General features: G+C 43.1%; 2 protein-coding genes, 2 non-coding genes and 1 pseudogene across 5 annotated transcripts; 4 read left to right on the top strand and 1 right to left on the bottom strand.

Moving 5' to 3' along the window:
• Positions 1 to 15,903: 15,903 nt before the first annotated feature.
• Positions 15,904 to 16,066, top strand: LOC137627952 (U1 spliceosomal RNA). The gene has a single exon (XR_011041265.1). It is a non-coding gene; the product is annotated as a U1 spliceosomal RNA (small nuclear RNA).
• Positions 16,067 to 31,901: 15,835 nt separating this feature from the next.
• On the top strand, positions 31,902 to 32,036 carry LOC137627971 (U1 spliceosomal RNA; annotated as a pseudogene).
• Positions 32,037 to 34,627: 2,591 nt separating this feature from the next.
• Positions 34,628 to 34,790, top strand: LOC137627955 (U1 spliceosomal RNA). The gene has a single exon (XR_011041268.1). It is a non-coding gene; the product is annotated as a U1 spliceosomal RNA (small nuclear RNA).
• Positions 34,791 to 48,033: 13,243 nt separating this feature from the next.
• On the top strand, positions 48,034 to 96,868 carry LOC137627847 (protein lethal(2)denticleless-like). Its single transcript, XM_068359261.1, has 8 exons — positions 48,034 to 48,200; positions 62,756 to 63,001; positions 63,182 to 63,373; positions 82,766 to 82,870; positions 84,757 to 84,883; positions 87,090 to 87,295; positions 94,970 to 95,172; positions 95,666 to 96,868. The coding sequence occupies exons 1-8, from the start codon at positions 48,140 to 48,142 to the stop codon at positions 96,836 to 96,838; spliced, it is 2,313 nt and encodes a 770-aa protein (XP_068215362.1). The 5' UTR covers positions 48,034 to 48,139; the 3' UTR covers positions 96,839 to 96,868.
• Positions 96,869 to 101,518: 4,650 nt separating this feature from the next.
• Positions 101,519 to 172,273, bottom strand: LOC137627845 (vacuolar protein sorting-associated protein 26C-like). 2 transcript variants are annotated; one of them, XR_011041230.1, is made up of 8 exons: positions 172,122 to 172,273; positions 164,378 to 164,521; positions 117,965 to 118,195; positions 117,397 to 117,555; positions 117,004 to 117,100; positions 106,970 to 107,095; positions 105,313 to 106,753; positions 101,519 to 104,162 (listed from the first exon to the last, which is right to left on the bottom strand). XR_011041230.1 is itself a non-coding variant. In XM_068359258.1 (7 exons), exons 1-7 carry the CDS (start codon positions 172,176 to 172,178, stop codon positions 106,662 to 106,664), a joined length of 906 nt encoding a protein of 301 aa, XP_068215359.1. In that variant the 5' UTR covers positions 172,179 to 172,273; the 3' UTR covers positions 105,154 to 106,661. The 2 variants fall into 2 exon arrangements, 1 of the variants encoding a protein (XP_068215359.1); XM_068359258.1 differs by lacking the exon at positions 101,519 to 104,162 and having other exon boundaries at positions 105,154 to 106,753.
• Between the last annotated feature and the right edge of the window lie 48,381 nt (positions 172,274 to 220,654).

Below are 220,654 nucleotides of genomic sequence, written 5' to 3'. Positions count from 1 at the left end.
GGTAGGCCATCACCTGGACGTTTCTTAGGCGGAGCTGTTGTACTATGGCGTCTGCCAGCTTCGTGAAGATCCGAGGGGCCACATTGAGGCCGAATGGGCATGGCCCGGAAGGCGTAGCTTTTCCTTTGGAGTCGAAATCCTAGGTAGGAGGAAGCGTGATGGTTCATTGGAATGTGCCAATAGGCATCCGCCAGGTCTATAGAGACCGTGTAGGAACCTTGAGGCAGAAGGGTCCTTATTTGTTGAAGCGTCAGCATCTTGAATTTGTTGTTCTCTATGAACTTGTTGAGGGGGGATAAGTCCAGAATGACTCTGAGCTTGTCTGAGTCCTTCTTGGGAACGCAAAACAGTCTCCCTTGGAACCTGGTGGACTTTACCTTCCTTATCACCTTCTTGTTCAAGAGGTCTAGAACATATTCTTCCAGAATGGGGGTCGATTGTTGGAAGAACCGCTGGAAGATTGGGGGTGGTTGCACCCAACTCCAGCCTAGACCGTTCTTGATGATGCTGTGTGCCCAAGGATCGAAGGTCCAACGATCCTGGAATTGGCGGAGTCTTCCTCCCACCGGAAGCACTTCATTGCTTCTGGTGTCCCGAGGACTTGTTGCCTCGGCCGCTAGCTCCCTTTCCTCCTCTACCTCTGGAGGGACGACGAGAGGCGTCTCTGCTTGCACCCCTGGACGAGCCTCTACCTCTGGCATGAAAGGTAGTGGATGGCTGCTCAAAGGCAGGGGTGAAGACCGGTGACTGTGACAACACCGGTTGGGGGACCAATTGAAAGGTCTGTTGTGGTTGGGCAACCACTTGGGAGGTAGCGGGTCCCGGAAACTGACGTCTTTGTTGACGTTGCTGGGGTTTCGGTTTCTGAGGTTTCCTCTTAGGCTGAGGTCCATCGTCCTGAGAGGTTTTCCTTTTCCTGGACATGCCCCACTTGTGGAGAAGGTTCCTATTCTCCGTGGCGGCTCTGTCCGTTATTTCCTTGACAAGGTCCGAAGGAAACAGGTGCTTTCCCCAGATGTTGGAGGAAATCAGCCTCCGGGGTTCGTGTTTCACGGTGGCACCGACAAACACGAATTCACGACAGGCTCTACGAGCCTTTATGAAATGGTACAAGTCCTTCATTACCGTGAGTAAGTGGGATTTGGCCAGTACCATGTAGTGATCGGGGTACTGCTGTGTCACAGGCCATAACTTCAAGTTGGACTTTATGAGAAAGAGACGCTGCAAGCCTCTCCTTCGTGTCTTGTTCCCGGCGAAGGAGGTGATCATTGAGCTTAGGGAGGTCTTCATTAAACTGACGTCCGGCAACGTCAGGATCGAGCCTACCCACAACGAAAGTATGTTGGACATCTTTCCATTGTCTAGTGTCAGGGGGGCGTTACGATGGAGAAGGGGTCTGCACTCCTCCAGTGCAGGGCAGGGTTTCCCTTCTTCCGCCGCTTTAAGGCATGCAGCCAAGGCCTTTTCCAAAAATGGAAGAATCGCAGTGTCGGGGAGCGACATAAGTAGGATGCTTCTTGCTCAAGGCAGGAAGCTTAGAGCAGGTAAAGCCCCTGCTCTTAAATGCGGGAGGCTAGCATAGCCTGGGCCTTTGCGAGATCGAACACTATCTCTTCCTTAGGTTCGGTCTCCCTCCTTCGAGGCAGGTTCAGAACGAAGCCGGACGTAACAGTCCGGGTAGGCCTCGAAGCTTGGGAAGAATTCCACATCTTCCAACGGGACCGTGCCGATTTTGTCACTAACAAAGATCCTGCCGGTCGCAATAACCATATGCTCTGCATACCTCCACGGGTTGGCATGAGAGCAAGCTGGGAGATCCTTAACCGAGATCTTCTTCGGTTCTCTGGATCCAATCATAGACCTGATGGACTCCTGGTTCTCCTTCAGTCTGTCGTCCATGACAGCTCTAATCAGTCGGATCAGTTCTTGTGTAGAAGAAGAAGGATCCGGGGTCGAGGAGGTAGACGGAATGGACACATCCGTCGGTGTAGGAGTAGGCGGAGGGATGGACGAGGGAGTAGCTCCAATCTCCGACTCGGTGTATTCCACCTTGTCTTCGTCCTCTTCGGCTCCTTGAGCCATAAGCGTCTTCTCCGTGTCTTCCGAGACGTCAGAGATCTGTTCATCCTCTTCGGAATCTAGGCGACACTCGTGCATGGACTGAGCCATGACCACATCAGGTTCCACCGTAATTTGGACAGTGGGGATTGCTTCCTTTGGAACCACTGAATCAGGGGAGGCCTTAGGGAACAGCAGGGACCTCAGTTCTTCGGTGGCCAGGTACGGTCCAGTGGCATTCCTCTGAAAACCACGCACCCACTTGCGCAGTTTCTCACGAGCAATGTCTCTAACCTCCGCTGAGGGAGGGTTATGGAAGGCCTCAACTAGGTAGGCCTGGCAGACCGTACATTCCAGTGGATTCCAGAACTTCCAATCCCCTTTCTTGTCTGAGCAAGGGGCGTGAGTCCTGCACGCCGTATGTCCGTAAAACTGGGAGCGTTTCACGGCACAGTATGCGAAATCGCACTTCATCTGCTCCTCCTGTGGGAAGAAAGAGAAAATGAGTATGGGGGAGTCATAGGAATGGCTCTTAAATTAAGTTAATATTAATCATTAATTTTAACTTATAGAAGGTGTGATGCATAGAGAGTGAAACAGTAAAGGAGAACACGCTCCATGCATCTCGCCCGGCTGGTTACCATAGGCTTGGTCCTGGGATAATCCAAATGACCGAGATCATTGGATATAGTTTCCTAGGATTCCCATTATATTGGAACTCCATGGAAAGCCAAGGACAAGGTTGGGATTGAATTCATTCGGTTCCCAGATAAGAGCCAGAAGGTCTCATTAAGGGTAACTGCTTCTGGCAACCAGCCGTGCTAAGATGCACATAGCATGCTGGAAATAGAAGAATGCAAAGAGACAGCATGATCACTAATAGAGCAGTACTAGGTACTGATCTTAGAAGCAAAGCAGCTTATCTATTTGCCAGGTAGGGCTATCTTAGTCTATGATAGCTACAGAGAGGGGGTGCAAGTATTCTTGACGCCTCCGGGGTATCCGGCAAGCCGCCGGCACGCCGGAGCTCGCTCCAGCATAGATTCTGGCATTAGAACAGACAATTTTCAAAAGTCAGTTAGATACCAGGATGGCGGCCGCCGGCACAACGGCGGCACGCCGGCAGGGAGCGGCGGCTCCGGCAGCCGGAGGATGCCGGATTGGTGACTGGGGTAAGGATGGTACAGGTAGTATCGGGTTGCCGGCAGTATATGCCGGCACTCCGGAGATCGACCGGCAAGCGGACGATTAGATAGGAGTAGGAGAGCCGCCGGTAGTAGCCGGCGGCAGCCGGCAGTCCCTCGGAACACGGGGGGCTGGCGGCAAGGGTAGGGAAGTCACCAAGAGGCAGGTATTGCCGGCATAAGAGGCGGCAAGAGACCGGCACCCGGATAGATAGAGAGACAGGGGGAGGGGGGGAAGGATGCAGGAAGTACCTTCAGGGTTCCAGACATCCCTCCCCCTCCCTGAGGGGGTGTACCCATGATAGAGACAGGCTCTATCATCCATATGCAGGGGTCACTAGGGACCGGGAGCAGGTAGCCCAAGGGAGGACTAGGGAACACCCAAGATGGGGGGGGGGGGAGACTCCCTTATGCAGAGCTACACTAGGAACTAACCTTATAGGACACTATGAAGGTATATGTACCAGAGCGGACTGCACAAGGAAGCTCGGGTAGCCCTACTCATCCACCCTAAGGAGGAGTTGTAGGACAGGGGACAGATGAGTATAAACTAACCTAAGCATAGGCTAGGCTATACAAGAGATAGGTGGGGAGGGAGAAGAGAGGGGTCTTCCCAGGAAGGGTTTCTGTACCAGAGCGGCCACAAAGGGAAGGGAGGACACTCCCTAACCTAAGATTAGGCTGATCGGCTAAAACGGTGCAAGAGTACAGTTTCAGCATGGAACAGAGAAACCTTCCTAACCCGACCTAGATCAGGGCTAAAAGTCCTGAACTAGGCAAGGAAGAAGACGTATCGCTATCGCAGGAAAGTCGCAGACTATCCTAGCCATAGAGGTAGGCTAGCCTAACCTCACTCTCAGACGCAATCCTAAAGGGGGTTCATTCCTTTAGGGAGGACTGAGAGGCGATATAATACTCTATTAGACAATGAATCCCTTTACTCAGAAAAGGGATCAAGGCTAATTAGAGGGAATGCCAAGGCAGGGGATGAAGGAAGCATATAGGGGTCCTAAGGTTAGGTTAGGCTAGTAAGAATCACTGACTAGCCTATCCCCTATATGGTCCCTGAAGGCGAAAACATTTGCATCACTAGTCAAAAGTATTGTAAAATAATAATGCCACTATCTTCATAACTTAGTCTAGGATCACTGATAAATCATGCATGAACACTTGTATATAGGCTCCTGGCCTGGGGGCTATAGTAGCCGACTGGTATGAGGTCAATCGATGACCGATAAAAAGCGTCTAAACACGATATAAAAGTTCCTAGCTATGAAGACTAAATAAACTAATGTATTCGATTAGTATATAAGGCCGGAAGCGTTGTTGTGGCTAACTAAATAAGACATGCAAAACAACAACGACGCCATAAAATGGCGGGTCCGGTAGAGGCACAGCTCTGCCACAAAACATCAATTATTTCGCAAAATAATATTTACTTTACGGCCAGAGCTTGATTAAACAATACTGGAACCTTGTACTCAACTTTCCAGAAGAAGGCGAGGCTGAAGGTAACGACATAGCGAAGATGCAAAACGATAAAGTTCACACAAGGGAAAATCCGTCTCAGTAGGGCAGCTACTAAACAAAGGATGAAGACGCGCGTGACGTCATTAGAGCAATGGCGTCCGTTTGTTTACGTCTCGAGTATCAGTAGTAGCCACGAGTGAGATTAGCTGTGGAACGGCTCCCAGCTATTCTCAGCCCTTACACACCGAAGCGTTAACTCTGTTCGGGGTGGAGATAGCTATGTGGCACGACCAGACATGCGTGTCCCCTGTTGTATTACGATGTCTTAAAGGGAAACCTTTGAGATACTCGCTCCAGAAGTTAGAATTCTGTGATAACCTGTGGTTAAATTCTCTGGGAATATCTTAGTAGTCTTATACCCAAGGAAGCTACCAAACAGGAACCTTCCATCAGGACGCCATGGCTTGAGCCCAAAAAATCTATTTTTGGGTGAGATAGCCATGGCGTCCTGATGGAAGGTTCCTGTTTGGTAGCTTCCTTGGGTATAAGACTACTAAGATATTCCCAGAGAATTTAACCACAGGTTATCACAGAATTCTAACTTCTGGAGCGAGTATCTCAAAGGTTTCCCTTTAAGACATCGTAATACAACAGGGGACACGCATGTCTGGTCGTGCCACATAGCTATCTCCACCCCGAACAGAGTTAACGCTTCGGTGTGTAAGGGCTGAGAATAGCTGGGAGCCGTTCCACAGCTAATCTCACTCGTGGCTACTACTGATACTCGAGACGTAAACAAACGGACGCCATTGCTCTAATGACGTCACGCGCGTCTTTATCCTGGCGCCAGTTGCTGCCCATCACCATGATACAATTGTGTAGGGTGGGAGCAAACTGAACGAAGTAGTAGGGAGGGTCCATCAGGACGCCATGGCTATCTCACCCAAAAATAGATTTTTCGCTTCGCTCAAAATCCGTTTTTTGGGCTCAAGCCATGGCGTCCTGATGGAAGAGTACCAGAGAATCAATGTATCGTGGTAGATTTTCCCCCAGAGTTAAGTGCCTAGGCATTGACAAAACAGCAAAGTAATCTTAGGTAAGAACCATAGGAACGAAATATCCTGCCCCCCATTGGTAGGAAGTTCCCATGGGCTATGCCGACGTCAAAGTGGTATTGAAGGGCTATTCATCTTGACAGAAGAACTTTTAAGAGCTTAGAGATGAAGCAGAATGTTTGATATTTGTATAGGAACATTCTGAAGTAGGCCAGTGGTGGTTGGGCACTGTGTGTAGAGTTCATCTCCTGATTATCAGAAGTAAGTATTCGTGTAGGAACCTTACTGAGGCAAGGTGAATATAATTTAGGAATAGACATCTTAAATTCTTCATGACCATAAGAAAGGAGGAATAAATAAAACTATGACAGTATGTATTTCATAGTAAGTAGGAGCTGAAAGAGACGCATAAGTAATAAAATAGAAATTTTATTTCACAATGCAGAAATTAAATAATTTACAGCAAAAGTAAAGTTCATTTACAGTAATAATAATGTACATAGAAATAAAGGCTTGCTCTTGAATCTGAAAGGGAATTTCAGGATTAGTAGGTACTCGTTCTCGAGGAACGCAAGTCTTTAAATAACACATCATGCTCAAGGCATGCGGCACTTGTGTAACACTATGACATTTCACCTGGGATAAGAACAGTTATAAAAGCACTAAGTGTTTTTAGACATCACTATGAATCACTCGAGGGTCAACATAGGCACCCGAAGAGTTAGAGTCCCAAGTAACTCACTGTTCTACGCAGAGTTAGGTGCAGGTTTCATAACACTACCTGCGGCTACCACAAAATGTTTGATTTCGTGCACTTGTTTCGCATAATGTTTAAAGAAAACTCGCGAGGACTTCCAGCCCGTAAAGTTTTTAAGGCTCTCAAAGTCCATGCTCTGAAAGAAGTTCAGAGAAGATGCCACTTTTCTAGGATCATGACCAGCGGGTGTACTGTTCGGATCCGCTCTGCGAATGAAGTAGGTGATTTTCGCTCTTAATTGTTTCAGTGACAGGTCGCTGCCCGATGTTTCTCCTTTGAAGAGTTGGCCTCCACCAAAGTTTGAAGTTCTGCGAAGATAGACCTTGAGGCTCTCTACTGGACATAGAGAGACATCCTCCTTCAGGGGGCATATTCTCCAAGGGCCCCATCTTTTGGTGGGTAATTCATTTTTGGCGAGAAACGTCGGATCAGGGGAGAGGGTCACTTCTCCTGAATCAGCAAACAGGATGTGTCCCTCTTCTCTTGATAATGCCACTATTTCGCTGACTCGAGCTCCCGAGGCGAGAGCAAATAAAAATATAACTTTCTGAGTCAGATCCTTGAGGGGGCATGAATCATTGTCCAAGTTGGAGGCGAAATGGAGCACCTTGTCTAGTGACCAGGAGATCGGTTTCGGAGGGGGTGCTGGGCGTAGGCGAGCACATGCTTTCGGCAGTTTGTTAAAGATGTCGTTGGACAGATCAATTTGGAAAGCATATAGAATTGGTCTAGTCAAAGCCGATTTGCAGGTTGAAATCGTATTGGCTGCTAATCCTTGTCCATGAAGGTGAATGAAGAAGGACATACAGAAATCAATGGTGATTTCTTTAGGATTTTTTGCTTTAATAAAGGAGACCCATTTCCTCCAGGATGATTCATATTGCCGTCTCGTGGATTCGGTCTTGTATTCCTCTAGGAAGTCTAGACTTTTCTTCGAGATCCCAAACCTCTTCTTTGCGGCAAGGGAGAGAAAATCATGAGATGAAGGTCCTTGATTTTCGATGATGAAGCGAAGACAGTCGACTTCTGTACTTGTTGAGAGAGAACTGGGCCCGGGAGAGGGATCAGCTTGGGCTGCAGCTCCAGGACCAGGGGGGTACCAGTTGCTCCGGGGCCACTTGGGAGCCACTAGGGCCGCTGTCCCTTTGAAGGTTCTCAGTTTGGAGAGGACTTTCAACAGAAGGTTGGTGGGAGGGAACAGGTATATCTTCGACCATCTGTTCCAGTCCAGTGACATGGCGTCCACCGCTTCTGCTTTGGGGTCCTCGTACGGGGCTACGTACAGAGGAAGTTGATTGTTGTCGCTCGTTGCAAAGAGATCTATCTGAAGTTCTGGGACTTGATGAGAGATGAAGGAGAATGATCTTGCGTCTAGAGACCATTCCGACTCTATCGGGTTTGTCCGAGATAGAGCATCCGCTGTCACGTTGCGGAATCCTTGTAGGTGAACTGCAGACAGGTGCCACTTCTTCTTCTCCGCCAGACGGAAGATTGGGAGAAGCACCTGATTTATCTGGGGCGATCTTGAGCCCTGGCGATTGAGACAACGAACTACCACCGAGTTGTCTAGGGTTAGACGGATGTGGATCGAGGGCGGCGGGGATAGCTTCTTCAGAGTAAGAAGGACCGCCATGGCCTCCAAGATGTTTATGTGGAACGTCTTGAATAGTGGAGACCAGGTCCCTTGAGCTTGTTTCAGGTGGGAGTGACCTCCCCAGCCCTCCAGTGAGGCATCCGTGTGGATGTTGAGTGATGGAGGAGGGTGTTGGAGAGGAATGGACCTTTTCAGGGCCATTGCTTCCGACCACGGCTTTAGGAGGCGTCGAAGTCTGTTTGGAAGCCGTCTCTTGAGGTCTCTTCGAGCGATGGATGCCGATCGTCTCCAGACTCCCGCGGCATCCTTTAGCTGTGCACGAAGCACTGGGTTTGTCACTGAGGCGAATTGTAGAGAGCCTAGAACTCGTTCCTGCTGTCGTCTTGAAATGCGTTTGGATTTCAGTAGTCGCTTGACAGACCCTGCTATTTCCTTCCTTTTCTTCTGGGGGATGGAAAGGCGGTGTGACTGAAGATTCCAGTGGATTCCCAGCCACTGAAACTTCTGAGCCGGAGAGAGGCGAGATTTCTTCTCGTTGATCTTGAATCCCAGGTGTTCTAGGTACTGGGTAACTTCGTCGCAAGACTTTGTACACTCTTCGGGCGATGGAGCCCAGACTAGCCAGTCGTCGAGGTAGGCCATCACCTGGACGTTTCTTAGGCGGAGCTGTTGTACTATGGCATCCGCCAGCTTTGTGAAGATCCGAGGGGCCACATTGAGGCCGAATGGCATGGCCCGGAAGGCGTAGCTTTTCCTTTGGAGTCGAAATCCTAGGTAGGAGGAAGCGTGATGGTTCATTGGAATGTGCCAATAGGCATCCGCCAGGTCTATAGAGACCGTGTAGGAACCTTGAGGCAGAAGGGTCCTTATTTGTTGAAGCGTCAGCATCTTGAATTTGTTGTTCTCTATGAACTTGTTGAGGGGGGATAAGTCCAGAATGACTCTGAGCTTGTCTGAGTCCTTCTTGGGAACGCAAAACAGTCTCCCTTGGAACCTGGTGGACTTTACCTTCCTTATCACCTTCTTGTTCAAGAGGTCTAGAACATATTCTTCCAGAATGGGGGTCGATTGTTGGAAGAACCGCTGGAAGATTGGGGGTGGTTGCACCCAACTCCAGCCTAGACCGTTCTTGATGATGCTGTGTGCCCAAGGATCGAAGGTCCAACGATCCTGGAATTGGCGGAGTCTTCCTCCCACCGGAAGCACTTCATTGCTTCTGGTGTCCCGAGGACTTGTTGCCTCGGCCGCTAGCTCCCTTTCCTCCTCTACCTCTGGAGGGACGACGAGAGGCGTCTCTGCTTGCACCCCTGGACGAGCCTCTACCTCTGGCATGAAAGGTAGTGGATGGCTGCTCAAAGGCAGGGGTGAAGACCGGTGACTGTGACAACACCGGTTGGGGGACCAATTGAAAGGTCTGTTGTGGTTGGGCAACCACTTGGGAGGTAGCGGGTCCCGGAAACTGACGTCTTTGTTGACGTTGCTGGGGTTTCGGCTTCTGAGGTTTCCTCTTAGGCTGAGGTCCATCGTCCTGAGAGGTTTTCCTTTTTCTGGACATGCCCCACTTGTGGAGAAGGTTCCTATTCTCCGTGGCGGCTCTGTCCGTTATTTCCTTGACAAGGTCAGAAGGAAACAGGTGCTTTCCCCAGATGTTGGAGGAAATCAGCCTCCGGGGTTCGTGTTTCACGGTGGCACCGACAAACACGAATTCACGACAGGCTCTACGAGCCTTTATGAAATGGTACAAGTCCTTCATTACCGTGAGTAAGTGGGATTTGGCCAGTACCATGTAGTGATCGGGTACTGCTGTGTCACAGGCCATAACTTCAAGTTGGACTTGATGAGAAAGAGACGCTGCAAGCCTCTCCTTCGTGTCTTGTTCCCGGCGAAGGAGGTGATCATTGAGCTTAGGGAGGTCTTCATTAAACTGACGTCCGGCGACGTCAGGATCGAGCCTACCCACAACGAAAGTATGTTGGACATCTTTCCATTGTCTAGTGTCAGGGGGTGTCACGATGGAGAAGGGTCTGCACTCCTCCAGTGCAGGGCAGGGTTTTCCTTCTTCCGCCGCTTTAAGGCATGCAGCCAAGGCCTTTTCCAAAAATGGAAGAATCGCAGTGTCAGGTGCGACATATGTAGGATGCTTCTTGCTCAAGGCAGGAAGCTTAGAGCAGGTAAAGCCCCTGCTCTTAAATGCGGAGGCTAGCATAGCCTGGGCCTTTGCGAGATCGAACACTATCTCTTCTTTAGGTTCGGTCTCCTCCTTCGAGGCAGGTTCGGAACGAAGCCGGACGTAACAGTCCGGGTAGGCCTCGAAGCTTGGGAAGAATTCCACATCTTCCAACGGGACCGTGCCGATTTTGTCACTAACAAAGATCCTGCCGGTCGCAATAACCATATGCTCTGCATACCTCCACGGGTTGGCATGAGAGCAAGCTGGGAGATCCTTGACCGAGATCTTCTTCGGTTCTCTGGATCCAATCATAGACCTGATGGACTCCTGGTTCTCCTTCAGTCTGTCGTCCATGACAGCTCTAATCAGTCGGATCAGTTCTTGGGTAGAAGAGGAAGGATCCGGGGTCGAGGAGGTAGACGGGACGGACACATCCGTCGGTGTAGGAGTAGGCGGAGGGATGGACGAGGGAGTAGCTCCAATCTCCGACTCGGTGTATTCCACCTTGTCTTCGTCCTCTTCGGCTCCTTGAGCCATAAGCGTCTTCTCCGTGTCTTCCGAGACGTCAGAGATCTGTTCATCATCCTCGGAATCTAAACGACACTCGTGCATGGACTGAGCCATGACCACATCAGGTTCCACCGTAATTTGGACAGTGGGGATTGCTTCCTTTGGAACCACTGAGTCAGGGGAGGCCTTAGGGAACAACAGGGACCTCAGTTCTTCGGTGGCCAGGTACGGTCCAGTAGCATTTCTCTGAAAACCACGCACCCACTTGCGCAGTTTCTCACGAGCAATGTCTCTAACCTCCGCTGAGGGAGGGTTATGGAAGGCCTCAACTAGGTAGGCCTGGCAGACCGTACATTCCAGTGGATTCCAGAACTTCCAATCCCCTTTCTTGTCTGAGCAAGGGGCGTGAGTCCTGCACGCCGTATGTCCGTAAAACTGGGAGCGTTTCACAGCACAGTATGCGAAATCGCACTTCATCTGCTCCTCCTGTGGAAGAAAGAGAAAATGAGTATGGGGGAGTCATAGGAATGGCTCTTAAATTAAGTTAATATTAATCATTAATTTTAACTTAAAGAAGGTGTGATGCATAGAGAATGAAACAGTAAAGGAGAACACGCTCCATGCATCTCGCCCGGCTGGTTACCATAGGCTTGGTCCTGGGATAATCCAAATGACCGAGATCATTGGATATAGTTTCCTAGGATTCCCATTATATTGGAACTCCATGGAAAGCCAAGGACAAGGTTGGGATCGAATTCATTCGGTTCCCAGATAAGAGCCAGAAGGTCTCATTAAGGGAAACTGCTTCTGGCAACCAGCCGTGCTAAGATGCACATAGCATGCTGGAAATAGAAGAATGCAAAGAGACAGCATGATCACTAATAGAGCAGTACTAGGTACTGATCTTAGAAGCAAAGCATCTTATTTATTTGCAAGGTAGGGCTATCTTAGTCTTATGATAGCTACAGAGAGGGGGTGCAAGTATTCTTGACGCCTCCGGGGCATCCGGCAAGCCGCCGGCACGCCGGAGCTCGCTCCAGCATAGATTCTGGCACTAGAACAGACAATTTTCAAAGTCAGTTAGATACCAGGATGGCGGCCGCCGGCACAACGGCGGCACGCCGGCAGGGAGCGGCGGCTCCGGCAGCCGGAGGATGCCGGATTGGTGACTGGGGTAAGGATGGTACAGGTAGTATCGGGTTGCCGGCAGTATATGCCGGCACTCCGGAGATCGACCGGCAAGCGGACGATTAGATAGGAGTAGGAGAGCTGCCGGTAGTAGCCGGCGGCAGCCGGCAGTCCCTCGGTACACGGGGGGCTGGCGGCAAGGGTAGGGAAGTCACCAAGAGGGAGGCAGGTATTGCCGGCAGAAGAGGCGGCAAGAGACCGGCACCCGGATAGATAGAGAGACAGGGGGAGGGGGGGAAGGATGCAGGAAGTACCTTCAGGGTTCCAGACATCCCTCCCCCTCCCTGAGGGGGTGTACCCATGATAGAGACAGGCTCTATCATCCATAAGCAGGGGTCACTAGGGACCGGGAGCAGGTAGCCCAAGGGAGGACTAGGGAACACCCAAGAGGGGGGGGGGGAGACTCCCCTATGCAGAGCTACACTAGTAACTAACCTTATAGGACACTATGAAGGTATATGTACCAGAGCGGACTGCACAAGGAAGCTCGGGTAGCCCTACTCTTCCACCCTAAGGAGGAGTTGTAGGACAGGGGACAGATGAGTATAAACTAACCTAAGCATAGGCTAGGCTATACAAGAGATAGGTGGGGAGGGAGAAGAGAGGGGTCTTCCCAGGAAGGGTTTCTGTACCAGAGCGGCCACAAAGGGAAGGGAGGACACTCCCTAACCTAAGATTAGGCTGATCGGCTAAAACGGTGCAAGAGTACAGTTTCAGCATGGAACAGAGAAACCTTCCTAACCCGACCTAGATCAGGGCTAAAAGTCCTGAACTAGGCAAGGAAGAAGACGTATCGCTATCGCAGGAAAGTCGTAGACTATCCTAGCCATAGAGGTAGGCTAGCCTAACCTCACTCTCAGACGCAATCCTAAAGGGGGTTCATTCCTTTAGGGAGGACTGAGAGGCGATATAATACTCTATTAGACAATAAATCCCTTTACTCAGAAAAGGGATCAAGGCTAATTAGAGGGAGTGCCAAGGCAGGGGATGAAGGAAGCATATAGGGGTCCTAAGGTTAGGTTAGGCTAGTAAGAATCACTGACTAGCCTATCCCCTATATGGTCCCTGAAGGCGAAAACATTTGCATCACTAGTCAAAAAGTATTGTAAAATAATAATGCCACTATCTTCATAACTTAGTCTAGGATCACTGATAAATCATGCATGAACACTTGTATATAGGCTCCTGGCCTGGGGGCTATAGTAGCCGACTGGTATGAGGTCAATCGATGACCGATAAAAAGCGTCTAAACACGATATAAAAGTTCCTAGCTATGAAGACTAAATAAACTAATGTATTCGATTAGTATATAAGGCCGGAAGCGTTGTTGTGGCTAACTAAATAGAACATGCAAAATAACAACGACGCCATAAAATGGCGGGTCCGGTAGAGGCACAGCTCTGCCACAAAACATCAATTATTTCGCGAAATAATATTTACTTTACGGCCAGAGCTTAATTAAACAATACTGGAACCTTGTACTCAACTTTCCAGAAGAAGGCGAGGCTGAAGGTAACGACATAGCGAAGATGCAAAGCGATAAAGTTCACACAAGGGAAAATCCGTCTCAGTAGGGCAGCTACTAAACAAAGGATAAAGACGCGCGTGACGTCATTAGAGCAATGGCGTCCGTTTGTTTACGTCTCGAGTATCAGTAGTAGCCACGAGTGAGATTAGCTGTGGAACGGCTCCCAGCTATTCTCAGCCCTTACACACCGAAGCGTTAACTCTGTTCGGGGTGGAGATAGCTATGTGGCACGACCAGACATGCGTGTCCCCTGTTGTATTACGATGTCTTAAAGGGAAACCTTTGAGATACTCGCTCCAGAAGTTAGAATTCTGTGATAACCTGTGGTTAAATTCTCTGGGAATATCTTAGTAGTCTTATACCCAAGGAAGCTACCAAACAGGAACCTTCCATCAGGACGCCATGGCTTGAGCCCAAAAAATACCTGTGAGGGTATGTAGTAGCAACCTCGGAGCCAATCCCTCTATTTTCGTTGATTATTGCAATGCATAACAAGTATTTAAATATTGTAATGTCCAATAAGGAGACAAAAAAGTTCCCATACCGCCATTATCTGTTCACACCTGCATTTCGTGCTAAATTGGAACCCCTATTAGCAGTAGATGTCTGAAACTTGTTTTATTGAATTCCTTACTTATTGGCACAAGACCGTTGCTAGTCATAGTGACTTAAGGAGGATGAACATCAGTTGTTTGTTTCTCTCCATGTGTTTAATTCTATTTCCAGCATGTAAATTTCTATGCTTTGTGTTTTGCAATTGTTTTCTATTGTAAATTAACTCAATGCAATAGATAGGCTACCCTCTCCAGAAGTAACTTGCGTACAGGAAAGTAAATGAACATTTTTGTTTTTCATTAGCTGACTTTGTAATCTAGATTTAAAGAAAATTTATTTAATTATTGTTATTATTGTTGTAAGGTAACCAGTGAGTTAATAATCATCCCAAACTATTCAAGGGAGGGATTTTATTCTTGATACAGCTGTACTCTACATTGGGTATTTTTAAATTGTTATCTACAAAAGAGTTCTGCATCTACAAAATAACATTGCTAGTAGGTTAGTGTAATTTTGAAATTAAGTGGTACCTTAGAAAAGAGAGAAATAAAATTATTATTTGTCGTACTTTTTGTTGATGATTTACTCTACAAGAATTACCTGATTTTTAGGCTTGTGGTTACTGAAAAAATTATCAGTATTTAATGTATAATCGGTTTGTTATGATCACGTTTCAAGATATACTGAACAATTTTTATTATTGGAAAAGCAAGATCCCATAAGCCCTAGAGCTCCAACAGGAAAGGAAATAAGGAAGCAGATAGAATAGTGGGCCTGATCGTACCTTCAAGCCTTCCATTTACTCTCCCAGTCTCTTCTCACTGGGACTTAGTGCCATAACACTTCCCTATTTCTAAAATTCTTCTTAAGAATTCATAAATTGGGCCAGTTTTGAGTGCTTTTAGGGCTGAGCCACAAACTCAATAAAGCTTTTTGAACGAAACTTATGCAAAACCATGACTGTTCTATGGGCAGAGGTAAAGTTATACTCGCTTTGAGTAACTCTTACTCATGTAATTGCCATCATTTGTGGGCTATGACATCTTGTCAAAAAAGCCCCTGTCCAGAGAAGACCTCCAGGCAATGTATAGCGGCAGCAAACAAGAGACCTCTAACCCAAGAGTGTGGAAGACCATGTTGTGGAGAGTATAACATTACCAAAGACTAGAAAACAATGGTTTGATTTTGGAATGTCTTCCTAGAAGAGCTGCTTACCATAGCTAAAGAGTCGCTTCTACCCTCACCATGGGGGAAGTATCCACTGAACAATTACAGTGCAATAGTTAAACTTGGATTTAAGAAGTTGTATGATGTAAGAGGAGAATGTGTAAAGAATAGGCTAATCTATTTGCTGTAAGTGTAAGGAAATGAAAATGAGCTGTAACTAGAGAGGGCTCCAATGTAGTACTATCTGGGTAGTCAAACGACCCAATAACTTTCTATCAGTAGGATTGTTTATGTTCTTGCAATTGATTGATGTATCTTGAAACAGGGTATGGTTGGTTTTTATTTAACACCCTGTGTACATAGTACAGTAATATCGCAATACCGTATTGTGAAGTTTTAGAAAATTTTGGATGTATCTCGAACACCAGTTAAAAATATGTAAAATTTTTTTTAGATGATTTGCCATTGAGTCCAGTTTTACAGGGTAATTAAGTGTTGCAGTGATATTAATATTTGCATTTTGAATAGGAAATAATGGAATTATCAAATAATTCATATAAAGTTTAAGTATGTACCATCAGAAATAATTTACTACATAAACACTTTAATAATAATCTACATGTACTCAGTAACTTTTGGGTAGGAGTTATGGTATCGGTTGTAAAGCATACTTACCTGGCACAGGGGACACCATGATCATGAAGGTGGTTCCCCCAAGGCGAGGCTCACCATTGCACTCCGGTGTTGCTGACCCTTGCGATTGACCCAAATGTGGTCAATTCGGGTGCAGAATTTTTGGTAGCGGGGGACTGCGTTCGCGCTATCCCCCAACAAAAAATTTCAAGAGAATTTAAATTCATATACAGTAGTGAAAATTGGCTAGATTGAAGGAACGGAACGCTGTTCTGGCTAACTAAATAAAGCATGCGAGGCAAACAGCAGCGTCTCAACATGACGCCTCCGGTCGGGGCACAGCTCCGCCACTAGACACAAGATTTAAAGAAAAATATCCGTTACATTACGGCTGGAGCTTATTTATACAAGACAAGAATATGGTACTCAACTTTCCAGAGGAAGGCGAGGCTGAAGATTGCGACATAATGCTGAAAATAGCGAACACTGGGAAAATCGCAACTGGCAGGATACGCTACGGATAAAGAAGCGAGCGGATGTGACGTCAGTCAAGATGGCGGACAGCTATGGCTGCCGTTTGTTTACGTTGCGAGGTACAGTAACAGTAACGCAGGAGGATAACTTTGCAACGGCTCCTCCTATAATTTGCCACCTTATCCCCCTCGAAGCGTAAACGCTATGTGGGGTGCAGATAGCCATGTGGCGTGTCAAGCATACGTCCCCTGTTGATATACGATATCCTAAAAGGGTACCCACGCCAGCAGTTAGAATTCTGTGAAACCTTTAGTTTAATTCTCTGGGAATATCTACTGTAGTCATATATACCCGCAGGAAGCTAATGAAGGAACCTTCCATCAGGACGTCATGGCCATCTCACCCTAAAATAGATTTTTCGCTTTGCTCAAAATCTGTTGTTTGGAAAATTTCAATACCATTAAGGTTATTGAAGAGCCAGTGTCAGGCAATCTACAACAACAACATTTATGTTCTTACAATTATATAAACCTTTTGTCTTTAAAATAAGAAATATCTTTAGTGGAACTGGAGCAGCTGTTGAATTCATTTGCAGGTGGCGAGCAAAAATGAGCCACCTTGCCCACTTTCCTAATAAAGAGTTAATTTTTCTTTACTGCAGCGACGAGTACTGATGTACTATTGTTCTTGTTCAAAATCTGTTTGATTTTTTTTCTTTCTTTATAGTGTGCATGGTTGGTTGTGGGTTTTCAATTATGGAAGTGAAGCTGGAGTTTTGTAAATGCAGGGGAGAGGGTGGATCTGCAATTTTTTTATGACAAGACCAATTGTAGATCCACATTCTCTATCTTTGCTTGTAGGTAAACTCCCTAGCTCAGTCCTGGAGAGTATGCTTCAGGAGGAATGAGAATTCGGATATGCATTGACGACTTTTTCATGGTTTAGTGAAGTGTGGAGTACCCCCATTGATTACCACACAGTAGCATGGACTGGAAACTCTCCCATAGCAGGGAAGATCACCTTCAATAAGTTTGACTTGAGGAAACAGTGGCTTTCCTTAGATCTTGCAGATTTTCCTATAATACGGGCTGCTAAAGCAAGTGCCCGTGTCCAGCACAAGGCTGGATAATTTAACAAGCAAACCTCAATGTTGCCAGTGCCAGTTTACCCAATGGTGACCCCAGTATGACCAGCAATGACCCTGACCCCCGTGGTGATTTCTACAGTGCATCCTAAGCTTAAGAAGGCTACGGCCCCTGTGGTAGTGCCTGTACCAAGGCTGGTGAAAGAGCATGAGAAGACTCCTGTGCCAGTGAGATCTGTGTTTGTCACCAAGGTTCCTGTCATCCTTGTGCTTGTTGGAGCTGTGCTAAATCAGCTAAATGTATATTTGTTCCGTAACTGGAATGCAAACCACGCTTTTTCAATATTTAACTTAGCCGGTGATTATATAAGCTGCAGCTCTGCTGCTCGACAGAAAACTCTACGTAAAAAATCCGCCAGCGATCGCTATGCAGGTAGGGGGTGTACTTCAACAGCGCCATCTGTCGTGCAGGTACTCAGTACTCATTGTAAACAAAGAACTCAATTTTCTCTCTGTCGTGCTACCGGCAAGACCTACTAATTCACTGTTGCTAACTGGATTTGTTTTCACAACTATTTGGTGAAGTACACTATTCTAGTTTTGAGCTTTCGCTGTGCAGGCTTTCTCTTCAATAAATCCTTGCATTCTTTTTTTGATATCGGATTATTTGTTGATGACTTTGGATAGTTTTTGAATTCCCCTTTGACCAATTCAAAATGGCTGACCCTTCTCAAGTCCCAAAATTCAGGAAGTGTAATGCTAGGGACTGTTCAAGGCGTCTTCCGAAGGCCTCTATCGATCCTCACACCGTTTGTTCCAATTGTCGGGATAAAACCTGTCAATTGGAAGATCGATGTGAGGAATGCGTTGGGCTTTCGGAATTCGATTTTATCGAATTCCAAAAACATACACGTAGGCTAGAGAGAGATAGAGTCAGGAGAAGTTCATCTCGTTCTGTTGATTTTTCCTCTCCTCATGCCCCACAACCTATTCCTTCCCCTGTGGTGGTTGCTCCTGATCCCCCTTCTGGCACTCAGGAACCTTCGATGGCTGACATGATGCGTGCCATCCAAGCTCTGGGTGAGAGAGTTGAGTCCCTGGCTAGTGACCGTAACCAGCTCATGGCGGACGTCAAGGAGCTGAAGTGTAAAAGTGCAGTGGGAAGTGGTAAAGTGAGTGATAGTGTTGTGGATAGTGTTGCGCTTGAGGGTTCGTCTGTTCGTGCCTGTCGTCCTCCTAGTCCGGGACCTCTTGCAAGCTCCCAAGTCCAGGGGAGAAGCAATGTCGTACGACCAATGGGTTCGAGAGGCTTTAATCAGCGAACAGACGTTCCCTCCGTGGTTTCGGGCGTATCTACCCAAGATCGTCCCACCCACACAAAGACGAGAGAGCCCATTTATTCCTCGTCTGCGGAAGAGGTTTCTCGTAAGAAACCATGGACCAAGGTCTCACGACCTCTTAAGCGCAAGTCGGTCCCTTCCGCGCAAGTCCAACGGCCCAGTTGTAGCCACTGGGTCAGTTCGGACTCGCTGCAGTCTTCTGACGACTGCTCACCTCCTAAAAGAGGCAAAGCGGTACCGCCTCAGGCAGTTACACCGTCTGTCGCCGCACCTGCTACTGCAGACCCTAAGTGGTCTTTGCTGCAGACCATGCAGTACCAATTAACGTCTCTAATGCAGGACTTTCGTGCGGAGAAGGTTGCTGCTGCACCTACCTCTTGCCTACAACCAACCACACTCTCGGTTGTGCGTCCTGTGGACGCTGAGGCGACCTTCTTGCGCACTCCAGCTGAGAGAGTCCCGCCACCCATGCGTTCCAGTGTACCCTGCCAGCCGCATGTTGACGTTCAGCGACGCACGGAACCTTCCGTTGACGTTCGCGAGGTACAACAACCGTCAGAGTTGTTTTGTTTGACGCGGAGCGTCAACCTCCGCAACCCAGTGTGATTGCCTCTGCTCGCCCACATCAGACTAGACAGTCTGGAGTAGACGCTGTGCGTCCCCGCGCTGCTATGGTTGTTGCCAGCTCACAGACTGGGCAACAGTTCCATGACGTTGCGTCCGGTTCAGTCACGCGTGCACCCGTGCGACCGGACTCAACCAACCAGCCGATACCTACTCCATTGCCGCTTCCTCCTCAATTACTCGGACGATGGACTCTCTGATGATGACGATGCGGCACACGTTGATGAACCACATTCGGACCTTGACGAGCCCAAGTCCACGCAACCATCTTTGGACTTTAGAAAAGTTCTTGCTCTGTTCAAAGAGATGTTTCCGGACCAGTTTGTGTCTGTGGCTCCGCGCTCTCCTCCGTCAGAGTTTGCTTTAGGCACGCAGTCATCCTCGCCTGCCTTTACTAGACTCGTCCTCGCACGCTCGTCCAAGAGAGCTTTACGAGTTATAGGAGAGTGGATGCAGTCCAAAAAGAGTCTAGGGAAGACAGCCTTTACGTTTCCCCCTGCTAAACTCTCTTCCAGATCGAGCGTCTGGTATGCCACGGGAGAAGTTCTCGGCTTGGGAGTTCCTGCCTCTGCCCAGGGCGACTTCTCAAGTCTTGTAGACTCTCCCCACAGACTAGCCATGAGACGCTCTAAGATATGCTGGTCACCTTCGGACCTAGACCATCTGTTGAAAGGGATATTTAGAGCCTTCGAGGTCTTCAACTTTTTGGACTGGTGTCTGGGAGCTTTGAGCAGGAAGATCTCCCCGTCTGAGAAGGAATCTTCTTTGCTCATCATGTCCTGCATGGACAAGGCCATACGTGACGGGTCTAGTGAGCTTGCTGCATCGTTCGTATCCGGAGTCCTCAAGAAGCGTGAGAACCTTTGCTCTTTCCTGTCAGCTGGAGTGACACCTTGTCAAAGATCCGAACTTCTGTTTGCTCCTCTCTCTAAGTGCCTTTTTCCAGAGGACTTGATTAAGGAGATTGCTGCTTCTTTGATACAGAAGGACACCCATGACCTGGTTGCGTCCTCTGCCCGCAAAGCCACCCCTTTGCCTACCTTGTCAGCGAGACCAAGGATGGACACTCCAGCGTCCCGATTTATTACGCCCTTTCGTGGCAGAGCCTCCAGCAGAGGAGGTGCTCGTGCCGAAGGGAGACGTGGGAAGAAGAAAGGAACCAAGTCCTTTAAAGGCAGAGTCTGACTTCCAGCTTCTTCAGACAGCAGTGGGAGCCAGACTCAAGAACTTCTGGCAGACCTGGGAGAAGAGAAGCGCAGATGCACAATCTGTGAAGTTGCTCAGAGAGGGGTACAAGATCCCGTTTGTACGAAAACCCCCTCTAGCAACGTCTCCCATCGATCTCTCTCCCAGGTACAGAGAGGAAGACAAGAGACGAGCATTGAAACAGGAGGTGTCTCTCTTACTAGAAAAGGGAGCGGTAGTCAAAGTCCTGGACCATCAAACCCCGGGCTTCTACAACTGTCTCTTCTTAGTGGCAAAGAAGACAGGAGGGTGGAGGCCGGTGCTAGACGTCAGTGCGCTGAATGTCTTTGTCACAAAGCAGACGTTCGCCATGGAGACCACAAAGTCCGTTCTAGCAGCGGTTAGAAAGGAAGACTGGATGGTCTCTTTAGACCTAAGGGACGCATACTTTCACGTCCCCATCCACCCAGACTCCCAACCTTTTCTGAGATTCGTTTACGAAAAGGTTGTCTACCAGTTTCAAGCCCTGTGCTTTGGCCTAAGCACAGCTCCTCTTGTTTTTACGAGGCTGATGAGGAATGTAGCCAAATTCCTTCATTTAGCGGACATCAGAGCCTCCCTCTATTTGGACGACTGGCTTCTAAGAGCTTCTTCCAGTCGTCGCTGTCTGAAGGATCTAAAGTGGACTCTAGATCTGACCAAGGAATTGGGTCTCCTGGTCAATATGGAAAAGTCTCAAGTGGTCCCATCCCAAACTATTGTGTATTTAGGGATGGAGATTCACAGTCTAGCTTTTCGGGCTTTTCCGTCGGCCCCCAGAACAAGTCAAGCCCAGTTATGCATCCAGAACATGCTGAAGAAGGAACGATGTTCAGTCAGGCAGGGGATGAGTCTGATAGGGACACTATCATCCCTGGAACAGTTCGTATCGTTAGGAAGACTACACCTCCGTCCTCTTCAATATCACCTAGCTGTTTACTGGAAAAAGGACAAGACGCTAGAAGCGGTCTCGATCCCCATTTCCGAGAAGATGAAGTCTTCCCTGACTTGGTGGAAGGACAGTATCAGCCTCAGAGAGGGTCTGCCCCTGGCTGTTCAGACTCCCAACCACGTTCTCTTCTCGAACGCATCGGACACGGGCTGGGGCGCGACATTAGACGGTCGGGAATGCTCGGGAACTTGGAACTCGAGTCAAAGGACAATGCATATCAACTGCAAGGAGCTACTGGCAGTTCATCTGGCCTTGAAAAGCTTCAAGTCTCTCCTTCAAGGCAAAGTGGTGGAGGTGAACTCGGACAACACCACGGCTTTGGCGTACATCTCCAAGCAAGGAGGGACCCACTCTATGACGTTGTACGAGATCGCAAGGGACCTCCTCACCTGGTCAAAAGATCTAAACATTTCACTAGTAACGAGGTTCATCCAAGGCAACTTGAATGTTATGGCAGATTGCCTCAGTCGGAAGGGACAAATCATTCCAACAGAATGGACCCTACACAAGGATGTGTGCAAGAGACTTTGGGCCACATGGGACCAGCCTACCATAGATCTCTTCGCAACCTCGATGACCAAGAGGCTCCCAATATATTGCTCACCAATCCCGGACCCAGCAGCAGTTCATATAGATGCCTTTCTCCTAGATTGGTCACATCTAGACCTATATGCATTCCCCCCGTTCAAGATTGTCAACAAGGTACTGCAGAAGTTCGCCTCTCACGAAGGGACAAGGTTGACGTTAGTTGCTCCCCTTTGGCCCGCGAGAGAATGGTTCACCGAAGTACTTCGATGGCTAGTGGACGTTCCCAGAACTCTTCCTCTAAGGGTGGACCTTCTACGTCAGCCACACGTAAAGAAGGTACACCAAGGCCTCCACGCTCTTCGTCTGACTGCCTTCAGACTATCGAAAGACTCTCGAGAGCTAGAGGCTTTTCGAAGGAGGCAGCCAGGGCGATTGCTAGAGCAAGGAGGACATCCACCCTTAGAGTCTACCAATCGAAGTGAGAAGTCTTCCGAAACTGGTGCAAGTCAGTATCTGTATCCTCGACCAGTACCTCTGTAACTCAAATAGCTGACTTCCTTTTATACCTGAGGAAAGAACGATCTCTTTCAGCTCCCACTATCAAGGGTTACAGAAGCATGTTGGCATCAGTCTTCCGTCACAGAGGCTTAGATCTTTCCAACAACAAAGATCTACAGGACCTCCTTAAGTCTTTTGAGACCACGAAGGAGCGTCGTTTGGCTACACCTGGTTGGAATTTAGACGTGGTACTAAGATTCCTTATGTCAGAAAGGTTCGAGCCGCTACAATCAGCCTCCTTTAAAGATCTCACTTTAAAGACTCTTTTCCTGGTTTGCTTAGCCACAGCTAAAAGAGTCAGTGAGATTCACGCCTTCAGCAGGAACATCGGATTTTCATCTGAAACGGCTACATGTTCTTTACAACTTGGTTTTCTAGTCAAAAACGAGCTACCCTCTCGTCCTTGGCCGAAATCGTTCGATACTCCAAGCCTATCGAATATGGTTGGAAATGAACTAGAAAGAGTCTTATGCCCTGTGAGAGCTCTTAAGTTCTATTTAAGACGAACTAAACCTTTACGAGGACAGTCAGAAGCTTTATGGTGTTCAGTTAAGAAACCATCTTTGCCTATGTCAAAGAATGCTTTATCCTATTTTGTCAGACTGTTAATACGAGAAGCTCATTCCCATCTGAGTGAGGAAGACCAAGCTTTGCTGAAGGTAAGGACACATGAAGTTAGAGCTGTCGCAACTTCAGTGGCTTTTAAACAAAATAGATCTCTGCGAAGTATAATGGACGCAACCTATTGGAGAAGCAAGTCAGTGTTCGCGTCTTTTTATCTTAAAGATGTCCAGTCTCTTTACGAGAACTGCTACACCCTGGGACCATTCGTAGCAGCGAGTGCAGTAGTGGGTGAGGGCTCAACCACTACTATCCCCTAATTCCATAACCTTTTTAATCTTTCTCTTGAAATGTTTTTATTGTTGTTTTTGGGTTGTCCGGAAGGCTAAGAAGCCTTTCGCATCCTGGTTGATTTGGCGGGTGGTCAAATTCTTTTCTTGAGAAGCGCCTAGATTAGAGGTTTTGATGAGGTCCTGTGGTATGGGTTGCAACCCTTCATACTTCAGATCCTAGGGGTCGCTCAGCATCCTAAGAGGATCGCGAGGCTCCGTAAGGAAGACGTACTTAAAAAGGCAGAGTAATTGTTCAAGTCGACTTCCTTACCAGGTACTTATTGATTTTAGTTTTGTTATTTTGATAACTTCTAAAATGAAATAAAAAATCCTTAGCTCATAATAATGTAAACATTTATTGCTGGTCTCTACCCACCCCCCTGGGTGTGAATCAGCTTATATAATCACCGGCTAAGTTAAATATTGAAAAATGTTATTTTGATAATAAAATAAATTTTTGAATATACTTACCCGGTGATTATATATTAAAGCACCCTCCCTTCCTCCCCAATAGAGACGCAGTGGACCGAGGAGAAAATTGAGTTCTTTGTTTACAATGAGTACTGAGTACCTGCACGACAGATGGCGCTGTTGAAGTACACCCCCTACCTGCATAGCGATCGCTGGCGGATTTTTTACGTAGAGTTTTCTGTCGAGCAGCAGAGCTGCAGCTTATATAATCACCGGGTTAGTATATTCAAAAATTTATTTTATTATCAAAATAACATATTTATAGTGGGTAATTACTTTCGCGTAGCTGAAAGGACGAGCCATAAAATTTTAACGAGGGATTATTACCCCACCGCTAGTGAGCGGGGGATTAGGGAGGGTAGTTAGCTACCCTCCCCCCTCACACACCTGTGTTGTAGTTCCACTTTTACTTTGGCTCGGGTGGTGATCGGACGTGTCCGCCTTCACCCTCCCCTCTTTGACAGCCATTTATCATTGCTTTTTCTTTCTTTTTCTCAGAGTGTTGTGAAGTTGGCCTCTACAATGCGGAAGTGCCCTGGGTTACCTGACCGCCCTTGTGGGATCTTCATGTCTTCCATCGAGATGGATCCTCACACCTTATGCCCTTATTGTAGGGGTCAGCGGTGTGAAAGTGATAATGTTTGTATGGAATGTAGGGAGTAGCCTACCTCCCAGTGGGAGAGGTTTTCTCGGTGCCGGAAGAAAAAGTCCAGACGGGATATTTCTCCTTCAAAGGTTTCTTTGAAGAAGGAAAATCCTAAGGACTCTTCTTCCGTAGCCCAAACCTCCTCCGAAGCTCCCACTCGGTTGGCCTCTCGTGAGAGGCCATCGAGCGGCAGCGGAGGCCGTACTGTTGTTGATCGATCTCGGGGTTTGGGAGAGGGAGTTGCCTCCCATAGCGAGGCAGCTCCTCCTCCTCCCCCAGGGGAGGATTTAATTATTTCTCCTGTTAATAATGATCTTTTGCAGCTTTGGGCTTCCTAGGGGCTTCAGGGTTTGCCCTCCAAGGAAGCCCTGTTTGACATGATCAGGTTGGGAGCAGCTGTCAAACAGTCACCGGAAGTAGCAGAGGTTGACCCTCTGTCTATTGTCGAGGCTGTTGTGGCAGAGGCTTCCAATGAGTGTTCAAACAACTGCTCCTGTTGTAGCTGAAGGCTTAGCTCCCCCCTCTGAACATCCTTCGAGGGAGGATCTAAGTCCAACGGTCTCTCCTGCAGGTGATTCTCCCCCCCGGGGGAGTTCACTGACAGAGACTCCTCTTCGGAGGACTGCCGATGGTTTGCCTGCTGCTCCCAGAGGACGCATCCGACGTAAGGCTCCCCTTCCTCTTCGTTGCCGAGGTCTTCCTTCTCCTCACAAGGGTGTTAGGAGGCGCCTCTTCGGATCTTCATCCTCGCAGTCCCCCGCAGAGGAACCTCGTCCTTCAGCTACCGTTCCTGCTACTTCCTTGAACCTGGACCTCTCCGCAGATCGTTCGCGATCTCCTACGCCTGCCAGACCTGCTGACCTGCCTTCACCTTTCCTGGCTGCTGACGCGGTGTGGGCGCCCACACATCCCGTTTTCAAACGGGCACCGGTCCCTTCGGGGCAAAAGGGGCTTTCACACATTGTGTGTAAGTCCCTTAAGCGCCAGGTTTCCCCTGTGCGCCAACGATCGCCTGCGCGCCAACGTTCGCCTGCGCGCAAGCGCTCACCGGTTGCTGCCTCATCTCGCCAGCGCCCTCCTGATCGCCCACGAGCTCCTGCATGCCCACGATCTCCTGTCCGCCCTGCAGTTCCAGAGACTACGTGCCCACGATCTCCTGCTCGCCAACAGACCTCTGCGCGCCATCAGCCTGATACACGCCATGGACGCCCTCGGTCTCCTGCTCGTTAGCGATCTCCTGCTTGTCAGCAATCTCCTGCGCGCCAGCGCTCTCCTGCTTGCCAGCGCTCTCCTGCTTGCAAGCACTCTCCTGCTCGTCAGCGCTCTCCTGCTCGCCAGCGCTCGCCTACTCGTCATCGATCTTCGGATCAGGGCTCCAAGGAGAAATCTTCTTCCTCTCCTGCTCGCCAGAGCTCTCCTCCACGATCGCCGACTCGCCATCAGACCTCGCCTGCTCGCCATCCCTTGCCTACGCGCCATCGCCCGCAGTCTCCGTCGCGGGCCCACTGCCAGAACTTCGGTTCCTGACGAGCGCCCTTCTGCGCGCCCGCGCGCTAGGGATATTCCCGCTGCACGCACGCGCCCTACGGCTTCGCCTTTACGGGCCCTTCATCATCCTGTGGCTGCACTCCATCCGAGGTCTCCGGAATGCGCACCAACGCGCTCACGCGCCACGTCACCTACGTGCCCCGTCACCTACGCGCCCACGCGCCCTGTCACCTACGCGCCCACGCGCCCCGTCACCTACGCGCCCACGCGCCCTGACACCTACGCTCCCACGCACCCTGTCGCCTGTGCGCCCACGCGCTCTGACGCCTGCGCGCCCACGCGCTCTGACGCCTGCTCGCCCACGCGCTCTGACGCCTGCTCGCCCACGCGCTCTGACGCCTGCGCGCCCACGCGCTCTGACGCCTGCGCGCCCACGAGCTCCTTCTCCCGCGCGAACTCTCCTACGCACCAACGCTCGCCTGGGCGCCCACACGCTCTGACACCTGCTCGCCCACACGCTCTGACGCCTGCGAACCCACGAGCTCCTTGTCCCGCGCGAACTCTCCTACGCGCCAACGCTCGCCTGCGCGCCAACGCGCCCCCTGGCCGATGCGCCACCACTCACCTGCGCGCCATCGCTCGCCTGCGCGCCATCGCGCCCTCGCGGAGAAGAGCCCCCATCCATCTTTGTTGGAATCCTGCATCTCTCCCAGGAGGGAGTCGAAGGACTCCAAGACGGTCCCAAAATCTTCGTCGAGGATCAGACCAGAATCAGCTAAGCCCGCGGAGAACGTCCACGAGTCCCCCCAAGAAGAGCCTTTGGGGACTGGAGACCTTGCTGCTAGTCCATCAGGAGGAGAGCCGCAAGAGTCAGAGCATGCCTTTTGGCAAGTTTTGGCTCTGATGAGGAACCTTAACGGATTTTTGGATCAGGAGATTCCTCCTCGAGAGGGAAAGGACACGGTTCTGGACTGAGTCTTTGGTACCCAAAACCCCCTAAAACCAGCGCGGCTTTTCCGTGGTCCCAGGGGGTCGAGAGTGCCAGAGATAAGGTCGAGAGCCAGCTCTCCGAGCTAGCCTCCTCCAGCCATTTCAGCGCCGGAAACAAACTCCTCCCACCTCCTCGTGTCCATCAAAGGAGGTACTTTGAAATCATCGAGGAGTCCTGTTTAGCTCTTCCCCTCCATCACTCGGTGGAAGAGCTCTCCAGGGGAGTCCCTCTCGAGAGACTCTCCAACCGGCCAGTGTTGTTCTCGGCCTCGGAGATTCTCTGCCAGGAGAAGGTAGCGAAGTGTGCTATGCAGGCCACTTCATGGCTGGATATCTGGCTGGGATCTCTTGGCATCCTGATACGATCTGAAGACTTGTCTAAGGAGAGTACCAGGAAGGCCTTGGAGACTTTCCTTCTTTCAGGCACTCGTACCATCGAGTTTCTGGCCCACAAAGTCTCGAACTTGTGGGCTAACACTATCCTGAAACGCCATGATACGGTGTCTGAAAGATTCAACTCGAAGGTCCCCAACACCGAGGTCAGTAAGCTCAGACATTCCTCCCTTTTGGGGAGTAGTCTGTTTGAGCCGAAAGATGTAGAGCAGGCGGCTGAGAGGTGGAGGAAGTCCAACCAGGACTCCCTCCTCCAGAGGGCTTTAACATCAAAGCCCTATAAGCCTCCAGCACCCCAACAACCTCGCCCTGCAAAGACGACAAAACCGGCAATAGCAGCAAAGGCAGCGGTGTCCAAACAGCCCTTTCCCGTCAAGGACAGGAGAGGCAAGAAGTCCTCCAGGGGAGGCAAGAATCCTAGGGGGAGTGGCCGAGGCCGCAAACGCTAGGATTGGCAGTCCCCTCCGCATGTCCACCAGTGGGGGGATGCCTCCAAAGTTGCGCAAACAGGTGGCAGCAACTCGGGGCCGATTCCTGGACTATCTCTGTAATCAGCCAAGGATATCGCGTCCCGTTCAGAACATCTCTTCCTCCCCTGACAGCGAATCCAGTGTCGTTGAGCTCTCTTGCCATGGGATCGGCAAGAGGGCAAGCCCTTTGGGCAGAAGTCAAGACCATCTTGAAGAAGGACGTTCTCCAAGAGGTCGTCGACGGGTCCCCAGGCTTCTACAGTCGACTCTTTCTTGTAAAGAAGGCGTCTAGAGGCTGGAGACCAGTCATCGACCTCTCATCTCTGAACAGGTTTGTCAAGCAGACCCCGTTCAGCATGGAGATGGCAGACACGGTCAGACTCACAGTGAGACCGCAAGACTTCATGTGCACACTGGATCTGAAGGACGCGTACTTCCAGAGCCCAATCCATCCGTCTTCAAGTAAGTACTTAAGATTCAGCCTAGACAACAAGATCTACCAGTTCAAGGTGCAGTGTTTCGGTCTCTCCACAGCACCTCAGGTTTTCACCAGAGTGTTCACTCTAATATCTTCGTGGGCACACAAGATCGGCATCCGTCTCATCCGTTATCTGGACGACTGGCTGATCTTAGCAGACTCAGAGTCAACCCTTCTTCGACACCGAGACAAACTTCTGGGAATTTGCCAAGATCTAGGCATCATGGTAAATCTCGAGAAGTATAATCTGCTTCCTTCCCAAAGACTGGTATATCTAGGCATGATATTGGACACCAATCTCCACAGAGCCTTCCCATCAGACGACAGGATAGCAAGGCTGAGGAAGGTCGCAAGTCCTTTCCTCAGACGAGACGAACTCCCAGCCCAATCGTGGTTACATCTCCTCAGCCATCTCTCATCCTTGGTCCATCTAGTTCCCAACGGTCGCCTCAGAATGAGATCTCTGCAATGGCGACTCAAGTACCGGTGGAGTCAAGGACACGATTCCCCGGACGTCTTGATCCCTATGGGTCTCGGGGAACAGACGGACCTTCAGTGTTGGGTCGCAGACGAGAACCTACGAAAGGGAGTGGATCTTCTCGTCCTCCCCCCGGATTTGTTGCTGTTCTCGGACGCCTCAAAGAAAGGGCGGGGGACCCACGTTCTGAACCACAGGACCTCAGGCCTGTGGTCAGAATCAGAAAAGTGCCTCCATATAAATATGCTAGAAATGAAGGCCGTTTTTCTGGCCCTTCAACAATTCCAACAGCACCTGGCGGGTCACTCTGTGGTGGTGATGAGCGACAACACCACAGTAGTGGCTTACATCAACAAGCAGGGAGGTACCTTTTCAGAACAGCTATCCCATCTTGCAGTAGAGATACTGAGATGGACTGAACTCCACTAGATTCCACTATCGGCTCGCTTCATTCCAGGCAAGAGGAATGTGCTCGCCGACAGTCTGTGCAGAGCGTCTCAGATTGTGAGTACCGAGTGGTCTTTGGATCGTCATGTAGCCAACAAAGTTCTGACTTTGTGGGGTTCCCCGATTGTGGATCTGTTCGCGACAGCGTTGAATTTCAAACTGCCGCTGTACTGTTCCCCAGTCCCGGACCCTAAGGCTCTCTGGCAAGATGCTTTCCAACAACGTTGGGACAACATCGACGTGTACGCCTTTCCCCCGTTCTGTTTGATGAGGAGGGTACTCAACAAGACCAGACTATCGGTCAATCTCTCGATGACTCTCATAGCTCCGCTGTGGCATCACGCGTAATGGTTCCCGGACCTTCTGCAACTCCTTACAGAGACTCCGAGAGAAATCCCTCCACGACACGAGCTACTCAAACAACCACACGCCAACGTCTTTCACAAAGCCGTAGCTTCACTTCGGCTTCATGCCTGGAGACTATCCAGCATCTCCTCGCAGAGAGAGGATTTTCGCAACAAGTTGCGGAAAGGATGTCTGGACACCTTTGAAAGTCATCCGCAGGAGTCTACCAGGCAAAGTGGAGAGTTTTCTGTGGTTGGTGTCGTGGAAGGGGTATCTCTCCACTCGATGTCACTATTCTAGTAATAGCGGAGTTCTTCGTGTATTTGCGAGAAGAAATGCACTTTCAGTCTCGGCAATGAAAGGCTATCGCTCAGCCTTAAGTCTAGCCTTCAGGCTCAAAGGAGTATACATTTCTTCTTCGCTAGAACTTTCTTAGTCGTACGTAGTTATGAACTTACCTGCTCTCAGTCGGAAGTGAGACTTCCTCCATGGAACGTGGTTCGAGTCCTCAGGTCTCTTAAGAGACCTCCCTACGAACCATTACGCCAGGCTTCAGATCGCCACCTGACTTGGAAGACGGTGTTCCTACTAGCTTTGGCGTCAGCCAAGCGAGCTAGCGAACTTCATGGTCTCTCGTATGACATCGCCAATTCAAGGGGATGGGGGGAGGTAACGTTCAGCTTCGTCCCTGAGTTTATTGCTAAGACTCAGAATCCAGGAGTGCCGGACTCTCGCTTCGACTCCTTCCGGATTTCGAGTCTTCATTCCGTAACAGATGACCCAGACCATCTCCTACTGTGCCCAGTAAGGAGTCTGAGGCTATACCTGAAGAGAACAGCTACAGTACGTCCCCAAGTGCGGGCTTTGTTTGTCAGCACTGGGAGAACGAAGAGGAGGGTTACCAAGAACACCATCTCAGCATGGATTCAAAAGGCAATCCATCTGTCCCTGAATCCTGACCCTCCTCCGTCAAGTCGCCCTAGAGCTCATGATGTCAGGGGAGTAGCTACCTCCCTGGCCTTCAAGAAAAACTTCTCAATGACACAGGTTCTGCAAGCAGAGGTGTGGAAGCGTCAAACAACCTTCACAGCCCACTACCTGCAAGACGTGACCCACTGGAGGCTCGATACGTTCTCTATCGGCCCTGTGGTGGCTGCACAACAGCTGGTTTAAACCTCAGGCTCCTTAATGGACAAGTAGCAGAGGGTTGAGGGCATTGTTACCCGGTTTTAGTCTGCATGAATGAAAAGGTATGCCTGGCTCTTATTCTTTTCTTCATCCTCCCCTCTCTTGGGGAAAGCAGCATCCTGGGTTCTCTGCACAGCTGACCTCAAACCTCTGCAGGTAAACCATGTTCCCTTGTGTTCCTAGTACTGTATTAAGTTAATACTGTCGCGTCCCCATACCCTGACAAGATGGTATTGGGAGAGTCCTAGCCTTAAGTTTCCATCTAAAGAACTTCAGGTCAACTTCCTAGGACGAGTCACACATATTCCTTCACACACAACTTACATAGGCCGCAGCCCTTGCATAGCAAGGTTCTAGCGAGGTGCAGGGACTCTTTATTGTTGAGTGCTGACACACTCAGATAATGAGTCCCTGGGCAAAGCCAAAAGCTAGTATGGCTGGGACTTGTTCCACCCTTCCTAAGGGTTAAGTCACCCACTTTAAATAGCGTGGTTTGTATTCCAGTTACGGAACAAATGACAAATTCATAGATAATTTGTCTTTTTCCTAACAATTTAATCAAACTTGCCCGCCAGCCCTGTCCCCCATGAAGTCCTACCTCTAAGCAAAAGTGGAGCTACAGCACAGGTGTGTGAGGGGGGAGGGTAGCTAACTACCCCCCCCCCCTGCTAACTAGCGGTGGGGTAATAATCCCTTGTTAAAATTTTATGGCTCGTTCTTTCAGCTACGCGAAAGTAATTACCCACTTTAAATAGCTAAGGTTTGTATAGTTAGGAAAAATACAAATTATCTACAAATATGTCATTTTAGATTTTCAATTAGGAGTTAATCACAGTATATATGATTTAGATAAGGTTTTAGTATTTGGTATTAAAATTTATTTACTACACAAACATTTTAATGATAAACTACATGTTCTCAGCGTATCTTTGGTAGGATATATTGGGTGAGGTTTTGAAGCATACTTACTTGGCACAGGGAACACCATGATCACAAAGGTGCACTCCTGTGTTGCTGACCCTTGCGATTGACCCAAATATGGTCAATTCGGGTGCAGAATTTTTGGTAGTGGGGCCTGCGTTTGCGCTATCCTCCAGCAAAGAATTGGTTATCAGATAAATTGGGTGCAAAAAGTTATAGTCGTCTTTGTCTATAGCCTTTTATCTTCTCTATATGGAGTCGCTGTTTTGTATAAACCTTCTTCATTCTCTTCTTTTCTCTGAATTCTTTTTCCTACATGTCATTTGCTACTTTATCTTTCCAACTGAACTTTGACCTTCCCCTCCTCCTTCCCCCCATCCACTTCCATGTTCATGACCCTTCAGCATACATGATCATCTTCATTCCACGTGGCATACCCAAAGCATTGTAGTCTTTGTTGCTGAAGTGTTTTTGACACTTACCTTACTTTGACTGTTCCTCTACCCTCTAATATTCTTGTTTCTGATCCTGTCCCTTCTTGTAACTCCACACATCAATCGTAACATTCTCATTCTTATTTGTTGGCCAAGTTTCAGCTCCATACACCAAACATGGTCTAACTACACTTCTATAAAACCATGCTTTTACCTTTGCACAAAACCCCTTGTCATATAACATTCCCGATAATCTTCTCCAGTTCATCTAAGCACACTGTGTCTTGTGGTTAATTTCTAATTATATGGCTGCATTATGCACCACACAGGACCCAAAGTACTTGAATGTGTAAGCCCGCTTGATGTTATCCACGCCCCTTTTAACAACACTTGCTTTTCCTTCCCCTCCCATCCACAGATATTCTGTGTTTTCCTTACTTATCCTTAAACTTTGATCTTCGAAAGCAAAAGTGTATACAGTAGTTAATGATAATGCAGAAATTAAAGCCAACAAACAGTCCAAAAATAGGAAATTGATCTATGATGTATGCTATTTTTGAAAAGTATGGAAAATTTCCAATCCATTTAGGTTATTGGTTAGTCAACACTTTTAAGGTCAGTTGTGTTGAAGACACTGACCTTCATTGTGAGAATTTATAGATAACATCTTAGAAAATAATACAATCAAGGGTTGGGTATTTATCAAATTCTCTCCATTCTGTTCCTGAGTAGTTTGCAGATTGGAGGAAGCAGTCGTCTAATTTCTGTATTATTTATTCCATCGTAAAATCGCATAAAATAAATCATAACCTCCTTCCAACCTCGTTAATGGAGGTAATAAAAAAGTTGTTGAATGCATCCTAGAACTTCCAAATATGGACTTCCCTGATTGATTAGGGATATTTTTTTGTAATACTGAATATTTCACTGCCTAAACACTGCTGGTTATGTCACAGCTATATTGAAATGAACCAATTGGAGTTCCACCAGGCATATACCGGGTGTTATTTTTTATCCAATGAGTAACTAATCAATCCAAAATTAAGGTTTTCAAATGTCAATCTTTCTTTCTTCCCTAACCTTGCAAGTGCCCAACTAATGATAGTTACTCATTTGGCATATTACGTACAGCTGCATTCTGTATACAATTTATTTGATAGACTGGTACAATTTCCCCCGAGATATTCTAACAAAATTCTTAGTAATTCATAACAAGATCGCAATTCTCTCCTACAATTATTTTGTTGTGTTATAGCATAATCGTTTTATGATCAGTCCTGTTTTCTACAGACCATATAGGGCCTACCTGATTCAGCAATCAGGCCCAGTATATATTTGTTCAGGGTTGGGATTTAAGAAGCGTAACATAATATAGGTATTTGTGGGACTGGTACAAAGAAAATAATAATCATGAATTGAGCATTCAAAAAATAAAAAAAAAATAAAGAAAAAAGAAATACATAAGGCATGAAGTAGTGAAGTATGAAAATGTGGTAGTGGTGGTGAACATGACCATGGTAATAGAAATTGAAATGGATAAAGCTATAGTAATCCCAACCATGTTGGACAATTTAGAAACGGAAAAATAAAATAGGAGCTTGAAATATGATTGTAAAGAATTTTCTTTGCAATTTATTTTTATTCATCTTTTATTTTGAGATACCGTGTGCATGGTTATTTTAGTCACCCTTTCTGTTTACTTGTTTATTTGGTGTAAAATACTCAATCCCGAGTAAAGCTTCTGACAATATACTGAACTGGACTGAACTTATCTGTCTCTTACATGATATATTTTAGTTACCCTCTCGTTTTCTATCATATCTATCAAGATTCTCTTCTCGTAACATCACAGCATGTAATTTCTACTCTAGTAATTAGATGTTTGCATAAAATGGTCCTTATTTCCTTAAGCATCGTATTTACAATGGGATCACTGCCCTATAAGACGATCAAGCAGAAGTGATGCACCAAACAGGAAGTTCATTTTGCCCAACATCCTCATCTACATCTACTATGTGCAAAATGTGACAAACATTGTAAGTGCAGAATTATGCTCTTGAGCCTTAGCAATACCCATGGACAGCAGAAGCAGCAGCACCACGTGTGAGAGCATATCATTTTTATCACACTGAGGAATGTTAGATATTGTCATTGGTTATGATAAACAGCTTAGAAGATAGAGAGAAAGAAATGTAAAATTATTTAGATATCTATTGTTCAGATAAAAATGTAGTGTTTGCTTTTAAAAGGGATTTACTACATAAATACATTAATGACAAGCTACATATATTCAGTGAATATTACCTAGGACTCATGTGTGAGGTATTGAAGCATACTTACCTGGCACAGGGGACACCATGATCACAAAGGTGGTTCCCCCAAGGCGAGGCTCACCATTGCACTCCGGTGTTGCTGACCCTTGCGATTGACCCAAATGTGGTCAATTCGGGTGCGGAATTTTTGGTAGCGGGGGACTGCGTTCGCGCTATCCCCCAATAATCAATTGATGGACACTTGACATAAAGATTATGCTAAATTATCTTTGAAAAGTATATCGCAGCAAAATGTCAAGAAATTGAAAATTGACATTCTGCACAGTAATTCCAAGAAAAGTAGTCACTGAGCTAAAATGCAATTATAAATTTACTTCTGTAATTAGATCTAGGTCTACTATTCACAACCAACTTGTAATAATCACTGACTCTCGAATAAAAAGAATAAAAAATAGTGTTGTAGGATGTGGTAATTTTAGAAGTGCTGCTTCTGCATATAGCAATGGACAATTGTACAAGTACACTGAATAATGTTGGTTGCATATGTAAACACAATGGGGGATATTTAATGGAAAATTCTAATCCCAATACTTTAATATGATGAACCAAATTACATAAATTACAGAAGTACGGGGAGAATTTAAGTTCCTCGTAAATTTATCCTTTAGAGCATCACTTGGTAAGAATAGACTAAGTACCATACATTACAATTTCGTGAACAGTACAGTTGACGATGATGTAGATTGCTGGGCAACTTGACCAGATGAGGGCTCTTTAGGCTAAAGTCATAGCCCCAACTTTAATGGCAATCTGGAAAGTTAACCGAGATTTATTCCTTGACAAAAACCAGGTTTCCATTTGGAACTGAAAAGTTAATTATTGATAGTAGATGAAGACTTATAACAGCAAAGGCTAGTGAGTAGAAGGGACTGTGATAGGAGTGGGGAACTGAAAACTCTTCTTGTTCTCTAAGTACTTCGATAGTGTGGATTTGACAAAAAAAGGGATTTTGACGAAGGAAAAATCTATTTCTGGGAAGAGACCTGTGACGCCCGGTGAAAAGAAGTCCTTCTTTACACTTTTCTAATATAAATCTTCCAAATATACTAGAGAAAGATAAAAGCATGGAATGCAGAGGTTACTACCCTCGCGCGATCACCTTGTGGGTGTCGTGTATACAACAGGGGCGTGTGAAAACCACTATTCACAGGCTGTCTTCCATTTAGATAATCCCTTCATCAAAGGGGAGGGCCGTGACAGGCCCTAGAGAACGCAGTTGGACTACCCCACCGACACCTACTACGCGCGCCCTCCAGGTCATCCTTCTGCAAGAACATATGGCTTGGCAAGGAAAAAAGGGGGTGGGTCCGTACAAAACAACCGGGAAGGGTTTCACCGGGCGTCACAGGTCTCTTCCCAGAAATAGATTTTTCCTTCGTCAAAATCCCTTTTCTGGGGCGACCTGTGACGGCCGGTGAAAATGCAATCACGTCCCACCAAGACCTTGAAACCGGCAGCTACAGCGAAGACAACGGTGTCTAAGCCCTTTCCTGTCAAGGACAAGAAAGGCAAAAAGTCATCCAGGGGAGGAAAGAATCCTAGAGGAAGCGGCCGGGGCCGCAAACGCTAGGATTGGCAGTCCCCCTGCATGTCCACCAGCGGGGGGATGCCTACAAGGTTGCACAAACAGGTGGCAGCAACTCGGGGCCGATTCCTGGACGATTTCTGTAATCAGTCAAGGATATCGCGTCCCGTTCACAACATCTCTACCTCCCCTGACAGCGAATCCAGTGTCGTTGAGCTCCCTTGCCATGGGATCGGCAGGGGGGCAAGCCCTTCGGGCAGAAGTCCAGACCATGTTGAAGAAGGGCGCTCTCCAAGAGGTCGTCGACGGGTCCCCAGGCTTCTTCAGTCGACTCTTTCTTGTAAAGAAGGTGTCTGGAGGCTGGACACCACTCATCGACCTCTCGGCTCTGAACAGGTTTGTCAAGCAGACCCCATTCAGCATGGAGACTGCAGACACGGTCAGACTTGCAGTGAGACCGCAAGATTTCATGTGTACACTGGACCTGAAGGACGCGTACTTCCAGATCCCAGTCCATCCGTCTTCAAGGAAGTGCTTAAAATTCAGCCTAGACAACAAGGTGTACCAGTTCAAGGTGCTGTGTTTCGGTCTTTCCACAGCACCACAGGTTTTCACCAGAGTGTTCACCTTAATATCTTCGTGGGCGCACAGGATCGGCATCCGTCTCCTCCGTTATCTGGATGACTGGCTGATCCTAGCAGACTCGGAGTCAGCCCTTCTTCAACACCGAGACAAACTTCTGGGACTTTGGTAAATCTCAAGAAGTCTTCTCTGCTTCCCAATCAAAGACTGGTATATCTAGGCATGATCATAGACACCAATCTCCACAAAGCCTTCCCATCAGACGACAGGATAGGAAGGCTGAGGAGGGTCGCGAGTCCTTTACTCAGACGAGAAGAGCTTCCAGCCCAATCATGGTTACGTCTCCTCGGTCACCTCTCATCCTTGGCCCGTCTAGTTCCCAACGGTCGCCTCAGAATGAGATCTCTGCAATGGCGACTCAAGTCCCGGTGGAATCAGGGTCACGATTCCCCGGACGTCATGATCCCTATGGGTCCTGCGGAACAGACGGACCTTCAGTGGTGGGTGACAGACGAGAACCTACGAAGGGGAGTGGATCTTCTCGTCCTCCCCCCGGATTTGATGCTGTTTTCGGATGCCTCAAAGAAAGGGTGGGGGGCCTACGTTCTGCATCACAGGACCTCAGGCCTGTGGTCAGAATCAGAAAAGTGCCTCCATATAAATCTGCTAGAAATGAAGGCCGTATTCCTGGCCCTTCAACAGTTCCAACAATACCTAGTGGGTCACTCTGTGGTGGTGATGAGCGACAACACCACAGTAGTGGCTTACTTCAACAAGCAAGGAGGTATCTTTTCAAAGCAGCTATCCCATCTCGCAGTAGAGATACTGAGATGGACCGAAGTCCACTCGATTCCACTATCGGCTCGCTTCATTCCAGGCAAGAGGAATGTGCTCGCCGACAGTCTAAGCAGAGCGTCTCAGATAGTGAGTACTGAGTGGTCTTTGGATCATATAGTAGCCAACAAAGTCCTGACTTTGTGGGGTTCCCCGACTGTGGATCTGTTCGCTACAGCGCTGAACTTCAAGCTCCCGCTGTACTGCTCCCCAGTCCCAGATCCCAAGGCACTCTGGCAAGATGCCTTCCAACAACGGTGGGACAACATCGACGTGTACGCCTTTCTCCCGTTCTGTCTGATGAGGAGGGTGCTCAACAAGACCAGAATATTGGTCAATCTCTCGATGACCCTTATAGCTCCGCTATGGCATCACGCGGAATGGTTTCCAGACCTTTTGCAACTCCTAATGGAACTTCCGAGAGAACTCCCTCCACGACACGAGCTACTCAAACAACCACATGCCAACATCTTTCACAAAGCCATAGCTTCGCTACGACTTCACGCCTGGAGACTATCCAGGGAATTTTGCAACAAGTTGCGAATAGGGTGTCTTGACACCTGCGAAGGTCATCCACAGCGGTCTACCAGGCAAAGTGGGGAGTTCTCTGTGGTTGGTGTCGTGGAAGGGGTATCTCTCCACTCGATGCTACTATTCCAGCAATAGCGGAGTTCTTCGTGTATTTGCAGGAAGAAATGCGCCTTTCAGTCTCGGCAGTGAAAGGCTATCGCTCAGCCTTAAGTCTAGCCTTCAGGCTCAAAGGAGTGGACATTTCTTCCTCGCTGGAACTTTTCCTACTCATACGAAGTTATGAACTTACCTGCCCTCAGTCGGAAGTGAGACCTCCTCCATGGAACGTGGTTCGAGTTCTCGGGTCTCTTAAGAGACCTCCCTACGAACCATTACGCCAGGCTTCAGATCGCCACCTAACTTGGAAGAAGGTGTTCCTACTAGCTTTGGTCTCGGCCAAGCGAGTCAGTGAACTTCATGGTCTCTCGTATGACATCGCCCATTGAAGGGGATGGAGGTAGGTAATGTTCAGATTCGTCCCCGAGTTTGTTGCTAAGACTGAGAATTCGGGAGTGCCGGACCCTCGGTTCGACTCTTTCCAGATTTCGAGTCTTCGTTCTGTAACAGATGACCCAGACCATCTCCTACTGTGTCCAGTAAGGAGTCTGAGGCTATATCTCAAAAGAACGGCTGCAGTTCGTCCCCAAGTACAGGCATTGTTTGTGAGCACTGGGAGAACAAAGAGGAGGGTTACCAAGAATACCATCTCGGCATGGATTTGTAGGGTGATCCATCTGTCCCTGAATCCTGACCCTCCTCCATCACGTCGCCCTAGAGCACATGATGTCAGGGGCGTAGCTACGTCCCTGGCCTTTAAGAAGAACTTTTCTGTGACGCAGGTTCTACAAGCGGGGGTGTGGAAGCGTCAGACGACCTTCACAGCCCACTACCTGCAAGACGTGACCCACAGGAGGCTCGATACGTTCTCTATCGGCCCTGTGGTGGCTGCACAACAGTTGGTTTAAAACCTCAGGCTCCTTAATGGACAAGTAGCAGAAGGTTGAGGGCATTTTTACCCAGTCTTAGTATGCATGAATGAAAAGGTTTTTCTGACCCTTATTCTTTTCTTCATCCTCCCCTGTCTTGGGGAAAGCAGCATCCTGGGTTCTCTGCACAGCTGACCTCGAACCACTGCAGGTAAACCATGTTTCCTTGTGTTCCTAGTATTAAGTTAATACTGTCACGTCCCCATACCCTGACGAGGTGGTATTGGGAGAGTCCTAGCCTAAAGTTTCCATCTAAAGGACTACAGGTGAACTTCCTAGGACGAGTAACACTTCATACCTTCACACACAGCTTACGTAGGCCGCAGCCCTTGCACAGCAAGGTTCTAGCGAGGTGCAGGGACTCCTTATTGTTGAGTGCTGACACACTCAGATACTGAGTCCCCGGGCAAAGCCAAAAGCCAGTACTGGCTGGGACTTGCCACCTTTCCTAAGGGGTGAGTTACCCATATTGAATAGCGTGGTTTGTATTTCAGTTACGGAACAAATGACAAATTCGTAGGTAATTTGTATTTTTCCTAACTATACAAACCTTAGCTATTTAATCAAACTTGCCTGCAAGCCCTATCCCCCGTGAAGTCCTTCCTCTAAGCAAAGTTTATATAGTTATGAAAAATACAAGTTACCTACGAATTTGTCATGGTTGATATCTAATGAAGAGCCATCAAATTACATTTGAGCATATCGAATCTCTCTCGGCTTGTTATTTATTAGTTGGCCTGCCAGAGACTGGTTTCTGTTGATGCTAATGTAGGATACTCACCATCTTTATCCAAAGCGTTCAATTGCCTATAATCATTGCAGTCTTACAGAACCTCTTTCTTAACTGCAACAATTGTGGCAGTCCAAGGTAATCACTTTCCAGGATAATCACCTAATTTCTTCTCTACTTCACATCGGAAATGAATGAGGACCCTACACTATAGGACAGGACCCCAACCTAATACGGGATTGGTCCCCTGTCTTAATACTAAAGGAAAATCAATCAATTCTATCCTGTGACTTACCTCCAATTACTACCACATCATAATTCGTAACAATGTCATTTAATTACATTTTCATGTTCAGGTAAGCAGTGTATCAAAGCATTCGTCATTAAATCCCGAGTGTGTTGGTGTATTCAAGCTGGAGTCGTGACTCCAAAGGTGCCATCTTTGGCAAACTCGAACACTTCCAATTCGCATACTGAATCAACACCCAAAACAATTCTATCACTTATATTAATCACAGTTACATGTATGGTGTTCCTTTTAATTTCTCCTACACTCTTCAACTTCACTTTTGACAATTTTTCATGGCCATTACATACACTATCATTCCCCAAGGTAAGGGTCAGGTAGGGGAGATAGATATACTTTTCAATACCTTTTGTGACTCGATTTCCCCATTTTCTGGTAGACTAATGCAGTTAGCCCACTCACTTGTGTGTCCCCTCCTGAATAGGCACTTAACATTTATTTCACTCACCCCCTTAATAGGAAGCTCGTGCCCATTGGATAATACTTTAGTGGAATCTCCTTCACTTGCCATAATAGTTATTTTTTGGGGGGGTTTATTACCTAGCCCAAAATTACATCTCATTCCCAGTATACCCCTAAGCACTACGAAAAGAAGTCCTGCACAAAATTCTACGATCTGATCCCACCAGGAACAGCTTATGTTTATGTGATGATTCCCTGGCTGGTCGAGGGCAGTTGGTGCTTCAGGCTGTGGTGGGCTTGAAGTTCTTCCCTGCTCCAGTTTCTAAATCTAGACACTTGCCACTGTATCTATTATGGCTTGTGTTATCTTATCTTTGATGTTCACATTCAATGCCAGTGCCCTGAATTGCCATCCAGGGTCATGGGACGAGCTCACAATCAAACTCACGAAACCATCACACCCCTTTTGTCTTTTCCACTAGAACCAAATGGGTGGGACCAGGGTTTCTTGGGCAAGTACCTCTTATCGGGCCTGGGATCTTTGCTGCCGTGTTAAATGGTGCTGCTGCAAGGCAAGGAAGCATGGCTATTTCCCTTCCCACTTTGCCCTGATTGCTGCTGCCCTCTCATCCACGGTAAATGGTCAAGGGAGTGGGTGGGGTAGCTCTAACTCCTTGACCCACCTTGTCTTTTGCAATCAGAAGGGAGATGACCATAGGCCTGATATGAGTAGCAGTGGGACTCATGGGCAGGACACTTCGCTCGCGGATGCCCCACACTTTCACACTGCCAAACATGAAATCCTCCCTTTTATTGACCACAACCTGTTCCCTGGATTGTGGGTTGCCTCCTAATTTCTTATTCTTGTCCTAAATGCTAATATTTGGTCTTGGTTCTTAACAGCATATCCAGAGCTGCTCTCTTTTTTTCAGGCTATTTGTAGTGGCCTGTTAATCACCTTTGGGGAGATTGGCACTCTTAGTTGCAAGGATATTGCAAGCTCTATATGTATGGGTCACGAAGCCCCAGGTTAGGCATTTATCTCTAGTCGTCGCCGAAGTATTTCATTATAGTTTCTGAAACAGGGCCAACCTGTCATTTCCATTCAGGATGCTATTACCAATAACCTCAAGAACTTTATTGTTTTAATTGTTCATGCCACCCATGCATGATAACTTCAAAGTCTATTAAGAAAATTTCAAACAACTGAAATCCTCTGGGATGGTGTTTGTCAAACAGGTCGACCATCGACTGTAACTGACAGTTTCCTAACCACGATATTTTGCATCTCTACCATCGGCTGTGTGTCTGATCTTGTGCAAGTCTGAGTTTCTTCGAGCAAGGTGGCATGGCTACGGTTGCTTGATGGTAGTTCTTATCATTTATTAATCCTTCGACAAGTTTTGTCAACCTATCGTGTATATTATCTACATCTTGGGCACATAATTATGTCATGTTTTCTTCTTCATCTCCGCTGCTCATCAATAGCCCCTTCATCAGCTTCTTTCATTGCAACATCCATGATTGCTCTTGTCATTTTCTTAGACGTATTGCACTTTGTCTTCGCGGTTTTAACAAAACTATTTTTATTTCTTAACACTACTCAGAATCGTACTCTGACACCAAATAATGACTCGTGCTTAGGTCATCAAAGCTCACAGTTTCTGTTTCTTTTATTATAAATAAAACACAGGAATCGGCAATACAGGTAAGCCTTGCATGCACGACTATTGACTGCCTTTTCTGACACTCCTCATAAGAGGAAGTATTAGGCCCTCTAAGAAATGCCTACCTTTTTAACATAGATTCATCTATAACTCGCTTTGTAGAGATTCCGTTACTGCTGAAGTTTTAACATGATAAAAAACTATCTTGTATTCTATAAAGGCCATACAAAGAGGTTATATGTGTGTGTATGTACTGTATGTATGTTGATTTCCCCTATTTTGTCTCCTGGAAATCCTGCCTAAAATTAGTTGTTTTTATATTATTCAGTATCGTCTTTTATAATCATGAGTACTGTATATACATTTTTTCTGGTATTTACTTGTACGACTTTTAATTTTAGTCCTCTGTAAATGTTTTAAACGTTATAGATGTTGTCTGAGCAAAGATCTGGCAGTAATTTTAGTCTTCTGGAAGGGTGTTAAATGTTATAGATGCCGTCTGAGCAAAGATCTAGCTGTAATTTTAGTCTTCTGGAAGTGTTGTAAACGTTATAGATGCTGTCTGAGCCAAGATCTGGCTGTAATTTAGTCTTCTGGAAGCATTTAAACATTACAGATGCTGTCTGAGCAAAGATCTGGCAGTAATTTTAGACTTCTGGAAGCATTTTAAACGTTATAGATGCTGTCTGAGCAAAGATCTGGCAGTAACTTTAGACTTCTGGAAGCATTTTAAACGTTATAGATGCTGTCTGAGCAAAGATCTGGCAGTAACTTTAGACTTCTGGAAGCATTTTAAACGTTATAGATGCCATCTGAGAAAATATCTGGCAGTAAATTTAGACTTCTGGAAGCATTTTAAACGTTATAGATGCTGTCTGAGCAAAGATCTGGCAGTAACCTTAGAAGTCTGGAAGCATTTTAAACGTTATAGATGCTGTCTGAGAAAAGATCTGGCAGTAACTTTAGACGTCTGAAAGCATTTTAAACGTTATAGATGCTGTCTGAGAAAAGATCTGGCAGTAACTTTAGACTTCTGGAAGCATTTTAAACGTTATAGATGCTGTCTGAGAAAAGATCTAGCAGTAACTTTAGACTTCTGGAAGCATTTTAAAAGTTATAGGTGCCGTCTGAGCAAAGATTTGGCAGTAACTTTAGACTCATGGGAGTGTTTTAAACATTATAGATGCTGTCTGAGAAAAGATCTGGCAGTGATTTTAATCTTCTAGAAGCGTTTTAAAAGTTATAGATGCTGTCTGAAGAAAGATCACAGTAATTTTAATTGTCTGGAAGCATTTTAAACTGTGTTTTTTCGCCTTTTATTGTTTTTGTTTTTAATTTCAAGAGGTATTTTATCGATGGCCCTTGACAGTTTCTCTATTGGCTTTTGATAAATTTTGAGTCCCATTACCAGATCATAATGTTCAGTTATGCTATCTCAGTTTTTATATTCCATCTTTCGTCCCTCCGTGTTAGCTCCATTTTTATTATCGTTTTTTATATGTGATTTTCCAGCATTTGTTTAATTACTGGTATGCTTCGTTTACATTGTTTCTATTTTTTCGATGTTTATATTTTCTACCTTATTTTCTCATATATTTTCGAACTTTGTTGTCATTTGATCTGTATTTTTGTCCTATTTAGTTCATTCCTCTAGTAATGGAGCCACATACACCCCCCATCACAATGGGCCCTCATGCATTGCACCTCCTGCACCCCTAGTAGTTCGGCTAATTCCAGGTTCCTCGTTGTTCTCTCCAGAACACCTGGTTTCTGGTTCCTAATTGCTCACTCCGCAAAATAAGTTTGCGGGCACCCTATCACTTTGTAGATTATTATTATTATTATTATTGTTATTATTATTATTAAATGCAAAGATACAACCCTAGTTGGAAAATCAGGATGTTTTAAGCCCAGGGGCCCAACAGGGAAAATAGCCCAGTGAGGAAAGGAAATAAGGAAAAATAAAATATTTTAAGAATAGTAACAATATTGAAATAAATATTTCCTATATAAACTATAAACACTTTAACAAAACAAGAGGAAGAGAAACTAGATAAAACAGTATGCCCGAGAGTACCCTCAAATAAGAGAACTCTAACCCACTGCCTTATATCAGAGAAATGAATCTGGATAAGGCATCCCTTGTGATGAAAACAAGATTAAATATGCTCAATTTAAAAGCAAATTTCTGGGGGAAATATGATGATAATTTGTGTGACTTGTGCAAAGAGGAAGAAGACACTACTGAACATTTATTTTTATGCCCAAAATTAGGACAGCTAAATAATGTAGAAATAAGTTTAGGTACGCTGAAAAATCCTAGCAGGGATCTGGCTGCATTTATAGATAGGGCAATGCATATAAAAGAAGAGTTTAAGAAGTCCAAACCGATTACCACAATAGGCTGCCAAAACTGATGATAGCAATCTAATTTCTAATTTCAGGGTAGAAGGGAATAAAAGTAAAGACTGAGAACCTTATTATGATATTAATTTATCTAAGGCACATGTGATATAAACTTAATAATAATAATAATAAGAATAAGCTTAAAAGCTTTGCACCTATCTATAAAGAGATAGAGTGTCCGCAAACTTATTTTACGGAGTGAGCAATAAGGAACCAGGAACCAAGACAGTGTAAGACCATGGTACAGAGGCTATGGCACTGCCCAAAGCTTCCAAGCTTATTCTTATAGTTGTAATTAAGCTTATTTTACCTGTTCCCCAAATAAATTAATGATGAAATTCCCAATCTTTACTTTTAACCCATTCTATCTTGAAATCGGATAGTTTTTGCCAACTTATTGTGGTGAGTTCGGACTTCTTAAATTCTTCTTTCAAAGGCATTGTCCTACTTATAAATGCGACCGGATCCCTGCTAGGATTCTGCATCGTACCTGCACTTGTGTCTAGTTTCATTAAGTGTCCTAATTTTAGGCACGGCAATAAATGTTCAGTAGTCCTCGCCAATTTCATTCTTGACTGTCCAGACCTCAGCGAGGAGAGAAGGAAAATAATAGAATTACAGCAGCCGTACGAAGAAGATAATAGGAAACGTGCTGTTTATGAAAGAAGGAATAGAAAAAAACAAAATATATCTATCAGATGTGAAAAAAGAGAAGAAAATAAAAGAATTAGAATAAAGAAGAAAACCAAGCAGTTGCCGATGGAAAGGCGAATCCCTCCGCCCAACAACTGAACCGAGTATCTCTGTGATTGTGGGCACTGCTAGAAGAAGCGGGGTAGCTGCAAAGCGCTGCAATCTGCAGAAAATTTATTATCATTATTTACTTCCTACACCGACAGTGCTGCTTACATACTTTTACATATAAGGGCCTTTCTATTATACCGGGCGACAATTATAGTGGGTGTTTCTAAATTCCCCAATTCGATGCCATTATTTCAAAAATCATCTGCCTCTCTAAACAACACACAAAGCCTATCTTTATCATTCGTTTCTACAATTTTCTTTTCGATTCTATCTTGCTTGCTTGCTTGCAGATTGTCCAGTCTACATAGACTGAACACGGGCTCTTGCGTTGGCAGCTCGTCGTTAATTCTATCATATTCAACCTTGATTTCATAACTATTAGTGCTTCCTTAGTGTTAAGTTCTCGTATTTAATCTCTTCTGTCATTACTATTCTTAAACTTCACTTTGGTCATCTATGCTTTCTTTTCTTTTTTTTATTTCATTTGCTACTCTACTTTATATTTCTTTTTTTTTAGTTATTGCTCTTTATATTTTATTACATCTTCAATTTTAATATAATAATTTTTCTTATTTCTATAATACGTTTTTCCCAACATTTCACACATGGTTCCCTTATTTGGTCTTCGACTATCTCCTTAACTAGTCGTTTATCATCTGATGTTATGATTTTATGAAAAAGCATTACCTTATTCTATTTTTAACTGGCCATATTCCTGTTTTTGCCATTAACCCACTGTAAGGTGTGGTAGCAACATGTCCAAACATTCCTTTCATAATTTTGTACTGTATACCCTCTAGTTCTTTCATTTCTTTTTCATTTATTACACCCCATGTCTCAGTACTTGCAAACATTATAGGTACTACTACTGTCTCGTAGATCTTTATTCTCACAAGCAAAGCTACTGTTTCCATACTTCCTAATTTCTTGCACCATGCATTCCATTTTTGCTTAAAAAACTCGGGATGGGAAAGAAGGGAGAAAGGGAAGTACAGGAGAAAAATAAAAGAAAGGGGCAGACCCTCATGCGATGTTCATTTTTTGTGTAAATATTTTTGCTTCCCTTTAACTCATGCTAAGGCCATGGTTTCCCTTTTCTGAATAGGCCTACCATTCTCTTAAGTATTTATGTACCTTATCTGTTTTTTTATCATTTCATTTATAACCACCCCATTCAAATGCTTTAGTTCTTCTGAACTGGGACAGTTGCTTATATCCTTTTATACTTAGAATTTATTTTTGCTAATAAATATTATATCATTTACATAAATCAGGGCTTATATTCTTATGTTTTTAATCAGGGTTATCGTCTTCTCACTTATAGAATTAACTTTGTCCGTGACAATTGAACATAATTTTGGTCCAAAAACTGTTCCCTCCTATCCTTGTTTCTTCTGTATATCCATAAAGAACTTTTGATAATTGCTTAGCTTTGTTATTCAATTTATATATCATATTAGCATCATCTTTCAATCTTTCAAGTAATGTTTATCAATACACTTTACTGTATCCCCAAATCATATGTATGTTGAGGTTCCCACGAAATGATTATAATTTATAACAGCATTCTGTGTGATAAGGTGATCTGCTATACCACCACACTAAAATCTTCTAATCTTGTCATTAATTTTATCCTTAATTTTCATTAACTTTAATTTTTCAATTTTTTTTACTAATTCTATATCTATTATCTATATCTAATATTCTAACTTTAGACTTTCCCACTGATAATATTTCTAGTTCATCTCATTCATCAGGTATTTCAATTCTCTTCAATTTCACTTATAATTTCTCTCGTGCTATTCTTCATGTCTTGGCCCATTTTGTCATTTTATTGCTAATTTCCTGTCTGTCTGGTGTATTCTTATTTTTTTCAGGGATAGTATTGCAGCAGCTAACTTTTGTTTCTTTTTTACTTTTTTCCCATTACCTACATGAAAGCAAATTCATTTTGTCAGCTTGTTTCTCCACTTCTGTAATACTCTTTTCAAACTTAAATTGGTTGGAATCATAATGTATACAATCTTTTTTAATATCAACATATTCTATTGTTACTCAATCTCTATTTCTGATGGCAGTCATAGGATTTGTCTTCTTCACCCAAGTAATTGTTCAGTGGCTACTTTCCTCTTGGTAAGGGTAGAAGAGACTCTTTAGCTATGGGAAGCAGCTCTTCTAGGAGAAGGACATTCTAAAATCAAACCATTGTTTTCTAGCCTTGGGTAGTGCCCATAGCCTCTGTACCATGATCTTCCACGGTCTTGGGTTAGAGTTCTCTTGCTTGAGGGTACACTCAGACACATCATTCTATCTAGTTTCTCTTCCTCTGGTTCTGTTATAGTTTATATAGGAAATATTTATCTTAATGTTGTCACTGTTCTTAAAATATTTTATTATTCCTTGTTTCCTTTCCTCACCGGGATATTTTACCTGTTGGGGCCTCTGGGCTTATAGCGTCCTGCTTTTCCATCTGGGGTTGTAGCTTAGCATTTAATAATAATAATAATAATAATAATAATAATAATAATAATAATAATAATAATAATAATAATAATCTATTATTTATTTTGCACATTGTAGATCAAAACAACCCGAAAATTCAAGAAGAGGAGTTTGTTTCTCTGCGCAGAATCGCAGACTTCCCGGGAAGTTCGGGAACTACGTATAGTTTTGTTGGTACTTTTTCTGGTGACACGAGATGAGGATTAAAGCCAGAAGTCACGTTATTTATGAACTTTTCGACAGAGATATTGATTTACGTAAGTAGAATATGGTTGAATACGGGAATTTTACACCGATCATATTTTCTTTGTGTTGAAGTGTGTTGAAATAAGGCTGCTAAGCTAAACTTAAGGGTAGACGAGATTCTTGTTTGTTTGTGGCCAATTTAGCAGAGTTGTGCTACAACTGTGCCCTTATTTGTCAATATCTCTGCCCCTGATGATAGGCCGTTATGAAATTTATCGGGCCTTGTCGTTTATTGAGATGCTTATTCGGGCAATTTGTATTTGAAGCCTACGGCCAAGTAACTCGTTACCCACAACTCTTACATCCAACAATTAGACTTACCACTTTGTGAAACCTGTGATTTTTTTTTCACTAAGGCCATATTAAATAAAATACTACGGTGTCGGTTCAATACGTACTTGGGTTAGAGTTATCTTGCTTGAGGGTACACTCGGGCATACTATTCTATCTTGTTTCTCTTCCCGTTGTTTTGTTAAAGTTTTTAAAGTTTATGTAGGAGGTATTTATTTTAATGTTACTGTTCTTAAAATATTTTATTTGTCCGTGTTTCCTTTCCTCACTGTGCTATTTTCCTTGTTGGGGCCCTTGAGCTTATAGCATTCTGCTTTTCCGACTAAGGTTGTAGCTTAGCAATTAATAATAATAGTATAATAGTATGTGCTGAGAACACAGGAGGCGTTTGATCCATATAGCATGTCAGGAACTATTAACCTAGTTCATTTTAATAAAAAAAAAAGTTGCCAGGGACAGTAGTCATCCAGAGTACCGGTGTGACGTTCTGAACGATCCCCCGGTCTCAGAATTCTCCTTGACAGTGTATAATGGTTCTTTTCCGCCATTAGCTCGCTTCGCTCGCATGAAAATAAAACATCAAGCTCGTATGTACTGGCAAGCGGTAATGTTGAGCTGCGCACGCTAACATTACAGGAAAATAGAACATCAACCTCGTATGCACTGGCAAACGGTAATGTTCGTGCATGCGCAGATTATCAAGGAGAATTCTGAGACCTGGGAATCGTTCAGCCCGTCACACCGGTATTGAAGTAATGGTTAATCTTTAGTTCACACATTCGCTGGTGAACGTTGAATCCTTGACCTCCTTAACCCAACTTAGGATGCCCTATCTTTACTTAGTTGAGCATACCCCCGGTTTTTACTTCTGTATATTTTGGACGTCGTTAATAATTGGAAACAAGTATTTTTCAAGTGTTATGGACCTGTTGAACTTGTAGCGAAGCCATTTTGGAAGTAAACACAGGGTCAATTTAATCTTAGGTTTTGAGTAAGGCTTTGGCAGTCTAAATAGGTGTCGTAGTAGTCTCCCACTAGATAAAGATGCATCTCCTAGTTTAGGTTAGGTTGTGCCCTTGTTTGTTTCCCTATTGAAATGTATTTTTTTCAATGATAACTCTTAGGATTTTGAAATATCCATAATTTAAAAAATATGTAATTCTCCCAGCCATTTCCATCAGAATCATTCAAAGTGCCTTTAAATACATCAGGAACCCTTATTTATCCATTAGGAATATTTTATTGTACTACAGTGAATATTTATACAAAATCCTCACCTCCCCTGTGTTAAGCAGACTTAGGGTTGTGTTCGTATCCATAGCATATCCATGCATCTCTGAACGGTGCTTGGGAAAAGTTATGATGCGCTGAAATATGTAACTGCATGAAAGTCTTTTAAGAGCTCAGGGTGATAGGACGATAGATGTGAGAGAGGCAAGAGAGCGTGCTAGAAATAGGAATGAATGGCGAGCGATTGTGACGCAGTTCCGGTAGGCTCTGCTGCTTCCTCCGGTGCCTTGGAAGACCGCGGAGGTAGCAGCAGTAGGGGATTCAGCGTTATGAAGCTTCATGTGGTGGACAACCGAGGAGGGTGGCCTGTGGCACCTCTAGCAGTACCAGCCAAACTCGGTTGAATCCCTTGTCAGGCTGGGAGGAACGTAGAGAGGAGAGGTCCCCTTTTCTGTTTTGTTTCATTTGTTTGATGTCGGCTACCCCCCAAAATTGGGGGAAGTGCCTTGTTATATGTATGTATGTATTATAATTTTATTTTCTTAATGTAAATTTATGCAATTCTTACCCTCTTTACATAGGAGTATTACTTCGGCAATAGCTGAAACCAGCCATTAAAGCTTTTGCGAGGTGTAACTACCTTCCGCTAGTTAGTGGAGTGGCTAGTGGGAGTAGACTTACCGTCCCGCTCACACCTGCACTAGTAAACAACCGTCACTTTTTATTTCGGCTTGGTAGAGTAAAGATGTAGCCTTGCTCTCCCATCAAAACCTTTTAACTGGTTTATGATTACAGCAACTGGATTAAAAGTTTTAAAATTCCTTTTTTCTTTCAGCTGGTGACCCCGAACTTCCCTTTTGTGTGAACTCCGTTGCTTCCCTTAGCGAAGCAATGGCGTCCACCTCTGAGGGAAGTTTCTTCGGTAAGAGGAGGGAACTCTGACCGGTGACGCCAGACTGGTGTTCGAGTCCCAGTCAATCTTGTTAGGTCCTTGGGTCGCTGTAACCTTGTGAGCTAAAGATGGGGCGTTTAGGGGAGCCTATAGGTCTATCTGTTGAGTCATCAACAGCCAATGCTTGGCCCTCCTTGGTCTTAGCTTGGATGGAAAGGGGCTTTGGCACTGATCATATGTATATATGGTCAGTCTCTAGGGCATTGTCATGCTTGATAGGGCAATATTACTGTCACTTACCTCTGTCATTCATGAGTGGCCTTTAAACCTTTAAAACAAGGATAATGTACCATCATACAATTAGAACCCTGCTCTAATAAACCGTTAACTTTGATATTATTTTTCGCATGGGAAGACAGGTTATGCATTACCATCCTACCTTCCCGTAAACAGACGTAGGTAGCTCACCCTTAAGTAGACTTCCTTCATTCCAGGCAGTTCCTTCCTAAATTTCGGATCGGCTGTCTTAGTATTTAGAATACTTAGACTCTGAAACTTAGTATAAGCAAATCTGTTCTCTGGGAGGAAACATTTGGAACTTAAGCCTGTTTTGCCAATCGGAAACAAAGAAATACAAACGTATTCATCGTTTCTAAGCAATTTTGGCTCTAAGAAGAAAGAGGTCTCGATTGCAAATGTTAATTAGGCTTCTCCAATTGTATGTAGAGCACCAAATTATTCGAGCTGTGCCCATATGTTCGTCCCACCTCGCGGTCTGTATTACTGGTTGTAGATGGACTTACGCATACATTACCTATCCAACAATGTATTGAAGATACCTCTCAATCTTGCCTTTCAGAAGTACTGTAGTTGCGTGCTATCGGTCGTTATTGGCCAGTCTCTTTTTCGACAGCAATCGCTGAGGAGATTCGCTGTGATACCATCTTCCTCTAGGGAGTACTGGCTACTCTGGTATTACCGATGTGTAATCATACTTACACTGCCAACTCCCATTGGAATGAAGGCACTTGGAGGACAGGATTCCCCCCCAATCCCCTTCAGAGCAGTTCCTTACAACTGGTTGCGCGTCTCGACATCAATCAACTTGAGATGTTTTCTTGCTAGGTAATCTCTCGATCCTTTGGGAATAACCGATGAGAATTGACCTTTTGCCTGAGAATCACAGTTATTGGTTCCTCTCAGTTGAACTTGCCAACCCTTTTGGGGGTGGGGGGGGGGGGGGGGTTAGCAACTGTCACAATCCCTGGGAAGTGTTGACTACCCTACTGGGTACTTGGCTATAACCAGGTATCCCAGAGCTTATCCCATTTTCCAATAAGTTGGAGGGGAGTTTATTTCCTCGCGGATAGGGGACTGGTACAACCCGTCTCCCCCAGCCTTAATATCCTTCTATGAACTAATGCCTCCTTTACGCTACCTGCCAGGCTTCGGTAGGCAGATTATACGAGAGTGCTCTGGTCCATTCCACACGGGTGAGAGCACAGACCTGAGTCTCGCAGTGTTGCGCACCCATTCACTGAGCACTAATAAGGTGGGTCGGTGAACTCCCTTGCCTGACGTAGGGCTGCATGCGATTTAGGTCTCCTATTATTTTAATGCCAGAGATGGATACTTCACGGGGCTGAACTTTGGTTGGTCTCCTTATTCAAATAGGGTTACATAGTTCCGTTCACGTTATTTCACCCTCCTCTGACATTATATCTAGCAATGTCAGATTCCTTTGCGAAGGGATCCGCGAGGGAGCACGCGCATCGTAATTTAGTGAACGAGTCTTGTCCAGCGTGGCACACCTTACCACCTAAGGAGGTGGGCTGGCGACCTTGTCGGCCTGACGAAAGTGCACGCCTCACCTCTGTTGGGCGTCTTCCCATCAAGATTCTTGCGCGCAAGAAGCATCATATAGAGTAAAGGTGAATTCTACTCTGCTAGCGCATGTAGGTAGACTACACCTTATCCTTGAGGGCTGAGAAGCGTGTGGGCATAAATGTGCCTTATCAGCTCACCTCTCTCCTTACCAACGCTCTCCTCACAGTCGGTCTACTTTGCGAGAGGAACAGCCGGTTCCTTTGCAAAGGATGGTAGCTTTTCCTTCTTAGGCCTATCGTTCAGTCAGACATGTGGACAGCGCCTACTTCCTTAGAGAAGTTGAGCATAAGGAAGGGCACGAGGCGAAATCCTCTCGTGCCCTCCCTTTCACTGGCACTCCACCTTAGCTAGGAAACAGGCTATTACGGTTCAATCGGGAACAGTCTCATTCTCGAGAGATGCCCCTAGTTTCTAGGACCTTGTCCATGCGGTGAAGCAGGTGGTCTCAGGATCGACCAGTCATCCGACAGTTCCACCTCATGGTCTTAGCACCTCGACCTACCAAACGCCTCGGTGCCGGTAGGTCTAAAGCAGAAGAGAGATATGAGTGGTGAGTGTCAGACTAACCTGCTTAGGGGATCAGACCTCTCTCCTCACCTGGATTTGTTCTCTTCAAAGTCGCATCAAAAGAAGCAGGGTGCTCACCTGTCGCACCTCACGGCATCAGGACTTTGGTCCGAATCCGAGCGACAGTGCCACATAAACCTGGAATGAGGGCAGCCTTTCTTGCCCTCAAACAATTCCATCAACTTCTTTCAAGGCACTCGAAGTGCTGACGAGCGACAACACTATGTTGGTGTCGCACACTAACTAGCAAGGTTTACTTTTTACGGCACCTCTGCCAATCTGTGGAATCCTCGGAGGGACGGAAAACAACTCTGTAGCCTTTCAGCCTGTTTCATCCTGGGCAAAAAGAACATACTGTACTGGCAGAAAATGTTAGCAGGGGGACTCGAATAGCAGGCTCTGAATGGTCTCGGAGACGTCAGATAGCCAAAAAAGTTTGATTTTATGTAATTCGCCGACAATCAACCTGTTTGCGTCATCCCTAAACTATAATCTTCTGGTGTGCTGCTTGTAAGTACCGGGCACCAAGACGCCTTTTAACATCCATGGGACAGGACCGAAGTCTACAAGTTCCCTTCCTTCTGCATAATAAGGAGGCTTCTAAGCAAAGTCAGGGCATCGCAAGACCTCTCGTTGACCCTAGTAGCTCACTTGTGGCAACATGCAGAATATGATTCCCAGAACTACTGCATCTGTTCACAGAGGCACTGTGAGTTCCCTTCACTTACCGATCTACTCAAACAATCACATGTACAGTAGACCTTTCATCAATCGATTCCATCTCTTCTTCTTCACGCCTGGAGGTTATCCAGCAACCCCTCATAAAGAAGGGCTTTCAATACTTGGGACAAAAGAATGGCAGTATACCTCTAGGGAAACTTCTGCTTAGTAGATCAAGCAAATTGGACCGTCCTTTGTGGTTTGTGTTATAGACTGGGTATTTCTCTCCTCAGTGCGACTACAGTACAGTATACCAACAATAGCTGAGCTCTGTTTGTTCCTCAGAGAGGAAAACTTTGTTCGGAATCGGCAATGAAAGGTTATCACTCGGCCTTAAGTCTCGTTTTAACTGAACTGAGTTAGCATTCCTCTTCAACGTAACGGTCCCTTTTCATATGGAATTTTGAGGGCATCTGCCCTCATTTGGGAATCGGACCACTTCCTGGGAATGTAGTGGAAATACAGCATTCACTGAAAGGGAGCACTGTCTTTGTCAAGCTTCAGATCGTGACGTTATCTGGAAGATGGTTTTTCTCCTAGCTCTTTCCTATGCAAAGAGTCGACGAGCTACATGGTCTGTACTATGACATCTTCCATTCACAGGGACGGGGTCAAGTGGCACTCGGTTTCATCTGCGAGTCATAGCCAAGACTTAAAATCCGGCTGGAGTGTATCTTATAATCAGGCCCTTCCAGATTGAGTGTCTCCATTCTGTAACAGATGACCCAGACCAACTGTTACTCTATCTTGTGAAGGCAAGGAGGAAATGCTTCAAACTGGACAAGACTAGCTGGAACAGGATCAAGGTACAGTCCCAGCTCTGGAGTTGCTCTTGGCAGCGTCTAAGGTATTGAACCTGGAAATCTGGGTTCATTAGGGGTCCCACTTGTCCTGTAGTCTATCATGATCCATCCTTGACTGAGCCTCGGTGTGTGCGTCTTCTGTATCTGTCTAGAGTGTATTTTAACCCTCTGATTGAGCTCCCTAATTACGTCCCTCCATCTGATGTGATTCTGGGCCATAAGACGGAGGTCAGTTTCGAGTGCCTGACGCTGAGGACTTGGTCGCAATTACAAAGTGACTGTTGTTTACTAGTGCAGGTGTGAGCGGGTTGATGGGTCTACCACTGCTACCCCCTCGGCTAACTAGTGGAGGGTAGTTACACCTCGCAAAAGATTCAACGGCTGATTTCAGCTATCGCCGAAATAATACTCCTACGTAAAGAGCTCTAGGTTTGTATAGTTAGGAAAAATACAAAATATTCCAAATTTGTCATATTCAGTGTACGACTACTGCGTGGGAATTTTATAATGTACAGTATTTACATGAGAAAACATTTATTTACACATTGGAAATTTCAAGATCAGAATTATTTACGAATTAGGAATTGGAATTTACAGATGAACTTATATTCTGCTATAAAAATGATAAAGTGAAAATACCTGTACAGTACTGTATATAGTATAAAAATTCTTTAGTTACATACTGTATTTGTAAATATTTCTTCTACAATATATCTACATTTTATATATCCTTTGCTCTATAGACTGCAACTGTTTAAAATTTGAATTCTTTGTCAAATAAAACTTTCATATATTCTTCTAAAAATAGAAAGCAATAGTATATCATTCTTATTCTTTGTTATTAGAACATTCATTATTTCTCACTTTGGCTTGCGGGCCTAGATGTCTAGGAGCAATCCCTGTCGTAGACATGGAAGCTTTTTGTAACTTTATCATCATATGTGCTTTCTCAGCTCTTAAAAAGATTTTGAATATCAAGGAAAAGGACATGTCTGTTGAATTTTTTTTTTTTTTAAACATTTGGCACACCTGTGTAGTGCAGTGTAGTAGTTTGTAACAGCAGAGAAAGCTCGATGACACCAAGAAAATTTTGTGGACAAGGGAAAGTATAGGAAGTTTGCAATCTTTCTTCCTCTTCTGTCTTCCTCTTATGCCCCTTTCCTCCTTTCCCTTATACTCACCCTCTAACTGGTACCTTCTGGATCAGTCAAGCAGAGCGTGAGTCACTGTTACAGTTAATGCTGTTGCACCAGGTGTAGGTGAACTGTTCTACTTGGACCAAACTTAGGCTGGGGAAGAGAGAGTCGTATGATTGCACCTTTCCTATTTCATTCGTGTTATAGGAGTACTGTATTGTACCTTGCCCTTTGTTTCGTCAGTGAGGGGTCATACCTAGAACGATCTCCAACACTTCTGTAGCTTGACATTGATATCATTCGTGCTACCTTCTCGAGGCAATATGAAGTTCGTGCATCAAGCAGTACCCTTCTGGTCTGTTAGTGATTGCTATCTTGGTGTGACAGCCAACACTGTTTCATCGTTTGTAGGTGAATATTTCTTCTCGGACTGATCTCCAGTAAAGTACCTGCATGTTGGGCAGATTTGAGTATTGCTTGTGCTGTCCCATTCATGCCTTAATTAAAGAGCATAACCAACACTTACCTAGTCTACACTGATTCTTTTTTAATATCGCATGTATAGAAATGGTACCTGTCCTGTGATCCAAGTTAGAATTTTGTGTCTAGTATATTTATGGAAAAAAAAAGATTTGTTCCAACACGAATACTTACCTTCCAATTGCTTCCTTAGGAGAGTCACTTGGTGACCTCTTTCTCGACCATTTTTGGCGCCGATATCCCTCACCCCGTACTCCATACAGTCCTACCCCCGCCGCCACAGAATGCGCCCCGAGGGCAAGATTAGGTCAGGTCACTGCCTCTCTGGGCGATTCTCCTCATTCAGTCCTTGGTCGTGAGATGCTCAACATCTCACTCCCAGTCTCTTATACTCGATCCTTTGTGCGCATTTAGTGTTCCACGTGTTCCCACCGTGGGGACTTGTGTTTTTTCGCAGTGTACCTCCAAGTGTTCCTGTGCGTTCACTTTTCAACCGTGTCCTTACCCGGTGTTTAATTCATTTCCTTAGTGCTTGTGTCGTGCGTTGTGTGCGTTATGAAACTGTATTCCTTGATTTTCTTCAAGGAATTGATAGCTGAAAGGAAAACTTTTTACAAGAAATCGTTCTTCCTCCCCTTATCCTCGGTGTTGCCGTGTAGGGGCAGCTTATGTTCCTCTTCAACCACGTGTCAGGACTACTGGTCCTGGAACGTAGTGCAGTGAGTGCACTTCGGCACTAAAAGGAAGAATACATCCAAGAGGCTCGTAGGAAGACGAGCCTCTCCTCGCCAACTTGATTCCCGATGCCTCGTCGAATAGAGATTCTTATACAGCCATCTTCCCCTACCCAGAGTAGGGGACGAGGTAAGTCAGTTGCGGGGGGAAGTGCCCATTGCTCTTCCCCAAGAGTTTGAGTGGGTGCGGTATAGCACCAAGAGGAAGTGGGCGACGAAGGGTTTGCCTAAGAAGACTACCGCCGGGCTGAGCTTCCCTACCACCCTCTCCTACCCAGAGTAGGAGACGAGGTTGGTTTATTGTGTAGAAGATAACTCTTAAGAAGTAGTTCGAGGTAAGTACTACTTTCGGGAGTGTGTGGGGAGACGGAGTCCTGGTGCAAGCAGGCCACGTCTCCTCTGATGACCCCATGTGGGGGAAAATGTCTCTAATTCTTCTCCAGTCTCTTAGCGTATTTTTCAGTCTCTTCTGCAGCCGAGGGCCTCGCCGAGAAGGAGCCTCCCAGGTCTGTCTTGCAGCGTCCCCCGGACCGACAACCCAGGGTTTTTTCTCACCACGAAGGCCATCCTCCAGACGCAGATATAACCCTCGCAGGGAGAAATGCGAGAAGGCCTCTTCAGGCAGGCGTAAGACCGCGAAGCCTCCGGTTCACCCCGCCAACGGGTGTAACCGAGCTTCTTTACGGGCAGCCTGGCCGAATCAGCACAGCTGGTTCGGCCCTCGGACTTACAAGGAACGGTTCCCTCCGTCGGGTCAGCCCACGAGGATCCGCGTCCGCGTCCCCCAGCCCGCCCGCAGGTGTAAGCGGGCTTATTTACGGGCAGCCTGGCCGAATCAGCACAGCTGGTTCGGCCCTCGGACTTAAAAGGAACGGTTCCCTCCGTCGGGTCAGCCCACGGGGATCCGCGTCCGCGTCCCCCAGCCCGCCCGCAGGTGTAAGCGGGCTTATTTACGGGCAGCCTGGCCGAATCAGCACAGCTGGTTCGGCCCTCGGACTTAAAAGGAACGGTTCCCTCCGTCGGGTCAGCCCACGGGGATCCGCGTCCGCGTCCCCCAGCCCGCCCGCAGGTGTAAGCGGGCTTATTTACGGGCAGCCTGGCCGAATCAGCACAGCTGGTTCGGCCCTCGGACTTAAAAGGAACGGTTCCCTCTGTTGGGTCAGCCCACGAGGATCCGCGTCCGCGTCCCCCGGAGAGAATACACGAACAGTAGTCCTCGACGGTACGGCGTTGCCGGTTCTGACCCCGAACCCGGTGCGGAGCTCCCCGCCGGGGAAACCGGTACCACCGCAAGGGAGTGCCTGGGATTCCAGAACCGAAGCGACCGGGGAGTGCCCGGTGACCCGGCGACTCGAGATCAAGCGGTAGGAAGGACTCTACAGGTAAGCGTAAGTCCCCGAAGCCTCCGGTTAACCCCGCCCAGCGGGGGAAACGCGCTGCTGGTGGGGCGGCCTGGCCGAACCAGCCCGGCTGGTGCGGCCTTGGGGTCAGAAGGAACGGTTCCCGCTGTCGGGCCAGCCCACGGGAACCGCATCCTCGGCACCCAGAGCCTTGGTCCGACGGGAGTCCCCGCTGAACCAGCGTTGCTTGCGGTAACCCAGGCCCCTGTGCGGACGTCCCCGCAGGTGAAATCCAGGTCCTCGGATGACGGAGAAGAGCGCTCCCTGACGGAGGACTCCGTCTATAGGAGAGTGGTTAGCCTTTACAGAAGACACCACAGGTACCGGAACCTGCAGCTACGGATGTAGGTTCCGGGAAATCAAGCCTTTTTGAGGATCATGCAGACTCCTTACAACCTAAGACGTCCCTAGCACTTCCTCTAACCCGAGGTCTAGTCCTAGAGCAGGATTATGTCGGCAAGGTAGTGGCCAACACTGCCGGGGTCCCCCAACCTTTAAAGGGGGTCAGCAGGACATCCTTAGTCAAGGCGTTTTCAGACAGTAGAGCCTCTTCAGCCCCAGTCTGGTTCTCGCCAGCAGGAGCCTCCATGATGGAGAAAATGTCGAGGGACTTAGTAAACGTCCCCTCTTGGCTGGACTGGTGGGCTTACTCTTTGGGAGGTGTACAAGCCTCCTTTGACCCCGAGGACCCTGTCCAGCAAGGCCTTCAACCCTTAGGTTAGTGACATATCAGTCTCTCACACTAACAGCTAACTGGGTGTTCTGGAAGCGAAACACTGTTCTGGCGTAAGTGTCTTGGAAGGCACCAGACAGGGGGACGCGACCCATTCGCAGCTTTCCCTTGGGGGGAGAATCTCTGTTTTCCTCGGAAGGAACGAGAAACCATAATGGAGAAGGTCTTGAAATAGAAGGAGGCTAACGTCCCCAGACCTACGACTCCTAGGAGACCACCCTAGAAGAGATCTGTCTCGGATAGTGCCGCGACACCCCAAGCATCTACCAGCACTACGAGGAGAGAAGCCCCCTCTTCCTCCTGGTCCGCAACGCCTCAGCCCCTCCACAGGGGAGCTCCAGCGCCTTCTAGCTCCTTCAGGTCGGGTTACCCCGCCTCTAGGGGAGACAGGTCAGGCCGCCCCTCTAGAAGAAGGGAAGAGTGGGAGGCTCCCTATCCCCACCCAACCTTCGGGTTGGAGGATGACTCAGGCGTCATTGGCAAGCATGGAGGGCTCAAGGAGCGGAACCTTGGACAGTGTCCTTACTAAAGAAGGGCTACGGCGGACTTCCATTCCTAACGGAACCACCCACGCCTTTTTCCGGTCAACCGGTTAGATGGCTAGATCCTAAAGACCCGTTAAAGAGGACCGCCCTTCAAGAGGAGGTGTTGTCCATGCTAGAGAAGGGTACCATGGAAGAAGTTCTTCTCCCAGGGCCAGGTGTCTACAGTCGCCTATTCCTGGCAGAAAAAGCGACCGGGGGTGGAGACCGGTTATAGATCTGTCAGCTCTCAACAGGTTCGTCAAGATGACGGACTTCTAAATGGACACGCAGAATTCGGTCCTGCTGTCCTTGAGGGAGAAAGATTGTAGAATACCATCGACCCCAAGGACGCATACTTCCAGATTCCGGCCACACCTCGGGTCGGAAGTTCCTCCGGGTGAAATAGGGTTCCCAGTTCCTGCAATTCAGGACCCCTTTTTCTTTGGTCTGTCAACAACGCCCAAAGTGTTCGTGAGAGTCCCCACGGCTGTCGCAGGGGGGGCACACGAACGAGGCATACGCCTTAGCAGATACCTGGACGGCTGGTGGCTTCTTCCCGCCTCAAAGGTCCTCTTGGAGGAACAAGATAGAAGTCTCCTCCACTTTTGCAAGGATCAGGGGAACTGAATCAACCCGAAGTAGCCAAATCTATCCCCTTCCACCGGAATGAACTACTGGGGAATAACATTAGACCTCTTTTCGGGGAGAATTTTTCCCTTCGGAGAATAAGATATGAAACCTCAGGCTCATTAGTCAGCCGTTCCTACTGTTCACAGACGCCTCCAACCAGAGGTGGGGAGCCCTTCCCCTCGACGAATCGGCACGAGAGACCTGGTTGGAAGGGGAGAGACAACTCCACACAATGTCCTGGAGTTGGAAGTAGTCCAGAAGGCGTGCCTACACTTCGCAAGTCTGCTAAAGGGGAACACCGTGGCGTGGATGAGCGACAACACCACGGTAGTGGCATACATAAGCAAGCAGGGTACTTGTAATCGAAGGAGTTGTGCGATCTCACCATAGAGAATCTAGATTGAGTGGTAGGGAATCAAGGGGTGATGTTAGCAAGGTTCTTTCCCGGAAAGTAAAACGTTCTGGCCGACGGCCTCAGCAGAATGGGCCACATAGTAGGGACAAAATGGTCCCTTCTCCCAGGAATAGCCAAGCTCATCATTCAACGCTGGGGTTCCCCGGTGGTTGACCGCCTTGCAACAACCTCAACGCCCAACTCCCAGTCTATTGCCCCCCTGTACCAGACCCGAAAGCTTCCTTAGAAGACTCTTTTCAGCACAAGTGGGACAATCTGGATGTGTACGTTTTTCCACCTTTTTCACGCTGATAAGACATGTGCTCGGCAGAATAAAGGTGGCTCGAAGCCTACAGATGACTTTGGTAGCGCCCTGGTGGCTAGACAGAGAGAGTGGTTCGCGGACCTAAAAGACCTATCGAGTCAACCGCCGTGGCCTCTGTCCGTCAGGTCAGACCACCTGCACCAGCCTCACTTTCTCAAGCTCCTCGGCAGACCTCTCTCCCTACGTCTTCGCGACTGAAGACGAAGAGCTGCTCCTGAAGAAAGAAAGATATTCTTCCTTCACGGCTAAGAGAATGTCTCTATTCCTAAGAAGTCTCCACCCGCGGTCTTCCAGACAAAATGGACCTCCCTCGCGAAGTGGTGCGCTGAGAGGTACATTAGACCTCTTAAGGCCTCTGTCCCAGACATGGCAGTTTTTTCTGGTGTTTCTCAAGGACAAAGTGGAGAGGTCATTCCCAGCCATAAAAAAAAGGGGCTCGGGCTGCCTTAGACCAAGTCTTCCTCCGGAAGGGCATCGTCCTGGGGGCCTCGAGACACACAGCGATGCTTGTCAAAAGCTTCGAGCAGTCTTTCCCCCCTCAGGCGGGAAAGGTGCCCCAGTGGGACTTAGGCAAGGTCCGGAAGGTGATGTGTCACTCCCACTTTGAACACTTGAAAGATATCGTGAACAAAGATCTCACCCTCAAGGCCGTCTTCTTGCTGGCCTTGGCGTCCGATAAGAGAGTGGGAAAGATACATGGTTTGTCATTCGTCTTCTCTCACTCCGACCAGGTATCAGGAACCTCTTCGTTTCCACAGGTGTTAATAGGAAGCAAGTTTCCGAGAACACCAGTTCCTGCTGGTTGAGACAAGGCATCGCTAGGACCTATGAAGAGGGTAGAATGGCAGTGCCAGGCACTCCCCGGACCCATGACATCAGGGGTCTGAGCACCCCCTTGCCCTTTGAGAGAAACATGGCGGTGAGGCAGATCCTACAGACAGGTACTTGGTCGCACCAGTCAAACTTTACTGCCCACTACCTCAAGGGTTATTCAAGGAAATCCTTGGACAGGTTCTCCATTGGGACAGTCATGGCCGCCCTCCGGTCTGTGTAGCGGTAAGGCCAGAGGCTGTACCCAACGATGAACACATTCTTCGCGACTACATCCGGAGAAAATCGTCAGAAGAATTTTTAAGAGGTAAAATCTTAGGTAATAGCGTAAGGTGGCGCGCAGTTACCCTCACTCCCGTACTCTGATATGCCCCCGCATTCCATAGCCCTCTAGGCCCTACGTGCCTAGTCAAGTGTCAGAATAGCACTCCCGCCTCCTAAAGTATAAGTCTCCTAAGGAAGCAATTCGAAGGTAAGTATTCGTGTTGGAACAAATCAAAAATTTTAAGTAATTTTTATTTTTCCTAACATACTTACCGAGAATTGCTTCCGGGTAATGGCCCTCCCTTCCGTCCCCGAGTGCCATCCTTCCATTGCCAAGTTGGGCTATACGACGGACTGAATGAGGAGAATCGCCCAGAGAGGCAGTGACCTGACCTAATCCTGCCCTCGGGGCGCATTCTGTGGCGGCGGGGGTAGGCCTGTATGGAGTACGGGGTGAGGGATATCGGCGCCAAAAATGGTCGAGAAAGAGGTCACCAAGTGACTCTCCTAAGGAAGCAATTCTCGGTAAGTATGTTAGGAAAAATAAAAATTACTTAAAATTTTTGAATTTTTAGAGAATATTGTATAAAAATATACATGATCCATACTAAACTAATATATTAATACATACCTACTATTATATAAGAAATGTGAATTTTTTTGTAATGCAAAAAAACTGTTCCCAATTTACTTCTTTGCCATTCAGGACCATTCTATTATTACAGGTGTTCAAGAAAGGAAAGCACAAAGAAGTCTGTTCGCTCGTAGTTTCCGCTGTTACCAAGAGGACGAGTATGATGGGATTGCTTTGGACTTATTAGAAGCAAGTGGACAGTCATCATCAGAAGCTCCCATATACGCTTGTAGATTTGGTAGTGGGAAATATGGTCATATCCTGGTTTTAGCTAATGAAGATGGCAAGTTGGCTTTGCGAGACACAAGGGACAGAAGCAGTCAAGCTGCAATAGAAGGTATGCGTAACACAATCCAGGTCTCCGTCAGAATTAAAGAATGTCACCATTTTGATTTATGTATATGGAAAGTAGAGCAACAATTTTACTTTCTTAGGATTGATTTAAATGGGTAACACATAGATATCTGTTGTTTTTTTACAAATTAAAGTCCGTCATGTTTAATTTTTTTTTTCTCAGGACACCAGATTCATGGGAATGCCATTTACGAGGTATGCTGGATACCAGGAACATCAGAGTTTGTGTCGGCTTCAGGAGACCAGTCGGCAGCTATTTTAACAGTTAGGGACGATGGAAGTGTGGAAAAAGTCCTTTCTTTGCTGGGACATTCCCGTTCAGTCAAGACCGTTCATGTGAATCCATTTGATCCATGTATGTATATTATTAGTAGTTATTTTCATTACAGTAGGGTCCCGAATTATGCGAGAATTTGGTCGATGAAAGGCCTCGTGTAATTGGAAATTCGTATATTTCGAAACACATCATGGCGGCAAACAGCAACCTACCCGTCAATTTTTTTTTCACTCCATTTCTAGCTTTCTAGCTATATATATACTGTATATACACTGTGTGTGTGTGTGTATATATATATATATATATATATATATATATATATATATATATATATATATATATATATATATATATATATATATATATATATATATACTGTAGCTTTTATCTTAACAATACTGTAAGAAATCCTTCTTATAGATTTTTTTTTATAAAATACTGTACAAAATTTCTTTTATGGATAAATAAAACAATAAAAAGTTGTTAAAGTTTTGATAATTTTCTATGACTGTAGTATTTACTACTGTACTATGCATAGCTTACTGTTTTCAGTATTTTCCGAATGATGTAGAATTATTTCCTATAGATACAAAAAACAAAAAAGGGTTTTCAAGGTTTGATACAGTACGTATCTAGCAATAGTTAAAAATTACACGGCCACTAGGCGCAAGTGTGCAATAGGCTGCTGTACGATAATCACGCTTTTTTTGCCCTGAGCGGTCATTTCACTAATGATAATTTTTCAAAGTTAATATAATTTCTTTATGCTTATAATTCGTAATTATAGTTAAAAGTAGGGATATTAATTAAATGGTTGAGTAAAAAAAAACAATTAATACTACTATTATTTAATTTCAAATGGCTACATAATACTGAATATTCTAATGGGTTCTTTTTATCTTCAATCGTAAATCTTACGCCTGGATAAGCAACAAAAGGAAAGGGATAGGTCTCTCTCTCTCTCTCTCTCTCTCTCTCTCTCTCTCTCTCTCTCTCTCTCTCTCTCTCTCTCTCTCTCTCTCTCTCTCTCTCTCTCTCTTCATATCGTTTCCTGTATAGTTTTCAAATATGTTCGTCATACATTTGTACATTATTTATCCACTTTATTCTCTCTCTCTCTCTCTCTCTCTCTCTCTCTCTCTCTCTCTCTCTCTCTCTCTCTCTCTCTCTCTCTCTCTCTCTCGGCGTTTCCTTTCCCTTTATAGTTTTGTGAAATTTCGTTGTCCAGTCATTCGGTAATGAGAAGTCATTTTCGCTTTCGACATCGAAAGAAAACTTTGTTTCTTCAATATACTCATCACTGGAGGATTCAGAACTAGTGCTCTCATTATCAAACAGGTTATCATTATCAAATTCCACAACAAGAATATCATTTATTTCATCTAAAGAAATAACCTTCCTCTTTAGACCTTTCATTACAAAAGGAACAACAAATAACCACTTATGCATGAACGCCCGAGCGCACTGATAGGAAACCAGTTCAAACCAGAGTTTTGTAACATCAAGCTACCTTCAGAAAAATAGTTGCCAGACATCATATAAGTTTCTATTCACAGTCCCCATATGCTGAGAGTGTTGCCAAGTGGTGATCCTATACTTACTATACGAGTAAAGTAACATCACGAGACTGACGGCTTGTAAAAGGCAATTAAAGTCATGAACGGAATATACAGTTGAAGGCGGTACCGAGTAGATCGTGGTGAACGGTTTATCACGTGGGTGACGCTTAACAGGTTAAAAAAACATTTTATATAGTTCGGTATTTTCTCTATCCATCCTCTCCCAGAAAACCTTCAAATGTGAATTATCGGAATGTGTGCAGATCTTGGCAGTGCGATAACTAGTTAGCGACTGAGAATAAAAAAAATAGAAAGCCCGATTGACGAATGACGATGCTGATGAAGAGGATATCGAATACCGATTTTTCCCTAATTGATTTTTTCTACGTTCTGTCTAATCCAATGTACAGTACATTCTTATGTAAAGGGCGAACCCCAACATTTCTTGATGCTGCTACACTTTAATTATAGATATTTTACCACTTATTTATAATCTTTATTTATAATAACATCTTTAGTAAAAGCTCTTCAATATCACTTTCAGGAGTAAATGCGTTTATGATCGACGATGAAACGTAAAAAAAAAACGTTTTCCTTTTAAGAAGGCGTTTTTTTAGGAAAAAAAAAACAACACGAAACAAAATTGCTCATATTTCATATATTTTGATTTTCTAAGGATAAATAAAACATTAATTATAACATTATTATTACATAGTACCTGGTAAGATATCTTTTGCCGCAAAAGTTAACCTATAGACAGATGTTAAAATTGGTTAGCGAGTTCGTTATGATCGGCGATGGAACGTACTAAACAAAGTAATGGGTTTGGTTGTGGTGACATGTTTGGCAGTAGCATGATATAAAATAGTCTTTATTTTGATGGTTTTTAATTTAAAGTTTAATGAATAAGGATTTTTCACCATAATCACAACGTAAGTATAAAAATTAATTAGTACAAATATGGAATATTATACATATAGGTGTTGGACAGTTAGGCTAGGCCTAGCGACAAGTTCACACAACAGATGGGCAAACCTTAACATTTTTCATCCAAAACTAGTCTTAAAATGTTTGAACAGAAATCTTTCTCTCACATTCTCCCCCCCCCCCCTTCTCAGACATCGGGGAACCATCACCCCCCCCCCAATACAATTAAGAAAACAATAGATTTCCTACGCTTCGCGGTGCTTGACTCGCGGATTTAGAATGCTCCTCGCAAATACAGGAAAATTAATTCTTAAAAACTATCGATCGCGTAATTGAGGAATCGCGTAATTAGAACACGTGTAATTCGGGACCTTACTGTATATTGTGAATAATCATTGAGTCTAGTAGTCAGAAGATACTTAGTATGTAAACTTACACAAACCCTGAAATATGCTCTTGTTGGTATTAGTAGTAACATTCGTAGTAACATTCTTAAACAAAATGATTTGATAACAAATATTTAGTACAGTGTGTGATTGCTTGTAGTCATTAAAGAATATGAAAAAGAGAAGAGTAACCATAAAACAAGTAAGAACTTGAATATCCAAGTGAATTTTAGGGGTTGACTTGGATGTATCTCTTCGATGTTTAAAGTTAAGAAAGTTGTCTGCGATATAATTCCAATGCATAGCACAATTTTCCTCGACTGTTTCCCAATAAAGTCAATGATGGATTAGATATGAAAGTAATTCAATAAACTTTCCATTCAAAACTAACTAAAAAAAGATTGGAAGCATTAGGTATAGTCATAAGATAACCTCTTGTCTTTTCATTTCAGCTCAAATTAATAAATCCTATCTATAATAATGAAACAACATCTTTTATCTCCATGTGATTGATAATTTTTAAAATTAATATTGGTTTAAAAGTGCTAAAAGACTTAATGTGTGAGAAAGAAACGTTGAAAAGACGAGAAAACGAGAATTACTGTAGTGCTAATTTGGAGCAATGGGCAATGAATAGTAGTACATATTTATTATTATTATTATTAGCTAAGCTACAACCCAAGTTGGAAAAGCAAGATGCTATAAGCCCAAGGGCTCCAACAGGGAAAAATAGCAGAAATTTAATTCTGAAATCAATGTAATTAAGATGAAAGGAGTTCCACAATGAAAGAGAAGTGCAGAAGAGCAACAATTATTGCACAGGCAGTGAGTAAGAGAGACACTGGATGGAAAATTATTAGAAACTAGAGAGAATAATTGTGGATAGTGAAAAATAATTTACAGTACATTATATGTAGAAATTATTAAATGCAAAAATTATTGCACTTTCACACAGAGAGAAAAGATTTATGGCTTTCCATCAGAGGAATGGACATGGAAAATCAAGATTAAAATGGGTATTTGTTCCGTAACTGAAATACAAACCACGCTATTTACATGGGGGTAATTACTTCGGCGTAGCTGAATGACGAGCCATAAGAATTTTAACGAGGGTTTACTACCCCTCCGCTAGTTAGCGGGGGGGTAGGGAGGGGTAGCCTGCTACCCCTCCCCATCACACACACACCAGTGAAAGGCTCACTTTACTTTTGGCTCGGATGGCGATCGGATGTCTCCGCTCCCATCCTCACTTGACGGCCATTATTGTTTTGTCTTTTTAACTTACCTTTTCTTATACTTAATATATTTAAACATTATTGATGTTTATATATATTTTTGTGTATGGGAAATAGTAAGTTTCCTTTGCTTTCGGTGTTGTGCGGTGTGTGTTGTGTACGTCTACGAGAGTGATCGCCGGCTTAGCCAGGCCACCACAATTCTCTTCTTGATCACGGCCGTTCACTCCTAGGCCCCCATGGTTGCCTTCGTGGAGTACGGCCCCTCTCTTGAGGTCGTTCACCTCTTACTCCGTACTACGCCTACGATAGCTTCTCAGGCCGAGTCGCTATTTCGTTTTATTTGTCTCAATTATTTTTATGAATATAATTGTATTTTTAACTTTTCAGCTCGGGGCTCACTTCCCTTCGGGGGTCGGTGATCCTTGGAACATTCAAAGTCAGTTGTATAATTATAATGTTATAATTCTGTTTTTGTTAAGTTTTTTGTGCCCCCCTCCCTCATCCGGGCATGGCGGGGGGGGGGGGATATCTACTTTCGTTCATATGTTTTACTTTCCCTCGGGGTTTCTCTTCTGAGTTTCACCCGGGGGAATTTCTGTTAAATAATTATTCTTTTTTATTTTCCAGTTTACGATGCTGTTTCTTCGTGCCTGTTGTGTGCCTTCGAAGCAGAGCTGTCCTGTTTATGCCTGGGGAGTCCGCTGTCGCCGCCGTCTCTCGAGGCCATCGTCAGGGGCGTTCCCATCTCTTAGAAGTTCCCCCGTGACTACTGCCAGCTCTTCAGTGCATCGTAGAACGATAAGGAGGTTCGCCTCCAGGGTAGTTAGTTAACTTCCCTTTTTACTTTTCCCTGGTCCTTAGGCGGTTATGCTCTTGGGGCTGAGCGGCCGCCCTTGTGACTTGCTCAAGGGGCTGAGCGGTTGCAAGGCTGGACCATAGTACTAGCGACTATGCTCTCGGGTCTGAGCGGTCGCTTCTGTAGCTACGCTCAAGGGGCTGAGCAGCTGCAAGATCAGTCTGGACCTCTCTCGTTCGCGAGGGAGGCCGCACTAAGGGCTCCTCTTCGGAGGATTGCTCCTTTTGTCTCTTCTACGAAGTGTCTCCTCCTGTTCGCGTGAGAGCTCACAGAGACTCCTCTTCGGAGGATTGTTCCTGTTTACGTCAGCTGATCTCACGGTCCTTGGGGGCTCCATCACCAGTCTCTTCTACGAAGTGCTCACCTCTCTCGTTCGCGAGAGAGGCCACTCATAGAGACTCCTCTTTGGAGGATTGTTCCGGTTGACAACAGCTTGCGGTTCAGTCACTAGCACTTCGGTCTTTAGTGACAGGGAAACTTCGGTTTCTCTTTTTCCCTGATCCTTCGGGGTCTCGGAGCTGTAGTTACGCAGTTCCCTCGGGCTCTCGTAACTTTAGTCACTTCTACACTTCAGTGATTAGTGACGGTGAAACTTCTGTTTCTCGTTGCGCTGACCCTTCGGGGTCTTGCAACTACTGTAATCCCCTTGGGGCCTCGCTACTCAGGCTACGTTAGACCTTTTTGTCTCTCATGCCCTCAGTGGACCTGCTGCCTGCTGTATCCGTTCCCAACTGCTGACGCGCCTTGGGCGCCCACGCCCCCGTTATCCAACGGGCTCCTCCCTCCGGGGCAGGAGAGACTTTCTCACACCGCGAGTAAGCCCCTTAAGTGCCAGGTATCCCCTGCGCGCCAACATTCCCTTGCGCGCTAGCGCTCGGCTGCTGTTTCTGCTGTTCCTGAGACTGCCTTCCAGAGACACCCTGTTCCAGTAATTCAATAAGGCTGCTACCAACGTTCCTTGCGCATTTGCGCACATCGTTGGGGTGCCTGAGATAGCGCACAGGCGCTCACCAGCGGTTCAGCCTACGGTGTCTCTAAGTCTCTTCTATGAAGGACACCTCTCCCATTCGTGGGAAAGCTCCCTCACAGAGACCACTCCTCGGAGTGTTAGCAGTACTTCAGTTGATCGTCGGCTCTGAAGCAGACCTCCTGGTCCTCTTCAGGGGATGCCCTCCCTTTTAGGGACACATCCCAGTTCCTGATCTACGAGTTAGCCGATCCTTCAACCAAGAGCGCGTGCACGCTCTCCGACGATCTTCTGTTGCACAGGGGCCTACGATCTTCACTCGCGCGTAAACGCTGAAGATCCGCGATCGTCAAAGATCGTCAACCGACGATCTTCTGATACGCGCTAACACGTAAGCACGGAAGATCGCCCGCGCGCGATCTTCGAGGCCCTTCCACGCGCGGTTTTCCCGCGCGCGATCGTCGAGGATCGTTAGCCAACGATCTTCATAACGCGCGTAAGCGCCGAAGATCGTCCCGCGCGCGATCTTCGAAGCAGTCCGAGCGCAGTTTTCCGCACGCGATCGGCGACGGCCGTTAGCCGGCGATCTTCGGATCTGGCACTAGGCGCGCAAGCGCTGACGATCTTTATAGTGCGTGTAAGCGCCGAAGATCGATCTGTGTGCGGGATGGTTCCCGCGCGCGACCATTGAGGCTCACGCGATCATTGCGGATCATCCGCGCGCGGTTTCTCGCTTGTCCTCGGGCGTTTTTTCCGCTCGTCCACAGGTGGGATGGTTGCCCGCGCGCGGTCATCACAGTTCGTCCGCACGCGATCGTCGTAAATCGTCCGCGTGCGGGCACCAAGGTTTCCCGTGCGGGAGAGCCGACGATCTTCGCACACGCGTGAGCACCGAAGATCGTCCGTGCTCGCGCGAATCGCCGACAATCGTCTGGCATAGTTGGAGATCGTACGCGCGTGGGCACCAAAGGTTTCCCGCTCACTGTCTCCGACGATCTTCTCTCGCGCTAGCGCCGACAATCTTCGTACACGCATAGGCGCCAAAGATCGTCAGCGTTATTTCTTCCGCGCGTGGGATGATTTCCCACACGCAAGCACCGGCGATCTTTTGTCGCCGAGATCGTTCGCGCGTGGGATGGTTACCCACACTATCACCCACGATCTTTCACGCGCAAGCGCTAGGGATGTTCATACGCGCGGAAGCGCGGGGATCGTTCACGCGGGTACGCGTGCATGCGGGCGCGGTTATACTGCTACGCATGTTTTATTCACGCGCTACCCAGATCTGTGCTTTTCGCGCTATCACCAGCGTGATCGGCGCACCATTCTCCGACACGATCGCGCCCTGATTACATCAGGGCTTATGGCGGTCAGGCCACCTTCGCGTTTCCCTCCCACGCAGCGCAGAGCATTGCCCCCTCTGGAGGGGGGGAGGTTTCCGGACAGGTCAAAGGTCTCTTCTCCCTTCATTGCAGATTCTCTACGGGCGAACCCTCATGTGTCAACTCCTCCAGGGGATCGAACGATCCTCTTCCCTCCAGAGGGACTCCCTGTCAGCGCGAGGGTCGGTCGGCATCCCTGGTGGGACGCCATCATCAGAGCGCTCATGCAGGTGATGAGCCTGTGCCTTCTGACTGGGGTCACTAATCAGTAGCAACTTCCTCTCCCCCTGAAGAGGGTGAGAGGAATCCCTGGCATGGTGTCTCCTCCAAGGTCTATCCTGTCCCTTCGCGAGTCCTTACGCAGACGATGAGCCCTCCTCAGACTTCTCCCCTCCCCTGCGGATGAGCATTACCCATCCCCAGGAGGGTCGGAAGACCCGGTCCTCTCCCCCATCACTCCATAGGGAGAATCCCCGCCTCTTCCTGAGAAATCTTCTCGTGCGGAGGGGCGAAAGCCTTACATCCTTCATCGCTGGGGTCCTGTTTCCCTCTTAGGAGGGATCCTAAGGCCCAGTCTTCCGCAAGGACCCGACAGGATCCAGATGGACCCTTGGGTCATGTCTACGAATCTCCCCAGGAAGAGCCTCCGGGGATGAGAGACCTCGCTGCCAGTCCATCAGGAGAAGCTCCAGGGGTCAGATCTTGCGTTCTGGCAGGTTCTGACCCTCAGGAGAAACCTAAAGGGGACCCCAGATTCAAAGATTCCTCTTCGGTAAGGGAAGGATACGGTCTGGGACCGAATCTACTCACCCAAGGGCTTCCTTGGGCCAGTGCAGCTCGCCCTGGTCTCAGGGAATGAAGAGCGCCAGAGACTAGGCCGAGGGCCAGCTCTCCGAGCTTGTCTCCTTCAACAGTCCTGGTCGGTATCGAGCCCCTCCCTCCTCCCTGGGTAGGGATCGGTGAGGGGACGGGCCCTCTGGGCAGAAGTCCAGTCCACGTTGGAGATACGCTCCCTCCAAGAGGTGGCCAACGGGTTCCGAGGCCTCCTTAATCGTCTCGTTCCCTTCTCGAGTCTGTACAGGGTTGTCAAACAGTCTCCGTTCAACATAGCAACAGCAGACGCGGTCAGTCTTGCGGTGAGACCACAAGACTTCATGTGTACACTGGTCCGGTAGGACGCGTACTTCCGATCCCGGCTCACCCGTCTTCAAGGAAGTACTTTGGAGTTTGCCTGGAAGGCGGATATACCAGTTCAAAGTGCTGTGCTTCGGTCTCTCCACAGCACCTCAACAATTCACCGATGCTTCCACTCAGATCTCTTCACGGGCTCTCGGGATCGCCATCCGTCCCCTCCGTCTCCTGGGTGACTGGCCGATCCTAGCAGACTCGAAGGCATCCCTTCTTCGTCATCGGGACAAGTTCCTCGGACTTTGCCAAGTTCTAAGGATCATGGTGGTCCTCGAGGAGTCCTCCCTGCAGCCCTCTCAGTCTGGTATACCTAGGCCTGGTCTTAGACACCAATCTCCCGAAGCCTTCCCTTCAGGCGACAGGATAGCAAGGCGGTGGAAGGTCGCGAGACCTTTCCCCACAAGAGAAGAACCTCCAACCCAATGTGGTTACGTCTCTCCTCCCTGGCCCGTCTGGTTTCCAACAGTCGCCTCAGGATGAGTTCTCCCCAGTGGCGACTCGGGGCGCAGGGGATTCAGGGGCATGACTCCCCGGACGCCGGGACCCCTAGGGGACAACCAGAACAGACGGACCCCCGGGGGTGGGAAGCAGACGAGGATCTACAATAGGGAGTAGACCTTCTCGTCCTTCCCCCAAACTTGATGCCGTTTTCGGACGCGTCAGAAGGGGTGGGGGGGGGGGGGGGGGGCACATTCTGAACCTCGGGACCTCAGGCCGGTGGTCAGAACCAGGAAGTACTGTACCTTCTCTAAACCTACTAGAGATGGAAACCGTGTTTCTGGCACTTCAGTAGCTCCACCCAGCCTGGCGGACTACTATGTGGTTGTGAGGATCAACAACACCACAGTGATGGCTTACTTGCCCAGACAAGGAGGTACTTTTCAGTACAGCCATCCCATCCTGCGGTAGAGATACCGGGATGGTCCGAGTTCCCCTCGATCTCCTTAGCAGCTCGCTTGATTCCAGGCAAAGGCATGGGGTCGCTGACAGTCTGAGCAGTGCGACACGGACACCACATTCCGAGTGGTCTTTGGATCCTCAAGTAGCCTACAAAGTCCTGACTCGGTGGGGCTCCCTCGGTGGACCGGTTCGCTACAGCACTGAGCTGCAGGCTCCCGCTGTACTGCTCCCCGGTCCCGGACCCCAAGGCCCTCTGGTAGGATGCCTTCCAGTAACAGTGGGACAACATCGATGTGTTTGCCTTCCCCCGTTCTGGCGGATGAGGAGAGTACTCTACAGGACCAGAGTATCGGTCAGTCACTCAATGACCTCCCTAGCTCCGCTAGGGCCTCTCGCAGGTGGCTCACCAGTCCCTCTGTAACTCCTTATGGAGCCTCCGAGGGAACCCCCCCCCACGCCACCGGTTACTCACACAGCCACATGCCATCATCCTCCTCAAAGCCGTAGCTTGCTCCAACTTCCCGCCGGGAGACTACCCAGCATCTCCTCAAAGAGAGAGGATTTTTGCAACAAGTTGCGAAAAGGAGGCCTGGACACCTGCGCAAATCTTCCGCAGTAGTCTCCCAGGCGAAGGGGCGAGTTACTGTGGTCGGTGTCGTGGAGAGGGTATCCCTCCACACGATGCCGCTTCCAGCAATAGCGGAGCTCCTCGTGGGATTGCGGGATGAAATGTGCCTTTCAGTTTTGGCTGTGAAAGGCTATCCCTCAGCCTTGGGTCTTGCCTCCAGGCTCTAGGGATAGGCATTTCTCCCTCGCTGGAACTCTTCCTTCTCATACGAAGCCTTGTCCTCTCCTGCCCTCAGTCCAAGGCGAGACCTCCTCCTTGGGACGTGGTTCGAGTCCTCAAGTCTCTAAAGAGACCCCCTGACGAACCACTACGTAAGGCCCCAGATCACCACCTTACTGGGTAGACAGTGTTCCTGCTAGCCTTATCTTCAGCCAAGCGAGTCACATGGTCTCTCATACGACTTCGCCCATTCAGGGGGATATGGGTAGGCAACATTCAGGTTCGTCCCTGAGGTTTGTTGCCAAGACTCAGAACCCGGGAGTGCCGGACCCGCTGTTCGACTCTTTCCAGGTTTCGAGTCTCCGTCCTGTAGCAGATGACCCAGACCATCTCCTACCTTGCCGGTAGGGAGTCTGAGGTGGCGTCTTAAGAAAACGACTGCAGTTCATCTCCAGGCTCAAGCCTCGTTCGTGGACCCTGGGAAACGAAGAGAAGGGTTTCCAGGAATACCATCTCGACCCGGATTCGCAGGGTGTTACACCCGGCCTTGAATCCTGACCCTTCTCCGTCGCATCGCCCTAGAGCCCATGATGTCGGGCGTAGCTACGTCCCTGCCCTTCATGGAGCATCATTCAGTGACGCAGGCCCTACAAGCGGGTATGTTGAAGCATCAGACCATCTTCTCAGCCCCTTACCTGCAAGACATGACCCACAGGAGGCTCGATACGTTGCTATCGGCCCTGTGGTGGCTTCACAACAGCTGGTCTAAACCTCAGGCTCCTTGATGGACAAGTAGCAGAAGGTTGAGGGTATTGTTACCTGGTGTTAGTCTGCATGAATGAAAAGATCTGTCTGGCCCTTATTCTTTTCTTCATCCTCTCCTCCCTTGGAGAAAGCAGCATCCTGGGTTCTTTGCACAGCTGACCTCAAACCACTGCAGGTAGACCATGCTTCCTTGTGTTCCTAGTATTAGGTGTAATACTGTCATTTCCCCATACCCTGACGAGATGGTATTGGGAGAGTCCTAGCCTGGATTTCCTTCTGAGGAACTCCAGGGCAACTGCCTAGGACTAGTCACTTTTCACCTTCGCACACACCTTACGTAGGCCGCGGCAGTTTCACAACCGCCAGCGAGGAGCAGGGATTCCCTATTGTCTGAGTACTTGATCGCTCGAATATGGAATCCCCGGGCAAGCCAAAGCCAGTAAGGCCGGGACTTACCACCCTTCCTAAGGGTTAAGTCACCCCATGTAAATAGCGTGGTTTGTATTTCAGTTACGGAACAAATGACAAATTTGTAGATAATTTGTATTTTTCCTAACTATACAAACTTTAGCTATTTACACATATTTGGCCGCCAGCCCTGTCCCCCAAGACAAGTCCTACCTCTAAGTTAAGTGAGCCTTTCACCGGTGTGTGTGAGGGGGAGGGGTAGCAGGCTACCCCTCCCTACCCCCCGCTAACTAGCGGAGGGGTAGTAAACCCTCGTTAAAATTCTTATGGCTCGTCATTCAGCTACGCCGAAGTAATTACCCACATGTAAATAGCTAAGGTTTGTATAGTTAGGAAAAATACAAATTATCTAAGAATTTGTCATTTTTGTCATGTGTTGGGAAATTGTAGTGCCCTTAGTGCTTTTTTTAATTTTTAATTTTTAATTGAAGGCTAAGTAATTATTATTTTTGGAATATTTAAATAAACATTCTTATTTAATAATTTAGAATTACAAATTTGTATAAAAACTGTCATTCTAATCACCATCACTTCAGATGAAATTGGAACTGAAATCAGTTACCTTTAATCTTTAAACAAGAAAATTCTTGGACTTGCGAAAGAATGAGAAGTGCTTGGTTATAAATGCAGTTAATTTTTTTTTTCAATATTAAACTTACCCGATAATCATGTAGCTGTCAACTCCGTTGCCCGACAGAATTCTATGGAGGGATACGCCAGCTATCACAATACTAGAAGGGGGTGTACTTACCAGCGCCACCTGTGGCCAGGTACTCAATCATTTGTTGTTGACACCTCCTCAATTATTCCTCTGTCGTGCTTCCGGCTAGACGTTCTGGGATACGCTCATGGTCTTCGAGTTTATTCATGGATATTTGGTGAAGTATTCTCTTAGATTAACGGCTGTCGCATACTGGAATCCTTTTTATATTAGCTAGTTAGCTTTTATATAAACTCTGATTAACGGTTAATGAATTTTTGCTTGTTTTTGGATCACCCTTTGACTTACTCTTTGAAACAAGATGTCTGACGTTTCGCAAGCTCCCTCCCATAGACGATGTAGGTCTTGCAATAGGCGTATTCCGAAGGTCTCGGTAGATCCTCACACCGCTTGTTCTGACTGTAGGGACAGGCCCTGTCTATTAGAAAATCGGTGTGAGGAGTGCGCCGGACTTTCGGAATTGGATTTTGTACGTCTTTTAAAATATTCATCCAAGTTAGAGAGAACTAGAGCTAGGAGAAGTTCTTCTCACTCTTCTATGTTTTCCTCACCTCATGATCCCCTACCTTTTCCTACCCCTGTAGTGGCTACCCCCGAACCTACTGTGTGCCCTCCGCCTGATATGTCAACTGTTTTGCGGGCTATTCAGGCCTTAGGAGATAAAGTAGAATCAGTGGTAAGTGACCATAAGTCTCTGATGGCCGAGGTTAAAGAACTGAAGGTCAAGAGTGCAGTGGGTGGAAATAGTGCCAGTGCTGTGACGAGTGCTAGTGTCTGTGCAGTGCCAAGTGCTAGTGGTGCCAGTGTGGTGCGTGAGGATTTTTCTGTGCGAGCCAGTCGTCCTCCCAGTCCGGGACCTCTTGCAAGCTCCCATGCCCAGGGGAGAAGCAATGTCGAAGGGCTTAAGGGTTCGACAGGCCTTGTTAGGCGCACAGAATTATCCTCGGTGGTTGCGGGCGTGTCTTCCTTAGACCGTCTCTCCCACCTGCAGACGATTGAGCCCGTCTTCTCGTCCGCTGATCTTCATGCAGGGAAGAAACGTTGGTCTCAGGTCTCGAGACCGCTTAAACGTAGAGTTCAGTCAGCGAGTGCTCAGCCAGGTTGCAGTCATTGGCTCAGCTCCGACTCGCCTCTGTCATCGGTCGACTGTACTCCGCCCAAGAGGAGTAAGGTTCTGCCTATACAGACCCCGACTGTGACTTTACCTCAGTCTGTTATCGTTTCTGCCGACCCCAAGTGGACCCTGCTTCAGTCCATGCAAGTTCAGCTTTCGGACTTGATGCGTGAGTGTCGGGCTGAGAGTGTTGCACCTCCTGCACTCCCTCCACCTGTTCTCGCTGCACCTGTGCTCGCCCAGCCTGCACCTGCTCCGCCTGTGCTCGCCCAGTCTGCACCTGCTCCGCCTGGTCGCAGCACCATCTGCCAGGCGTACGATGTTGAACCACTTTCGGAGTTTGCTGTTCACAGTGTTGTTCAGCCTCAGCCTTCTTTAAGGCAACCCTTGCTTTGGGATCAGGAGAGTTACACTCTTCCTCCTCCTCCCCTTGCTGCTCCACCAGTGGTGCAACTCTCGGTTGGGGTACAACAACCTCTCCCCTCCGTGAGTCTGTCTGCTCAACCAGCGCTGCACCGAGTTCAACCCTCATCTAGGCAAGCTCATCTACACCATGCACTTGCGCCTCAGGAGCCTCAGCTTGCTAGAACTTTACCTGGTTCTGCGCAGCCTCAACCTTCTCATGCTCCACTCATCTCTCAGGAACAGGAACGGACTACTCCGCCTCCGTCCTCCGCTCAGCTGGTGCAATCCTTGGGTGCAACTCTTGCTAGGAGTCAACCTCCTTCACCCTTGCACCTGCCTTCTGCTCCGACTGTTGTTCAGCCTATGCAGTCTGAACCTCAGGTTTTCCCTCAAGTTGAGGAAACCTCTGTTGTTGTTCCTACCCGTTCTGACTCTGCGGTTCAGCATTCTGGTCCTTTTGCTTCGCTACCTTCTGCTGATGAAGTGTCGGATGATGAGGAGGCACATCTTGATCCCTCATCAGACGTGGAGGAGTCTAAGCTTTCTCCATTGTCTGTTGATTTTAGAAAGGTCTTGGCTCTACTCAGGGAGCTTTACCCTGACCACTTCGTCTCTGCTGTTCCCCGCTCTCCTCCATCTGAGTTTTCGCTAGGCGTGCAACAAGCTAAGTCGAGCTATACTAAGCTTGTCCTAGCTAGATCCTCCAAGAGGGCCTTAAGGACCTTAGGGGAGTGGCTTCAGTCTAAACAACACCTGGGCAAGACTTCCTTCATGTTCCCTCCAACGAAGCTCGCATCGAAAGGTTGCGTTTGGTATGCCACAGGGGAAGCACCAGGCTTGGGAGTTCCTGCCTCTGCCCAGGCTGACTTCTCAAGTCTGGTGGACTCGCCTAGGAGGACTGCGATGAGACGCTCGAAGGTTTGTTGGACCTTCTCAGACCTGGATCATCTTCTGAAAGGGTTGTTCAGAGCTTTCGAAATGTTCAACTTTCTCGACTGGTGCCTGGGAGCCCTCAGCAAGAAAACATCTCCTGCGGACAAAGACTCTGCCATGTTAATTATGTCCTGCATGGATAAGGCTATCAGGGATGGATCGGGTGAGCTAGCGTCGTTATTTGTATCAGGGGTGTTGAAGAAAAGGGAACAACTGTGTACCTTCCTCTCAGCCAGCATTACACCGTGCCAGCGGTCACAGCTCCTTTTTGCTCCACTCTCAAAGTTCCTCTTTCCCGAGGAGCTAGTTAAGGACTTGTCGGCTGCCCTGATACAGAAGGACACGCACGATCTTGTAGCTTCATCGGCTCGTAAGTCTAAGGTTACCACCTCTGTCCCCAAGACTTATCGCTCTCCAGTGGCTGATACCCCGGCCACTAGGTTCATACCGCCCTTTCGTGGTAGAGCCCCCAGCCGAGGAAGCTCCCGTCCAGACTCTCACAGGGGCAAGTCTAAGAAAGGACCCAGGACATCTAAGGGAAAGCACTGACTCTCAGATTCTCCAGACAACAGTAGGAGCCAGGCTCAAGATCTTCTGGCAAGCCTGGGAGAAGAGAGGTGCAGACGCACAGTCTGTCAGTTGGCTGAGGTACGGTTACAGGATTCCATTCTGCCTCAAACCGCCTCTGACCACATCGCCCATCAACCTCTCTCCCAACTACAAAGAAGAGGACAAGAGGCTAGCATTGCAACAGGAGGTGTCGCTACTTGTGCAGAAGAAGGCAGTGGTTATAGTCCGGGACCATCAATCCCCGGGCTTCTACAACCGTCTCTTTCTTGTGGCCAAAAAGACAGGAGGTTGGAGACCGGTGCTGGACGTCAGCTCTCTCAACGAGTATGTCACCAAGCAGACGTTCACAATGGAGACGACCAAGTCGGTCTTAGCAGCGGTCAGACAGGAGGACTGGATGGTCTCGTTGGACTTGAAAGATGCATACTTTCACGTTCCCATTCATCCAGACTCCCAACCTTTCCTGAGATTCGTTTTCGGAAAGGTTGTCTATCAGTTCCAAGCCCTGTGTTTTGGCCTAAGCACAGCTCCTATGGTCTTTACTCATCTGATGAGGAATGTAGCGAAATTCCTGCACTTATCGAACATCAGAGCCTCCCTCTACCTAGACGACTGGCTGTTGAGAGCCTCCACGAGTCGTCGTTGTCTGGAGAACCTCTCTTGGACTTTAGATCTAATCAGAGACCTAGGTCTTTTAGTCAATATAGAGAAATCTCAACTCATTCCCTCCCAATCCATTGTGTACCTGGGAATGGAGATTCAGAGTCGGGATTTTCGGGCTTTTCCATCGGCCCCCAGGATAAACCAAGCCCTACAGTGCATCATGAGCATGCTGAAGAGGAGCAATTGCTCAGTGAGACAGTGGATGAGTCTCACAGGGACCCTCTCATCTCTGGCCCTGTTTGTCGAGCTAGGGAGACTCCACCTCCGCCCTCTTCAATTCCATCTTGCAGCTCATTGGGACAAGGGCTCGACTCTAGAAGCAGTCTCTATCCCTATCAACCAAGAGATGAAGACCACTCTCCGGTGGTGGAAGCACAATCTTCTCAAGGAGGGTCTATCATTGGCCATCCAGACCCCCCATCTTCATCTCTTCTCGGATGCATCGGACTCGGGCTGGGGTGCGACCTTGGACGGACGGGAATGCTCAGGAGTATGGAACAAGGAACAAGGATTACTCCACATCAACTGCAAGGAACTGTTAGCAGTCCATCTTGCCCTGTTGAACTTCAAGTCCCTCCTGCTAGGCAAAGTGGTGGAGGTGAATTCAGACAACACCACAGCCTTGGCTTACATCTCCAAGCAAGGAGGGACCCATTCGAGGAGCCTTTACGAGATCGCAAGGGACCTCCTCATTTGGTCAAGAGGTCTAAACCTCACACTGGTCACGAGGTTCATCCAGGGCGATATGAATGTTTCAGCGGATCGCCTCAGCAGAAGGAATCAGGTCATTCCCACGGAATGGACCCTCCACAAGAGTGTGTGCAACAGACTTTGGACGTTGTGGGGTCAACCTACCATAGACCTGTTTGCCACCTCCATCACCAAGAGACTTCCGCTTTATTGTTCCCCTGTTCCAGACCCTGCAGCGGTTCATGTAGATGCTTTTCTTCTGAACTGGTCCCATCTCGACCTGTACGCATTCCCTCCGTTCAAGATTATAAACAAAGTTCTGCAGAAATTCGTCTCGCACGAAGGGACACGGCTGACGCTGGTTGCTCCCCTTTGGCCTGCAAGAGAATGGTACACAGAGGTACGTCAATGGCTAGTCGACTTCCCCAGGACTCTACCTCTAAGAGTGGACCTTCTACGTCAACCACACGTAGACAGGTTGCACCCAAACCTCCACGCTCTTCGACTGACTGCCTTCAGACTGTCGAAAGATTCGCTAGAGCTAGAGGCTTTTCGAAGGAGGCAGCCAGTGCGATTGCCAGAGCTAGAAGAATTTCCACTCGTAGAGTCTACCAGTCTAAGTGGGAGGTCTTCCGAAGCTGGTGTAGAGCCAATTCAATATCCTCTACCAATACCTCTGTGATCCAAATAGCTGACTTCCTTCTTCATCTTAGGAATGAGAGATCCCTTTCAACATCTACGATTAAAGGGTATAGGAGCATGTTGGCCTCAGTCCTCCGCCACAGGGGTTTGGACCTGTCTTCCAACAAGGACCTTCAAGACATTCTCAAGTCTTTTGAGACGTCTAAAGAACGTCGTCTTTCCACTCCAGGCTGGAATCTGGACGTAGTCTTAAGGTTCCTTATGACATCTAGGTTCGAACCTCTCCAGTCAGCTTCCTTCAAGGATCTTACCCTCAAGACTGCTTTTCTCGTTTGCCTTGCAACAGCTAAGAGAGTCAGTGAGGTTCATGCCTTCAGCAAGAACATTGGTTTCACAACCGAATCAGCTACATGTTCTTTTCAGCTTGGATTCCTAGCAAAGAACGAGCTTCCTTCACGTCCTTGGCCTAGATCGTTCGAAATACCTAGCCTCTCCAACATGGTAGGTAACGAACTAGAGAGAGTTCTTTGCCCTGTCAGAGCTCTCAAATATTATCTGAAGAGGTCTAAACCTATTCGAGGACAGTCAGAAGCCTTATGGTGTGCCATCAAGAAACCCTCGAGACCCATGTCCAAGAATGGGCTTTCGTACTATATAAGGCTTCTGATCAGAGAAGCACATTCTCACTTAAAGGAGGAAGACCTTGCATTGCTGAAGGTAAGGACCCACGAAGTAAGAGCTGTAGCTACTTCGTTGGCCTTTAATAAAAACCGTTCTCTGCAGAGCATTATGGATGCAACCTATTGGAGGAGCAAGTCAGTGTTTGCATCATTTTATCTGAAAGATGTCCAGTCTCTTTACGAGAACTGCTACACCCTGGGACCATTCGTAGCAGCGAGTGCAGTAGTAGGTGAGGGCTCAGCCACTACATTCCCATAATCCCATAACCTTTTTAACCTTTCTCTTGAATACTTTTATTGTTGTTTTTATGGTTGTTACGGTAGGCTAAGAAGCCTTCCGCATCCTTGGATTTGGCGGGTGGTCTATTCATTCTTGAGAAGCGCCTGGGTTAAAGGTTTGGTAGAGGTCCTTTAGTAGGGTTGCAACCCCTTGTACTTTGGCACCTTTGGGTTGATTCAGCCTCCAAGAGGAACGCTGCGCTCAGTAAGGAAGACGAACTTTAAATAAAAGGCAGAGTAACGGTTCTATTCGACTTCCTTACCAGGTACTTATTATTTCATTGTTATTTGAGATAACTGTTATATGAAATTTTGGGATACTTAGCTATCCTTTAATCATGTACACTGGTTTTCACCCACCTCCCTGGGTGTGAATCAGCTACATGATTATCGGGTAAGTTTAATATTGAAAAATGTTATTTTTATTAATAAAATAAATTTTTGAATATACTTACCCGATAATCATGATTTAATCGACCCTCCCTTTCCTCCCCAGAGAGAACCAGTGGACCGAGGAATAATTGAGGAGGTGTCAACAACAAATGATTGAGTACCTGGCCACAGGTGGCGCTGGTAAGTACACCCCCTTCTAGTATTGTGATAGCTGGCGTATCCCTCCATAGAATTCTGTCGGGCAACGGAGTTGACAGCTACATGATTATCGGGTAAGTATATTCAAAAATTTATTTTATTAATAAAAATAACATTTTTATTCACAGCGTTCTTTTTTTTTTATAATATGATTTTAGGTCAAGAAACAAGAAAGAAAATTATTTAAGAATAGACAACTTTATATTTGCTAATGTATTTTTTTATTCAAAGGAATCTATAAGCATACAGTACGGTAAAATTAAGACGTGTTTTCCCAATTCTGATCATTATTACTGTTTTTATTTATTATTTAAAGAAAGTTTTCTCTATTTTCCGTTCGTGTTTAGTATGTATAGGGGATTTTCAGTATTTAATGTCTGTTGCCTTGCCATGTTCACCTCAGATAATTTAATGGTGTCTCTTTATCTAGCCAAGATGTATCTTAGAGGTTAAAGTGATGATTACATGTTTTTATTCTTAGTAATATGTAATTATTTCATCTTTGTATTCCTCTGAAGTGTTTTTTTATTCTATTTTGAGAGTAAAACATTGGGATGTGTAAAGGAAAGCTCATGTGAAAGATAAAAAAAGTCTGAACAGAATTACCAAAAAAAACCTGAGATTCGGCTATATTTCTTGTCTGAAAATTGACAGTTTTGAGTTTTGGTTCATAAGTTTTTTTTTTTATGGTCTTGAAATTTGATTTTAGGATAACCAATTTACTGTACTTTAATTACTTTATATTAATAAATTCCACAGATGTGATAGCAACTGGTGGGCGAGATGGCTCCATCATTATATGGGATAAGAGATGCAAGCCTCATTATCGAGCAGATGATATTGCACCTGCCCACTACAATCAGGGTGAATATTTTTGTTGCTTAAAGTTTATATTTGCATTACTGATTTTGATAAGAAAGGTATAATGTATCTTTTTATGTTAAATTGGTAGTTGAAAAGGCTTCAGTCTTTCGTGATGGTTGAACAAAGTTATCCTTTAAATGCTACAATTTCTGGTGTTTATCGTCTTCCTTCATTTGGACCAAAACTACAATTTAATAACACTTTATTGCATGACCCAGCACTGCATACAAATACAATAAGTGAATTAATATATGTAAAAGTTAAAGAATTAAAACAAATAAAAATATCCAATCACAGGTTTCGCAAAGATTTGATATCATCTTTGTGGACTAGATCAGTAAAATTTTATTTTTTATTATCTTGCTCTTATATTTTCATGCTGCTAAATGAACAAGTGGCCATTCTTGGCTTTAACTGAAAGGTGATATGACAGTGTTGTTCCTCTTGTATTTATCAGGCTATGCACATTTTGATGGAGTGGTAAGTGCCTGCATCTTTAGGTTTTTCTTAAAGTCCTCATATTTTTCATCCCAGCTGTGACCTAAACAATAAATAGCTAATGTTGAGGAACCTCATTCTGTGCTTAGACCTCCGGAAAATAACTAGATAATTGGGGAACAAATTAGTATTATCTCTGTACGGTGTTAGGGGATTGAACGCTGGCCATCATCATAGCCCAAATCCATAAATCCAATTCATTTTAATATGAGCTGAATGGAGTGAAAGTAGTGCTAGGAAGGAAATTGTAATAATCAGAGAAGAGGTTATTCTTGATTGTTTCTCCGAGAAGAAATTAATGGAATCGAGGAGAAATCATCAGTTTTCTCTCAACTTGGTTACACTGGGATGTAATTTATATGATTTTTATATTTTCTAGTATTAGCAGCATACAAGGAAAAAAGAGGACTCTAAAATCGGAATTTACTCTGCTAGCATATAACAAAACAAATATAATTACCTTTATTTGTTTTAAGGAAAAACTATTCCTGCATTGAATGAATTTAGCATATCGACTCCCTTCACCTCAATCTTGGCATTAATTTTGATTGTTAAGCCTCTGTAAACTAATTAAATTGGAACAATTTCAAATGGGGCCAAAATTAGTATTATTAGAAATAAGTTTATAACTAGTTAAAGGGAATTATCACAGGAGTAGCAGCTTGTGTGTGTGGCTCATGGAATTGTCAAGAGGCCAAAACCTGAAAGCCTTGACACAAGAACAGTTTTTATTCTATCTGAAAGTTCTACTGTATTTCTTTTCTATAAAGTAATTGACTGGTGATGGAGTAAATAAATAGAGTTGATAAAGAGAAAAATTTTGCCAACCTGTTAGCAACAGAGACTTAAATAGTATTGTCACAAGTTAAGCGCCCCAAATATTCTCAATACAAGAACAGAACCAACCAAAAAAAAAACAGTGGGCAGATGATATAGTAAAATGAAGAAAGTTATGGTGGCTAAATTTATCACTTATTTACACACCTATACCTCAGTTCATTATTATCTGAATGTATATTACTATTGCTAATTACACTACATAAAAATAACAAAATATCAGAGAAAAAAGTGAATAGTCATCTCCAAAACAAAAGAAAAAAGCTGTTTCAATTACCTTAGATGTCAGGATGCCAGAAAACTTCAAATCAATCAATCAATCAATCAATCAATCCTCTGACAATATTCCCACAAAAACAATAAGAATGGGTATTATAAAACATGGATTGAGAAAGGAAAGGCCTCTTTGAAAAATTGGTGAAGTATAAATAAAAAATAAAATGATTGCCTACTTTAATGGAAAACATTTTGAGCATATACTGGTACTTTGTTATGCCTTACCCTGTTAATCAATTTAGTTTCATGTACTGACGTTAGACTTGTACTTGCAGTTTTAAAGACCTTGTCTTCCCCAAGTGTGCGGAAGGCTACACAGAGTGGATCCTCAGTGAACAACAGTGTAACAGGAGTTGTGTTTCAGCTGCAGCATACGTTGATATCTTCCGGAGCATCAGATGGGTGAGTTTCAAGTTTTTGAAATTTTGTTTTACCTTTTGCAGAGCTGTGACAAAATTGCGAGCTAACAATTCACATTAACTATGGTGATTTTGGCCGTGATAAAATAGCTGGCAGGCTCATGTCTTTAAGCCACGGGCAAACTTTTTTTGACAGTGAGTAATGATATTCGGTGTCAACCCACTTATGTGGACTTTTCGCAGCGGAAGTAACAAAGGAATAGAGATAGAAAAAACTGTAAATTGCAATAGAAAACCGAATCAATTTTCTTTATAGCAGTCATGGTTACAGGATATTAGGTAAGGTTTTAGTTTAGGTTATGCAAGAGGACTTTCTTGTTAAAAATATAAAAGGAATTTGGAAATATAAGGAGTTCTGGTATAAAAAGTTGTCATCAAATATCATTCATTAGCTTATGTGTTCATTATTTCAGTACTCAAATTAGTTTTGTAGAAATGCAACCAAAGTTTAAATTCCAGGTCATTTGAATTAAACACTTATGGATGAAGATGTTTGTATCGTTGAAGTTTTTCAAGTTGTGTTCTTTTGAGCAATATATTCTTGTAAAAATTTTTAAAATTTTGATAAAAAACTGCAATAATGTTATTGGAAAATAAATTTTTTTTTTCATGTATTTCTTGTCTACTTGCAGTGATTTTATTTAGTAGTTTCTCCTGACCATCCAATTAAAGATCTTAACTATGTTCTGTCCAAATGGAATATAACTTGAGCTCCACCAATTTTTCTTCCAATGCTCAAACAAGTACACTAACATATTATCGTACAATACTTCAAGAGTCCAGGGCTCCATGCAGTCAGTCATTTAAATAACTTGACTGAAACTTTCAGATCCTTGTAATTTTTTTTTTTCAAGATAAACAACATTAAAGACTAAATCAATTTATATTGTTTTATGACTTAAAAATATAAACAAAAACTTATGCTTAGGCTTATATATATCAATGGGGAAAACTTAAGTAATAAAACACATTTGTTATTCATTTTTCATTATATTTTTTATCAGCATACATCTTTATGCAAAGTGAGGAATTTATTAACCCTTTTACCCCCAAAGGACGTACTGGTACGTTTCACAAAAGCCATCCCTTTACCCCCATGGACGTACCGGTAAGTCCTTGCAAAAAAATGCTATAAAATTTTTTTTTTCATATTTTTGATAATTTTTTGAAAAAATTCAGGCATTTTTCAAGAGAATGAGACCAACCGGACCTCTCTATGACAAAAAATAAGGCTGTTAGAGCAATTTTAAAAAAAATATACTGCAAAATGTGCTGGGAAAAAAATAACCCCCGGGGGTTAAGGGTTGGAAATTTCAAAATAGCCTGGGGGTAAAAGGGTTAAGATTCCACACTCAACACTTCGTCAAGAAGTGGAGCAGATTACCTGTTTCAGTGATGTAAATACTACACTTTGCAGCCTTGCTATAAAGTCACTGTTGTCACCTGTCAAGTTGCAGCATTTATTTTGGCATCTTTTCAACTATGCCAACCTTTCAGTTAAGGAGGCAAATTTTCTTGTGTTGTTATTGTCCCAGAAGATTGCTTGTGGTCACTTATCAGAATATTTAGTTTTAGTTCTTGGTATATTATCCAAAATGGTGAAGTTTTTAGCATGAATATGGTTGTTAAATTTTTTATTAGATATTGGTATACTGCATGTACATTATTTTTCTATTTTAATTCAAAATAAGTATAGAAAAATACATAAATCTTATCACCTTTGAATAAATAAATGAATGCTTTTGGGTTTTCTGGCATTGTGACATCGAAGGTTATTGACATAATTTTTTTTAAAATAAACTATAAAAAGCAATTCAAAACCATAAAAACAAACATCAGTATACAATTTAAATAGTTTTCAGAAGACCTTTTGAAATAAATCTAAAAAAAAAACGCCAATATCATACAAGACATCCTTCAGTACAGTCACAAGTGAAGTTGCCTATACCATTAGATATATACTGTAATATCCTGAGGGGATTCGTCTCCAGGTTATACCCAGATTAAATTTACTATAGTCAATGTTATAGGTAAGCAATATTCTGTTATAGTTGCATGTTTAGTGAGTGGATTCCCTACTGTTCCAATGAAGTCACAATTTAGGAAGCTCTGGGACAGCATTTTTTTTATTAAACTATTATACAAAAATTATAGTGTATGTAATTGATAGTTTTGTCATTTTATTCTAGGCTCCTTAAAATATGGGATTTGCGCAAGACTCATTCAGGTGTAAAACGTGAGCCTCAGTGTCAGAATGTGTTGATGCATTCTGGGAAGTCATCTCATCGAGGCTTTACTTGTATGTCTGTCTCTCCAAATCGTGATGTCTTGTACACTTCCTGTATGGATAACATAATCTACGCCTATCATTTGGCAAATCCTACTCAAAAACCAGGTATGTTTGCTGATTGCACCTTATTTTCTCTTTTGGTCTTGTGCTTGTAAATGCTCATGATGTAAGTTTCAAGTTCAGAAGTCTAGAGTAAGTAAACCTCCACACAAAGTTGGATTAAATAATGATAAATGCATATTAAAAGCATATTTGTTCTTACATGAATACAGACATTTATTCTTTAATAGGAGTATGCTTTTAGCGAAGCTCGTTATGGTTATTGGGTCCTTTGACTGGCAAGACCGTACTACATTGGATCCCTCTCTTTGGTTACTGGTCCTTTTTCCCTTACATACACTGTATAGTCTTAGTTTATCCTACTCTTTCCACATTCACCTCTTTCATACACTTGACAACAACACTTGAGATTACCAAACAATTCTTATCCGCTCAAGAGGTGAACTACTGCATTGTAATTGTTCAGTGGCTATGTTCTTCTTGGTAAGGATAGAAGAGACTTTAGCTATGGTAAGCAGCTCAGCTTGAAGGACATTCCAAAATGAAACCATTGTCCTCTAGTGTAGGGTAATGCCTTTGTACCATGGTCTTCCACTGTCTTGAGCTTGACGTCTCTTGCTTTAGGTTACACTCCAGATCACTACTCTATTGTATTTCTCTTCCTCTTGTTTTTCAGGTGTTTATAGTTTATTTTATATAAAAGATTATTTTAATATTCTTAAAATATTTTCATTATTCGTTACTTCTCTGGTGGTTTATTTCCCTGTTTCCTTTCTTCACTAGGCTATTTTCCCCATTGGAACCCTTGGGTTTAAAGCATTCTGCTTTTCCAACTTGTGTTATAGCTTAGCTAGTAATAATAATAATAAAACTAAATGAAAGGACCACTGAGCTTCAACATTGTTCAAAGTTGCGGGGTTGTACACCATACTTCCAGTGTCCTCACCTGGTTGTTTCATTCTTATGTGGTTTCCTTTAGATGAATATGTTTGCAATTCATTGTGTCAGTGATGTTGAGATGAAAGAATAATTTGCAGTTGTTTTACAATAAATGTATGTGTTACAGTTTTGTGCAAACCTGACAATATCCATATTCTAGTTACCGTTAAACAGCATACCTGTGCGCCTTCTATTTCTTCTTACTGAGGCCCTATGAGGACAACGATGGCTAAGTAATCCATAGGAAGTTGGCATCATTAGGAATTGGTGTACTTTGTCAGGAGGCTTTGTTGCTGTGGAGTGTGAAGGGGAAGAGTTGTGCCTTTCTTACCTCCAGTGTCTTCCTGATCCCTGAAAGGGTTCTAAGGTCTTATCACCTGGTTGTACTACCTCTTCATACAGTTCCTGTACGACCTGGTAAAGTATAAGGCAAACTTTCAGGTCTTCCTTCTCTTCTGCCTCATCTTTGCGAGTGTTTTTTTGCTGCTACTTCTTGGGGAAAACAAGTTGAAGATGTAATCTAGGATTGGGGTTACATACATGTGACTCCTACCATTTTTCTCCCCCGTGGAAGATACAGTGTGATACTAGAAACCTCGCTTTTGAGTAACTATCAAAAGTTGTTCCATACTTAGAGGGTTTGACACACAACTCTTGGGAGCTGTTTGTGAACCTGGTGGAAATGTTCACATACCTATTACCTGTGCTTAATATCAGAGGAAAGAAACATCAGTACGCGCTACTCTTGTACGGAGCTGAGTACATGGCACTGCCTTATAGGGTGAAGGGTGTTGCCCTTTCCTATTCGTGGATGATCTCTCTCTTGGGAGAGAGAGAAGTGGTGCATGCTGAGTTGTCCCTTAACAGAAAGAAACATCAGTGTACGCCACTTGTGCACCTGGGTTCAGTCTTGTATCGAATGCAATGCCATTGACCAAGCACTGCTACTTCGCAATCATGTTATCTAACCTGACCGATTAGTGTATCTGTATTTCTCTGACGATCTCCCCTTGAATGTAATGGGAGGATAGTACGTACCATAAGATCATACCCGGCACCGAGTAAGATGTGGTACAGGTGTTTACTTACGTTACCAGCAATGTGGCTCGCATGAGACCAAGCACTTTTCCCCCTTGAGAATACCTCCCTATCCTTTCTTCTGACAGTTCCCGAGAGATGACAAGATCACTGCCAAGAAACAGGTTATATCAGTAGAAGGATCGTGGTTATTGAGCTTACCCCTATATGAGCACCGTGAGGACTTAAGCAGACCGTTTCGACATCGTCACTTAGACAATTCTTCAGGCATGCAGGCTCTATGCCTGTGGGCTCCATATTCAAGGTTTCTATGCATACAACCTGGAGAAGTATGGAATTGGACCGTAATGTCCTCTATCCATATCTGAATTACAGTCAGCCCTCATTTTTCGTGTGGGTTAGGTAACAGAGACATGGGCGAAAAGGAAAAAATTGCAATTGCTTGTTGCAGTAGGGTGGGATAACTCCTAATCTACCCTAACAACTCGCTGCCATTGCCTACAATCAGATAATTAACCCACTAAGTACTGCCTAATATTGATAGGTTTTGATCATAATGGAGTTGTTCATATTTAGTAATAATGATAACACTTGCTGATACTGTACTGTATATTGTAATATACTACCATCACTACAGTAAAGCTTAACTGTACTGTTGATTGTTCGCTGTTTTCATTCCGATGACTTGACTCACCACACACGTAGCCTACATGTACAATAAACATCACTGATTCTGTAATGTACAAAAGGCACTAGAAGAGTTGGAAGACCCAGGCCTACATGGCTAAGGACTATGAAGCGCGATGAATTGAGAAGTACAGTATTGAATTAAAAAGCTCAAGACAGAGACGACTGGCAAAATCTAACCGAGGTCCCTTGCGTCAATAGGTGTAGGAGGAGAGATGACAATATGTATACAGTACAATTTTAGATTAACTAAGTGAACTTTACACATTTTATACAATGAACCACTAACCATTTTTGTGCGTCGTATACTTGTATACAGCAATCTTGAAACATGGCACAATTCCTGAGGATTGTCTCTTGCCGGGTAACCCGACATATACAGTAACCCAGTAATAATATTGATCACATCTACTTCAATGGAATGGAGGTGGAGGAAGAAAGGGGTGTGTTCCTGCTTTGAAGGGGAGTCCCCTTCCATGAAAGCAGTGGGTAACATGTCTTTAGGAGTTTTTTCTCTTTGCCTCTTTTGCTCTTGTACACTCCATTCACTGTCAATGAGATTCACACAGCTCAAGATACTAAATTGTTCTTTCCAGAATTCTGTTAGTGTTAGCTGTGTGTCATTAGTCACTTCGAAGCACTTTTGGAAAAGGGCTTTTGTGTACAGGTTTTTTTTTTTTAAACAAAATGACCTGTTGGTCCATGGGCTGAAGAATTGGCGTCGTATTCAACAGCAGGAATTTAACTTTGATGAAACTGAATTCATTAACTAATTCATCATATAAACCTGGGGGGGGGGTGAGCAGGAGCATTGTCCATGATTAAGCGGCATTTTATTGGCAAAATTTTTGTCGTTAGATATTCCTTCACTGGAGGGGCAAACACATCGTGCACCCACTCATTGAAAAACTCTGGTCACCCATGCCTTTATGTTTGGCCGCCACATAACAGGCAATTTACTTTTCATTATATTGTTCTTTTTAAAGATCTGGGGGTTGTCTGAATGATTGAAGAGCAAAGGTTTTATTTTACAGAATATGGATATTGTCAGGTTTGCACAAAACTGTAACACATACATTTATTGTAAAACAACAAAAGAGTGAGCCTATCCTTAACAGGCTAGTGCACAGGCAGCGATTTTTTCTTCTTTGTAATGTACGTACTGGCCTGCATTTTTTTCCAGATTAACCCGGTCTCGTCACAATTGAAAACCTGTTGAGGAAGTAACTGTTCTTTCTTTATATAAGGTTTAAATTCTTTCAACAAAGCTTTCGGCTGCAGCTTTGTTCGAACTTGCTGCCTCTCCATGTCTTGTTATACGATGTATGCCAGTTCTGTTTTTTAATTTTTCGAACCAACCTCTAGTGGCTTTGAACCTGTTTCATTTTCGGAAAGTTTTTGAATCGATAATAATAGATTCAATAGTAAAACAGAGAAAAACAATCTTCTGATAGAGAACTAACATGGTTTCAGAAAAAAAGAGATCATGTGTAACAAATCTTTTGGAATTTTTCCACTATGTTTAGCATTTATGACAAAAGCAGGGCAATAGACATCATACCTAGAATTTCAAGTCTTTTGACTAAGTTTCTCATAAAAAATTATGGTCAAAATTAGAGCACTAGGCATCATTGATTAGCCAGCTGAATGGGTAAAAGAAAACAGAATTGTAATCAATGGAGAAGCTTTAGAGTGGGCAGCTGTTACAAGCGGAGTACCTCAAGGATCCGTCCTTGGCCTATTGCTATTTCTTATCCACATAAACACCATAGATTTAGGATTAACTTGTAGAATAGCCAAATTTGCTGACGATACTAATCTAGGCATAAATGCTGTGAACTCAGAAGACGTAGAAGCCTTAAGAGAAGATCTAATGAAGCTAGGAAAATGGTCTAGAAAATGGCAAATGCCTTTCAACTGTGGGAAGTAAAATCATGCACACGGGTTATAGTAACCCACAATCAGATTACTCTGCTGGGTAGTGAACTAGAAAGTGTGGACCAGGAGGAACATCTCAGTATTATTATCAGCAAGGATTTGAAGTTCACCAAACAGAGCATAAAAGGTGAAAAGAAAGAACAAAAACTAATAGGTTACATAAAGAGAGAATTCAAATACAGACAAACAAAGACACTGTACAACAGCTGTACACATCACTTGTAAGACCCCATCTAGAATGCGGAGTCCAATTCTTGGATGCAAGTATTCAGAAGGATATAGACAGACTGGAAACAGTACAAGCTAGGATCACCAAACTAGTTCCAACACTAAGCACTAAGGCAATTTGGATATAGACGGAGGATGGAACGTTTGAACTTATTTGACCTACAAAATCGACAACTAAGGTGACAGTTAATAGAGGCATTCAAAATTCTTAGAGGAATAACAAATGTAGATTATAACAATCCATTCACACATCACAAATCAGTCCAGAGGTAACAGATACAAACTGGAATTGAAAAAATACACCACCACTCATGGGGAAATTTCTTTAGCAAATGCTGGATAGACTTCCAGTGGATCTCTCGCTTGGAATCCTTTCGTTTACATTTCAGGGATTGTAATGTTTTAGTCACAGATCATCTGTCAACTTTTCAGCATTTTTCGCTGATGTATTAAGATCTTCTTATGCTTTGAGACTGGTCTATATCATAGGATCCCCCATGCTTGAAGATTGGACAATGTGAAACCTTCCCACTCATCCTCGTCGTTGAGCTGAAGCACGTGACTCAACATGACATAATAGCTCTTATTCCACATGGAAAGAAATTTAAGCTCTACTCTTAGTACCGAGGAGGCAGAGGGTGCAGGACGCTGCATTTTCCCACTATCCTGAACGACTGACTGAGGTAACAAAATCACGTCGCCTATTGCTGAACTTTTGGCGGTGATGCCTGACTACTGAAAAGAGAAGAAATATGTATAATCACTAATGTGCAAGATGAACAATTGAGCAGAGTTTCAAGGGATTTTGACCGATTCCTCTGTAGGGTTTCAAGGGAGGAGCAACACTGTACCAAAATCTGACACTGATCCCACAACACGATCTCTGCTATCCAGTCCTTGCATATCTCCACCAGCCTCTATTCGCTACATCACTGTTTGAGCAATCAAGGTGTGACCCATCACAATGGGATCGGTCTTTTATGGTCTTCTACTACACCTTTTACCTTTCTTTCCCTCCCTTAAGGTGTAGCAGTCGCTTCGTTATTTGCTGGATTGGACATGTGATGCGGGCAAGCCACGTGATTGAGCAACTTTTCTTAACAATTTAGTCTTATTTAGGAGTATTCACCATCCTCCTAGGTGACTTTTCTTAACAATTTAGTCTTATTTAGGAGTATTCACCATCCTCCTAGGTGAGGGGGAGCATGACTAAATGTATACAAACCCATTCCTCATAAATGACCATCAGTCCGTGGTAGTTACTTTGCCTAATACCTACCTCCCCTTCATACCTAGGTGAGGATGTTGACAGGAATCATCACTTTCTCTCCTGTATAGGACCAAATTGTTTTGACATTTTACCTGGAAATTAAATTGGCTAGTTTGGTTATAGGAACTTACTTCTAAGAAAACATTTCCTATTAAAGAACAAAGTTTTGTATTCGTGTTGGGGCACATAGGAAATTTTTAGACTTTTATTTTTCCTAACTATACAGACCTTAGTCCTTAAGTTATACTTCTTGCCTCAACCACTTCACAAGTCGTAGGTTTAAGGTCAAAGGGGGAGCTTAGCAGTGTGTCAGGTGGGAAGGGTCTTTAACAGCCGTATCCAGTTTCGCTGAAAGGACTGTGTATAGTCAAGAAAAATAAATTATTTTTAAAAATTTTTCAGTTGGAATAAGTATTTGGAAATATTTTCTTTATTATTCAATAAGCTTAAAATTTTCAAATATGTTGTTAAAAATATTCACCATGTACTTTTTATTCATAGTCAAGAAAAATAAATTATTTTTAAAATTTTTTCAGTTGGAATAAGTATTTGGAAACATTTTCTTTATTATTCAAATAAGCTTAAAATTTTTAAATATGATGTTAAAAATATTCACCATGTACTTTTTATTCCTTTACAATGTGAAAAAAAAATCAGTGGTCAGGAAGAAAAAACGGTTGACATTGACATCGTCTTGAGTTTATAAACGAGCTAACTGGCTATAAAGGGAAATTTAATTTTTTGTTTGACATATAGTATAGTTGAATATATTTCAATTTCATCATGTGATGGCAAGTTTAATGAGCTTTCTTTTTAAAAAATACATTTTTTGGTAAACTAATAAAAGTTATCGATTAACAAATTCTATATAAATTCTAATTTCATTATTTTTCTTCCTTGAAATAACATAATTTATCTAAAAGAAAATTATTCAAGCATGCAATAATTAAATAAGAACCAAATCAAGGAGCTCGACCTCTGGCTTGGAATTAGGAAAAATCAGTTTTTTGCATTTTTGGCCGGGAGAATATAAAATTTCTTCAAAATTTTTAATCAAAATTTGTTTTATTGCTAAAAAGTCCTTTTTATATATTTACACTTGCTTTTCCAGTAAGCAACTTTTCTTACTTGAGTACTTACAGTATTTATTTACTGTTTCTTTAAAATACCAGATAAGCTATTGATACTAGTCCCACAATGTAGTTCTACCGTTTTCCGATGTTCCAAGGAATAGGTTACCCGTTTTTTTTTTATATACTACATGGATTTGTTAGTAAACAGTACAACAGGAGAGTTAAAATAGAAAGAGGAGTGGGTTAATAACGTTGCACTGCACAGCATTCCTAACCAGGATGATGCTGGGAAGGTCTGCGAAGAATTGAAACTAAATATGTGGATTATCAGAACTACGAAGACAGAGGCTGACTATTTATGAAAATATAGCATGCTCAAGGAGTTTTATTAGTTTAATATTAGAAATTACACATAGCAGTGCATTTTTCATTCCTTCATCATCGGACAAATGCATGGGAATGATTATACAAAGGGGAATGTAAAATAAAATGTTATCTGTATACTTCATATAGTAGTAAGTTAACATAACCATGTTTCCTTTCCAGTTGCAGAATACAGTGGACATGTCAATTCAACTTACTTTGTGAAATCATGTCTCAGTCCTTGTGGTTCATACCTTCTGAGTGGTTCCAGTGACAACAATGCCTATATCTGGCTTACTGATAAACCAGGAGAACCTGTGGCAAAACTCACTGGGCATTTTGCAGAAGTTACTTCCGTTGGATGGTGTCCCGTAGATGATGAAAAGGTTTGACTTTTAAGTACAATTAGAGTAATGTGCAATGCAAGCTTCAGTACATTTCAAAGTGGATGTACATTCCAAATCATGTGTAGTGTAAACTTAGGTCATAGGTAAATTCATGGTCACTGTTTTAAGTGGCATTGATATTTTTATGGTCTCATCATGTGATGTCATATCCTTAAGGAAATTATTTTATTAAAGAAATATGAGGGATAATTGATTGTAGATTTAGACATGGAATTGACAGAAAATTTGTTTTTAACCTGTGTATCTTGAAAAAGATGCATTTAAAGTAGGCTATGTTCTTTTGTACTAAATTAGTATGCAAAAGAATATTATATCATTTAATTTTTTTTTCTTCAAAATCTAGTTTTGTGAATATCTAAAAGCTATCTTTAAATTAATTTTAACTACAGTAATTTTTAGCCTTAAATAAATGTGTATATATTAAAATATGGCTATTATAGAATATTTTTACTTACAATATGTCCATTTCCAGATTGTAACTTGTGCTGACGATATGAAACTACGTGTGTTCCGAAGGAAAAATGTAAATGACGATGACTTTGAGGAGCGATTGAATACTCGTGGAGTGTCTGAGGCATATTATTCTGATAAATTAATTGAAAAGACTGAAAAATCTAAAATTGAAGTCTCCCCTGAACATTCAAATACAAATAGTACACAAGAGTCTAAGGATTCTATCCCTCCACTGCCTGTGACTCCAAGTTCTTCTAAAGCAAGTGTTTCTTTCCCTGCGACCCCTTCAGGTTCTAATGTCAAGGAAAGCCTTGCTGCTATGTCTCCTCAGGCATATGCTGTTACACCAAAGCAACAAACCCCAAGACACCGTCATAAAGGGAAAACTAAGGGGACTCCGCGCACTCCTCAAACGGGTGAGAGGAACACATTACTGCAGTGGCTTGCTACTGCCAAGACACCAGGCTCTAAAGAATCATCAAGTGATCAACCAATGACAGTAAGTGAAAGTAAGAAGGCCAACCTAAAACGTAAGTTAACCGAGCTTTTGACTGAAGATCAGGAAAATGTCGAAAAGGATAAAAAGGAGAAATCCCCTAATTCTTCTCCCAAAAAAGTTTTGTGTTTGTCAGCTTCAGTTAATACTGTAGACTCTCCTCCACCTACAGTGGCAAAGATGTTGAAGTATCAAGAAGATGAAGAGAGCAGGAGTCGTAAAGTGTGCAATGAAGAAACTTCAGAAATGAATGAGTGCGTCAAACCTATAGAAGATGGGGATAAAGTTGCCTTACACACTGGTTTTAGGAAGCCTGTCACAAACATTGTCAAGAGAATGTTGGATGATGATGATCTTCTTGATAGTTGTAGAATTACCACCAAGGTTCCATCAAAATTCGAGTTAAACAACTTGACTCCCTCAAAGCCTTTCAGATTTGGAAGTCTTTCATCGCCAACAGCAAACCTACCAAATTATGTATTAGATGGTTCTTCACCACATAATCGACCAGAAACTCCAAAGGAAAAGAAAAGAAACCCAGATTGGCTAACAAATTTTGGCCATCAGAGAAAACTAAAGTTTTCTGCAGTTCCTGATAAGGGAAATTTGGGAAGAATTGGATCACTGGTTCCCCATCGACGACAGAAAAAAATTCTTCAGATTAAAAGAAAGAAACCTTCAAGTATAAAGGTTTGAAGGCCAACTTTCCTTCTGCCAAACTAAATTACCAAAGTTACAGGCCAGCAAGTCTTGTTCAAATTATTATAGTCACTAATTTTGTTTCATTTAAGAAATGTAGTATAGTATGTAGCAATAGTGATGGTTAGATAATTTCCATAATTTTTAGATAATTTCTGCCATTTTGAATGTCTCCCAAAATTTTAAATTAGAGATTTAGGGATCCATAGTATTTACTGTACCGTTCAGTCCTAACCATTAACTTTGCTAGTAATCTACTGGAAATCCATGTTCATTCCTACAGTCATCTACTTTGTCAATGAATGTGCTAACTTATCTATAACTTTGGCAAGGTTCTCATTTCCATACTTTGTACATATTCATTTCCTATGTGATCTCATCCCAGTATAATTTTATTTCATGCATTTGACTCTTCAAGATGTTGGCACTCATTTGGTTACTTTCTCATGCACTCTTAGCTACATGAGTTTTTCTTAGTGTATCATGCATTTTACAAATATGAAAACTAAATTTTTTATAGAAAATGCTTTTGTGGTAATTACTGTTGAGTTTACTAATGATGTATGGTTAAATATGGGAGTAATTATTTTACTAAGCAAAGATATTGAGTACTGACAAGCCCAACTTAACAGGTTTTCTTCATTTACCAAACAATGTAATCCCCATACTTTATAACTACCCGAGATCGTTTACAATTATAACCGTTTTGGTGGCAATGGATGCTATATTTTTAATTATATCTAAAAATTTAATGCTTATGGATTCGCAGGAACGTAAATCACATGAACCTTATAGGATAGGGGCATGATGTGTAATTATTTTAAAAAGTTTTACAAGACCAGAGAGTCGACACTTGAATTTGGTAGGGTCAGTAGTTGATCGTGTACTTCATATTCTCCTTTATTTTGTTTAGTCGTATAGTTTCATTGAATACTGTAATTCAATTTAGTATTAAAAGCATTTATTGGAAGTAGCATATGATCTCAAATTACATTAAATTTGGAACTTCTATTTATTAATATTTTAATATTGGTTAAGTTCACCAGTCACTTGAAATATTTCTGTTGTGATAGTTTGATCATATCTTAGTCAATCAATAAATAATGGATGCTTATAATTGTGAAATTACTTTACCATGTAAGTACATTTATTTACAAGATTTCCTGAAACTAAATTTGTTTAATCACTTTGTGCAGAAACTAGACATTTGTCTGGTGGGTAGTATTGTAAAAACTCCTGGTTTTTCCCAATGGCAGTTTGCAATGGGTGTATGTAAAGGCTAAACAGAGATAAGCAAATTTAAATATTCTTTTCAATGCATGTGAAAGCTGGACTCGAGATAACCAAACTGGTAAGAGGGTATTGTAATTAAATGAAATTTTATCACTCCTGAACAGTGGTGTGACTGGCTCTGCCTAACTGGTGGTTTTGATTTTTGCACTGACAACTTATTATATCAATTAACTTAAATGCAGCAGCCTTTTCTGTGTAATATTTACAAAAGAATCCACATTTCTTGTGCATCATCTAATAAAGGCGGGTGTGTGCAAACCAAACCTACTAGAAGTGTGCCTCATCAGTGGTTGAGTTTTAAGACAAGGTACGAAACAAGCCTGTGGTGCTGCTCCAGAACTGACTGATTAATATTCACCCCAAGTTTGTATTACCCTACAAAGCCTGCCTGCTCAACAGCTGCTGTACTTCCAGATCCAGAATTCTGTCTCCCTTGTTCTTGTTCCCAAGTTTGTGACAGCCCACAATACCAGTTTTGACTCTTGCAGCTTTTTTCTGGATAGGTCCTGAGAACATCAAAATAACTTAGCAGTTTGGAGCCCACGCAGGACAGAGAAGCCATCTTGAAAGAGGACACAGGGCTCCCGGTTTGCACTTCAAACACTTCTTGTAGCACCAGGAGGATCAAGAATTGATAACAAGATATCAGTTCTTTCTAGCTTTCCAAGATCATTATTTGCCCCTAAACCCACAAGGAAAGGAGTTAGAGATTTTACTTGGGCAAGGCTCACGAAGCTAGGGATATATCAGATCCTCCTTAGCACTATGGAAAACATGTCGATGGCTTAGGTATTTATACAGGAGTGTTCTCACGCAGATTATTTCCAGCAGTTTGATATGCAGACTCCTTTTGTCTTTAGACCACAGTCGCGAGGAAAACTCGTTCCACGGCACTCTTCTGTGAACGGCAACATCTCTGGAGGTGGAGAGTTGAGGGGAACTCCCCTGGTGAGGTTTTCATCATTCAGTCACTACTGGAGAGCATCCACCGCTTGTTCTACTGGAACCTGAAGGTGAGGAGGATCAGAGGCTGCTGACCAGTATCGCATTAGACACCCTTGAAACGATCTCTACGCAAGACGCCTGTGAGGAACGAGCTTTTCTAACGATTAAAGGCATCCTTGGTTGCAAGACTTTGCTTTTTCTGATTGATAATGATAAAAGGCAAGAAATTTGTCTAGATCCTAAGTAACTGGATCAACCAATTACTGAGATACCCTAGAATACAAATTCCATTCGAATGGGCCCAGGCCTAGACTAGGATGAACAGTGGACACTCCGAAGGACTTTAAACTGGTAGTCAACTTCCTGTTGGATAAAGCGGAGATATTTTAAGCCGGAAGGATGGATCAATATTTGAAAATACATTCTTCAGGTTGGAAGAGCACATGAAATCGTGCTTCCTCAGGGCAGCACAGACCGTGCTTACCATCTCCATCTTGAATGGAGTTGATAAAACTAACTTATTCTATAGAGATCGATAACAGGTCTTCATCTGCCATCAGTTTCTCCACCAGAAATATATGGTCACATAAACGAGGAGACCTGTCTAGGACAATTTCCAGCAAGTTATTCACCATCACCACCTAAACTTCATCGTAAGGATGAGGGCCTACGTCAATTCCGTAGTATATGTCGGGAATGTCGTCTGGTAGAAAGTGAAGAGGAGCATAAGAACTGATGAAAGGAAGTCGGTGTGCGTCCCAAAAGACACTTAACACACTGACTCTCTACGCCATGTCGCTGTCATGTCGCCCAATGTCTTGACGGGCATCCCCAACTCGCAGCAGCTTGAGGATAGGTTCGCCAATCTTGGTGTCCTCGGTCTCCTTTCCTGGCATGGCCAGGTTGGGGGCACTAAATAGAAGAGCATGGTCCTCATCCTTTCTAGAGGTAGAAGGCTCTGGAACTGTAGATATCTTTGGATAAGGGAGTCATGAGTCCTTTCTCCACTTCTTGAAGGTGCTTTTGATCTGTTCTGCATGGAAGAGAGTCAAGATGTTTAAGATTGGCTTGTTTCTGAGGGAAAATTCTGCTTCCTGTCACACAACTGGGCCATGAGGTCGAGAGCCATCCGCCTCACCGATTGCCACAAGTCCCACAGAACTTCAAACTTCTTGTAATCTGCCTCCTTGGACTTTCTTGAAAGAAGAAATGCCAGAATCAGGAGGCCAGGAAGAGAGCACTCCCTTCTTCCTCTTATCAGAGTTCCTTTCAAACCCCAAGTGCAGAGGAGTTGATGCTTACAATACCATTGACAATGAATCATTAAAAAAAGCAACTGCAGGGGTTGCTCTGACAGGAACTACACCCCTGGGGCCACTGTCACCAGGAAAACGGTTGGCAGTATCACTGACACTGGGAGCACAGACACTGTCTTTGGAGAAGCCATCACAGGTACTGGGTTCACTGGTATAAGGATCAGTACGGGAGTCACAGTTCCAACGGTGATAGGCACCGGGGACACATTCTTCTGTCTTCCAGACATTAGTTTCATTGGCACTGGGGCAAGTATTGGGGGCACCCTCTTGTGCCTGATAAACACTGATGGTACTGGGGTTACTCGCACAGGTGCAAGCAATGGAGGCTTCTATTTGGCCTTGTAGATACTGGCACTATTGATATCAACATAGGGACGGCGACTCAAAACTCATTCTTTGGCTAGCCTAAGGCTTCACTAGTAGCACCGCTAGGGTCGATGGGAAAAGATGTAGACAAAGAAGAGTGTTAAGATTGTCTCACCTTGTGTAAGACACGGGCTCTTGCGTTGGCAGCCGGTAAAAATATATTCAGTGGCCTGTGATCTCAATGGTGGAAGAAAAGAGCTGTAGAGCTTCTTCAGCATCAGCCTAGGTATTGCCAAGGATAATGATGAAGAGTCCTTAGACATTCTTTTCCTCCTTAAAGTGAGCGCCTGCCACGATCTACACAGGGATAACCGGGAATAATCATGCCCTCTATAAAGGCAGAGGGAGAGAGTATCGACTACCATTTTAGTTATAAAATGGTTGCATCTTCCATCCTTTCTTTAGCATTTATATACCTTCAGCTTTGTTTCAATAATGGCAAACAAAGCCAGTGTACAAAAATTCAACTGTAAATAAAAGATAAATAATTGATAGTCTTGTTACAGGCCATAACAATATGTGCATAATAGTGGCACCTGTCATTACCTACAGCTTTAACAAAATCATAGGCAGTTCCAGCTCCACTGAATGCATTCCATAATTTAAAGGAAGAAAGGTATATATACATGCAGGAACAAATGTAATATATTTTCATCAGCTTTCTCAAAAATGTTATTATCAATAGTTATCTGTGTGAACAAAATAATCAAACAATAAATATTGTAATAGAAAATAAATTGAGCAAATAAACTACAATTACCAAGGTAGCATTTCAATAATAATTATACCCTATTAAAGATGGAAAAGTGAGAGTAAACTAAATTGGAAATAACAGAACTTTATATTTATCTAAATTTTAAGACATCCATTGGTTAATATGGCATTTAGAAATAAACAATCATATATTCATCAATTATAAAAATATACCCTATAGTCAATATGGCAGTCAATCTACCCACTGGCATTGACACATTTTTACCAGTATTTTTTATTCAGAAATCACTTGAGCCACACAAAAAGCTCTCAATAAATCACAATGTTCAATAAAAAAAAGTTGTCTTCTATTGTATGCATGCCACACATAGAAACACTGGTGCATAATTGTTTTCTTTAACAGCATATGTAAATCAGAAATAATTATTAATGTCTTTATTTTGTAACCCATTAATCATACTTTATATCCATTATACCAAAATTGCAACACTAGTATTCTCAAGTTCACCATGTGCCTTGTAGATCCTTGGATGTTTTTCAACCAATAATCTAAATTTATATGAAGAAGGTGAGGCAACAGAACTTGTGGGTCTGGAAGGAGGGTACTAACTAAGTAATAGATTTGCATGTAAGAAGAATTGCATTATAAAAGCTTTAATTTCAACCACAAACATGTATTTACCTGAATTACAGTTTAGGAAGGTCAGGATGCAGAACAATCCTGTGATGAACTTTATGACTGTATGATTTGGTTATGAAATCAAGTCTCTTGATAGTTCCTAAATTTGCATAAAGAGAGATTTTTGGATTACTGTATACTTAACATCGACATGAAACACAGATCAAATGACATAAGTCTATGCAATAAATGAGATGAGATGTGAAGGAGGATGAATTTCAAAGTCCCTCCCCAGGCAACATCACACGCTGCAACTACCAGTTGAAACATGTACAGCATATGCATACCATTTATAAGTAATATCTCCAGAAAAAGAGCAAAAGGGACTGGCATTACAAAACTTGCGTGTAAATCAGAATAACCTAAGTTATGTTTAAAGCGTGCTCCACCTTCTTGTACTTAGCTCTTACCTGTTCAGCTTCACTATCCCTCACATTATCACAATCTCTGAAGAATGCCTGCTTAAGGGAAGTAGAGGTCATGATGTTCTTTTAGCCTGTTGACACAGCCTAAAGGCCTCACTGCTATGGCTTATAGTACTAAGCAGGTAGAGCCTTAAACCACTCACTAGAATATCCCCATCGCTAATAGAGAGGCTAGACAAAGAAAGGACGTCCAAAAGTTCTTTGATAGTTCCAGATACTGGTCATTTGAGTCTTGCTACGAAAGCATGAGCAAACAGCAATCCCCATAAGAGGTGTGATCTTCAGACATTATGGGTTTTGCCAACTCGCTTCAAAGATTAAAATGTCGGATAAAAAGGTTTTTCAATGTGAAATCAAGCAGAGAAACTTCCTAAAGGCTTTGTGAGAGAGAGAATTGGAATTAGGAGGGTTGAAAACCCTATAGATTAGTCTCTTTACAAAGTGTTGAGTAAGCACCTTGAACATCAAGACCCCATGTTGAACTATGTAATCAAAATTTTGTGATAGGGAATCTACATACTGTGTTGGTGGACAGGCAATTTTTTGTGCAGACTTACAATTGGATAACTGGCAATAATAAGTACATTGGAAATGATTGAACTGCCATCTCTTTAACCTGATAAATGGAACTGATTCAATTGGACCCAGATAGATGTTAATAGTAAAGTTTCTGTGGGATGTCAGATTGGATACTATGCAAAATTCCTTCTGAATCCTTACTGAATAACCTACTCAGGTATTTGGAATGAGATCTAAGGAAAGGCTGCTGCTTGAGAATTTTCATTCATACTTGAATACTGATCTACAAACCACTCCTAATGTTGCTACACAGTAACTTTAAGCATCATTGTTTGTTAGTTCAGAGACCATTCTATCAGTAGATATTTTCCCTGCTGTGACCATCTGTTATCCTGTATCTTTCTGGAACAAACCTTGGCACTGTGCTGACCCCAGTTGCTTCCACCCGCAAAAAGATCTTGCGCTGCAAGGAACCATTTTCTCCCCTGACACACTGTACTGAGTCAGGAATTACCACTATGTAGCCAGAGAATTTGGACTCTCCCAGAACCACTAGATCAAAGAGCTTTGCATACCTTTAAATTCAGAAACCACTTTTAACAGTAGACCATGATTACCCCCTTCTAAGATAATCAGATATTACATTGCAATATGCTGGCTGCATTTACTTTAACCAGTATGAAAGATCCTGATCACCAACTGATTCAGGTCTTTTTAACGAATGTCACCCAAAATGTGCAGGTGTGCTTTTGTCATCAAATTGTCAGTTATCACAACTAGTCTTCTTGCTTGGATGCCGGTAGTATCAGTGAATCAATCTTCAAGTTCTTATAGCCCCATGGATTTCACTAGTAAAAGCCACCACACACTATTAAAACTTGGGATGAGGTATCTACCTACAGGTTATATCTTCAGACATCAGCACTCACTGGATAATCTTCCCTTATTCTATCTTTTAGAAAGAGGGCTTGGGACTGATCATATGTGTACAGTATAAAGCTGATCTGTAAAACATGCAAGACTGCATAATAATTTGTCCCTTTCCTCTCTTGCTCATAAATGACCTAAAAAAGGGATTTTGACGAAGGAAAAATCTATTTCTGGACGAGAGACCCGTGTCGCGCAGGGAAAGGCTCCTAAAGCACCATTTCTAAGGTATATAACTGCTATATATTACCAGAGAAAAAATTGCATGGGAATGCCAGGTTGAACCCAGATCGCTCACCTGTATAAGGTGTCGGTATAATACTGGGGGCGCGATAAATCACAACCAGAGGTCTCGCACCATTTAGATATCTCCTGTCAAAATCCCCGAAAAGCGAGGTGCCGTTCTACCTCGTACTACTACTAGACAATCCACGCCAGTGACGTCACTCGTTTGTTTTACGATTGATTTATAGCTAATTTTATTATTATATCATCCAGCATGCCTTCCTCTCTTATTTACCATGTGTTATGTTTTTTAAAGTGTTATTAGTCTTTCCGCGTGATCATATCACTCGTGGGTCTGGCAGGTTGGTATACCTGATATCGTCTCGGAGCCAACCTACTCCTAGCCTCCTCCCGCCGATATCTTATAAGCGCCTATGTACTCCTCCCGGGGGCATCCGCTTTGCACGGGCGGTTCCCGTTGTTCTGTCAGGCATTCTATTATTATTCATTAACGTACATTACTTTTCCCCACTACTCTACCCGGTCGTAGTGGTTTTCTTTCCGTCGCTCGTTTGGCCGACGATCGGCGGGGAGTTTTCGATTCGTTCCGTGGTACCTTGTTATGTTATTTAATATTAAAGTTGTGTACGGGCTTCCCCCTCTTGGTCCCGCACTTCACGGACCCTTTTAAGATCCCCCCCCCCTGTCACGCATTTCACGGACCTCATATAGATATATATATATATATATATATATATATATATATATATATATATATATATATATATATATATATATATATGTTTAAAGACTTCCATTACGGGATCCCCGGGAGTAGTTTTTATTCATTACCATTCGGTCGAGTTTTTTAGTTGAGCCCCGGAGCCAACATTATTCATTATTACTTGGATTCCCTATATATTTTAGTCACGTTTATCTATTATATACGATCCTAGTTCTCGACCTTGCCTTCCATGATATGATCACAACTACGGTTTGACTTAATTAAATTCATTAATTTAATTTAATATTTGTCCCTTTCCTCTCTTGCTCATAAATGACCTAAAAAACCCCATGGACTGGGAAAAACTAGTAAAGCTTCTACTAGAAAACGACTGGGGCACTGCTACCATCAAGTTCTCTTGAACAGTTCTTGCTCAATAAAGCTCTTCAAGGTGTAGCAATGGCACTGGAACTGTATTATCATAATGGCTCATTAGGAGTGAACACAGTCTCATTTAAAATCAGTGTGGCAGTAATTGAAAACGTCATGCTTGCAGAACTTGTTACGGCAAAGCAAAATATTTGCTCACGGACTGATGAAAATTTTATTACAAATTTTTGCTTGTACACTGATTCCTGGTTACTCGCAAATATATGTACCTGATAGCTGGAAAGTTAAGTGATGTTACCCACAATTGCAAAATACCTGATATCAGAAATTGTTTTTCTAACTATGAAAAGGCCAGAGTGGAAAAAAGCTGGAATAAATGATAAATTAATTATTGAGAAGTGCTGTAACAACAATTTCTCAAAAACAAAAAAATCGGGAAAATATGCAAAAGAGCTTTTTGAAGTAATGGAGGAACTCTAATTGTAATATTTATTTTACCTTAGATAAATAATCAAGAATCCACAAGGCACATGCATATTGAGACTTCCTTTTGTTCATCAAGCAAAATACTGGGTAATCTGGGACCATCAGAGGACCAAAATACAAGAATATAATTGTATGATTAAAGGGTTTTAATGAAACTTATTTTGTTTAATATCAATAATCACTTACTGTCAAAACCTAAGTAGAAGATAGAAATTTTAATTTTTAAATCTTAATGGCAAAGCTTGCAAGTATTTTATGTCCAGTTTAAACAGACATTTACTGTTGTCAGTCTTGCTATCAGAATTCTAAGTTTCTCTAATTGGCAAAATCACCATCTTCATTTTTATGTAGCCTATATTAGCTGCCTTATTATAATTCAACATGCCACAACCATAATATAAACTACATTTGCACCATTATGCATCCACTGACTTGGTCAATGAATGAATTGGGACAAGTGAAATATTTTTGAGGATATGAATTTCTTTAACATACACTCTCCCTGCAAAAAATATATAAATGGGCTATAATGGATAACAAGGTTGGTTTTAACTTAATAGTTAAGTGTAACACACTTTTCTTCATTATGCTTTCTGTCTGGAGTCCGTATCATCACTATAATATGTATAAAGGTACTGACAAGGAACCGTCTTGTGGTAGCACTGGAATTGTATCTCGGTACACAATACAGAGCTGACTTCACAAAATTTTACCGTTTCATGGGATTATGGAATGTTCTTGCTACAAAAATATTATACTCACCAAATGTACACAAGAAGAAAATCCACCCCTCCCCCAAGGTGAAGTAACTTCAGCCAATTATATCTCTTGTAAGTTTGATGGGAAAGGTTTCCACAACTAAATGATCATTATCGAATATGATCACGATGTTCAACTCAAATTCTGAAAAAAAGACATCATAATGAGTTTACTTAAAGCTAATTCAAGTCAATAAATGAAAAAAAAGAAATTTTATATTCACTAAATGTTGAGTAAATTAAAATGTTATTACTAAGAGGTCTAATGAATACTATTGTACAATATTTCAAGCAATGGATGAATAAATCAAGCCCAAATGTAAATACAGTACAAGAAATGTACAAATAAAAATGAATTTACCAATCTTGAAGTTTGGGGCTGTTGTTGTCACACAAGTGAATAACCGAGGGAATATCATATACACAGGAATAGAAATACCTCTGCAAACATCACCATCTCCAATTTGTATGTTTTGAATCTCGGATGCTGTAAAGAAAACCATATAAGGTATGAGAATCTAAAATAAATAAAATTAGGTCATCTCGGATACCCCCAGTAAAAATGATTAAATTGTAGTATGGCAGCATTAGCTTTTTTCCTTCCCTGCATTTCTGAAACATTCTGTAATCTAAGATAAAATAACATATCAAGATTCAAAATGCTGAGCACAAGTGAAAACTGATCTACATCACCACCATCTTATGGCTGCCATAATTTCAACAGAGCTGGCTTCCTCTGTTTGCTCAGCTGCCAATTTTACCTCCCAACACTTCCCTCCCAAGATGCTGATTGGCTTCATCGGCTCCATTGCTTGGCCTAAATTCCATACATCACATTTAACTCGCCCTTAATTTTGTCACTGAATCTACGCTGACCTTAAAATTGCCTTTTGGATATGAAAATAACATGGATATGATGGCAAATCTCATTTTTAACACTTTTAAATGGTGTTATTCATCAAAACTGAAAGTTAAAGAAAAGAAAGTGACTTGCTAAAGTCATATAAATAAATATATGACACAGAGTGTAGGCCTACCATCCTTATCATAAATGCATGCTATCAACCCTACATTGTATTACTCAGTAAGCTGGTACTATAAAATGCTCCTTTAAATCTTAATTTCTTACTTTATTAAAAAATAAAAAAAATCACACAATACTGCACAATGAAAATCATGGTATTTCACATTATTATAAAACATTTACATGATACTGCACAAATAAAGCTACAGTATTTTACATTACAGTATTGTAAATTACTTCACATGGTGGTATTAGAAGAGTTGTCAGGCCCTAATTATATGACAAATTCGTAGATGATTTGTATTTTTCCTAACTATACAAGCCTTAGCTATTTAATAGAGGTTAATACTTTCGGCGTAGCTGAAATAACGAGCCATTAGATTTTAACGAGGGTTTACTACCCCACTGCTAGTTAGCGGGGGGTAGGGAGGGTAGCTTGCTAACCTCCCCCCCTCACACACCTGTGCTTGAGCTCACTTTGCTTGAGGTAGGACTTCAAGGGGGATAGGGCTGGCAGGCAAGTTTGATTAAATAGCTAAGGTTTGTATAGTTAGGAAAAATACAAATCATCTACGAATTTGTCATTTGTTCCGTAACTGACATACAAACCACGCTATTTAATAGGGGTGACTCACCCATTAGGAAGGGTGGAAAGTCACGGCCAGTAATGGCTTTTGGCTTTGCCCGGGGACTCAATATTTGAGTGTGTCAGCACTCAATAAGGAGTACCTGCACCTTGCTAGAACCATGCTACTCAATGACTGCGGCCTACGTAAGCTGTGTGTGAAGGTATAATAAAGTGTGACTCGTCCTAGGAAGTTGACCTGTAGTCCTTTAGATGGAAACTTTAGGCTAGGACTCTCCCAATACCACCTTGTCAGGGTATGGGGACGTGACAGTATTAGCTTAATACTAGGAACACAAGGAAACATGGTTTACCTGCAGTGGTTTGAGGTCAGCTGTGCAGAGAACCCAGGATGCTGCTTTCCCCAAGAGAGGGGAAGATGAAGAAAAGAATAAGGTCCAGACAAACCTTTTCATTCATGCAAACTAAGACCGGGTAACAATGCCCTCAACCTTCTGCTACTTGTCCACTAAGGAGCCTGAGGTTTTAAACCAGCTGTTGTGCAGCCACCACAGGGCCAATAGAAAACGTATCGAGCCTCCTGTGGGTAACGTCTTACAGGTAGTGGGCTGTGAAGGTCGTCTGACGCTTCCACACCCCAGCTTGAAGAACCTGCGTCACTAAGAAATTTCTCTTCAAGGCCAGGGACGTAGCTACGCCCCTGACATCATGTGCTCTAGGGCGACGTGACGGAGGAGGGTCTGGATTCAGGGACAGATGAATCACCCTACAAATCCATGCCGAGATGGTGTTCTTGGTAACCCTCCTCTTAGTCCTCCCAGTGCTCACAAATAATGCCTGCACCTGGGGACGGACTGCAGCCGTTCTTTTGAGATATAGCCTCAGACTCCTTACTGGGCACAGTAGGAGATGGTCAGGGCCATCTGTTACAGAACGAAGACTCGAAATCTGGAAGGAGTCGAACCGAGGGTCCGGAACCCCCGGATTCTGAGTCTTAGCAATAAACTCAGGGACGAATTTGAACGTTACCTCCCCCCATCCCCTTGAATGGGCGATGTCATAAGAGAGACTATGAAGTTCACCGACTCGCTTGGCCGAGGCCAAAGCTAGTAGGAACACCGTCTTCCAAGTTAGGTGGCGATCTGAAGCCTGGCGTAATGCTTCATAGGGAGGTCTCTTAAGAGACCTGAGAACTCGAACAACGTTCCATGGAGGTGGTCTCACTTCCGACTGAGGGCAGGTAAGTTCATAACTTCGTATGAGTAGGGAAAGTTCCAGCGAGGAGGAAATGTCCATTCCTTTGAGCCTGAAGGCTAGACTTAAGGCTGAGCGATAGACTTTCACCGCCAAGACTGAAAGGCGCATTTCTTTCCGCAAATACACGAGGAACTCGGCTATTGCTGGAATAGTGGCATCGAGTGGAGAGATACCCCTTCCACAACACCAACCACAGAAGACTTTCCACTTTGCCTGGTAGACAGATGCGGATGACTTTCGCAGATGTCCAGACATCCTAATCGCAACTTGTTGCGAAAATCCTCTCTCAGCGAGGAGATGCTGGATAGTCTCCAGGCGTGAAGTTGTAGCGAAGCTACGGCTTTGTGGAAGATGTTGGCATGTGGTTGTCTGAGTACTGTAGCTCATGTCGCGGAGGGAGTTCTCTCGGGAGTTCCGTTAGGAGTTACAAAAGGTCCGGAAACCATTCTGCGTGATGCCATAGCGGAGCTACGAGGGTCATTGAAAGATTTACCGATATTCTGGTCTTGTTAAGCACCCTCCTCATCAGACAGAACGGGGGAAAGGCGTACATGTCGATGTTGTCCCACCGTTGTTGGAAGGCATCTTGCCAGAGTGCCTTGGGATCCGGGACTGGGGAGCAGTACAGCGGAAGCTTGAAGTTCAACGCTGTCGCGAACAGATCCACAGTCGGGGACCCCCACAAAGTCAGGACTTTGTTGGCTACTAGATGATCCAAAGACCACTCGGTACTCACTATCTGAGACGCTCTGCTCAGATTGTCGGCGAGCACATTCCTCTTGCCTGGAATGAAACGTGCCGATAGTGGAATCGAGTGGACTTCGGTCCATCTCAGTATCTCTACTTTGAGATGGGATAGCTGCTTCGAAAAGATACCTTAAAGGCTTGTTGATGTAAGCCACTACTGTGGAGTTGTCGCTCATCACCACCACAGAGTGACCCACCAGGTATTATTGGAACTGTTGAAGGGCCAGGAAGACGGCCTTCATCTCTAGCAGATTTATATGGAGGCACTTTTCTAATTCTGACCACAGGCCTGAAGTCCTGTGGTGCAGAACGTGGGCCCCCACCCTTTATTTGAGGCGTCCGAAAACAGCATCAAATCCAGGGGGAGGACGAGAAGATCCACTCCTCTTCGTAGGTTCTCGTCTGTCACCCACCACTGGAGGTCTGTCTGTTCCGCAGGTCCCATAGGGATCATGACGTTCGGGGAAGTCATGACGTCCGGGGAATCGTAACCTTGATTCCACCGGGACTTGAGTTGCCACTGGAGGTATATCATCCTGAGGCGACCGTTGGGAACTAGACGAGCCAAAGATGAGAGGTGACCGAGGAGACGTAACCACAATTGAGGTGGAAGTTCTTCTCGTCTGAAGAAAGGGCTTGCGACCCTCCTCAGCCTTGCTATCCTGTCATCTGATGGGAAGGATTTGTGGAGATTGGTGTCTATGATCATGCCTAGGTATACCAGTCTTTGAGTGGGAAGCAGAGAGGACTTCTCGAGATTTACCATGATTCCAAGATACTGGCAAAGTCCCAGAAGTTTGTCTCGGTGTTGAAGAAGGGATGATTCCGAGTCTGCTAGGATCAGGCAGTCGTCCAGATAAGGGAGGAGACGGATGCCGATCCTGTGTGCCCACGACGATATTAGGGAGAACACTCTGGTGAAAACCTGTGGTGCTGTGGAGAGACCGAAACACAGCACCTTGAACTGGTAAACCTTGTTGTCTAGGCTGAATCTCAAGTACTTCCTTCAAGACGGATGGACTGGGATCTGGAAGTACGCGTCCTTCAGATCCAGTGTACACATGAAGTCTTGCGGTCTCACTGCAAGTCTGACTGTGTCTGCGGTCTCCATGCTGAATGGAGTTTGCTTGACAAACTTGTTCAGAGCCGAGAGGTCGATGACTGGTTTCCAGCCTCCAGACGCCTTCTTTAAAAGAAAGAGTCGACTGAAGAAGCCTGGAGACCCGTCGAGGACCACTTGGAGAGCGCCCTTCTTCAACATGGTCTGGACTTCTGCCCGCAGGGCTTGACCCCTTGCTGATCCCATAGCAAGGGAGCTCAACGACACTGGATTCGTCGTCAGGGGAGGTAGAGATGTTGTGAACGGGACGCGATATCCCTGACTGATTACGGAAATCGTCCAGGAATCGGCCCTGAGTTGCCGCCACCTGTCTGCGCAACTTTGTAGGCATCCCCCCACTGGTGCATATGCAGGGGGACTGCCAATCCTAGCGTTTGCGGCCTCGGCCGCTCCCTCTAGGATTCTTCCCTCCCCTGGAGGACTTCTTGCGTTTCTTGTCCTTGACAGGAAAGGGCTTTGACACCACCGTCTTTGCAGCCGGTTGCCGGTTTCGTGGTCTTGGTAGGGCGTGGCTGCTGGGGTGCTGGAGGTTTATAGGGCTTAGATGTCAAATCCCTAAGTAGGAGGGAGTCTTGGTGGGACTTCCTCCACCTCTCACCGGACTGTTCTACGTCCCTAGGGTCAAACAGGTTCGTTCCCATCACGGAAGAATGTCTGAGCCTGCTGATCTCGGTGTTGGGGATCTTTTGATGGAACCTCTCAGACACCGCATCCCGACGTTTCATGATGGTGTTAGCCCACAAGTTTGAGACTTGGTGGGGCAGAAACTCGATCGTGCGAGTGCCCGAGAGTAAGGTCTCCATAGCTTTCCTGGTACATTCTTTGGATAAATCCTCCGAACATATCAGGATACCTAAGGTCCCTAGCCAGATATCCAGCCACGAAGTGACCTGCATGGCACACTTCGCCACCTTCTCCTGGCTAAGGAATGAATGAATGAATGATTTAAAGTTTTCAGGCATCCTGACATCTAAGGTCATTGATGCCGGTAATATTCAATTTATGTATACAAAAGTAAAAAATGAAATAAAATAAAAATTAAAGAGTATTCAATTAAAATCATAAAAATTGAATGTCATAAAAGGTAGACATTTTTCAGAAGACCTGCTTCTGAAAGAAATCTAAAAATGCCACTTGCATGGTAGGACACATCATTTCCAAGAATCTTGGCAAGGATGAACCTGCCACCCTCACCTCGAGCCTCAAACAAATATCTATTCCGCAAGATGTTATAATTGGGGCATTCGGTCAACAAATGCCTTACTGTTAGAGGTACTAAACAGTTGTCACAATACGGTTGGTGTTGGCCCTTCAGCAGAAACTCATGTGTCAACCGAGTGTGACCAATACGGAGACGACAAAGAGACGTCTCCCATTTTCGGGGCATCATATTATACCTCCAAGGAGATATGTGATTTGTTACTTCCCTCATTTTATTGCCATCTTGACTATCCCATTGCTGTTGCCATTTATTGCAAACCAATTTCTTGATGTCAGTCCTGGCTAAGGATCTCAGTTGCCGAGAATGAGACCTGCCGGTTGGAGAGTCTCTCAAGAGGGACTCCTCTGGTAAGCTCTTCCAATGAATGGTGAAGGGAAAGAACCAAACAAGGCTCCTCTACGATCTCGAAGTAGCTCCTCTGCTGTACACGAGGAGGTGGGAGAATCTTGTTGCCAGCGCTGGTTCGGCTGGAGGAGGCAAGCTCGGAGAGCTGGACTTCGATCTTGACCCTGGCACTCTTAACCCCTTGAGACCAGGGCAAAGCTGCACTGGCCTTCGAGGGTTTTTGAGTCCCAAACACTCGGTCCAAGACCGTGTCTTTGCCCTCTCGAGGAGGAATCTCTGGGTCTACAAACCCATTGAGAGTTCTCATAAGGGTTAGAACCTGCCAGAACGCATGTTCTGACTCCTGCAGCTCTCCTCCTGAAGGACTAGCAGAGAAGTCTCCTGTCCCCAAAGGCTCTTCTTGGGGGGGACTTGCAGACGTTCTCCGAGTGACTGGCTGGCTCTGGTCTAAGTCTTGATGAAGACTTTGGTACTGTCTTGGAGTCCTTCGACTCCCTCCTAGGAGGGATGCAAGACTCCAACAACGACGGGGCTAGGCTCTTCTCCACCTCTACCCGAGAAGACTTTCCAGCGCGAGGTGGGGTTTCCCTCATTGGTGCGATGGGGGAATGCCTCACTTCATGTGACTCCCCTGAGGACGGGAAGTCTTCGTCTGAATGGGAGGAAGAAAAAGTCTGGGGGGGGCGTGAGGAGGCCTGCCTCAAAGCCTTACGAGGAGACAGCTTTGTCCTCGGAGAAGTTACAACGTCTGAAACTCCTCTTTTCCTCTTCAGGGGAGTAGAAGCTGCCAAGGATTTGTGGCCCAGCTCAGAGAGAACAGGCTTAAACGCCTGCTCGACTGCTCTGATCAGTGCCCCAAACCAAGGCTGCTGGCTGACGGTTGCGCTGTCAGACACTCCCTCTGGAGGGAAAGGGGTCGACCGATCCCTGGGAGGAGTTTCCAAAGGGGGGTTCGCCTGAAAAGAAAAAGATGGAGAAGAAGTGTCCCTGGACCTTTCTGAGGGAGGGGGGGGGGGGAAATTTGGCGATGGTGACCTTGCCGCCTCGAGCGTGGGAGGGTATTGGCGATCGCGCTGGCGCTGGCGCGATGGGAAATACCCAGGGTCACACGCGGGCGATTGTTGGTATGCGCGCGAGGGTGATGGCGAGGGGGCGCGCGGGCGAGCAATGGCGCGTAGGAGCGCGTGCCGGAGACACCAGAGGGTGCACAGAAGGTAGATTGTGCGCTTGCGTGCGCAAGGGCGAATGTTCGTGCGGGCGCGCAGGATAAGGATGAAGAGCCCGTGTGGGCGATGATACCGTTGGGCACGCGGGCACGCATGTGTGCGTACATCAGGCTGGGGAGATGGGCGTGGGCGCGAGTGGGTGACTGCGCGCGAATGCGTGCTGGCGAGGGGTGGCGCGCAGGTGAAGATCGACGGCACGTTGGCGAGCGCTGACAAGTAGGGAAGATCGGAAGATCGTGGGCGCGCAGGAGATCGTTGGCGCGCAGGCGAGCGCTGGCGCGCAGGAGAGCACTGGCACGTTGGTGAGCGCTGGCGCGCAGGAGAACGATGATGTGCTTGGCGCGCAGGTTGAAGGCGCGCAGTGGCGCGCTGGCAATCAGGGGAGCGCTGGCGCACAGGTGAGCACTGACGCGCTTTAGCAGGAACATTTGCCAAAGGTGAGCGCTGGCGCGCAGGTGAGCAATGACGCGCTTTATCAGGATTGTTGGCAGCAGGTGCGTGCTGGCGCGTAAGGGACGTATGCGCCAATTTGCGTATACGCCCTTGTTGCCCCGAAGGGACCGTTGCCTGTTTCACAAAAACACGATTGGTAGGCGCCCACAGCACATCAGCAGCCAGGATCGGTGACGGCAGATCAGCAGGTCTGACGGGTGGAAGGTCGGCGTGTCCTTTATAAGGATGACCTTCCACCGAAGGGGATCGCGAACGATCCGCAGAGAGGTCCAGGGTTTTAGCAGGAACAGTCAGAGATCGATGACGAGACTCCTCTGCGTCGGACTGCAACGGTGACGTTGAACCGAAGAGGCGCCTCCTCACACCCTTGTGAGGTGAAGGAAGTCCTCTCCGGCGAAGAGCAAGGCGAGCTTTAAGCCGTATGCGCCCTCTGGGGGCCGTTGGGTCAGCGAGCTGACCGTCAGCAGTCCTCCGAAGAGGAGTCTCTGTGAGTGAACTCCCCCGAGGGGGAGAATCACTGGCAGGAGAGACCGTTGGACTTAGTTCCTCCCTCGAAGGTTGAGCAGAGGGAGAAACTAAGCCTTCAGCTACAGCAGGTTGAGCAGTGGCAGAGGTCGAAGATACTGCATCGGAAGCCTCTGCCACCACAACGTCGACGCTAGACAGAGGATCAACCTCTGCCAAAGTCGGCGATTGCTTGACAGCGGCACCCAACCGGATCATGTCAAACAAGGCTTCCTTGGAGGGCGAACCTTCGAGCCCCAAGGAAGACCAAAGCTGGAATAAATCATTAGTACTCACATTAATATTTAATTCCTCCCCCGGGGGAGGAGGTGGAGCTACCTCGTTAGGGGAGGCAACGCTATCTCCCGAACCCCGAGGTCGGGAAACAGAACCATGGCCTACGCTACCACTCGATGGTCTCCCGGAGGAAATCGATCGAGCGGGAGCTTCGGAGGAGGTTTGGGCAACGGAAGAAGAGTCCTTGGGATTTTCTCTTTTCAAAGAACATTTGAAGGAGAAATATCCCGCCTGGACTTCTTCCATCGCCGAGAAAACCTCTCCCACTGGGAGGTAGACCACTCCCTACACTCACCACACTTATTAGTTCTATCACACCGTTAGCCCTTACAATAAGAACAAAGGGTGTGAGGGTCCGTCTCGACCGCCGACATAAACGTACCACAAGGGCAGTTGGGTAATCCAGGACACTTACGCATGATATCAGAGGCCAACTTCACAAACACACCTGTAGGAGAGAAAGCAAAAAGGCATTAATGGCTGTCAGAGAGGCGAGGGTGAAAGCGGACACGTCCGACTACCACCCGAGCCGAGAGCAAAGTGAGCTCAAGCACAGGTGTGTGAGAGTGGGGGGGGGGGTAACAAGCTACCCTCCCTACCCCCGCTAGTTAACCCCCGTTAAAATCTAATGGCTCGTCATTTCAGCTATGCCGAAAGTAATAACCCCTATTAAATAGCCTGGTTTGTATGTCAGTTATGGAACAAATAGAAGTTTACGTGTGAAAATAAATAACAAAGGCACAATAAAAATAAAGGGAATTGAAATTGCCAGATGCATATTAAAATTGCAAGGAAAATATTCTTAATAAGCATTATACTACAGGAGTGGGTAAGCTGCAGCCTTCACGGGGTTCTTTGTGGCCTGCAGAAGCCTGCAGCTATTTTGGACAAAAATTAGTGATCAGTTGAGAACTTTGACTGAAGAATTTGAAAAATTGTTTGAGGATTTTGAACATATTGAGATTAAATTCTACTTATTTAGTTCTCCTTTCTTTGCTTAAGAAAATGCAGCACCTGATGAATTACAGCTTGAATTGATAGATATGTAAGCTGATCATTCATCAAAAGAAATGTTAAACTCCCTACCATAGTAGAGTTTTACAAGTCACTTTATGTTCAATTTTGCTCCCAAATTATTCTCTATTTTTTTTATTCCACTTACAAGCAGAGTTTTTCATGTATGAGGATAATTCCAACAGGTCCATGGTGTCGGACACAATCTAAATTGAGTGATGAGAGTTTCTATCAACAACCTTGTGCCAGACTTTAAAAGAATTTTAAAGCAAAATTGTGACCACAAACATTTTCCCCATTAAATTGCCTGTGTTGGATTATGAATTTGTTTGTTTTTATTAACCCTGTTGTATTTTAAAAAGGGGCACCCCCTTGATGTTTCATGGCCCACTGATAAGGCTCTTGCTATGAAAGGTTTGCACACAACTGATATACACTATACAGTATTACTGAACTTTTTATTGCTACACCTCAATGAATAAACTTCCTAAATTAAATGTCATAAAAAAAATGTTAGCCACCATAAACAAGAATCTTCATTGGATTCTCAATTTTTATTTCTCTCAGGACCTAAAATTGACATCATAGTAATGTATTTACCTTCTCTTGAGCTCATTTCAGCCGACCCACAAGTTTCAACCCGGACAAGTTGGAGTTCTATGCTACTTATTCCTCTTTCACATTCACAGACAGTAAGCTATGAAATCAAAGGGAAGAATTGTACTATAATTAAAAGGTAACGTAAAAATCACATTGTTAATAAATATTTCACCTCTGAAAAAATTAATCTTATAATAGTTCTTCATTACAGTACTGCATTATTAAAATACAGAGGGCTCTATTGTACTGTGCTCACACGTCCATAACATCATGGGGAAAAAATTTATTATTCACCAAATTAAAAACATTCTAAGCATACATTAAAACTAGGAAAATATATTCAAGTGGAATAATGTAAAAAATGAAAGGTAGTTTAAAATCAAGATTACTTACTTCACCAGTTAATGGCTTTGAGAGACAAAATATATCAGAATCTAGATGACCCCTTACAACAAAGTGAGGAATACGAGCACGGTCTCGAACATTCTGCAAAGTCTCCGGACGAATTTCGAAAGTAACTGGTTTACTTGTCAGAGATCCTGAAAGTTTGGGCTAGAGGGGAAATAAGAAAATATGCTGTATTTAGATGTTTCACAGGAAATGAATAATGGTCCAAATATCAATGGCTTTTATTTTTATATTTCTACTGCAATATACATTCTTTTTGTGCTTCAGAAAATTAAATTAAGCACCAGGAAGAAAACAATGAGTCAAGAATTATTTGATATATTTTCTAATCTAAAGGTTAAAAACTAATGGCTTATGAGACAGAATTATTTTGATTCTTGCAACATTTTTCTTTGCAAAGAACTTATATTTACAGTTATCAAAACCTCTAATTGTGAGTGTAAGTAAGTTGCTGTACTTTGTACACAGAGAATCACACTTCAAAATCAATGGAATTTATTTCATGAAGTAGTTATAACATACTGTACAACTTAAAACTTTAAACTTTACTTACCTTATGTTCTACAATAAATTCCAGAGCTTTTGTAACATCCTTCGCAAGCAAACTTCGTTTGATGTCACATCGAAGCGAGTACTGTACTGTTACATAAACTCCATGATAAGTTTCATACAATGTTTTTGTGCCACGTGCCTTCAGAGGGAGCTCAAATGGAATCTCAGTTTGACCTGACGGAATTTTTCCTGATTTTGACACTTCAATGACGTTACTAACGAGAGATATTGGCTGAAAAAAAGAAATAAATCATGAAAGCAGTTAAGTGGCAATAAACCCTCCCAACTTCCTAATTGAAATGCTGTATAAAGCATATATCATCTTCAATAATCATAATTTCTAGGATTATTTTCTTTATACTCTCAATGTCAGCCAGCCTCTATATCAAAAATATATTTAATCTAAATCTGTCACTTAGAAACCAAAAACTATAACTAACAAAGTTTTGAGGTGAGAATAAAGGGGTTGTTCAATGAACGCTGTTGAAAGACTAAATAACGAGTTATCCATTGCTCAGGCAGCCATCAAAAGAAAGTCTCAGGAAATCACCAGGTGCAAACCAATTGCATTCCCTTCTTGTCACCTTTAAAGCAAAGTAACTCTGTGGTGGCCGATGTGGTAACATCCCTGACTGGTGAATGCCAGACTTGGGCTTGAGTCCCGCTCAAACTCGTTAGTTTCTTTGGTCACTACAACCTCACCATCCTTATGAGCTAAGGACAGGGGGGGGAGCATATAGGTCTATCTGCTGAGTCATTAGCAGCCATTGCCTGGCCCTCCTTGGTCCTAGCTTGGGCACTGATATTATGTAAATAAGGCCAGTCTCTAGGGCATTGTCCTGCTTGATAGGGCATGTCACTGTCCCTTGCCTCTGCCATTCATGAGCGGCCTTTAATCCTTTGTTTCTTAATTTAGCTTGAGCTCACATCAGCTTTGGTTGCAGATAACTTTACTGTATTGCAAAGACTGAATACATAGCTTCAGAGTACTATACAAACTTCTCTTAATCTTCAAAATTTCTACAAAATTTCTTCAACTAGCATTGTGTTAGAATAGGAAATGAAGTGAGTGATTGGTTTCCGGTGAGAGTGGGGCTGAGACAGGGATGTGTGATGTCGCCGTGGTTGTTTAACTTGTATGTTGATGGAGTGGTGAGAGAGGTGAATGCTCGAGTGCTTGGACGAGGATTAAAACTGGTAGGTGAGAATGACCATGAATGGGAGGTAAATCAGTTGTTGTTTGCGGATGATACTGTACTGGTAGCTGACACAGAAGAGAAGCTTGACCGACTAGTGACAGAATTTGGAAGGGTGTGTGAGAGAAGGAAGTTGAGAGTTAATGTGGGTAAAAGTAAGGTTATGAGATGTACGAGAAGGGAAGGTGGTGCAAGGTTGAATGTCATGTTGAATGGAGAGTTACTTGAGGAGGTGGATCAGTTTAAGTACTTGGGGTCTATTGTTGCAGCAAATGGTGGAGTGGAAGCAGATGTACGTCAGAGAGTGAATGAAGGTTGCAAAGTGTTGGGGGCAGTTAAGGGAGTAGTAAAAAATAGAGGGTTGGGCATGAATGTAAAGAGAGTTCTATATGAGAAAGTGATTGTACCAACTGTGAGGTATGGATCGGAGTCGTGGGGAATGAAAGTGATGGAGAGACAGAAATTGAATGTGTTTGAGATGAAGTGTCTGAGGAGTATGGCTGGTGTATCTCGAGTAGATAGGGTTAGGAACGAAGTGGTGAGGGAGAGAACGGGTGTAAGAAATGAGTTAGCGGCTAGAGTGGATATGAATGTGTTGAGGTGGTTTGGCCATGTTGAGAGAATGGAAAATGGTTGTCTGCTAAAGAAGGTGATGAATGCAAGAGTTGATGGGAGAAGTACAAGAGGAAGGCCAAGGTTTGGGTGGATGGATGGTGTGAAGAAAGCTCTGGGTGATAGGAGGATAGATGTGAGAGAGGCAAGAGAGCGTGCTAGAAATAGGAATGAATGGCGAGCGATTGTGACGCAGTTCCAGTAGGCCCTGCTGCTTCCTCCGGGGCCTTAGATGACCGCGGAGGTAGCAGCAGTAGGGGAGTCAGCATTATGAAGCTTCATCTGTGGTGGAAATGTGGGAGGTTGGGCTGTGGCACCCTAGCAGTACCAGCTGAACTCGGTTGGGTCCCTGATTAGGCTGAAGGAACATAGAGAGTAGAGGTCCCCTTTTTGTTTTGTTTCATTGTTGGTGTCGGCTACCCCCCAAAATTGGGGGAAGTGCCTTGGTATATAGATAGATAGATAGCATTGGTTCTGAATGTTTTTTTTCATATATTGATAAGAATGAGACAGGTGTATCTACCCAATCAAGCAAATAAATTCATTGCATTGTTAATACAGTAACTTCCCTAAAGAAGTGGAAACCTATTTGAAAAAAAAGTAAAGCCAGGTTAAATTATTTCTAAAATATCACAAATTTTAAGAAATTTGTATTTTTCCTAACAGTACTTACTTCGAACTACTTTCTTAGGAGTATCTGGGATCTCCTCCCATCCGACCAGAGTTATGTGTAGTTTACCCTACTGTATATCCGATTTTTATGAGGGATAACCTCAGGCGGAGTGATACGCGCCCTGAGGCTAACCCCGGGTCAGAGAACATGCTTGCTCAGGTCTCGACCTCCAGTAAGTTCTTGGTAGCTTAGGTCTCTAAGAATTCCAGAAGGCACTCGGGGAAGGCAGGGCGGGCCATTACCCGAAAGTAGTTTGAGATAAGTACTGTTAGGAAAAATACAAATTACTTAAAATTTGTGATTTGTTCCAACACGGAGTACTTACCTCGAACTACTTTCTTAGGAGACTTATACTTTAGGAGGTGGTAGTGGCCTTTTAAACTTCTGAGACCGTGCTGAGATATATCCAAAGACCTAAATATGAGGCTAGGTCGCGTTGACCCCAAAGAAAAGCGAGAAAAGAGGAAACTACACAAAAAAACTCATCTTAGTGTCTAAGTAACTCACCTCTGCAAGAAATCCTAGGAGACATGTCCTTCCAATGTTGGGGTACTTGTAGTCGGCTCAGGGTCCTATCTGAGACCATTTGAAGCTGAAATAGGGGGAGGAAGAACAAGGGGGATTAAGGAACGAACCTGTGTCTTACTACCCGCGGTTATCACTGGGGCTACACCTTTAAACCGTTTGGAGCGCGGAAATGACGGTACCTATCGAGAACCCGTCCAGGGATTTTCTTGAATAGTCTTTCAAGTAGTGAGCAGTGAAGGTAGACTGGTTAGCCCAGGTGCCTGCTCTCAGGATCTGGCCCACTGCCATATTCTTCTCGAAAGCTAACGTAGTACTAAGACCACTAATGTCGTGGGGTCTGGGTTTTCCGGGCAGGGGGATACCTGCCTTACTGTAGGCCCTGATAATCACCTGCCGCAGCCAGAAGGAGATAGTGTTCTTCGAGACTGGCTTCTTCACTAGGCCTGTGGAAACCAAAAGACTTTTGATCTCCGGCCGAAGTCTGGCTGTCCTCTCCAAGTATTTCCTTACCGCCCTGGCAGGGCACAGACGCAAGTCCCTCGAGTTGTCCGAGCGAGGGATTGCTGGTACTGAGAACCCCTCAATACCTGGGATCCCACACGGCCGGATTCAGGGTCTTCGCTACGAAGGATGGCACGAACCTGAAGGTAACCTCCCGCCAACCCTTCGAGTGAGCGACTTCGTAGGACAGTCCATGGGTCTCCCCCACTCGTTTAGCCGAAGCTAATGCCAATAGGAAAACTGTCTTGAGGGTGAGATCCTTGTCCACGATGTCCTTTAGGGGTTCAAAGGGAGGTTCTGACAGCATCTTCAGGACCCTGGGCACGTCCCACTGTGGCACCCTAACGGCTTGCGGGGGACACGATTGCTCGAAACTCTTAATGAGCATTGAGAGATGTCTGGAGGTTCCCAGGTCGATGCCCTTCAGGAGGAAGACTTGGCCCAGAGCAGCTCGTACTCCCTTGATGGCCGGGATGGACATGTTGACCACGTCCCTGAGATAAACTAGGAAGTCCGCTATCTCCGGGATGGAGGCCCTCAGGGGCTTGATGTTCTTAGAGGCGCACCATTTAGTAAAGGTAGCCCACTTTGCCTGGTAGACCGCTGCCGATGATCACCTCAGGTAACTTGACATCCTTGCTGCCGTCCCCGACGAATAGCCTTCTTTCCTCAGGAGACGCTCGATAATCTCCACGCGCGAAGGCGGAGGGACCGAGGGTTCTCGTGGAACCTTTGAAAATGTGGTTGCCGGAGAAGGTCTGGCCTGTCCGGAAGGGGCCAAGGTGGAAGTTGTGCCAGTTCTTTTAGATCCACAAACCATTCTCTCTCCGGCCACCAGGGCGCTACTAAAGTCATCCACAGGTTGTCCACCCTCCTTACTCTGTTGAGGACCTGCCTGAGCATCCTGAAGGGGGGAAGGCGTAAACGTCGAGGTTGTCCCAAGGGTGCTGTAAGGCGTCCTCGAACGCCGCTCTTGGGTCTGGCACAGGAGAACAAAACACGGGGAGCTGTGCGTTCAACCTCGTTGTGACGAGGTCCATCACTGGCGATCCCCATTTTTGAATGATGGTTTTGGCTACTTCTGGGTGCAGGGACCATTCGGATCCCACTACTTGTCCCATCCTGCTGAGGCCGTCGGCTAGGACGTTCCTTTTTCCCGGAATGAACCTTGCTGAGATTCTGATCTGTTCTACTTCAGCCCATTCCAGAAGTTCCAACGTGAGGACGCACAACTCCTTCGATTTTAGTCCTCCTTGTTTCTTTATGTAGGCCACCACCGTGGCGTTGTCGCACATCAGAGCCACGGTGTTCCCCCGGAGTAGATGGACGAACTCCAGGCACGCCCTTCGTACTGCCCGCATCTCTAGCACGTTTATGTGCTGGGCCTTCTCCTCGTCCGTCCAGCTCCCTCTTGCTGACCTTACGGGGAGATGGGCACCCCACCCCTCCTTTGATGCGTCCGTGAACAGGAGCATCTCCGGAGGGTCGACTGCAAAGGGCATTCCCTTGAGGGTGTTCGACCTGCCGCACCACCACTCTAGGACCTCCTTCGTCTCCGGGAAAACCGGAATCACCTTGTGGGGGGAGTCCCACTGATTCCGGCTCTCCTTTAGATTCCACTGGACCTCCCTGAGCTTCAGCCTGCCCTGGGGGACCAGTTTCTCTAATGACACAAGGTGGCCTATCAGCCTCTGCCAGTCCTTTGCTCTCCTGGCCTGGCCCGACAGGAAGGGACGGAGGACCTGGTCTAGGTTGTCTCGTCTCTCCGCGGAGGGGAAGGCTCTCGCCACCCGGGAGTCCAGGACCATTCCAAGGTAGGTCATCCTGGTGGAGTGTATCAACTGGGACTTCTTCCAGATGATGATGATACCCAGGACGTTGGAGAACCGGCAGAAGCTTCGTGCCTTGCTCCCTCAGTACTTCCTCTGAGGCTGAAAGTAACAACCAGTCGTCCAGGTACCGAATCAGGCGAATGCCCTGTTCGTGTGCCCAGGCTGAGACCGTCGTGAAGACCCTCGTGAAGACCTGAGGGGCTGTGGACAGCTCGAAGCAGAGGGTCTTGAACTGCAACGTTTGGGTACCCCATTTTACCCGTAGGTACTTCCTGCTGGAGTGGTGAACTGGAATTTGGAAGTAGGCATCCTTGAGATCTACTGACATCATGAAGTCCCCTTCCCTCAAGGAAGCTAAGACCAACTTCAGAGAGTCCATCTTGAAGTCGGTCTTGCACACGAACTTGTTGAGGGCTGAGAGGTCTATGACCAGTCTCCAGCCCCCTGTCGCTTTCTCCACCAGGAAAAGCCTGCTGTAGAACCCCAGACCTGGGTCCTTGACTGGTTCGTTCGCTCCTTTCGCCAGCATCGCTGAGACTTCTTCCTGCAGGGCTGTCTTTTTCAAGGGGTCCTTGGGGGCTAGCCACTCTGCACGCTGATCTGGCATCAGAGGTGGGGGGTCCGCTAGGAAGGGTAACCTGTACCCTTCCTTCAGGACTGCCACGGTCCACGGGTCTGCTCCGTGGTCTTTCCATGCTTGCCAAGAGTGATTGAGGCATCCCCCCACCTGAGGCTTCGGCAGGAGTAGGGGGCCTGCCTCCCTATCTCCTCCTAGAGGCGCAGCCTGAACGCCCTCTTCTGGACACAACGTAGTAAGGTCTATAGGAGGATTGAGCTGAGGCTGCTCCCCTACAGGAGGGCTGAGACGACTGTGACCAGGCTGTAGTAAGGGTGTCTCTCCTGGGCTGGCTAGGTGAAGCCCGAGGAAGGAGAGGAACATCGGAGGTAGACCTTCTGTGTGCAGGTCTCCTCACTGGAGGGGGTCTGGAATCGCCCGGATCCTTGAGTTTCCTGACCCTTTCAATTGACTCCTCAGCTGCCTTCAGGGGGAAAATCGAGTCGTCCCACAGGGTTAGGCTTCTCAGGGACCTCGCTTCTCTGTCAGGAAGCCGTCTAGTAATCTTGTTGAGGACAGTGTTCCTCCTCCGTAGGACCCAGTTGGCAGCCTGCGCTAGGGACTGGTAAGACAGAAACTTCAGTGCCTTACCTCCCGAGCTAATCAGCTCCTTGAATAAGGCCTGATTCTCTGGAACTGTGAGGTCGTACGAGGCCTGGACGCCCACTAGGGTGGAGGCCCACCAATCCAGTCAGGAGGAGACGTTCACGAGGTCCTTCGCTATTTCCTCCATCATGGTGGCTTCTGATGGAGAAAAGCAGATTGGTGCTGTAGAAGCCCTCTCTTCCACCGCTCCCTGGCCTAAAACGGCGAGTGCAGGCTCCAGTGTACAGGCGCCTGCACGATGGCCCTCCGGGAGGTAAAACTTGCTCTGGGACTTCAGGCCCTGGAGCAGTTTGGAGGAAATCTGGTTCTTGGGAGCCTCGGCGTGGTTGGCCACAATCTTGTCCACGTGGGCTCTACCTAGCTTTACATCCCTGGCTAACGGTAGTGCTAGGGAGGGTCTCTGCTGGACGGGGGCATCCACAAGTCTGTTGAGACTGGATCGCCAGAATTCCTCGGAGGAGGGCTCAGGCTCGTCAAGCCTGTGGTGTCTCTGAATGAGCCCTATCGCCCTTTGATAGGCTGACACCTCCGCTGCTGAACCCTCCCCTTGGTCGTCCAGCTCCTCCGTAGGACGTACTGATGCTTATGACGGGGCTCCTCCGGCGAAGGTCTTCGTACGGGGAGAAGACAAGGCCTTGGCACTCTCCATCTCCTGGGGTTCTGGCCGAAGGACGGGCATAGCCATCGAGACGGAGGCCTCCTGCCTCGGTCTATCCTTCCTCACGGAGGTCCATGTATCTGCGGGTCTGCTCAACGAGGGGAGCCGTATCTCACGATCCTGATGGCTCAGGGGCGCCTTGGAGGTCAGGACGCGGCTGCCAGATCGAAGGGGCGACTTTCTCCGCTGGGTGGATGGAGTCGGAACCTTCGCGGACTTATGCCTGTCTGCTGGGACCTGGAATGACGACTCCCTCCATCGGTCAAATCTGCCACCGGACGAGTATCTCTCCGGAGAATGGGCTCTAGGGCGCCAACTTGAAGAGCCCGGAACTGCTGCCAACTCTAAAAGTCTGCTGCGAGGGATGACTACCCACTCTTTGTCCGGGGAGCCACTTCTTCTCCATTTCCTTCTGGGGGATCCGGAACGCCTACTCACGTGGCGAGACCTGGAGCGGGAGCGAGAACGCGAGTGTCTCCTGTGGGACTTCTCCCGACGTCTTCTGAGTTTCCTCCAGGCTTCGTCCTCCGAGGAGCAGGAAAACGCCTCGACTGAAGAACCCGACGACTTGTAGACTCGTTTAGGCGGGCCCGACTCACGCGATGACGTAGGAGGGTTCCCTCGACGCTCGATGGACGACGGGGCCTGCAAGAAGATGTCCGGAAACGTAGCAGATGGTGTTGGAGGGGAGCGTGGACGCTCTTCAGTGGGGGACCAGGTACCGAAGCCTTCTTCCATTCTCAGCGGGGACTTGAAGGGCATCTTCGGGGGTACCCACGCGAGGGGGTCTGATGGCGGCGAGTGTTCTTTCTCGGCGGCACCCTCGGCTGTAGATGTTCCTGAAAAACAAGCCCAAGAGGCTGGAGAAGAGTTAGGAACATTTTTCCCCCACATAGGGTCATCAGAGGAGACGTGCCCTGCTTGCACCAGTACTCCGTCCCCCACACACACTCCCGTCCCTCCCTCAGACCCCTCACTTGCCTGGAAAGAGGCCACAACCCCACTATCCTGCAGATCAGACTCCTGGGGAAGGGCCACGGGCCTCTTCCCCGCAACGGACTTACCTCGTTCCCTACTCTGGGTAGGGGAGGGTGGCAGGGAAGCTCGGTCGGACGACACGCCCGGCGAAGCACGGGGAGAAGAGATGCTCGGCTTCTTAGGTGACTTCTTCGTCGCCTTCTTCTTCTTGGTGCCGTAACGCACCCACTGCACCCCGTTCCAGGACACGCACTCCGGACACGTGGCAGTAGGGGAACACGCACTGCCCTTACACGACGAACACAAGGAGTGCGGGTCTACTTCAGGTTTCGACAGGAACGCACCACACGATTTACCGGCCATAGGCCCAGGACAACGGCGGGGATGCTCCATGACGCACTAGGAAGCACCACGAGACACAAGAACGCACAGGGAAAGCAAAGGGAAGAGCACAAAGGAACCACGTGGAAACTGCGTGAGAGACAAAGGGGTCGGGGACACAAAGAGTCACACTAGGATTAAGGAGAGCGGCGAGATGATATCGCGACGTGACCAGAGAACTTACTGGAGGTCGAGACCTGAGCAAGCATGCTCTCTGACCCGGGGATAGCCTCAGGGGGCGTATCACTCCGCCTGAGGTTATCCCTCATAGAAAACGGGTATAGGGTAAACTACACAAAACTCTCATCGGATGGGAGGAGATCCCAGATACTCCTAAGAAAGTAGTTCGAGGTAAGTACTCCGTGTTGGAACAAACAATAGTTAAAAAATTATCCATTAATGTAGGTAGTATGCTGACCAGGGCACCAGCCACCTATCTAGATACTACCACTAGAATGTTATAGAGTTCTTTGACAGGCCAGATAGCATAACCTTGGATCTCTCTCTAGTTACAACTCTTTCTAAATATACAGTGGTAAGCATTTTTCTAGGACACTCCAAACTCAAATCAATGTTCTCTAGTACAGTATTGGATAGTGCCATAACCTTTGTACCATGGCCATTCACTGCCTTGGGTTTGAGTTCTCTTGCTCAGGCACACTGCTATGTCAGTTTTCTCTTTCACTAGTTTTTTTTAATGATGTTTTAGCCAGGCTTAATGGAAGAGTCTATCTGTTCCTATATCTTCCTCTAGTATCATTTTCAAAACCATCGTTAGTGTCCTTCCTACATGTTTGAGTTTTGCCATGATGATCAGTTTTATTATATATTTTGTCTCTTAGTCTATTGGCTACATTTGTATCATATACTCATGTACGCTACATATTACTTTTCTTATCATTATTATTATTTCTTGTATGATAAGACCTTCTAATTGATTATAATTGTTATTCTATCTTGATAAACTAAGCAAATTTCAGGCATAGTGCATCCTGCACTGCACCAGTGTCATCTTGTGTATTACAATATTTTTGGACAACACAGCAATATTAGAGACCTTACAGTTGCCTCCAGACAGCATGATATTCTATTATGTAAAAAAAAAATTTGTTTCTCTAAAGAACCACCCATCTGAGCTGCTTATTCCTTTTAAGAAACCAATAATTTTGAAATAGGATATCATACCTAGACTAAGGTGGATGGAAGTGTATACAATAGTACTTTGGCATACTATTGAATACCAGCAAATTGGTCGGCAAAGAAGTGCTTGAAGCACACATTGGAGTGCAGCGATCACCTAACTCTACCAACCATGAAAAAATTCCCCAATGTAAATCCTAGTTCTCCCTGTTTCTGAAGCATGCTTTGCGGGACCAAGCCAAGGGCACATACTACCTGGAAACTTCAGTGATTGGAAAACTTGATGAGGAGAGCCAAGTGCTAAACAGTATCTCTGGCCTTTTCTAGAGTGTTGCCAAGAATGATGCTGAAGGAGACTTATCATTCCTTCTCCTCAAAGAATACAGTATGCTGACCTTAAGGGAGGCCATTATCTACTCACGGCATATGGGAATAATTGCGAACAATCATGTCACTAAAAAGTGCAGAGTGAGTGGATCTACGATGGTTTAGCCATAAACCGATGCAGTGCCCATTGTTTCACCCAAAAGCGAATATCTGCTCATTTCATCATTAACAGAGAGCCAAAATTAACCACTCAAAATGACAAATTCGAAGATAATTTGTATTTTTCCTAACCATACAAACCTTAGCTATTTACATAGGGGTTTACTTTCGGCGTAGGTGAAATGACAAGCCATTAGAATTTTAACGAGAGTTAATTACCCCCGCGTTAGTTAGCAAGGGGGTAGGGGAGTGGTAGCTAGCTACCCCTCCCCCCTCACACACCGGTGAACTGCTTCACTTCACTTAGAGGTAGGACTTGCCTTGGGGGACAGGGCTGGCAGGCAAATATGTGTAAATAGCTAAGGTTTGTATGGTTAAGAAAAATACAAATTATCTCCGAATTTGTCATTTGTTCCGTAACCAAAATACAAACCACGCTATTTACATAGGGTGACTTACCCTTAGGTAGGGTGGAAAGTCCCCAGCCTTACTAGCTTTGGCTTATCCGGGGACTCAGAATCTGAGTGAGCAGCACTCGAGAAAAAGAGTCCCTGCACCTCGCAAGTTTCTTGCTATGCAAGAAACGTGCGGCCTACATAAGCTTGTGTGTGGAGTGAAGAAGTGTGACTTGTCCTAGGAAGTCAACCTGAAGTCCTTTAGCTGGAATTCTAGGCTAGGACGTTCCCAATACCACCTCGTCAGGGTATGGGGGACGCGACAGTATTAACTCAATACTAGGAACACAAGGAAGCATAGTTTACCTGCAGAGGTTTGAGGTCAGCTATGCAGAGAACCCAGGATGCTGCTTTCTCCAAGAGAGGGGAGGATGTCGAAAGAAGTAAGGGCCAGACATACTTCTTTCATTCATGCAGTCTAAAACCGGATAACAATGCCCTCAACCTTCTGCTACCTGTCCATTGCCTTATTTTTTGTTTGGGTTCCCCAAGGTCCCTCAGTGTGAGGCCCCTCGTATATCCACCAGAGAGTTGCTAATGCATCTTCCGGTGTATTTTGCATCTTCCAGTCTTGGATGGTCTGGGATGCATCTTAGGTATTTATCGAGCTTATTTTTAAACACATCTACGCTCACTCCTGATATGTTTCTTAGATGAGCTGGCAGCACATTAAATAGTCGCTGCATTATCAATGCTGGTGCGTAGTGGATTAATGTCCTGTGCGCCTTTCTCAGTTTACCTGGAATGCTTTTTGGCACTATTAATCTACCTCGGCTTGCTCTTTCTGATATTTTAAGCTCCATGATGTTTTCAGCAATTCCTTCTATTTGCTTCCATGCTTGTATTATCATGTAGCGTTCTCTTCTCCTTTCTAGACTGTATAGTTTTAAAAATTGCAGTCTTTCCCAGTAGTCAAGGTCCTTAACTTCTTCTATTCTAGCAGTATAGGACCTTTGTACACTCTCTATTTGCGCAATATCCTTTTGGTAGTGTGGGTACCATATCACATTGCAGTACTCGAGTGTACTACGCACATAAGTTTTGTAAAGCATAATCATGTGTTCAGCTTTTCTTGTTTTAAAGTGTCTGAATAACATTCCCATTTTTGCTTTACATTTAGCCACCAGTGTTGCTATTTGGTCGTTGCATAACATATTCCTATTTAAAATTACACCAAGGTCTTTAATTGCTTCCTTGTTTGTGATTGTCTCATTATTAGGTCCCTTGTATGCATACACCATTCCTTCTCTGTTTCCATAATTTATTGATTCGAATTTATCGGAGTTAAATACCATCCTATTTATCTCCGCCCATTCATATATTTTGTTTAGATCTCTTTGTAGTGAGTTCCTATCTTCATCACAAGTAATTTCTCTACTTATTCTTGTGTCATCGGCGAAACTTCTCACTACGGAGTTTTCAACATCGCAGTCTATGTCTGAGATCATAATAACAAATAGCAGTGCAGCTAATACCGTACCTTGTGGCACACCAGATATTACCTGGGCTTCATCTGATTTCTCGTCATTTGCAACCACTATCTGTTTTCTGTTTTGCAGGAATTCTTTTACCCATTTTCCTATCTTTCCCACAATATTATGCTTTCTCATTTTTTTCTCCAATATGTTATGGTCTACCTTGTCAAAGGCTTTTGCAAAATCTAGATAGATCACATCTGTGTCTTTTTCATTTATCATATTATTGTATATGTTTTCATAGTGTGCTATCAGTTGGGTCTGTGTACTTTTTCCAGGTACGAAACCGTGTTGACCCATATTAAACAAATTATTTTTGACCAAATGGTTCATTATTTTCTTTTTTATTACCCTCTCATACACTTTCATAATATAGGATGTTAGACTAACAGGTCTATAATTGCTTGCCTCTAGTCTTGATCCACTTTTGAAGATAGGGGTTATATAAGCTAATTTATGTTTAACATATATCTCGCTCATATCTACACTCTGTCTTAGCAGTATTGCAAGCGGCTTCGCGATAGTGTTTGCAGTTTTTTTTAACAAAATCGCTGGAACTCCATCTGGTCCGGCTGCCGATCCATTTTTAATTTCGTTTATAGCAGTGACAATATCTGCTTCATTAATATCTATATCCGTTAGATATTCAACATTTTCTTCTCTCATTTCTGTTTCATTATTCTCATTCGCAATTCTTGGCGTGAACTCACTCTTATATTTTTCTGCTAATATGTTGCATATTTCCTTTTTTTCATTCGTTAGCCGTCCTTCAATTCTTAGAGGGCCTATTTCTATTCTCCTTTTATTCATCTTTTTTGCATAGGAGTAAAGTACTTTGGGGTTTCTTTTTATATTTTGAAGTGTCCTTTCTTCTAAGTCCCTTTTTTTCATTTTCTTTCGACTGTATAATCTTTTGTTCTGCATTTTCTATCTTACATTTTATTTCCCTCATTTTCCACACATTTTTTTCTTTTGCAAGATTTTTCTTCCACTTTCTAATTTTCTGAAATAAGATCCTTCTGTCTCTTGGTATGCACGTCTTTTGTTTATTGTTTTTTTTCGGTACATATTTTTCAACAATTTTCTCCAGTATTTTGTACAGTATGTCCGTATTTACCTGTATATTATCACTTATAAATACATTTTTCCATTCTTTATTCAGTTCTTCATTTATTTCTGACCATTTTATATTCTTACTGTAAAAATTATATTTTCCATATCCTTCCCAAAGTTTTGTGCTTTTATTAATTCTGTGATCACTTGCTTTGGAATGAACTATCAATTCTATGATATTGTGGTCTGAAATTCCCGTGTTATACACTATTATTTCTTTAACGTAATTCACCTCATTCACAAATACTAGATCTAGGACATTTTCCTTTCTTGTTGGAATGTGGTTTATTTGTTGCATATTATGTTCTAATAGCATATCTTGAAGCTTTTCAAATTGCCTCTTATCTTCTGCGCTACTATTACTCTCTTTTTAATATGTATACATACAACCACTTTCTTCTATCCGTTCTTTCCAATCCACGAAAGGAAAGTTAAAATCTCCGGATAGGAGTATATTCCAGTCTTTATGGTTTCTACATATATCATCTATTTTTTCTATTATTATGTCAAACTCCTTAGTATTTGGGGGTCTGTAAACTACAATATTCACTAGTTTTTCAAATTCAAATTCTACCGCAATCAATTCACATTCTGTGTTGCTGTATTTTTCACAGACTTTTCCTTGGTTTATGTCTCTTCCATATATTGCGGTTCCCCCTTGATTCCTATTTTTTCTGTCTGATCTATAAGTTTGGAAACCCTTTATCTGGTCATCACTGCCAGTCTCTTGGGAATACTGTACCATGTTTCACTTATATTTAATATATCTATTTTTTCAATTTGGGTTAGTTCTTCTAGGAACTCTATTTTCCTTTTAGAGTTACTCGTGACTAAACCCTGTGCATTCATCACTATTATGGTTTGTGTTTCATTCCCATTATTTAATATTGGTAATAATATGGATTCTCCCATGCTTCCTTCCTGTTCTGATATGATGTTCTTTTCTTCATTTCTCGGAATTCTGCCATTAAAAAAATCCAACTTTTCCATAATATTTGTTCTTTCGCCTTCATACTTATTTTTGTGTGTAAACCTGCAATTATCCCCATATCTGCACCAACCCCTGGCATTATATATGCATTCTTTGTAGTTGGGCTCTATTTGTGGAGATTTAAGTTGAAAGGCCTTTTTTGGTGCATAGTGCGGTATATACGCGGCCTGCTTTTTTGTTTCTTTTTTTGTTTCATTTTTGTTTTTCTTTTCAGTTTGCTGAGTTTTCTTACTCTCATTCATAGTTGCAGGATGCATATATCGACATTTTTTGTTGAAACTGCATCCTTTTCCTTCTTTTAGGGTTTTGCAAATTTTTGGATGGAGATCTCTGCATTCGTCTCCATATCCGTCTAAATACGCACATTTACCATATATTTCATAATTATGGCATCTCTTTGGATGCTTGTAGTAGCATCTTTCGCCAAATCTGCAATTCCCTCTCCCTCTTTTCAGCCTATTACAGTCTATATCTTTCTTTTCTTTTTTTTCTTGTTCTTGCTCTTCCCTAAAAGTATGTAGGTCCGGGTAGAGTCTCTTGGGTCTATTATTTGTTTCCATCTGATAATTTATTTCTTCATAAGTATGTTGTTGGATGGCATCATAAGTTATATCAATGATTTCCTCTGCATCCTTACACATATCCTGTTCATTTTTCTCTTCTTCTTCTTCTTCTTCTTCTTCTTCAACTATTTGCAGCTTTAGTCTCGACTTAATTATATTTTCTATCCAGACTAAGCATGTTGAGCAGAATACCTTTGTGTCTCTATTTTTTATTTTTTGCTGTATTTCAGCACATGTGGGGTGTGTTGGAACATTACAGGCATTACATTTTCTAATCAGTTGTTGAGGATTATTAATGAAATACCATATCTTACATGTATTACACCATTTTGGCATTCTTTTTCCCAATGCATCAATCAGCATATTCACCATATTGGACTTGTTATTGTTCTTTGATGGAATGTGTTGATTGATGTAGACTTTCTTTATAAGTCTCTTTAACACTTGGATCTTCTTTGGAATTTCTTCAATTATTTTACTGATGTTTTCCGCAGATTTGTTCCAGTCTATTGGATCATATTGTTTCAATATGTCTGCGAATATTTTTCCGTCACACTGGTTGGAGTTGTTAGTGACATCTGTTGTCAATCGGTCGAGCTCCTGTTTCGCCAACTCATGAAATTTGCCTTTGCTGACTCCAGCGATGTCTCTCCACGAGTTGCCTGTGTTATACAATGCCATCTTGTTCAGATTTTTATTAATTCACAAAATAACTATCCTATGCCGACGATTTATCTCACTTTTCTGCCCTCAAACTAATCACCGACTATTCACGAAAACTTGTAGCTATATTTCACTCGATAGCCTTTTTGTTATCCGCGTTAAATCAGGATATTTTTAGGGACGCACAAGTGTTCACTTCACTGGCACACAAATACAACTCAGAGAGTTAGACCAGCTATTGTGTAGCCACTACAGGGCCGATAGAAAACGTATCGAGGCTCCTGTGGGTCACGTCCTGCAGGTAGTGGGGTGTGAAGGTCGTTTGACACTGCCAGACTCCAGCTTGTAGCACCTGCGTCACGAGTAGTTCCTCTTGAAGGCCAGAGACGTTGCGATGCCTCTGACATCGTGTGCTCTAAGACAATGTGACGGAGGAGGGTCTGGATTCAGGGCGTGATGGATGACCCTCTGAATCCAGGCTGAAAAGGCATTCTTGATGACCCTCCTCTCCATCCTCCCTGTGCTCCCAAACAGGGCTTGCATGTGAGGACGAACTGCAGCTGTTCTTTAAGATAACCCCTCTGACTCCGTACTTGGCATAGTAGGAGAAGGTATGGGTCATCTGTTACAGAACGGAGACTCAAAATCCTGAAGGATTCGAACCGAAGGTACGGAACTCCAAGATTTTGAGTCTAGTAACCAACTCAGGGACGAACCTGAACGTTACCTCCACCTACCCTCTTGAATGGGCGACGTCGTACGAGAGACCATGAAGTTCACTGACACGCTTGGCCGAGGCCAGAGCGAGCAGGAGCACCGTCTTCCAAGACAGGTGACGATCAGAAGCCTGGCATAATGGTTCGCAGGGAGATCTCTTAAGAGCCCTAAGAGCCCGAACCATGTTCCATGGAGGAGGTCTCACTTCCGACTGGGGGCAGGTAAGTTCGTAGTTTCGTATGAGCGAAGAAAGATCCAGCGAGGAGGAAATGTCTATTCCTTTCAGCCTGAAGGCCAGGCTTAAGGTTGAGCGATAGGCTTCCACCGCCGAGAGCGAAAGGCCGCCGATATACAATAACTCCGCTATTGCTGGAATAGTGGAATCAAGAGGAGAGGTACCTCTCCCACGACACCAACCACAGAAGACTCTTCACTTCGCCTGGTAGACCTCTGAGGATGACTTTCGCAGGTGTCGAGACATCCGCTCCGCAACTTGTTGCAGAACGCCTCTCTCTGTGAGGAGATGCTGGATGGTCTCCAGGCGTGAAGCCGAAGCGATGCTACGGCTTGTGGTAGATGTTGCAGTGTGGTTGTTTGAGTAGCTCGTGTCGTGGGGGAAGCTCTCTCGGGAGTTCCGTCAGAAGATGCAGAAGTTCCGGGAACCACTCTGCATGATGCCGCAGCGGAGCTATCAGAGTCATCGACAGGTTGACCGATAGTCTGGTCTTGTTGAGCCCCCTTCTCAACAGACAGAACGGTAGGAAGACGTAGACGTCGATGTTGTCCCACCGTTGTAGGAAGGCATCTTGCCAGAGTGCCTTGGGGTCTGGGACTGGGGAGTAGTACAGCGGCAGCTTGAAATTCAAGGCTGTCGCAAACAGGTCCACAAGGTCAGGACTTGTTGGCTACCAGGGGGGGGCCGAAGACCACTCGGTACTCTCTATCTGTGAGGCCCTGCTCAGACTGTCGGAGAGTACATTTCTTTGCCCGGAATGAAGCGAGCCGATAGGGTATTGAGTGGACTTCGGTTCATCTCAGTATCTCTACTGCAAGATGAGAAAGCTGTTATGAAAAGGTACCTCCCTGCTTGTTGATAAAAGCCACTACCATGGAGTTGTCGTTCACGGAGTGACTCGCCAGGGTCTGTTGGAAGTGTTGAAGGGCCAGAATACGGCCTTCATTCCTAGCAGATTGATGAGGAGGTACCCTTCTGGTTCTGACCATAGGCCTGATTCAGAAAGTGCCCTCCCCCCTTGTTTTGACGAGTCCGAGAACAGCATCAAATGCGGGGGAAGGTCGAGAAGATCCATTCCCTTGCAAAGGTTTCCGTAGGTCAACTACCACTGCAGGTCCATTCGTTCCGCAGGTCCCAAAGGGACCAGAATGTCCGGGGAATCGATGTCTTGATTCCACCGGGACTTGTGCCGCCAATGCAGGGATCTCATCTTGAGGCGGCCGTTGGAACTAGCCTGGCCAAGGAGGAAAGGTGACCTAGGAGGCATAACCAAGATTGGGCTGGAAGCTCCCCTCGTCTGAGGAAAGGTTCTGCGACTCTCCTCAGCCTTGCTATCCTGTCATCTGATGGGAAGGCTTGGAGATTGGAGTCTAATATCATGCCTAGATATCTCAGTTGTTGAGATGGAAGCAGAGAAGACTTCTCGAGAATTACCATAATCCCTAGATCTTGGCAAAGTCCCAGAAGCTTGTCTCGGTGTCGAAGAAGGGTCGATTCCGAGACTGCCTGGGTTAGCCAGTCATCCAGAAAGCGAAGGAGACGGATGCCGCTCCTGTGTGGCCATGAAGATAACAGGGTGAACATTCTGGTGGACACCTGTAGTGCTGTGGAGAGATCGAAACACAGCACCTTGAACTGGTATATCTTGTTGTCTAGGCTGAATTTCAAGTACTTCCTGGAAGACGGATGGATTGGGATCTGGAAGTACCCGTCCTTCAGATCCAGTGTGCACATGAAGTCTTGTGGTCTCACTACAAACCTGATCGACTCTGCTGTTGTAGCGGGATGTCAACAAAAACAACCCCCACACTCTTAATCACTCTACTTTCTCAATATCCCACAATACAAACTTTCCCCTGACTCTACTTCAAACTGGACTCTTGGACAGAAGGAAAATGAAAACAAAACATAGCCTTAAAATTATATTCACCGCAACCAAAAGCAAAAAAATTCTGCATTCAAAATAAGCTTAACATATAAACCACCAACAACCAAAATAATTACACGTAAAACAAATCATTAAATTCATAAATATACCAAAAAAAACCGTATCACCATTCAAATAAAAAAAAACCCTAACAAACTTAATACTAAACCGCACACCAACTCAAAATATGTGTTTATATATATTACGACACCAACACTGTCGCCACACACAAGCCGAACTGTCCTTTCACGGCAAACTACCACTACAGTTTATGGTAACCGAAGAGTTCTTAATTTGCCATAACGGCCTCAACTCCTTGAGTCACAGGTGTCAGTATCATCATCATCATCATCATCGTCATTATACACAATCTTTATAACCAGTAATCCAAACGAAAAATCCTTCAAACGGGCTGGGTCATTATGGCATCAAAATCAAGGAAATCGGTCAGTGCAATCAAATCGTAATCCTAATCGTAGTACAGGTCATCAACGGTTGCGTAATCCAAGAGCAGTCTTAAAACAATCTAATACAGGCCAGGTCGTCAACTAAAGATCGGCATTCAAATATAACTCTCCAAAGGAGGAATCGCGGCCTGCCAAAAAAATAAAAAAACACTTATGAACACTCCTAACTAACAACTATCGCACTATAATCAAAGATAAACAATAAACTTTCTATCATTCACGAACGCGCCCAACAAAAATGAATAAAAACAGTACTTACTCAGAACATAAAAATACTAAACAGCCGGCTTCCGAAGAACAAAAAAATGCAGAACCGACTCCTTCTATCGTTCGAGATCCAATGCTTTCGCCCAAGACATTCATCACCACCCTATCCTAGCTAAAAAGGTAAACAACAACCTCAATTATACCAACAATCTTTCCAACTTCAAACAATCATTCGCTAATTACCCTTTTTCTTCAGCGCGCACCGCGGACACACAAAACACGCACACACAAACGCACATACACACATTCTCTCGCGCACGCGCGATCTAACGAAACTAAAGCACATGAAATTCTCTCTCTCTCTCTCTCTCTCTCTCTCTCTCTGACAAAACTAAAGCAAATAAACTTTCTTTCTTTCTCTCTCTCTCTCTCTCACAAAACTAAGCAAATAAACACTTTCTCTCTCTTGCGGTTTGACAAAACTTAAGTAAATAAACACCCACACTCACTCTCACTCTCTCTCTCTCTCTCTATAATGACAAAGCTAAAGCAAATAAAATGTCTCGATTTAACAATACTAAAACAACTCTCTCTCTCTCTCTCTCTCTCTCTCTCTGACAAAACTAAAGCCAATACTGTAAACACACACTCTCTCTCTCTCTCTCTCTCTCTCTCTCTCTCTCTCTCTCTCTCTCTCTGACAAAACTTAAATAAACACACTCACACTCTCTCTCTCTCTCTCTCTCTCTTGATTTGGCAAACAAAAAATAAATTAAAATAAAATTAATCCTCCACATTCCTCCTCCCTTACTTTGCCAAATCCTCACACAACACTTACCTATTTTCTCATTACCCAGTCGCAATCAGGAACAGGGCCTCGGCTTCGAGTAACTGGGCCTTCATATACCTGCACTCTCTCATTCACTTCTTCCATGTCGTTTTCATTCAACGTACTATTACGATTCCCGTCTATGCTCTGCTCGTCTAAGATATCATTCACTATTTCATCTACCTCAGTTTCATCTGGCCCGAAAATCCCACTAATTTCTGTCAACAATTCATCCATTACATCTAAACCATTTTCTACTCTAACAAAAGAATCATTCATACTGCTTATCATTCTCCTATCTTTCATTCTCGTGTCCGTCATACGTTCTCTTGCCTCATCTAACGAAAAACCACACACACTATAAGTATCATTCATACTCATCCAAGTTTCATCTGTATTAATACATTTATCTTCCATACTCACCTGTACATTTACACCCTTGTCCTGCTTATTCTGATTCCCGCCTACAACTACAAAATTTTCCCGCCTTTTATCCCCAGTAAAATTCTCAGACTTCTTTTTCCTTCCATACTCTACTAACACCAATTGCTTATCTTCTAAACCTAATGCCTCACACATGCTCGGTTCATACTTGTTCGTTTTCAGCCATTTATTCATACCATTCTCCTGAATATATCTTGGTACCTCCTTCCATTTCCGCAACTGATTGTGGTGTGCCCTAACCTTTTCCACACTACCATCCACACTTACTTTACCTAAAACATAACTCAACCCACTAGAACCAACATCTAACACCTCATATGGACCTTCAAACTTATCACGTACCTTATTGACATTCATTCTTCCCTTTTCAATTACTTCTTTCAACACTTTCTCTCCCACTTTGTAGCTTTCAAATCTCTCATTTGCTTTCTTCCAAACATCTCTATCATTCTCGGACACACTCAATCTCGGTCTTACTATCTTTTCAAAATTCAACACAAACTTACACGGAGACATACCAGTACTCTTGTGCACCGTCGCATTATACGCCCACAACGCACGCCCAACATATAAATCCCAATCATTATCACATGTACTCATCATCCGCAAAATTTCTGTTAAGGTTCTTACAGTCCTTTCAGCCAAACCATTCGCACTTGGCATATACGGAGTCGAATACACATGTTCAATGCCCCATTCTCTTAACATCTGCTCAAACTCCCATCCCACAAACTCCGGACCATTGTCACTTAACATTTTCGCAGGCTTACACACACTCATCGGCAACATCACTTGACTTACCATTCTCGCTACAGTCTCACTTCTTTTATTCTTGATGGGCACTGCATACGCAAACTTGCTCATATGATCGACCATGACAATCATTCCCACATGTCTCCTCGTAGTCACAGGCAACGAAACACAATCAATCACAAACATCTCAAATGGCTCTTTCATACGTAACCTCAAAATAGGCGGACTTGCATGCATGCTCTGATACTTTCCCTTCTGACAATCCTCACAAGTAGTCGCTACATCCCTACAAATTTGGCTCAACCCAGGCGTAAACAACCTCTCTCGCATGCATTCCCACAATTTATTCTTCCCCATATGCCCATACCTGTCATGCACTACCATACACATACTTACAGCTGCATGCATTGGAAACACAGGAACATATATATCTTCATCCATTCCCCTATGCAAAAAATACACAATATTCTTACAAACAATAAATCTTTTAACAACTTTCTTATACGCTTCCAAATCACACGGCCATTCTTCCACCCTAATACCATTTAAAATACATTCACGTAACCTATTTATCTCTAAACATTCACCTTGCATTTCTTCCACCTCTTCTTTGCTCAACAAATCATCTTCACTTTTTGCAATATCAATCATGCCAACAAAATCCGCCATGAATACACTATTATCCTCAATTACTATTACCTTACAGCCATTCTTTGAAAGCAAACCCTTACCAACATCAACTGACACATGGTGCAACCTCAAAAAATCTATTCCCATCAAAAAACAACTAGGCATTTCATTCTCTCCCATTACAATAAAATTATGTTCCACTTCCATACTCCCTAGTTTCACCTTCAACCTCACTTCTTCCCAAACAAGTAAACTTCCCTGACCTATTCCATGAATTCTCACACTCGTACACTGTCTTTTCACTTCCCAATTGTACCTCTCAATTTCCCTGATAACCGACTCATTTACTAATGACACTTGAGCACCCGTATCAATTAAACTACAATATTCATTCTCATTTATATTCACATATGTCATCATCCTTCCTTTTACACCATGCATGCATACATTTACTCTCCTTTCAATTCTGTCGCTCACTTCACCAATATGTTCATCATCATATTCACTGTCCTCTATACCGTCATATCTTAGATTAAGGTCACTTGCACCATTATCCTTCTCACTCAACAATTTGCAACATTCCTCCTTACATTGAATCCTCAAAATATATTTCCTATCATTCTCCTTACATGCCCTATATTCCATCGGTCGATTCCATCCAAAATACAAATACACAGTTACACCATACAACATACTTACCACCATTAATATCCTTGATAATACTTCCCCTTCTAGTACACTACTCTCCTCCTCATATACCATTTCTTTTGACACTTCATTCATCACCCTTCTTTTAAGCTCGCTTACGCTACCTGGTATTTCCGTATTTAACCCCTCTTGTATTAACTTACTTAAACCCATTAGGATACACTTATATACCATATCTTCCCCTTCACAACTCTGCTCCACAACTAAACCTTCAGGCAACCTTTCAGAATTCTGATTACTCTCTTTATCTTCCATCCTCCCATGCATCCTCGACATCGCATCTGCTATCACATTCTTATTTCCCGGTACATATTCTAACCTAAAATCAAATTCATTCAAATCCTCTATGGTCCTAGCAACCCTTGCATTCACACACTCTTTCCTTATCATGTACACTAGGGGCTGATGGTCAGTACGCACAATGAATTTTACACCATACAAAAATACTTTCAATGCTTTCACACAAAATCGTATTGCAGCCAATTCCCTGTCAATCGTCGAATACTTCCGCTCAGCTTTATTAAACGCTTTACTAACATACGCTATTACTCTCAATTGCTCTTCTCCATTTACTCTCTGCATTTGAACCAAACAACCACCCATACTAACCCCACTCGCATCCGTATACAACTCTAGCATATTCGCATTTTCACTGTAGTCTGGAAATGCCAAAGTGACGTCTTTCGCGGCCTCTTCCTTCAACCTTTCAAACGCTTCTATCATGCGATCATCCCATTTTAATTTTGTACTATTCCTTTTACCCGTCCATTCATTCAAAGGCTTCCCTATACCTGAACAATCTCTAACAAACTTGCGCCCAAACTCAACCAAACCAAGAAAACCTCGCAACTCACGCACAGTCCGGGGACGTGGAAATTCTCGCACCTTATTCACAAACTTGTCACTCTTCCTTATACCAGATTCACCCACTACATGCCCAAGAAATTCCACCTCCCTGGACAACCATGTACACTTCTCAAGCTTAATTTTCACACCAACTTCAATTAACCGCATCAACATTGCCTCAAGCAACCGCATATGTTCCTCAACAGTCTCGCTCGCAATCAGAATATCATCTATAAAAACAGTCACCTTCTGTCTATCAAACCCAGCCAAAACTACATTCATTGCCCTCTGGAAGGCAGCAGGCGCATTAGCAAGGCCAAAACTTAATCTCTTAAACTGATAATGGCAACTACTGCTCGAAAATGCTGTAATGGGCCTGCTCCCCTCTGCCAGAGGCATCTGGTAATAGCCCCTAACTAAATCTAACTTAGTAAAAACTTTCATTCCATGCATCTTATAAACACAATCAGACACCACATTCATTGGAAAACGTTCTTTAACAGTCACCTCATTCACCTTCCTATAATCAATACACATACGTAAACTTCCATCAGGCTTTCGTACAGGGACAATAGGGCTATTCCAGGCACTCTCACTCCTTTCTATTACACCCATTTGTTCTAACTCCTGGCACTGCTCTTCTATTTCCTTGGCAATAGGCGGAGAAAAATGCCTGGGACGCTGATATATGGGGGTATCATCACTGAGAACTATTTTAAATTCTGGCAGGTCTGACCCCCCACAATCATCGTCACCGAGACTCACAACTCTCCGCTTATCCCATAACATCTTAAGCAATCGTTCCCTTTCGACCTCACTTATACTCTCATCTAACTTAATTCTTCCTTTCAACGTATCGTAATCCCAATCGTCATCGTTCTTTACCTTACCAGCCATTACCTGTCTCGCCTTAACATATCTTCCATCCTCTACATTGATCAGTGTATACATACATCCCATGCAATCACCCTCACGTATTCCACGTACTCTCTTCCTCCTAATACTCGGCAACAACCTTACATACACCTGGGGTTCCTGCATATTCATAACACCATCATATATATACGCACTCGTTTTCACCAAATTACCTGCTTCCATACCTTCCACTACATATTCATCCTTGTCACTCTTTGAAATTCCCAGACTGCTCGGCCATGCAACTTTTACACTAATCACCTCACCTTTCTTACCCGATAACTTTACACTTTCCTTTGCTACCAACGGCACTCCCTTCCACACCTTCGTACTCACTCTGCCGTCTTCCTTTAAATAAAATTCCCCACAAATATTACCTTTAACCTTTATTTCAATCATATTCACACTTGGATGTACAATCATACCACATTTTTTCAGAAATTTATACCCAAGCAGTACGTCATATTTCTCATTCGCTCCCTCGACCACGTAAAAATCATTATCCTCCATCATCAGCCCCCAATCATAACATTTTCCCGCAACTTTCCTTGCACAGGCATACGCAAATTACCAATACCTTTTACTTCACCCTTACATCCCTTAAATTCACAAACCTCTTTTACCTTATCATATGCATTCCTAAACATTAAATTGACACCACAACCAGTATCAATCAAACCAACCAATTCTACACCATTAAAAATCATTTTCACACTCATGCAATCATGTGCTCTTTCTCCCATCACATCTTCATGCAATAAACCCTCACGAACATGCATCACATTCACTCCCCACACACACGAGGACTCACCCAGCTGAACCCTCTGATTAATTAGTTTCCCGAACATCCTGGCTGACTTGATCCCTTCTTTCTACAAACCCTAGCTACATGCCCATCTGCACCACATTCAGTACACTTTCCCCGCGGCTCCTTGCACATTCTAGCATAATGACCATCCTTACCACAATTACCACAAATTACATTCATACGATTATTACGGCATCCACTCGCTATGTGTCCAGTCATACCACACCGATAACACTTAACCACTTTCTCTTTCTTACAGTCGCTAATACGATGCCCTGTCTCTCCACACCCGAAACATGCTCCTAATGCCCATCTACACTCGTTCTTTTTATGTCCTACCTTCCCACACCTATAACACCTCTCTTCACGGATACCACTACCTAACCTAACTTGCTGCGTACTAGCACTCCTATCTCTCCAAACTTGATTTCCTTGTCTAAACCCGTCATTTCTCGGCATGGGTATTCCTACATTACTCACCCTAACACTTCTATCTATTACACTATCAGCTGCCCTCATTGGCCCTCTCATAACAGCATCTCTAAAACTACCAAATTCTGGCACACATTCCTCCATTCCAGTTCTTACACTCACAGATTTACTTTCTTTCATACACCTATCCAACTCGTAATCCTCAACTATCTCTAAAATATCATCCCAAGTCAATCTCTCTCTAGTCCATCTCATTTTCTCCTTCCGTTTCAAATTAATAAACTCACACACACTCTCTGGTACTGTACCCAAAAACTTCTTCATTAGTTCCTTATTTTCATTTATTCCTTCGTCCCCATACTTCTTTCTAGCCAATGTTTCTAACCGACATACATACATCGAGATTGCTTCACCCACCTTCATTCGTGCTTCATCAAAATCATTTTTTCGCTTATACCTAACACTACCTTTCATACGTTTTACCTGTTCAATTATCCTATTCTTTACACTTTCATACTCAACCTCTCCTACACTCATTATCACCCCATACATCGTCAACAAATATCCTGACAAAAATTCTCCCAACTCCCTAGCCCAAACTCTCTTACTATCCCCATACTTAGCCTGACAAAACTTTTCATATTCCCTAAAGAAGTCATATACATCCCTACTGCTATGTTCATTAAAACTTGCACACCTAGGTACCTCTCTCATAAACACTGTCTTACAAACTTCCTCTACTTCATTCTCACTACTATCTTCACTGTCTACTCCCTTCTTGTTGCCTTCTTCTTCATTTGAATACAATGAATCTAATTCTACACTCAAAGTCCTATCTTTAACTATTCCCTTCTTAACCTTTTTCTTACTTACCACCTTCACCCAATCATGATCATCCTCACTCACACCCTGACCTTTCTTCTTTTCTTTCTTCACATTTTCTTTACCTTTCTTCTCCTTCTTCCTATCACCCTTCGTTCCAATCTTACTATGTCTAGGCCCTTTACTTTCAATATCACTATCACTACCTTCCCCATTATCACTTACCCTATCCTCTTCCACCATCAACCCGTTACCAGAAGCAGAAGCCACTCCTCCGACTGCACCTTCACCCATGACTGTTTTCATCATCCCCATTACTTGCCCTATCATAGCTTCCATTCGTTTCTCATTTTCTCGCATCCTCATCTCAACACCCTCTTCCACTCTCTCTACAGTTCCCTGAAGTTCCCTAAGTTTCCTTTGCATCTCCTCATTCTCACTACTTAACCTCGCATTCTCCAACAACAACCTCTCCTCTCGCTCATTAGACAACCGCAATTCCTCCTTTAAAATATACAACTGTTCTTCCAGTTCTTCCATTTCGATACCATTAATATCTTGAATCTAATTCCTATTTACCCTTGTCCAACAGTCCAGTTTCAATCCCACCTTCAACAGTCGTCCCTGTTCGGGCGCCAAATTATGTAGCGGGATGTCAACAAAAACAACCCCCACACCCTTAATCACTCTACTTTCTCAATATCCCACAATACAAACTTTCCCCTGACTCTACTTCAAACTGGACTCTTGGACAGAAGGAAAATGAAAACAAAACATAGCCTTAAAATTATATTCACCGCAACCAAAAGCAAAAAAATTCTGCATTCAAAATAAGCTTAACATATAAACCACCAACAACCAAAATAATTACACGTAAAACAAATCATTAAATTCATAAATATACCAAAAAAAACCGTATCACCATTCAAATAAAAAAAAACCCTAACAAACTTAATACTAAACCGCACACCAACTCAAAATATGTGTTTATATATATTACGACACCAACACTGTCGCCACACACAAGCCGAACTGTCCTTTCACGGCAAACTACCACTACAGTTTATGGTAACCGAAGAGTTCTTAATTTGCCATAACGGCCTCAACTCCTTGAGTCACAGGTGTCAGTATCATCATCATCATCATCATCGTCATTATACACAATCTTTATAACCAGTAATCCAAACGAAAAATCCTTCAAACGGGCTGGGTCATTATGGCATCAAAATCAAGGAAATCGGTCAGTGCAATCAAATCGTAATCCTAATCGTAGTACAGGTCATCAACGGTTGCGTAATCCAAGAGCAGTCTTAAAACAATCTAATACAGGCCAGGTCGTCAACTAAAGATCGGCATTCAAATATAACTCTCCAAAGGAGGAATCGCGGCCTGCCAAAAAAATAAAAAAACACTTATGAACACTCCTAACTAACAACTATTGCACTATAATCAAAGATAAACAATAAACTTTCTATCATTCACGAACGCGCCTAACAAAAATGAATAAAAACAGTACTTACTCAGAACATAAAAATACTAAACAGCCGGCTTCCGAAGAACAAAAAAATGCAGAACCGACTCCTTCTATCGTTCGAGATCCAATGCTTTCGCCCAAGACATTCATCACCACCCTATCCTAGCTAAAAAGGTAAACAACAACCTCAATTGTATCAACAATCTTTCCAACTTCAAACAATCATTCGCTAATTACCCTTTTTCTTCAGCGCGCACCGCGGACACACAAAACACGCACACACAAACGCACATACACACACATTCTCTCGCGCACGCGCGATCTAACGAAACTAAAGCACATGAAATTCTCTCTCTCTCTCTCTCTCTCTCTCTCTCTCTCTCTCTCTCTCTCTCTCTCTCTCTCTCTCTGACAAAACTAAAGCAAATAAACACTTTCTTTCTTTCTCTCTCTCTCTCTCTCACAAAACTAAGCAAATAAACACTTTCTCTCTCTTGCGGTTTGACAAAACTTAAGTAAATAAACACCCACACTCACTCTCACTCTCTCTCTCACACTCTCTCTCTCTCTCTCTCTCTCTATAATAACAAAGCTAAAGCAAATAAAATGTCTCGATTTAACAATACTAAAACAACTCTCTCTCTCTCTCTCTCTCTCTCTCTCTCTCTCTCTCTCTCTCTCTCTCTCTCTCTCTCTCTCTCTGTGACAAAACTAAAGCCAATACTGTAAACACACTCTCTCTCTCTCTCTCTCTCTCTCTCTCTCTCTCTCTCTCTCTCTCTCTCTCTCTCTGACAAAACTTAAATAAACACACTCACACTCTCTCTCTCTCTCTCTCTCTCTTGATTTGGCAAACAAAAAATAAATTAAAATAAAATTAATCCTCCACACTGTTCCACACTGAACGAAGTTTGTTCGACCAACTTATTCAGGGCTGAGAAGTCGAGACAGGTCTCCAGCCTTCAGACGCCTTCTTACAAGAAAGAGTAGACTGAAGAAGCCGGGGGGGGGGGGGGGGGGGGGGGACCATCGATGAACTTTTGGAGAGCATCCTTCTAGAGCATGGTCTCGACTTCTGAACAGAGGGCCAGCCCCTTTGCCGAACTCATGGCATAGGAGCTCAGCGACACTGGATTCGCTGTCAGTGGAGGTAGAGATGTAAAGAACGGGACGCGATATCCTTGGCTGATCACGGAGATCGTGCAGGAATCGGCACCGGGTTGCTGCCACCTGAGCGCGCAACATTAGGCATCTCCCCACTGGGGACCATGCAAGGGGGTTGCCAATCGTAGCGTTTGCGGCCTCGGCCGCTCCCTCTAGGATTATTGCCTCCCCAGGACTTCCCGCCCTCCTTGTCTCTGACAGGAGGGGGCTGCTGTTTAGACACCTTGTCTTAGCTGCCGGGGCCGGTTCCGATGTCCTAGGCTGACGAGGCTGTTGTTGTTGAGGCACTGGAGGCTTCTAGGGTCTGGATGTAAGTGCCTTGGAGGAGCGAATCGTGATTCGACTTTCTCCACCTTTCAGCTGTCCGTTCCCCATCCTTGGGCTCAAAACAAGGTCTTTCCAAGGATGGAAGAGTGTCTGAGCTTGCTGACATCCATGGTTGGGACTTCCGAGAGGAACCTCTCGGTCACTGCATCTCAATGCTTCAACATTGAGTTTGCCCACAAGTTCGAAACTTGGTGAGCCGGGAAACGATGGTGTTCGTGGCCGAGAGGAGGAAAGTTTCCATGACCTTCCTGGAGCTCTCTTTGGACGAATTCTCGGATCGCAACAGGATGCCCAGAGATCCAAGCCAGACGACCAGCCACGAAGTGGCCCGCACGGCACACTTTGCGGCTTTCTCCTGGCTTAAGATCTCCGAAGTCGAGAATGTCATCTGCCGGGCGGAGAATTTCTCGAGAGAAAAACTCCTGGTAAGCCCCTTCCACAGAATGGTGGAGAGGAAGGGCTAAACCAGGTTCCCCCATGATCTCGAAGTATCTCCTCTGCTGACGGCTGACAGACGCAGTGTCAGCGACTCCTGCTGGGGGGAAGGGAATTGAACGATCCTGAGGAGTAGAGATGATGGGGCCTGCCTGAAAAGAAGGAGAAGAATGTTGCCCAGACCTCTCTGAAGATTCTTCCTGCTCTTGCACGTGCCATGCTCTGCGTTTACGGTGAAGATCGTGGTCTGGAATTACACGCTCCAGAAGACTCGCCAGGTTGCCCGTGTTGCGAAAACCCGAAGGAACGGGCGCGCAGGCGAAGGTGCGCGCAGGTGAGGGCGAGCGCGGTTGTAAAGGCGAGCGCTGGCGGTCGGGGGCGCGTTGGCGCGTTTTGGCGAGCGATGGCTCGCTGGCGGGAATCGCGCTGGCGCTCGCGCCATGGAAAACCGTTGGTTCACGCGCTGGCGCTCGCACCATGGAAAACCGTTGGTTCGCGCGCTGGCGCTCGAGCGATGGAAAACCATTGGTTCGCGCGCGGGTGAACATGGGTGCGCATATGCGCGGGCGTGTGGGCGCGCGGTCGTAAGGGCGAGCGCAGGCGGCCGGGAGAGCGATGGCGCGTTGACGAGCGATGGCGCGTTGACGAGCTATGGCTCGTAGGCGGGCAAAAGAGCGTTGGCAAGCTATGGCGAGCGGTGGCGCGTAGCGACCGATCGCGTACAGGAGAGTTAACACGTGGGCGCATAGGAAATCTACGATGATTGAAGCGTTGGCGCATTGAAAACGCTTGCGCGCAGACGAAGAATCGCGCGGGCGCTTAGGCGATCGCTGGCGCGCAAGGAGAGCCCACGGGTGCCTGTGAGCGCCCGTGCGCTAGCTTATGTGTCTCCTGGGTGGCGCAGTGAGAAGTGGAAGCGTGCTGGAACTGGAACCGCGCGTGGGCGCGCTTGGCCCGCAACTTCAAAAGGGCGGTGCGAGTCCAGAAGAACCTGTGAGCGCCTGTGCGCTAGCGTAGGAACTTCTTGAACTGCGCGCGACGAGGCAGGAATGAACGAATGATTTAAAGTTTTCAGGCATCCTGACATCTAAGGTCACTGACGCCGGTAACATTTAATTTATGTATACAAAAATAAAAAATGAAGCAAAATAAAAAATAAAAGAGTATTCAATTAAAATCATAAAAATTGAATGTCATAAAAGTTAAATATTTTTCAGAAGACCTGCTTCTGAAAGAAATCTAAAAATGCCACTTGCATGGTAGGACACATCATTTCCAAGAATCTTGGCAAGGATGAACCTGCCACCCTCACCTCGAGCCTCAAACAAATATCTATTCCGCAAGTTGTTATAATTGGGGCATTCGGTCAACAAATGCCTTACTGTTAGAGGTAACAAACAGTTGTCACAATACGGTTGGTGTTGGCCCTTCAGCAGAAACTCGTGTGTCAACCGAGTGTGACCAATACGGAGACGACAAAGAGACTTCTCCCATTTTCGGGGCATCATATTATACCTCCAAGGAGATATGTCATTTGTTACTTCCCTCATTTTATTGCCATCTTGACTATCCCATTGCTGTTGCCATTTATTGCAAACCAATTTCTTGATGTCAGGTAAGAAATCATTACAGGGAATGGGATACCTTCTTGGCAGCAACTCGGATGCAGCCTCCTTAGCCAGTGAATCAGCCTTCTCATTCCCAGACACACCTACATGTGCTGGAACCCAACAAAATTGAACTGTTATACCTCTCCGTCCAATAAGGAAAAGCTATTCTAAAATCTTTAAAACTAGAGGGTTATTAGAATTAAAAACTTCCATAGCTTGAAGGACACTCCTTGCATCACTAAAAATTGTAAAATTACCCTCGTTCTCCAACGCTATTTTCTCAATAGCGGTTAATATGCCATACAGTTCGGCAGTAAATATGGAAGCGGTCAGAGGAAGTGCACCTCTACAATTAAAACCATTACTATGTACTCCAAATCCAACGCCAGCATCAGATTTGGAGCCATCAGTATAGATAAAAGTTGATCCTCTATGTTCTTTAAAATGTTCATTAAAAAGAGACCTGGCTTCTTGGTCTGACATATTCTTCTTATCTCCAATAAAATATTTACAAAAAGATATCTCTGGTAACTTCCATGGAGGCGTTGATGATACCTTGAATGGAAGTACCTTATTTCTAATTATATCCAGAATAATCGTTTCACCCGAAAGCCATAAGGTTGAGGAGATTTTGGGTGCAACTCAAAGTATGATGCGTGTCTTACAAGGCTTGCAGTCTGAAAGGCTAGAGAGCTAGGGAGTCTTTGCAATCTAAACCAATACCGAAGAATGGAAGACATTCGGTAAAGGTCTAGAGGTAACTCTCCAGCATCAACAAGGAGACTTGGGATAGGCGAGGTTTTAAAAGCTCCAGTAGATAATCTAATACCTGCATGATGTATCGAGTCTAATATTTTTAACCGGCTTGGGGTGGCTGAAGAATATACCTCACAACCATGACTAATTTTGGAAAAAATCAAGGCCTTGTATAATTTTAAAATAGTATTGCGGTCTGCCCCTCATGATGTATGGGACAATACTTTTAAGATATTCAGAGCTTCAACACATTTAGCTTTTAGCGCTTTTAGGTGAGAAACCCATGTAAGTCTACAGTCAAATATCAAACCTAAAAATTTGGTTTCCGATACACATGGTATCCGTTGACCTTTAATGTATATATCCGGGTCTGGATGTACTCCCCGGATACGACAAAAATGGACAATGGTAGTTTTACTTGTCGAGAACTTAAATCCATTCATGTCAGCCCACTGGATAATTTTATCAATAGAGAGTTGGATTTTTCTCTCAACCATTGCCATTCTAGTGCCAGCAAATGATATTGAGAGATCATCCACAAATAATGTTGAGAGAACATCCTGGGGAATGGCTGAGGATATCCCATTAATTGCTAGTGCAAAAAGGGTTACACTCAGCACACTACCCTGAGGAACTCCTTCTTCCTGGCACTTACTCTCTGATAGAGTTTCCCCCACTCTCACTTGAAAAACTCTACGTGAAAGAAATGCCTGAATAAATAGTGGCAGCTCTCCTCTCAATCCCAATTCATGAATGGTTTTAAGAATACCATATCTCCATGTGGTATCATATGCCTTTTCAAGGTCAAAAAATACTGTAACATGGTGCTGTTTGGAAGCAAAGGCTTCACAAATAGAAGACTCTAGTCGTATCAACACATCAGTCGTTGAGTGCATTTTTCGGAATCCACATTGAATCGGTGATAAAATACCTTTCTTTTCAAGGTACCATATCAGCCTTGCATTGACCATCTTCTCCATGATATTACATAAACAAGATGTCAATGCAATAGGACGATAGTTTGCTGCTAAAAACTTGTCTTTACCGGGTTTTAAAAAGGCTAAAATAATGGCTAGTTCCCAAACACTTGGGTAGCTATGATCATGCCATATTCTATTAATAATGCTTAAAATAAATAGCTTTGTATTAAAATGTACATGTTTAATCATTGCATATGGAATTCCATCGGGTCCAGGGGCTGTATCGTTGCAATGAGCAAGTGCAGAATCAAATTCTCTTTCAGTGAAAGGAGAATTATACGACTCTTCCCTTCTTGTTGCAAAATTTAAAATTTTCTTTTCTTCAGTGCTCCTATACTGGTGACCAGGGGCTACTTCACACTTGCTGCATACATTTGAAAAATGATTAGCCAGGGCATTGCTAACTTCATTTGCTTCAGTTACATACTGGCCATTCACCTTCAACACTGGTGGTGGGTTGGGGGTGAATTTGCCAGCTATCTTTTTTACTTTCCTCCACACAGAAGATGGTGGTGTTCTACTGTTAATAGAGGAAACAAAAGACATCCATGACTGGCGCCTTGCTTCTTTCATGGCACGACGGAACTGTGCTCTACATTTCTTGTACATAGTTAAATTCTCATCAGTTCTGCGTCTACGCAATCGTGTTAGAGATCTTCTTGTGGCTCTGTGAAGTGCAGTTAGTTCTGAAGACCACCACGGGACTGGTCGTCGTTTGAATAACCCTGTTGTTTTGGGAATTGAATTGACTCCTGCTGTATGAAGAGTTCCATTCAGTAGGTCTATGGCATCATCAACACTTTCAAACTGTTCTACTCTCCCTTCGATTTCACTTAGCTCGGAAAATTTAACCCAGTCTGCCTTGTCTAGATTCCAACGTGGCGATCTTTGCAAAGGCGGACCCTTGTTGGTGTTTATAATGATTGGTGCATGATCACTAGTATGCCAATCATCTAATGTCCTCCAATCAAAATCAAGAAGGCAGTTAGAGCTTGCAATTGAAAGGTCAATGCATGACCAAGTACCTGTCTGAACATGGAAGTGTGTGGGCTCTCCTGTATTAAGGAGTCCCACATCCTCATTCTCCACAATTGATGAGATAATATTGCCCCTTGTGTTGGCCAAAACATCACCCCATAAAGGATGTCTACCATTCATATCTCCCAGTAAGAGAAAAGGTTGAGGGAGTTGTTGAATGACCTCTGCTAAATCATCATATAAAATATTATCATTTGGAGGTAAGTACAGAGAGCATATTGTATATTTTCTCCCTATATCAATTTGTACAACAACTGCCTGCAGGGTTGTACGTATAGACATGGGTATTTGGGGAACATCTCGACGAATGTACATGAGACTTCCGCCATGGCTCCCTGCTTGTTGATTATATGGTGTTCTATAGCTAACATACTCTCGAGGACTAGGAGTGTTAGAATCAAGCATACTTTCCTGTAGACATACAATTATGGGGGAATGCTCATGAATTAGGAGCTTAAGTTCTTCATATTTCGCCCTCAAACCCTGACAGTTCCATTGCAAAATGGAGGAGAAAACTATGGATTATTTCTGGAAGACATCTTGGATGAGGTCTTCCCATTAGAAGTTTTTAATGTAACATTATTACCAGTAGGTTTCTTCAGAGTTGGTCTTATGTTGGGTTTAACGTTGGTGATTTTCTTTGTATTCTTTTTATCTATTTGTTGAGGTGGATGGTGGACCTCAACTTGAATTTCTGATTTATTCAGTCCATCTTCTGGTTCATTAGAAACATCTACAGACAAAACATCAAATTTATTTGATGTCATAGCCTTAACGTTTCTAATGGAGGGTGGAGAGAGAGATGGAGGTCTCTCTCTCTTGCGATTAATAGATGGTGGGATTCGAGGTTTTTGCACCTTTCCCACAACAGGTGCATCAGGTAAGTTAGTCTTAAGTGGAACCTCCATCAGATCAGGCAAGGACATGGCCTGAGAGAGGTTTGCATTACTTTTTGTAATGGCGGCTGAAGGCTGTACAGCAATGGGCAATGACCTAGTGTTAATACACCGTGGTAAAGCCTCAGGAGGTGATATGGTTACCTCGTTATTTGACATTTTGTCAGATAGTATACTTTTTTTTTAGCTATTGGCAGTGCTAGGTTGGTTTGATTTTAATGCCTTAGCATATGTATTTGATTTATTTAATAGTCTTTTGGCATGGGTCACACTTATGTGTTCTAAGTTTGATTTGTTGAGGGCAGCTTCCTCCAACTTATATAGCTCGCAGATCTTGTCTGTGGATTTGTGATTCGAGCTGCAATTTAAACACCTGGCTCCAAGTGCACACTCTCCATGGTAAGATTTGGAGCAAATACCACACAGCTTCTCATTTTTGCAAACTTTGGATGGGTGCCCAAATTTAAAACAATTAAAGCATTGCAATGGCTTCTGCTTGAAGGGTCTTACTTTAATCCTTTCGTTCTCGATAATAATATGAAAAGGTACATCAGCATCCTGGAACGTAAGGATTATCATTGATGTACCTGGGACTTTATGAACTTTCCAAACATTTAATGTACACATGGCCAGTATCTTCTCCTCTGTAAAATCATATAGATCTCTGTTAAAAACTACGCCCCTTCCGTAGCTAAAATTTTGGTGGGGTTTGACATCTAACTTAATGTCATCATTATTTATTTTCATATTGGACAATATTACCGACTGTGTACTGGATTTGGCATGGATAAGGAAACTATTTTTTCCGAAACGAGATATATCGCCTGGTGCAATAGTTCCTACTTTTTTCTGAATCAATTTGCATATTTTAAAATAATTCCCTGTAACCCCCTTTGATTCAGCTATAAGCCACATCGGTGGTTTTGGATTTCTCTCGGAGGGCATGACTAAATCTGCGCCTTTTTCCAACCAATCGGCAGGCCTGTACACATCTAAATCTTTTGGTACCTTATCGCAGAGAGCAGCCGCGACATTCAAGTTATTAATTTTAATATTATTCAAATTACTTATTGCACTAAATGCTTCGTCATAACTACTATAAGATATCCATGAATCCCAAGTTTCAGCTTCAAGTTTCATCCTTATTTCTTTTATGCATCCATAGCATTCAAATGCTTTACATAGATCATCATAATTTGTTTCTATTGAAATTTGTGTAACATGGAGGATTCGAAGTTTCCTCGTGTTACCCAAATTACTCGATTTAGAAATATCAGTAGAATGGTCCTTTCCCGTTCCGAGGTCATCAACAGAGCTATCCCTTATCACATTAGCAGAGGTCGTCAACAGTGCCGGGGGAGAGTCAGCGTATCCAGGGGATGGGGGTTCGTTCCTTAAAGAATCCATTATACTAAAGAGAGGGAAAAGAGTTAGTTTGATGTACCTGCTCGAGAATGTTAGGCCATCACGCGTCGGAAAGGAAATTTGCACTCTCCACTATCGGCACAATGAGAGTATACTTTCCAGATGGTCCACTCCATACCCTACCCGAAGGATAGCATCAAAACAGATATAGAGGCACAGGTGTAAGCTGAACCCGCCTGTTAGGACTGAGACCAAGAAATTAAGGAATCATCCTCCCCATATCTATAATGACGGGCTTCCGGCCAAAAGCCGAGAGTCCTACCCCAAGCATTGGATCCCCCTGGATTCCGAAGACCCAACACTTGAGAATAGTTCCGCCAAAAAGGTCCAAACCATCTTCGGGATGGCTGAAATCATCCAATACTCTCACATATAGCTTTGAATGCAAACACCTCCCAACCGTGATACCTCCTCCCACTCATCAAAGCAGGCAGCAATAAAGGATGTATGAACATCCCCGCCGGGGCTACAATGGATGTAAAAACATCCAAGTCATAGGAGAAAAGAAAAAAAATAAATAAATAAATATATATGTACATAATATGTACACACATATAATGAGGGAAATTTTTCTCATAGAGTTTGGAAAGCAAGACTAAAGAAAGTTTGTGATTGATTGATTGATTAAAAGTTTTCAGGCATCCTGACATCTGAGGTCATTGACGCCGGTAACATTTAATTTATGTATACAAAAATAAAAGATAAAATAAAATAAAAAATAAAAGAGTATTCAATTAAAATCATAAAAGTTGAATGTAATAAAAGTTAAATATTTTTCAGAAGACCTGCTTCTGAAATAAATCTAAAAATGCCACTTGCATGGTAGGACACATCATTTCCAAGAATCTTGGCAAGGATGAACCTGCCACCCTCACCTCGAGCCTCAAACAAATATCTATTCCGCAAGTTGTTATAATTGGGGCATTCGGTCAGCAAATGCCTTACTGTTAGAGGTACTAAGCAGTCATCACAATACGGTTGGTGTTGGCCCTTCAGCAGAAACTCGTGTGTCAACCGAGTGTGACCAATACGGAGACGACAAAGAGACGTCTCCCATTTTCGGGGCATCATATTATACCTCCAAGGAGATATGTCATTTGTTATCTCTCGCATTTTATTGCCATCTTGACTATCCCATTGCTGTTGCCATTTATTGCAAACCAAGTTCTTGATGACAGGTAAGAAATCATTACAGGCAATGGGATACCTTCTTGGCAGCAACTCGGATGCAGCCTCCTTAGCCAGTGAATCTGCCTTCTCATTCCCAGACACACCTACATGTGCTGGAACCCAACAAAATTGAACTGTTATACCTCTCCGTCCAATAATGAGAAGCCATTCTAAAATCTTTAAAACTAGAGGGTTATTAGAATTAAAAACTTCCATAGCTTGAAGGACACTCCTTGCATCACTAAAAATTGTAAAATTACCCTCCTTCTCCAATGCTATTTTCTCAATAGCGGTTAATATGCCATACAGTTCGGCAGTAAATATGGAAGCGGTCAGAGGAAGTGCACCTCTACAATTAAAACCATTACTATGTACTCCAAATCCAACGCCAGCATCAGATTTGGAGCCATCAGTATAGATAAAAGTTGATCCTCTATGTTCTTTAACATGTTCATTAAAAAGAGACCTGGCTTCTAGGTCTGACATATTCTTCTTATCTCCAATAAAATATTTACAAAAAGATATCTCTGGTAACTTCCATGGAGGCGTTGATGATACCTTGAATGGAAGTACCTTATTTCTAATTATATCCAGACTATTTAATAATCGTTTCACCCGAAAGCCATAGGGTTGAGGAGATTTTGGGTGCAACTCAAAGTATGATGCGTGTCTTACAAGGCTTGCAGTCTGAAAGGCTAGAGAGTTAGGGAGTCTTTGCAATCTAAACCAATACCGAAGAATGGAAGACATTCGGTAAAGGTCTAGAGGTAACTCTCCAGCATCAACAAGGAGACTTGGGATAGGCGAGGTTTTAAAAGCTCCAGTAGACAATCTAATACCTGCATGATGTATCGAGTCTAATATTTTTAACCGGCTTGAGGTGGCTGAAGAATATACCTCACAACCATAACTAATTTTGGAAAAAATCAAGGCCTTGTATAATTTTAAAATAGTACTGCGGTCTGCCCCCCATGATGTATGGGATAATACTTTTAAGATATTCAGAGCTTCAACACATTTAGCTTTTAATGCTTTTAAGTGAGAAACCCATGTAAGCCTACAATCAAATATCAAACCTAAAAATTTAGCTTCTCTTGCACATGGTATCCGTTGACTTTTAATGTATATATCCGGGTCTGGATGTACTCCCCGGATACGACAAAAATGGACAATGGTAGTTTTACTTGTCGAGAACTTAAATCCATTCATGTCAGCCCACTGGATAATTTTATCAATAGAGAGTTGGATTTTTCTCTCAACCATTGCCATTTTAGTGCCAGCAAATGATATTGAGAGATCATCCACAAATAATGTTGAGAGAACATCCTGGGGAATGGCTGAGGATATCCCATTAATTGCTAGTGCAAAAAGGGTTACACTCAGCACACTACCCTGAGGAACTCCTTCTTCCTGGCACTTACTCTCTGATAGAGTTTCCCCCACTCTCACTTGAAAAACTCTATGTGAAAGAAATGCCTGAATAAATAGTGGCAGCTCTCCTCTCAATCCCAATTCATGATTGGTTTTAAGAATACCATATCTCCATGTGGTATCATATGCCTTTTCAAGGTCAAAAAATACTGTAACATGGTGCTGTTTGGAAGCAAAGGCTTCACAAATAGAAGACTCTAGTCGTATCAACACATCAGTCGTTGAGTGCATTTTTCGGAATCCACATTGAATCGGTGATAAAATACCTTTCTTTTCAAGGTACCACACCAGCCTTGCATTGACCATCTTCTCCATGATTTTACATAAACAAGATGTCAATGCAATTGGACGATAGTTTGCTGCTAAAAACTTGTCTTTACCGGGTTTTAAAAAGGCTAAAATAATGGCTAGTTCCCAAAGACTTGGGTAACTATGATCATGCCATATTCTATTAATAATACTTAAAATAAATAGCTTTGTATTAAAATGTACATGTTTAATCATTGCATATGGAATTCCATCGGGTCCAGGGGCTGTATCATTGCAATGAGCAAGTGCGGAATCAAATTCTCTTTCAGTGAAAGGAGAATTATACGACTCTTCCCTTCTTGTTGCAAAATTTAAAATTTTCTTTTCTTCAGTGCTCCTATACTGGTGACCAGGGGCTCCTTCACACTTGCTGGATACATTTGAAAAATGATTAGCCAGGGCATTGCTAACATCATTTGCTTCGGTTACATACTGGCCATTCACCTTCAACACTGGTGGTGGGTTGGGGGTGAATTTGCCAGCTATCTTTTTTACTTTCCTCCACACAGCAGATGGTGGTGTCCTACTGTTAATGGAGGAAACAAAAGACATCCATGACTGGCGCCTTGCTTCTTTCATGGCACGACGGAACTGTGCTCTACATTTCTTGTACATAATTAAATTCTCATCAGTTCTGCGTCTACGCAATCGTGTTAGAGATCTTCTTGTGGCTCTGTGGAGGGCAGTTAGTTCTGAAGACCACCACGGGACGGGTCGTCGTTTGAATAACCCTGTTGTTTTGGGAATTGAATTGACTCCAGCTGTATGGAGAGTTCCATTCAGTAAGTCTATGGCATCATCGATATTTTCAACTTGTCCTGCATCCCCCTCAATTTCGCTTAGTTCACGAAATTTATCCCAGTCCGCCTTGTCAAGATTCCATCGTGGCGATCCCTGTAAAGGTGGACCATTGTTGGTGTTTATAATGATTGGTGCGTGATCACTAGTATGCCAATCATCTAATGTTCTCCAATCAAAGTCGAGAAGGCAATTAGAGCTTACGATTGATAGGTCAATACATGACAAGGTACCTGTCTGGACATGAAAGTGTGTGGGCTCTCCTGTATTAAGGAGTCCCACATCTTCATTTTCCACAATTGATGTTATGATATTTCCCCTCGTGTTTGCTAAAACATCACCCCACAAAGGGTGTCTACCATTCAAATCTCCAAGTAAAAGGAAAGGTTGAGGGAGTTGTTGAATAACCTCCACTAAGTTGTCATACAAAATGTTATCATTTGGAGGCAAGTACAGAGAACAAATTGTATATTTTCGCCCTATGTCGATCTGTACAACCACTGCCTGCAGAGGTGTACGAATAGACAGAGAAACTTGGGGAACATCTCGACGAACGTATATGAGACTTCCGCCATGGCTCCCCACTTGGTGATCATATGGTGTCCTATAACTAATGTATTCGCGAGGGCAAGGGGTATTATGATCAAGTTTGCTCTCCTGTAGACAAATAATTATGGGGGAATGCTCATGAATAAGGAGCTTAAGTTCTTCATATTTGGCCCTTAAACCCTGACAATTCCATTGCAAAATGGAGGAAAAAACTATGGTTTATAATTTGGTAGACCCCTTGGATGGAGTCTTCCCATTAGCAGTGTTTGATCTAACACTATTTTTTGGTGGTTTTATTAAAGAGGGTCTTGATAGATTGGGTTTAGAATTTATGATTTTCTTTTTGTCTTTTTGATCTGATTGTTGAGGAGGTTGGTGGACCTCCACTTGAATTTCCGATTTATTTAAATTGACTTCCAGATCAGAAATATCAACTGACAAATCATCATACTTATTTGACGTCGTAATTTTGATATTTCTTATGGAGGGGGGCGAGAGAGATGGAGGTCTCTCTCTTTTCCGATTAGTAGGTTTTGAGCTACCAGGTTTTTGCACCTTCCCCAATACAGGTGCACCTGGTAACTTGGTGTCAGGTGGCATCTCCATCAAATCAGGCAAGGACATGGCCTGGGAGAGGTTAGTACTATTGCTGGTAATGGGGGACGAAGGCTGTACAGAAATGGGCAATGACCCATTTTTAATACGCTGTGGCAAAGCCTCAGAAGGCGATATGATTACCTTGTCATGCAGTACTTTATTATCAGAGGTTGTATTTCTTTTCTTAGGATTACTGGCAGTGCTAGGTGGGGTTGCTGTCTCCTGTGGTAAATTTACCTTTGATTTTAAGGCCTTTGCATAGCTGGTTGATTTATTCAACAATCTTTTTGCATGTCCCACACTTATGTGTTCTAAACTTGATTTGTTTAGGGCAGCTTCCTCCAACTTATACAGTTCGCATCTCCTATCAGTTGATTTATGATTCAAATTGCAATTTGAACACCTGGCCTCAAGTGTACATTCTCCATGATAAGTTTTGGAGCAAATACCACACAATTTTCCATTTTTACAAACTTTGGATGGGTGTCCAAATTTAAAACAATTAAAACATTGCAGGGGCTTTTGTTTGAAAGGCCGAACTTTAATCCTTTCATTTTCAATAAAAATATGGAAAGGTACATCAGCATCCTGGAAAGTGAGTATAATCATTGAAGTTCCAGGAATCTTATGCACTTTCCATACATTTAATGGACACATAGAAAGTATCTCCTCCTCTGTAAATTCGTATAGGTCCTTATTAAAGACCACTCCCCTTCCATAACTAAAATTAAGATGAGGTTTCATTTCCAATGTAATTTCATCACTGCCTGTCTGTAAGTTAGACAGTATTGCAGACTGAGTCGAAGATTTGGCATGGATGAGATAACTGTTCTTCCCAAAACGAGATATATCTCCAGGTGCTATGGTTCCTACTTTTTTTTGGATAAACTTACATATCTTAAAATAATTCCCTATTATCCCTTTAGGTTCAGCTAAGAGCCACATTGGTGGTTTGGGTTTTCTCTGTGAAGGCATGGGTACATTTCTATCTTTTTCAAACCAATCAGCAGGTTTGTACACATCCAATTCCTTTGGGACCTTATCACAAAGAGCTCCCATGATGTTCAATTCGTTAATTTTGATACTACTAATATTACTTATGGCATTAAACGCCTCATCGTGACTTTCAAAAGATATCCAAGAGTCCCATTTTTCATCTCCAAGTCTCATCCTTATTTCCTTTATCAATCCATAGCACTCAAATGCTCTATATATATCATCATAATTTGTCTCTAATGGGATTTGGGAAACATGAAGGAATCGTAGTTTCCCTGTGTTACCCAAATTGCTAGATTTTTTAACATCAGTAGAGTGGTCCTTTTTAGTTCGAAGGTCGTCAACAGAGTTTTCCTTAATTACAGTAGCAGAAGTCGTCAACAGTGCCGGGGGGGAGTCAGCAAATCCAGGGGATGGGGAGTCAGTATTTGAAGGGTCCATATTTAAGGATGGGATTTTCAGGTTTTTTGTTGTTTTGTTGGGGTACCTGCTTGAGAATTATAAGAAAGTATCATACGTTGGAAAGGAAATTTGCATTCTCCACTATCGGCACAATGAGAGTATATTTCCCCGATGGTCCACTCCATACCCTACCCGAAGGATAGCATCAAAACAGATATAGAGGCACAGGTGTAAGCTAAACCCGCCTGTTAGGACTGAGACCAAAGTAATATGGAATCATCCTCCCCATATCTGTAATGATGGGCTTCCGGCCAAAAGCCAAGAGTCCCACCTCAAGGATTGGATCCCCCTGGATTCCGATGACCCAACCCTTGAGAGTAGTTCCGCCAAAAAGGTGCAAACCATCTTTGGGATGGCTGAGATCATCCAATACTCTCATATATAGCTTTGAATGGGAATACCTCCCAACCGTGATCCCTTCTCCCATTCATCTAAGCAGGCAGTAATAACGAATGTGGAAATATCCACGCCATTTAAATAAAATAGAAAAAAAAATAGATAAATAAATAAATGAACAAATACAATAAATAAATATATATATATATATGCATACATCTACATATATATATAACTAAGAAAAATAATAATCATAGAGATAGGACAGCAAGATGAAAGAAAGTTGATAAAATTAAGAGAAGGTCGAAGTAATATTAAGCAGAAGAAAAAGATGAAAGAGAGAAATTTAGATTCGAACTGGGGGAGCAATTTCCCGAAGTTCGAGAGCCCTCTTGCCCGTCACCAAGATTCAGCACGGGAATGAAATGCCGTGCTGAAGCTCAATGACTTCATCAAGGCATTCTCTCATTAAGAGGGGAAAGTTTGTGAAATTAGGATAAGGTCGAAGTAATATTGAGAAAAAGAAAAAGGTAAAAAGAGAGAAATTTAGATTCGAACTGGGGGAGCAATTTCCCGAAGTTCGAGAGCCCTCTTGCCCGTCACCAAGATTCAGCACGGGAATGAAATGCCGTGCTGAAGCTCAATGACTTCATCAAGGCATTCTCTCATTAAGAGGGACGAGGCAGGAACCGGGAGATCGTAGGCGCGTAGTTGCGTGGCCAGAAGATATGCACGGCTAGACGATATCAGCGAGGTTGTAGAACCAGAGAGATCGTCGGCGAGGAGGCGAAGGAATAAACTCCTTGCCTGCGCCCAGATCCGAAGATCGTGGGCGCGTGGACGAACGTTGGCGCGTATTGCGCACATCAGGAAAGGGGGCGCAGATGCACGCTGGCTAGCAGGTGAAAGTGGAGTTCAGTGAAGAAGTAATCTCCCTGCCTGCGCCCAGATCCGGAGATCGTGGGTGCGAGGGCGAACGTCGGCGCGCATTGCGCACATCAGAAAAGGGCGATCAGATGTGCGCAGGCGAGCAGGCTATCGTGGGCGTTCAGGAGACTGTTGGTGCACAAGGCGCGAGTGCACAGGAGAACGAGGTTGCACAGGTAAAAAACCTGGCACTAAGGGACTTACTTACATTGTGAGATAAGCCCTTAGCCCCGAAGGGACTGGTGCCCGTCGGAAAACGAGGTGGAGTGGCGCCCACTGCGCACCTGCGTCCAGGAACGGAGATGGAAGACAAGAAGGTCTGGCAGGTGTCGGAGATCGCGAACGATCTGCTGAAGGTCTAGCGAAGCAGCTGTAATGGTCCGTTCTCGTCGAGGAGGATCCTTTGCGGCTGAAGATGAAGACGACCACGAACAGGAGCACCATCATCAGTCCTCCGAAGAGGAGTCTCTATTAGTGAACTCCCCCGAGGGGGAGAGACACTCGAAGAAGAGACCGTTGGACTCAGCTGCCCCCTCAAAGGATGTTCGGAGGGGGGAACTGAGCCTTCAGCAACAACAGCAGGGGAGTCCTCCGAACAGGAGTCTTTATGAGTGTCCTTCTCGCGAACGAGAGAGGAGAACACTTCGTAGAAGAGACCAGAAGAACTGATGAAGGCGCCCCTTAGGGCCGTTGGATCAGCAAGCTGACCATAAAGAGAAACCCTCCGAAGAGGAGCTCCTGCAGCTGCCCAGCCCCTTGAGCGTAGCTCCAAGTGCGATCGCTCAGCACCAAGAGCATAATCGCACGAATTCCATGGTCAGGCCTTGCAACCGCTCAGCCCCTAGAGCATGGTTACAAAAGCGGTCGCTCAGCACCAAGAGCAACTGCCCGAGGACCAGGAAAAAACCAACCAGGAATTATTAAGGTATGAGAAGTTGCCCCCCCTGAAGGGGAAAAAACTCATACCTGAGAAGGGAACCTCCCTCGAAAGGGAAGTTACCCACCCATGGAGGCGAACCTCCTGAGCATTCTAAATGAACTAAGGAGCTGACAGTTGTCACAGGAGACCTTCTAGGAGAAAGGAACACGCCCATGACGAAGTCGTAGAGGAAGCGGCAACAGCAGACTCCCCAGGCCCCAACAGGACAGCTCTGCTTCGTTGGCACATTAGGCAAACGAAAAACTAGGTAGTTAACTGTGAAAACAAAATAATTAGTTAACATTTATTCCCCGGGGGAACTCCGAAGAGGAACCCCTGAGGGAAAAGAACATAAGAATTACGCACCAGGAATGCGCTCTCTTCCCCCACTGACACTCACGGGAAGGGGGGGGGGGGAGGGAAGGTGGAGAACTGTAACAAAACAGAATTATAACAATTATAATTATGTAATTCATCTAAGAATGTTCACTAATCGTAAGAATGAATGAACCCCGAAGGGAAGCGTTCTACACAGAGCTGAAAAGTTAACAAATACAATTAGATTTGATTAAAAATAATTGAGACAAAATAAATAGAGTAGCGCTCAACCCGCAACGGGAAGGAAGCTACCGTAATATGTAATAAAAGGGTGAACGACCTCAAGGAGAGAGAGAGAGAGACCATAGTCAAACTAAACTCCCATGTTCCCTAGACCAAGTTCCCCGTAGGGAAGGAGGAACAGCGGAGAAACAGATTAATAAATAAAGTCCAGCGATGACGATTCCCCACGGTGCCCGCCGAAGGGAGACCGAATGACCAAGGGAGAGATCGCAACCCATGAAATGTCACCGTGGGGGCCTGGGACCACACAGAGATGTTGTCGTACAATTGAGTGGACTTCCTACACACACACAGTACAAACACTGAAAAGGAAACTTACTGTATTTCTATACTCAAATATATACATAAACATAAGAATGTTTACATATACAGTATATTAAGTATAAGAAAAGTAAGTAATTAAGTAAAGATAAAACATTAATGGCTGCCATGCGAGGAGGGGACAGAGACGTCTGTTCATCGTCCGAGCCAAAAGTGAAGTGAAGCAGTTCACCGGTGTGTGAGGGGGGGAGGGGTAGCTAGCTACCACTCCCCTACCCCCTTGCTAACTAGCACGGGGGTAATTAACCCTCGTTAAATAGCGTGGTTTGTATTTCGGTTACGGAACAATTATAATTTATGAGAAAAATTAAACAGCCTTGGATAGGATGCAACAGTATGTGAAGTGTCTTTGACAGGTTTCACCACCTGACATTAACTACATTGTTAATGATTTCAATGGCTGTTCCAAATCTGTTGAAGATATTCCTTATTTCAAAGGATGAAAGATTTGTATATGCATAGATACAGACAGTTAATATCTATGAAAAACATCACAGAAATTTTTTTACTTATATCTGAAAAACTGAAGTACATTACTGTCTTCTTCTTTGTCTACATCTTGAAGTACATTACTGTATGGTTAAAATTTTCATAATAATAAGAAAAAAAAGGTGTAAATATTCTCTTTTAACTTGAATAGCATAAACTTTTAGAATAATACTGTACCTTTGATGAGTTTACTATTGATTCAATCAGCCCAACACTTCTAGCAGACAGCTGCAGACTGGCAACTCCTTCCATTGCCAGACTAATGCCATCATGTTTGGCTTCTGATTTGCTATCCAGTAGCAAGATACCACTTACAATATCCTAGAAAGAAATTAGAGAGCTTGAATAAAATCTTCCCATTCATGTTACAATACAAACCCTAATATTTTCGATATAATCTTTTACACTAGGATAAATGTGAAAAAATGGAGTGTGCAAGAGCTGGTTAAACTAGTAATTATTTCAATATTAGAGATATTACTTCACATTCTGTATACAGTACAAAATTCACAAGTTTTAAGAAGTCCTTCAATAGGAATATGACTTCAGCGAATCTAGAACGGCTGTTAAACTTTCGACGAGGTAAATATAGTTGCATGCCAAGCGGCAGGTAGGGGCCACCTGACAGGTGGAGCAACCATCACTTTGACCTTTGACTTGTGGGGTGGTTGAGGCAAGCAGTGTAACTTAAATGCCTTAAGTTTGTATAGTTAGGAATAATACAAATCATTGTACAGTATTTATAAAATTTGTGATTTGTTCTTACACGCACAGTGTTACAAACCAATGACCTTTAATATGAGACGCATCTTTAGGAGGGTGAAGGTCTCTATGCCAAACTGGCTGGTTAACTGACCAAGGAAATGTCAATACACTTTGGTCCTGTAGAAGAGAAAAAGTCATGACTCCTTTCATCCTCCTAACGACCTGACCAACAGTGCTCATGTCTGGTCTCTCACAAGACCTGGCAATGGTAGCAGGGGCTTAATCCTTTGGCACCTCCGACCTCAACACCTTTTTGAAGGTCGGGGTTTGGTATACTGCTGTTCCTCTAACAATACCATAAAGAGGACCTAGAACAGGCACTCGGTAGAGTGCATACCTTCGCCGCCGCCAGGAATCGAATTACAGTATGCACATTTTGGCGCTAATTTCATGCAAATCAAATCAAAATTGGTAACAAAATCTAATCAAATTATCCTTGGATCATGGCCAAACATACTACCAAATTTCATGAGATTCAGTCAGATATTTTTTGAGTCATGCGAATCACAATCACATAGTCAGACATACAAACAAATAAATACACACCTATCAAAACACAACCTTTGCAACGAAGTTGGCGGAGGTAACCAGGGAGTCTCAAGAGATTCAAACTGATCAGTCGTCCTACACTTTGGTGACTTCTTCCAGGGGACAACAGGTGACTCCTCGGAGGGTGGTGAAGAAAAAGGCACAGAAACAGGTGAGGAGACAGGAAAAGTGAACAAGTGTGTTACTGTTCCTTCACAAAAATTTTAAGATATTCTGTAATGTGGTGATCTCTTTGCAGCCAAAGAAGGATCTTCTCCTGTGGAAGGCAAGGATACGTCAAGAGGCGCTTCATAACGTTTCTCTCTCTCCAAAGAGGAGGGAACAAACTAGGAATTCTGGGTCCTAGCAGTAGCCAGCACCTTAAGAAAATTCTGTTGATGGAGCACTAACAATACCTAAAGAAAACCAAAACTCACTAACATCAAAGTTCTTGTGAGAATCTTCATCACCAGACATATCAATGGCAGGATTTTGAGAGACAGGGGCTATTATCTTTGCTAGTGAAAGGCAATACAGTACCTGTATTCCAGTCTTGCTCAAAGGACTCCCACAGTGGGAGCTGTAGGCTCTTCCAATTCCAAATTCTTCTGGAGGACCCAGCCACAAGGGGAAAGATGAAGGAGACAGAAGGTTTCATACCCAAAGCTGGGAAGGAGCTAAAGAGCCTCTTTGGCATCAGCTTGTGTGTTGTCAAATTCGATGTCAAGGAATGCCTCTTAGATTTCTTCTTCCCTTTCTTCCCCTACTATGCCCATTGCACAGGAGGTCACTTCCTACATTCATTACAGGGGGAAGACTGCATGCAGTCATTCCCCCTACTAAAGCTACAAAGTTGATGGAAATCAATGTCGGCCTAACTCGTATACAGACTGCATCCTCAGCCGGGCTTGCTAGGACAAAGCTGCATGACTGCCCCGGGAGTCAACATCATCAACAAATAGCACATAAAATGACAAAGCATTAATCAGCCAAAGCAGGACACAGGGAGGTACCTCAGTACACCACCATGGCTGAAGTCGAAGCAAGGGTTGCTCCACCAGGCAGGCAACTACGTTTACTTTGTTGAAAGCTTGACAGTCATTCCAGCTTCACTGAAGTCATACTCCTAATAAAGGTCAAAGGTTGACACTAAGTGTAAGAATAAACCAGTAAAACCCTTTTTCCACTAATGTGAAAAATTTTTACCCTGAGCTTTTTTAATCGATTATAGTATAGTCAATAGTAGAATAGATAGAGAAAAATAATCTACTGATAGACAGCTAACATGGTTTTAGAGAAGAGCGACACAGCAATGACTTACTTTAGAGAATGCTCCCTGTATGATTTAAACACATATGCAAACATAGAAATACACTAAAAAAGCCTTCATATAAGCACAGTATGTACTTTGCTTTGACCTAGGGTCTCTCTTAAGTAGGCTACATTTCTTATAAACCTGCAGAAAATTAGTGCTTGTGTTCAAAGGAAGTACAACAAATCAAAATTACTGTTCTTACTTCTCACTGAGTGATGGATACACTCCAGAAAACATACTTCAACTAAAAAAGCATTCTGAAAGTGCAGACCTTCGCCATGGCAGCTTACTTTTTGAAACCAACTTACCTTCGGCGAATCAATTTAGACCGTCGGCATATTTGAAGTCTGTGTGACAACCATGTGCAAACTTGGCATTAGGTTAGGGGTAATTTGGTCAACCTTTTGCTCGACCTTGACCTTTGACCTAGGGCTTTCAAAATTGAATCACTTCCAAGTCTCAACCTAAAAATTAATCAGTGAAAGCTTCACTACTCTATGAGGAAAATTATGGCTAGGAATTTGTTCACAAACAAACAGACAAATGGAGAAACGGGCAAAAACATAACCTCCTCCCAACTTCGTTGGCGGAGGTATTTACTTTAATGCTAAAAAGGTTTGTAGTAATATTTCTTACCTTACGAGGTAGAACAATATATAATCCTATTTTGGGATATCTGAAAGATATTTTTTTCTTAAAAAGAAACAATGACTTTTTTCACACAGCTTTGCTTACTTATAGAAATAAGCAAATTTTTGTAATAAGATTTACTATTTCAATACATACCCAATATCCATATGCTACAGTACAATACCTGTATATACCTCAAATGTGAGCTTAATGACAAGAAAATGCAAAAGCAATAGTTTTCATGGATTTACCTACTGCAGTCCTCTTAAGTTTTGCACCTACTCACTTCCAGATGTCAGTACTGAGCATTTTTTCATATACTTGAACAGTATTGCCATTGTCACTTTGCTTCTTTTATTAGTAACTAGCCTAATGAGACTTTGCTTTTGCACCCACTAGATTATGGGTACTGTATATACACACATAGGAGGGTACAGTATACACTTCTGAGTATTTGGTAACCATTGAAATCATAAAACTTATCATGAAAATTTGCTTATATCAATGAAAACCACATTTAGTGGGATGGACAGATAGAAGTAACCCAGAAGGGCTGGATAAAATCCACTGTAATGGCGCCATGGAACTGAAAGTAAACAATTTTTAAATCTAGCCTCTGTTGCCTATACTATACAGAATATGATGTTTCTCTTCTTATTGTGAGTAGCGTAGTATGAAAATCCCCATAGAGAAGTCTTTCCAAGGAGCTGCAGTAAGAATAATTCCTCCTGTGCCTAGGTATTTGCTGCCCAAAGAACAATGGGCTAGCAAGACTAGAATGAAAATTTTTTATTTTTCCTAACTATGAAATAATGAGTGCACTATGGAGGACAGAAGAATAAATACTACCAATTTAAACTATTAATGTCCTATCTTATATTTTTGCGACCAGTTACATACCAGTTTCATAGAAAGGAAAATATCAAACTGCCCATTGCTGAAGGTTAAATAGAGCACTCCCCTTGTAAATTAGGACATGACGGGCCAGTTTAAGTTGAGTCAATTCTATATTTTACTTTGACTTACACATCTGAAAAATAGGTTAGGTGATGGAGATTGGGGGATGAAACAAACCAACCACAATATGTAGACCCTGATGCCCTAGGTTAGGACAGGTTAGGTTATTCAAAGCCAAATGGCATCCATGAATTTTCGTTTTATGACTTACAGCATTCTTGATTTGATTAAAAGGGGATTCCAGTAAGACTCAGTGCTCTAGGTTAGGCTAGGCTAGGCCTTATGCCCTCTATACTGAGATGTATTTTGTTACTGATACTGATTACAGTCATGCACTTCGGATCCTGTGTTCAATCATTTTTGACAAATTGTATTGGAGGAATTTACTTGTTTTCCTTTTATTCCTCATCTTTTAAACTAGGATCTCCTTAATTTCTATACACAGACGACTAGGAAACCACAAAAACCAGTGAGGAAAGCGAGTGAAAAAGATCTATGGTCCATGTATTAGGGGGGGATTAAAATACCATATTACCTAAATATGTTACTTATAATTTACTAAAGCTGGTGTGAATTGGTAACTGTGACTGCTGGTGTTTGTGCGCTGGCAACACTGAGACTCTCAACACTGTACCGGCTTGCCCAACACCTTGCCACAACTTTAAGCCAAATAAAGGCAACGTTCCAGTAACCGTATTTGGTATCCCACACTAACCATTTATATTCATATTGATAAAAACACCAAAATGTTAATGACAAGTTATAACCTTGAACGTAGGGTGTTTGTATATCAGCAAATGCAGGTTGGCTTGGGCTGAAAAAACAGTAAGTTCAAGCCCATTTTACTGAAACAAAATGTATGATAGCAGCCACCTGTATGTATGATGATGGATGACTGAGAATACGGCAGTTCAAGGAAGGTCGCAGGGGGGTGTTAGCCACCCGTTAGGTAAATAGGTAAAGACACGGCTTCCAGGTCAGGTTAGGGGGTGTGGAAGTTACATTAGTTGACGTCCATTTTTAATGCACGAGGGAGGAACTGGCTGCTAATATACAAAGGCTCCAAACAAACAGATATGGCCTATGTAAAATACATCACCTAACTTTACCCGCGTTGAAAAGTCCTTATCAGGTAGCTAACAAGTGCTACGACTCGCTCAATTATCTTTATTATTATTAATTTGTTGGTGAGTCTGCTGTTCAACAAACTAAGCATGAATTCTGTATTGGAAAAACATTAAAGTATCACCACACTACCAACAGTAAAGATTTGGAAGAAAAAAAAAAAAAGAAAAAAAAAAATCATTCATAGGCAAGATTATCAGTATTATTTTACTGTATTACAGGGCAATGTAACCTAGGAAAAAAACTACTTTTTTCTATAGAAAAAATTCTGCTTTCTTCGAAAATAACACTCGTTCGCGTCGCAAATGAATAGTTTCAGAAATACATATAAATCTATATCCTACAATAATGGGGGACCCCCAGTGGTAACTCAGGGTTTTGGCTGGGGAAAACATACTGAGGAAACGATATATAATGGTAAAACAAGCCTTTTCTTCTCTATACATTACCTTCTTGAATGTATAATAAACGGAAGAAAAGACAAAACAGTATAACTGGATAAACTTTGGAGGCACCGTTGCAAAGACTGTCTCAAGAAAAAATACGGTAACCAAAACTGCCAACGTGTGATGTAGAGCTGCGGCAATATTAGCGTAACATGCTAACATTAGCAATGTTATTCATTTATTTTTTGTCCTTCTACTTGTCGGTTATAGTCGCTCTCGTTCGTTCGTTTGTACACGGCAGTTTTCGACCTTCAGCGCAAAAACCGCGCCTCTCTGCGCAGACACTTCACCTCCACCAATAGGCTTTCTTCTTCTTTAGCCGTCAAATTTAACTATTCAACTTCACACGTTCATTCAAGTATATGTCTTGAACCAGTACAACTATTACCATCCCTTTTATGTAATACCCCCGTATACATATTTACGATTAACCCCAGTATTACACGTTTTATTATCCGATACCTTATAAAATCACCCAATTTTATATTCCCATTAAATATAATTTATCATTTTGTTATTACCTTGTCATGCCCAGATTTCACATAAATACTTAGTCTGGACAAGTTTCCAATTCTGGTTCATTCATGTTTACTCTCTAGACTCCGTTGCTTCTCCGTTAACCAATCACGAACACATACATATGTAAAGTTTGCACCGGGGGGGGGGGGGGGGGGGGGGTTTAGTATTTCCCAACCCCCACCTTCCAACAAACCCTTTTCGGTGGAAACCCTTGTCCAAGTCAGGTCTTTGTTAGTTCAAGTGTCGTCTTTTTGCGTATTTTACGATGGAATTTTTAGAAAATTGTAACGACTTTAGTAATCCATACAAGTATTTTCGTGAATTCCAATGTTAATAATTTTCTTAAATCTTGTAATGTATATAATATAGCAACTTTTACAGTGTTCCAAGTGCAGTACTAAACTAATGCAAAAAAGTTAAGACGCCACAGACTCAGTCACAACACCCCCATGACCCACAAGTTTCGTCGTCACGGTCATAGAAGTAAGTCATTAACTTCTTTAATTTTAATGTGTTAGTTTTACTATTTTGTTAAAGTGCGAAGCTCAACATTACCGATTGTCAGTGCATATGATCTTGATGTTTTATTTTCCTGTGTACGCAAGCGAGACAGTGGCGGAACATGATCCATTATATTTAACTTTGGTAATGTTAGCGTAACATCACTAATGTTAGCGTGCGCAGCTCAACATTACCGCTTGCCAGTACATACGAGCTTGATGTTTTATTTTCATGCGAGCGAAGCGAGCTAATGGTGGAACAAGAACCATTATATATAGTGTGGCTAATGTTATCGTAACAGTGCTAACGTTATCGTAACATGAGTGAAGTGACACGGATTAACATGATATATAAAACAAAAAGACATTACATTGGGTTTGTGACCTGGGAACTACTAGGTTAGGTTAGGTGGGTTTGTTAGGTTCTGTACCCTTTTTGTATTTTTTTATATATTGTGTAAAGGGTATATGGAAAAATTCTTTAAAATATACATGCTAATATTACTGTAGCATTGCTAACGTTAGCAATGCCACCGTAACGTTGGTAACGCTGTGTATCATTGGTAATGTTGCTAATGTTATCGTTCACAGTATATACGTGAGTGAAGTGACACGGAATTTGAACAAGGCATTATATTTAAATCTTTTAACAAAATATATATAGTAAGACATTATATTTAAACATTTTAACAGAAAATATATGATTTCCTATAGAAAATAACGTAATTTAACCGGTTTTCACCTTCATAACATCCGTAATAACAGCAACCAGTTCGGCTACTTAAAGTTAGTCGAATTGGTTGTTCTGTTGGTTTGCGGTTGAAATGAAGGTCAAATTCGGTCAAATCTCGTTATTTACTACAGGAAAACATATATTTTCTGTTTGAAATGAGAATCTGTAATACAGTAAAACTTTACCAGATTATCCGAGATATCGGTAATTACCAAATTTAAGGGAAGCCAACTAAACTATTGCATGACGATAAGAAGATCAAATATTCTAATTTCAATACATTTCAGTGTGATTACAGTTACTCAAGTTATGCTTAGGCTAAGTTAAACACATTTAATTTTCTAAATGGTCTTAACCACCCAAAAATAATCAGTTGAATGAGGGGTTATTAAATGTAACTTACACCTTCGTAATAAATTCGACTGGGTCGCTTGAGCCGAATTTCAACACTAAGAGACATATTGTCTTAATTGAAATAAACTGAGATCAGAATTGAATTTGACACTTATCACCCGAGGGGGCGGAGAGTATAATAGTAGTAGTTTGGGAGTAGTTGACTCTGACACGGCTCACCGGATCATTATATTATTGTGTTTACAGTTTTGCTTTTATTTTATCTTTGGATTTCCTATTTTGTTTTTTGTTTTTTTGGGGGGTGGGATACCGTGGGTTTCTTATAGTCTTTCCTATTCAAATCCTGCTCTATGGATAGATATGTGAAAATTAAGACTGCATTGGCTTTTAATTCAACGAGTAAGGTCCTTGTATGGTTGCTGTTACTCTATGAGTCATCAAGTGGTGGGCAATAATTATTACAAAAATGTTCTATATTCTAATTACCTTTTCACAAATACCAAAAACTGGTTCTTGTTTTAGCATTTACTTAGCTGTAGCATGTTTAACATAGATTAGCTTTGAATTATCTTCTCTTATGCTTCCATATTTCTGGTAGATTTGGCACCCACACCAAAAAAAAAAAAAAAAAAAAAAATTAACGTCCTATTTTTCCCACGTTTTGGGCTAATTGTTCATGATTCATTTAACTGATGCATTGGAGATATGCATACAATTCAAACACATTCGCCTACTTAAATAACGTGAATGACATTGATACACCCATTCATCCATCCAAAGTTATGAATATAGGCTAATCAAATAAAAATATATATGATATAAGTCATAAATTAATCTTCATTAATTATTACTATCATTATAAGCTAAGCTATAACCTTAATTGGAAAAACAAGATGCTATAAGACCAAGGGCTCCAACAGGGAAAATAGCCCAGTGAGGAAAGGAAAATAAAATATTCTAAGAAGAGTAAAAACATTAAAATGATAAAGCAAGATGCTATAAGACCAAGGGCTCCAACATGGAAAATAGCCCAGTGAGGAAAGGAAAAAAGGAAAATAAAATATTCTAAGAAGAGTAAAAACATTAAAATAAATATCTCCTATATAAACTATAAAAACTTGAACAAAACAAGAGGAAGAGAAATAAGATAGAATAGTGTGCTCGAGTGTACCCTCAAGCAAGAGAACTCTAATGCAAATACAAATAACTGTAAGGTAATTTAACATTTTCTTTCGAATTGCAGAATAAGTTAACCATCTTCAAGTATAAAACCATTCAAAATCGAATAATTTCTACCAGAGGAAAATATTCACACAAGATTGCCTATCCCAAATTTTAGTTTCGGACCCTTGGCTCGTCTATTTTGGAAAATGAAAATTATTTTTGTGATCACTTACACACTTATTACTTGCGATACAAACATTCAATACGTCATTAATTTTAAAAGTTTGATTGAACAAATGTTGTATACCAAAGTAAATTGTGATAATGTAATTATAACATTGAAAAATACTTAGAGGTTAGCTATAACGCAAATTTTGCCTACCTTCTAGCATATATTTTATTACGTATGCAAGACGAATAATAGGATGGTGATATATATATATATATATATATATATATATATATATATATATATATATATATATATATATATATATATATATATATATTATATATATATATATGTGTGTGTGTGTGTGTTTTGTATATATGAATAAATTACCTCTCTCCCAGTATAAAAAATGATTAATTTTTTTTCATCATCACCATCTCCTCTTACGCCTATTGACGCAAAGGGCCTCAGTTAGATTTAGCCAGTCGTCTCTATCTTGAGCTTTTAAATGAACGCTTCTATTATCGGCAGCATGCTTCATAGTCCTCAGCCATGTAGGCCTGGGTCATCCAATTCTTCTATAGTGCCTTGTGGAGCCCAGTTGTAAGTGTGGTGAACTAGAGAGAGAGAGAGAGAGAGAGAGAGAGAGAGAGAGAGAGAGAGAGAGAGAGAGAGAGAGAGAGAGAGAGAGAGAGATTATTTGTTTAATAAATTTACGCCCAAAGACGTCAAACAAAGTTACATATTGGCAGTTACACAGAGAGAGAGAGAGAGAGAGAGAGAGAGAGAGAGAGAGAGAGAGAGAGAGAGAGAGAGAGAGAGAGAGAGAGAGAGAGAGAGAGAGAGAGAGATTTACATTTGTTTACGAAAAATATTATACATCTAATATGGCACTTCCCTCAATTTTGCGAGGAGGCTGACATAAAAAGAAATGAACTAAAGGTGATTTTTCATCTCATCGTTCATCTTTGTCTGACGAGGGACTTAGCCAAATTTGGTTGGTACTGCCAGGGAGCCACAACCCACCTTTCCTCGTTTTCCACCACAAATTAAGCTTCATATACTGACTCCCCTACTGCCGCTACCTCAGGGGTCAACAAGGTGACCTGAGGTAGCAGCAGAATATATCGAAACTGCTTCACAATCGCTTGCCATTCATTACTATTCCTAGTACACTCTTTTGCTTCTCTCACATCTATCCTCCTGTCACCTAAGGCTCTATTTACTCCATCCATCCACCCAAACCTTGGCCTTCCTCTTGCATTTCTCCCATCAACTATTGCATTCATCACCTTCTTCAGCAGATGACGATTTTCCATTCTCTATGCAGGGCCAAACCACCTCAACAATTTCATATCCACTCTAGCTGTTAATTCATTACTCACACCTACTTTACTTACTTTACTTTGATGGCTGCTTTTCCGGTCCCATACAGCAGGGGAACCCTACTATCTAAAGAACCTCCACTGTCATTTTACCTTGTTCGTTCACAGTATTTATCTTATCAAGTCACATATTGTTCATTTACTGTTAAATCGTCACAGTCAAAAGACTCATGAAATAAGAAAGTCTTCAGTTTCCTCTTGAAAGTCTTAATGTCTTCAACCTATTCTCATCCTCATTAATTCGTTCCTAAGACTATCCAATCGAGATACACCAGCCAAACTCCTCAGACGCTTCATCTCGAACACATTCAATTTCTGTCTCTCTGTTGCTTTAATTCCTTACAAATCCGATCTATACATCACAGTTGGTCCAATCACTTTCTCATACAGAGCTCTCTTCACATTTATTCCTAACCCTCTATTCTTTACCACTCCCTTCACTGACCCTTAAAATTTACATCCTTTATTCACTCTCGGCATATATCACCATTTGCAGCAACAACAGAACCCCAGTACTTAAACTGATCTCCTTCCTCAGGTAACTCTCCATTTAACACATTTTCATTCAATCTAGCACCACCCTCCCTTCTCATGCATCTCGTAACCTTACTCTTACCCACATTAACTCGCACCTTCCCTCTCTCACACACACTTCCAATCTCTGTCACTAATCGACATAGCTTCTCCTCTAAATCTGCAACCAATACAGTATCATCCACAAACAACACTGATACACCTCCAACTCATGATCACTCTCCTCTATCAGTTTCAATCCTCGACCAATCATGCAAACATTCACCTCTCTTATAGCTTTATCAACAAACAAATTGAACAACAATGACAACCGCACACATCCCTGTCTCGGCCCCACAATCACTGGAAATCACTCACTCACTCACTTCATTCCTTATCCTAACATATACTTTACTGCCTATGTATAAACTCTTCACTACTTGCAACAACAATCCATCAATTCCATATAACCTCATTACATTCCACATTACTCCCCTATCACCTTATCATAAGCTTTCTCTATATCCATAAAAGCAACATATACCTCCTTACCTTTTGCTAAACATTTCTCGCATTTGGCCTAACTATAAAAATCTGATCCATACATCCCGTACCTCTTCTAAACCCACCCTGCACTTCTAAGATTACATTGTCTGTTTTATTATTAATCCCATTAATCAACACTACCATACACTTTCCCAAACTAAAAATTGAGTACTCACCAAATATCCTGACCATTTAAGCTTGGATTTATCCTCCTGCTTCAGTTGAAGGGCCTAACAGGCTTGAGCAGAGGTGGAGGAGGATGAGGCTGCCAGTGGTTACTGCCGAGGGGTGGCATGGCATTGGCCGCTGCCCGGCTGCTTCCCCGCCAATACCTCAACTGTGTGTTGATTGATTGATTGATTTGAAGTTTTCTGGCATCCTGACATCGAAGGTCATTGACGCCGATATCGTTTATTATAAATAAAGATTAAAAGAATATTCAATAAAAACCAGAGAAGTAAATATGTTATAAAAGTTAAATAGCAGTAAGAAGACCTGCTTCTGATATCAATTTAAAAATGCCACTAGCATTGTACGACACATCATGTCCAAAGATCTTGGCCAGGATGAACCTGACATCCTCACCTCGAGCCTCAAACAGGTATCTATTTCTTAAGTTATTATAATTGGGGCATTCGATCAACAAATGCCTCACTGTTAAAGGTACCAAACAGTCATCGCAATATGGTTGGTGTTGGCCCTTCAGAAGAAACTCGTGTGTCAACCGTGTATGACCAATACAGAGACGACAAAGAGACGTCTCCCACTTTCGGGCCATCATGTTATATCTCCAAGGAGATATGACATTTGTTACCTCTCTCATCTTATTGCCATCTAGACCATCCCAGTGTTATTGTCAACTATCACAAAATAATTCCCTGATTTTAGGTAGAAAATCATTAAAGGGAATAGGATACCTTCTCGGTAGCAACTCGGATGCAGCAGTCTTCGCCAGTAAATCTGCCTTCTCATTCCCAGACACTCCTACATGTGCTGGAACCCAACAAAATCGAACTGTTATACCTCTCCGACCAATAATAAAAAGCCATTCTAAAATCTTTAAAACTAGAGGGTTACTAGAGTTAAAAAACTCTAAAGCTTGAAGGACACTCCTTGCATCACTAAAAATGGTAAAATTACCCTCCTTCTCCAACGCTATTTCCTCAATAGCGGTTAGTATGCCATACAGTTCGGCAGTAAATATGGAAGCTGTTAGAGGAAGTGCAACTCTACAATTAAAATCATCACTATGTACTCCAAATCCAACGCCAGCATCATATTTGGAGCCATCAGTATTTATAAAAGTCGATCCCCATGTTCTGCAACATGCTCCATAAAAAGAGACCTAAACTCTAAGTCAGTCATATTCTTCTTAACTCCAATAAAATATTTACAAAAAGTTACCTCAGGTAATTTCCATGGAGGAATTGATGATACCTTATATGGAAGCACCTTACTTCTAATTATATTCAGACTGTTTAATAATTGTTTCACCCGAAAGCCATAAGGTTGAGGAGATTTTGGGTGCAACTCAAAGTATGAAGTGTGTCTTACAAGGCTTGCAGTCTGAAAGGCTAAAGAGTTAGGGAGTCTTTCCAACTTAAACCAATACTGAACAATAGAAGAATTTCAGTAGAGGTCTAGAGGTAATTCTCCAGCATCAACAAGGAGACTTATAATAGGCGAAGTTCTAAACGCTCCTGTGGACAATCTAATACCAGCATGATGTATTAAATCTAATATCTTTAATCGGCTTGGGATGGCTGAAGAGTATATTTCACATCCTTAACTAATTTTTTAAAATATCAACGCCTTGTATAATATTAAAATAGTATTGAGGTCTGGCCCCATGATGTATGGGACAATACTTTTAAAAGATTCAGAGCCTCAAGACATTTAGCTTTTAATGCTTTTAAGTGAGACACCCACGGAAGCCTACAATCAAATATCAAACCTAAAAATTTAGCTTCCCTTACACATGGGATACATTGACCTTTAATGTATATATCCGGGTCTGGATGTACTCCGCGGATATGACAGAAATGGACAATTGTAGTTTTACTTGTCGAGAACTTAAATCCATTCATATTGGCCCACTGGATAATTTTGTCAATTGAGAGTTGTAGTTTTCTCTCAACCATTGCCATTCTAGCTCCAGCAAATGATATAGAGAGATCATCCACAAATAATGTTGAGAGAACATCCCGGGGAATGACTGAGCATAACCCATTAATTGCTAGTGCAAACAAGGTTACACTCAGCACACTTCCCTGAGGAGCTCATTCTTCCTAACATTTACTTTCACATTTACTCTCTGATAGAGTTTCCGCCACTCTCACGTGAAAAACTCTATGTGAAAGAAATGACTGAGTAAATAGAGGTAGCTCTCCTCTTAATCTTAATTCATGGATTGTTTTAAGTATATCTCCATGTACTATCATATGCCTTTTCAAGGTAAAAAAAGACTGTCACATGGTGCTGTTTGGAAGCGAAGGCTTCACAAATAGAGAACTCAAGTCGCATCAACACATCAGTCATTGAGTGCATTTTTCTGAATCCACATTGAATCGGTGATAAAATACCCTTCTTATCAAGGTACCAAATCAGTCTTGCATTGACCATCTTCTCCTTGATTTTACATAAACAAGATGTCAATGCAATAGGTCAGTAGTTTGCTGCTAAAAACTTGTTCTTACCAGGTTTTAAAAAGGCTAAAATAATGGCTAGTTCCCAAACACTTGGATAACTATAATCATACCACATTCTATTAATAATGCTTAACATAAATAACTTTGTATTAAAATGTACATGTTTAATCATTGCATGTGGAATTCCATCATGTCTAGGGGCTGTATTGTTACAATTATTAAGAGTGGAATCAAATTCTCTTTCAGTAAAAGGAGAATTATATTACTTCCCTTCCTGTTACAAAATTTAAAATTTTCTTTTCCTCATTGCTCCTATACTGGTGACCAATTATATAATTAGAATATTCTGAAATAATGTGAAATCTGATTGTCCCATGCTCATTATATAACATTTTCAATCATCAATCAAATTCAATAGCATTACATAGATTGAATATTCTTTGGTAATAATGTTGAAGATGATAACTGTGCATCACGAATCATGTGCGTAAATCCAGAAATAAATAAAAAAGGGTTAACCGGTGTCATAATACAGTGAGTGATAGATAATGGAACCAATTGATTTGTAAAGGTATTTAGAAGTGAATGGGATAAATGATGGACTCACAGATTAGGTAGTCGGAAGGACAGAGGCGCATTTAAGTAAGACTGATTATCTAGGAAAATAAAGGTGGGAATGTATGTAAATATTGTTGAACCAACTCAACTTATGGAGCCTTTGTAGTTCATTGAGCCACATTGATAAACTATATAATACAAAGGACACAAACACAAGAACACCACCTAACCTAGGAGCCATATCCTTACCTATCAGGGGGCTATGCCACTTGCAACCCCCTCTTAGACTACCGTATTTGTAGCTTACCCTGTCCTAACAAATAACAAACTACATGTTTACTTCTGGTACTGAATTAGTAATACAATGGGATGACGGGAGTAAATAATTTACTTTTATTTTACCATTTAAGAACTTTAATAAGTTATTTCTACTCTATGACCTTTGGTTATTAGTTTCATTATGGAACATTTTGACCTTTTGCTATTAGTTTCATTATGGAACATTGGAATTATAGAGAATTCAAAATGTTTCCATCCAAAATTAATCTTTGATATATTTAAAAAATTTTGGAAGTTCATCATCTTTTTCAGAAAGAATATCATGCTTATTTGCTATGGGAACTTTTGTATTTCTTGATGGAGAGGAGAGGGATGGTGGTCTCCCTCTTTTTCGACTAAAAGATAGAGAGTTATTAGGATTATGTACCTCCACCATGACAGGTACATCCACTAGCTCTCTAGGATAAGATTCCTTCCCTTGATCTGGCAATGAGGCTGCCAGAGATGAGAGCTTAGGGCTGTTCATCCGTGGTGTGGCAGACCTAGTGGAAGGAGGTGGTACCTTTTTGACGAGAGGCACCAAATCTACATTACAAGGCTTGGTAATAGCCATAGGTGCTGATTCAGCAAGAGGATGCTTTACATTACCTGATCTAACTGATGTTGCCATTTGTTCTTGATGTCCTACATCCTTAGATTTTAAGGCCTTGGCGTAACTCTTGGTTTTTGTTAGAAGTCGCCTAGCATATCCCAAACTGATATGCTTTGCATCTGACTTTTGAAGGGCTGCTTCTTCTGTTTGATATTGAGGACATTTCCTGTTGGTTGGCATGTGATCCTGGCTACAATTAGTGCACCTGGCAATATTAGTGCAGGGTCCATGCTCAGGATCAAAAAAATTGTTACAGATCTTAACGTTATTACATACCCTAGATGGATGACCAAATTTAAAAGAATTGAAGCACTGCAATGGTTTCTGTTTGTACAGGCATACTGGTATTCTCTCATTTTCAATGTATATGTGAGAGGGTATGTCACGGTCTTCAAAAGTGGAAATAATCATAGTGGTTCTGGGATCTTTTGAACCTTTCATATTTCTTTTGGGCACATATCTAATATTTCACCTTTGCTAAAATTATATAGGTCCCTGTTAAAAATTACTCTTCATCCATAGCTAAAATTCAAATGTGGTTTGATATTCACCAAGATTTTCTTCAATTTTTATATTATTTAACATAAAAGATTATGTTCTGGATCTGGTATGAATCAAGATGGATTTCTTACCAAATCTAGAAATATTTCCACACTCTATGGTACCTAACCTTCCTTTGTATTATTTTACTAAATTTAAAGTAATTAAATTCTCCTGTCCTAGATGTTACAATTAGCCATATTGGTAGCTTAGGCTTTCTTTTCGATATCGGTTTTACTTTGGTGTCACCAGACTCATTCTGACGCCAGTCACTGGGGCAATATACATCTAGATTCCAAGGAGTTGTATTACATAGCGCACCGGTAATCTCATAATTATCAATTTTTATTTTGGAAATCTCACAGACTGCTTTGAAAGCTTCCTCGTGATTACTGAAGGAGATCTTAGCTTCCCATTTCTCATTATTTTCTTTGAAATTCATCCATATTTCATTAATTTTACCATAAGGATTAAAAGCCATCCACAATGCTTCATAATGGCAATTTATTGGTATATTGCATATGTGGATGACCTTTAATTTCCTGACATTTCCATCTAGTTTTTGAGCATTTGAAGTGCGGTCCCTATTAGTTTCTTGGCGGTCGTTGTCAACAGAATCCATAGAAAAGAAAGAGGAATGTTTGGTTTGTATAAGTTTAATTCACCTGCTCAAGAACATTAAGGAATCACACGCTGGGAAGGAAATTAGCACTCTCCAATCATCGGCACAATGAGAGTATACTTCACAGATGGTCCACTCCATACCCTACCTGAAGGATAGCATCAAAATAGATATAAAGGCACAGGTATAAGCTGAACCCACCTGTTAGGACTGAAACCAAGAAACTAGGGAGTCATCCTCCCCATATCTGTAATGATGGGCTTCCCGCCAAAAGCCGAGAGTCCTACCCCCAAGCATCGGATCCCCCTGGATTCTGAAGACCCAACACTTTAGAATAGTTCCGCCAAAAAGGTCCAAACCATCTTCAGGATGGTTGATCATCCAATAATCTCACATATAGCTTTGAATGCAAACACCTCCCTACCATGATACCTCCTCCCATTCATTGAAGCAGGCAACAATAACGGATGTAGAAACATCCATGCCAGTGGCAATATGGGATACAGAAACATCCGTGCCATAAAAAAATAGATAAATAAATATACATATATATATATATATATATATATATATATATATATATATATATAATTTTACTCAGAGAGTTCGGACAGAAGGACGAAAGAAAGGTTATAAAATTAGGAAAAGGTCAAAGTAATATGCAGAGGAAGGAAAAGATGTGAGAGAGAGAAATTTAGATTGGAACTACAGGATCAATTTCCCCAAGTTTGAGAGGCCTCTTGCCCGTCACAATGCTTTAACATTTCCTGTTGATGCACGATGACTTCGACTAGGCACTCTCTCGTTAAGAGGGACTGGGAGAGGAGGGAAGGATCTTTAGTAGTAGAGAAAATGAGCAGTTCTAAGCATTGGAAGGAGTCTGAAAAAGGTAGCAGACTTTAGCTATAAACTGGAAGATTAAGGGGATCAGCTTTTCAAGGGGCAATGACTCAACTTGGGGGATGAGGGTGGAGGCTGAAGGGGAATAAGGAGGAATCTGGTTAGGATTGGGACTAGGAATGGTGACTGGGGTAGTTGCAGGTGCAGTGGCAGTTGTGGGAGTGACTGGGACAGGATCTGTGGATGGACGACGTAGAAGCCTGGAACGTAGAGTCCTTTGGGGCTTTGGAGGCTTTGGCACTACAGCTGCTGCAGTGGTCAGTGGAACAGTCTGTAATGCTGTCAGTCTCCTAAGTCACTCTGGACACCTCCTGTTCCAGGTACGGTGAGATCCAGCTAAGCTGGGACACTTTGGCTGTGTTTCTAATACATTCTTGTGGGCGTCAATGCACTATTGTGTGGGATGCCGGTAGCTGCAGACTCCAGAGATCATTGAGCTCCTGCAGTCCTCCTTGTGTTGGCCAAAACGTTGGCAGTTGAAGCAACGTAGTGGGTCGACTTTCCTGGTGGGCTGCTTGTGGCTGCCCAACTGTCGCTCAGCATGGGTAACAAAACTGCAGTCGGTTATGACGGACAGTGGCATCTTGACAGGATAGTTGAAGACGGCTTTTCTCAATTTCTTGGCAGGATCTAGTTAGGTCATGGAGGCTTCCCTGCAAAGTAGGCTGGAGCTATCCTGATCCTTAGTGGTGATGATCATGTCACCCTTTAGGTTGGCTCTGGCAGAGATCTAAACTCCTGGATTTAGGGCTGCAATGACAGCAACTGCTGCATAGGAAGGTATGCCTTCCACAAATGGCAACTTGAACTTTGGGAGGTGCTCTGGATCTATAGAGGTGGGACGTGGTTCTAGAGCAGGCTCAACAGTTGGAGGAGTGAGTGTGCCAGCAGCTTCAGCAAGTAACTGTGTTAGGCAGGATGTGCAATTACAGTCTGGCTGATGTGAAACAGCCAGAGCAGGAGGGTCGAGATCCAAGGAAGAAGTCTCTTCTTTCATTGTTGGAGTGATAGGTGGTATGGCAGAAGGAGATTCCACTGTTGTTCCACTCTTTTGCTTCTTTGCAGGTGGCGTCTTCACTGGCTGAGGAGAGTTATATATTTGTAATAATTTAGATCTTATGATATCTCAACAAAACTAAACTTTATTCATGTTCACGGAAAAACAGTAAAATTATAGCTACGGACGGAACAACGTTTTGAACAGAATTTCTTTTTCCTGTAGTAAATAATGTGCTTTCATTGAATTTGACCTCCATTTCAACAGGTTTCGCTTCACTCGCAGAAAAAACAAAAATTGTTGAAAACATAAAGACACACAGAAAATTGCTTACAAGACTACCTCCAACAAGGTAACAACCTCTAAAACTTTCATCCAACCATCTCATCCCCTCACCGTAAGGCCCTATTCACATCATCCTCTGTATATTTACGTATTTACACTACTACTAAAATCTTTCCGCAGGGACCCTAGGGAATAAAGGGTTGGACAACCCCACCTGCAACCTTTTTCTACTATTCAAAGGCCTTACACCCCCTTTTCTAACTACCACTATCGGTGACATGATGGCCCTCTCCTACTACCACCATCATCCTTACCCTGTTCACATCTGTCTCTACAACTAAAAACCTCTAAAAATTTCCTCTTAATTAATCAACCAACCTTCCAAAATTGCAGGTTACCTACGGGCCGCCGACCAAGGGAAAGGTCCGCGCCAACAAGAAGTGTTGGCTTTAATACAAACTGTCCGACCGATCTACCGACCGACCGACTTGCTACTGGTCCTAGCCTAGAAATTTCAAATCTTGAGAGATGAAGGCAAAGGTAGTCTCTTCACATTTCACTAGTTACAATCAACTATTTAAAGGTCGTTCATGAATGAAAATGGTAATACACACAATCAGCATTTATCAAAAATATCAATATATATTGGTAACAATGAAAGGTATGTATATTTTTCAATACCTATCCTCTTATTATATATTATTACATACTTAATCCTAGGATGATTGTATCCAGGGGTACTTATCCTTTCCCCATATTCCCCACTTCCCTGTCCTCATCATCATCATCAATTATCTAAGGATACACTCCACTATACTTTCTTTGACTGGAACTTAAAATTCTCCATAATTTTAGTGTTCCTCAGTAAACCTAATCGTAAATTTCTTCCCTACTCGTGTTTATGAAAAAAAAAAAACCACTTGCACATTAACCCACTGACACTTTCAGCCAAATTGCCAATAAACAAAGTCATAACAATTCTCCACAGATGGAGAAATCTCATAACAATTCTCCACAGATGGAGAAATCTAAGTTTCATTTCAAAACTATTTAATAATACCAGTGAGCTAAGTTCAAATTATATTTCTATATTTGCAGCATCTATTGAAAGAGGGGAAAATGTATGGTTATTTACAGCATCCAATAATCAATTAGAATCTCATGCAAATTACAGGTAGGCTGTATGAAAAATTATAATATATAATGATAATGACAATTCTATTTGTTTCCAGATATTCATTCTGACGCTTTTAATTATTGCATACTCTTGCGAAGCTGGTCTTTTGTAGGGTAAATACAGTTTATTAATGATCTTATTTATATTTTATATTGTTTTCATATATGCTTTGAAGAGACGAATAGCCAGCCCTTAAAATGAGCCCCTCTCATGTAGATGTACATGTGATATGTAAATTTACGTTATTTTTAAGAATTACCTTTTAATTTCACGTATTTTGTTACAAAGTCTTACGTAACCTGTTTGAGAGTGTCAGTTGATCATACACGATATGAAGAAGGGCTTAGGTAATGTTCTTTTATATTTCATGAGGTATTGCATCATGTTCGAGAGAGAATGTTCAGTAACATGTGCTTTGGAAAATTTTCTACCACGTGCTTTGGAAATTTTGCGAAGGCCTGGTGATAGGATGTTATCTCTTTTTTTTTTTTATTATTTGGGGACAAAGGGTGGGCGGAGCTAGCTGGGAGAGTCGTCTTGCGGGTGGGTTGGTGTGCATCTGAGAGTTGCCTGAAAACCCCTGATTTGCCTCTTGACATTTTTATCTAGTTGGAAACTCTGACGGCCTTAGGCAAAGGACCCCACGCTTCCCAAATCCTTTGGAATCTTCTGGAAGTAGCGATTAGGTTTTATGTAAAAAGGCGACATAGACGGATAGAGATAGAGAATTGCAGCCTGAAGGCAGCCCTCTCACCCTCTCCCTCTCTCACAGGCAGCTCACTGTATTGCTTTAAAAGTGTACAGTGAAAAAATCAAAGTTTTGATGTGAAGAATATTTATCATATTGAGTACTTATAAAAATTCTCTAAGAGTTTTTGTAAATGGCCCTGTAGGAAGATTAGAGATTTGTATTGTGATCTGGTTATCTATATTTCATTAAGTGTCAAACTTGAATATTGTATTATTCAGATTTAATTTCATGCTTTTGCATAATTTACATTGCATTATGTGTTTTCTTAGTCTAAGGTTTATTCAGATATAATAGTTCAAGTTAATATATAATTTTCAGATTGTAACATTTTTGTCTCAATCTAAGTTTTGTTCAGACCTAATTTTTTCCAGTGACTTATTTTGTTATTATGTAAATTCTTTTCAAAGTGTTGTAATTTATATAGAATCAATTTATTTTTGTAAATAGTGTATTATTCCAATCACCGTCATTTAGAATCAGATTCTGCTCATATCCTGTTAAGAACCAAGGCAAGTTTTAAATAATACTTAAGAGTAATCAGTGTTTTATATATTGCTGTCTAGGAGTTATTTAACTGTCTCAGAATTAGTGTATTGATAATTTTAAAGTGTAACAGTTTTAATGTAAAAGCAAACAAGTAAGTTTCGAACTCGAGAGGTTGATTAACTTGCCCGTCGTAGTACATATAATAGTGTATGTTTGGTTCCCAGTCACAAGACATAGTATAATATATTTTTGGTGCCCAGACTAGGGAGCCATAAAAGTAAAATAATACTAAATCTTAAAATATATTTTTTTGATTACCTAAAAGATCACTCATAAAGCAAACAGTTTTGTCAATGTTGAATGGAAAAAAATGATGTTTTGAGCTGGAACGTTTTCTACAGTTTTATTGTTCCGGAATATCATCCTGTAATACTTATTGTAAATTTGTTGATTAACCTATAAATGAGTTCAGTAGTTTGCCAGGTGCTTTTTTCAAGACGGGGGTTTATTGACAAAATGTCATAGCAGCCATGAAATTTCAAATTACTTGAATAACAGGTACAGTGATACCTCGGTACTCGACCATAATCCGTTCGAGATCCGTGTTCGACCTCCGATTTGTTCGAGTACCGAATTTTTTTTCCCCATAAGAAATAATGGTATATATTCTATTCCGTTCCCAAGCACTCGAACAGGCCCAAAATATTAATAAAACGTGTACCTAAACAACAATAATTATCTAAATGTGTATGAAATTGGTCAGAAAATCCTATAAAACAATTTTAAACCATTTACTGTACTAAAATAAAACAATTTTAAACCATTTTCTGTACTGTAGTGAACATACCTTTGAGCAGCGGTTCGATGGCATACAGGGATGGATGTGGAGAGGATGGAAGGGGGAGGTTACTGCTTGGAAGGAGAGTCCCCTTCCATGATGTGGCGGGGTAGTTCTCCTTCAGGAGTTGTTTCTCTCTCCAATGAAAGGGTGGGCAGATCTATTTCAGGGGTTTCTTCTCTTCTTTGTCTCTTCTTTGGAGGAGAAACAGGCTTTGATGTAGCAGCTTTCTTTTCTTTTGTGAAAAACTGGTCTATTGTTAATTGTTTCTTCCTCCTCTGCAGTATTCTTCGAAAATGATACATGACACTATCATTAAACATATGCACTGCCCGGTTTGCTACTGCAATTTCTGGGTGGTATTTTTCAGCAAAAGCCTGCACATCTGCCCACTTGGAACAAATTTCATTGATGAGAGAACTTGGAACATCCTCCCTTACCTCATCCTCTTCTGAAGATTCCTGCTCCACAATCAGATCCTGCTGCTGTTGTTGTTGCAGGTGCAACAATTCCTCCACAGTCAACTCGGTAGAATGGCTTTCTACAAGCTCATCAATATCATCCTTGTCGACCTCAAGCCCCAAACTCCTGCCCATGACAACAATTTCCTCAACGACATCAGTGTCATCAGAAATTACAGGGGTAGCAGTGCTTGGACCCACCTCTGGTTGGAAACCTTCAAACTCCCTCTCTGTGACACATGATGGCCACAGCTTACGCCAGGCAGAGTTCAATGTCCTATAGGTCACACCTCGCCAAGCTTGGTCAATCATGTTAACAGAGTTGAGGATGCTGAAGTGTTCCTTCCAGAATTCCTTTAGGGTCAACTTCGTGTCACTGGTCACTTCAAAACACTTTCTGAAAAGGGCCTTGGTATAGAGTTTTTTGAAGTTTGAAATGACCTGTTGGTCCATGGGCTGGAGTATGGGAGTAGTATTGGGGGGCAAGAATTTGATTTTGATAAAGCTGTATTCTTCTTTCAAGTCATCCTCGAGACCTGGAGGATGTGCAGGAGCATTGTCCATAACCAGAAGACATTTCATTGGCAAGCTCTTTTCAATGAGGTAAGCCTTAACCTGGGGGGCAAACACTTCGTTTATCCACTCAGTAAAGAATTGTCTTGTGACCCAAGATTTAGTGTTCGAGCGCCACATAACTGGTAGTGCACTTTTACAAATATTATTTCGTTTGAACACCCGGGGGTTGTCCGAGTGGTACACTAACAAGGGTTTGATCTTGCAATCGCCACTTGCATTTGCACACAGCAACAATGTTAGCCTATCTTTCATTGGCTTGTGACCTGGCATCTTCGTCTCGTCCTTGGTAATGTACGTATTGGCTGGCATTTTCTTCCAAAATAACCCAGTCTCATCACAATTAAAGACTTGTTGTGCGATCAAATTTTGTTCATTTATGTACCGATCGAATTCCCCCACGTATTTATCGGCTGCAATTTGATCCGAACTAGCTGCCTCCCCATGCCTAGTAACACGATGAATACCTGTTCTATTACGAAACTTTTCAAACCAACCCCTGCTCGCTTTAAATGTAAATGAATCACTTTCACTGGTACTCGGACTTTTCTTCACTAATTCTTCATAGATATGCAACGCTTTTTCACAAATGAACGCTTCACTAACACTTTCCCCGGCCAACTGTTTTTCTTTAATAAATATTAAAAGCAACTTTTCCATCTCCTCAATCACTTGTGGCCTTTGCTTAGTTACCGCCGTAACTCCCGTTGCAACATTCGCCTTCTTAATCATTTCTTTATGCTTTAAAAACGTAGAAATGGTCGACTTCGCCATTCCGTATTCTACCGCTAAATCGGACACTCGTACACCATTCTCATATTTCGCTATAATTTCCTTCTTCAACTCGATCGTTGTTCGCACTGTTTTCCTCTTCTCCTTCCCCTTAACACTCATTACTTTCTTGGGACTCATTATGAAAGCTAAAAAAGCAATTAAAAGCACTGAAAATCACTAAATCACAACGAATGCTGATCGCGCGTTGTCTGAGTGACGCTCTCGAGAGAACTGATGCTTCCCGAACAAGCGAGAGTGGCCGAGATGGCGCGATCATCACAAAGCCCATGCGGTCGTCACGTGTTCGGCTGGTCGAGTACCGAATTTTTGGTCGAGCACCGCAGCAAAAATTTCTCGAAAATTTTGGTCGAACTCCGAATTGTTCGAGTATAGAGTCGTTCGACTACCGAGGTATCACTGTATTCAAAAAGAATAGAGTACTTGCTCTGCCCATAGAATAGGCCTTGGCAAGTCAGGGACAGAGTCAGTGTCTTTTTTCTCATAACCTACCAGCTGTAATTGCAGCAAGCAGGGCCCAAGGACTGCAAAAACCAGCCCCTTTTAGAACTGAAGAGAAGATTTTTAGGGGTGGAGAAAAGTGTTATAGCAGCGAGGCACAGTGAGTAGAAGAGACTGGGAGAGGTGATGGAAGGCTTGTAAGAGAAAAAGAAGCAGTTATAAGTATAAAAACTTATCTCTGGTCAAGGGTTGTGGGAAGGAGGGGTTTGTTTGGGAGGAAGGGAGGAATTGGCTTAGCAAGTGTAGCGATGGGTGTGGATTGAGACGGGGAAGGATTAGGGAGAGGTGTCAGAACTGGTGCAGTACGGATAAGAGGTGGGTTGAAGACATGATCTCTGGCAAGGAATCTTCTGAAGTTTAGGCAGCTGCTGAGGCTGTGACGATGATTAAAGTAGGTTAGCTATGGACACCTCCAATTCCAGGCACGATGAGAGAGGCAGCAGCTGGCAGGGTCGACTGGCCTTGCTTGTGGGTGTCGATGCACCATTGAGTTGAGTGATGTCGGCAACAGAAAGTGCCAGCCTCACTAGTACTCCTCGACCCAGCCGTTATCTCCAGATATCCCGCCACAATGCCTCTAACCTTCATCACCTCTCTCAGGAGAAAAGCAAAGCATATTTCCTATATTAAAAAGAGTAGCCTATATCTTTGAAACCATCTTGGCCTAAAGTTAAAAGATGCCTTTTAAGAAAACTATTAAGAAATAAAATCATGTATTTTCTCCAAAAAGACAATTACACTTGGCTACTACATTCCTTTTACTTGAAAATGGTTCAACTAGGCTAGAGGGGTTTTCTGTTTTACTAAGCATTGACTCTTTCATTTACCACCTTAATTCTATATGAGCCTCTGTTGAATTAGAACGGTCATGTTTAGATTGTTATTTTTTTGTATTATTGAATCTAAGAGGCGCCTATTTATTTGACCATTCAAGTAACCAACTAACTCTTCTGACTGTGAAAGATCCGATGACATTTTCCTAAGAAGTAAAGTAAGAGGAACTACTTTAGATATGGAAGTGCACTTCCCCAACAAGGCTTTCCGTATAACGCTTTCAATTGGCTTCTGTGAGCTAGTAATTTACAAAACTATTTAGGTAAAGTAATGCCAAGACACATAGGCCGAATTACAAATGAGGAATCCAGTGGCATGAGTTAATCCCAAAGAAAGGTACAAAATGAGATTTAGTGCGTACATCGCTCCCAGGACACATTCGGATGTACGAATTTATTAAAAGGGGTAAACTAAGAATATCAATATCTGTGACATGCATCTGGGTGACACTGTATGTAGATCAGTTGAAAGCAAATTAGTGTTGTAAAATATTCATGGGACTACTACAGAGATACTTGATTTTCTCATACCGTAGTCAAATTATCGATACTTTGAAATTTACATTGATGCTTTCAATTACAGGGTGATATCGGTAGTATCAATATTTAGGTATCGATATACCCCGCAGGCCCGCACTACTTTCCATTTCCCACCGAGTTGACCAGCAGCCTCATGTCCTTCAATCCGATCAAAACCTATATTTTCCTTCATGAGATATTTTATTTTTTTTTCCTCTGCATTAGATGTGACTGGGTATAGGCCATGATCTTTAACATGCTCAGTCCACAAGCATCGTGATTGGTTACCACCCTCTTACAGCTGATTCATGTAAACATGAAAATAATAAAACAGATTAAAGGTAATTATGATAATTTAATATTGACCCCCACGGCTGGAATGCACTGCTCACCCATGTACTGCTTGGCAGAACAGAAAGCAATGAGTTGATTGATTATTTGTGAGCCATGGCGCAGTAAAGACCTTTTGAGTGGCAGCCAATAATGAAGCTTGTCAGGGCGGAGCAAGCAGCTGCACCAAGTTGCAGTCCTTGCTCATCCTGCCATTCATTATAATTACATAAAAGGCCCATACAAATCAATGGCTTCTATTATTACATATTCTTACTAATCCTATACTGAACATGAACGGCGAGAAACAGTCCTGCAATTCACTTTACTGATCATATCAGAGGAATTTAAATATCAACAACTGGAAGTCAGTAGAGGAGAGCGAGTATTTGCATAATACTTTTCCTTCGGCTGCCAATGCAATTACTTTGCACAAGGATGGGCAATCTTACAACCAAGCAAGCAGTTTCGTTTTAGACTCGGTGCCGACAACAACTCCTCGCCTGGATTATAGACATATGTCACATATCGCCTACGTTCAACACTTGGATAACCTCTCGGGGGTGAAATTTTCACTGCAATCCCCGTAGAGTTTCGCCAAAATGCCCGTTTTTCATTTGGGAAAATCGGCATGGAGTTTTTATTCTCAAGACACTAGACACTGTGAAGACTACTTCAATGGCCAAGCTTGTGACTGTGATAGCTGTGTGGCTTACCAGCAGCGCCGAGCTTACATGTTTAACTCCATAGGAAAATATAACCATACTGTTGACCCAGAAGTGTTTTATCACCATGTCTGCTGCAACTGTGAGGGTTACAAAGATGGCTCTTGCCAAGAAAAGGAAGAAGACTTCTGTCAATTCTTCACCAGTGCCAGAACCAGCCCCAACATCACCTACTGTGACTCCAAGGACTGAGAGCACAGACTCGTCCTTGTCTGTCCCTACGACTCCTCAGCAATCGAGTACAAAGGCAGTCAACCATTCTACCAACGTGACTGAGTCCACCAATGCCATGGAGACCGAACCGGGGGCCCACTCCACGGACTGCAATTGTACTGACTGCCTTCAGACACTCCTACAAGAAGCCACTGCCATACAAGAGAACATCCCAGCTACACAGCCAAAGAAGCCTCTGCCAAAGTTTTGACTTTCACAGGCAAACCACGAGCTCTCCTATGCCTCTGTTGCTGCCATGGCTGCCAAGCCAGGCATGCAACTCACTGCAAGACCCAACAGGAAAGGTGACCTTATCATCTATCCCAAGGACGTTGAGACAGCCAGATTCCTTCAGGAAGACCCCACCTTAATGCTGCTGGATCCTGCTTTTATCAGGAAGAAAGCAGTCATTACCAGGTATCCTGTGTCGATGCCTATCTCCATTGCAACTTCGTGCAGCAACATTGACTGTGCTGTTTGCTGCACAAGCAAAGATGACGTTCCTGTTCGACGTCTCATCGCCACCTTTATAGGTCCAGTTCCTTCCAAACTGGACTTAGGAGTCTGGGGTACCTTCCCCATCGAGGATTATACACCTGAGCCCCTTCGATGTTACAGATGCCAACGCTTTGGACATCATAAAGAAGAATGCAGAGGCCCCATTATCTGCGGTGTCTGCAGCCAGCGACATATCACAGAAGTGTGCATTAAGGCCCACAAAGAAGGTCGACAAACCACATCCAAGTGCCCCAATTGTTCTAAGCCACACCATGCTTGGAATAAGCGCTGCCCAGAGCGTCTCAAGAGGATAGCAGTTATGAAGAATATATCCTCTCCAAACCAAAAGAAACCAGCTCCAACTCAATTACCTAAAGAAAAGAGAACTCCTCGCCAGAGAGGATAATGTCAGCCAGCTACTGCTCCTGCGTCTACACCTGCAACTGGTCCTAAAAAGAACCAGCAACGGCCTGCAACTGTTCCCCAAAAGGACCAGCACCTACATGCAACTGCTCCTCTAAAGGATCAGCAACAACCCTCATCCTCATTCCCTTCCCAAACTTTGGCTCAAGCAATTGAGTCTCTCACCTTGCATGACCTCATACCTATCACCTTCCAGATCCTTACCAGAGTCCTCTCCTTATCCTCGACCTCCACCTTCCAGCAACTCCTGCAACATTTCCAGCTTCCAACCACGGAGCAGGGATAAGCCTTCTCTGCTTGCAGTATTCATAACCTCTCTTTCCTTCCCAATACCTAATCCCTAAATGGAGAATAGTTATTACAAGGCCGTGTTCCTCATAAGGAAACAGCTCTTGTTTTTCCTATCTCCAATATCCTTCCTACTCCCTTCACACAATACTCCTTCCATTGATGGGGGGCCTTTCTCGTACTAACTTACCGAGCGTGGTACAGAACTGGGCCCCTCCCCCCTTTTCCCCTTTTCCCACCACAGAGCAGGAATAAGCCTCTTTGCTTAAACCTTCTCCTTTTTTCTCCTACTGAATATCCTTCACTCCTCTCCCAGTCTCTCCTACTAACTGGGACTTGCTACTATCAATACTTTTTCTCTAACTAAAAACTTTCTTTCGTGGACCTAAAAAGGAGTCCCCTTTTTCGGGTTACTTTCTACCCCTTTCATGTCTTGTCAAATCCATTCTCATCCCTCATTCATCATCCTTACCCCTCATCCTTCATCCTTTTTCCTGTTCCTGACCCTTTTAATCAAACTAACTTCTTCCATTATAAAACTAACATTCCCTTATAACATACCTTTTTGCTCCTTTACGAGTTCTCATTCCGGTGTAATGGTCTGGTTTTCCCCCTGTCCGAAATTCCCCCCGGGGGAAATATGGCCCAGGATATATATCCCCCCGGGGGAACTTTGTCCCAGGATAATATTCCCCCCTCTGGGCCAAGATTCCCCCTCTGCTTGGTGGAGGTAACCATTATTTTTTGTTTGTTTGCCATGGAAATCAAATTCAATGGGATTTCATAGAAAAGCTGCACAAATTGCAAGACAATGAAGGGTTACATTTAGACAGTAAATTGAGGTCACAACATATTGGTTGGATAAAAAAGGACAATGAATTTTAAACGTGCTGCTCAGTTTCTTGGTGAATCCATATCAAACCCCATGCAATATTGCTTAGAAAACAAGCTTGCTGATTTCGAAGGATGTAAGGGAACAATCAAATTCTTTAGTATATATATCCTCAATTCAAGAAATTTATGCAGACGTAACTTTAAATCTCCAAATGCAACGAAAAAAAAAATGCCTGTTTGTTTAAAGAATTTATGATGAAGGCTGATATTGGGATAGTCCAAGAGGTTGTGACCTGGGAAGGTTTGTGACCTGGGAAGGGGGTCCGGGGGCTTGGCCCTGGCTAGGGGCTGTGACCTGGGAAGGGGGTCCGGGAGTTTTGCCCCCGGCTAGGGGTTGTGACCTGGGAACTACTAGGTTAGGTTAGGTGGGTTTGTTAGGTTCTGTACCCTTTTGCAAATCTCAAATGTGTTAAATGATCATTATTGGCCTATGTTCAGCCACTTACAGGATCCATATGTTTTACCAACTGGTTATCTTGTTCTTATTTAGCATTTCTGACCATTATTATTGCTGTAAATCACTCGTTTATGACATTTCCCCAACCTAAAAACCCCGGTTTCCCACTCGGTTCCCCCATAATCTCTGGTAACACAACTGAATTGGTATCATCTCCTTTCTCATCCATAGTGCTTCTTAGCATCAAGTGTACTTTTTATTTTGTGCTGGACAGTACGAAAGAAGAGTAAGGTTTTCACATTATATATATATATATATATATATATATATATATATATATATATATATATATATATATATATATAATATATATATATATATATTTCCTAATATTTTGTCAAACTTACCGTTGAATAATTAATTCATGAAAATAGTTTCTCTGTAAGGGAGGGTGGGGGGAGAAATAGCCTAGGGGGGGAAAAATATCCTAGAGCTGAAATTCCCCCCGGGGGAATAACAGCCCGGGCTGCTTTTCCCGGGGGGGAAATCGATCCTAGGCTATTTTTCCCGGGGGGAATTTCAGTCAGGGAGGAAAAATTTCCTGCTACACCGGTTTACTATTCTCTTACGGGCTGTCTAGGACAAGAGCCCGTGTCATGCTATAAGGCATGGCAATCTTGAAGAAGAAGAAAAAGAAGAACCAAGCAAGCAATACTTACTTGCTACTGGTCCTAGCCAAGAATTTTCAAACCTTGAGAGAAGAGGGCAAAGGTAGGGTGCTACTATAGTGTGAGGTCTACCGCCATATGTCGCCTACCCAGGTAGAGGGTGAGGTCTACTGCGTGACCAGCGTCCCAGAGCCGCGCACCTAACCATAAAAAACGTGACCTGTCCACGTGAACTGCCCATATAAAAGGAAGCAAATGGAGCTCCTAAATCTTGCTACGGGTCGACCAAGGGAATGGCCATGCCAACAAGAACTGTTGGCTATAATCTACAGCAAGCAAAATAGCATACAGTACTCCTGCATAAGGACGCTGATTCTGTTGGTCGTCAGCTGTTCCAGTCTCATCTTGATCATTTTTGCTGGAAGGGGATGAGAAGAAATTCCAATTATCTATTTGTGTCATTCTTAGAAGATGTACGAAGTGTGTATCGCTAGGATAAATGTACAGAAATATATGATAACATGTTTGATGTACGAAGAGTGTATCGCTAGAATAAATGTATGGAAATATATGATAACATGTTTATTTTTATCTTTATTCCTTTTTTTAATGTAATTAGAAATCCAATTATGTATTTAAGGTATTTCTAAGATATGTTTAAATTAAGTGTTTATTGCTTAAATAAATGTGTGAAATGTGTTTTTTCTATGAGGGACGGATAATTCAGCAGTAGACCTCACGCTATAGTACTAACGGGAGGTAGATCTCACGCTATAGTGTGGTAGACCTCAAGCTATAGTAGCACCAAAGGTAGTCTCTTCACGTTTTACTAGTTACAACCAGCTGTTTAAAGGTCGTTCATGAACGGAAATGTTGTTGTTGGAGTATTAAAGCCAACATTTCTTGTTGGCACGGGCCTTTGTATTGTTCGGCCCGTAGGTGATCAAACACAAAAAATAGGTACTAAGTTAAAATTGCCCAGCCTTACTGCTGGACACGGGCTTTTGTGTAGCAGCCCGTAGTATTTATTGCCCTAAGTAGGCAATAGTGTCACAGCAGTACCAGTCTCTCATGTCTGGATTTGCAGCCGCTCAGCTCCTTGAGCGTAGCTGCAGGTGCGACCGCTCAGCCCCTTGAGCATAGTCGCCAGATTGGCAAAGATAGGTCTTGCAACTGCTCAGCCCCTTGAGCGTGGTTGCCAGTGTGGTCGCTCAGCACCAAGAGCATGACCTTGCGGACCAAAAATCAGGACCATTTGGAGCCGAAATGAAAGGTTTTAGTAGTAGGTAAAAGTGTTGATAGCAGTAAGTCCCAGTAAGTAGGAGAGACTGGGAGAGGAGGGAAGAATTCGAGTAGTAGGAAAAAAGTGGCAGATTTAAGCATAGATGCCTATCTCTGCACTGGGGAGGGTGAAACTAAGGGACTGAGGAGGGAATGAATTACAGAGGAGGGAGTCTTAGCAAGGGAGCAGACTTTGACTAGTAGTTGCAGTACTAGGGGGATCAAAGTATCCACTGGCAGGGCCTCTGCCAGGGATAAGATGGCAGATATTGCTGGGGGTTGGGGAGGAGATTTCACAGCGCTGGAGGTTGGCTCTTCAGCTGGGCTAACAACAGTGCTGGGTTCTTGGTCCGTGGCTGCAGTAGGGGCTCCTGGAGGAGGAGTCTCGGATTGTCGTCTGGGAGGCCTGGTTCGCTGAATCCGCTGGGGTTTCGGTGCCTGCCTTGGTGCAGCCTCAGGTTTGTTTGGTGTCTGCCTTGGTGCAGCCTCAGGTTTGGTCGGTGGGGCTGCCAGTGGGGTTGGTAGCCTCTTCAAGAATTCAGGGCACTTCTTGTTCCATGCATGGTGACGTCCCGCACAATTGGGACATTTTGCCTGGGTTTTTGTCCCATTCCGGTGTGCGTCAATGCAGTCCTGTGTGGGATGGCGGTGGCTGCAGACTCCGCATATTGTAGGGTTCCTGCACTCTTCTTTCTGGTGCCCATAGCGCTGGCAGTTGTAACAGCGTAGAGGTTCTCGCTTTGGACTTCTGATGGGAAACTTCCCCCAGAGGCCCAAATCCAGTGCTTTAGGGACTTGCCCAATAAAGGTGACTGTTACTTCCTTGGTGGGAAGTTTGCGGTGGTCCAGCTTCCTCTCGGCTTTTGCAACATTGCTGCAGTCGGTGACGAATGACAGTGGCATGTTGACAGGAAACCGATAGATCACTGCCTGTCTGAGTCTCTTCTCGGGATCCAGGAGGGTCAGGGAGGTTTCTTGTTGGAGGATGTTGACGCTGGCAAGGTCCTTCGGGGATATAATTAAATCCCCTTTCAGGTTGGCCCTGGCTGTGATCTTGATGCCAGGGTTGGCGGTGGCAATAGCAGCAACTGCTGCATATGACGGTGAGCCTTCTACAGCTGCCATCTTGAATTTGACAAGCTGTTTGGGTTGGCTGACAGGTGGTTGTGGTCCCTCAGCAGCGGCCAAGTTTAGGTCCAAGCTTGGGTCATTTTCAGTGATTGCCTGAGCCTCCATTAGGAGCTGTGAGAGGCATGGAGTGCAGTTGCAATCCTCAGGGTGCAGTTCTGCTAGTTGCGGTGCAGTCAGGTCTAGATCCATGGTTGAAACGTTGGTCTCAGGTTCCGGAGTTGCGGTGAGTGGAGCGTCCTCTGCTTCCATCTTTTCAGGTGTCTTCTGGACAGCTGGTGCTGGAGATGGAGTGGGTGGCTCCGGGATAGGTGAGTCTTCGGAGTCCTTAGCTGGTTTGGCATGAGTGGGGGAGCTGTGGCCTACAGTGTTGCTCCAGATAGCATACACACATGACTGGCAGTCACAGTCCCGTTCAAAGGGGAGAGAGTTACTGCAACTGGGTGCAGACACTGTCTCTTTATACCGTGCTTGCACTCGGTATTTCCTCTGGAAAATGTCTGGATAAGGAGGCTGTGGAGGGTAGGATGGTATATCCATATATCCTGGCCTGTGCTTCCTTTGTAGGAGGTGGTAGATGCTCTCAAGCACCAGGGTATAGCACTGAAAACAACTGCATGTTTTCGTGTGAGAGAGCACCGTTGGGTCCCTTATTTTGAACCCTATGTGGTCTGCTAGCTGCTGCCTGTAGTTCTGGTACCTCAGGCAGCGATTGCACTTGCACTGCTGAGTCTGCTGAGCCCCATTCTTGCAGGGATTTATCCAGGTGGGGTACAAACTCCTTCTGTAGGTGCGGAGACTGTCATGCCCATCATCAGCCATACTGGATGGAATTGAGCTAGTCACTGAGGTCAACAACAGTTATTTATTTAGCAAAAAAAGCCAAAGTAAATAACTGGATTCTTTCTTATATGCGGCCTCTTCAACCAAAGTTGAGAGGTCCTAGTGACAGAGTGGATAAAAGTCCACCCATCCAGGTGTTGCCAAGTCCGGTGCTGCTGAACTTAGAAGGCTGGAGAGCTCTTGTCGGCGCGAGAGCTGGGCCGAGACTGAACGGAAATGGTAATTGACACAATAACATTTATCAAAAATATTAATATATATTGGTATCAATGAAAGTTATATATATTTTTCAGTACCTATCCTCTTATTATAAATCATTACATACTTAATCCTGAGATATATATTTTGATATACTTGAATGATGTCAAATATGGAAGTAAAGAAATTAATAAAGGAAACTTGCCATTATACACATTCTTTGACTGGAACTTAAAATTCTCAATAGTTTTAATGTTCCTCATTAACCCTATTTACTATACATCTCTGTTATTGTCAACGGAAACATAATCACTTGCATGTTATTCCACTGTCATTATGTCTATTTGCCATAAAACTAAATCATAACGATCCTTCACGAGTAGGTCCTATCTAGAATATTTACCTATTGTCTTTCATTCCAATCAAAGATTAAAACCCCTATATTATCCTTTATCAGATTCTTTAAAACCCCCCAAAAAGTATTATCTGGAACTTTAGATTTTATATAATTTTAATGGTCCGGAATATTACCCTACTATAAACTATTTACTGTAAATTTATTGATTAGCCTCTAAGCAATGTAAAATCCTCTTATTTTCCACTTTTTAAATTTCAGTCCCCAACATTTCTGATAGTATATTAATATCGTATGAAAGAAGTATATCAGTAAGACTTATCTTTATTGAAATAATATATCTGTACATAGGATAATATATACATTTTGAAATGGAGAATACAATCAGAAAATACCATACAAGTGACCTCGCCTATGGCTCAATGTTCCATATCCAGTCTATCCATCTGAGACCTCGTGGAATTTGTGGGAACAGTTTAAGAATTGGATTCATAGAAAATATTAAATATTTACATCTTAGTGATTATTTGCCTAATCAAAGGTAGCCCAATCAACATTCACCTGGCTGAATGTTGTCCACTGACGACTCCGTTCATTAAATACAAAAGCAAGACATATGGTATCTTTATTTTAAAGCTATACTGTTATGAAACTGTTAATATGTCTGCCATCTATTAACTACCACCCATCTTAGTCATATCTATAACTGGTAACACTTATAAATACAGTAGTTGAGAAAGGAAACTGTTTGTTTACAAAACTGTCCTATATGATTTTTAGGGACTATTAATTTTAGAAATAAATTCATCTTCAAGGGAAAGAAACTGACTCAATCTAAAAGCAATTAAGTGATTTTGAAATATATGTATGATAACGAGATGTGAACAAACCCTTTAGGCTAACCATTAGGCTTTAGACAAAGTAAACGACCCAGAACCTCACCGAGGGAAAAATGAGGAGGCAATTGCCTTTGATCCTTTTTATTTAAACTCAATTGATCCGATTGTATAATGTTCAATAAAGTATAAAATATCATGGGATACATCACATGCCTTATCTAAAGTCCAGTAGCTATAAGGCTTCGGCCACACCGCACGCGATGAGCGTCGAGGTAGAGGGATGTCTTGGGCGGCAGGCCAGCGACAAAATGTTGCGTGGCCACACCGTAACCGCCATATCTGTCTTACCTCCTCACTCTCAGCAGTCGAAGATAACCTCTTGCAAACATGACACGATGGTGTCTGAATCGGAAATTACTCCCGATTGAAAATCTTTGTTTTAAACTGAACAATAGATTATCCAAAAGTTTGGATTCACGATTTTAATAAACAGAAAGGAAATTAAGTTAATTTTACAATTAATATTGCCAGTCTCATTTGAATGACAACAAGTTTTATGAAATATCTGTGTATGACACAATTCTTTTGATTCTAAATGGTGATTAAATAGGTTGCAAAGCACAAAAAGGTGTAGGTCTACCCACTATTTTATTACCATCCATTTGTAGTTGGTTGTCAAATCTTCCATTTATTTAACTTATTTTTACTCTCTAAAACACCTCAATAGATTTTTTATTAGCCTTGGCTGGAAACAAACAACTGAATGCATACCCTTTGAGAAATTGATGCAAAATGGTGTAATCTTGGGTGAAGACACTCGAAACCACCACTGTTTTTTAAAACATGAACTATGGCTGAGCGGTAGCTGCAACAGTTGGAGGCTTCTCGGGCCTCCAATGTGGCCACCCACATACGATACCTTAGGTTTCAATTTGCCGCATGAACCTCTTCCCTCTAACCTCGCCGCTAGTCACGCTCGGTGTGGCCGAACCCTAAAAGCAAGCTGCTCTCCTAGTCTGTCAGCCCGGGAAGCCGTTTCTTTACCGCATCAAGATGAAACATGGATGCTCTCCGCAATACAACTGCCAATATGGTGGTATTTTCTCATTTTTGTTTAAAAAAAAAAAAAAAAAAAAAAAAAAAAAAAACGGCGATGCACTGTCTCTGCGATAGTTGAACCGCGAAGTGGTGAAGGATCACTTGCTACTGGTCCTAGCCAAGAATTTTCAAACCTTAAGAGATGAAGGCAAAGGTAGTCTCTTCACATATTACTAGTTCTAGTTACAACCAGCTGTTTAAAGGTCGTTCATGAATGGAAATGGTAATTGACACAATTAGCATTTACCAAAAAAAATTATATATATTGGTATCAATGGAAGTTATATATATTTTCCAATAGCATCCTCTTATTATAAATCATTACATACTTAATCCTGAGATATACATTTTTATATAACTGAATGATGTCCAATATGGAAGTTTGCAAATTTAATATAAAAAGGATATTCACCACTAAACTTTCTTTGACTGGAACTTAAAATTCTCTATAATTTTAATGTTCCTCATTTACCTTAATCACTACATTTTTCCCCATTGATGTCAACGGAAACCTAATCACTTGCATATTATCCAACTGTCACTATCAGCCTATTTGCTAACAAAGTCATAATGAACCTCAACGCATAGGTCCTATCTAGAATATTTACCTATTGTCTTTCATTCTAATCAAACCCTTACATTTTTCTTTATCAGATTCTTTAAAACCCCCCAAAAAGTATTATCTGGAATTTTAGATTTTATATAATTTTAATGTTCTGGATACCCTACTATAAACTATTTATTTAACCTCTAAGCAATGTAAAATCCTCTTATTTCCACTTGTTAAACTTCAGTTCCCAACATTTCTTATATATTAATATCGTACGAAAGAAGTATATCAGTAAGACTTATCTTTATTGAAATAATATATCTGTATATAGGATAATATATACATTTTGAAATGGAGAATACAATCAGAAAACACCACACAAGTGACCTCGCCTATGGCTCAATGTTCCATATCCAGTTTATCCATCTGAGACCTCGTGGAATTTGTGGGAACAGTTTAAGAATTGGATTCATAGAAAATATTAAATATTTACATCTTAGTGATTATTTGCCTAATCAAAGGTAGCCCAATCAACATTCACCTGGCTGAATGTTGTCCACTGACGCCTCCGTTCATTAAATATAAAAGCAAGACATATGGTATCTTTATTTTAAAGCTATACTGTTATGAAACTGTTAATATGTGTGCCATCTATTAACTACCACCCATCTTAGTCATGTCTATATCTGGTAAAACTTATAAATAGTTGAGAAAGGAAACTGTATTTGTTTACAAAACTGTCCTATATGATATTTAGGGACTATTAATTTTAGAAATAAATTCATCTTCAAGGGAAAGAAACTGACTCAATCTAAAAGCAATTAAGTGATTTTGAAATATATGTATGAAAACGAGATGTGAACAAACCCTATAGGCTAACCATTAGGCTTTAGACAAAGTAAATGACACAGAACCTCACCGAGGGAAAAATGAGGCAATTGCCTTCGATCCTTTTTATTTAAACTCAATTGATCCCATTGTATAATGTTCAATAAAGTATAAAATATCATGGGATACATCACATGCCTTATCTGACTTTCAGTAGCTATAAGGCTTCGGCCACACCGCACGCGATGAGCGTCGAGGTAGAGGGATGTCTTGGGCAGCAGGCCAGCGACAAAATGTTGCGTGGCCACACCATAACCGCCACATCTCTCTTGCCTCCTCACTCTCAGCAGTCGAAGATAACCTCTTGCAAACATGACACGACGGCGTTTGAATAGGAAATTACTACCGATTGAAAATCTTTGTTTTAAACTGAACAATAGATTTTTTAATAAACAGAAGGGAAATTAAGTTGATTTTCCAATTAATATTGCCAGTCTCATTTGTATGACAAGTTTTATGAATATCTGTGTATGACACAATTCTTTTGATTCTAAATGGTGATTAAATAGATTGCAAAGGACAAAAAGGTGTAGGTCTACCCACTATTTTATTACCATCCATTTGTAGTTGATTGTCATATCTTCCATTTATTTAACTTATTTTTACTCTCCAAAACACCTCCTCAATAAATTTTTTATTAGCCATGGCTGGAAACAAACAACTAAACGCATACCCTTTCAGAAACTGATGCAAAATGGTGTAATCTTGGGTGAAGACACTCGAAACCGCCGCTGTTTTTTAAAACATGAACTATGGCTGAGCGGCAGCTGCAACAGTTGGAGGCTTCTCGGGCCTCCAATGTGGCCACCCACATACGATACCTTAGGTTTCAATTTGCCGCATGAACCTCTTCCCTCTAACCTCGCCGCTAATCACGCTCGGTGTGGCCGAACCCTAAAAGCAAGCTGCTCTCCTTGTCTGGCAGCCTGGGAAGCCGTTTCTTTACCGCATCAATATGAAACATGGCTGCTCTCCGCAATACGACTGCCAATATGGTGGTATTTTTTCATTTTTGTTTTTCACCAAAAAAAAAAAAAAAAAAAAAGAAACGGCGATGCACTGAGTCTGCAATAGTTGAACCGCGAAGTGGTGAGGCATCACTCCTAGCCAAGAATTTTCAAACCTTAAGAGATGAAGGCAAAGGTAGTCTCTTCACATTTCTCTAGTTACAACCAGCTTTTTAAAGGTCGTTCATGAATGGAAATAGTAAGAGACACAATTAGCATTTATCAAAAACATCAATATATATTGGTAACAATGAAAGTTATATATATTTTCCAATATCTATTCTCTTATCATAAATTATTACACACTTAATCATGAATTACACATCTTTCCATTACTGAATGATGACCAAAAATGAAGTTATCTTAACTAACTAGGATCATTAACTCCACTATACCGTTTCTTTGACTGGAACTTAAAATTCTCTATAATTTTAAATGTTCCTCATTAACCCATTTTCACTCACTGTCACTGTTAGCCATGCTGCCATCAATCAAAGTCAAAACAATCCTCCACGAAAACGTTTTATCCAGAATAATATTTAACCTAAGGTCATTCATTCCGATCAAACCCCTATATTTTCCTTTGTCAGATTCTTTTAAACTCCCCAAAAATTTAATCTGGAACTTTAGGTTCAATATAGTTTATATCGTATAAAAGAAGTTTATTAATAAGATTTATCTTTATTGGAATAATATATCTGTATATAGGGATAATATATGCATTTTGAAATGGAGATTGATTGATTGATTGAAAGTTTTCTGACATCCTGACATCTAAGGTCATTGACGCCGATAGCATTTATTATATATGAAAAATAAAACGGAATTCATTTAATACCATAAAAGTTAAGAAGTCATTATAAAATCTAAATAGTTTTCAGAAGACCTGCTTCTGAAATAAATCTAAAAATGCCGCTCGCATAGTAGGAAGCATCCTGTCCAAGAATCTTGGCAAGGATGAACCTGCCATCCTCACCTAGAGCCTCAAACAGATATCTATTTCTTAAGTTATTATAATTAGCGCATTCGGTCAACAAATGCCTCACTGTTAAAGGTACTAGACAGTCGTCACAATACGGTTGGTGTAGGCACTTCATAAGAAACTCGTGTGTCAACCGAGTGTGACCAATATGGAGACGATAAACAGTCGTCTCTCATTTTCGGGGCATCATGACATACCTCCAAGGAGATATGACATTTGTTACTTCTCTCATTTTATTGCCATCTAGACTATCGCAGTGCTGTTGCCATTTATTGAAAAACAATTTCTTGATGGTAGGTAGAAAATCATTACAGGGAACGGGATACCTTCCTGGTAGCTACTCGGATGCAGCATTCTTCACCAGTAAATCTGCCTTTTCATTCCCAGACACCTACATGTGCTGGAACCTAACAAAATCGAACCATTATACCTCTCTTTCCAATAATGAAAAGCCATTCTAAAATCTTTAAAACTAAAGGGTTACTAGCATCAAAAACTTCTAAAGCTTGAAGGACACACCTTGCATCACTAAAAATGGTAAAATTACCCTTCTTCTCCAACGCTATTTTCTCAATAGCAGTTTGTATATCATACAGTTCGGCAGTAAATATGGAAGCTGTTAGAGGAAGTGCACCTCTACAATTAAAATCATTACTATGTACTCCAAATCCAAAGCCAGCATCAGACTTGGAGCCATCAGCATGTATAAAAGTCAATCCCCTATGTTCTGCAACACATTCCATATAAAGAGACCTGGACTCTGTCAGTCATATTCTTCTTAACACCAATAAGATATTTACAAACTTTACCTCTAGTAACTTCCATGGAGGCATTGATGATACCTTATATGGAAGCACCTTACTTCTAATCATATTCAGACTGTTTAATAATTGTTTCACCTGAAAGCCATAAGGTTGAGGAGATTTACAGTGTAACTCAAAGTATGATGTGTGTTTTACAAGGCTTACAGTCTGAAAGGTTAAAGAGTTAGGGAGTCTTTCCAACCTAAACCAATACCGAACAACAGAAGACTTTCATTAAAGGTCTAGAGGTAATTCTCCAGCATCAACAAGGAGACTTGTAATAGGCGAAATTCTAAACGCTCCTGTGGACACTCTAATACCAGCATCATGTATTGAATCAAACATCTTTAATCTGCTTGGGGTGGCTACGAAGTATATTTCACATCCATAACTAATTTTGGAAAAAATAAAGGCCTTGTATAATTTTAAAATAGTATTGCAGTCTGGCCCCCATGATGTATGGGACAATACTTTTAAAAGATTCAGAGCCCCAAGACATTTAGCTTTTATAGCTTTTAAGCAAGACACTCACGTAAGCCTACAATCAAATATCAAACCTAAAAATTTAGCTTCCCCTACACATGGGATCTGTTGACCTTTAATGTATGTATCCGGGTCTGGATGCGCTCCCCTGATACGCCAGAAATGGACAATAGTAGTTTTACTTGTCGAGAACTTGAATCCATTCATATCGGCCCACTGGATAATTTTGTCAATTGAGAATTGTAGTTTTCTCACAACCATTGCCATTCTAGATCCAGCAAATGATATGGAGAGATCATCCACAAATAATGTTGAGAGAACATCCCGGGGAATGGCTGAGGTTATCCCATTAATTGCTAGTGCAAAAAGGGTTAAACGCAGCACACTACCCTGAGGAACCCCTTCTTCCTGGCATTTACTCTCTGATAAAGTTTCCCCCACTCTCACTTGAAAAACTCTATTTGAAAGAAATTTCTGAATAAATAGTGGCAGCTCTCCTCTCCATCTCAATTCATGAATTGTTTTAAGTATACCATATCTCCAAGTGGTATTATATGCCTTTTCAAGGTAAAAACAAGACTGTCACATAATGATGTTTGGAAGCAAAGGCTTCACAAATTGAGGACTGAAGTCTTATCAACACATCAGTCGTTGAGTGCATTTTTCTGAATCCGTGATAAAATACCCTTCTTTTCGAGGTACCACATCAGCCTTGCATTGACCATCTTCTACATAATTTTACATAAACAAGATGTCAATGCAATAGGTCGATAGTTTGCTGCTAAAAACCTGTCCTTACCGGGTTTTAAAAAGGCTAAAATAATGGCTATTTCCCAAACACTTGGATAACTATGATCATGCCATATTCTATTAATAATGTTTAAAATAAATAACTTTGTATTAAAATGTACATGTTTAATCATTGCATATGGAATTCCATCGGGTCCAGGGGCTGTATCGTTACAAGTGGAAAGCGCAGTCATATTCTCTTTCAGTGAAAGGAGAATTATATGACTCTTCCCTTCCTTTTGCAAAATTTAAAATTTTCTTTTCTTCAATGCTCCTGTACTGGTGAACAGGAGCTACTACACTCTTGCACGATGCATTTGAGAAATGGTCAGCCAGGGTATTGCTAACTTCATTTCCTTCAGTCACATACTGACCATTCACTTTTAACACTGGTGGTGGGTTTGGGATACATTTGCCTGCAATCTTTTTATTTTCCTACATACAGAAGATGGTGGTGTTCTACTATTAACAGAGGAAACAAAAGCCACCCAAGATTACGCGTCTAGCTCCTTTCATGGCACGACGGAACTGTGCTCTACACTTTTGGTATGTTATCAAATTTTCATCTGTACGGCATATACGCAATCTAGTCAAGAGATTTTCCGGTGGCTCTGTGCAAGGCTGTTAATTCTGACCACCACAGGACTGGCTGTCTTTTGAATAGTCCTGTGGTTTTGGGAATTGAATTGATCTCAGCTGTATGGTGAGTTCCATTCAGTAGGTCCTATGGCTCCATCAATACTTTCAAACTGTTCTGCTCTCCCTTCGATTTCACTTTGCTCACAAAATTTAACCCAGTCTGCCTTGTCAAGATTCCATTGTGGAGATCTTTGTAAAGCCGGACCCTTGTTGGTGTTTATAATGATTGATGCATGATCACTAGTAGGCCAATCATCTAATGTCCTACAATCAAAATCAAGAAGGTAGTTAGAGCTTGCAATTGAAATGTCAATGCATGACAAGGTACCTCTCTGAACATGGAAATGCGTGGGCTCTCCTGTATTAAGGAGTCCCACATCCTCATTCTTCACAATTGATGAGATAATATTGCCCCTTGTGTTTGCCAAAACATCACCCCATAAAGTATGTCTACCATTCATATCTCCCAATAAGAGAAAAGGTTGAGGGAGTTGTTGAATGACCTCTGCTAAATCATCATATAAAATATCATTTGGAGGGAAGTACACAGAGCATATTGTATATTTTCTTCCTATATCAATTTGCACAACCACTGCCTGCAGGGTTGTATGTATAGACAAAGGTATTTGGGGAACATCTCTACGAACATACATGAGACTTCCGCCATAGCTCCATGCTTGTTGATTATATAGTGTTCTATAGCTAACATACTCTTGAGGACTAGGAGAGTTAGTGTCATGGCGTTTCACACATGACTTTTTACCAAACTCTTACCTTCGTCAATTGTCCTTACTTAATTCGGAGGCACCATTCAATTTAGGACAATCGACTTATCCCTGGATAGCCTATCTATAACAAACCAAACCTTGGCATAGGCTAATACCGTGTACATCCTAACTATAGGCTAATACTCTAAGCTTAGAATCAAAGTTAAATTGACTCTTGCTGTGGAGAAGGACGGATCTTCATTTGCAGTGGAAGTTGAGGGAAAGGCTGGTTCCGGGGTTTTTTTATTCTTACTTCTACAAGTGCTAGTACATGACAGGTACTCCAAACTGGTACCCTGTAATACAAAGTTTTCATTTAGGACAATGATCCTATGTCTAACAACATGCAATTTGTAGCCTAGGTTATACTGTTCTCTTACCTAACCTAATGTTATGCTGCACAGTTAGCCTGGTAGCTATAGAATATTTTCACAAATCTGAGAATAATCTGGCAAAATTTAAAAAGATAACCAAAATAGACAATGTCAAGTGTTATTAAAACACATAAATTATAACTAAAACAAGTGCATACCTCTTACAAGGGAGAAAGTAATAATTTCACATAATAATAAGGGGCGCAACACCGTTTCCCCTATACACTGGTCGCTGTCGGCTCGAAGAGTGCGCTCTCAGCTTACCTCGCACAGCTACGTCCCAGGCTCACACAACTGCGCCTTTGTTTACCTTGTGCACAAACTCTCGACCACAGAAACAACTACTCCTTTGTTACACCTCTGCGTATGCACACTCGATCCTGCCCCCAATCCTATTCAGAACCCTCCTCCTCCCCCCTCAATCCCCTCCATCATTACCCAAATAGAATCCTTGCCATCTGAAGAACTGATCCCCTTGATATTGCAGCTAATAAATAAAGTCTGTAACTTGTCAAGACTCCCTCCAGTAACATTCAATCCCTTCTTTCCACCTTAGTAACAATCCCACTTGAGCAGGAATAAGCAACTATGCTTTTAAACTGCTCCTTTACTCCACTACTTGAGATTCTTCTCTCCCCTCACAGTCTCTCCTACTTACTGGGACTTGCTACTATCATCACTTTTACCTACCACTAAAACTTTTCACTTCGGTTCCAATATGGACCGGGTTTTCTTGATCCTCAGGCGGTTATGCTCTTGGTGCTGAGCGACCGCACTTGCAACCATGCTCAAGGAGCTGAGCGGTTGCAAGGCCAGGCGGATGAAAACTTCAGGCGGCTATGCTCTTGGGGCTGAGCGGTCGCACCTGCAGCTATGCTCAAGGAGCTAAGCGACTCCAGGACCACTCATGTGAGATCATTGTGGCGCCACTGTAACTAGAACTTTTGCTTGTATAGTTTGAACTGCTCTGAAAAGAGCTACTGTTAAATAGAGCAAGTTTCTCGTGAGTCGGGAGCTTGCTCGACAGGCTCCCAACGCAAGAGCCCGTGTTCAGCAAAAGGCTGGACAATCTATAAGCAAGCAATATTTCTTGTTCATATCTTCCTCCACCTACAGTTTTCCTTTTTTATATTTATTTGCTCCCTTCCCTGAATATCTATCTGACAAACCCTGTATTCCAAGGTGAAAGAACACCAGATCACACTTGCTTTTATTGTTATTTGGTAATACCATTATAATAATAATAAACTTAAATCTTAATTCTCAGACTATACCCTCAAGTATCCCCATTATTGTTCTAACCCGTAATTGTCCTGTAGACGATACGATACTTCTCTTCCTTGAGATGGCTCTCCATGTTGCCAAAAGGGCCCTTTCAAGTTGATTTTTTATATGCCTGAGCTTAGACAAAGGCAATTCAAAGTATAGTTCCGTAATTAAATACAAACTTCGCTATAAGTAGCATGGCTAACCATAACACCAATTTGGAAACTTGTGTATATCCTCAGAAAGCAACTAGATATGTGAAAGATCTATGTTTTATTCATTTTAGTTTTTTGAATGAGAAACATTTAAAAAGAAAATCATTTATATTATTAAATATAAATTAATTTTTCTAAATGTTCTCTTCAGTTTTCATTTATGATATTTGAATAGCTGTAGTTATGAATGCATACTGTATATAATAGGAAAAAAAAATTATTAGGCTGTATAATTGCAGATATAATTTCATGCATATATCAGGTAACAAATGAAACATTAAAGTTAAGCAAATGTCACAAATTTATTTTTATAATTCGAGCTATGATATAATAGTGTTTTCTGTTACTTTACAATAATATGCAGAAAACATGAATGGCAAAGATAGACAATCCTATTTAGGTCAAGTCACATATTTATAGCTTTTAGAGTTGAAGTCTTTACTTCAATACTGGTACCCTTAGAAATGGTCAACAGCAACAGCAGTTTGCTATTTGCTGAAAATTGGATTATCTAATATATTCAGTCTAGAGTACACGAACATTTTGAATCCCAGATGCTTACTTTAGATATGCATGACAGACATTTCAGAAACTGGATGAAAATCCATAAAATTTAGTTGAACAATGGCCTTCAAAGTAAGGAAAATAACGTTATCATAAGTAAAAAAAAATTTTATTGGAAAGACAAATCTTAATTGTAATCCCTAAAAAGTATGATTAGGCTCACAATAATAATATGGAAAGGTACATCAGCATCCTGGAACGTATGAATTATCATCGATGCACTTGGGACTTTGTGAACTTTCCATACATTTAACGGACACATGGCCAGTATCTCCTCCTCTGTAAATTCCCACAGATCTCTGTTATAAACTACTCCCCTTCTGTAGCTAAAATTTAGGTGGGGTTTGACATCTAACTTAATATCATCATTAGATGTTTTTGTTGGACAGTATTACAGACGGTGTACTTGATTTGGCATGGATAAGGAAACTATTTTTTCCAAAATGAGATATATCACCCGGTGCAATAGTTCCAACTTTTTTCTGAATCAATTTGCATATTTTAAAATAATTAAACTAATATTTCCTCACGTCAGTCTCAGCTCAGCTACCATGTTGTGAGGATGTCTCTTCACTCCCAGAAACCAAGCTACTCACCACAGGGGACTGCACAGGTCCCCTGCCAACTGGAAAGCCGTATTTTTCGGCCTTATGCCGATATTTTCGGCTGTGCTGAAATTTTCAACTGTATACTGGATCGCACCAGCCACTATACGGAACAATGACTGACTCATCATCTCAGTGAGCCTTACCAGACTCAAGAACTTCGTCTGGGACTTGTATCCAGAACGTCTTAGACAGTGCAAAACTCTACAAAGATGTGAACGCTGTTGAAGATGGCAGAGACTGTGCCTTGTACTCTTGCTACAGACAAGAACTCATCCAAATGGTGGAACTTGTCCCTGATGATGACCAACACATGTACCAACATAACCTAAGATGTAAATGCAAAGACTGTATCCAATTTACAGTTGCCTGCATTCCTTACTTCTACAAGATAGACACCAGGCTTGGAAACTGGGACATATTTCCTCCGAGCACAGGCCCATATCAGAAGATCCTGGACAAACCCCACAAGCTCTCCGGGTGCCCACACCACTACAATACACCTGTCGAAGGACAACAAAACCCAACATGTTGCTGTGCACAGTGTGTGTACGAATACCGGGACGTTCTCCCTTATGAGGACCCTCCTGCAGCCCCAGCCATTGAACAAGATTCTTCACCTCCCCAAATTCAACCAGTCATCGAGGAAAAGAAGACAAACTATCCCCCTGCACAGGATAATCTGCCTCCACCCTTGGAGGCACACAACGGCCCCGAAGAAACTGCGACTACACCCACCTCCACTCAAGAGACAGAAGTTTCTGCCATGGAACTAGATCCTATCACCACCCAAACCACAAATGTCCACACGCACGATTGCAACTGCACTGAGTGTCTCACTCAGCTTCTAGCTGAATCTACTGCCATTAGCAGCACTCAGGTCCCACTTGTAGCCACACAGTCAGCCTCATCCCAGCTACCAAAATTCAAGCTGCCTGCCACCGGAGAAACCCCATCATATGCGGCTGTAGCCACTATGGCAGCTGCCAACCATGGCCTTAAGATTACGGCCACACCCAACTTAAAAGGTGAAATTTTTATCACCCCAAAAGAACAAGACAGTGCAAAACACCTCTACAAGGAAACACCCCACACCTATCTGGATCTTGCCAGGAAACAGAAGAAAGCGGTGGTATACAACTATCCAACCAAACTGACAGTTTCCTTCATTGAGGAATGCCACAATGTTGCCCTAGCCAAGAGGAAGTTGGGCACAGGCAACGCATCCATTAGAGAAGTCGTTGTCACCTTCATTGAACCCATTCCACCTGCCCTGGAACTTGGACTGTGGGGTACCTTTCCCATTAAGGATTTAGAAAAGGAACCACTCCGTTGTTTTAACTGTCAACGGTTTGGACACCACAAGTCTGACTGCAAAAGCCGGGCTGTCAGTGGAGTCTGTAGTGGAAATCATTCAACTCAAAACTGCATCGACGAGCACAGCGGCGGGAGAGACAACCGGCTCCAGTGCCCCAACTGTTCCCAACCACACCATGCCTGGAACAAAAGGTGTCCAGAATGCCTAAATGAATGAATGAATGATTTAAAGTTTTCAGGCATCCTGACATCTAAGGTCATTGATGCCGGTAACATTTAATTTATGTATACAAAAATAAAAAATGAAATAAAATAAAAAATTAAAGAGTATTCAATTAAAATCATAAAAATTGAATGTCATAAAAGTTAAATATCTTTCAGAAGACCTGCTTCTGAAAGAAATCTAAAAATGCCACTTGCATGGTAGGACACATCATTTCCAAGAATCTTGGCAAGGATGAACCTCCCACCCTCACCTCGAGCCTCAAACAAATATCTATTCCGCAAGTTGTTATAATTGGGGCATTCGGTCAACAAATGCCTTACTGTTAGAGGTACTAAACAGTTGTCACAATACGGTTGGTGTTGGCCCTTCAGCAGAAATTCATGTGTCAACCGTGTGTGACCAATACGGAGACGACAAAGAGACGTCTCCCATTTTCGGGGCATCATATTATACCTCCAAGGAGATATGTCATTTGTTACTTCCCTCATTTTATTGCCATCTTGACTATCCCATTGCTGTTGCCATTTATTGCAAACCAATTTCTTGATGTCAGGTAAGAAATCATTACAGGGAATGGGATACCTTCTTGGCAGCAACTCGGATGCAGCCTCCTTAGCCAGTGAATCTGCCTTCTCATTCCCGGACACACCTACATGTGCTGGAACCCAACAAAATTGAACTGTTATACCTCTCCGTCCAATAAGGAAGAGCCATTCTAAAATCTTTAAAACTAGAGGGTTATTAGAATTAAAAACTTCCATAGCTTGAAGGACACTCCTTGCATCACTAAAAATTGTAAAATTACCCTCCTTCAATGCTATTTTCTCAATAGTGGTTAATATGCCATACAGTTCGGCAGTAAATATGGAAGCGGTCAGAGGAAGTGCACCTCTACAATTAAAACCATTACTATGTACTCCAAATCCAACGCCAGCATCAGATTTGGAGCCATCAGTTGATCCTCTATGTTCTTTAACATGTTCATTAAAAAGAGACCTGGCTTCTAGGTCTGACATATTCTTCTTATCTCCAATAAAATATTTACAAAAGGATATCTCTGGTAACTTCCATGGAGGTGTTGATGATACCTTGAATGGAAGTACCTTATTTCTAATTATATCCAGACTATTTAATAATCGTTTCACCCGAAAGCCATAAGGTTGAGGAGATTTTGGGTGCAACTCGAAGTATGATGCGTGTCTTACAAGGCTTGCAGTCTGAAAGGCTAGAGAGTTAGGGAGTCTTTGCAATCTAAACCAATACCGAAGAATGGAAGACATTCGGTAAAGGTCTAGAGGTAACTCTCCAGCATCAACAAGGAGACTTGGGATAGGCGAGGTTTTAAAAGCTCCAGTAGACAATCTAATACCTGCATGATGTATCGAGCCAAAAATTTTAACCGGCTTGGGGTGGCTGAAGAATATACCTCACAACCATAACTAATTTTGGAAAAAATCAAGGCCTTGTATAATTTTAAAATAGTATTGCAGTCTGCCCCCCATGATGTATGGGACAATACTTTTAAGATATTCAGAGCTTCAACACATTTAGCTTTTAGCGCTTTTAGGTGAGAAACCCATGTAAGTCTACAGTCAAATATCAAACCTAAAAATTTGGTTTCCGATACACATGGTATCCGTTGACCTTTAATGTATATATCCGGGTCTGGATGTACTCCCCGGATACGACAAAAATGGAAAATGGTAGTTTTACTTGTCGAGAACTTAAATCCATTCATGTCAGCCCACTGGATAATTTTATCAATAGAGAGTTGGATTTTTCTCTCAACCATTGCCATTCTAGTGCCAGCAAATGATATTGAGAGATCATCCACAAATAATGTTGAGAGAACATCCTGGGGAATGGCTGAGGATATCCCATTAATTGCTAGTGCAAAAAGGGTTACACTCAGCACACTACCCTGAGGAACTCCTTCTTCCTGGCACTTACTTTCTGATAGAGTTTCCCCAACTCTCACTTGAAAAACTCTACGTGAAAGAAATGCCTGAATAAATAGTGGCAGCTCTCCTCTCAATCCCAATTCATGAATGGTTTTAAGAATACCATATCTCCATGTGGTATCATATGCCTTTTCAAGGTAAAAAATACTGTAACATGGTGCTGTTTGGAAGCAAAGGCTTCACAAATAGAAGACTCAAGTCGTATCAACACATCAGTCGTTGAGTGCATTTTTCTGAATCCACATTGAATCGGTGATAAAATACCTTTCTTTTCAAGGTACCATATCAGCCTTGCATTGACCATCTTCTCCATGATTTTACATAAACAAGATGTCAATGCAAAAGGACGATAGTTTGCTGCTAAAAACTTGTCTTTACCGGGTTTTAAAAAGACTAAAATAATGGCTAGTTCCCAAACACTTGGGTAACTATGATCATGCCATATTCTATTAATAATGCTTAAAATAAATAGCTTTGTATTAAAATGTACATGTTTAATCATTGCATATGGAATTCCATCGGGTCCAGGGGCTGTATCGTTGCAATGAGCAAGTGCGGAATCAAATTCTCTTTCAGTGAAAGGAGAATTATACGACTCTTCCCTTCTTGTTGCAAAATTTAAAATTTTCTTTTCTTCAGTGCTCCTATACTGGTGACCAGGGGCTCCTTCACACTTGCTGGATACATTTGAAAAATGATTAGCCAGGGCATTGCTAACTTCATTTGCTTCAGTTACATACTGGCCATTCACCTTCAACACTGGTGGTGGGTTGGGGGTGAATTTGCCAGCTATCTTTTTTACTTTCCTCCACACAGAAGATGGTGGTGTTCTACTGTTAATGGAGGAAACAAAAGACATCCATGACTGGCGCCTTGCTTCTTTCATGGCACGACGGAACTGTGCTCTACATTTCTTGTACATAGTTAAATTTTCATCAGTTCTGCGTCTACGCAATCGTGTTAGAGATCTTCTTGTGGCTCTGTGGAGTGCAGTTAGTTCTGAAGACCACCACGGGACTGGTCGTCATTTGAATAACCCTGTTGTTTTGGGAATTGAATTGACTCCTGCTGTATGAAGAGTTCCATTCAGTAGGTCTATGGCATCATCAACACTTTCAAACTGTTCTGCTCTCCCTTCGATTTCACTTAGCTCGGAAAATTTAACCCAGTCTGCCTTGTCTAGATTCCAACGTGGCGATCTTTGCAAAGGCGGACCCTTGTTGGTGTTTATAATGATTGGTGCATGATCACTAGTATGCCAATCATCTAATGTCCTCCAATCAAAATCAAGAAGGCAGTTAGAGCTTGCGATTGAAAGGTCAATGCATGACAAAGTACCCGTCTGAACATGAAAGTGTGTAGGCTCTCCTGTATTAAGGAGTCCCACATCCTCATTCTCCACAATTGATGAGATAATATTGCCCCTTGTGTTGGCCAAAACATCACCCCATAAAGGATGTCTACCATTCATATCTCCCAGTAAGAGAAAAGGTTGAGGGAGTTGTTGAATGACCTCTGCTAAATCATCATATAAAATATTATCATTTGGAGGTAAGTACAGAGAGCATATTGTATATTTTCTCCCTATATCAATTTGTACAACAACTGCCTGCAGGGTTGTACGTATAGATATAGGTATTTGGGGAACATCTTGACGAATGTACATGAGACTTCCGCCATGGCTCCCTACTCCGTGATCATAAGGTGTCCTATAACTAATATATTTGCGAGGACAAGGGGTATCAGCATCAAGCTTGCTCTCCTGGAGACATACAATTATGGGGGAATGCTCGTGAATTAAGAGCTTAAGTTCTTCATATTTGGCCCTCAAACCCTGACAATTCCATTGCAAAATTGAGGAGAAAACTATGGATTATTTCGGGAAGACATCTTGGATGAGGTCTTCCCATTAGCAGTTTTTAATTTAACATTATTACCAGTAGGTTTCTTCAGAGAAGGTCTTGTTATGTTGGGTTTTACGTTGGTGTTTTTCTTTGTATCTTTTCTATCTATTTGTTGAGGGGGATGGTGGACCTCAACTTGAATTTCTGATTTATTTAAATTATCTTCTGGTTGATCAGCAACATCAACAGACAAAACATCATATTTATTTGATGTCATAATTCTAGTATTTCTTATGGAAGGGGGTGAGAGAGATGGAGGTCTCTCTCTTTTACGATTAGTAGGTTGTGAGTTACCAGGTTTTTGTACCTTCCCACTACAGGTACACCTGATAACTTGGTGTCAGGTGGAATCTCCATTAAATCAGGCAAGGATATGGCCTGGGAGAGGTTAGTACTATCCTTTGTAATGGGGGACAAAGGTTTGATAGTGGTGGGCAATGTCTTTTGGTTGATACTCAATGATAAATCTTTAGTAGGAGATGTTCTTGTCTTATACAGCACTTTATCAATAGATGGTGAATTCCTTTTTCGAGAACTACCTACAGTAGTAGGTGGGTGAGATGATTCCCGAGGAACTTTTTCTCCTGTTTTTAATGTCTTTGCATAAGTATTAGATTTATTTAATAATCTCTTGGCATGCCCCACGCTTACATGTTCAATAATTGATTTATTGAGGGCAGCCTCTTCTAACTTATAAAACTGGCAGCTCCTATCATTAGATTTATGATTAGAGTTGCAGTTTAAGCACCTTGCCTCAAATGTACATTCCCCATGGTAAATATTGGAGCAAGTATTACAAATTCTTTCACTATTGCAAACTTTGGAGGGATGTCCAATTTTAAAGCAATTATAACATTGCAGTGGCTTTTGCTTAAAAGGTTGAACTCTGATCCTTTCGTTTTCTATGTCTATGTGGAAAGGTACATCGGCATCCTGGAAAGTAAGAACAATCATTGATGTTCCAGGTACTTTATGTACTTTCCACACTGATAGAGGACACATAGCCAATATCTCCTCTTCAGTAAATTCATACAGATCCCTATTAAAAACCACTCCCCTTCCATAGCTAAAGTTTAGATGGGGTTTGATGTCCAGTTTTTTATTATCATTTACTGTCTTCAAATTGGACAGTATAACAGACTGTGTGTATGACTTGGCCTTTATCAAGTAACTTTTCTTACCAAATCGAGATATATCTCCTGGTGCTATCGTACCTACCTTCCTCTGAAGAAATTTGCAGATCTTGAAATAATTGTCCGTACCTCCTACAGATTGAGCAAGAAGCCACATTGGTGGTTTTGGCTTTCTTTGGGATGGCATATCTGCCTCTATATCTTTATCAGCCCAGTCTGCTGGTCTGTAGACATCCAGATCTTTAGGTGCCCCATCACACAGAGCACCCTTAACACTCATATTACCTACTTTAATATCAACAATATTACGGCTTGCATTAAATGCTTCCTCATGACAATTAAATGATAACCAAGATTCCCAATTATCATCTTGAAGTTTCATTCTAATTTTTTTTATTAATCCGTAACACTCAAATATTTTATGTAGCACATCATAATTAGCTTCTAATGGGATTTGGGTAATGTGCAGGACATTCAGTTTTCCTGTGTTGCCCAAATTACCCTTTTTCCGAGTATTTAAAGAATAGTCCTTTTTAGTTCCTACGTCGTCAACGGAGTTTTCTTTAAATGAATTGCCAGAGGTCGTCAACAGTGCCGGGGGCGAGTCAGCATATCCAGGGGAGGTGGGGTCATTCTCACAAGAATCCATCATAAAAAAGAAGAGAGAAGAGTGATTTTTTGAAGTTTGATTTACCTGCTTGAGAACATTAAGGCATCACATGTTGGGAAGGAAATTTACACTCTCCACTACCGGCACAGTGAGAGTATACTTCCCAGATGGTCCACTCCATACCCTACCCGAAGGATAGCATCAAAACAGATATAGAGGCACAGGTGTAAGCTGAACCCGCCTGTTAGGACTGAGACCAAGAAACTATGGAATCATCCTCCCCATATCTGTAATGACGGGCTTCCGGCCAAAAGCCGAGAGTCCTACCCCAAGCGTTGGATCCCCCTGGATTCCGAAGACCCAACACTTGAGAATAGTCCCGCCAAAAAGGTCCAAACCATCTTCGGGATGACTGAGATCATCCAATACTCTCACATATAGCTTTGAGCACAAACACCTCCCAACCGCGACACCTTTCCCATTCATCAAAGCAGGCAGCAATACCGGATGTAGAAACATCCGCCCAAGTGGCAATAACGGATGTAGAAACATCCATGCCATAAAAAGTGAGAAAAAAAAATAATAATAAACACACATATATGTAAATATATACACATATACATATGGGAAATTTTACTCATAGGGTTGGGACAGCAACATGGAGGAAAGTTTATAATATTAGGAGAAGGTTGAAGCAATATAAAGAGGAAGAAAAAGATAATTAAGAGAGAAATTTAGATTCGAACTGGGGGAGCAATTTCCCCAAGTTCGAGAGCCCTCTTGCCCGTCACCAAGTTTCAGCACGGGAATAGAATGCCGTGCTGAAGCTCAGTGACTTCATCAAGGCATTCTCTCATTAAGAGGGCCAGAATGCCTAAAAAGACTGAAGCTTCAGCAAACCTCCAACCCTGCTACAAAGGCCACAGTAACGACACAACCAAAGCCGCAGAGGAAACCACGCAAAAGACCTCCTCGGAAGTCGGCTCCAGCTCCATTACCATCTGCTGCTCCTGTGTCTACTCCTAATCCGGCCCCCAATCCTATTCAGAACCCTCCTCCTCCCACTTCAATCCCCTCCATCATTACCCATATAGAATCCTTGCCATCTGAAGAGCTGATTCCCTTGATATTGCAGCTAATAAAAAAGTATGTACCCTTGTCAAGACTCCCTCCAGTAACATTCAATCCCTTCTTTCCACCTTAGTAACAATCCCCCTTGAGCAGGAATAAGCAACTATACTTTAAACTGCTCCTTTACTCAACTACCTGAGATTCTTCTCTCCTCTCACAGTCTCTCTTACTTACTGGGACTTGCTACTATCATCACTTTTACCTACCACTAAAACTTTTCCCTTCGGTTCTAATATGGACCGGGTTTTCTTGGTCCTCAGGCGGTTATGCTCTTAGTGCTGAGCGACCGCACTTGCAACCATGCTCAAGGAGCTGAGCGGTTGCAAGGCCAGGCGGATGAAAACTTCAGGCGGCTATGCTCTTGGGGCTGAGCGGTCGCACCTGCAGCTATGCTCAAGGAGCTGAGCGGCTGCAGGACCACTCATGTGAGATCATCGTGGCACCACTGTAACTAGAACTTTTGCCTGTATAGTTTGAACTGCTCTGAAAAGAGCTATTGTTAAAAAGAGCAAGTTTCTCGTGAGTCGGGAGCTTGCTCGACGGGCTGCCAACGCAAGAGACCGTGTTCAGCAAAAGGCTGGACAATCTATAAGCAAGCAATATTTCTTCTTCATATCTTCCTCCACCTACAGTTTTCCTTATTTATATTTATTTGCTCCCTTCCCTGAATATCTATCTGCCAAACCCTGTATTCCAAGGTGAACGAACATCGGATCACACTTGCTCTTATTGTTATTTGGTAATACCATTATACTCAAGGTCTATAGAATACAAGGTCTACCCATCAGCGACCCAAAATTTGTCATCTACTGCGCAGACCACCCATGAGGAGATTAATGACGTCACACCGTACCATGCTCTGATTTACCAGCCTTTGTTTTCCAGTATCTACAGTTAGTTTACAAGGAATCTGGTGTTATTATTCAGTGTGAAGCTCTTCCGCTTCCCAATGAACTATTTGTTGAGTCCCATTTGCAGAGTGCTTGAATTAATTACTATTGGTTAAAATGCCTCGTTACTGTGCTGTGTATGGGTGTTCTTCTAATAAAGATAAAAGAGATGAAGGAGTAACTCTTCACAGCTTTGCCAAGCACGTGGAAACTAGAAAGCTGTGGATAAATTCATGCAAAAGGAAGGACCCTTTCAACCCTGATAATGCAATCATGTGTAGTTTACATATAGAACCTGATGCATTTGAAAGTAATCTCAAATATGAATTGCTTGGAGAGCCAATGCCAAAACACTAACGACCATTAAAGGAAGGATCAATTCCAACATTATCTTTACCTCTATCACAAAGTAAGTTTCAAAACTTAAATACATTGTTGGTAAACGATATGTATTACATTATAGATATGAAAACTAACAATATATCGGTATTTCTTTAATAAATGCATAAACACTCGATCCAATTACTAATTTAGACAAATATATGGCAATGCATATATGTATCTTTTGTTTTGAAGTGGAGTAGATATTGTAAATGATAAAAGTGAATGCTACTTTTGTTTTGTCTATCAGTATCACAGAAGCAAGTTCCGTATGTCTCAAAGATGTCCAGAAATGCCTATGGGTTGGACTTCAGAATAAAATTATCAAATGCATGACACAGACAGTAAAATCAATGAAGGTAATTGGAAGTAAAAGTCTTTACCCATTCCAAAAAGGAGTGACAATTTCATGCGAATCTTTGCCCAAATTGTTAGAGATGGTAAAAAATAAATTCAATATATCATATATACTGACATACAGACTGAATCAAGATGGACAGGAACATTTCTTTGCTTGCCTGCGACAAATGGGAGCCTGTTATCAGCACCCAACGTCAGTTGTCGTTAAATATCGCATTAGATCTCATCTTTTAGGGAAGGATGATTATCTCATGGGGTCGAAATGTAATACAGAAACCAAAAGAAAAGTAGATAACTTTACAGCTGGAACCTTTTCTTTTCTTAGTAATGAAAATTCCTCTCAAGATAAAGACGACGAATCGCTACA

Source organism: Palaemon carinicauda, chromosome 35 (assembly GCF_036898095.1).
Source record: "Palaemon carinicauda isolate YSFRI2023 chromosome 35, ASM3689809v2, whole genome shotgun sequence".
NCBI lineage: Eukaryota > Metazoa > Arthropoda > Malacostraca > Decapoda > Palaemonidae > Palaemon > Palaemon carinicauda.
This window is presented reverse-complemented; position numbering and strand designations above follow the sequence as displayed.

Excerpts from the sequence above, each read along its gene's own strand:
- LOC137627847 (XM_068359261.1), top strand. The coding sequence starts at position 48,140 with ATGAGGATTAAAGCCAGAAGTCACGTTATTTATGAACTTTTCGACAGA. Across the intron at positions 63,374-82,765 it reads TGTGAATCCATTTGATCCAT|ATGTGATAGCAACTGGTGGG; the intron begins GTATGTATATTA and ends TAAATTCCACAG. Across the intron at positions 84,884-87,089 it reads TCTTCCGGAGCATCAGATGG|GCTCCTTAAAATATGGGATT; the intron begins GTGAGTTTCAAG and ends ATTTTATTCTAG.
- LOC137627845 (XM_068359258.1), bottom strand. The coding sequence starts at position 172,178 with ATGTCTCTTAGTGTTGAAATTCGGCTCAAGCGACCCAGTCGAATTTAT. Across the intron at positions 164,522-172,121 it reads GTCGAATTTATTACGAAGGT|GATATTGTAAGTGGTATCTT; the intron begins GTAAGTTACATT and ends ATTTCTTTCTAG. Across the intron at positions 117,556-117,964 it reads AATTTATTGTAGAACATAAG|CCCAAACTTTCAGGATCTCT; the intron begins GTAAGTAAAGTT and ends TTTCCCCTCTAG.